At 41.6% G+C, this 288358-nt stretch overlaps 8 protein-coding genes across 21 annotated transcripts; 5 read left to right on the forward strand and 3 right to left on the reverse strand.

Annotated features, from left to right (window-relative positions):
- The first annotated feature begins 1536 nt into the window (after positions 1–1536).
- On the forward strand, positions 1537–20142 carry tent4a (terminal nucleotidyltransferase 4A). 2 transcript variants are annotated; one of them, XM_058619645.1, is made up of 13 exons: positions 1537–2785; positions 5640–5763; positions 6716–6762; positions 6847–6967; positions 7740–7847; positions 12558–12686; positions 12802–13015; positions 13418–13544; positions 13647–13750; positions 13981–14156; positions 14662–14805; positions 15909–16100; positions 16991–20142. In XM_058619645.1, the coding sequence occupies exons 1-13, from the start codon at positions 1929–1931 to the stop codon at positions 17141–17143; spliced, it is 2496 nt and encodes an 831-aa protein (XP_058475628.1). In that variant the 5' UTR covers positions 1537–1928; the 3' UTR covers positions 17144–20142. The 2 variants fall into 2 exon arrangements, with proteins under 2 accessions (XP_058475628.1, XP_058475629.1); XM_058619646.1 differs by having other exon boundaries at positions 1538–2785; positions 15909–15962.
- An 8078-nt stretch (positions 20143–28220) lies between these two features.
- Positions 28221–87854, forward strand: adcy2b (adenylate cyclase 2b (brain)). Of its 5 annotated transcripts, none has more exons than XR_009234083.1 (27): positions 28221–28346; positions 31213–31324; positions 31912–33691; positions 41846–42043; positions 46608–46769; positions 47780–47929; positions 51643–51791; positions 53517–53628; positions 55563–55690; positions 57242–57400; positions 58432–58564; positions 66329–66505; positions 66590–66630; positions 66722–66802; positions 67264–67333; positions 68070–68167; positions 68813–68897; positions 71700–71840; positions 73838–73990; positions 75408–75592; positions 77488–77572; positions 79471–79629; positions 80885–81031; positions 82488–82585; positions 85985–86099; positions 86185–86309; positions 86988–87002. XR_009234083.1 is itself a non-coding variant. In XM_058619836.1 (27 exons), the coding sequence occupies exons 3-27, from the start codon at positions 33428–33430 to the stop codon at positions 87138–87140; spliced, it is 3378 nt and encodes a 1125-aa protein (XP_058475819.1). In that variant the 5' UTR covers positions 28221–28346; positions 31213–31324; positions 31912–33427; the 3' UTR covers positions 87141–87854. The 5 variants fall into 5 exon arrangements, 3 of the variants coding, with proteins under 3 accessions (XP_058475819.1, XP_058475820.1, XP_058475821.1); XM_058619836.1 differs by having other exon boundaries at positions 82488–82595; positions 86988–87854; XM_058619837.1 differs by having other exon boundaries at positions 71703–71840; positions 82488–82595; positions 86988–87854.
- Positions 87855–87916: 62 nt separating this feature from the next.
- cfap90 (cilia and flagella associated protein 90) lies at positions 87917–92407 on the reverse strand. Its single transcript, XM_058619839.1, has 3 exons — positions 92203–92407; positions 91598–91714; positions 87917–89071 (listed from the first exon to the last, which is right to left on the reverse strand). Exons 1-3 carry the CDS (start codon positions 92317–92319, stop codon positions 88892–88894), a joined length of 414 nt encoding a protein of 137 aa, XP_058475822.1. The 5' UTR covers positions 92320–92407; the 3' UTR covers positions 87917–88891.
- A 4648-nt stretch (positions 92408–97055) lies between these two features.
- trioa (trio Rho guanine nucleotide exchange factor a) lies at positions 97056–172145 on the forward strand. 6 transcript variants are annotated; one of them, XM_058619848.1, is made up of 63 exons: positions 97057–97418; positions 115483–115533; positions 129311–129385; positions 132144–132258; positions 133887–134079; positions 136292–136396; positions 136616–136812; positions 137285–137534; positions 138739–138861; positions 139194–139385; positions 140239–140370; positions 140884–141114; positions 141717–141839; positions 142729–142920; positions 144466–144635; positions 146020–146194; positions 146909–147104; positions 148501–148667; positions 148791–148910; positions 149026–149217; positions 149303–149452; positions 149549–149663; positions 150621–150736; positions 150827–150949; positions 151221–151415; positions 151515–151630; positions 152827–152893; positions 152998–153107; positions 153279–153348; positions 154031–154120; positions 154207–154299; positions 154371–154482; positions 154584–154774; positions 155223–155324; positions 156432–156461; positions 156829–156971; positions 157062–157161; positions 157248–157491; positions 157599–157706; positions 157912–158105; positions 158907–159077; positions 161302–161397; positions 161906–162054; positions 162156–162222; positions 162307–162410; positions 162511–162580; positions 162656–162745; positions 162845–162937; positions 163572–163622; positions 163712–163789; positions 163892–164083; positions 164238–164418; positions 164539–164790; positions 164890–165398; positions 166122–166369; positions 166482–166623; positions 166730–166757; positions 166848–167010; positions 167120–167241; positions 167890–167968; positions 168099–168299; positions 168522–168660; positions 169071–172145. In XM_058619848.1, the coding sequence occupies exons 1-63, from the start codon at positions 97349–97351 to the stop codon at positions 169626–169628; spliced, it is 9321 nt and encodes a 3106-aa protein (XP_058475831.1). In that variant the 5' UTR covers positions 97057–97348; the 3' UTR covers positions 169629–172145. The 6 variants fall into 6 exon arrangements, with proteins under 6 accessions (XP_058475835.1, XP_058475831.1, XP_058475832.1 ...); XM_058619849.1 differs by having other exon boundaries at positions 166485–166623; XM_058619850.1 differs by having other exon boundaries at positions 164557–164790.
- A 2209-nt stretch (positions 172146–174354) lies between these two features.
- LOC131447130 (growth factor receptor-bound protein 10-like) lies at positions 174355–225888 on the reverse strand. 4 transcript variants are annotated; one of them, XM_058618619.1, is made up of 18 exons: positions 225526–225888; positions 225044–225161; positions 221636–221741; positions 214611–214704; positions 205784–206063; positions 204293–204419; positions 192133–192289; positions 190250–190365; positions 188612–188686; positions 188354–188491; positions 187699–187809; positions 185926–186024; positions 185625–185702; positions 182198–182314; positions 181678–181744; positions 181493–181580; positions 181221–181314; positions 174355–180906 (listed from the first exon to the last, which is right to left on the reverse strand). In XM_058618619.1, exons 3-18 carry the CDS (start codon positions 221684–221686, stop codon positions 180760–180762), a joined length of 1839 nt encoding a protein of 612 aa, XP_058474602.1. In that variant the 5' UTR covers positions 221687–221741; positions 225044–225161; positions 225526–225888; the 3' UTR covers positions 174355–180759. The 4 variants fall into 4 exon arrangements, with proteins under 4 accessions (XP_058474602.1, XP_058474601.1, XP_058474604.1 ...); XM_058618618.1 differs by lacking the exon at positions 225044–225161; XM_058618621.1 differs by lacking the exons at positions 204293–204419; positions 205784–206063; positions 214611–214704; ... (1 more) ...; positions 225044–225161; positions 225526–225888 and adding an exon at positions 193563–193917.
- A 20225-nt stretch (positions 225889–246113) lies between these two features.
- Positions 246114–249378, forward strand: rpl14 (ribosomal protein L14). Its single transcript, XM_058618518.1, has 6 exons — positions 246114–246182; positions 247081–247182; positions 247279–247373; positions 247658–247757; positions 248833–248886; positions 249283–249378. Exons 1-6 carry the CDS (start codon positions 246180–246182, stop codon positions 249340–249342), a joined length of 414 nt encoding a protein of 137 aa, XP_058474501.1. The 5' UTR covers positions 246114–246179; the 3' UTR covers positions 249343–249378.
- A 2751-nt stretch (positions 249379–252129) lies between these two features.
- Positions 252130–270447, forward strand: LOC131447759 (SNF-related serine/threonine-protein kinase-like). The gene is made up of 8 exons (XM_058619786.1): positions 252130–252432; positions 256276–256599; positions 256938–257156; positions 259405–259651; positions 263743–263884; positions 265237–265449; positions 265809–265943; positions 267642–270447. The coding sequence occupies exons 2-8, from the start codon at positions 256477–256479 to the stop codon at positions 268921–268923; spliced, it is 2361 nt and encodes a 786-aa protein (XP_058475769.1). The 5' UTR covers positions 252130–252432; positions 256276–256476; the 3' UTR covers positions 268924–270447.
- An 11216-nt stretch (positions 270448–281663) lies between these two features.
- LOC131447514 (1-acylglycerol-3-phosphate O-acyltransferase ABHD5-like) lies at positions 281664–286632 on the reverse strand. Its single transcript, XM_058619332.1, has 7 exons — positions 286572–286632; positions 285951–286033; positions 284671–285082; positions 283997–284148; positions 283057–283168; positions 282784–282964; positions 281664–282059 (listed from the first exon to the last, which is right to left on the reverse strand). Exons 1-7 carry the CDS (start codon positions 286613–286615, stop codon positions 281946–281948), a joined length of 1098 nt encoding a protein of 365 aa, XP_058475315.1. The 5' UTR covers positions 286616–286632; the 3' UTR covers positions 281664–281945.
- Between the last annotated feature and the right edge of the window lie 1726 nt (positions 286633–288358).

Raw genomic sequence — 288358 nt, forward strand, 5'->3', positions numbered from 1 at the left:
CCTGAGTGTGTTACACAGAGTGCTACATATCCCAGCTGACACATCACTGGCATGGAGAGGGGGGGTTCCTTTGACTCTGTCACATGCAGCACGTGAGCAGCAGGAGTAGGGCGTCGTCATGCAAGAAGCTCCCTCTGCTTTCTCATGCATTTACATGCATAAGCGCATCCCAGAAGGCTGCCCTTATCCAGCCCGCCGCCATTCCATCGTCACGTTTTAACGTGGGCTGGGGGGGGGGGGGGGTTGTTACTGGGGCTGGGCAGCATACAGTGTATGGAAGGATAAACACCACCTGCTGTGTGTGTTCCTTGAAAGTGTATATTTGGATGCAGTGGCTGCAGCTGAAGTAATAAACAGAAGAAAAGGAGGAGCAGTTTTCTCTCTCGGCTGTCTGATTGTGTGTGAGCAGCATGTAAAAAGGCCAGAGGTCACGTATGACAGCCAGCTGACAACATGTGATCTCTCTGTCGAGTGTTTATGTGAATTCTGTCGTGCATTATTGTTCTGTTTTCTCATGATTGAGGGTTTTAAATGTTCATAGCGGGAGGCTTTCCAGGAATCTGCGTGTCCATGCCAGGATTACCCACGGATCCAGACACACAGACGTGTCCCTGGGGCCCACAGGCTATTAATGAGACACAATTGTTGTAGCTTTGCCTTGATGGAATTATGTAACATTGTTCTAATTTTAAGATTTGATCTCTCTCTGCTTCTACCTTCAGATTTTCAGATTGAATAAATCTTATTTTTAAGCTCCCCGTGATGATTTCTGTCCAATATACATCTCTAATTATTAATCGAGTAATCATTTGGTCCACAAAATGTCATAAAAATGGCCGTCAGTGTTTCCCAAACCTAGATAGGTTAACGTTCTCAAATGTCTTGTTTTGTCCAAAAACCACAAACTATTCTGTTTTAATGATTTATTTGTTATATGGAGGAAAGAAACCAGAACATATTTACATTTAAGAAGCAGAAACAATCAGAAAGCTTGTTTTAATCCCTTAAAAACACTCAAACCGGTTAATTGATTGTCAAAATATTTGACGATTTATTTAGTAATCAATTAATAATCGATTCATTGAGTAATTGCTTCAGGCCTACATTGCAACTGTTCATACATTTAAAGGACTATGCTTGTATTAGGCCTTCATATTGTTGTTGTTGTTGTTTGCCCACCATATTAATTTTACGTATCAAATTCTGTTTGGTTTGTTTCATGATTTTATCTCTTATTAAAGCTCTTTATAATCTGACTTTTGAACTCTACTCTAGTGGTAGTAGTAGTAGTAGTAGTAGTAATACTTGTAGTTGAATTTGTAATGATGGTAATTAAACATTTATCTGTCATTTCTGTCTGTCCAGCCTAAAATTGATGGGAAACCCTTGAAACCCTCCCTCCCCGTCCCTCCACCTAGTGGTGATAAGCGTGAAGTGCAGGTGGGCGACAGGACTTAACGTGGGTTCCTCGGGGCGGACTTCACTCCATCTGCATTCAGTTTTGACGTTTTTACATATATCTCCTGTGTGTGTGTGTGAATTAAATATTTAGCGGATGAAAAGGGCGAACACATTCAACGTGTTTCATCAAACGGCTGGAGGTATGAAGGAGTGGGCGGATGGAGGGGGGCGCAGTCATCATTTAAGAAACCCCTTTGAAGAGCGCATGCGCATGGATTTGAAGAGAATACGCCATATTGAATTCTCGTAGGAATCGGTTAGCAATTTTTCCCAGCTAGCGGTGCATAGGGGGGCCACTTTATCAATGGTCCGGATTCGGTTATACGTTTAAACTCCTCTCTTTTCGTAACCCTGGACAGCGTAGTGATCTCTGAAGGTGTCCGGGAAGCGGAGTGGATTCACGACGGGCTCGCTAGCTTTAGTTAGACACTCGTAGGGGAGGGGGGGTTACCGGAGGAAGAAGTTGAATGGATCCGAGGGTAGCTTGGATTCAGCCCGAACAGAAAGGACCTGCGAACGCCTTATGGATGCACGTCTGGGAGACCTCTCAGGGAGTACGGACGCTCGCGCAGCAGCAGCAGCTCCACAATCAGAACCACAACCAGTGTGTCAGCTACACTGCGTTGGATGTTATAAAAAATGTGGCGACCGCGGTGGCAACGGGAAAGAGCATTTGCAGCAGCGGTAACGTTACAGGCAGCCGGAGCAGCAGCAGCCATCACGGCATAATGAACGGCACTACAACTATTAACGGCACTGCGATTTCCACGCTAGGGTTAGTAGCACTGTCCAACGGGAACCTACATAATAATAACTCTTTTGCCGCGACAAGCGCCGCTGCAGAAGCCGGTGAGGGCAAAAGCCTGCCTCAAAAGCCCGGATCTGTCTCCACTTCGTCTTCTTCACAGGAATCGCGGACGGACAGTCCACTTGAGAGGACTATGGGTGGAAATGTGCCGGGCAACGTGAATAATAAAAACGTCGGGGGTGCCAATCTGTTCTACAGTTTGGGCGACAGCATGGATATTAATAATGTCAACCTTCACCACCAACACCGTCACCACCACCACCATCATCATCATCACCACCGTCACCTACAGGAGCACCCGGCTTTCAATGTACAGCAGATCTGCGTGAAGCGTCACCAGCTCCAGCCTGCTGTACCTGTAAATCACACACACAATCACCACCCGGGCCGCAGGAAAAGTGAGAACAAGGCGAGCACTTATGGGATGAACTACTTGCTCTCGAACTGCACTAATGGTAATTATGCCAGCACTTGGACACCGTGGAAGACTCGGACGTACAACCCCGGAGTCCTCGGGTGAGTGACTGAACTCCTAACGTTAATTAAAAAAAAGTAAAATAATAAAATGTATCGGCTTTCTGCAGCAGCTGCTTTAAATGGCGTAATGTGCATGTGCGTTGAATACTAAGGCGTTTACGACGTAATGTAGTCGTTTTTATAGGAAAGTACACCCACCAGTGCAGTGGGAACTAAAGATGGGGCAACTGACCCAACAAGACCGGAAGTGTCGTGATTTTTTTTTATTCTTTTGAAAATTTGAGGTATAAATGACTAATTAAATAGTATATTAAAAAACGTCAGAGTAGAAAGTGAATCAAATGTAATATTTTCAGTGTCTCGTACTGAGTGGTTCTATTTAGTGGGTGAAAGTTGTCACCGGATGTGTTGCTTATGTAGTAGTTTTCAGATGCATTTGGGGGGGAGGAGCCTATCGTGTGTAACGGTTCTCCCCTGGTGGCTCCACATTTAAATCGCCAATCTGACAACAATACGCTGAATTAAAGAAGGCAGTGGTGAACCTTTAATGTGCCAAAATAAACGACATTTATTTTACGTATGTATTCGTTTTAACTGAGGTAGTTGTGTAAAATAGCTTGTTGTATAATGTTGGATAAGTGAGTTGTTCATTCACCCCTAAATCAAACAAACCCCAGTGTACTCGAACTACTAGTTGTTGTTGTTATGTGATTACAACTAGACTTTCACCTAAAACAGGGTATAAATGTGGGTTTTTAGTGCCGCATATTTCAGTAGTTTCCACTAAATTCCATTACACCGTTATGAATGTGAAGTAAAACTAAAATTTAGAATGTTGGCTTTATGTATCTAATATTTACTCCCATTGTTTTCAGTTGTGGTTACCTGGTCGTTATACACAAGTTACAATTCATTTGCAGTTGGGCTGACACAATGATTCAACAATTTATCAATTAATCGTCAAAGATTTCTTCAGATTCTTTAATGTGAATGTTTTCTGGTTTCTTTCATCTATATTACAAAGAAATCATTAAAACTGAATAATTTTGGTTTGTGGACAAAACAAGATGTTTGAGAACACCATCATTTCCAGTTTTGAAAAACACTGATCAACATTTTATGCAAGCGATTACTAGATTAATCGAGTGAATAATTATGGAAATAATACTTAGTTGCAGCAAAAATTTGCAGTCACAAGTTACTGATTTCTGTCTTTTTTTAAATGTTGTGCTCAGAAACGTGATAAATGCTCCTAAATGCATAGCATTTTTCATCCAAATTTTTTTTAAGCATCTTTCACATCTTAGTAACTAGTTATATTGTTATCAAAAGTGCGATACTTATACTGTAGTAATTGTTGTATAAAGGTAGAAACTTTAGGAATTGTTATTTACTATATTTAATACTCTTGGTTGTTAGGCTGATTGAGGCTTTCTCTCTCAAAAAAAAGGACCAAAGAAGTTGAAAATGTCACAATATCACAGGTTCCTGCAACAACCTGTGATATTTGTTATGGCTGACTTCACCCATCTGGGAATATCTTTCTTCAATAGACTTGGTGTTTGTTATGAAAGTACTTCCACATACTTGATACGCCATTTCCCCCCAGTCCCTAAATCTAAGGTTAACTGAAGGTGTAAGCATTTCATAAATGTATTGTGGTGAATAATTAATGTGTAACACATTTAATTTTCCCTGGGTGTTTGTGTTCTACAAGGTTAAATGATATAAGTTTTTGGTCGTGCACCGTCTAGTTTTGCACTGGTTTGCCTCAGGGTCGCAAACCAGACTTTGAAGTCTCACATGAAGTGATTTGGACTGTGATGCAGTAAAAACATTGATTCCAGTGGAAGATACATGGCTGTCATGGTAGCTCGGTTATAGACCGCTGCACCATTGACTACTTCTACTCTAGACCCTAAAGTTGTTGAAGTGAGACAACCCTTACCAGGTTGTCGGGGATGGCTGCAGTAGCTGTTTTTATTTTGAGTGTGGGGGGCCTTCGCTCTGTCAGTGCTGAACTATTGCCATGGTTACATTCCAGAGTTTTCACCAAGGAGTGGTCACATGGGCTGGATGCATTATGTCCTTGGCTCTGGTTGTCGATTGTGACCGTATTCCTGTTCTGTATTTTCACACTGACATCATGCCATGGCATGTACTCCTAGGGAAAAAAAGAATGGCCATAGGGTTGAACAGAGTTCCACTGTTCACAGGCTTCTAACTGGTCAGGAATGTATACATTGTACAGATTGTGCCCCTCTGCTGCCAAACACAGAATCATAGTAATAACAACAATAATAAGGCCTGGGACTTGCACTTTGAATGATATGACTTTACTACACTCTTTTCTTTTAATTTAATTATTGGACACTTTTGGACTATTTTGCATTCAGGAATAACCTTATGGTGTTAAGGTTTCAGACAAGTTCAGGCTTATCAAGGTTTGTACAGTTGGAGTTGTATTCTTGATACCTGACTTGTACATTTAACTACAGCATAAATTCTTGGTTTTTTTTGATACAAGGTGCTTCAAGTTCAGCAGAAATATTAAACTAGAACATACTAAAGCATACCAATGTTTTTTTATGTTTTCGATGCTATGATGGAGGTTCTCCAAAATAGAACAAAAGAGAAGCATATCTTGTGCCATCTGGAGATACAAACTTTTTTCCAAAACTGTAAGCCATTCCTGGAATATGTGTGTTGATTTTTTTTTTTTCGAAGATATCCTCATTTTTTCTTTTTACCTTTTGGAGTAAGAATTTACAAACATTTAAAATGTAGAGCATATTTGACACTGAAAACTGTTTATTTTGCCAATCCGTATCACACGCTGGTCTGTGTGTTGTAGCTGATAATAACACTATTTTTTTCGTCTTTTCTCTCTTAGACTCCACGAGGAGGTGATGGACTTCTACAACTTCATGTCTCCCCGGCCAGAGGAAGCAGCAATGAGGAAAGAGGTGGTGAACCGGATAGAGATGGTCATTAAGGAGCTATGGCCCACTGCAGATGTAAGATACACACACACTATTCAAATCTTTAAAGAGAGCTGGCTCCTAAATCAACCACACGTTGAGGAGGAATTGAAGTCATGCGAGACAAATTGAGGCTGATGCAGTGTCCTATATCTTGTTTTATACTTATACTCAACTAACCATTAGGCGAAATCAGCGAATTTTTTTTTTCCTGATAGATAAAACATGAAGACGCATGACCACAATTTTGTTCAACTTGCACCTGTGTCTTAGCTTTTGTTTTTAATTAATAATAGCTGTTAGTACCATTCACAGGAATACAGCTAGTGGTAGTTTTAGTTTTTTTTTAATGTCAAAGTACAGAAAGAGTGAGAGGAACCCCTGCGACTGAGTTGAGTGGTGCTCTGAGGTAGGGTTGATGTAATGCCGCTCTCATTACTTAATCATGTAAAACACACGCAGCAGTGATTTGTTGGCTGCCAGTCTTCCCCCACTTCCACTGTGAGCCAGGTTGTCAAGTAAATGGATCAAACCTCTGATTTGTACCAGCCTCCCTTTTCATTTCAGCCTATTAATTCTGGCCCGTCTTTGTGCCGTTGCCTTGTCGTATTTACCAGACGGAAAGGGAAAGAACTCCATTCAGTTTCCTTTGGAGAGCTTTTGCTCGCTCGCAGCTTCAAAACACGGCATTTTTTCCCCCAGCCATTGTATACTTAACTTGGCAGCACACTAAGCTTGGCAGCGATTACCGTCTCTGAAGTGGAACCCGGAAATGCCTAGTTCCTACTAGTTTGCAAACATTTGAAATGGATATGGACATCATTGCCACAAAATGAGCTGTTGTGCAACACAGGCTATGAAATGTCAGTGCGTTTGTTGTTGTTTTTTTTTCTTTTTTCTCGTCTATATATAGGTTGGCTTTAACAGTTTGAACTACAGTGATTTCAATCATCGTGGTCTTATATCATGAACATTGTCTTTTTTCCAGGTCCAAATATTTGGCAGCTTCAGCACAGGACTCTATCTTCCGACAAGGCAAGATATATTATTTGTAAAGAAAAAAACACTTTATTATATTTGTTTGCCAACATTTTAACTGTGACTATTTTTCACTTTCAGTGACATTGACCTGGTGGTGTTTGGGAAGTGGGAGCGCCCGCCGCTGCAGGAGCTGGAACAAGCTCTTCGCAAACATAACGTGGCAGAACCCTTCTCCATCAAAGTGCTGGACAAAGCTACAGTAAGCCATAGCATGTGTCTCAACTTACTTCATATTACTCATAAATAAAGCCAACCTCGTGTGCCATAATGCATATTTTACCAAATAGCAACTAATTTAAATAAAGTAATGACTGAGTGAATAATGGTCTGTATTTACAGAATTGTTTGATGGTTAATTTCATGTCCTCTGTGGCTTTGTATTATTCTTCACTGTTATTAGTTAAGTTAATAAATACTACAGCCTCATTAAGTGGGCAAGTAAGAGGGGAATAGGAGTACACTCAGCCAAAACAAAAATTGGCAGCACGTTTGCAGTCTTTAATGAAGTTCCCCCGGGCTTCAGATGGTCAGATAAAAACCTTTCTCACGCTTTAATCTTTGTCTAAAGATGCGGTGGAGTAACCTCAGAGACTCAATTAGTGTCCCCCCATCTGTTTTGCGAGATGGTTGCCACATTCTGACAGTTGTGGTGGACTCCGTGGTTAATATTTTACAGATTTCGCTTTATTGTATACCCCTGTAATAACAAGAATGAAGTTTATAGCTTAGGTCAGTGCTGCTGTTTATCAGAATTTCCTGCTCACACTTAGCTGTTTTTCTGCAGCTCAGAGTCTATGATGGATGTGTTTACCACTGTGTAGTCCACAGAGGGACGCAGCTAATGGCTGATTTTTAATTTTAGATAGAGCTGTTCCTTCTGAAAGGATGCCAGGTGGGACAGAGGCTCCCTCATCCTGCAGCGAGTGTCTCTTTAGATGTTTGCTAACACATGCCACTCTGCTTTCTCTCAGGTGCCAATCATCAAGCTGACGGACCAGGAGACCGAGGTGAAGGTGGACATCAGTTTCAATGTGGAGACTGGAGTCAAGGCGGCAAGCTTCATTAAAGACTATGTAAAGGTGAGATTTTACTTTTAATTATATATCAGACCAGGAGGTGACAAATGACACAAACAGTTCATCTCTGATGTGCTCCTCCTGCTACGTTAATCGTTAATTGACCTAATATTGGTCAGGATAGCCTTCGTACCTTATCAGGCCATGTTGTGAAAATTGTGGGTTTTCGTCAAACTGTTGTGTTGCAGTAGAATCAACGCAAAGTGTCGTCCAGGAAGAAGAAGTTAGAACGTATTGTAAACATATACAAGAAGTTCAGAACTGAAGTAGCCTCTTGGGTGGGTTACCACCACTCTCAGAGTTACCACCTTAAAAACATTTGGAAGGAATTAAACAATTTAGTAATGTAATAATGGAACAGATGTCGCCAGTTAGTTGTGGACTTTGATCCATTTCACTCACGTCTGTTTGGATTCTGTCTGCTGCAAGAAAGGGATGGAGACAATGAGACCATGAGCACAGGAATTCTGCACTTTATGGAGTGTAACCTACCTCAGTTAGACTCTCACGTTGGTTTCACATCCTCTTTATCAGCTTTGAATGAAGAAAAAAGGAAGATTTCATGAACAGATTCATTTTATTTGACCTCGATCTCGCGTGTGGAAAAGAAAACAATCTTATTTTGATCAGTACAGTTTTATAAAACATCCGACAATATTGCTTGTATTTTTTTAGACAAACAACATTTTAGTGCTTTCAAACAAACAGAGCTTAATAGGTTTTAAACTCTGAATTCTCTGCTCCTTAAATAACTGGAGTCTATTTGAGTTTACAGAACTCAGCAGTGGCTCCATAATAATTAAGCCAAACTCCAGCATAGAGAGGCTGAGTAAATGTGGTCTGGACTGTGTGGAGGAGAGTCACGGTGTCAGAGACGCTGTAGAAGGACAGAATACCGGCACTGTGATCCAGGTACACTCCTACTCTGGAGAGCACATGACCTGACACTTCAGTGCAGATACTGTTGTAATAAAAGTTGCAGTGGTTAGGGTGACAATATAAAGCCCAAGATTTGTCATTGAAACCAAATCTGCATTCACCCGAGTTCCCCGCTCTGCTGATATTCTTGTGTGCGACACTCCACCTCCCAGTAGCAACGTCCAGTCAGACTCTCTCTGCTCAACACCTGACTCTTGTGACTGAATCTGTCTGGGTGACTAGAATAAGACCAATTTCCCTTCATTAAGATTACTTTTCCGTCTCCGTCAGAAAATATCAGACGTGAGTTTGCTGTATTTGGATCTACGGTGAATTCCTGTGCATATTTTAACAAGTCAGCTCTGGTCCTGGGCTCTGGTTGTGACGGTAAAGTGTCCTGTAATCAAACTAGGACCTGTGACACAACTGATGTTTTGTCTGTAAGGTATATCTGAGGGCTGACGGTGATGCTGGATGGGTGTGTAAATGGACTGAGCGCTGACACTGAGAGGTAGTTGAGTAGAAACTTGGTCGTCCTGTGAGTGCGAGAGCTGCGTCAGTTCAGCGTCTTTCCTTTTTAGCTCCGTTATCTCCTGCTGCAGCTTCTGATGAAGATCGTTGATTCGACTCACTTCAGTTTCCTGCTTGGATCTGATCTGCTGCTTTACTACAGATCTGTTTGCCTGGAGACGGATCATCTCAGTGAAGATTGCCTCACTTGCCTCCACTGTTTTATCAGCAGAGTGATTGACGGCCCCTACCTGCTGTTGAAGCACCTTCACACCTTCTTCTCTGTCTCTGTTGATTTTCTTGTTGCTTCAGTTCAAGCACTTTCTGCCTCGAAGTCCTTTCTGCTGCAGCTAAGATGGTGTTGTGGCCTTTATTTTGATCCGCTGAGCAGAGATAACAGATGCACTGCTGATCTGTATGGCAGAATATCTCTATCACCTTATCGTGACGAGAGCAGATGTTCTCGTGGAGCTCCGTGGAGGGGTCCACCAACTTGTGGTTTTTAAGGCGAGGTGACTCAAAATGAGACTGAAGGGGTTTTTCACAGTAAGAGGCCAAACAGGAGTCCACAGTTCCCTCAGCTCCTCCACTAAAGCTGCTAACATGGAGCTTTTCACAAGGTTAGGCCTCGGTATGAATTTCTTTCTGCACTGAGGGCAGCTGTAAATCTTCTTCTTATCCTCTGTGTCCCAGTGAGTTTTAATACAGTGCAAAAAGTAGCTGTAGTCATCGGATCCTTCAGTAGATCCAGACAAATGGAACAGCAGATTGTTTCCCACTCCAGCTGAACTCCAACCCTGAAGATTGTCTCATTTCCCTTAAGCTCACAAAAGCTGTGCTAAGATCCAAACGCTGTCACCTGTCAGCTCTTGAATGTCACTGCATTTGAATTCACTTGAAACAGCAGCTTGGTGAACGGCAGTATCAGTAATGGGGAAAGTGAAGTGTGTCTGAGGTATCATCATAACCACTGTGAAACTGAAGGTTGTGTCACTTTGTAAACCACTCGCTCTCGCTCACCAAAGTCCATAGAGAAAACCAGCAATTATACATCACAGCACACACGATTGTTGATCCGCTGTTGCCTCCACCAGTAAGTTCAAATGTGTTGTTTTGTGACTTGTGGGGTTTGAAGTCGTTCATTTGGATTCACCTCGGTGACACAAACTTGCCAAAGGAGGCAGCAGTAGACCAGTAGACTCCTCTCTCCCTGTGAGCTAAAATAAAAAGTAGGTTTTCTATATGGTCTTTGGTGCAGGAGAGTGAGTCATTGAGAATCTAAGTGGACATAGACTTTATTAGTTAAGCTTTCTTAAAGATATTTTTGGCCTTTTTGCTGTTAGAGTAGTGAATCAAACTCAGGTCGCTGCTATGGGTCCCTTTGCGCCACTGGGTGCCAGCTCTAACAACTGAGCTATCCAGCACTCCGAGCCTTTTATCAAATGGTTAAAGTCTGTTTTCTCCTGTGTCCCAGCCATGTTTTCATTGAGAGTGAGCCTCGGTGTCTTCTCAGTATTTCTCAGCGCAGACGTTAAACGTTTCCTTTAAGTTAGATTGAAATGAACAAAGTTTGTGCTGGTCCAGATCTTTTAAGTGTAAGGAACAAACAGCATCTACAAGAAGTGTACCTGCAGCTTCTGACTCAGCTACTCCAGGCCTCAATTATCACTGATGTTTCCCCTGAACTGTGTGCCACTGAAAGAAAGCAGAGCAACCTCAGCTCTACTGTAATTACGATTATTGTGATGGACTTTGTTATGTGCACCAGCTGCCTGTCTGCAGTGCAAGTGGAAGAGTTCACATTGTATAGAAGACATCCTGAATATTCAGTTTTCGGAAAACAAGCCCTTTTAAACAAAGCATGTTTTCTGTACAGGGTCTGGTATTTTCTGTGGTCCTCACATGCAACAGGCAGACTGGCTCCTGAAACAGAGGCTCAATAAAAACACACAGACAAGGGAGTGTGATGTCACATCAAAAAAACGACCCATATTTCAAAGCGGTGAAGACAAACCATATGTGTATGTGTGTGTATGTATGTATATATATATACATATATATATACATATACATGTACACTATGCACTTAACAGGGAGTACATACAGACTAAGAAAGACGGCAGGGAAAGGTCATGTAGACATATTTAAATAGACTTAAAAACCACAAGAGGAGTCACATAATTACTATATTATTTTACATTGGTTTCTAAATACAGAAGTAAAGAAAATCCCTCTGTGAATCAGGCCAGCCAGTCAGCATGTTAAAGCATTACTCTATACTTCATTTGCATTCTTGTACTGGCTTGTCTCGTTTCCAAATTGACCCTGGAACAGACCCCGGCTACCGTGCTCGGTGCACTCTTCATTTAACTCAGTCTGTGAGCCGCTGCAGAAGACTCTGTTCCTGTTGGGAAGTGAATTTCACCCCGTGGCTCGGATTGAATTCCTGCTGAAGGTGTAACTCTGCCAGCTTCGGTCATGGTTGTAACAGCTAATGCATGAAAGGAATTCCAGGTGCTGATGTTCCATCTATCTCTTAAATCCTAGCTTTTGTCCTTTTTGTTGGTGTTGCATAGTTGTGTTATGGCTCTCTGGGAGTACATGTCACGACTTGAAAGGCTAAGTTTGACAGCAGCACTCTGCGTCAGTCCAGTGATAGTTGATTCTGTAATATGTGGGTGTCAAACTCCAGTGCTATCTTATAATTGAGAGTTTAGGACAGGTCAAAGGTCTCATGCAGCCAGTTGAAACGGCATACCTGTCGGCCTTCTTGTCACTGTTTTTTTGAAGACGTGCTAAATGTCAACCAAGCCCTGCTGCTCCACTGGCACAGATGTGCTCACATGTACACTGCCTAAAGGTCACAGTGCCTTTTCATTTGGAAAAAAACAACATATTTGTAATTCCCACTCCCAGACCCTGCAGGTTTTCAGCACATTATCATGTCATGGACTCTAGGAGTCCTCATTCAATGTGTTTTTGGAAGTTTTGGGTATTTAAAAAATGAAAAGAAATTGATTTTCATTAAAAAACGAAACATGTATGATTTTAGTCATATGGCACAGCCCTATACCTCTGCTGCATTATAGCATCATAAGGTGATCAGTTTGCAATCATGTACCACAGTAACTATAGAGTCATGACATGAGTGCACCTATTTGGACGGCTATTCTTTGTGATCATGCAAATCCTATCCATTTTTAATCTTATTCTTTTTGAATATTATTTTCTATCTGAATCCATGTTCTCATTCTATTTCTTCCATGTCCTCTCATCCACTTTCAGAAGTATCCAGTGCTGCCTTATCTGATCTTCGTACTGAAGCAGTTCCTGCTGCAGAGAGATCTAAACGAAGTCTTCACTGGGGGAATCAGCTCTTACAGCCTCATCCTCATGGTCATCAGCTTCCTACAGGTACAAAAACACAAAAGCACGACTAACTGAACGATGGAACACAAGCAGAGAGCAATAAGTAGCTCTAATACGTGCTAGATAATATTCAAATCTCCTCATCTCCGTGTCTCCTCAGCTACATCCTCGCATCGACGCCAGGAATCCTACTGAGAACTTGGGCGTGTTGCTGATCGAATTCTTTGAGTTGTACGGCCGCCATTTCAACTACTTGAAAACAGGGATTCGCATCAAAAATGGAGGCGCGTACATCCCCAAAGAGGAGATCATGAAGTCCATGACGAATGGATACAGGCCATCGATGCTCTGCATAGAGGACCCATTGCTTCCTGGTGCGTGTTTTACTCTATTAAGATTATTTACAGTGAAAAAGAAAATGACTGTGACTTGTACCTTCTTAAACAGCTAAAGAAAGTTTTTCTTCACTTTTCTTGCTTTGGCACCATCTGATGGTTGCATGAGAAATGACATGATTGGTAGAAAACAGCAAGAATGAACTGAAACTCACTTTAAAAATACATTAGCACACAATTAGAATCACTTTAAATGTTCTATAATCACATTAAAAAACAGGGTACGGTGACTGTAAAGTTTGGTATTTATGTTTAAATTTCAATGTCAAATATAAATGTGTGTATTTATGTACATGTAATAGCGCAAATGTATCTATTTATGGCAAGTTAAGAAAAAACAAACACTGGTCATATTTAAAAACTGTCTTTTCCATCATGTAGGTAACGATGTGGGAAGAGGCTCCTACGGCGCCATGCACGTCAAGCAGGTGTTTGACTACGCCTACACCGTCCTGAGTCACGCCGTGTCACCACTCGCGCGGTCATATCCCAATAAAGAGTGCGAAAGGTTAGAATGCAGTCCGGTGTTTAAACAGATCTCCTCGATGAAGCGGGACTCCTCTGTAATGGTCCTTCTCCCTCTCTCCCTCTCTCTCTCTCATCCCCGCAGCACCTTGGGCAGGATCATCAGGTTGACCCAGGAAGTTATCGATTACAGAGAATGGATCATCAAGAAGTGGGGGGGCCGGGATCTGGCACGAACAGACAACCGAGGTACCATTTGTCATCCTTGGAAAGTACACAGATAATGGCACAAACAAAAGATGTTAAAACGTTGAACAAGGCCCGCTTAATTTACTATCATAGAACATGAGACATCAGAAGACCATCTAATACCTGCAGCAAAAAAAATCGATCTTGTATGAAAAATTACTGTTAGCAAGTAAACCTTGTACAATTTGTCATTTGCTGATCTATTCCTGACCTCATTTGTTCTTCTCCAGTTTCACCTCCAAAGGAGCCGGTGTCGGAGCAGGAGCTTGGCGTCAGCAGCATCGGGTCGGAGGAGCAGCAGAGGGACTCGGCGTCGCCCCACAGCGCAGACTCCCCCATGTCCATCTCCAGCCCGCAGCAGCACTCGTCGGCGTCCTCCGTCTCCTCGCTGTCTGGATCAGACAATGTACGAACATTTAACACATGCATTTGAATCAGCAGCAGTCACCATAATTGAAAAAAGTCATCTAAAAATGTTTGGGAAAAACACGTGGAATAAGCCTGAGGGATTTTTCTACTACAATGGCAACTACTGAGTTGACACAGGTTGCTGCAGCTTTGCTAAAATAATATATATCAATACAAAGATACTTACTGACTACTACTTTGGCCTGGGAATCAGGAGGATGTGTGAAAGCACTTACTGAATTATTAAATTGATATATTTTCATCTGGCAACTGCATCGTCATTGAAAACAAATAATCTGTGCAGGCAAAAAAAAAAACAGCTTCGTAATGTGGTAGAAAAAATATTTAGCACTATGTATACCAGATGGAATACATACATTGCATTAAGAAAGTGGCCACTCTGAACTCAGATAATGTGAACTGTTGTGGTGCAGGACCATGTCTGTGTAGCTGGGACAAACACTCTGGCTCATGATTCTTTCTTTCTCTGTGTGACCTGGCAGGACTCTGATTCAGCGTTACCGTGTCCTGTCCCTCCGCCGACCCTGTCGCCGTACCCGTCTTTCCCGCATCTGGGCTTAGCGTTGCCACCAGGACTCAAGCCCGGCATGGGAGGACACCATCTGCTCATACCTCCAGGCTCACAGGTAAACACACACACACACACACACACGCCAATGAGCGCAGACAGACTGGACAATGACATTACTGTAGAAACAAGCCCACAAGTGTATCGTAAGGATTTTAACATTAACAATACTGATACTTTAAAGCTGCAGTTCGTAACTTTTTGGTAATATTTTTGTTATTGTTGTTTTTTATTTTGTGTGCCCATGTTTGGTAAAAAGAAACCATAGCATTATTTGTATGCAGCTTAGCCAAACATTGGGTGTTATCGGGTGCTGGATTTGCAAGTGTTTTGTGGGCTTGCTAATCAGCAGCACGGTGTGACGTAGCGCATAATTTCCCGATGTTGGCTGCTTCACCGTCAACTGAGAGTGGGTGGGAGTCCCTTTGTACAGACTAAAGCCGTGTTTCCATGAGTATGACAGTACGGTACAGTACAGATCTTTATGCGTCTCCATTAGGAATAATACCAAAATAACTGGCCCCAACCGTTCTATTTCTTGGTACACTTTCCTTGGAGTACCAGAGTAACGGTACAGTATGGTATGAGTGGAGCTAGATCCATGAAAGTCAGCTGATTGTGCGACAGAAAAGATTCACTCCCTTGCGACTGATGTTTCTTCAAGCTTGGCGTCTTGTTGGGACAAATATCCACAAACGGAGCAGAAAAAACGAGATGCTGGACTTCCTTCATTGTCCGTTGTGTCGCATTTGATGCCGTCGTTCATTGTTGTCGCACCAGTAGAATGTAACGCTACCAGGTAAAGGTAAAGGTACTGTTCTCAATTGAAGCGCGAGCCTGACTGAGGGCTTTACTGCTCCAAACCTTACCCCTACTGCAGTGTTTCTCAGTCCTGGTCCTGCATGTTTTTTAGGTGGATCTCTGCTCCAACACACCTGATTCAAAGTGTTGGAGCAGGGAAACCTCTAAACCATGGTGAGTCCCGAGGACTAGGATTGAGAAACCCCGCCCTACTGTACCAAACCGAAATGAACCCTAATGGAAACACGGCTTAATTGACTGACTTTAGGACTTAAAGGTGAAAACCCAGCATCAATTACATTTCGTTTTCTTGTTGTTGCTCCTCCCGCTCAGTAAATATTATACCTTTTCTTCTTCCAGGCTCGCATGTCACTGCCCGGTGGTCTAGCAATGCACTCCATACCTGGCAGACAGGTGTGTATAGACACCGGGCTCCCCCCCTTCTTCCACATGCCCCCCCTAGCCCATGCTCATGCTCATGCTCATGCTCATGCCCCCGCCCCCTCCAGCCCCCAGCCTCCGCTCAGCCCCCACTCCAGCCACACACACAAGGTAGGTGGCGGAAGCCACACAGACGACGTCAGGGCTTGTCTTGGCGTCTTCTCTCTCAAGTGTCTGATATGTCTCTCTCTCTCTCTCTCTCTCTCTCTCTCTCTCTCTCTCTCTCTATATCTACATAAAGAATTAATTTGCCATCTGCAATCCATCATGTTTGAGTCAACATTAGCACAGAGGCCTGATGTTGCAGCATCTGATGTGCACCTGTTGCTATGGGAGATGAGATTAACAGCAGTGTGAAGTTGGCATCCAGTTTTCAGTTACTGCCTACTTGATTATTATTATTATTATTATTATTATTATTAATAATAATAATAATAATAATAATAATAATAATGAAGAAATGATGACATTGCATCAATATCATCATTTATATTTGAATTCTCCACAGAATGAAGAAATTAAGAATCTAATGAGGTGCAGTTACAGCAGGACGAATGTCAGGGACAGAAGAATATTCTAACATTCTTTCCATGTTCTCTTCATAAATAAATAAATGACTCTAGTGTGGGGGGGGATTGTTTTGCTGCCATAATCTTGATTTATGTGTGTCCCACCTTCTGAAATATTGATTTGAGAAATCCTGTTTTCTTGAGCCTCTGTAGAGGGTCTTAACTATACCTCATTATAGTAGACGAGCATTAACTGATGTTACTTTTTATTTTTTTAAACTAAAACGATTTTGTACAGCGCTGTACTCGGTGTAGTAAAATTGCATCATTTCAACAATATAATGATTAATATCATACAATACAAGACTCGACTCAATCTAAAACATTTTGTTCCGTAACAAGTGACACATTTTCCCTGCAGTGCTTCTTCATCGATGGCTCGATTTAAAGTAGTCTCTCTCTATTTTTGTCCTCTTTCTTTCTTTCCATCAGAACACAACCAAGTTAAATGTGAAGGGCTTCCACAACCCGCCGCCGGTCAGCAACCCTGTCCTGGCCAACCGCGGACACACACACACGCAGTATCACCGCAACACTTGGCGGCGCAGGAAGAGGGACAGCCTACCGGTTAGCCTCAGCAGATAGAAGCCACTCCTTCCTGTAACCTTTTTCCTCCTTCCTCCTCTTCCTCCCTCCTCTTCCTCCTCCTCTCTGGCTGTAAACCCTGGCTCTTTGTTCGTCTTGAAGGAGGATGGACAGACAGACAGACAAACAGACAGAGGACCAGAGACCAGCAGTTTTACATGTGGAGCTGCCACGACACAGAACAGCAGCACTCAGCTCTGCAGCTTCCTCCTACTCTCGCCATCTTTCCGTTTCTGCATGACAAAGTTTTATACATTCAGTATTTTTGTTTTTTTTTTCACCATCTTCGTTTTTTTAAGCTATTAGACTCGGTGGTCATTTCTTTGCCAAGTCTACTTGACCTCACCTCAACCCTTACAGCCAAGCTGCCTGAGGTTCAGTGTTACCTTCTTTTTTTGTTTGTTTTTTTACAGTTTATACACTTAGGAACAAACTTGTTTTTTCTTATTTTCATTTTGTGCAATAATGTTATTTCTTCTTGGAACTAAAGTAAATGCTTATTTAATTTTGTTGTGTGTGTATATGTATGGATGTGTGTAAAGGCATTTTTATACTGTTATTTTATTTTTGTAGAGTTTAAAAAAAGAAAAAAAAAATTGTTTACGAAACTTTCCCCAGGCAGCATCTCGTACGTGTGCGTGTGCGTGTGTGTGTGTTGTTCTGTCTGAGAAGCAGATTAGAAGATTCTCTTATCTTGATATTTTTTCCAGTTCTCTTCAGGTGTCTTGTGAAAATGGGTGAGGTTTGCATGAAGTTCCTCAGGGAAGTTGTCGTTGTTCCTCAGTCCAGTTGGTAAAAAGGCGTTAGTGGAGAGAAATGGATGGAGGTAAAGTTGCATCCTGGGATCTCCTGACCAATGACAGGAGAGATAAAAGCCCCTGAGCAGAACCTCCATGAGCGAGAGTGTGTGTGTGTGTGTGTACTTTTGTATGTATGCATGTGTCTATGCTGTTGCCATGTTTCGTCAGTCAGGGGAAGGCTGACGGTGGCCTGCTTGTTTTTGTTGTGGCCGTTTTTCTCTCTGCTGTAGTGGATTTAAAAAAGAGGAAAAATACTTCCAGACAGAGAGAGAGAGACTGTTCTATTCAGCATTTTTCTTTTTTTTTGTGCTGTGTCCTTTCTTTCTTTTTCTTTTTTTTTTTTTACTACGTGTTGTAGGAGGGCTCGGGGCCAAGAAGGCATCATCAGCCTGTCTGACTTGAATTTGAAGATCAAAAACCATAGGGAGGGTGAGAAGAGAGAGAGGGCAGAACACCACTGATCCCAGGTCAGAGAACTCCTCAGATGCTTACTCTCCCCAGTTCAGGGACATGGTTGTGGGAAATCTGATCGCGGCGCTGACGGGGTCGACTGTGGCCCCGCAGCTGTTAATCATTGACGACCGACGGCGATAAGATTTCTTCTTTGTGGTCCTGGACAAAGGAGAAGGAGGGAGTGTTGAGGGAGAGGGGGGAGGGAGGAGGAGGTGGTCTTCCGTAACCAAGGACCCTAGTGAAAGGGAAATATTTTGATTCCATTCAGGAATCTTGTGTATATTTGATTGCCAGGTACTTCCGCTAATTGTTTGCAATGCCTTTCTTTGTGTTTACTCGGACGTGTGTGTGTGTGTACGTCGTATTGTCGCAAACACACACACACACACACACACTATGACAGACAGGACTGTCGAAGGCTGTGACTCGCCCAGAACACTACACATGCTGGTGTTATTACTATGCAAGTGGATTATTCTTATTATCGTGTCAACTCTCCCATCTTGTCTCTCTTTTTTTGGAGTTATTTTTGGAACGACAAACACTGCTCGTTAGACCGACTGTCAGACTCAAGACTGGAGCTGACTCATGTGAACTGCAGCGCCCTTAAACACCCCCCCTCACCTCCCTCACCCCTGTATATGTTTGAAGGTCCTGATCTGTTTCAAAGTCTAGTTTTCTACATCTATCACACATGTAAGGAGTAGGGCATGTTATTGTCAGTGGTCGGGGTCTGGGTCTGTGTAGTGTGTGATATAGTGAACCATGTGTTGAGACTCGTGACTTTGCCACCGACCGGAAACAAGTGCACCCGAGAGAGAAAGAGAGAGGGAGAGAGGGAGAGGGGGATCGCGTCTTGCACTCTGCAGGTGAACTTCAGACGGGACCAAAGTGTCCAGGAGCAATTCTTTATCTTTTCTTTTTGTTTTACTGACACTGTTCAGTAATGTTGCAACATGATGTTTTGTTTTTTTCTTTCTTTCTTTTTTTTCGTAAAACCACGACAACTCTGATCCATTCAGTCAACACTTCACATCAGTTTAATGTCATGTTGAACCTCCAAAGCTAAGGTTATGAGCTGAACATCATCTCGTCTGGCGCCAAACTAAGAGGATTATACTCTTTGTTGCCCTGTGACTCTCTCTACAAATGTTAATTATTCACATCTGTTGGGGAGTGATGAAGTGCTCACTTTTATGTATACATTTAGATAACGGGGGTTGGATGTAGTCGGCAAACCTGTTTAACCCTGTCCAAAACTGTACTCCTGATTGCCACGCTAGACAGACAGACAGACAGACATGATTTAAAATCCATCTCAGCGGTCCGGTCCACTGCAGCTCGCTCTCCGTCCCCCCCGGCTCTTCTCTCATCAGAACGGTGATGGAACCGGTTCATTAACGGCGTCGGTCTGGTGTCGGGGTGAGAGGCTCGGGAGTGACCGCTGAGATTTTTGACGTACACATGATATGTACATGTAGATGCAATGTAATGTTACCCCCGTCCCCCATTGCAATCAAAATGAGGGATTTTAATCTGGTTATCTGCTGCTGATGAGAGCGTGGTGACGGATTCATGTGAGCAGTCGCTCTCAGAACGGACGCCTAGCTATCTATCGGTGACCCGAGGGAAGCACTGCCCACCTTTTTGTTTTTTGTTTTGTTTTTCTTTTTCTTTCTTTTGGACATTTTTATGTAAATATATTTTTTTCTATTTTATTTTTTAATAAACATTTTAAAACTGCCAGTCAAGTGTCAGAGCAGTTCTTCTCCACACATGCACACGCACGTATACTGTTAGTGGTCACATTATAGTGACTTTAGACTGTGTCCTGTGTTTCAGATTTTCACAGGCAACCAGCCGTCTCTAGAGTTTACATAGTTTACTTATTGCAAGAAAGGGAAAATATCAGCAGCACCTCTCTGGAATAAAACAATGTCTTGTAGGTGCCAGAGGTCAGAAGAATGACCACAGTGGTCTGAGATGACACAAGATGTTGAACCTTGAGGCAGACGATCTACAGGAGATTACCACAGTGGATGCACACTTTGGCTGGGTGAGTATTCATGCATATTTATGTTTGGTCTCCACTGAACCCTGTTTACCTACTAAATTGTCCTGTATGTTCACCTGCTTTGTGTTTGCAGTGGATTTTCACGTTGAATTTGTTGATTAAAAAAAAAAGATGCCTTCTTTCACGTGGATGCTACTAAGAAAAGAGAATGGACAACGGTGAGATAAAGAAGAAGCTAAAACACTGAGGTGAAAGTGCACAATGCAATGACGACAAAGGCTTGAGCAACAGAGAAAAACATCAATATTTCTGCTTTAACTTCATGTTCATCATATTTTCTGCACCCTGAATGACGATAAGAAATTTGGCTTCATTTGGTAAGTTTGGGCCATTTTATTGTATGTTGTTGCTGACTTGGATTGAAAGATTGGATTAGGGGTTGAAGATCATGTATAAAAAAATTGTACACGTAATTCTATTCATCAGCACTAGGTGGTGCACAAGTACTGTTGTTTTGGTTGTGAAGTAAGAGGAGAGGCCCCTCAACCTTACAGTAAGTGTGCATAAACCCCTAAATGAAACATAAGGGGCGTAAACTCATTTTGTGGTGTGTTATGGGTTTTGTTTGATGCCTTATCTGTGTCCTGCCACACGACAGAATCAGTCTATCCAACATGGAATTTAAGCAAACTTCTCAGGCATCTTCACACAAATCCAGAAGAAGAAGAAGAGTGGACAGCAGGAGGTGATAGGAGCGGCAAAGTAAAAGCATTTGAATTGTCCGACAGCAGCCTGATTAAAGGTGAGGTGAAGATGAGTCTCCTCACAGCAGAAAACAGCCCATAATAACCAAACCAAGAAGGGAATCCGTCCATTTTATGTGTTGTCTCGGTGTGTCTGAGCAGTGGCAGCTGAACAATCTGATGAACCCCGGGGCAACGGCCGCTCTTCTGCCAGGCTTTGCAAATGGATTTGAGAGGAAGAAAACAGTCTTTCACTGGTCAGTGAGTAGCTGCTGCACACACATTTGGTTTCATTTTCTCTCCTTTCACAAAGGAGAGTGTGTGTGGGGGGGGGGGGGGGATAAGGACATTTGCCTCTCCAACCATGATCTCCTTTATTGTAAAGTAACAGGAGGATAGGTTTTTTTTTAATGCCGTTGCAGCGGTCGTACCAGGTCGAACTGTAGGATTTATCAGAGGTGGAAAGAGTACTGAAATATTCTATTCAAGTAAAAGTACCACTGTTTTCATTACATTTTACTTAAGTACAAGTAAAAATACTGGTCTAAAAATGAACTCGGAGTAAAAGTTACAGTTACTTTTTTAAACAAGGTTGGGGTTCTTTCTTGTGTCGGAACAAAGGACAAGGGAACACAAATCTCACATGAATTGTTTTTAATTAAAGGCAAACTTTTACAAATTAAAAGTGCTGACAAAATACAATATGTAAACACATAATGCATCAGTCAACATGGGTCAAAGGTCATAAATGTTTTAACTCACTCACTCACTCACTCAGGGACCTTAATTAACGCCAATTCACCTGTCCATCATTCACCTGTCCTCATCATTCATTCACCTGTCCTTCATCATTCACCTGTCCTCATCATACACCTGTCCTCATCATTCATTCACCTGTCCTCATCATTCACCTGTCCTCATCATTCATTCACCTGTCCTCATCATTCATTCACCTGTCCTTCATCATTCACCTGTCCTCATCATAAACCTGTCCTCATCATTCATTCACCTGTCCATCATTCACCTGTCCTCATCATTCATTCACCTGTCCTTCATCATTCACCTGTCCTCATCATTAACAGCCAAAGTTTGTGTTAATTTTTTTAATTTTTTCTTTTTAAACAAATCTTTCTTACTCAGTAACAGGTGTGATTTAAAACGTAGTGAAGTACAGTGCTTTCAACAAAACATACTTAAGTAAAAAAATGTACTTTAAGTACACAAAAAAACATACTGCGGGTAAATGTAATTCATTATTTTCCACCGCTGGTATTTAATGATGTGGACCCCAGAAAGTCTTCAACAATCATCCACTAAATCAACGAGAGGATGTGCAACCAAGCCGTTTCAGAATCCCTGAACAACAGGTGATGAAATGCCATTAAAAGCCTGATGAGTTTGACACGTTTCTCAGTCTCATGTAGTTTGTGTTTCTCTCTACTGAGGAGTTTTGATCACAGGATTGATCACAGACCAGGCTGAGTGCACAGTCTGCTTTTACATTACTGGGTTTTAATTAAAATAAATGACTACATCATTACCTACCTCTTCCCCACCTTGATTACAACTTAACTGGGTCACTTTTGTGTTGGCTTGTGTGAGAACATTTACATGATGGAGCCCACTTTTCACTCCATCCAGCCTGCGATAATTATTGCCGTTTACATCTGGAATCTTTTTTCATTTTTTTTCTTTTGCACAACACGTTATTCAAACCTAGACTATTTTTACGTCTCAGTCTCTCTCTCTCTCTCTCTCTCTCTCTCTCTCTCTCTCTCTCTCTCTCTCTCTACCTCTCTACAAGATATCAAAGCTCAAATTCCATTCTGACCTTTTTTTTTTTCCTCGTGCCTCGTTCCTTGTGCATCAGTGACTCCATGAGACAGGGATTGATCTTCATCTCTGTCGATTTCCCCTATGAGTGACACCGAGGCTCTAATGAGCTGGTTCTACTGTATGAGCTGGTTAAGAGCTCACTGTGAAGCCAGTCTTCTTCGGCAGAAGTATGCACTTAGTATATATGAATCTATACTCCCATTCCTATTACACACAACTCAATTTATAGACATTACTTTATCCCATCACCAAATATTTACATATTTACAGTATTTTATACAACGTTAACGGCTGTTCTTCATCCTTATGTTTATTTAAAATGTGCATTTTGTATCATCTTTTAAACTGATTTATGTTTTTATTAAACTCTGCTTTAATTCTTCTGTTAGAACGTTTTCTATAATTTAACCCCAGAGATTGTAACTCGAGCTGCAACTAACGATTATTTTCTCGATGAATCGAGTAATCGTTTGGTCCCATAAAATGTCAGAAACTGTTGATCAGTGTTTCTCAAACATAGAAAGGATGGTCTTGTTTTGTCCAAAAACCAAAACCTATTCAGTTTTTAATGATTTCTTTCTTACATGGAGCAAAGAAACCAGGAAATATTCACATTTAAGATGCTGAAAAATCAGAAAACTTGTTTTAATTCCGTAAAAACACTCAAACTGATTGGATGGATTGTCAAAATAGTTGACGATTAATAATCGATTCATTGAGTAATTGTTTTTAAAGTTGTCCTGGCACACTGCTTTTTTAAATTGTGTTTCCCCCCCTTGTCTCTCTGGAAACAATGACTTTGTTTTGTTTGGAAGTAAATTACTTCTTGCTTTGAATATTATTTGCGCTGTTTTAAAGATGGCGATTTATCATGAACCAAATCACAAAATCAATAAGAGCAAATTTGTGCATAATATTATAGCGACTCATTTACAGCAATATCTAAAACACCTAATATCATATTGAATTATAGAGCTGTAACTAACAATTATTTTCATAATCGATTCATCTGTCGATTATTTTATTTTATCATAAAATGTTGATCAGTGTTTGTCAAACCTAGAAAGGATGAGGTAGTCCCATGAATGATTTCTTTGTTCTATGGAGCAAAGAAACCAGAATATATTCACATTTAAGAAGCACATTTAAGAAACAATGAAAAATCTTGTTTTAATCATGAAAAAAGCTTCAATCGATTATCAAAATATAGTTGATGATTAACTTAGTAATCGATTCATTCAGTAATTGTTTCAGCTCTAAAGTAAATAATTCTTGCAGAAACATATACACGTAATCAAGTAAATCTGTTTTTTGATTTGTTTGGGGACCCAAAAAAGATCAACTATGCGCCCCATCTGGGGGTCCCAACCCAGTCTTTGGGAACCACTGGTCTTTCTTTGTTTACATTATTAATACTTAGTTTTATATTTCTCTTGTGTTTTTCCAAACAACTTTAAATTAGTTTTGTTTAAATTTAAGGACAATTTCTTTACTTCTTTATTAGCTCGCTGCTGTTGGTCCCTGCAGTGGTTTCTGCGCTTCATAGTTTGCGTGCAGTGTCTCTGACAGCACCGGCGAGGCAGCTCTCCATCTGCTTTGTGTTGCCTCGTCTTCTGTCCTGACGCTGTGCTTCTGCCTGCATGTGGGAGGGTGTTGATGCAGAAATGTGTGTGTGTGATAAGGCCACTCTTCCTCAGTGTGCTCTCATTCTGTCACCGCCCTTCACACTCTGTGTGTGTGTGTGTGTGTGTGTGTGTGTGTGTGTGTGTAGTAGATAGATAGCAGGTGGCCGTCACAACTGCACCTGTTGTTAATATAAGTACAAGCGCTCACATAGAATAGTCTTTTTATAGAATAATGAACACACATAAGATGACATAAAGAGGATGTGTTAAAGCAGGCTTCATAGTATACTGTCTGTCACTAACACTTGCTCATATCCCCTGATGACTTGTGGTTGTTTCCTCCTCCCTCTTGTCTTCCTTTCACAGTCATAATTACACTTCACAAAGATTACACTTCCACAGGGGGACGTTTGTTGCGTGTGTCTGTTACGTTATGGTAGCAAAGAATGGGATTCCCCTACTTTGTGTGACACTCTTCAAACTTTACTAGGAACATTGATTAAACATGAACAAGACGCATAAAGAACACTGCTTTCACGGTTCAAGCTAGAGCTGAAACAATTAATAGATTAATCGATTACTGAATGAATCGACAGCTATTTTGATAATCGATTCATCGGTTTGAAGCTTTTTTCATGATTAAACCAAGTTTTCTGATTCTTAAATGTGAATATTTTCTTCATTTCTTTGCTCTGGATAACAAAGAAATCATGAAAAGTGAATCATTTTGGTTTGTGGACAAAACAAAACATCATAATTTCCAGGTTTGAAGAACACCAATCAACATTTTTTAAGGTTTTCTGATATTTTATGGACCAAACGATTAATCGAGAAAATAATCGACACATTAATCGATTATGAAAAGAATCCTTAGTTGCAGTTCTAGTTCAAGCTGCTTAAGATCCTCAACTTTAGGTTCCCAGTACACTTCATTAAACTTGCCTTAGTTGTTTATGAAAGCAGACCTAATTAGATTATATCACACATGCACCCAAGCAGGGGAGCATATGATATTATGTTGTTGCGACATGGTAAGGACACGATACATCACTGGCAGAGACACAAACACTCCCTCTGGGGCATAAACAGACACAAACACCGTACAGTGCGTTAGTAGAAGTGTCTCTCTAACCAGCAGAGAGCACATTCGATGTGACAATGAGAAGCAAGGATTCAGATTCACACGGGCTTCTGCAGAGGGCAGAAAAGCAGCCTGCGCGACGCAGACTCTCGCACTCGCACAAGAGGAAGTGTGAGCAATGCTGAGTGGCTGTAAAATGCATCACACTCGCATCACATACAGCTCTCAGCTTGTCAGGAGAAGACTGGGTCGTTACGATCTGTGATCCGTCTCACTGCCGTCGTCTTACATTTTTACTAAAACAAATATTTGGGCCTCTGCTCATAAGGCAGGAGGTTACTGATACTGAGAACTTGATCCTCGTGTCCTGATCAACCACTGGAGCAGCTGCCTTGATAAATCCATACTGTCTTTAATGAATAATCTGTGATACGTCAGTGTTTTATTTAAAATTTTTTGCTCAATGTTTTTTCTTGTGTTTCCCGTCATTTTAGATCCTGCACTTAACTCTCTTTACCTGCTGTTCCACAATCATCTCCTCACCTGCAGTCCACACCCTCCCCTACTAACACATAATGTTCCTCTAAAGTTAGTTACAATCGAACCAAAAACTAACATCTAGAGAATGTTCCCTGAGGGTTAGGTAGGAGCCTAATGTTCCTTAAACGTTGAGAGAACCAAAAACTGAAATGTTCTCCTGTAGTTGCCTCTGCACAATGTTCCCGTTAGGATTAGGGTTAGGGTTAGAGAACGTTCTCTAGAGGTTGTATGAAGGTTGTGACAAAGTTACGTTAGGGGGAACATTCTGGGAACCTTTAGAGAGTGTTCTCTAAAGTTTATATGAGGTCTGTGACAAAATAATGTTCTGGGAACCTTTAGAGAATATTCTCTAAAGGTTGTATGAAGGTTGTGACGTTCTGGGAACTGAATGTGCAACGAAAAACTCACGTTAGGGGAACGTTAGGAAAACTTTCCGTGTCAACCACAGGAGAACCTAGGGGGGGAACCTTCAGGGAATGTTCCTGCAACCAAAAGGTAACGTTCTAAGAACATTTTGGGAACCAAAATCTGTTAGCTGGGATCATTGGTCCTTCACCTTGGTTATCTAAATACCTGATCGCTAAGTCTTGGCTAAGGCAGGAAAAAATGTGTTTCTCTATTTGTAGATCAGTACAAAGGTTCTATAAGATATGGACCACCACTCGCTTATTTTCAAAGACCTGATGTCATAATTGACCTTTGTTAGGACCACTGATGCCCTCCCTTGGGGTTCCAACACTTGGTAAAGCCTGCAAACCAAGTGCCCATAATGGAACTATGGTACTGTACATTATAGCAGTTATATTGTTGTTTCGTTTGTTTTTGCATTTGTTTATATTAATGTATTATTTCCTTTATTTATAATTTATTTTTCCCTTTCTGGGAGTGGGTATGTATGTAACTATATTAATATTGTGACCATCTCTGAAGACCATCCTGTACATCTGTCTTTATTTGTTTAAAAACCAATAACCTGATAATCTGGACTATACTAATAACCCTCTCTTGTTAAATGAGTTTGCCTCTTTTTTCCCTGATTGATCCTGAGAATTGATTAAATTCTGCTTGTGTCTTTGTGTCTTGGCTGTGCTGCAGTTTCATGCAGTCTGTGTTGTGAATAACTTTAGCCACACGGCGGATATTTTTGGAGGCAGTCTCTGTTTATTCCTGGCATGATGCAAATAAAGGAAACTCCCTTCAGAATGTGAAACACAGGAAGATGTGCCCTCTCTCTCCCACAGAAGAAGGGGAGCATTATTAACGTTACAGAAAACACATGACGACATTCCTGACACAAGGTATAGTAAACTGAAGTATAAGAAACCTCTGTCAGAGCGTGAAAAACACAGAAATATGTGCCCTCTATAAAATAAACATACATACAGTGAGTCAATATGAGCAAGATAGTGCAGTGTCTTTAGATTGCCTGTTTCATTGTGACCCACAAAAACAGATTTTAATTAAAATGTTCTGTAAGAGTTGTACAATAGGTTATGGCTGTGGGAAGGGTGGTGATACAGATATAGGCATAACATAACAGATTCAGAATGTTATTCATAAAAAGTGTTAAACCTAGAGGAAGTGGCAGGGGAGTTTGATATATGTGTTGATAACTGCTAAAACTGTCAGTATTGCTTTGGTGAAAAAAAAAAGTGAGAGTGATGTTTGCTATATTTGCCACCTATTCTACATATGATGACAGTGGTTCAAAACAAATATGAAATCCCCTTAAGTAAATTTCAAATGTTTACATATATTAGAAATGTATTTATATGCACCGTACATATAGAAATTCAATAAAACAAATTGTTCATTTTAACGTTCTATTATCTAGGTTTACATTCACTATTTTCTAATTGCTCGTTCATACTAATATTACTTTCTACTGTTGTTGTGCAGTTGCGCATCACAGTAAGTGGTTATTTATTAATATTATCATCATTATAATTATTAATGTTTCTGTGTTTACATTATCAGCTTAACAGTCGTCACCCATTGCCACAAAAGTGTGTTCCTCGGGGTCTAGGAGACAAAAATGGACTGGAACTGCACTCAATAGACAGTAAATGAAGAAAGTTGGACAACTGACAAAACACTAACTAAAGACCCAGGTAATTTTCTTGGCAAACTGAAGACGAAAACCGAGGATAATAACTCCACGAGGCTAATAAATTAGCATCAGTTCAATGCTGTGACTGCACGTTAACCCAAGTAGGTAACCTGATTTGTAGGCAGCTAATATCACAGTTGGACATTGCTGTAAATATGTTTACTAAAAGTCTTATATATACACACAACATGGCAACTTATAGGTGTACTGATACTTGGAATTAATAATATTAGCACATGCTTATTATGTGAAGAGGCTACATTATGCTAATGTGATTACAGTATATGCTAGCTAGTGTTAGCATAAAGGTTAGCTGCACTGTGAAGACAAAATATGCATCGTCATAATCAAAACTACAGTTAAAAATATCTGTAATTCAGTTTTTACTGATCGAAATGATGTCATAGATATCTGTAATTCAGTTTTTACAGTAAAATAAATAGGTCACAGATATTCGTAATTCAGTTTTTACTAGTCGGAATGACGTCACTTTTGCCATTCATGTATATGGGGTTTGTCATTATAGAACTAAATTATAGCTATCGCTTCATTCCAGTGTCATTTGTAACTACAACGTCATTATGATAAGTCAAAATCAAAGTTTGATATATCTACAACTTCATTCTGACTATCTGAAATTTAATTCACCAATATCTAAAAAGATGAGGATAATTATAGATATCACAAAATTGAATTATGACTAGTCATGTTGACGCTGTAGATATCTAAAATCAAGTTACAGAAAACCACAACTGAATTGAAGATATATATAATGACAAACCCCATACACATGACTGGCAAAAGTAGTTTGAATCTTACAAGTAAAAACTGAACTGTAGATATCTGTGTTGTAATTTTGACTAAAAACTGAATTGCAGATATCTATAACTATAGTTTTGACTAAGAATGGCGTCGGTAGAGAATATATCCTGTCTAGCCATTCAATGTTAGATAAAAGACCCTATTGAACAGTTACAAAACACAGGTTGTTCCTTATTTGTACAGTACTACTAATGACGATTGCACCATTTGTATGAGGGCCATTAATATCCAGCAGAAAATGGGCACTTTTAATTGGTCATCTAGTGCACTGAGTCCTGTGTATCGTAGCAACAGAGACACAGCGAGATGTAAAGGTTATTTTTTTTAATTTTTTTTTTTTTAAATCAGCATGTGCCCCTAAACTGAGGAAGCGAAATGGAACTCAATCATCATTAATTTGATTGTTTTCCATGACTTGAGCTGTAGCTTGCTTGTAATTCATATAGAGCATAAACTGTGTTTGCATAGGGATTCAAGTAGTGAGATGATCTTTTGTAATTTTTGCCTGGTTAACAACTAAAACTTCAAATAGAGGATTCATTTATTTGTTTATTTATTTGAGGTTAGTTTAAATGTTTCAATGTTTTACCTTTGCTTCTCGACAGCAATGCTTATCCTTATAATGTATCTGTCAGGCGATCAGCGTCTCCACACACTCGACGAGCAGCATTTAGAGCCCATTCACTGGTCTACAACCCACTCTCCACTTGACCTACGTGTCGCGCACAGAAGCTAAGAGCGGATGCTGCTCTTTACTCACCCAGCAACAACATCGTCATGGTTTAAGCCTCTCAGCCTGTGGAAGACACGCTATAGATATGCCCAAACCAATTATACTACTCAAAACCAAAGCCAACGTTGCGGGCACTTAATTGCTAATAGTGGGATATGTGTTCTAAATTTGTTATATTTAAGTATATTTATAGTACTATGACATGTGTATTTTCTCTAAGCAGCTTTAGTTTTCTCATTATTGGAGATTTGCTGTAGATTTGGTAGCCTGAAAAGCTTTACTTTTCAGAGTAGCATCCATCCAATAATAATTGCACATAATATATGTGGATTGGCTGCAGCCATTAATGATTCTTTTTCTCTTATCACACAACACACACACACATTAAGATCAATGTTAAAGTGTTTTTTATTTATAGGTCCAGTTGTTCAGGTGAAACTAGGTATGCAATGTTTTAATTGATAATCCAGTATTAAATTAATCTGCAAAAATTCCACTAATCAGTTTAATCAGTGTGTTTTTTGTAAAAAAAATCTAGTTTATTTGCTCCTCACCATCAGATATTTGGTTTGATGTTTCGAATTTTGCAATTTAGGGGGAAAAACAAGCCATAGTTTACACCCAAGGATCTTTTATTCATTGGGTTTTAATGCACATCTTACTAAAACCTCTGATACATCAATGTATATCGTCTTGTGTAATGGAAGTCTCTTAAAACAGTATATAAAAAGGTTCAAACCCAGGTAGATTGGCAGGTAATACAGAATTGGATTTCTCTGCTGGTTCTGCCCTCTAGTGGTTAAAAAAAGTTTTGCATTGATAGGGCTTTAAAAATAAACAAATACTAAGTTATAAGTTATAAATAGTTAATGATTCGAAAGATGTTACTCATAATTATAAATGTGACCAAAAATTGAAAATGTACATTTGCGAATGCCATTAAATACAATAAATACACCCCAGTGTAAATTATATATGTATATAATATATATATATATATATAATTTAGTGGCCCCAGCTCTCATGTCTGACATATATAGATAGATATATAAGTAGGTGTAGAAATTAGTTGGTTATTTAAGGGTCAATGTGCTGCAGGGCATGATGATGTGGGTATCATTACCGCCGTCATTATCATCATTACAGCAGCCAACTGGATGGCGATTCTCTATGGATTTCTCACCCATGTTCCTTTCACCGCAGCAGTAATTGATTTCCTCGCTGTACACTCTGTGTCTGAAAATTGCAGTAAAATGCTCCTCTTTTTAAACCTCTCTCTCTCTTTTTTATTTATTTATATTCCTTTCTCCAGTCATATGAACACGCAGCAGCCCACAGCCCGTTTGTCCTTTGCACTCTGGGATTTCTGTTTTGTTTTGTGCCAAATCTCACAATCTCTGGGAACAAGAAGCCATGGATCCTGAGTGAGTCCGTTCATGTGTTCAGGGCTCATTGTGCTTTAATGTACTGTACATTGCTATTATTTATTTATTGTATTTCAGGATTTGTGGAACAGGGGAGAGGTGACAGCTGGATTAAAGTAAAGTCTGGTTATTATCTGCTCTCTTTGATTCAAAACAGGGCAACACAGATACTGATACTGTAAAAAAAAGGCATTTGTGTTTTGATTTAAACTGTGACAAACAAACAGCCCCAATCTTTTATCATGATAAATAATTACGGTGACACCTCCACCCACTGCCACCTCTGGTGGGATTAATGGAAGTGTGAAGCACAAGTTGATTGGGAACATTGTTGCATCCCTAATTGATTGCCATGAAACTTTGTACAGACCCCAGAGGATGAAGGATTAATTAACACCACCGTAATTCATATTGTCCTCTGGAGGACTTTAAGTGATCCTCTTAACTTTCCATCCAGCATCATAGTTGTAAATGTCAGCTGAAATGGTAAACATGCTGAGTGTCAGTCTCTATAAATCACCTTTTTTTATTAACCTTATTGTATAGATTAACCCTCTCTCTTTCTCTCTCTCTCTCTTTGGCTATAGCCGACGTGCTGAAAGGAAATTATGTGGATCTGATGCAAGAATGTGGCACGGCCATTTTCACACTTCACAGAGCAGAGCATCACATGTAGCGCGGCAGGAGAGGGAGAGAGCGCCCGCCTCGGCAAGAACAGGAGCTGATGAAAGGGAGCCAAGTGAAAGCTGGGTGGAGAAGAGGAATATTGGGAGTTTGCTTCATCAGATCTTGTTTTTTCACTCCCACTTGAGACACACTCGCACACACACACACACACACACACACACACTCTGAAACTTTCACTCATTACCAGTCTTCCCCCTCCTTCCCCCCTTTTTTTTTGAAGCAGCGATCTCTCTTCCTCCCACACTCACTCTATCTCCTGAGGTTTTTCCTGACTTTGTTTCTTCTTCCTCTTCCTTCCTGTCCTTCTACCTTGTGTGTGTGTGTGTGTGTGTGTGTGTGTGTGTTAGTTATTCTATCTTCTTCTTCTTTTTTTGGATGCTATTTTATTCTCTTTCCCCCTCCTTGCTCTGCTGCTCTTCTTGGTTTAACACAGCTGTTACAACCCTTCTCACTCACTCACTTTGCTCTGCTCTTCACACACACACACACACACACACACACACACACAGAAAAAAACACTTTTTCTCCTCTGCCAACTTCACACTGCCTTTAAAAAAATGATTTCTAAGTCTCTTCAGTTTTTCTTTTTTCGTATCATACACACACACACACACACACTTGAGAGAGAGAGAGATCCTTGAGTCATGTACCAGTTCTCCTCACATTAGCTAACACATCTCACACATCACCATTCACACTTTTCTACTTGTTCTTAATAGGTACAACACACTCACTTTTAAACCCCCCAGGACATTGGTACACACCCTCTCCCTCCCAGTTATTCACATTTTCTCTCTCCCTCAGCTCTCTCTCTCCCTCTCTCCCTCTCCCTCCCTCTCTCTCAGTCCTCATCTGTGCCTCAGCACAGTAGCATGTTGCCTTGTCGCAGCCGCAGCACTGAGCAGAAAGCAGAGACTGTTGGCGCTCGCTCTCTTGCTCTCTCTGTCTGTGTCTGACTGAACAAACACAAGGAGCAAACAAGAAGGACAAGCACGAGGGAGCGAACTGAAGTGTCATCTCTTCTCTTTGGTGTCCAAAAAGAAAAACATCTTCTGGGAGAAGAAGAAAGAGCCAAGAGGAGGAGGAGGAGGAAGAGGAGGAAAAATTGACACTGTCCTTGCTCAGTTTGACACCACAACCAGGAGGAGAAGCAGAGGATGTGAAGGAGACTGGAGGAGCTGAGAAGTTGACTCACTTTCACTCAGCTGTCCATCCATTCCTCCCTCTCGGCTGATCAAACTTTTTTTTAAGAAGGGAGGAAAAAGAGGAGGAGGAGGAGGTGGACTTTTAAAGGTGGGGAGGAAGGGAAGAGAAGAGAAGGTATCTCTCACTCTGGTCCCCCCCTTCTGTGTGCACTTGTTCTGGTCAGTCAAAAAAGAAAAAGCAGGGCCATCCGTCCAGAGGCAGCAGCTACCCATGTGGCAGGAAGCTCTGTGGACCCGCGGACGCTACCTGCTGGAGAAGAGTGATGGAGGTGAGGGTGCAGAGGGGGCTGAGGGGCTCGGGGACGGGTGCCCGGGCTTCCAGAGCGAGGTGTGTGTCGAGGGTGAGAAGCCCCAGGACTGGCTGTACGAGTCCTACTACAGAATGAGCCAGCAGCATCCGCTGATCGTATTCCTGCTGCTGATTGTCATGGGAACCTGCGTCGCACTGCTAGCGGTTTTCTTCGCTTCAGGACTGGTGAGTTTTAGTGTGTGTGTGTGAGGGGGAGACAAACTGTTAAGACTCAACGTTGGTGGGTTTAGACAAAGCAAACTAAATCAGTCCAAACAACAATATAAAAAGGACATTTTAGTGAAGTATATGAAGACATGGTGGATATTTGGGTTGTAAATACATGCAGGATAGTTTATGTTTTTTTTCATTAAATATGCATATATACATTTTTTTGATGGGGGGGTGTATATTTGAAGCCACTTAGTTGTTTAAGACGTGAGAAAGGGCATAAGGACATAAGTTTCACCTTAACCAACTCCTTTTGGACACTATTTTCTCTTACTGGTTTTAAATTCATTCATTCATTCATTCACTCATTTGTTTTAAGGATGTGGGTAAATTAATACTTCCAGGCAGACGGGAGATAAGGTAGATAAAATGAATGCTGAACACCAGTGCAAATAAACAGGAAATGTAATAGATTAATTTTATCAGTGTCAGTTGTTTTGTTTTTGTCTCGCTTTTGTCATCAATTCTGGATTGATGACAAGAGTTGTATAAAAGAACTTGGCTTCAAAGTTGCATATTTCTTTGTCTTTGAGACTTGAGAATTAGTAGTTATTCTTGTGATCATTTTTTGGATTGAATTGGTTGTTGTTTCCCCAACACCATGCGGGAAGAAGACCCCGCCTGCTTCTACCATGTTTCTGTTTGGGTTTAGGTTCTGTTGATATAGTTATTAAAAGTGATGATTAGTTGACCAAATTTTAGCATAAACCAATCCGAGGAAGATTGCGGTGAATATTCTATCACAGGTTGATTTGTTCTTCTTACATAGATTTCAAAGAAAGAAAAGAAGAAAAAGGAAAATACCATGAGAATAGTTTGCCTTTTAGTGGAATTGGCAATGTGTCTCTTCAAAGTCTTTTTGTAGGGATTGTTTTTTTTTTCCACTTAGAGCTATTAAGTATTAAGTGGCGTTCTGTATGCTATTAAGTGGTGTTCAGATCTCGTGTCGTCCACCAATGTTCCTGCCCTGCACACAGGAAGTGATTCATTTTACAATCCATAATAAAGCGAGACGACTGTAAACAGGTTGGAGTTTCACTGAAAAAACAAAGAAGCGTCCGCGACAAGTTTTAGAAGTGCCACACATGAACACTTCCTCACATCGTTGCATCTTTAAACATGAAGATATAATGCGTTAACTAATAAGTGTGGTGATGCAAAGCTGATTTTTACCAGTTACCAGAGCCAAACTTAAATATTTCCACTGTTTCCATTGTGTGTGTACTACGCTATTTCTCAAGCACAAAAAAGAAGAGTGCCACCTATAGATGTGACACATGAACAATCATAGTAGAGCACATACAGGTTCAAGTACCTGAGATTCATGTTTTTCTTACAGGTGCGGTATAAACACACCCGAAGGAAGCATTTTGAAAGAGTTAACGTTTCCTTAAAGCGTCGAGCACATCACTTTCTTTACCGTCTTTTGCCTCATTCTACTCGTCCTCCTCACTTACAGATCGGAAACTGCAAAAATTTCACGTCAGATAAAAGACTTTTGTCTTTACAACCCGCACTTGCACAGTAACATATTATTTCCAGGAATCAGATAGAATCCATGTTGTTAGGAACAGAGAGTGAGTGTCGGAATAGCAGGGATTTGATTCGGCACGAGACTATTTGAGACAGGGAGACAAAAGTGTGAGTGTATGATTATACGTGACAACATAAGAGGCTGTGAAGCAGCACTTTAAATTGCAGCATCGCTGCAGCAGAGTGGATCGAGAGAGAGACAATAGTTTGTTTCGGAGCTGTGTGGGTGTTGGTGCTTTTGTCAAGTGAAAAGTGTTGTTTTGGCCAAAAACTCTCAAACACAAACACAAGCTATTGTTTCTCAAGTGCTGCTTTTGTGTGTTTTTTTTACGAAATAACTGTATAAAGGGGAAGCCGTGGTTGTTGTTGTTGTTTCAGCTTGATTGTTTTGTTGCTTTATGTTCATGACGAGCTGTGGACTTAAACTTTTGTGTGTGTGTTGTGGGTACCTAAATGTGTTTACACCATCACTTTATGGGGTATTGTCCTTCCTAATGGGAAGCACATAGCGTAAATTATTACACTTTAAGGTGAGGGTAATGTCCTCTGAAGTCCTCTGTGTGTGTGTGTGTGTGTGTGTGTGTGTGTGTGTGTGTGTGTGTGTTTGTGTGTGTGTGTGTGTTTGTGTGTGTGTCACGCCCGGAGGCTGCTTTCATTCAAGTCCTGTTACATTCAATTGAACGCCATCGCAGGGTCATTCCCAGGAGAGAACCCGCACCTAAATCAATCCCTTTATTTATGTTTAAGACAAATCAATGGATCTCATTGCCCCAGGTGGTCGATTTAATTCTGCAGGTCCCTCTCTCCCTCTCTGAACCCGTGCACTTAAATCTCCACGGCCTCCCCTAATAATCACCCATTGTCGACCAGATCCATCACATATTTTTTTCTTTCTAATTTGTTTATATCAAATCACAGTCAGTCTTCTTGTCTATAGTTATGAAGTGATTGTTCAGTGAGGCATCAGCGTTTATTGCTGGTAGTAGAAGAATGCCAGGCATAAATGGAGGGTGGGGTTTGCAGCTGGGGTGGGGGGTAGGGTTGGCTGGGCTGCTGAGAGAGAGGGGAGGATGTTGTTGTAAGTGTTCAGGCTTTATCAGCGAGCCGACAGAAACCCGACCAAAGCGGCGCTAATGCTCTAAAAATTGCTGCACACGTTTATCTTTAACCACAGATCAGGGCTAGAGTGGGTGAGCAGTGTAGTGATTTTAAAACAAAGACTTCTCCACCCACCCACTGCCCAGGCCTGGGTGTGTCCATTCTGTATGCAATTGCATACGTGTTTATGTTTGTGATTTTGTGTGTGTGTGTGTGTTTCTCGGGTGTGTTAACCTGAGGAAGTTTCCCATTTCCTTTGTAGAATTATCTTAGTTTTTTAAGTAAAGAAAAATCCCTCTGGCTCTTTTTCTTGTTGCCTTGACGTTGTATTGACTTGAATATGCATAGGTATGTGCATGTGCGTGCGGGAGACATTGTGAGCTGCTTTTTTTGAGGGTTAAGACTTAGTTTAAGTGCTGGTAGTGCTGCTACTAACGATTATTTTCATAATCGGTTAATCTGTCATTTGTTTTCGCGATGAATCATTTGGTCCATAAAATGTCAGAGAATGTTAAAAAATGTTGATCGGTGTTTGTCAAACCTGGAAATGATGATGCTCTCAAATGTCTTGTTTCTGTCCACAAACCAAAATTATTACATTTTTAATGATTTCTTTGTTCTATGGAGCAAAGAAACCAGAATATATTCACAAAAAAAGAAGCTGAAACAATCAGAAGTCTTGTTTTAATCATTTATGAAATGAAAAGAAGCTTCAAACCGATGAATCGATTATCAAAATAGTTGACGTTTAATTTTTTTTCGACTAATAATCGATTTGTCAAGTCATTGTTTTAGCTCCAAGCGTTAGTGTTAAAATTAGGTTAAGGGTTAAGGTAAGGTATGTAGTAGAGTTGATTTAAGTCAGGATAAGGGTAGGTATGTGTGCGTGTGTGTAGTTAACCAAACATTTATCAAACGTCTATTTAACAAGTGACATTTCAAACCCCATTTGACAGTTTAACAGAGATCAATATTACATCTAGTAATGGAACATCAGAAATATACGGCCCCATTATTGTCATTGATTACATTGGTATTGTTTTACGGTGTTGGCAGTTTATGATCATGAGCGAGCCATTTTTCTTAGCACTTCTCAGAATGTGTTGATATAATATCAATAGCCTCTACATACATTCATTTATTGCCATTTCATCAGTGGTTTGATAAATGTGGGGGTTGTGAGAACAGGGTGGTTTTTTTTAGAATGATGGATCACCATTCCGTTTCATTGGGGGCAGGAAGGTGAATGAATGAATGAGGTGAAATAGATGCTGTGACATCACTGACTGAGCCGTGGTCGGAGCTGCAGCGACACAAAGCAACAATGGTCTAAATACAGACGCTGGACCTCAAGCAATAATATAAATAATAATTCTTTGAAACGGTGAACTGATGTAGTGAAAATAAAATAAATAACATAACAGTTTATTTCTCCCAAGTACTCTCTCTGGGCATAAACCTATGTACCTGAACTCCTCAAGTGCTATTCCATTCGTTTATACTTTAAAATGACACCTCACACAGTCAGTCAGTTACATCTCATGTCTGTGTCAGTGTAAAGTCTCAACAGGAAAGTCTCTCATGAAAAGTTTTCCCCTCCGTTTCATCGCACATGTATGATGTTGAAGATCAAAATGGCTGAATTCTACCTACGTCCTTTAATAATATATCCGTCCTTTAATTGCTTTGTCGCCCCCAAAGTGTTAAAAATGTATCGTCAGGAGCTGGTAAACTTAAATCGGAGCAACAGTTAAAACAATTTCCTTCGGGATAACAAAAGTATTCTGATTCTGATTCTGATTCAGCAGAAAGTATGACAAAGAAACGTCAGTGTCATTATTTAATAGGCAGCCAGTGTACCTAATTTATTACTGCCACTATCAAGAGGTGCACATGGTTACCTCAGCCAAGAGGTCATGTTTTCACTGCTCTGTCTGTCTGTTTTTTGTAGCTGTATTTCTCAAAAACTACCCAATTTTGGTGGCGACGTGGTACATGACCTAATGAAGAGCCATTTCACTGAATACCAGATCTAATAAAGGTGATTTATAGCTGTTTGATGTCTCAAGAAAAACCAGGACTACTGCACAGATAGAGGAGTACTAATATCTATGAGTAAAATCTGGTATGGATCTTGATTTTTTGTGTCGGTTGAGTTATGCTCCTTTGTAGCACGCACCAGTTTGTCTGTGTGTTTCCGAAGTTGCTATAAATCTGTGTTTAAAAAAAGAAGCGTGTTATAATTCAGTGAGTGACACAGCTGTAATTCCTCCTGCTTCATATTAATTACCACTGATTAGCCCTTTAGTTCTGTCAGATCCTTTATATGACAACTATTCATTTCCTCACTGACAGTTTCCTCTATATCCATGTAACCACTTTCCTCATGGCTCATCCTTCACATGTACTGTATATCATTTCATTCATGTTGCTGTGGGGAGTCTTCGCTTGTGTGAATGTGCTTCAAAACTGTCGGGATCCTCTGAGCAGCGACGCCCCGCTGCTGTGCCCTCTGGCATCTTTTTTCCGTGTGATTGTGAAATGACCATTTCTTCACCCAGCGCTGATGAAGTCTGGCCCTTGGGTGCTGTATGACGAAAGGCCGTGTGATTATACAACTCAAGTGATAACATGGAAAGTCTGTTTTGCTTTTCCTAAACATGTGTGTATATGTACACGCAGGTAGTATCAAATTCTTCCTGATTGGTCCACTAAAAATATTCAAACTGCATTTCAACTGACTCTCAACTCACTGTCATTTCACTGCTTCTCTTTCTGGCAGCTGCTGCCACTGCTGCCGCTGCCGCCGCCGCCGCCGCTGCTCTCTGTCTCAGTAGAATAGCTGGATAACCAGACTGAAATAAAAAAAAGAGGAAATAATTGTTCTGGCTTACAATGCGGTACATTATAGCACGCGGGCACGGCTCCCGCCCTCTATGCTACGTCGAGGGAAATGGCTTTTAATGGTTTGAAAAAGGGTTTGAACAGGATTAGATGACCTACAATTACAAAGGGTGCAAAGTGTGAACGCTTCTTTTTTTAGGTAACACTTAAAAGTGGAAGAGAGCTTTCACCCACCTTACTTAACATTTGTGTACGTGGGCCGTGTTTCTATTGGTAGATTGACAGGTTGTGAGTGTGACATCTTGGGTTTTCTGGATTCTTATGACGTCACCCCTAAGAATCTGAAGTGAAGTTTTGATGTTTTGATTCGAGATTTGACTGTGCATCCAGACATTCACAGACGTATTGTCTGTTTTCCTCTAAACTGGAACATAATTAACAAAATGGCATCTTGCTCTATTGAAGAAGACCTGAAACTAGCCTGTTGTCTACACACCAATGTGTGCTACGACACCCTCTCCAGACTCGTACTCAATCGCAGTTTGGCGTTATATGTGTGAGCATAATAGTTAGAGGTAGGAAATGTGTGCCGATGCCAGAGGACAGGTCTCTCTGCCTCTGATGCCCCGCTGGTATTTCTGTGAGTTTGCAGCCTTGTTTACATCTTCATTGGGATTCAATCAGTGCATCAGGATGTGGCGTCAGCAACCGGGTCCTATGGGATTCCTTCACCAGACCCTGACTCATACCGTCTCTGCTACATCATGCTGCTACATTGATACACAGTAAAAAAAAAAAAAGCTCTCTTGCTTGCATTTGCTCAGGCCCCAATAGCTTCTATTTTCAGCAAGCAGTCAATAAAATGTCAAATCAGCCATAAATTGAAGGTTGAGTCTGTGGCATCTTTTCACTCCGTTCCTGTAAAAGCCGCTCTGGTGAAATTTGTGTTGAGAGATTTAGTCCCATTTCTGTGCCCACATTGATGTTAATTTTTTTCTCTGTGGAAGCAGTGACATCTAAATCGCACAGCGGCTCCCTGATTTAACGTTTACAACTGCTGGACCTGTCAGTGCAATCACGACTTTGGAATAAAGTTAAAACACGGGTGCTGGGTATAATCAGGTCTGTCTGTGGAATCTGTCCTCTCTGTGAGCAAAATTATGGTGATTTTGCAGCTGTTTCATAATTTATTATGCGCTGAAGAGGGCAAAACTTAATGTTATTTTTTTGTTGTAATTACTGGACTCTAAATATGAGCACAGGCTTCGAGACAGAAGGTGTTTTATTACAAAAATAAACTCGCAAAAGGTACAACTTGAGCTTGCAGGCACGCTGGGCTTCAAACTGGGGTCTGAATAATGGAAGTGGACAGGCAGAGGCTCTGAGCTCTGAGTGGGCAAGCAGGCAGCGAGGCAGGCGAAAGGTTCACTAACCAGGAGAACAGACGAACGTGGGGCTCCGTGTCAGTTTTAGACAGGGCAGACAAAGCATCAGCACCCTGAAAATGGCAACTGGCAAACAGGCATCTTCTGGATCTCCAGCGCGGAGGCTGTGAGCGTGACTAACACTTGACATGACTGAATGATCGCATGGAGTCATCCTAACAAAGAGGGCACTTCATTTCAGTCCTTGAGTCCATCATCCTCTACAGTGCTAATTTGGTGACATTTTTGAGGCATCCAGTTTACCAGAATAGTAATGTAGTTAGATTCTTTCTATTTTATGGGATCAGATTGGACTTGGTTATGCGAGGTTTTCCTCCTTGAAGTTCACATTTATCTCAAGCGGTAAAGACTGGTTTATTTTAAAGGTACAACTTGAAACGGAAATGCGAACCGGATCAGTTATCATTCCAAACTTTACTGTGGCAAGCAGAGCTGCACTAATGAATCTAATGTGCCTTCTTCTTTTTTTTTGTCTGGCATGGTGGTGGTGTTTGTGGTCAGCTGCCACAACTGCGGAAGCAAACACAACTCAATTAATCACCCTTTCATTTTTCTGGGACTTACTGAAAATACTAGTTCACTGATGGCGAGAACAATGAAATAAAGTTTCAGGGAATCATTTGTGTGCCTGTTCAGATAAAGTACAGCAGGAAAACTTTTCTCTTTTCTACATTAATGACCTGTTCCCCCTGTAGACTAAACATGGCATATTAGAGAGGGAAGAAAGAACTGGGGTCGACTCAGGTCAGTGTGGTCAGTCAAAGAAGCAGTGCATGCACGTGTGTGTATGTGTACATGTCAGATTTACATTTATATCCATTGTTGGATTGGACATTTTGATGTTTTGAGGACATTTTTATGCAGGTCCTCACTACTTTTTGAGGGACAAGAGTTGGTGTTAGGGTTAGGTTTGGTATGTGTTTGTGTGTGTGTGTGTGCTTACTCTAAATGCTGACTTTGACAGTACACGCACAAATGTGATGATGAAGCACATTCTGTGGACGCAGACAGACTGTCTGCTGCTCACTGTGCCGTCTGTTTGTCTCTGTGTGTTGTGTCATACATTATGTCCTATCTAGTGTACAAAGACATGATGCATGCACGTTTTTGTTATTCTAACCTTGTTTGCTGGGTTTAAGATTAAAGTTTGGCGTTATCTGTGTTTTACTCTCTTTGTGTGTCTCTTCAGAAAACAGAGGACCACTTGACGTTCCTGATCACGGTGCCCGCCGCCCTCTTCCTCTTCCTGTCCATCTTCATCCTCGTCTGCATCGAGTCAGTCTTTAAGCGGATGCTCCGCCTCTTCTCGCTCCTTATATGGGCCTGCCTGGTCACCATGGGTTACCTGTTCATGTTTTCAGGAGGGATACTCAGTCCATGGGACCAGGTACGTGTGTGTGTGTGTGTGTATTTTTGTTTTACTTGTGCAAGATTGTAATTATTACACGACATGTGGTGTGGGCTGTGGTTTCCTGATTTCAGACAGTGGTAAATAAAAGCTTATCACACGATTCTTATTTCCAGCAGATTAATTGTCACTGTTGATGACTTGGTAGCTGTGGCTACATATATGTATATATATATATATATATATATATATATATATATATATATATATATGTATATACAGTATAATGCAGTTATTAACTATCTAGTGTGAGCACACAAGTGAAAAACACTGTTTCTGGTAGAATCCTGTGAAATATGTATATGCAGTCGTGATTCAGGGGGAAAAAAACTAGTATTTTAGTAATGGTAAGTGTGTTTTTCAGCATTTCCTGTTATCAGGGTTTTTTGAAAGAAACAGTTTTAATCTGAAGCATTTAAAGTTGAAGGCTCACATTAGTGCTGTGTCATGTTTTGAGAGGCTCTTTTCAATTTGGCCCAGTATTTAAATGCTGCACCAACTGAGTTGGCAAAGCTACAAAACACACTTTTTTTTCTTGACTTGGCCTAATTTGTATTTATTTTAACATGAGCAGGGACAGTTAGATGTAGGAGGTTTGTATACCTGTTATGTACCACTGTCCCATTATGTTTAGATAAATGTCAAACTCACTGACGTGCGATGTTCGTTGAAAACATGAGCTCTGTCTGTCTGTCCTTGTGCTCTTTGTCTGTTTCCGCTCAATGTGATCAAAAATGATCCATTAATGTTCAATTCAACATTAGGTCAGTTGTTTACCTATTAATATGACTGTTAACAAACAGACACACTGTATGTGTTATAGGGGAGGTTAAGTCTGTCGATGCATACATTGAAATGAAGTCCATTTATCTTCTTCTGATGTGGGATACACGACTCTCTGTGTGTGTGTGTGTGTGTGTGTGTGTGTGTGGGGCACCAAATTAATTCCACATGTGACAAGTGTTAATGAGGCCTGATGAGAGCTGGAGGTGAGCAGATCAGCAGACAGACACATTAGTTTTCAGTGCCAGACTCTCTCTCTCTCTGTGTCTCTCTCTCTCTGTCTTAGGAATCCTATTTTCTCATGCTAACACCCTGTCTCCCCCTATTCATCAAATCCCATTTTCTCTCCCCAGCTTCTCCACCTGCATCCTCCTCTCCTGTTAGACCCCAACCCCATCATACCAAAACCACCCCACCCCCACCTCTTTCTCTGCCTCCTCTGGGATGGAGATATTTTTATCATCAGCCACCTGTGAGAGCATAATCATTCTGCATTATTAATCATTCTGTTCTGCTCTCTTGACTCCTCCACCTCTATCTGTCTATCTATCTATCTATCTGTCTGTCTGTCTGTCTGTCTGTCTGCCTGCCTGCCTGTCTGTCTGTCTGTCTGTCTATCTATCTATCTATCTATCTATCTATCTATCTATCTATCTATCTATCTATCTTACTGTAAGCCTGTCAGTCTCTCTGTCTGGCTGTTTATTCTGGCCGTCTATTTCTTTCTCTCTCTCTCTCTCTCTCTATATATATATATATATATATACACCCTCTGTTTTTCTGTCTGACAAGGCAAGAAATAAATTTGTTGGGAGAGCAGAAATCCGGCGAAAAGGAACAGTTGGAAGTATAGGCTGCTTTCAGTGGGCTGGATTGATTGGGATTACTGAGAAAACAGCTTGTCTGATGGAGCACACACAGAGCTAATAACAGTAAGGGCCTAAAAAAGGGAGAGGAGAGAGAGAGAGAGAGAGAGAGAGAGAGAGAGAGAGAGGCTGATGCACTGCTCGGTCATTCACTTTTAACCCGTCCATCCAACTCCAAATATGCTTGCAAATATCTTGACCACATACTGTGCAGTCCAAGTCGTGTCTGGCTTGGACGTTAGGCCGTTTTTTAGCCTGGAAGATATTTAAATAATTCAATCATTTTAAAAATGATCTGCTGGAAGAAAATCTCCAGTTTCCTTTTTCATTCATTCATTCATTAATTCATTAATTCATTCATTCATTATTTGCGGTAAAGCAATTATTGAGAGTTTGTTTACAGAGATAATCACCTGGTGACACAAAAGTCAATGTCCTCACCGGATAACAAAGCACAACTTGATTAGGTAAACCAATAACTATTGATATGTGGTTCAGGTCAATGCAGTAATGCAGTAATATTTGCTGGAGTGGAGGAATGTCGTGGTTTCCTCATTAGTCTGTCACATTATCCTCTCACTCAACGTATACACTGTTTTCCGCTATTTTTCCCCGGTATAGTGAAATGCAGACGAGTATTGGACGTTTCCATCATGTGATCGGGGAGAGAAGTAAGCGTGTGCTGCTTTTGTCTGAGGGAGAGAAGAAAGTAATTGAGGAAGCTAAAGTGAGATGATAGCGGCAGCTCCCATCTGGAGATGTTTGGCGGTGTATTAGGATTCAGGCTGGAGTGCTGTAGAGATGGAGTGTGTCTGGGTGCCCGCGTTGAAAGACAGAAGCAGGTGATGCAGCGTAAATTGCTCTGCCAATCCTTATTCTTACAGCTGTCCTGCCCTGTGCCTCCATCTGAGGTGGGAGTTCAGGGTTACGGCGAGATACACAGAGCACATACTGCGACGTCAGCGTTCTTCCAAATGTTGTTTCCCATAGCAACAAAAAAGTCTTAGCCTACACACACACACACACACACACACACACACCTCGATCTGTGTTCTCTGTGCTCAGGTCTTCTTTTAGAAAGAGCCAAACAATTACTTACTTCCAATGTTCTAGATGTTCTTGCTTGATCAAACACAATACGTCAGCGGTGTCAGTAATAGCTTTTCTATGAATTATAACCTACAGTTTATAATGTGTAAGCACAACAATAACATGAAGGCAGAGCTCTGCCTGCACAATGTTGCAGGAGAGGAGTTATTGTTTATAGGCTTAATTAAAGAGAGCGTGGTTGTATGAGGTATTAACACGTTATCAGCCCACAGTTTCTGAGACACAAATGCTTGCTCTCACTGAAAACATGAGTTTAGCCACTTTAACAAAAGGCTCTTTTAAAGAATCTATGCCTGCTACAGTTCCTCAGTTTTATTTAGGCTGGAAAAAAGAAGTTTGTGAAGCGCTCGCTCGCCACACCAAAGTCCATAGAGAATATCAGTGATGTACAGCGATTCACACGTTTTATTTTGTGACGTCTGCGTTTGAAATCCTTCGTTCAGGTTTACTCAAGTGACACAAACGTACCTCTTAAAGCTCCTGAAAATGATCATTTCATCTATGGAGCTGAAAAAAAGGCTGCCTTAAAGGTGAGATAAAGAGTCAAAGACATGCTTAAGATTTTGTAGACTTAAGCAGGCATAGATTTCATGAGGCAAGGCTTTTGTTAAATGACAAAAAAAAAAAGCACTGGGCTCAGCAAAGTCCGTGTTGATATGTGTCAAAAAAAAGTCTAACCTTGATTTATCTCTTTAAATCATTCTTAAGATATCCAGGAGTAGATTTAATCTGTTTTTATTCTCTAAGTAAATAATAGTAAGTGGTTAAAATCAGGAGTCCTCACTCCTCGCTGTGTCACGAGCTGATTTTGTGAGATAGTGATGCACTTCTTGAATTCTTGATATCTGAGCCACACTGAGGTTTGTTTTTAGGTGTTTTTTTTTGTTACTGCAAGCTGTCAAACTCAGTATGTTATTGTTTCGCGGACAATTTCTCTGAACCTGAAAGACACAGGAAGTAAACAGACAGGCAGGAAGGTCAGAGTTCATCCCGGTATCCCCGTTGAACCGTGACACGTTGGATCTGATCGCCACCAAACAGGAAAGGGTGTACTGAGGGGGAAGTGGACAGGCACGCAGCCGCAGGAGGAGGTTAAGGTTATCGATGTGAGTTATCAATGCAAACAACATGAAAGAAACACGCATGTGTGTGTACATACACACAATATACACACGTCCACAGGGTCAGAGCAGACCAGAGGGCAATGGAGTCAAAGACGGATGGCAGCATCAAAGGAGAACGGACGGATCACAGTAAAGATGCGAGAAACCGCATGTAATTATTTTCCACAGTGAAGTAGCACACTGACATTTATTCCCACATGATTGAGTATCTCCTGTTTCAGACTTCAGTGTTTTTTTTTCTTGTGTGCTCCTCATATTAGATTTTCTTGGCGGTTTATCACATTATTTATTTACTTTTTTCTGCAAAACTAAGTGAGCGGCCCACTCATCTCTAATAATTTATCATAGGATCAGCGGTTTGTCATTGGATCTCTTTGTGTGAAAGAGTGGGCTGTGTTCTGTGTTTAGACGAAAAAGCAGACAGAATGAAAACACAGAGCACAAATCTTTTTATTTGCATGGATCGTAAATTCTGCCAATTTCTTTTTGTATTTGTCCGAAATGTGTTGAGCCTTACGTAACGTGAGAGAATGACTGTCCACTATGCTTAGAAGTGTTTTTCTCGTATATATTTATCTCAAAACACTTCAATTAAACCCTTTATTTGGACAAGTATCTTCTCCCACCTGCAGATATCTTCTCGTTTCGCCCCTTTTTCAGGTGTCGTTCTTCCTGTTCATCGTGTTTGTCATCTACACAATGCTGCCTTTCTCCATGAGAGGGGCCATTATCGCCAGCGCCATCACCTGCTCCTCACACACTGTCACCCTTAGCATCTGTCTGGCCAAGACCGTCCCAGACCTGGAGCCTTTAGCCTGGCAGGTAAGTCTATTTTACTGCAGTATTTGTTGCAGCAGAGGCATTGTTGTATCCAAATAGTGTGGTAAAGTGGTTCAATAGACGATTAACAATGATGAGTCACATTTCTTTTTACAATGTCTGGGTTGTAAAACACTGAACATGTCTTACATCGTTGTGGCACGGCACATCCAGCAAAGCCTCCTGAGTCAAATGAACAGCCTTTTAATGTACTCGGGGAACAGCTCCTAAAACACTTGCTGTAACTGAATGCACCCTTGACACCGCTGCACAAAATCCCTGACCACAAACAGAAAACTACTGCTTGAGCTTCTGTTCATCCGCAGCATTAAAATTCAGTTCTAACAGCACTGAAAATGCCTCTTGGATGAGAGGTGAAATGTCTTCAGCTAACTGAGGATCATTCTCAGTGTGGACACTGAAGCCACAACACATTCCCTAGCTCCTTAAACCTTAAAGTAACCCTGAAACCAAGTTGTAACCCCTTAAAAAAAAGACCTTTACAGTTGTAAGGACCGACCAACATGTCCTCAAAAATCTAAATACATTTAAAATTGTCCTCACAGCCGACTTCAGACATGTGTACACAAACACACGCACACTCTTCCCAATCAGCCATCCAAGAAAAACCCCACTGATTACACTAATCATGATGGTTTCTCACTCTTCCCATTTGCCTCTCTTTCCCTCGCTCTCACACATACAAAGTGGAAAAGCATACCAACAATAAAACATGCGTCAAGTTGCTCATTGCCCTTGGATACAGCGCCAAGGACAACCTATTGATATGCATGGTCACATTTGAAAGAGCCGGACGTTGATGTAGTGGTGGAAAAGCACAGTTGAAGTGTCCTCAGGTCAATTTTCATGAGGTAATCATGCAGGATTTAAAATGGAAATAGGTCAATAGTGGGTTTATGAATTTACAAGCATATCTGGAGTTTATTGCTAATTGGAATTATTCTCATTCTTTGTGCGTGTGTTATATATGTGTGTGTGTGTGTGTGTGGCAGATCTTAGCGAACGTGATCATCTTCACCTGTGGTAATCTGGCCGGAGCGTACCACAAGCATCTTATGGACCTGGCTCTCAAACAGACCTACCAGGACACCTGCAACTGCATCAAGTCGCCCATCAAACTAGAGTTTGAGAAGCACCAACAGGTATGTGTTAAGTTTGTTTGATGGTCAGAATGGAATTTATATGAGGGGTAAGATCCTTGCCTTACTTTATCTGTGGTTTAAAAATGTTCCAGTACAAGATTACAATTAAAATATACCCTTGTTTTAACCCTTAGTGCTCATGCACTGTGCCACAGGTGCACCGTTGGTAAATTGCCGTAGGAACAATACACAACTACTTATATGGACATCCTGGGGTGTGTGATTATAGGTCACATATTCAGGCATTAAATATGTGTGTGTTCTTTTGTCTTTTTATGTGTTGTTGGGTCAAAGTTATGATTCATTTTATATTGCAAATTTCACCAATTATCCGATATTACTTTTTGCTCAGGTGTGTTTGTATAGTTGGTGAAAATTTTTCATCAGATTACCTAGGTTGTGTGAAAAAAAAGAATATAAGACACTTTATATTGCAAATTCTTATACCCTCTGTATATACAGCATGTTTTAACATAGTAATGAAAATGCTCTGTGTTCTTATGGTTAATACCTAACCATCGCCTGTTTGTGAAATGATACTCACACATACTTATTATGTATTATTGTCAAACTATTTAATCTACTTTCTTTGTCAGGGATGTGGAGTTAATAAGTTTATCATGTCCACAGAGACATTTGGTTGATACATTCTTTCTAACCATATAAACATAAAATAACACATTAATACCTGGTGTTTTTTTAACCATATAATCATTAGCTAAGATTGTGTTTTTTTCCTTGTCCTTACAACTGGTGAAGAAACATGATCAGTTACTAATATGTCTAGAGCTGAAACAAGTACTCGATGAATCGTTTATTAATCGATTACTAAATGAATCGTCAACCATTTGAAAATTGATGAATCAGTTTGAAGCTTTTTTCATGATTATAACAAGATTTGTTGTCATCGTTTTAGCTTCCTAAATGTGAATATATTGCTCCATATTACATTACATTACATGATGCTTGTATCTAAAGCGACTTACAATAAGTGCATTTCAAATGTTCCATATGACAGAGAAAAAGGATATAAGACATTCAAGAACATCGTCATTTCCAGATTTGGCAATCACCAATCAATGTTTTTTAACATTTTCTGATATTTTATGGACCAAATGATTACTCGATTCATTGAGAAAACGATCAACAGATGAATTGATTATAAAAATAATCGTTAGTTGCGGCTCTAAATATGTCATTGATAAATGAAATATAGCACAAATGTAATTTTTTCCTATGAGTAGGCGTATCAACACATAAAATATATTTGTTTTTTATTTTTTAATCATGCAAATTCAGTTAAAAAAAGAGTCATTACCACAAGTCTGCGTATGTTTTCGTTTTGCTGCTGACGGTGGCTGAATAATTACAAAATATTTACCACAGCAACTGTCTTCATGTTGGATATGATTGCGACTGCGTGCGTGTGTGTGTTTTACGTTTTGTGAGCATGCACATTAACGCCTAAATAAACACCATCAAATCCCATTCAGCCACTGAATACAGATCACTTTAGTTCATTAATCAAACACATGGTTAATGAAGCTGCGTCTCTTCAGGCTGCTGTGCTCCCACTGCATGCTCACAGTGGAGTTTTTTCATTTTGCTTCACTGCTGAATAAGTAAATAAGTGCGGGTGGTGTGTGTTTCTATTTTTAGCGCGAGCCCCCACCATCCACTCTCGCTACTTAATTTGCTGCTGTGTTTTAGGAAATGAGCCTGTGGTGTGTGAACAATGTAATGACCCTCTCTGCTGTGAGCTGCATTTATGAGTCACACCCCCTCAGGCTGCTGTTCTCGCTCTCTAACATGCACACACACACCCACACTCGAGCCCGAGCACCTCGATCACCCTCAAAAAAAAGCCTCCATCCAATGTGCTCTGTGCTAAATTAAAGCTAAAAAACCCACATCTTGCAGGGTTATACAACAGTTATGGGTGATGGATCTCACATCTCTGAGTCTCAGAAATTCTTTATCCCCCCCCCCTAGATAACGGATTATTTTATACAGGACATGGCTTGATAAGATTTCCAGTGTTGCCACAGCTCAACCGTTAAAACTCTTGAGGATTTTTTTTTAAGGTCAAAGAGCAAATGGACTTTGTGCAGTTGTACAATGCAGTTATTCCAGTCAGGTAGGTGTGATCGATGAGAGTATGGGACACTTCTAGTGCTAGTGTAGATGTGTTACAGTGTTTTCAAACTGCTACTTTATACTTGTTTATTTATTTGGTCTGAAATGTTTGCACCTTCCCTCAGGTGGCACCCGTTCACGTCCTTTCTGGCAATTAATTAACTCGTTGTTAACAGGTCGATCGCACCGTGTGTGCACGTGTCCTTTCGTTTTCACCTTCAATCTGCTCATAATAATCTAATATCCAAGCTTAAAAGTCATTTTTAATGAGCAGATTCACTCTGCTGCTTTTGTCTGCAGTGCAAAGATATCGTCTGTGCCTCGATAGTTTCCTGTGCTCAGTGATGGAAAAAAATAGCTCCAATGAACCATCATTAGTGAGATGGGGAGGGGCGTTTTATTTAGGATTTTAAATATTGGCTGGTGGTTGAGATGGGCTATTTTTATATCGCGTAAGAAGAGACGAGAACAGAATGCAAAGAAAATGGAAACATGCTGATCAGTACAGACCAGAACAGCACAGAGAGCAATAGAATAGAATAGAATAGAATAGAATAGAATAGAATAGAGCAATACACAGCTGCACACAAAAAAAAGCAAGAAGAACTGATGCACCACACATTTTTATACTTGAACCCGTGGGTCACAGTTACACGATCCAGTGTGCAGATCCTGCACAACCACATTGTTTGAGGTTGACTCATATTGTATCAACATATTATGGGATCTGAAGGAAAACATATGACATTCAGTCAAAACAACACAGAGCGTGGTTGCCAACGTTTCAAAAACACGGGAATAAGAGATGTCGCACTTACACCCGGCGTTAAACTGTTGTCATACTAGTACATCACCTTGCCACAGTCTTTTGTTTTTTAATGATAATAATCAGTGAACCCATTTGATGAATCGGCAAACTGGAGACTGAAAGTGAAAGTGCAACGGCAGCAGATAATTATCACATGATGATGAGAGGAGACAGCAATAACAGGCTATAAAAACATTATATTGGTTAGACGTTCGCCAACAACAAGTATGAGAGAGGGGAGCGCTTGTTTTCTAACCTTAGCTGTAGCTTTCTGTTTTGCCAGTATAGTGTCCAGGAGAAAATTATCCACACAGCTTCCTCTGCACTTTCAGCTGTCAGTGTTTTAGTGCAACTCCACTGCAGACCTTTGTTTTTTTTGCGTCTTGTGGTCGAGATTTTCTTTGAGGGGGGCACTGAGGCTTGTTAGGGTTTGGTAAAGTGCTACAAGCCGCAGCAATTATTGCGAGAGTGACAAAACAGAGGTGAACACCATAAAACCATAAGATTAACAGAGCTGTGATGCCTACAAATGTAAATTCAAAATGTTAACATACTGTCTGCACCACTGTTGTTAGTAATCCACTTTAACACATCATGATAATTCATCACATTTCTTACATTCAGCACCTTTGGGATGTTATTACATCATCATCGCTGTATCCTTGTGTTGGTATATAAAATCTAAACTCACCAGAAACATGTTACTTGCCCTACTCTGTCACGTCTGGGTTTTAATCCCTTCATTCCCCTCTCTCTCTTCTGTCTCTAGGAGCGTCTGCTGTTATCCTTACTGCCTGCTCATATAGCCAGAGTGATGAAAGCCGAGATCATCCAGAGGCTCCAGGGGCCCAACTTTGGTCGAGCTGAGAGCACCAACAACTTCCACAACCTCTACGTGCAGCGTCACACCAATGTCAGGTACTTCTCCATTCTTCTGCCTCCACATAACAGAGGTTATTATTTTCTGCTCTCATCTCAGTGCTTGATTGCTCCTATACCATCTTGTCCTCCCCCTGCTCGCTGCTCACCCTTTGTCTTCTTTTGTCCTCCCTTCACTACCTGCGTTCACATTTGAGTTACTCCTATACTCTGTGCTCCTCTCAAGCCCTTATCATCTCTTTTTATATCTCCTCCTTTCCTCACCTTTCCTTTCTTGTCATCATCTTGTTCCCTCTTCTCTGTCACGGTGAAATTCAAGTTAATCCCCCCTAATTGTACTCTGGGGTCACTTTGCCAAAAGAAGAAAAGCGTATGCCCTCTGTTCTCGACGAAATCCTCCTCTATATTGTGGGGTTTTCACAGCAGAGTACACAAATCCAGGATTAGCACAAGAGCCTCTCTGCAGAATGTCCTCTAAAAACCTGTTTTCCATCATGCTGAAGCCTCACAGGGGGAAACTACAGTATATCTCGATGTCTCTTTAAGTGGGCCCCAGGTGTGTGTGTGTGTGTGTGTCCTCATGTTGATCTGCCTATTATCCGTCCAATAATAACAAAACATCACATGGCCTCCTCACAGTGACAAAGACAATCCTTCCAGAACAAAGAAGCGACAGTCAAGGACAGGTGACAGTATGGTTCTGCTGGGAACCTTCTGCATCTCGTACGTCTTTAGCTGCAATAGCGTCTCATCCTGGGGACAAGCAAGCTAAATTACAAGAGGCTCAAAAGCGAAAGTGAAAAACAACGGCACACTGACTGATTTTATTCATGAGTTAAAAAAATGTTCACTTAGTACGTAATCCAATCCAATCCAACTTCATTTGTTAAAGCACTTAAAAACAACTGCAGTGGACCAACGTGCTGTACAGAATAATAAATGAAAGACAGAATAAATTAAAGACATAAAAGCTCACACGAGGCAATAAAGTACATACAAAAAAACAAATTAAATAAATTAAAGGACATAAAACATGGGCAAAAGTAACAATAAAGCACAATAAAAACTAAATAAAATAATGTCAACAACCTAAATTGTGTCAAAGGCCGATGAGAAGGGATGAAGTAAAACAGATTATAGCTACAATCATTTCAGTCAGCAGTGTTTTTTTGACTTTTGATCCTGATATTTTGGTTCTTACAACTCACCACCTCCTGTTTTTGCTCTGGCTGTGCAGGGGAAGTTTTTCTGTGTTAGGGTTAGGGTAACTTTGGAAATACAATCTATTTGACTTACTTCTGAGGGGTCTTAGCTGAGGATGTAATGCTATTTGTTTATTAGCTTTTTTTCCCCTCATGTAGCAAATAGAAGACCCATTTTACATCATTTCTGAAAGCTGCTTTCATTGTCATAAAAACAAATAGTCAGTGAATTAGTCCAGATTCTTATTTCAGACCTATTTGATCCATGGTTTGTTCAATAAAAAGGTTTCACTTTGTCATAAAAATATTCCCTCAGTTGCCTAGAACCTTTAATAGCCATGATTATAGTAAAAAGTACTCATGAGATACTTAGTGTTAATAAGTTAATTCAAACCAATCACATCACATATAAAATGTCTCCCTGTGGGTGCAAAAAAACAATTTATTCTTCTCTTAATGGAGGACAATGGAATGTAGGTTGTGTTATTTGATGGTTGTGTTTATTCAGTCACGCTGATTGAACCGCGCTTTGTTTGTTGTTGTATCCTCTTGCTCTCTGCAGCATTCTGTATGCGGACATCGTCGGCTTCACCAGGCTCGCCAGTGACTGCTCGCCAGGTGAACTCGTGCACATGCTGAATGAACTGTTTGGCAAGTTTGACCAGATTGCAAAGGTAAGTCCGAGTCAGCAGGCGTGTACCACGGTATAAGTTATTTAAAAAAAGTAGGAAAGAGAAGGATCACATGTACAGTATTGTTCATAGGTACCATACAGAGGATGTTCATCACTTTAAAGGGAAAAAGAGAAGCAGCCGTGTAATAATTTTGTTTGTGAGAACATTTTTATTAAAAATAGCAACAGCAGCATTTTAGCTGAGTCATGCTGTGAGATATGTATATCTTCCTTCATGTCAGCCGGAGTATTATGTTTTATGAAATGCCTGGTTATTATCGCTCGGTGATATTGTGTCGATGTTGTTATCAGACACAAAAATGTATGTATGTCATGTCATTTAATTTATAAATTCAGGGTAAATAAACCAAGCACGCTCAATTGAATTATATGCTCAGATCAGCTAATTATGACATAACCCTGAAGAGAGAACCGGGTCTCTGTCAATCACAGGAAGTGCAACCTTGAAATGAATGTTTTCTCTGTGTGCGGCGGCTACAGACGGCCTTCACACTGTACCTTCAGAGAGTGTCGTGTCCACTAACAGCTGCAGGTTGTAACAGTGTGGGCTGCTCAGAGTGGATCTTTCCGTCTCATGGGTTCTCAGAGATTCGGGTCTAAAATATCTGAGTCAGACAGGCTGTCTCGGCTCTGTGTCCAGCAGCTCTGTCCTTCTTCTGCCTGACCGAGGTTTGCGTTATATAAACCCCCGGTCGAAACGATGAGCAGTTACACATCCCACATGTGGAATAACAGCTAATGCGTTATGTGTGTGGGTGTTAGGTTTTGGGCTTGATGAATGTGACTGCGTGTGTGTCAGAGTTGTTTCGGGGGTGAAAAAGAGCATGAAAAAATTTCATTTCTGTTCGATAAAGTGGTTAAAACTAAATGAAATGACATTTTATGTGGATCGCGCCAATTCAAAACATGCATTATCTCAAGGAACATTACATAGTAAGGGAGAAAATCAACAGTTAGGCAGCAGTGGAGAGTAAAAAGTCCCTTTTAACAGGACTCAAATGGCCCTTTTCCACTATGGTCCCAGCTCGCACGGTTTAGGTTGGTTTTCCACTACAAAAAAAAAGTACCTACTCAACGTGGCCGGAGTCATCACTGCACATCTGCATGAAACTACTGTGACTTTGTTTTACACGGGAGACACTCACACACAACTGTGTGTGACTAGTGACATGTAAAGCAGTTGTTTTCAGTGTAACTGAATCATTAGAATCAGTTAATTAAAACTATTTGTTCAGTACTTCCTACATGACCGGAGCACAGACTCAGCTCAGACTGGGAGACAGAGACAGGGTTTGTGATGCCTGTCACCGGTACCGATCAGCAGTGCTGTCGCTAAATACACCAGACTCCTCTGTTAAATATCGAGATTTTAGACATGTTCCTGGTAATCGTTGGAGATTAACCCACGTCTTTAGGGTTGTTAAGTCTTTTTAACTGATCTACAGTTCGGCATTGTTCGGCTTGATTCTTGTGTCGGACGTCTCTTCCTGTGATGGCACTCTGACCAATCAGTGACCGGCAGTCTGGCAACATCACGCATAGTATCACCTCAGCTTGCTTGGAACCTCGCCAGAGCAGGTACTTAAAAAAGTACCTGGTACCAGGTACTACGCTAGTGGAGACGTGAGGCGGTGGAAGGCGGTGGAAACACGAGTAACTCAAGATATGTGCAGCCATCTGCTTCAGCTGGTTGGGGTGAAAGGAAAAAAATTGAGGACAGAGAGGGGGGAGAGAAACGGAAATAGAAATGTTGGGGGAAGAGATTAACGAGAGAGAAAGATATATAACTGTTGTAAAAAAGTACTGTAATCCTCATTATGGTTTCAGCACAATGATGTTATTCATAAAGCGGTTTACCAAATGTGCATTTCTTCCTCTCCCCTTGTTACCTTTTTCCCCCCCTTCTTTTTCCAGGAAAACGAGTGCATGCGAATCAAAATCCTGGGAGATTGTTACTACTGTGTGTCTGGTCTGCCAGAGTCTCTGCCTCACCACGCCAGGAACTGTGTGAAGATGGGCCTGGATATGTGTGAGGCCATCAAGTAAAATACCACACCTCTCCCTCTTATTCCCCCCCCAACACACACACACACACACACACACACACACAACCAGAAACACAAACACAAACAAACGCACGCCTATGAAACAGACTGAGCAGAAGGAATGCCAGACTTTTTCAGCTGTGTTTGAATTCCAGAGTCAACACTGTGAATGCAATATGATAAGCCTCCCAACTAAATAAATGGACATTTCGAGTGACAAAAATACTTGGTTTCACCTCCCTCCCGTTGCTTTTTACTCATGCATGAACACACACACACACACACATTAGCTTCACAGAACCTTATGTACTTGGCATGCCTGCACTGACCTTTAATCAAAATCAGATTAAAAGATGCCATTGAGCTCACCTTTCACATGATGAAGCCGAGTCTTTCAGTGCTGGTTGAGCGGATTTTCCAGCCTGACCGAAATGGAACTTTCAGAGGAAAACAGTGCATCATGAATCATTTTTGACACATGCCAGAAAACACTGGATACTGGGCAACATTCGTGATGGAATTGTAAACATGACAGTCTCCAAAAATAACAACATTTTTCAGTAACACATAATGTACGTAACAACATTCTGGATGATACACTTAAGTAACGGAGAGATAAATTCTACTGAAAATCAGAAGTCACACATCTTATGTAGACAAAAAGCAATGTGTTTATTAAATGGCTTTAATACAAAATGTAATTTGTGGGCCACACAGTTAGTGGTTGGCGCCGTTGCCTTTAAGTCTCAAGTCTTAACCGTCAAGTCTCAAAAAAGTCCAAAGTCAGTGCAAGAATCAAGCGAGTAGAGCTGCAACTAACGATTATTTTCAAAATCGATTAATCGAGTAATTGTTTGGGCCATAAAATGTAAAATGTCAAAATTGTTGATGATTAATTTAGTAATCGATTAACAATCGATTAATTGAGTAATTGTTTCAGCTCTACAAGTCGAGTCCCTGCTTTAAATCAAGCGAGGTACAAGTCAAGTCATATGAATATAGAAGATGAAGACGATTTCCCAGATATTCCACAATTAAAAATGCTAAAAAAGAGACGTTTTTATCAGGAACAGAAACACTGTATTACTCATACAATGTAAGGACTGCTTCATGGTCCCATACAACTGAATTGTTGTATATAAAATATATAATTAACATCAATACAATGAAAATAAATAAATCTACAGAGCTTAAAATGTAAAGGGAAGGGAAGGAAATGGAAATCGTCTTTATTGTCATTATACATTGGAAATTACACACCGAAATTTCAAGGTCAGGTGGAGGGTTGATCAGACCCGCTACCGCCACGAGGGACCGACCTGACCCAATGTGTCGTACATTCTAACTGTTTTATTGTTTGAGGAAGGAACACTGAAATTAGACCTAGTGTACATTAAACCGTGGAAATTAATTTCAAATATTAGTCCTTGTCCTTGTTCTCCTTTTCTTTGGTAATCTTTGACTTTTTGTCCACACATAATATTGTTTCAAACACAACTTAATTGTTGAAAGAGCTGCTACGACAACGTTTTACGTGTGTCTTCACAGAAAGGTCAGAGATGCCACTGGAGTCGACATCAACATGCGCGTCGGCGTCCATTCGGGGAACGTCCTCTGTGGCGTGATCGGCCTCCGGAAGTGGCAGTACGACGTGTGGTCACATGACGTGACGTTGGCCAATCATATGGAAGCGGGAGGAGTGCCAGGGTGAGAAAATATGGTTATATACAGTACATACAAATACAAATGCATGGAGTGTATAGGGAATTTCTCAAATTTTAGGAAGGTTCATTGGCAGAAGTTTAATATAATACCCATAGGTATACTTGTATAGGTGTATTTTTGCAGTTTATAAACATTTCTATGTAAACCAAGTGAACTTTATTCCACAAAAGAAGAAGAACGACACCCTTTTTGGTATGCAAAGGCAACCATAGTTCCCTGTTGTGGATCTTTAACAAAAAAGCCACTGCAGCAGGTCTATGAGCTTCAAAAGATGTTGCAATTGTTCTCCTGATAAATCCTGGGTGTTGTTTTTGTAAATATGCAATAAACCAATCAAAGTGCCATCTTTTGCCCCCCCCGAAAGCCTGGTGGCAGATTACTGCTGTAAGGGTGCCAAGGGTAGTGAGATCAAAAAAGCGCTGTTCTGCAGAGGAACCAGATCTTCTCATGTACCAAATAACAAGAAAGTACGTGAGGAGATTGTCTGTGTATGTAATAAGGCTGAGAGTATTTTTAGTGTTGTGTGCACTTGCCAATGTACTGTAGGTGTCTTTGTTATGAGACTTCGAAATTACCTTTAGAGCGGATCAAGTGTGTGTTGACATGCGTTTTTTTTTATGCACCCAAGTATTTAGTATTTAGTATTTCAGCCAGGTCTTTTGTATTTGGTTAATTAGCTGGATGTGTGTCATTTGGTCATTACGTCTGCCTTCCCAGCACCGAGATGTAGGAAACTGGCTGGTACCTTTGTCTAAGCCACACTCAAAATAAACTCTCCCATTGCCACCACATTGTCTCACTGGACTGCCAACACTGTTTTGTCCTCTCATGCCTGCCAAGGGGAATTTGAAAATAAATAAATAAATAACTACAGCAGCTGAAAAAACATAATCCATCCATCCATTTACAGGGTAACAAACAAAGATGGTTGCAGGTCAGAGTAGATGTGAATCTGGGATGTCGGTAATAAAGACACAAGCCCTTAACCCTGTTCACTTCCTGTCTTAAAACAGGAGGGTCCACATTTCTTCTGTGACGTTGGAGCATCTGAAAGGCTCGTACAAGGTGGAGCCCGGGGACGGACAGAGCCGGGACTCCTACCTCAAAGAAAATGGAGTGGTCACCTACCTGGTCATTAACCCAAAGGTCAGAAACCCACTCACCCCTCTCACTTCACTTCTCTTACATTTTTAGTCACAGTCAGAGAGCATTGTTGCTTTGTGGTTCATTTGGATTGTTTGGTTGCTTTTAGGTTTTTTAGCACTGAACTGTTGTACTGTACATGTGAAGTTCATATAGTTAAACCTGTATGATCCTGAAGTGTGAAGCCCCACCCCCACCTCTTTTCTTTAAGCTAAAAGTCTGCAGGCTCTGAAGCTCCCTCCAATAATAGACAACAGGGTTTATTACTATGCCACTGCGACTCTGGAGAACTGGTTTGAAAAGAGAAACAATTAAGTGTGTATTGTACAAAATATGTCAGTAATGCTCTATTGTTAAAATGACATGACTGCTTCTTAATCAAGTGTCATTTATTAGAATTAAAGCGAGGTTAACAGCTTCTGCAAATGCTTCTGATTCATGTGTTTACATCACAGTTACCTTCATTTAGCAGATTCTGGCTTGATGATGATGATGATGATGATGCTGCTGCTGCTATCAAAATTCAATTTATTCCCAGGGGATGCATGTAATTGCCACGTTGCAGCAGAGGTTCATATTTTGAGTTTTTGTGTGTTTTGGATGCAGTGAGTTATAGAAATGAGTTGTTGTTGATTTTAGTTCAGTTTTAAGGTGTTGTCCGTTATAGGTTTATGGTTAGGGTTATTCTTAACAGCAGTTAACTTAAGCCTGCCCCACACTAGAGGATTTTAAAAAACATGGGAGGGCACAGACACAATATACTTTCTGACCGATTTCCAATGTTTTAATCCTAGGAAAGCACAGATTAGATTGATCCAGTGAAGACGCAGGATCACACACTTGGCGTTTAATCAAACAATTTCAGGGAGGAGATTCTAGGGATTTGGGATCTCACAGAATATAACTTCAGAATATAAACGGAGACATGGAGGCGGAGTGTCGGCGGTGTCAGTCTAGTCAGGTCAACTTTATTTCTGGAGCACATTTAAAAAAACAACCAAGGTTGACCAAAGGGCTTTTTTAGTCAAAGGCATAGTAGCATAAAAGGTATACAACATAATATAAATGAAAAGTCAAATGGCCAAAAACTACATAGAAAGTGGGGACAGCTACAGTTTTTAATGGCTGTTTTGTGCAGAGAAATGCAAACAAAATTAATAAATAAACTAACCAATATCGAGTCTGTTAGTCCCTCACACTACAGGATAACTTGGCCAGATAATCTGTTCAAATCATCCTAAAATCAGGAGGCACCCACGATTGTCGGAGGGGCCAGATACCGGGGACCGAAATCTGGCCAGTCATCCTCTAGTGTTGGGACCAGGGTTGACTAATGGTTAATTATCAACATCTTTCTTTGCAGAACTATGAGAGTTGATTTCAGCACCATGGACAACACCACTGTTCCAACAACACTTGCTAGTCAGGCTTTTTATAAAAAACACCAAAAAAGTGGGTAGCTCAACATTTTTGACAAGGTCAAGCAGAGGAACATAATAATAAAACATTGTAGCAAAGACAACATGTTAAGAATTAGTCTTCTTGAGACATTGTGAAGCTCTGATTGTCCAACAAGGATTAAAATGGCTGGTTGAGGATCTGCCTCTGCTATGAACCTCATGCTCAGAACATCACTTTAAATCTCTATAGAAATTGCTGGCATTTACTCACTGTGCTCAATGTGGTGGGGTTTTTTTTTGGCAAGAAATAATGTGCTCATCATCAGTCCTTCTTCTACCTTCCTAATCCCTCCATCCACCCACCTGAAATATATGCAGCAAGACCTCCCATGTTCTTGCTTCAGGCTTCCTGTGTTCTCTGTCTACTTTCTTTACAGTCTCTGCATTTTCTCAGTGCAAAAGTAGCTTTTTCTTTTTTATAGAGGAATTAAGGCCTTGGTTCTTTCAGATGAATCTTAGAAATGCTATAATTTCTCTTAGTGTCCCCTTTTAGTTCTTGTCAAAGAGCTTCAGCGATAATTTATTCACACACTCGCACAGTTCTCATATGGCGTCTTTCCACCAACAAGGCACAGCACAGTTAAGTTGCGTTTCCACTAGCGTAGTACCAGATACCAGGTACTTTTTTTAGTACCTGCTCTGGCGAGGTTCCAAGCGAGCTGAGGCATGACGCTGTCAGACTGCCGGAGTGCCGTCACAGGAAGAGATGTCTGACACAAGAGTCAAGCCGAACAATGCCGAACTGTAGATCAGTTAAAAAGACTTAACAATCCTAAAAACGTGGGCTAATCTCCAAAAATTACCAGGGAAATGTATCAGACGAAGTCTGTGCTCCGGTCACGAAGGAAGAACTGAACACATCGTTTTAATTAACTGATTCTAACGATTCAGTTAAACTGAAAACACCTGCTCTACAAGTCACTAGTTACTTGTTTGGTTTCATGTTGCAGTTTCATGCAGCCGTGCAGTGATGACTCTGCCCACGTTGAGTAGGTCCTATTTTTGTAGTGGAAAACCAACCTAAGCCATGTTGCGCCGTGCCGAGGCGAGGCGAGGCGAGGCGAGGTGGAAAAGGGGCTTTAGTGCAGAGTAAAGTTAATGCTTTAACATCAGAACAAAGATTAAAAATGCTCCTCACTGGCACAGGTGATAAAACGAGACGTGACAGAAATTAAAAATAAAACAGAAAGTTCTGAACAAATGAATAAATGACACATCTCCACGCCCTTATTTCAACTGTCATATAAGCTGCATATTATCTCTATCTCTTTCCCCCAGAGGAGATATGGTTCCAATCAGGGTTGGCTACAACCCAAACCATAATATAAATTAAAGTTTTAATCAATAATGGAGAATGTTGTTCAACTTAAAAGAGGGCGAGCAAAATAGTGGATCACACCCACTTCTTACTGGTTGTTTATACTTTTTATTTTTTGCAGACACTGTGTTTTTTCGGGAGTGCATATCATGGGAGTTTGCTAATGTGCATGTTTGCATAATTTTCAATTAACCTTCTTTTTTGGGTTGTTTTTGTTTCCTATTTATTGATGCAGAGCAGCAACACTTGAGGAAGGAGAGAGAGACCTAATTTACTTCCCACAGTTCTGCAGTAATTAAACAGCAGTTTTAGCTCTAACCTGAGCCTCTGGGTATTTTTAAGTGCAGTTGCTTATAGCACAACATTATCACCTTATAGGAAGTCTTTGCAATGGAAATGGCTTGATCAGATATTTGGGGGGGGGGGGGAGGGGGTGCGTGGGTGTTATGTGACAGTTACAAGAAGCCTTGAGTGGATCAAGGTCAGATTACAGGAGCATGGATTACAGAAGGTGTCGTCTCCACTGTCACTGTCATTGACTGTCACTGTCATTGCAACCCCGAGGAAACAAACACAACCATTTTGGACAGTGTTTATTTCAGTTCTTACAGGCTTTTTTTGTCAGGTTCTGTCAGTACGTATCTTTATCAAAGGTATGAGGCTTTCTACTACTACAGAGAAGTATCCACTTCTTTTTTTGACAAAAAAATGTTGAAAAAGGAGGGGAAAAAACTTCTGTTTTCATCGTGTCGTGACTTTAAGTGGAGCAATGTTTGTTTGAGCGGTAAAGTGGAGTGCTGTTTTTCAGAGAGAAGCCACTCGGCATAGATGTGGATATAAATGGAGCGCTTTATCAGTGTTGGCTGAAAGTGTTTCAGGTAGCTCCAAACAATGGCAGGCCGGTCACGGAAGTCAAGAGCTGTCATTTGATCACTGTTCCCAAAGCGCAGAGTCCTTTCTTTTTTTTTTTTTTTACCGCACACCCACAGAGTGTGAGATGTTAAAGTCCGGCTTATGTGGTCGCAGTTGTTGGATCAGTGTGGGCATTACAGATACTGTGAATTTTTTTTCCCATTTACAAAGGCTCAACATAGTTGTAATGATAAATCACCTGGATTCTCTGCTTTTATTGATATGTGGACCAAGACCATTGATTTTGTTTCTCATGAAATGGATAAGCCAGTGTTTTTTCATATGTTAACATCTGAATTGGAGTGGTGGCCTAGTGGTTAGGGAAGCTCCCCAACTCATCCTGTATAGCAGGGTTTCTCAGTCCTGGAGCCACTGTCCTGCATGTTTTAAATGTTTCCCTGGGTGTGATGGAGTAGGGAAACATCTAAAACATGCATGTCAGTGGGTCCCCAGAACCAGGATTAAGAAACACTGCTGTATAGGATGGGTTAAATACAGAGAAGTAATTATATATATGTTAATATACTAAACAAACTACACTATACTTACATACATAGGGGCGTTAGGGTTATCAGATATTGTGAAAATATTCGGATATTCCCTTGAGGCTGTGAAAATTACCTTCTTACCTTGCCATCTGTGCTTTAGAACTCAAAGTATTAAACCATAAATGGCAAGGTAACAAGCCATCTATGGTTTAGTACTTTGGTTTTTATGGCAGAGGTGTCAAACTCAAATGAACTGGGGTCCAGTGAGCATCTAGTCTGGTCAAGCGGGGGCAGGCTGGAGAAAAAAAAGTGGGAAAAACAACTGTTGGGTAGCAAGTGGGCAATATGATATGATATTTCACAAATTTCAAAATAAAAGTCTTTGTTTTGATATGGAATGATGCACGACAAAAACATGTTTATGACGCCAAATAAATCTATTAATATGAAAAACATACACAAATAAACGTGAAATGATGGCCAGCTGTAATTAAAACACTAAATAAGCTTATGTATAGAATTTGCTGCTGAATGTAATACATTTAACAATTGTGAAATATTGCTGGCCAATATAGTTAGGGTTCGAGCAACAAGGTTGCAAGAACCCTATTGAAACTGGAAGGATTATTATTATTATTATTATTATTATTCTTATTATTCCTTAAAGTAAATCGCCTTTTTGAAGCCTTTCCCATACCCCAAAACTCACAGATTTTTGTGACCGCATCAATCGTGGTGTAAATTTAAGTCTGAAAAAGGTTCGGGTAATGTGCGTTAAAAATTGAATGTGGGAGGGGCCAATAAGTGCGGCGCCACCTGTCCAAATTCACCATGACCAACACAAATATCGCACATGCACGAAATTCGGTACACATGTGTAGAAGGTCGGGATGAAGAAAAAATTACATTATGACCATGATCCAAACCCAACAGGAAATCCGCCATCTTGGGTTGATTGGCGATTTTTTGGCGATTTTGGCGAATTCGCAGCAATGGTATTTGAACTATCTCCTCCTAGAGTTTTCGTGCGATCACCTTCAAACTTGGTGAGGTCCCTGTGGACCAGTTGAGGAGCTCACGGTATCAAAAGTTTTTTCAAATGTCGCACGGCGCACGAGATAGGGGGCGGCAAAGTTCGTGATGATTCTGATGTTTCGCATCAGAAAAACAAAACTCTTATAACTTTGCGATGGAAGGTCCGATCCGAACCAAACTTGCTATGATTGATGATGGGCCATGGCTGAAGACGTCTATGAAAAAACGGTGAAGTTTGAAAACAGCGCCTCCTTGTGGTGAAAGAAAATACACACAAAAAAAGTTTTTTTACGATTTCGGGAATAACTTTTACACAGATAATCGTACCGCACTCAAAATTGGTGACAACAGTCAAAACACATGGTAGATGATGCGTGATCAATATGACGACAAATCGTTTAACGGTGTTGCCGTGGCAACGACGCAAAGTCGGATTTTTGGGACAAAAAATCAAACTGCTACAACTTCGCGAATCCTGGTCCGATCTGAACCAAACTTGCTAGGATTGATGATAGTCCGGCCCTAAAGACGTCTATATGAAAATATTAAATTTCGAAAACAGCGCCCCCTGGTGACAGCAGACAATATGACAGCTTGTATTTCAATTATCTCCTCCTAGAGCTTTTGTGCGATCACCTTCAAACTTGGTGAGATCAATGTGGACGAGTTGAGAATCAAAAGTTATCAAAAGCTTTTTAAAATATTGTATGGCGTACGAGATAGGGGGCGCCAAAATTGGAGATAATAATAATTTTTCACAACAGACAATGAAACTCTTATAACTTCGCGATGGAAGGTCTGATCCCAACCAAACTTGCTCTAGTTGATGATGGTTAGTTCCTGAAGACGACTATGTTGCTGAAACGGTACATTTTGAAAACAGCGCCTCCTGATGGTGGTAGAAAATTCTAAAAAAACAAACTGTTACAACTTTGCCAATCCTGGTCCAATCTGAACCAAACTTGCTGGGATTGATGATAGTCCGGCCCTGAACACGTCTATATGAAAATATTCAATTTTAAATACAGCGCCACCTGGTGACAGCAGACAGAATTACATTTATAGTTTTTGATGCTGCTCCAACAGGGATTGTTGTATCCACTTGAAACTTAGTATGTGGGACCCCAGACCCTTCCTCAACATGTCCTTAAAAGGTCACCTCCCTACAGGAAGTGGAACGCCCGAAACAGGAAGTAAAGTCTTACATTGTCCGATTGACACGAAACTAGATATGTGAGTTACGGGACCTTCCCTGAACATGTTTACGGAGACGCCGTTGACCGAACAGGAAGTCGGCCATTTTAAACAGGAAGTGCCCTCTAACTTTGCCGTACGTTGTCCGATCTGCACAAAACCTTATATGTGACACCAGGGACCTGTCCTGAGCATGTCCGTAAAAGGTCACCTCCCTACAGGAAGTGGAACTCCCGAAACAGGAAGTAAAGTCTTACATTGTCTGATCTGAACAAAACTTGATATGTAAGACAAGGGAACTTCCCTGAACACGTTTACGGAGACGAACAGGAAGTTGGCGATTTTAAACAGGAAGTGCCTTCTAACTTTGCCGTACGTTGTCCGATTTGCACGAAACCTTTTATGTGACACCAGGGACCTGTCCTGAGCATGTCTGCAAGAGATGACCTCCCAACAGGAAGTGGAATGCCCGAAACAGGAAGTAAACTCTAAGATTATCCGATCTGCACAAAACTTGATATGTAAGACAAGGGAAGTTCCCTGAACACGTTTACGTACACGCACTTGACCGAACAGGAAGTCTGCCATTTTAAACAGGAAGTGCCCTATAACTTTGTCATACGTTGCCCGATCCCCCTCGAAATTTGGAACGACATGCGCAGGGACGCCGCTGAAAATAACTAGTACTGAAAATAATTAGTACTGAAAATAACTAGTACTGAAAATAACTAGTACCGCGCGCGGTGAATGAACGGGTGAGAGCGCGAGGCACGCGGGGAGCCGTGGCACACGGCGACCCGCGTGGGTCGGCTCGAACCCGTTCAGAACCGCGCGCGGTACTAGTTATTTTTAACATTACATTCTGAGGAGGTCGCGGGCCATGTTTTCATTATGTGATGGGCAGCATGTAATTGATTGGGGGCCACATGGCATGCAGACCGCCAGTTTGACACCTGTGCTCTATGGTATCTATGGTTTAGGAAACAAAGTACTTAAACGCGCCGCTTTGCAGATGCTTTGTTGCTGAGATTGTCTGCTCAGGAGGTTTTTGCTTGCTTGTGTCCTCCATTTTCCCAAAAGATTATACCCAGTTTTCAGAACAACATAACTTTACTGTCTTATTTTTCTGATGGGCCAGGAGGGCATTCAGAATGTATCTAATGTTAATAAGTAAGCTGCACTCACAGCCCCTTCCACTGGATCACAAGGTTACTACGTCGATTTATATTTTGCACTCCATTAGGTTTTTTAAGGTTTGGGTTTGGATCCTCCTCCCCAAGTTTGAAGTGACAGAATGTGTAGTCACATACTGTACATGGAGTTACTGAGTTTCTGTCTGTTTTCCTGTTGTTTTACTTAGACCGAGAGGCACAGTCCGATGCTGGGCGTGTGCTCTCGTCCGTCCCTGTACGGCACAAAGATGAGAGCGTCCGTCAGGATGACCCGATACCTGGAGTCCTGGGGAGCCGCCAAACCCTTTGCCAACCTCCACCATCGAGACAGCATGACCACGGACAATGGCAAGATCAACACCGCGGTGAGTACAATGCAGCGGCCTTTGTTTCACTAAACACACACACACACAGATGCAGGCATCGTCATGGTGCGTTTGCTGTTTCAGGACGTTCCAATGGGGCAGTATCACTTCCAGCGGCGAGAGAGGTGAGTCAAAGGTTGCCGGTGTGATAACGATCTGTCTCGTCCCTTTGTTCTTCATGTCTGAACGAGTCCTCTTCTTTGCCTTCGACCGCAGGTCCAAATCTCAGAGGAGGAGGTTCGAGGAGGAGCTGAATGAGCGAATGATTCGCACCATTGACGGCATCAACTCACAGAAGTAAGAGTCGGTGCAGAGTCAGTTAGAGAAGCTTCCCATCAAATCAAATCACAACATGAGTTCCATTGTGGTCCAGAGTGTGCTTTCAGGTCAAACTTCGTCACAGACTTAAGTGCATGTGAAACAAAACCCATACATAGTTCCGTAAAATTTGTTTTACAGATTGTCTTGTTTTATTTTATGGCCTGCTTAATCTTAACAGTACATTTTCTACAATGAATATGATGTGCAGAATATTTAGTGTGCCCAGGAGGGGAAACAACAACACATTACCATCTGTTTCTTTTCTGGAAAATCACAAAATGTAATGCACATATTCAGATATTTTGCATTTGCTTTTGTTTTCAGCGCAGTGCCACAGATATTTATAGAACCGCTTTACAGAGCAACAACCCCTGTGCTCTTTTGTAACATCTCAGTATGTGTGTGTGTGTGTGTGTGTGTTGTTCTTGTGTCTCCAGACAGTGGCTGAAGTCTGAGGATATCCAGAGGATTTCATTATTCTTTCACAACAAAGCACTGGAGAAGGAGGTAGGAGGAGGAAATGCATACACATACATGTTGTTCACTGGGAGAAGCAGTCAGTTAAAATGCATGGGGAACAGTGAAGCAGTGATGTCATTATAAGGGCCAGTACAACCTGCAGGATCACTGCAAATAATGCCTCTAAAAACACAAGAAAATATAACCACTATTAAGGGAAAATGACTTACAAAAAAAATACCTTCAAACAAGTCAAATTATCTTAAGTATCTTCAGCCTTAATAAGTAAATAATATATTCTGTTATTATAGGTTTTTTGCAGTGATATAAGACATACTATGTATTTTATTACATAGCACTTATGACTAGCACTTCATAGTTTGGCTTACTTGAAGCTCTTTCTTACTTCTAGCTCTTATTTGTACCCAAATGTTTAAATGCACTTACTGTAAGTCGCTTTAGATAAAAGCGTCTGCTAAATGACATGTAATGTAATGTAATGTATTAATCAACACTTTATATAATGTACAATTTTATACCTGCCAACTAAAATTAATTTCCAAATATTTTGATAATTGATAATTCAGTAGATTTTTATTTTTATTTAAGTTTCTTAAATTTAAATATTTTCTAAAGTAAATATCTTGATTTTTTTTTTTGTCATTTTAATGAGCACATTTTGCCCAAGAAGAAAATAACCATTGCTACCTTGTTGCACAGCTTTATAATGTTGTATCTTTATCATAAATGTCCCAACTTTTTTTGCCTTATTTCCTCTCAACAGTACAGATCCACAACATTACCAGCCTTCAAGTACTATGTCACCTGCGCCTGCCTCATATTCTGCTGTATATTCATCGTCCAAGTCCTCGTCTTGCCCAAGTAAGTTTAACTGGATCTCACTCCTCCTCCCTGTAGCATCAGCGAATTCCAGCTGTGGCAGCGAGTTGATGTGAAAAAGCCATTTGACACCAGCTGTCTCATCATCAAGACGGTGCTGAAATGAAAAGAAGCAAGGTAGCGAGCGGCAGAATGCTAAGAAGCCGCGCGAGATGAAAGGGCACCATATCTGCGAGTCATTATAGATCAGGTGTGGCGTCTTTTTAATTGCAAGGGGGAGAGAAGACGAAAAAGAAGTCTCCACGCTAATTTACAGCGTATGGGAGCCAGTGGTTTGATTCAGCATCTGAGAGGGCCATTGATTTTTCTGATTCACCTATCTCACTCTCGTTATCTTTGTTTGCTGTCTCTGTCGCAGCGTCGCGCCGCACATTCAGATGGGACGTCATCGCTGCTGTAGCAGGGAGCGTTGAATCAGATGTTCCTGCTTAGAAACACGGATATATGATTATATTTATTATTATATTTTTGCTTATTACTATTTTATGAAATGTATCACATCTTCATTTTAAGGCGTATTATGTAATATATCCTCAGTAAACGGCTGGAAAATAAATTCAGAAAATGTATTTGGTGTATAATGTATAATGACTGAGTATTCTGTGTGTGTGTGTGTGTGTGTTACAGAACTGCTGTGCTGGGGATCTCCTTTGGTCTGACATTCCTGTTGCTGGCTTTGATCCTGCTGCTTTGTTTTGCTGGTCACATTCTGGTGGGTTTGTCTGGATTTATCAGTAAACATTCACACACACACACACACACACACACACACACGGTTTCCATGGCTTCAGAGGACGTTGCATTGACTTAATTTCCTGGAGAAGTACACTAACCTTAACCATATTTACTAGTGGCCTAATCCTTACCACAAAACATGTCTTCACCTTGTAGTATTGTAGCAGTTTACGTAGTGGGGGCTTGCTTTTTGTGCCCATAAGGAAGACAAACATGACTGTGTAAACAGATTTAAGTCCCCACAACATGAGTAATACCTGTACACAAACACACACACACACACACACACAGTGGTGTGCATGAATCATCCTCATGAAATCTGTGCTTGAGGCAGAATATGGAAAGTAAGATACTGGGGTGTAAGGAATACAACATGCATCTCCTGATGAGATAGATGGACAGTAATTGATATTTAACTGTGTATAGTAAACTGTATATTCTTTCATATATGCCTTTAAACTGTATTTTCTTTTTACACTTTCTTTAGTCTTTATTTGTGTGTGAAATAAAAAGTGATGGTAAACCGGTAAAGCCAGAGGCAAACACAATAAATAGCGAGCCAAGAATCCGTTGGAGAGTTGGATGGGTGGAAGCTGGAGAGTTTAGTGACGTGGGGGTCAGGTCAGGTCCAGGAGGGATTTCCAGGAGGGAAATGAGAGAGAGAGAGTAGGTCAAGGCTGGGAAACTAGAGAATGGCAGAGCAGCAAGAGGGAATTGTAGAGGTTGCAAGTCAGGAGCGGCAGGGGCTGTAGAAAAAACAAGGACAACTGTGTTTGTGGTAGGAATACTTTTCAAAAGGAGCTAAATCCATAATAGTTCACACTACGTGATCTTTATTTAGGGTTAGGGTTGCCGTGACTCATTATGAAAACTTGAGACGAGTACAGGTCAACAGCTGAACTTTCTGCAGTGCTGTCTGTGATATTTGTCATGTTCTTAGATGTTGTATTTCTCTAAATGACGTTGTCTTCTCTCACTGAACCTGTTTGGGATTCAGCTGACATCGACTCGTCCCGGTCTCTGTGACTCAGATTTGATTAAAATTTCCTGCACGCTGATACTAAGTTTGGCTGGATCGGTGGTGCATCCCGTCGTGTCAGCGAGTCTCTGTGGGCCGTGTCTTTCATCAGTTCAATCACAACCACTGCCAATTACAAGCCGATGAACGGGTGATTGGCCGCAACTTGCAAAGCAGATCCTCCGACTCGGAATCGTGTAGAGTGAAATAGGATTATCGCGCCTCTCGTAAAGAAATTAGTGACATCTAATGATGAGACTGCAGGTCGTACGACCCCTTACACTTCAAAGACACACACACACACACACACACTCGGGCTGGTTTGTCCTTTCAGGCTGCCGTAGATACATGGGAGCACAACTTACATTGTAGCAGGTCTCACTATCGTCTTTCAGACCTTCGCTTTCACTTTTGCTGCCGTCCTTCTGTCACACATCACTCCTGACACTCTTCTCCACCCTGCCTGCCTGCCTGCCTGCGCGCGCTCTCTTCTTCACCGTCCTCTGCTTCACCTGTCACTCAATGATGAATTTACCAAAAAATATGATCCTGGAGAGGACGTCCTGTTTTAAAAAAAAAATAGACTTCAGTGTTGTCTCGCTTCTTTACTGGTGAAGGAAGTCTTTGTATTGGGTGTTATTATTGTATCCATTATGGTAACAACACTGCAGCGTTAACCGCAGCCATTATATGTAAAGGTATTACAGAATCTAATCTACCTTTTGTGGTCCCCAACAATAGCGACGACAATAGCCAGTCCCATCTGACTGCTGCTGTTGTTTTTCTTTATCCAGAACAAGTGGAGGAGGCATGAGTGTTGTTTTCCACGCCACTACAGCTTCTTTTTTTCAAGTGTTTCACGGACAGTCAATAAACAATTTCTCTTCCTTACTCAAGAGAGTATTATCACCCACAAAATGGGTCACTTGTAAATAATTGGCAGTTTATAAATAACCTTGGGTCTGTTCTGACCCAGATATCAGCTGCATACACACAAAAAGCAAGAGAGAGAGATTATGTTTGATCAGTGTGTACCAAGCATCAATTTAACACTCAATATGTTCTTGATAAAAGAACCACTGTGGTGAGTGGTGATGAAGCACACTACTGATTAATTGAGAACCTGTGCGTTACATCCGCTTTAGTGCTATCCATTCAGAGTCAAAAGACTTCTCTGAAAGCATGCCACGCCGTAATTGTGATCAGACACTTCTCTTGGTCGAGTCGCATGAGCTTCAGCAGGGGCAAAAACAAATAACTCAAAAAACTCTGGCACTTTTTAAACAATGAACTCATGAGAATATCTGCATTTCTCCCCCCAGGAGTCCTCACTCTGTTTCGCAGCTCTATTCTCGTGTCTCAAAACCAAGGTCTCGTTGCAACTGTGGAGTCCCTGCGAGAGCTCATAGCAGTGTGAACACGGTGTCCCTGAAAATAAGCTGGAAATGGAACACAGTCTCCAAGACAGGATAATACAGTGCAATAGGAATTGTCAAGATACTTAATTCAGTTTGATACAATAGCACCTGGTTCCTGTTTTAGTTTAATTTGCTGAGATGGAATAATGAACTGCCCCAAAGCTTGTGCTTATATACAAGAAATATGACTTTTTTTAAAAGGGATCATTTGAGCCAGTGTCCACAAAGTCCCTAAAGGATGAAGCTGTCTGGTCTATTAGGATGACTACATTGTGGTATTTTACTCTTTTGGTCTGTCTGTCTTACTCCTCTGACAAATTCCTCTCTCTCTTTGCATTCTCAGCAGGGAAGGAAGGGGTCCAGCTGCTCTCTCACATGGTTCCCCACTTCCTCTCGCATCATTGTCACCAACAACCCGTGGCTGCGTTTGGTCCTCACCCTGACGACCACTGCTCTGATACTGGTGATGGCGGTCTTCAACATGGTGAGAAGGTGGAAAGTGGCAGTGCAGTGTTGGTAGGACTAGAGCGCCCACTACAGGAGACGTACTGAAACAAGTCAGAAAACCTGTCTTTGGTCAATCTGTGGTGGGTGGGGTATCAGCTGTATCTGCCAACATCATGTGGTTCATGAAGCTTCGCAGTGATTAAAACAAACCTCAGGCTCCAGGTCCAAATAATGCACCCACTAATGAAAACACTGGATTTAATTAACTTTTACCTCGTATAATGTAAAAACCACTCTACATGTATTTTGAATACCGTTGCTGAAGCTAACTCTGCTGCAATTCATAACTACACATGCTGCCTGTAAAAACAAACGCTAAACCGTCAAGTCAAACTTTAATCTCCACAATGTAAAATAAAAAACTGTATTGTAATAAATTTAAAAACAGATTGCCAGACGAGTTCAAGCTTTGAATTTACTCTAAAGTCTTGACATCCAGTCCAACCCAATCCAACTTTATTTATAAAGCACTTTCAAAATAAACAACAGCTGAAACAAAGTGCTGTACTGTATCAGTGATAACTAAAACAAATAAAATACCGTGAGACGTAATAGACCTAAGAACAAACAATAAATCATACAATAATGCAGTAAAATACTGTAGTATAAAAACAAAACAAATACAATATAAGTCATACTATAAAACTGTAAAAAAAAGTCGAAAGCCAAAGAGTAAAAATGGGTTTTAAGAGTGGACAGTGAAGGGGCGTGTCTAACATGCCGTGGAAGAAGCAGAAAAAGCTCTGTCGCCTCTGAGCTTCTGTCTACATTTTGAGTAGGAGTGTAGGGATTAAGCAGCTCAGAGAGGTAAGGCGGGGCAAGACCATTTAAGGATCAGTCAGTCATCATCTACCGCTTTATCCTCCACCAGAGGGTCGCGGGGGGTGCTGTGCCAATCTCAGCTACATTGGGCGATCGGCGTGGTACACCCTGGACAGTTTGCCAGTCCATCGCAGGGCCACACACACAGATAGAGACAAACAACCATTCACTCTCACACTCACTCCTATGGTCAATTTAGAGTGTCCAATTTACCTTAAAATATGGAGTTATGTGTTGCCTCTCAAGTGCTCCAGTTAAAAGATGCTCAGCAGCGTTTTTGGAGGAGCTAGAGACATGAAACAGAGCTCATGCTTACTCGATCTAACCAATTACTACGAGCATTAATAATGCATTTACTTGTTTAATAATACGGCATTAAATGTATGATTCATATACTTTAAGGTTGAGTATTGCATTTATTGTAAATGGTGAAACAGTTAAGTCTTATGATCACCAGGGAGGCCAGCAACAGGAATGTCAGACCAAAGGAGATCCCCAGCACAGCAGTTCTGTAACACACACGCACACACACACACACACACACACACACAGAATACTCAGTCATTGCCAGAGAGTGGGTCAGAACCACCAAATACATTTTCTGAATTTATTTTCCAGCCGTTTACTGAGGGTCAATTACATAATACGCCTTAAAATGAAGATGTGATACATTTCATAAAATAGTAAAAAGCAAAAATATTATAATAAATATAATCATATATCCGTGTTTCCTAGACTAAGACAATCATCTCATGCATGTTAGTTATTGTGTAACAACCATCAATCAGCATGGTAATCCAAGCACGTGCTATAATAGATACCACATATAATCTGTCTTCTGGGTAAATCTGTGTGTTGCAGATAAATTATAACTGGACTGTGGCTGTGTGACATTTCAGTGATGGAAATAACCTACAGTCCCCCAGGGAGGTCCAGTTGCACTGTGGTTGAGGCAGATACCACAAAGTCCACGGTTCACTTCCTGCCTGGAGGACCTTGGTGCATGTCATAAACCGTCTTTCTCTCTCTCTGTCTGTCTGTCTTTGATTCCTGTGCTCGCACACACACACACACACACACACACTGTTATCTCCCAAACAAATCCGAAGTTGTAAAACAATAAACTTCCAATTCTGTTTTTTTTTTCATTAGTTCTTCGTGGAGGATCCTGGAGGAGCTGTGGAGGACACTCTGACAACTGTTCCACCCGAGGTCCGAATCATTACTCCACCCGTGAATCTAAGTAATGACAGCCTGCTGGATTACCTGGAGGAAAACACGGGAGGAAACAAATTTTACCTGCCAGTAAGTACAGCTCTGAAAGATCAACTGTGCAGGCTAAGGCACTTACACATGTTAAAGTATGAATATGTTACATATTTTTATTGCACATATTGGAAATACTAGCCGCAAGTATGTTTGTATAAGTGTATAATTGCCTTTAAATCAAAATGGCTTAGTTGACATAACACATAGTGTGTGGTTTATGTCTTGAGCTTACTATGCAAACAAAGAACCAGTATTTAGCCGATTTAGGTTCTTGTACTGGACAAAAAACACTGAATTAGAAAACCCTAAAATGAGATTAAGATCCAAAAATATTATTCATGTTTCACTAAGCACATTCTGTAAAAAAATATATATAAATAAAAAGCAGCAATTTTTGTTTATTTCTTCTTTATATGAGCTTTGAAGATTTGTTAGACAATATATTTTTGAAATGGATCATGGATTTCTGGGTTGGAAGATGTCAAAGAAGGAGAACAACAACCTTTCTGGTATCTGAAGGCCACCGTAGTTTCCTAATGTGCTTAAGATAAGATAAGTTACTCTTTTATTAGTCCCACAATGGGGAAATTTACATAGTCACAGCAGCAAAGACAGTAAAGATTAAGATAATAAATAATAAACGTGCATTTCCAGGAAAGTACAATACTGTATATAAAGATATTAACACTAAGACTATAAGGAGTTAAAAATAGAGTGTACATTATAGACAGTTTCCAGAATATGTACAGTGTGGGCTTGATATTTACAGTATAAACAAAGATTGAACATGGGATATTATATATGTATATTGCACTAGGGAGGAGTGAGCGTTTGTTACTGATTCTTACACACTGGTGTTGGTGTAAACATGTTTGTGTACTCAGCTCTGTCACAGACAATGACGCATTAGTTTTATTAGGTTTGACAAGTGAATGTCAAAGTGTGCAGCTGTTTTTAGATCTAATATCACAATGGGAAAAAATGAAAAACAAGCTTTTTATTTTAGTCATCAGTGGTGCCAGATTTTTTCAGATGTAGAGGGAATTCTTAAAGCTCAAGGCTTTTTCTGAACCAGCACATTATATAGAGAATATTGTTACTATGTAAACAATTAATCGGGGACATCATATTATGTTTTGAACCCAACAGTGCTGTGTAAAAATAAACTCGAGCAGCAATGTTGGCAATGTTCTAAAGACTTTGTTTTTCATCAGTGTTTTAATAAATCTGTTCTTACATCTTTACACTGTGGTTTTTCTTTTGGTTAAAATGGAAAGTGAGGTTACTAAGAGTGCAGCAATCCAGCTCTTTAGATGGCTGTGTGACCAGTGAACACTTTAGATGTCTGTGTGACCATTTACTTTACTAACTCTCTCTCTCTCATGATTTCAAATTCAGCATATTATGATTGTCTGTTTATTCATGTATTCATTTTATTTATGTGTTGCCTCAGTACTTCATCTACTGCTGTATTCTTGGGCTGGTGTCGTGCTCCGTGTTCCTGAGGATCAACTACGAGCTGAAGATGGTGGTGATGCTGGTTGCCGTGGTGATCTACAACATCATCATCCTTCAGACACATGCCTCTCTGCTGGACGGATTTAGCGAAGCGCTGTATCCCACAAATGAACTGGACAGGTAAACCTGCACACTGTGCATGCACACTCTGTACATACACAGTTGTCTTTTAAGGACACTGCATTGACTTCTATTGACGACCCAACAAAGCATTATCCCCAACATAAACTTAACCTTAACCTAACCAGAATTGAAATCTTAACCTTAACTAAACCAGGATTTGATCTCCATGAGGACTACCGGTCCTGACAAGGTCAGTGTTTATCCCTGAAGAGATCCTAAAGAGGTAACAAATACAAGTGAACACAGAGAGAGAGAGAGTTTCTTACACTATCTCTGCCTCTTTCTCCAAGCGTTAATGAAACAGTTTGAGACAGCCTCCGTTTGAAAGCTTTTGCACCCTCTGACCCGCGGCTTCCTCGCGTCAGTAGAGCGGAGCCTGTTAGAAAGACTAATGAGAGCGGACCTCTCGTGTTCAGGAAAGGACTACTGCTGAGGTAGCAGTCTCTCCCACACGAGTGTCGATCAAGTGGAACCCTTAAGAGTACGATTACAAGTGGCAGGAGCGAGATGCCGGCGCTTTGTGTGTGTTGATGGAGCTATAAATTCATCTCTCACAGGTGACTGACAACTGAAGCAAATCCCTTTAGAGCTGAGAGTTTTCAGAGCACCAGGAGAGACAGGTCCCACTATCATCGTTGTCTTTCTTATTCTCACTATTAGCGGGGTGTGATGGTTGTGAGACTCCTGAATCCTGACAAAGACGTCTGCAATCTTAGAAGATGGGGGACACTCTGTAACTGCGAAAATGATTATTTGATTGGGCGAGCAGAATGAAGTGTTGACATTGGGTAAAATATGCTACTGTGGAATTATGAATAACAAATTCAGTGATTTTTTTCTCCCTTTTTACATCCAAGGAAGGAAGTGTGTTAAGATTAAGAGTTTTTGTGTCTGTAGCCCCATGTTTATAGTGATAGTGTGGGTTTTTAAAGCACATAGTAATTGCTGCAACCATCCATTCCTGCTTGAGTCTACTAATATCTTAAGAGTAATGTTTGCCATTTTATCTTGCCGTTACTCTGCCTTTTCTGACCAGTGAAGTTGCACCAAAGTCCATAGAGAAAATCTGATATTTGACATCATGCCACTAAAGAGTTATGGATTAATTGCTGCCTCCATGAGTAAAGGTGCATTCACACCAGTCTTACTAAATCGAATCCTAGTATGTTTGGTCCCGTTCATTTGGGGAGGTGTGAACGCGCAACCGAACTCTGATCCGCACCAAGGAAGCGAACTCTGGTCCGCCTAAAACATAGGTCTTGGTTCGCTTTAAGTGAATTAAATGCAGGAAGCGGACTACAACGCAGGGCACTGTCGGTAAACACAACTAAAACATACTCGTGTGCAGCGTATATGTGGGGAATACAGGGAATACATTATTTAAAGGGTTCACTAAAGTGCGAAAGTGTGAAAGCACACTTAGACATGTTGCAACCCCCAATTGAACCGAGTCCCCAGTTGTACCGAGTCTAGCAGAGACTATTAGGTGTGAAAGCGAACCTTAGTTCAGATGTGTTGTTTTGTGACTTCGGTGTTTGAAATTATTTGTTCAGATTTTTTACCTAGAACAAAACCTCCCAAACAAGGCAACAGTAGATGAGCAGCTCCTCTGTCCTCACAAGCTAAACATGCTGTTTTTCCTCTGTGGAGTTTGGTGCAGCAGACTTCAGTTTCCATTTGGAAAAGGATGTTTAACCGTGAGATAATTCGCAACATTTACTGAAGATATAGTACACAGGCGTACCTCTTTAAAGCTGTTGTCATCTTTTGTCTAACATTTGACCAAATCCCTCACTCTCTCTCTGTCTCTCTCTCTCTCTCTCTGTCTCTCTCTCTCTCCCTCTCTCCCTCTCTCCCTCTCTCTCTCTCTGTCTCTATCTCTGCCTCAACAGACCAGGAATCCTGAAGGATCTAAAGACAATGGGCTCTGTGTCTCTCTTCATCTTCTTTATCACCCTGCTGGTGTTGGCCCGGCAGGTCAGTCGTCTTCTTAAATGGCCATAACAACGTAACCAGACGCCACTATGTAATAATGATATATACTTATAACAGCCTATGTATTGTGGCCTTTAGGTAAGACATTTATTTGGGTCACTACAGGTCACTCACTGCTCTTGTTTTATGGAGAATCTCTGCTTGACAATGATCTCCACCTCGCTCTGAAATAAAGTTTGGAAGCAAGTGAAGGCTCCTTCAAAGATTTGGCTCAACATGTTGGAAGATCAAAAAAAAAGTTGGTTGAGCCAGAGTCTGGCACTCTTAGTGTTTGTCACATATGTGACCCACAGTCAGCTGGCAGAGATGTGGCATACACTAGGGTGCCGGCCGTCATCTGTGACACCACAACAGATGTTCTGTGGACAGAAAGACTTCCCCCCAGAGTCTCCGGACTCAAAACTGTGGCAAAAGAGAGAGAAATGGAGACACACTTTTGCTCTCCATGTGTTCATCTCATTCTGGGTCACTGTCACCAGGAGGGTGGGAAGCATTTTTATGGAAACACAATCTTTATTTTTTACTGTCATAGCTAAAATCCAGGCTGTGTCATTCAAGGGTAGCTGCGTTTATCTCACCGGATGCTGTTTGGTTATAATTCAGTGCATTATGCTTCATCATTGTCATGAAAATAATTAAAGGGTCGCGCTGGTGTTACTCTTGACACATCTGTGTGTAAATCAGGGCCGGGGACGTGGGGGTGCAAAGGCTAACAGAATCCATTTTTACACGCTTTTAGACTGCATTTAATAAATTTGTCCTACAAAATGTTTATCGTCAGCCGTAATGAGTCCTTCCTGAGCCAGTTAGTCAGAGGGAGGGGGAAGCATCAGTAATTCATCCCAGAAGAACAGCTGCGCGACGGAGCAAAGCTCATTCACAAGCTTGTTAGTTCGGGTTTTTTTAAACGGCATTTGGAATGAGCTCAGTTTCTTCTGGCCTAGTTTGGCGATTCCTGGAGTTCCTGTATTCGTAAGTCAACCAAGTGCTCAAACTTAATTTTCACGTATGTGTGCGCATATACACACACAGATGTCGCTCAGACTAATATCCTTCCCAAAGATAGGAGCTGGTTGATGATTCTTTGAGCCGCCTCAGGCTACAGCACAAGATCTCTGTATGCACATTAGTTGGTAGATCCCTCTAAATTGGTGGCGTTCTTTATTCCCGGAGGAAAAATATCTAATGCACACATACATCATCCAGACTGCTGCCCACACACGTGAAATAAATGTCACCGGAGACTGAAAATGCTCCCACATACAGTGGAATACACATCCGTGCACATACAGTGTAGGTCAGCCCACAGGTAGCCTGGAGCTCTCTGAGATATATGAGCGTAATGATGGCGTGTTCAGGGACACCCACCCCCTCTCTCTCTCTCTCTCTCTCTCTCTCTGCCGTCTCATAGACAAACACACACTCCTGGGATGGTTTGACCCCAATAGATGAGAGTTGCTGACATACTTGGATCTGTTTAAAACTCCCCGAAGCGTGAAGAACCAAAAACATAACAAAAGGAGCGGTGGCTATACTTTATGCAAAACAGTGACACACTGTCTGCTTACTGTCTCCTTGAGCAACGATAGCGCGGAGCGTCAAGAAAACAGCTTCAGTCGTCGTTTTTATAGGCACATTAATTTCATATGAATACCAAGCGTGCTTTTTATTTTCAGTCCGTTAGCTTTACCAATCAATCCGATAAAATATCCATTTGGCTCCATCTGAAAAAGTTTCACATCAGGGACTCAGGGTATTTTTTTGTTTGGCTTAAAGATGAAATGCGCTGATGAAGATGTTTTTGTGGCCTGTAGCTTTGGAGCTGAGTGCTCGGTGTGAATGACACAGGTGTCTCTTTACTCTGTGTCCTCCTGTAACAGAATGAATATTACTGTAGGTTGGACTTCCTGTGGAGGGACAAGTTCAAGAGGGAGTGCGAGGAGATCGAAACCATGGAGAACCTCAACCGGGTGCTGCTGGAGAACGTGCTGCCCGCGCACGTCGCCGAACACTTCCTGGGACGCAACTGGAAAAACGAGGTAAATAGAATCGCTCGGAAAAGATCTTTTTTTGAAGTGATTAACCTTTTTTATGTTGATATTCATCAAAAAATCGAATTAGTTAACACCTCGGTTTAATTGTATGTCAGTAGATTAACTATGGGCTACCACTTCAAAAAGAGTGCCATTAAAATAAGAATATGCTCAATTATGGACTGTTACTGGATGACTTTGATATCAGAAAAAGGAAAAGGTGATGACTTTTGGGAACATTTTTATATTATGTCTGTGATTTTTAAGTGGATATATAGATGTTTGTAAGTGATAGTGTCTGTAGTATTCTCTCACAAGAGAAGAGATGATTTTTGAGTTTCTTTCCCTTCATTTAGTGTCTTTTCCTCACATCTCTTCCCCACAAGTCTCCAGTCTGTGCTGAGCTATTAGTGATGTGCCGTCCCTTCATTTAAAAACATTTATTCAAAACATTATTCACCACAGACTTTGAATGGAGAACCAAATACATATTCCCACTCCTGAAACGCGTTACATAATACTATACATTCCTAATGATCATAGACCGATGGGAAGAGAAGCTGTCGCTTTGACGAATGTTTTATTTTGTTATTCTCATCCACAGTTCAGTACTCACTGTGGCATCCTGAGCTGCTGTGTATCATTTAGGGGTCTGGACTCTGTATATCTACATTTTTCCCCCAAACAAATCTTCATTCTCTAAATAAAGGCCAAAACATACTGGGGGGGGTGGCATGGCCATTAAACATGATGAAATGCCAGTATTTTGCATATTATATTATATTAACCTTCCGTGTGGTGTTAATTCAAGTCTTTCATCAGCATTTCTCTGCTGTTAAAGTTTGCCTTCATCATTTCATTCTCCATTATTGCTTAATAAACATATTAGTTTTGTGCTGGATTTGTCTCTCTCTCTTGCAGCTGTGTGCTGTCCCTACATACATGCCGTAATTGATGGCGTCTCTTTGCACAAACATACTCATATTTCCTCTTAATGTGCTCTGGTGCTGTACATTTTCTCTTTGTCTCACTTCTGTCTTCTCTGTGATAGATGTCTTTACCTTTCCCAGTGTCCCTGTGGACTTGATTAAAGTTTTTTTTATTCTATTTTATTTTGAGGGGCATTGTGTCATCGTTAAGTGTGCTGCTGATTTTTCTCTCTGTGGTGGAGAGTGAATGAGACCATTCATCTCTAATTTTCCTCCCCTGCTGCTGGATCAACACATCCACACATTATTTTCTCCTTTTCGCTTGTTATCAGGATCTTTATCATCAGTCGTACGAGTCCGTGTGTGTGATGTTCGCCTCCATCCCCGACTTCAAAGAGTTCTACACAGAGTCTGATGTCAATAAGGAAGGATTGGAGTGTCTCCGTCTTCTCAACGAGATCATAGCGGACTTTGATGAGGTAAAATCCTCCTCCTCATCATCATCATATAACCGGCTTTGGAAATAAATATTTCCCACTGCTTTTTGGAGAGACAACCACCTCGGTTGTTATTTTGCACAGTAGTAGAAGAAGAAGCAAAACAAGCCTGTATTTGATTGACAGATGATGTTATCTCCCACTTCTCTTTGTGTTATTTTACACACTGTTGAGCTGCAACTAACCATTATCTTCATACAGGGTTCCATACATTTAAAAACAAGGCCTTAATTGGTATTAAAGTGTCTTAAATCCCTCTTTCAAAAGTCTTGAAAATGTTGACACACAGGAAGTAGGCTTACATCACGCAGATTAGGACAGCAGAACCAATAAAACAGTTTTCAGCCAGGACGCCACGATACCAACACCGGGAATTAGATATTCTAACTTTATGTTGAAATAAATATTTGGGCAAAGTTGTCCCTAACTTATGTGTTTTCGGCAGCTTTGCTGTTTTTGTTTATTGTAAATTTCACTCCCAAGTGGCATTTAAAAAGCCTTAAAAGGTCTTAAATTGAACTTGCTTGAAGCTGTAGGAACCCTGTCACAATCGATTAATCTATCGATTATTTTCACGATTAATTGAGGGATCATTTGGTGCATAAAATGTCATAAAAAAATCTGGAAATTACGATTTTATCGAATGTCTGATTTTGTCAACATATCAAAAATGATTGAGTTTTAATGATTTCTTTGTAAAAAGGAGCAAAGAAACGAAGAAAATATTCACATTTAAGAAGCTGTTACAATTGGAAATCTTGTTTTAATCATTTTGTAACCCAGTCCGCTCATTGCTCCTGACGCCTCTCTGCATCCTGAGACTCTGCGTTGTGTTTTATTGTCTTTTTGAGCGGGTGTAATGCAGAGGGACGAGCAGTAGCACACACGGTAGCAATTGATCTTGGCTTTGACCGCACCATTTATTTTCACGATCTCTGTTTCACTCCTTCAAAAAAAAATTCAAACATCAGAATTTGATGTCTACAACAACTCCAACCAAAACCGGAAAACTAACACCTGTACAACTTAAAACTAGCCACACTCGCAGCTGATATAAGCATAAAAAAATTGAATAAACTAAAGCTACACATTTCCAAGCTTCTTCAGCCCATTCATATTTTTAAAACAGAATAACTTTACAACCGTAATAATCAACATATTCAACTATATTAGAGAGAGCAGTTCACAGTGTGCTTACCTTTCAGGAAAAACATTAAAACAAAATGGCCATCACACAGCCATCTATCTTCAAATACGGTGGCCTGTAAGGACAAATAGCTACAATTGGGGCAAAAAAATGTACCAGCGCCATCTATTGACCAAACTAATCAACTGCCCTACAACGTCAAAATAGTTGACGATTAATTTAGTAATCGATGAATAATCGATGTAATTGTTTCCGCTCTAACACACACTGTGTTTCCTCATCTGTCCTCAGCTGCTGTCCAAGCCCAAGTTCAGCGGCGTGGAGAAGATAAAAACCATCGGGAGCACCTACATGGCCGCGACTGGACTCAATGTAACACCGGGACCAGAGTGCGCACAGGCATGCTTTTACACACACACGTGGACACAACACACACACAGATATTTCATGTGTCGAGGTCAAAGTTCGTACAGTCAGTTTGAGTTGATAACAGCAGAGCCATTAAAGCGTGCCAAAACAGCTTTGACAGGCCGGAGCTCATATTCACTCAACTTGTCATTTTTCATTCATGGCCACAAAACAGGATGACATTCATTTATTTTTTTGTTTTTTTGCAGTCCAAATACATTTGGAAGGCCGTGTGTGTGTGTGTGTGTGTGTGTGTGTCGCTGCTTAAAATGCACAGCACATACAGGAAGACTCTAGCAAATGTGATTCATTACTACAGCTCATTTGAATACATTAGTGTAATCACTGGAAGCAGTCGAGATCATCATTCAGAAAAATGTGTGTGTGTGTGTAGAAACAACTCGATTTGGTAGGAAATCGGCTTTGTTGGCTCTCCTTAGTTACTGTTGCCATGTCTGTCAAGCTTCACATTGGAGCAAAACACAAGAAATTACTTTTCAATGATAAGGTAAGATAAGTGTTTTTGCCACTCGCTGGCAAAATTATACAGTGAAAATTAGCTTTTTTCACACTTTCAGTGTCTTTATCTGTCGCATATGACGCAAATACAGCGTGTCCCTGTTCATGTTTCAAAGTAAAAGCACTTTAGTTTTTCCATTCTTCTTCTATGTTCAGCATAGCTTTATTGTGAAATATGTGCAGGACTAAAGTGTCCTGGTATTAGTAGCTGGGAGTACAAATGATTTTTTATTTTATTTAACCTTTATTTAACCAGGAAGAAGTCTCATTTGTGTCCTGGCCAAGATAAAAGCATTTGGCCACACCTGTTAAGTTTTGATTTTAGGTTTTTTTTTTCTTTATCTCCAAAGAAGGACAATCTTAACACTTCTGCATACCCAGACAGCATGGACAATGCTATGCTTCCAACTTTGTGGCAACAGTTTAAAGAAGGACCTTCTCTATTGCACAAAACAAGGACTGTAAAGACATAGTTTGACCAGTTTGAGCCCCTTTGGGATGAACTGGAACAGAGATTGTGAGCCAGGCCTTCTCACAATGCTCTACAAAATGAATGGACACAAATTCACATAGAAACACTTCAGAATCTTGAGGAAAGTCTTCCAAGAAGAGTTGAAGCTGTTATAGCTGCAAAAAGGGGGACCAGCTCTGTAATAAAGTACTTTATATGTATTACAGTCCCTGCTGGTATAACTGTCAGGTGTCAGAATTCTTATGTCTTATGACATTCAAAGATCTATGTCATCTATCTAAAACTTAGCAGAAGCTTCAGGTTTTTAATGATTTCTTTGTTTTATGGAGCAAAGAAACCAGAAAATATTCACATTTAAGAAACTAAAATGGTCAGATGATCTTGTTTTAATAGTGAACAAACCCTCCGATAAATCGATGATCAAAATAGCTGACGATTCATTTAGTAATTGATTAATTTAATTGTTTCAGCTCTTTTCGCTGCAAAGGCAACAGCGCGCACCACAAAATGAAACAAACCAAGCACTTCTGATTTTGTAGGCCAAATGTCCTGAAGTAATCCCCTCACATCTGCGTGTTAGTGATCACACTATCACGACTTACACGGAATCGATGTGAACAGGAATTTTTATCGAATTCACACAGATACGTATGAGATGCTGCAGATCAGCAGTAAACACTCTGCACACACATGTCCAGTATAAATCCAGCACCAGATACCAGCTCAGCTGTCCTGCTGCTCCAAAGAGTCTTCAGAGCTGAACCAGAACCACAAGCAAACAAAGAAGCTGCTTAGAAGAGCTCCCAAGAGCACTTGACAAGAGAGCTTTTGTGAAGTATTAACTGTGTCAGTGTTAATCACACAAACAACACGTTACCAGTCCAGTCAGTCGGCCCCTGCTTCCAGAAAAGTGGAAATAATCAAAGACTGGCTCTTCTTTGTGTCTCTGGAGGACGCTGTAACAGGTTCTGCTGCCACACAGGAAATAAATTCATGATGAGGTCAAACCAGTTTTTGGCATCTCCTGACATTTGCAGCCCATGAATTGCATCTGTCACACAGCTTAAAGACACCGAAGTGTGAAGAATGTTGACATTTTCTGAGAATATAATCTTGTGTCAAAATAAAAGAGATTAGAAGAGGATTCTTCTAAACTCAGCTGACCTGAGATCACTGTGTGTGAACACTCTGATTTGATAGAAATTCCTGTTCAAATGGATTCCGTGTAAGTCGTGATAGTGTGATCACTAACACGCAGATGTGAGGGGATTACTTCAGGACATTTGGCCTAAAAGATCAGAAGCGCTCGGTTCGTTTCATTTTGTGGTGCGAGTTGGTGCCTCTGCATGACTAAATGAATCGTCAGCTATTTTGCTATCTTTGCTCCATCATACAAAGAAATTATTAAAAAACTGAATCATTTTGGTTTGTGGACAAAAACAAGACATTTGAGAACGTCATCGTTTCCAGGTTTGACAAACACTGATCAACATTTTTCTACATTTGCTGAAATGTTATGGACCAAACGATTATTCGTTTAATCAGATTAATTGATTAGGAAAATAATCGTTAGTTTCAGCATTATTTATGCATGCAGTTTGTCGTGTGTGGAGGTTTTTTCTCCAGGTTCTGCTCCGGCTTCTTTCCTCCTGCAGTCCAAAAACATGCAGATACTCTGAACTGACTGAGATTGAGAGTAAAAAAGTTGTTTGTCTCTATTTGTTGGCCTTGTACCCTGCCTTTCGCTCTGTGTCAGCTGGGATTGGCACCGGCAGCTCCATCACCCTCATGTGGAGATTAAAGTGGTAGACAATGAATGAATGAATTAAAGTCTCAGGTGAGGTTTTGCGTGTACTGTTGTGAACCCTTTGGAATGACCTGGATTTCTGCATCAATTGTTCATAAAATGTGATCTGATCTTCATCTAAGTCACAACAAACAAACACAGTCTTTGTTAACTAACACCTCACAAACAAGTATTTGTTTTCATGTTTTTATTGAACACACAATGTAAAATCCTAGAGTTAATCGATGCGTTACGAGGCACAGTAGACACAAGCTGTTAGTTATCTCCTAATTCAGGGGTGTCCAAACTTCTTTTCAACAAGGGCAAGATTTCTGGGGGCTAATGGCCTCTCTGACCTTTTTTTTTTTTTTTTTTTTTTTAAACAAATGCACTGTTTTATGTGCACATTGTCACGATTATCCTATGTCACCAAATCTAGGCCACGCAGGAGTGAAAAGATGAAATAAATCTGCCTTTCTTTCACATCTGGAGTCAAAAAACATAATAGACAGAATGAGTCTATCGATTACAGGTGGGTTTTGAACCCAGGAAAATAATGCACCTTCATCTCATTTCCATTCCCCCTCTTTTAACTTTTACCAGGAACACGACAGGCAGTACATGCACATCGGCACAATGGTGGAGTTTGCCTTTGCTCTCGTTGGGAAGCTCGACGTCATCAACAAACACTCCTTCAACGACTTCAGACTCAGAATTGGTGAGAACTTTTAACTGCATACATTTATGCATAAAGTGGATTATTGCCTCATACCGTGCTGTGTTGGTATATTATGTTTTGTCAGGGATAAACCATGGCCCAGTGATTGCAGGCGTTATCGGGGCCCAGAAACCGCAGTATGACATCTGGGGAAACAGCGTCAACGTGGCCAGCAGGATGGAGACGACTGGAGTGCTGGGCAAAATACAGGTGAGTGTTTCAGCGCGTTTCAAACGTGTGTCATGTTCACAGCACGAGTGGAAGCAGATTGTCTCTTCTCTGCAGTGGTGGTTTTCTTAGCCCTTTAACACCTAAGCCTCTAAATGTCCATCTGGACTTTTTTTGTTGCTTATTTTAACCATAAAAGGGCCAGAAAATGATCCTGTCAGAGTGCTTTTTTCCAGAATAACTTTCAATATCTGACCGCAATTTACTGCATGTTAAAATAGTGTTAGTTAACAAATTAAAATGAAGAAAAACCAAAAAGTTGTATTCGTTTTTATATACACCAGATTTTGGGTGTTGAATTTTTAACAATTTTTTGGGGTTTGGAGAGGTTTTCCATTTCCACATTTGACGTCGACATAGAATGTGACGCATATGAACGTCGTCTTGATCCCTAAAAAAAAAGGAAGTGTTCACTTTGAAAGAAATAATAAAAATAGTGGCGTTGTTTTTTCCAAAGCTACAGGGAGCCACTGCAGAGGCACTGAAGAGCCACATGCGGCTCTAGAGCCACGGGTTGCAGACCCCTGTTCTAGTCTGTGCTTTCTTAGGATTAAAACACTGAAAATCAAAGTTACAAAGTCCGTCGTGTCTGTGGTCTCCCACGTCTTTAAAGCAGGCATTAGCGGAACTTCATCCAGTCACAACTTTGTGTCCCTACAGGTGACAGAGGAGACGAGTCAAATCTTAACAATGTTGGGTTACATTTGTCCATGTCGCGGCATCATCAACGTGAAGGGCAAAGGGGAGCTGAAGACCTTCTTTGTTCACACGGAAATGACCCGGTCGCAGTCGCAGGGGACTGTGATGCCTTGAGTGCTCTCGCTCCAAAACGAACAAACAGACTTGAGGAAAAACAATCGCGGGGCAAAGTGGCCGTCGAAGTGATTTATCAATGCTCTGTAACAAACAAAAAAACAAACAATTACCAGCAGCCAGACTGGAATAGACAGTCGTCGAGAACAATGCAGAGTGGCGCCCGGACTGCACCGCCGCGGTCCTTCACCGCTGCACTTTAGGGTGGTTATCCGGAGTGTGATGAGGCCTTTGCTCCGAGGAGTCTCTTCGTTGTCTTAAGGGAGCGTCTGACTAAAGGGAGGTTTGCTAAATTAGTGCAGCTCTCAAGGACCGCAGGCACCCATGTACAATAGTAGTGGTGTGGAGCTAATTACCCATGTCAGTGCTTCAGAGACGTATGCTTGAGCAAACCAAGCTGCCTGCCGAGCTGTGTTTTATACACATACATATATATATATACTGTATATATATATATATATATATATGCCTGGTCGGCACTGTGAGCCTGTTTTCTTCCATTTTCTTCCAAAATGGATGTAACAGTATAGTTTATTGTCAAATAGAGCTGTTAAAGCCAACAAGTTGCCAACGTGATGGGGGGTGGGGGGGATGTAGGTGGACTCCAGTGGAAGGTTTTATGATCCGTCTGGAAGCCGACAAACCAACAGCACAGTGTGTGTAAATGTTCACTGCCATTCTTTTGTTATTCATTAAACATTTGTATATAAATGACATGTGGCTCTGATTTGGTGGTTTTTAATATTTGTTGTGTGAGAGGCTTGTGGTTTTCTCTCGAAACACCATTTTAGCATAATATTAGCGTGCGATCCTGTCAAGGAAACACTGTGGCTCTGTCACCAAACAGACTGAAAGGCTGTAGCCTTCCTAAGAATAAAAGCTCTGTTCCTGCCAGAGTACAAAGACAAAAGTCTGCACTCAAAAAATCCCTGTTGTTTGGAAGGTTGGACTTAATTGCATGAATTCTAATAAAACAATGCACAATAAGAACTGTATTTACGTGCAGGAGAAACTTGAATTATTTCAGAGTCTTTATTTGAGCCCAACCTTTTGTGAAGTTAGTTTCAAAAGTTTAAACGTTCCACCAAGACACAGGAGACGCACGCTCACGCAGGATTTTCATGAATTAAATTTTAGTTCACACAAATTCAGCTCTGTGTGATTTCCTCAATAATAGGCCCTGTCACTTCAAGAACTCACATCATTCTTGTCTTTTTCAGAGCGAACGACGTGTCGACTTGAATCTTCACGTGATATTCCGAGTTTATTCTGCAAAATGTCAAATTTAATCCACATGTCGAGATTAATCTCCCTCTTCTATGTAACATACTGACTTTGCTGAAGTGCCTTATACACTTATACACATACCATTTGAGTTTGAATTTAACACTGACATTTTGTTTGTATTGAAATCAGACTTTGAATTTTAAAAGCCATCAAATTTAAAGCACTGAGTTGACATTTTTTTGACAGAAATTCAGCTCTGTGTGATTTCCTCAGTAACGCGTCCTGTCACTTTAGCTTGTCTTTTCGGAGTGAGCGACGTGATATTCTGACTTTATTCTCAAAATTTCAAGTTTAGCAAGTTTGGCAAAAAAATACTTCATTCCTCAGTCTCCCTCTTCATACACTACTACTACTACTCCTACTACTACTTCATAAAAACCCCAATTCCTTCCTATGTTTCCTTGTCCAGGTATTGTCAGGGTTGTGTTTTCACTGCAGGTTCACTGATGGTCCACTTGAGCCGTTCAGATGGGAACCACTGATCCGTATCCTTCTTCCACATTCCACACGAGCCCGTTTTTCATGTAGAATTCAGTTTTGATGCAGGCCACGTGTGCGTGCTGCCGGCCCGGCGCGTAGAGGACAGGAATGGGACGGCGGCCGTATTCTGAGGAGGAGAGCACCGGCACAGACCTGGACCTCTCCTGCAAGTGAGTGGGAACAAATAAGGACTGTGAGACATTTATGTTTAAACATACAGTATATACAGAGGGTATAAGAATGTGCAATATAGAGTGTCTTATAACCTTTTTTTCAGCACAACCGAGGCCAGCTATATAAACACACCTGAGCAAAGAAATACCAATACAATTAAATGCATTTAATTTGTGAAATTTGGAAATACATCACAGTTTTAAAGTTCTCTTGACTTTGTTTTTATGAACAAAAAGAAAAGAAAAACGGTCTCATTTTGTGATATGTGCACTGTGATATAAAATTAATCATAACGTTTTGACTAAAGATTGAATATGTGACCTATAAACACTCCCCAGGATGTCCATATAAGGAGTTGTGTATTATTCCTATGGGAATTTATCACGGGTGCACCTGCGGCGTGAGCACTGAGGGTTATAGCAGCAATCTTTTTTGTTTTTTATGACACACGCTCTGCATACAGTATGCTACTAATACTAAGCTATTTTACACAAATGGAAGAGAATCAAAGTATAAAAGCACAGGTTTAGAATCGCCAAATCTTAATCTTAGTCATTTTTTAATTGTATGATGTACAGGAAACACAGTGTCACACACACAGGGAAGTGTTAACAGTCTCAGCAAATGAAACTAACACACAGTCAGTGACACCGCAACGTTCTACTCGCTCAGTTTTACCCCGAGCAACAGACTTGAGCACTTCCGTATTTAGAACAGACTTCAGTTCTTGCTACGGGCTGAGATCAATTCCCCCGGTGAAATGGTATGTTGCCGTTATACTTTGCATAGTTTATACAAGAACCTGGGTTTTCTTTTGATGGAAGCATCGGAATGAGAAGGCCAAATTTAGCAGGAGCTGACAGACAACCTCTTCTCCTCTCACTGTAATTACAAACTCAGCAGTGTGTGTGTGTGTGCGTGTGTGTGCGTGTGTGTGTGTGTGTGTGTGTGTGGCGCTGCTTTGTTCACCACCTGCTGTTCTCTCAGTGACCCAGAAATACACTGTGAGCTAGATTTCTTGACATGAATAATTACTCCGTGGAGATGAAGTGTCTTCAGAAGGAGCTGCAAACAAACGTCAAACAACTTTAAGAGATATGTGCCATCTATATATATCTATACACACATATATATATATATATAGATTGTGGTGGCTCGTAATAGATACGGGACATTTTCTTATTAATGTGTGCTCTTTTCCAATTTTATTTGGGGGAAATACACTGACAAGTCTCGACCATAAAGCACTCCAAAAGCACACAGTATCACCCGGAGCTGGGAAAGTTCTGTGTTTTTTTGTGAGAACAAGCAGCAGAAGTTTCTGCGGCTGTTCTGTTCTGTTCTGCAGACAGTGATGATTTTCATGAGTCTATTTTTAGCCCGGTAACTTCAAGAGATCCAGATCCAGGTGCTACTGAACCAGCGAGTTCATGAACGGAGAGGAGGGGAGGGGAGGGGAGAGGAGTGGAGGGGAGGGGAGAGGAGAGGAGAGGAGAGGAGAGGGAAGGGAGCCTCCTGGATGAAAAGAGGTGAGTGTCTTAGTATATCTGCTCTCCTGGTGATGAGATCATGACTGAGAACCTTCACAGACACTTTCGCTGGGAGTGACCAGGATGGACAGGATTAGGAATGAGCATATCTGAGGGACAGCTCAGATTATAGGGTTATTTGGGATGGTTTGAGAGGTTCATATAGATGTTGTGGAGGAGGACATGAGGACAAGATGGAGGCCGATGATCTCTCTTACGAAAGAAGACAGGAAGTGTTCGTGTACTAACTAGATGAATCAATTCCATTAGTTTTATTTCACACGGCACCTTCATGTAACAAACAACTGCAACCTCTTCCCCTCGCAAGGTTCATACATTTAGTTGCCATGGCAACTTATTTATATTCCTCTTCATTTAGTTAAAGGTAATTTTACTGACAGCGTGTTGAAGCCTGTCTGGCCTGTAGCCTGTTTGCTGGTCTTTTAAAAATGCGGACACGGATCTGGACTTGTGGAAAGTTATAATTTTTATTAGTTGTTTGTGTATGTTTTTTTAATTAAAATGTAATTTTGTTTACATTAGAAATATGCTTATATGGTAAACTATGTATCGCTCCACATCAAAACAAACACTTCTGTGAAATATCATCATAAATGCTATTGTTTTGAAATATTTTCCTCAAAAAGTTCAGTCTATAAATCCCACACAACTCTGTTTCTCAGTATAGCAACATTCAGATCATGCTGCACACAGGAAGTGATTTGTTTTATGTCAGGACAGATGGACGCAACAGCAACGCTGTGCTAGTAAAGTGAGACACGACTGCAAACAGGTTGGAGAATGACTGAAAACACAATAAGGTTGCAGTTTGATTGGATATTTGCTTCTTCTTGTCCCCGCCCCCAGCCCGAGCTGCTGCTGTATACACACAAACGCTCCCTCAGTCAGCTGTGATATAAATCACACACTGAGTCTTTAAGATTGAAACAGCATCATTGAATTTGTCACCAAAAGTGTGGCCACTACCTCCGCGTTGACATCCAGTCCCCGTCCTTTGTGGTGTCGCCTGTCGTCCCGGTGCACTTTCATATCGTAACCTTCCGCCTGGTGGAACACGAGGTCATACATGGACACTTGTGGGACCTACAGCAGCAGCAGGGAGACAAGTGCAGGTGTCAAAGCGCGCTCCGCACACTCTGTAAAAAGGTCACCTTCTGCTACAGCCTGGCTTCCAGAAAAAACAGCAAATAGAACCAGAATGCCAGAGAGTGTGCTCAACGAGATCTGAGGTTTCAGATCATGTCAAATTCAGCAGCATTCTCTGCTCTGGGACGCTGGGGAGGGGACGTACGTGTCCACTGGAGGAGCTGGACACCAAAGCAGGTGAAAGATTACTGTTTATCAGTGTTTTGTGTGCAGAATATCTACAAACATGATGATTTTGGTCACATTTAAACACCGTACTGTTCAAACACGAGTGAGCGCAGTGCATGCTGGGAGTTGTCGTTCATCGTCATGAGCCAAAATTAAATTTTTCCGCACTAGCTTGACCCAGTTTTAATAGACATTCATCTTTCCAACGGTGAAAGATGGCTTTAATGCACATTATTTGAGATTATTTGCTACTTTACCTTCAAGTCCTTGTTGAAGTAGGACATGTCCTTCGGTTGCCTCCGTCGTGGTGGGATGTAACTGAAGGCAGAGAGCGAGGACAGCGGCTTGGTCTTCGCCTGGAGAGACACGTCCATGTTCGTGTTTTACGCCGGCGTCTCTCCACAGACAAGAGTTAATCCTCAGAAGAGTCAGTGGTGGTGGCGTCTGTGATCAGTTGCTAGGATACTGACACACTCTACCTGACACCTGGTATGTGTTGCCTTCACTTGCCCTCTGTCTGACTTTCTGAGTGCTGAAAAGTGCTGTTGCTTTTATTATTTGGGGCCTGACCACACATCGGTGGGAAGACGTAGTGTGAAACAAACATTTTTGACGTACTAAACGTATGTGAAGGCAGCAAATACGTAAAATGGTGCAAAATGGCTCAATGGGCCAAAGGTGAAACAGAAATGAAGTTGCACCAAAGTCCACGGAACTTGGTGGAAACGTGTCACAGCCCAAGACGAACAAAAAAGTCCATCAGGACCATGGCCTCAACTCAACAGGAAGTCGGCCATTTTGAATTTGGTGACCCATCTTGGCAATTCGCACATTCTTTACGCAAATAAACAAACTCGCCTGAGCGTGTTAATTGTAGCAACATGTGTGATAGACACATCAAAGATGAAAATAAATAAGAGTAAACATATTTGGGGATGGGGCGGGGTTTCAAAGCAACAGAGAGCCACTGCAGAGCCACAGGTTGTAGACTCCTGGTATCTTTGTGAGGACCAAAAAACTTATATACCTAAGGAAGTGAGGACATTTTGGGAAAGTGAGGACATTTTTGGCTGGTCCTCACATTCTGACACAGCTAAAAATGTCTTTTTCAGGGTTAAGACCTGGATTTAGGGTTAGACACCTAGTTGTGATGGTTAAGGTTAGGGTAAGGGGCGAGGTCTGTTTCCACTGTCACATTATGGGGGACAACATGCATGCCTTATAATGTAAATTATTACATTTTAAACATGAAGACATGTTGTATGGTTCGGGTGTGGTGAAGGTCTCCAGGAAATGAAGTTAAGTCAATTTAATGTCCTCTGAATCCGCTGTCCTTTTTTCATCTGCCTTATGTTGTGTGTGTGTGTGTAGCTCATGGCACAGTGTGTGGTGTCCTGTTATTGTCCACGCCCCCTGCTGCTCCGTCATAATTATGTGGACTAAGAGGACAACAACAGCAGGTGGGACACACACACACACACACACACATACTCACACTCACACACACACACAGAATATAAATTTCTGAGCCTCATACAGATGGGACTGTACAAGGATAAGTGGACAAAGATGGAGAGCGAGGGAGACGAGGGGAGGTGGGGGGGCTTGACACAGTGATCATGGTTTCAGAGGTTTTCTCAGCACACAACAGTAATTACAGCTGACATTTTATTGCTATTTGGCAGGAATCACTGTGGGAATAAAACCACCTGAAGGCAGGGGGTCAGTGGTTCAGTGGTGCTGACTTATTAAAGGAAGCTGAGCCTTGTTCTCATCTGTATTCCTTATTAATTCTGAATTGAATGTCCTGCTTTTGTAGAATCTTTGAAGTCGTGGTCAAATAATGATATTGGTTCTTAAGTTCTTAATTGCACATTTTACACTTATTTTATTGGTATATTTGTTTTCCTGACTGTTTTATTGTGTATTTTACCTCACAGATTATATAGAAGTCCTATATAAATAAACAATAAACATCGATTGATTGATTTTGAGTGTGACGTGAGCAGCAGGGTGCTCGGGCAGATGAATGTGATGTCATATATTTTTAGCTGATTCAATCAGTTTGTGAGAACATCTGAATGCAGATGTAATAACAGACGTCAGTTATATGTAATTAAAGGGACAGTGTGTCACTTGTGGCAGCATCTTTTCCTCTTGGTGGAGAACACCTGCTGCTCCTGGTGTAAATATAGAGGGCTCGCTCTGTGGTAAAGGAAACAACAGCTCATACATACAGTACACGTAATTATGTCATATACCAATTCTCTACGTATCTTACACACTGGACCTTTGAACCACGTGGTCCTGAAGAAGCTGATTCATTATGGGAAACACTTTTAGACAAAGAATTGTATATACTGAAATATGTTTATTGTCTCATGTTTTATGGGGCTTTATTACATAACATAAAATAAACCATATATAAAAACAACTACATTTTTTAAATGACCTGTTGATTGTGGACGTTTCTGGAAAAGACTGAATGTTTTTTCTTTAGCTGTTTTCTTTTTGTTGGAAGAGTTGAACAGAGGAGCAGGGATGATTTTTGTCTTTCTCTCCTCTGATGATCACCTCCTATGGAAAACCAGTTTGATCACTAGTCTCAGCCTTCCCCCTGCTGGACGTAAGAAGTAATACATCAAAACACGAGACGACGTGAGACACAAATAAAACATGAGCTGTAAATGACCTGATACTGAGGGGAAGCACACAAAGAAACATGCTTACTGCTCTCACTTTCACCTGGGAGTATCATCACCAAAGACCTGTTATTACTGCTTTTATTTACATATATATATTTATATTTATTCATATTTTATAGTTTGCCTATAGCCTCAAATGGAAAGCCTTCAGAATGTACAAGAAAACAGTTTTTATTGTAGCAAACTAACTCTGTGTTGCCGCTTTAACCCTTTAAGCCTCAAAAATGCACACTCATAATGAAATCAGTATATCTCTGCAACCACTATTTCAATACTTTGGGTGTCGTAGTAAATGGAACACTTGTGAGATTTGTTAAGATGTGTAAATATCAATACATGTGCTACTGTAAATGAAGATGGCACACAACAGTGATGCAGCTGCAGCTGTAAACATCTATCATATCTTAGTGAAATGTGTGAACATGGTCTGTGCAAAGGTTGACTCTGATAAAGTGTAACAAAACAAAATTAGAGAGGTTTTAGAGCAGAAAGTACAGGAAAGGTCTCATTTGGCACATTTTGGCACCATCTGTTTTTTTTATTATCACTACTGGTGTTTGTGGCTTTTTTTGGATCATTCAATCAGACCTAGACAGTGTCATTTTAATATGAAATTTAAAAGTTAAACAGGTTTTTGCTGCAACAAATGGTTTCTATTCTGGCGTGACTGGAACCCAGCGAGCAAAATTCTCTTCCACTTGGCCAGGGCTATGGAAAGGCAAGGGTCAGTCAGTCATCATCTACTGCTTTATCCTCTGCCAGAGGGTCGCGGGGGGTGCTGTGCCAATCTCAGCTACATCGGGCAATAGGCGGGGTACACCCTGGACAGTTCGCCAGTCCATCGCAGGGCCACACACAGATAGAGACAAACAACCATTCACTCTCACACTCACTCCTATGGTCACTTTAGAGTGTCCAATTTACCTAATCCCCACATTGCATGTTTTTGGAATGTGGGAGGAAGCCAGAGAACCCGGAGAGAACCCACGCACACACAGGGAGAACATGCAAACTCCATGCAGAAAGGCCCTTGCTCGAACCCGGATCTTCTCGCTGCAAGGCGAGAGTGCTAACCACTACACCACCGTGTGGCGGAAAGGCAAGGGTAATAGATGTAAATCTTCCATTAAAAGATGGTTTAAACAAATCTATTTACACACACACACACATATATATATATATAAATATATGTGTGTGTGGGTATGCAACAGTTACAGTATACATTTTGCTTTCAGTTGACTACATCATTATTGATCATATTTTAAAGTGTTACAGGAAAATAGGAAATAATCTTGCTATAAATTACAGTGACCTCTCTATAGTTATAGTATATGTGTTGTGTGATGTTAAACATGATACAGTGTCTTCTGTGTACACTGTGCTATAACTTCAGTCTCTTACAGATCAATAATACAGATCAATATTGTTGATAAAATGTGCAGATACTTTTTTGTGTAGAGCGACAAGGGTGACCTGACTTTGATGGGTTTTCTTTCCTCCTCTCATTATTACCTTTATCTGTTTTTTTAATCAATTTATTGACTTGTTTTGTGAGTTGTTACTCTTCTTGTATCGTTCTCTAAATGCATCTAATTGCCTTACGATACTGTTTTATAAACAGGTTTATATACTCAATGTGAAAGTGTTTTTCCTTGTCTCATTTGTAATGCTTGACATAATAACGATGATAATGATCGTTTGTACAGATTGACCTCTGCACTGAAGAGATGCAGCTCAGCTGCTGCTTAACGGCAACGATTCTCTAGTCCAACACTGACTGTAATAAATGCATTACAGCCAAAGTTCATTTCAACGTCATCTGGGTATAGTTCCAACTCCTCACGTGACTCTCACCATTACATACTGCACCTTTAATTAATGTAGCGTACATAATGAGTGAAAACTGCGCTGAAGCGTCAGTACCAGTATACACCAGCAGATGAAGCTAGTGACACAGCTAAAATCACAATAGACAGCGGATTGAGGGAATGAAGCTCAGTCCTAGCAGATAACCACATTCTCTGTTTGGGTTATACATCATCACTACTCCTCCATTTGACACACATTGACTCATATTTTTATGGGAAACACAAAATAAACAATTACCAGTGGATAAATCATTGTCTGTTTTAACTGGCACTTTTTTTTAATAACTAGGCTTCTATATCGACTGTTGAACTTACAGCTGGCCTGCAAACATGTCATTCACTTAACTATCACAGCTGACAACCTCTGTGTGCCTTGTTATTATCTATGTTTTTTTCAGGCATGACTCACACAGAGAAACAAACACGCACACACAAGTGCGCATACGTTACGTGCGCGCGCACGGACGCAAACACACGCGCTCGTTCGTTGACGACCCACCGTCTGCTCATTTCCGAAAGCTTACGGAGATTCACCGAGCAGCGACCCGGCCCCTCCCGTCCCCCTCCTCCTCCCCGCCACAGCGACTCTCCCCTCGGCTCCACTCCGAGGAGGAACCCGGTGCCCCCTGGCCGATCGTTTCCAGTCACGTTACCCCCCAAAATGGAGGTCTGCAGATGGCACCGCTAGCGTTTACCAGTCGCCGTACCCGTCCGCGTGTCTCTAATGACGCTTTTGTCAGGACAGAAGTGATCTGGTGCCATCTTTTTGCCGATTTTTCTGGAGGATTTACTCGGGAGATACTGAGCTCCAGGTTCTGGTTGAGGCAGCCATGAGCTCCGGAGAGGGAACGGAGGAGACGAGCAAGGACGCCAGCGACTTATCGCCGTTTTTGAAGACCGGTAAGCAGCGAAAAATAAGTGGGAGAGGTCGCGGTGAGCTCCACTGGGAAGCTTCTCCCATTGCTCCAGCGACGTAGAGTGACATTGTTCCCGTCTGTGTAGTCTGTTTGGGGGTTCAGACACTGAAGCATAATGTGGGCTGTGACTCAGTTATTTCATAACTTTTCTGACAAATGAAGGACAAGCAAATGTCAGTGGTCGGCACAGATGTGTACACGTCTGAACATTAATCAATTTAAGGCATTTTTGTGTTAACTACGTTAAGATAACATCTAGACGGTGTAGCTAAGCAGCGTTAGCTTCTTAGGACAAATCTGTGGCATATCTTCCCTGCAAAAAGCATTATTGTCATTCTCATTTTTTACCTCACACCACTTAAACACATTCACACAGCAGTCTATGATGTGAAATGTGTCCTGGAAGTAGTGAAGGAAAAAGCAGTTAGGAGAAACACAGAAACTGCAGGTTTAGAGTATGTTGTCATTGCAGCTTAAACCCGACACACCTGGACCAAGGCGGCTTTAATTAACACACACTGGGTGATTCATTTTTATCTAAACCCGGTTCAGTGGCTGGGCTTGTGTTGGAAACGCAGGTCAGCGCTGTCCGATAATGGACTTGTGTGTTAACTAAATAGTTTCCAACGTTAGCTTCCTAATGCTAACCTGTTAGCTAGTCCTGGAACAGATTTGGTGAACCCTGTGTGCTAACAAATGCTAGCTAATTTAGCACCACTAGCCTGCCTGTGAAGTGACAAAGCTGGCGGGTATCTCAACAGCTCACGTGCTCCATAAAGCGCAAAACGACATTCACTGTGTGTATATTTTCCCTTTCAACATTGCGCCAACTAGCTAGACAAAAAATAGCGCAACCCTACAAGCTATGTAAACAATACACGGCGTGGAACATACTGTCTGGGTGTGCACTGTGTAGGAGACGCTAGCTGTGTGACACAGCTATCAAGGCTAAAAAGGGGCTGCTGTTTATCAGTTGTACTGTAAAACGTCAAAAAAAGTCCTGTGGCACGGATTTTTTTCGTCATATACAGTTGAGCTGCTGCTCGTAGACGAGGTTAAATCCATCAGGGCTGCATGTGCAGACTGCTAACATTAGCCAAGCAGGTCAATCTATCAAGAACTGACATTAAGTCCCAACACGGGCCTACAGTGGCTTCAAAACAATAGCTCATAAAGTGGGAATTTTAACAGAAAATTTAAGCGGTTGCTGGGGGGGGAAACATGTATGGTGAAGTTTTTTTTTTTATGTGAGCCAGTTGACTTTTGCAAGCATTAAGGTGGCACATTAAATGATGAATGTAATGCTCCACTTAGATATACAGTATAAATATTAATGCAAATGATGCGTATATCAAGTGTGCTTTTGTGAGTAGTGTTTTCTGAGTGAAAGTTTTTGGTCCGGTGGACAAAGGCCTGTCTATTTGTGTGTCTCTTTCATGAAAGAGCTGATGAGTTCAGGGGCTGCACTCAGATATGCAGGATAACCCACCATCTCTGTTGGCTGACTGCAGGCACTGAGTTGGATCTGTTGCCTGATGTCATGTCTGCTCTGCTTGCTTTAATGACTCGCATAAATTATTGCTCATGTTTATGAACCAATGCCATAGCTACTCATGTATGTGTCGCAGAGGCGGTTGCTGGTCTTTGGAACCGGGGAGAAGTTCATTTCAGGCCCAGTTGTTTCTGTAAATGAACAACTAGGAAACAAGGAAACGGGCTAATTATGTAAAGTGCAAATGCTGTAATAATGTTTTTATTTACAGTGTATATGTACAAACAAATAGTGGGCTATACCGCAGAGCAGATAACACACAAATACCAGCTATTTTTCTCAAACTTCCCTTGCAAAATCCACACAGGACTGAGGCAGAAAAGGCTCCACTCTCGTGTACATTTCTGCAACGCTGTCAATCAAAAACTGGCTGATCACCAAGCTCACCGTGGTTTTAATGCGGAGGCTGCTACGGGAATAAGAAAATAACGTAATCATTATAAACAGCTGACAGTTTAGTATTGAAATGTAAATATAACACAGCACATATTTGACGACATTTTAGAGGAGGCTGAGCTTCCCTTGCTGTCTTAGAGCAATTGCCACTGATGTGTTGTGGGAAGTTGTAAAAATAAACCGAAAAAAATTACAAAACGGTCCTCACACTGTGTGTGCTCGGATCCTAATAAGGGAATATTAATTCAGCCAAATCACTGGTTGCTCTGGTACACGATCACGTGTAGGGCCGATGTGGCAGAAATGAAATTTTAAAGGGTGTAAACAAGGCAGAGAATGACATCCAGCCTCTGGCTCCTGTGGTTTTGTGTCTAGCGAGATAATATACCACAGAGGGAAGTTCAGAATTTGCACTGAGCTCATCTGATCATTTCCTCTTAGGGAGAGCAGCGAGAAACATCCTGTAATTCACTTTCAGCCACACTTTGTGTTTTTTGTTGATGGTGCACAGCTGCAGCCATTCTGCCTCATTGCCAATCAGGTTTTTTGCTAATTCGTTGCGTTATTAGAAATGTTTGTCTTCCATTCTTATTTTTACAAGCCCATCTGTTGCAGTTTCAGTTTGTTGTAAAGAAATAGATCTTTATTTACATTACTGAAAAAATATATTAGCCTTATTGCTATGTTTGAGAGAATCAGTGGCACAGAGAATTGTTTTTGTTACATTTCAGTTTCTTTAGTAGTGATAGGGCCACATTTAAGTTGCAGAAAATGTTCTTTGTATGTGACAAAATCCCACTTTGAGGATCAGGAATGAGCATTTCATACCACTATTCTCCACTGACAGTGTTAATTCAGTTAGTTTAGATTTCAGGTCAATCTGTGAAGCATTCTCAGGTTTTACAGTGCCGGTCCAGGCTATAACCAACCTTTATCCATTCTTAACTTTCTCTAATGTTAACTACAGTCATAACTTAAACTTGACCAAGTTAGTTTATCTTTTTGGGTTTCATAATCATGTTTACTTGATGCCAATTGTGGCCTACTGAAGCTAAATAAGACAATAATTTACATTTTTTAAATGTCACGATGAGCTGCTTTTTAACTGTCTAGTTGGTTGTGCTGTAGCCACACAATCTCAGGCTCCGCTGTAATATAATCCACATTTTGACTTCAATTTAAACTACTCAATTAGTCCCACCAAGGGCAATAAGTTAAGAGTAGTATGGCAAAACAACTAAAACCACAAACACTACACAGTGACTTAATTCACAACCACACCAAGTGCACGAGGGCCCACGTGACTGGTATACAGAATAAGGTGCTAGTGGTTGATAAAACGCATATAAACAATAATCCACAGGTGTGTAAACACCCATTCTGTAAGGTGGTTTCTATGTGGTTTCAGTGTTGTTTTCTGTGTTCAGTTCCTGCCACTTTTACTGGTTACAACAGGATAGTGACTGACAAGACTGAAAACTAGTTTGATATTTACTTTAAAAGTAAGATTGGTTGTAACATTGATTAGATTTTATTTTGTTGCAGAATGCACATTTCTAAGCATGATTTCGGGTCCATATTGTGCATTATCACTAGTTATTTCAGCTTTTGTAAACAGTCCTAAGTTGAATGTCTTGTTCTGAATCAGTTTTATCAGTAGTGAAACCACCATAGGCCTAAGTATACATGGCCTATTGCTGGCTTTGTGCAATATGCTTCTTGGTAGACTTGAGTGTCACCTTTAGGTTCTCCTCGTCTTTGTTTTTCTCGTGAACTTCCTCCTCATAGATGTGGGAATCTTGTTCTGACATGTACAGGTTTGAGTGTCTTGCCACAGGCCACGCTCCCCCCACCCCCACCACCTTCCATCTCCAGATCCATCCTCATCTCCTTTTCCATCCTTCGGCATTGGCCTCTTTGTCTTTCCTATGTCCTCCCTTTTTGCTTTCTTCACTGCTCGCTGTCTTGTTTTCTGTGCAGTGATTCGCCAACAACAGTTTCATGTTTTTGCTCCTTCCTTTATTCTTGTGTCTGTTTTGAGCATTTCCGTGCCAAAGCAAAATGACAGCTAATAAAAAAAAAAAGCTTCCTCCCCTGTCTCTTTCTCTCTCTCCCCCCTGTCCTCCAGACTGGAATTAATACCCAGGACTTTGAAAGAAGGAGTTTTGTTGTGGCATGTTATCAATCATCAAGTAACTGCGTCAAACACTCAATGACTGACTGATTTGGTGTTGATTTCATTTAGTTATTACTACTGCAGTGTGGGGGTATTATTCACATTAAACGTATTGGAACTGCCAGTGCATCCATGAATGAAGGTGTAGAGGTGGCAACGTGTTGTTCGCACGGTTCGTCTGTATGTTTGAATGAGCTTGTGTGTGTGTGTGTGTGTCTGTGTCTGTGTGTGAGAGAAACTAAGTGAAACCAACAGGAGACGAGGAGAAATCTGATCCAAAGCTTACATTTATGACTCAGGTCCATTCACACAGGATGAGGTCTGAACACACACACACACACACACGCACGCGTACATGCACGGTGAGACTAATGGATATTGATCCAGGAGATGGAGACTGATTGAGGTCCCTCAGTAAAGGTTTCCTCCAGGCCTAAAGCTGCCAAGTTGGATACAAAGCAGAAGCTAAAGCCTTTTGCTATACAAAGCTCTTTTTTTCTTCTTCTCTTCTTTTTAATCATTCCATGTTTATGGCACGGAAGTAAGCAGAGAACTGGTGCAATATGGATTAATACACATGAATGAATGAATGAATGAATGAATGAATGAAAGAAGAAAGAAAACTGAATTTGTTCAGAAACACAGTTTTACCGTTGTCTTGACAACATAGACTTGTTCTTGTGTTTGTGTACTTTGCACATAATTTGTCATCATAGAAAATCTGCCAACATTGTGTATAATACTAAATCTCCAAAAGGTTTTTTTGAAATTTAAATAATATTTAAAATACAAGTAACATTTTATTAATTTAAGAAAAATACAAAAAACGGACAAATGAAATCACTACATCTTAAAGCAGGGAAAGAAAAATGCCATTTTTATTGTTTCATGCAACAAAAGATACGAACGACAATTGATAGTCCTAACCACTTTACTTTACTACACTTTAAACAATTCTCACTGCAAGGTTGTGCTGGAGCTTTAGGAGCCACATTATTATTGTGATTATATATTAATAAACATAAAACAAATGACCATTCATGATTAGTATTACATTTAATGTTAAATAAGCTGGTTGTCACAGAATATGACAGGACGTGGAATACAGTATAATGTCACGTGAGCTGAGACTGATCAGTCCATTAGGAAAAACACGTTTTTACTTTAAAATGGTGGATATTCATTTTCCTTCAAACCTCACTGCACCTCTGCAAATATTACATTTTGCAGTTGTTTTATTTTAAGCCAGTTTGTTGTTAATTGCAGCATTGTGGAGTAATCACATGTTTTAATACGCCACTAACCTTTTTTTCTTTGTCACTGTAGACAAGAGACTTAAAGCGGGTAGGGAGTAGCTTTTAAAAGTAAACATTCAAACCATTGTCAAATGAGTCCATGCAATCCTGATCAAGCCTATCAGCTCCACATGACTCTGTCTCTCTCTGTGTTTCTCAGTATGATTTTTCGTTTCATGTCTGTGGCGACATTCCTGTGCTGCACACAGCCCGGCGAGTTTTTTACGTCACAAATGACAGAGGGAAGACGGAAGCGTAACGGCTACGCTCGTAAAAGGAGGCGGCTGCAAAGAGTTGGAATATGGAGCATGAGTCGCTCTTTCAGAAAGCGGGGGGAAAGTCTGATATCACGCCTCAAGCACCCACGAAAAAGTTTCCTCCTAATCCTCATACGTAGTCCTAACTCGTGCAGACAGCCTCAGTGTGTGACTGTGACACAAAGCTGCAGCAGGAGAAGACATGTCTTCTTCACAGCAGCGTCTCTGTCACAGCAGGAGCTTACTTTATTATTTTTTTTACATGTAGCAGCTTGTTTTTGAGCTGAAGATCGTTGTTATTTTTGCCACCTTGGAAGTGGATCCAAACCATCTATCAGAATAATCCTTAAACAGAACGGCATATTACACACAGGGAGTTAAGGTTGCACCTCTCCCACTGATCTGGACTGACCCTGTTTAACAAGAGGTCCATGATTATGACCAATTAATATGATTTGGCTGCCTTTTTATAGTAGGAAAACATTGTTTTAAGAAGTGGGCTAAGTGTACACAGCGTCAGACTGGTGCCTTCCTGTCAGCAGATACAAATGTTTGTTGTCTCACGTTTCTCTCACTCACCAGTGCCTTCGCTCTTCAGAGTTAGTGCAGTAACTCTTAAAGAGAAACACAGGAGGAGAACGTTGCGAGAAAGAGCTTCAGAGCACAAAACTGTGAATTGGAAAGGCACATTTTTAGTAGCACAGGCCGCACTTTTCCACACCGTGGCATAATGTGGTTCCCAGTACGAGGGGCTTCTTGATAGGCAGCTGCTGTTGCTTGTCGCACTTACTCGCACAAGCACTGTCTTGGTTTTTTTCCCTTGGTCCCCTCCCTGTTTTGTTAAGGTCACTTTGTACTCCATGGACTCTCGCCTCCACACAGGCAGTGGGCATATTTACAAAAAATATCCACAAAAAAAATCTCTGAGAGATGTGTGCTATCGTGCAAAATAGTGCTGTGAATACAATAAATGGAAGCCAGCTGGAGGGAAAGATGATGGTTATGAGATTTTAGCCCTTTTATTTAGCCAGGCAGCTTCAATCAAGAGCAAATGGATGGCTGAGTAAAAAGCTTTTTTTTATATACATATATAAAATATATATGAAGGACTGGAGAGCAAGCCAAAACATGGGGATAAAAACATCCCTTCCACTCGAACTGTTCCTTTTATTGTGGCATTAAAGAAGTGATGTTTCACTTAGAAAGGCATTCATCCCTTAAAGTGAAGCACAAATACAACACACACACAACACCAAACACATGGTAATGGCAGCAGCTTATACACTTGAAAACCACTAGTGCCACAGGCAGAAACTCATCTCATCCGTATATGTACGGATGGAAATGTTTTATAAAATGGTTATGATATGACAGTCGGCCAAATAATGTACTCACCTTGTTTTCACATCATTTCCCACTTTTATATCATTCTCTCACTGCAGCATATTTGAAAATTGGGAAGGAAACGATAACAAAGTATTCTCGTATCTCATTTTCCCATGAATGGTTTTGTATAATCATTATAATAACCCTTCTCATCCCCAACAACAGGTGCAGGTACATTCAATTTTAAAGGTAGAATTACAGCCCAAAGGCAAAGCTGCATCCTCTTACTTCACTGTCAAATCAGTGTTTTGTTTTACTTCTTCTTCGATTGATAGCCTTTTGATGTTATGGTCAAAGTATTCGTAAATCATTAGCATTAGAGGTGCCAGCCTCTTTGTTGTTCAGTCAGCACACATGACACCGTTGACACAAAATGGGTGTTTGTGCCAGAAGCAAAGGAAAACATCCAAGGTTATGTTTGGCAAATGACTATGTAGATCACCCACTGTTACTCCGCGTCATGTGACAGAAACCGCTCGTAAAGCTCAGTGAAGAGGGAGCACCTGTAAAACCAACACATTACTGTCATATATATATATATATATATATATATATATATATATATATATATATATATATAAGCTAATAACAGTGAATACCATGATGATTATCTCTTTATACTTTCCTTCCAGAGTAAAGTGGGTTGAAAAACAACAACAAATCAGAATATTGAAGCTTAAAAATGCAGATGAGATGCTCCAAGAAATAAAAAATATTGATTATAGATTTAACTTTCTGTGGAAAAATGTGGTAAACCTAATAACGAGCAGGCGGAATACATCATGTTGCTCAAGGCCCTTGCTGCAGTTCTTTATATCGTATTACAGTCTTGTGAGGACTGGTCATCTGGGTTAGGTTTTCTTTTGGTGTAACAATGATGTCTCCCAGTGTGAAGAGTTGGGGGGTTGCCTTCTGCCTTGTTTTACTCGGTGTTGAATATGCTGCGCAATTTATGTCATCATGAGGTGAGCCAGGGTGTAGGTTTGTCCTGGTGGTGGTGGTGGTGGTGGTAAAGTAATTAAAGCTTCCTGTTTGAGCTGCATACGGTTTCACGCAGAAGTAAAATGAGGACATTTCATGACATTTAAAAGCTGATCTAGGAAGGAAGAGATCCTTTGCAAGTGTACATTGCACAGTGGAAATGAGGATTGTTTTGGGTTATGGGGTGGTGGGTCAAAATATCGATTTGGTGATATATCGGCATCTTACCTCAATGTGATAATCGATACACCAGAGCAAATAACAATATTTTAATTAATAAATAAGTTTCATTGCCAGGCGTTGCAACTTCATGTCTCCTCACGGTGGCGCTGCTCAAACGACTGAGGGAAACTTGTGCCTCGGATGTCACCAGGCCGAAGAAGAGGGAGTTTACAGTGGGATAATGGCGTGAGAAAGCTACGTTCAATACATAGACTTTAAGCACTTTGTTCTCTTTGTTGTGAATCAATAGAGACACTACACTTATAACTTTTCACGAAAGTTGTTGTTTTTTCAGTTGGACAGATATCGTGATGTATCGCTCTATGATTGTCTTGCCATATATTGATTATCACAGAATTCTTCAGATATTATTGGTATCGTGGACCATGTATCGTATAGTAAAGTACCCTGTGATTCACACCCCTAATTATTAATGCAAATGGTAAAAAGATACTGATGCAAATGTAAAAGTTTGGAGGACTACCTTGACGATAAACTAATGGGAGGGAGGAGTAAGGTTTTTTAAATCTAAAACTCTGTTAAAAAACCCAGTTCAGCACTGTTGATGCCTGCACGGTGACTAAACACAGACAATTTTCAGCAAGAACACAGTGAGCAAATCCATCAAACCACAAAAGCCATGGAGGGAAATGAATGGAGTTGTTTGTAGCCCAAAGCGTATATGATGTCAGTGTGAACTCTTTGCTGTATCACAGTAATACTAACCCCAAAACCAGAACAAAAAAACTCCAGATTGCATTTCATAAGGGAACAACGCTTACTTCCCCAACAGTTGAATGCCTCTAAACAAGTTTTGTCCGTCTCTGAATGTGTTGATTATGGCAGCGAGAGGAGCTTCCCGGAACTGCAGCGACAACCCAACGAGGCCGGCCAAGTTTGGAGAGTGATTTAAAAAGGGTGATGACATTGGCCATGTATGTCTGGTTATGCTGCAGTGAAGTCATTACAGAAATGGATTTTATAAGATTGCCTTTCGTGATGATTAACAGCAAAATCTGCTTGTTCGAGCATGTACTGTATATTAGGGAAAGGCATGTTAAGCAAAAAGCACTATTTGGAATATGTGACGTGGTTATTGGTTGGATATTTGAATATTCGCCTCTCTCCTTGTCAGAGTTTATTAGAAACTAGCTATTTGGACAGAGTATGTGGTGATACAACATGGCAAGTTGGTTTCAAGTTCCACACATTGACTTTTTCAGATCTTAGCAGTGTGCTTTCTTCAAACTGACTTCACCATGGTCTTCACGAGCCAGGAAAAATGTTATTGCTTCAGCCAAATTGCAAACTCGCAAACACCAGAGTTGGTGAACGTAGACGAGCAGCCAATGAGATGCATTCAAAGACCGTTGTAAATGTTATTCTCTTATGCAAACATGCATGCAGTCAACAAACTGTGCTTGCTGCTGCTGCCACCTTGTGGCATTAGACTCATTAGGAAGTCATCAATGCAATTGATAGAAAATCAATTGTGATTGACGTTTTTTATAAATGTGTATAAATGATGTTCGAGAGCAGAGATCATGTGAGAGCAGGACCAGTCCCTGCCCCCCCCCATATGTGTTTGTGTGTGTGTGATGTTGCCAGCTCTAATAGCATTAGGCACGTAAGAGGTGAAAGTTCATTGGATTACACGTGCTGACCTAATCTAATCTGGTGTTTACTGTCTGGGATTACTGCGTTGAGGGTGCATTTTTGTACACAGGAGTAGAGGTAGATAGGGGTCTGGATTAGTGATAGGTCAGTGCCCATGGATGCACACAAACACAGGCTCCAACAGCATTGTAACAGTTTTGTTTAGTAGTTTTGTTACTGTTGACACCAAAACAATACTAGTTTGTTTTAAGAAGTGCACCTTAAGTAGTCCTTGGAAAAACTCTTTTCTTTACTTTCGTGTTTCAGGAATAGTCTAGGGCTGCTTATGATCATTTTAATCTGCAGATTGTTCATTTATTCTGTAAAATATAGTCCAAATCCCATAAGTGTTTAATATATTGCTATAAAAAGTAGAGAAACAGGAAATCTCTGACTGATATTTATTTATTTAATTATTTATTTATTTATTTATTTATTTATTTATTTATTTATTTATTTATTTATTTAATTAATTAATTAATTATTTATTTATTTATTTATTTATTTATTTAATTAATTAAGTAATTAGTTAATTAATTAAGCATTTTTGCATGAATGTTAATTTATAAAAAACAAATGTTTTTTCAAGGTGGCAAAATACCAACGATGTTGCCAAGTAATTGGCTAATCAGAGCAATTAGAAATTGTATTTTATGGAATATTATGTTGAAATTTCTTGCAGGAACTGTAGCTGAATAGTTGGACATTTGTGTTTGTTGTCTATATGGTAGCTGAGCAAGCTGAAGTGGCCTTGTCTCCCTGTTACAGAGAACCAAAATCAGGAGAAGGACTAAAATGTTTGCTGCAGTTTAAACTTCACCGTATCTTGGCTGTAGTTTTATTTGTAATTGACAGATGAGTGGTATGAATCCTCATCTATCGCCACCTACAAGCAATTAAAGGTATTTCCCAAAATGTTGAAATACTTTATGTATTTATGTACACAATATATGTGTGTGTGTGTGTGTGTGTGTGTGTGTGTGTACAATCAGTAATAAAAGGAAAACCCTGCACTAAAATCATGATCAGAAATGACCTGTCATAGATGTACTTCTGACCATATTTGACAGCTATAATTATGTAGATGGTTGATTGTGATATGTTCCAAAACAGTATTTACACCAAGCTATTAACCACATAAGGATAACGTCATTTGTAATATTTAGTCTAAATCAGAGATGATGTAGAACAGCACCAGAGACAGCTTCTTATGCAATGGGTCCATGATTTATTTTGCTTTGTTTGTGTCCACCACAACAAGGCTGAGGTTTTCAGTCTGTCACTATGGTGATAATGGCTAATGTGTCTGTTCAGCTGGCCTACGTAATGCCTTTACCAGCCCAGCCTATGTAAACCAGGTCAGCAGAAGCCCTCTTGTTATCAGTGAGCCGTTACTTCCCACAAAATCAGACACACGGGTTTGTTGCCCAGAGAACGGGCTAGATAAGACCAAAGGGCACGAGATAAGTGCTAATAGTGGTGGTCGGCGTCTGTGATCTTGTTGCGGGTCCTTGAGATCAGGGAGAGATCACATGCATCAAAGTTTTACCTGTGGCACAGATCCAGACTCCTCAGGGAGGAAAAAGAAGTGGAAAAAGCAGTATTATAGTATTATATTGTGACCCACAGTAACAGTCAGAATACTTGGGAATCAGGTTTTAAGCAGAATGACGTACACTGTCAGTTTCAGAGTAGTTAAAAACGAGAAGTGAAAATAATGCTACTAAATGTCAGTTGACATTCACTAGTGCTGTTTTGCCTTTATTTATTTATTTTAAGTCAAAGGTAATCTATTAGTCCATTAACCATGGCATTAGGTATCCCATTTTAGGAACATTGCACATACACATGCAGACACACACACACACACATGCCTCGCCTCTCTGTGTTTATAAAAGGGAGCTTGTCCCACTTTTTCCTCTCATCTGCCATGCTCTCGTTCGGTAATTTCTCCGGCGTGATAGCTAATTGGTGTGAGCTTGGGGGAAATTTGCAGTTCCACCACTGTTTTCTTAAAACAACCTGGAAGGAGAGAACGAAAAGAGTCGAGCGGGGGTAAAGAGGAAAAATGGAGCGAAGATGGAGATAAATGAGAAGACAGGAGGTAGGTAGGTCGGAGACGAGTGCGAAAGGCACCGCCGGTTGCAAGTGGCCGTGAACTCACATGTGTAGATAACCGTTTTCTTTACGCATTCTTGTAGCAGGAGTGTAAACAATAGCCTTTGGGAGCCAGTGAATGATTTTATTGTACTGTTAGAAGATAATAAGGAAGTCTGTTCAGTGCAGGTGATATCCAGAGTTGGAGAGAGAAAGGCCTTGGAAAGATAAGGCAGAGGAGAAGTATAGACGAGAGTGCTAACCCTTGTGAACAGAGTACTTACCGGTTCATGAAAAAGATCTACAAAAGAGTCAATTTGGCTCGCGATTGATTGGGATCAGTGTGAAAGAAGTTCCAGAATTGTCACTGTTCCTATTTAAAGAGTAGAAAGAGAGAGTGTGAACCAAACTAGGACAAGTCCTGAAAGACCATTGTACTCCTTTTTTTTTACTGAGGGTCTCCAGTGCATTCAAAACTGCTATCTCACCGTTGCCCTCCCCATTCTCACTCTCTCCCCCCCTCTGTCTGTCTCTCTTCTTCATTTCCTCCCCCCCCCTTTTTCTTTCATGCTAAGGGCCAGTAACTGAGAGGAAGTGATCCACTCCAAACATCACAGTCAGTGGTCTTTTTGTGTGTTTTGAGAAGAGGCTACAAAGCGCTGAGGTCACAGAGTGGTCCCAGAGGTCCTTAGGAATCACTTAAAAGCAGTTGTTTGTAGTGTAGGAACGGGCTAACTCGTCTTGATTACAACAGCTAATACAGAGATCGCATAACAGCGTGATTGGGTAGAAAAAAATCTATATATCTGGCCATAAAAGCCTGAAGTTGGTGACCTCTGGGACATGTAAATGCCACTATTCAGTCATATACACTGATCATAAATGTTGTCTGTTGTTGTAGTTTACCTTCCAAATTTTAAAACAGGCTTTATTATAACTTTTTGAGCCAAAAGTTAAAATAATAAAGTAAGTTAACTGGACTTAACTGTGTTGTCTGCTAACAGGAAGCTGTTGAGTAGTGGCTTAATGAATGGAAGTCTCATTTGTCATCAATTTTCATCATAGATTTATAATAGATCCTTTAATAAGGAGACTCAGAAGACTGTTAGTGAAAGTTTGGTTGACGGCTAGTGACGTGTTAAAGGCTTTCACTTAGTGTGGAATGAAGAAGAACTGGCTGGGTGGTTGGTAGTTAAATGTCTAAACAGCTGATCCTTTGTGATAGAAGCACTCATGTCTTATACCAAATAAGAAGCTGATGAAACAGAGGTTCACCTGAAGGGGATTATGTTTAAGAAGATTATGGTTGGGATAAAATGAAGGTAAGATTTTGACTATCTTATTTTAACTACGACAAGATCACACTAGCAATGCAGTTACCTCCCTACTCTTTACCCACTGCATTTATTGAGTTATCAGTTTTTCCTTTACCATTCATTTGGCACAGCATGTGTTTTATTTAATTTTAGGTGTGTGTGTGTGTGTCTGCTAAGTTTTTCCTACATTTTCTCATCCCCCACTTACTACATTCTCTCTCTCTCTCATGTGCGCACAGAGCGTCAGAGTCGCAGTTGGTGTGAAAATAATCTGTGTGTTATGTGTTAAGAGAAAAAGGTTGCCAATGATCAGGATCTCAAGTTTAACAAAGTTTTAATCTTGCGAGATGGAGCAGTTACAGAGCAGTGCTCAGACTATTACAGTCTGAAGTCTCCTTTTATCCTCCCCTCCAACACTCACTCAGCAGACACTCTTCTGCAATTTCTTCCAATCGCCCCAGACAACAATGAATCCTATAGACATCCATTTCCCTAAACTAAAGTTGACTCAAACCTTTACACATTTGTACTTTTCCAATCACATAATTGTGCAAACATAGAAACAAGTCACATAATGGAGGAACTACTAATTGTACAGCAAAGTTCAACACAAGATTATTATGTGCTATGTTAATTACCTGAGCTGCTCAAAAAGCAAGCAAAAAAAAGCTTGTTCTTGTGATTCTGCATATCATACCTATGTTCTTACCGGCATCTTGCTACTGCCGAGTCTTTACAGCAGTAACCCGACAGGAACCAACAGGGACAGGAAAGTTGTTTGTTGCCTCTCAAACCTCCAGTGGATGTCCACCTGATCATGAGTTCAGGAAGTTGCCACCATCATTACCGTGCATGATTCACCCTGTCATTGTTTCACGCCAGCTCCATGCCAAGCAACAATAATCCGTTCAGATGGGTGATTCCTCTGCCCTTGACATTTTACATATTTGCTTAACCCCCTTAACAGCCATATATATCACTTCACTCTCATAGACTGCTTTGACAGCGAGGGCATTGCTCATTGTTTTGTGCATCGCACCTCATTTCGGTCGGTGTGAGCGAGACAATAGGTATTTTAAAATGAAAGGGGGTCTTTCCTATTTGTGTGTGAGTCAAACGATGAGTGTGCTTGCCGAGAAGGGGAAGGCAGGGGCCCACAGAAAGGGTGGCCTTGTGTTAACGCGCGCTCTGAGACAGAAACAGTTTGTGTCAGGACGAGAGTGGAGTGTCTGTGGAAGCGAGCTCAGCTCAGCGTACAGTATATACAGTGTTCAACAGAGTGGAGGTTTGGGTGAGTTCACTCTATCCAAGATTGTCGGAGTTTGGAACTTTTATTGGACTGGACCCGCTGCGTTTTCTGCTTTGTCATTTCCTCAATGGTCGTAAGAGGTGCGTGTGATCTGTTTAACTTTATCCAAACAGCCCAGTTGTCATTTCAGTGGTGAGCTTATCCTACTAGGGTCTGTAATGACGTTGACTAAGAGTGTGTGCATGTCTGAATATGTGGTTGGATAAACCTTTTGCTGTAATGGCCTCATCTCGGAGGACAAGCCTCCATTCTAATGTTTCTATCGTGCACATACACATTATGTTTTATTTCCCTTTTGCCCATGTGTGTTTGATTTCTGGGTCACTTACAAGTCTTATTGTGTAGATTGTGATAAGATGTGGGCAACCACTTCTGCAGTCTGGTATTATGTTGTTGCACACTGTGGCTTAAGTGGACATCTTCGGCATTACAAATATGTGAAGTATGTGTGTGTTTGGGCTCTCTCTCTCTTGCATTTCTTCTTTCCCTGATTTCCCCTTCATCTCATTCATTCCGCCGTGAAGTTCTCCCAGGTACAAAGCTTGAGAGAAAATTCCCCCGAGAACATTGCGTCTTTTCAATGCTCGACTCTTGTTTTCCCACATCATGTTGGCGTGTGAAAGCTGTTTCTCATGAACGTGAGCCCCTGTGGCATTGGCAGTTGTTGCTAACTCATGTGTAGTTTTTATGTGTACTGTGTGTGTTGCTAAATCACAGCTGTCTGGAAAGGTAGTACATTCTTTCAGCCAATAGAGCGAGGAACCAGTTTTTATAGAGAGGCTCATATCATAATCTCAACAGGTGCGTTAAATATGATACAAGGGTATTGACTTGAAGGTCATGACTGTTACATATGGCATTAGAAGAGTTGCGTTTCTTGCTCAAGGGGACTTTAGCAAGCAGATACTTGGTGCAGAGTCTTGAAACTGGACAGTCAAGACTCCTTGTGTTGCATTCAACTCGTATTAGTGCGAGTATAAACAATAGTATCAGCTTGTGCACAGCAACCACATCAACACCAGTGTTGTGATTACAAATGGGAAACTAGATGCTTCTTCTGTCTGTCTGTCTGTCTTTCTTGGCACTTTATGTGGAAGTGCTTGAAAAAAAGTAAACGTGTATGAATGGGTTGTCATTAGCCTAAGGTCATGCTCGCTGCCAAGTGACGGCACAGTATTTGTGCTCTTTCATGGCTGATTTGTTCAACTCTGGAAAGGTCATCATGGCGGTGATGAGTTTCTTGATTAATAAACAGCAGAATGAAACAATACTTAATGGTAAATAATAGCTTAGCTCCAAATATGAGCTCCTTGCTTTGTCTTAATTGCCTCAAGTTCTTCTCCGGTTCTGTATCGTGTTTGCTCGTCTCCTTGTTTGTTTGTTAGTGTTGCCTTAGTGCAAATGCCTTCATCTGTGTTGTGTGGCAAATGCAAAGCTTTATTCACTACAGCCCCGTAGTGATGATGTGACACACCAAAATAAACTTAAGTGTGCGTCTGTACAAATAACATATACTGTATATATATTGCACAGCCATAAACTGTAACAACAGTCTATAAATTTAAAACACAGATGGTCCATGGAAATCCCCACACAAAGGACTTTTGTTAACACGATTCTCATTACGACACTTCAGCTTATCGATGTCTACGCTGTAGAGCAGAACATTTACTGTACTTTATTGAATAATCTGTGTAGTATAGGTTATTAAATTATCATGTGCATGTCTGCATTAGAATATCTGAAAACAAGACTAATGTTATTTGTTTTGATAAGTAGTTTACTTGCAGTACATCTGCCAAAACACTCTTTAAATCCATTTTGTATCATTTAATATCAGTTAATAATCAGTTGACGCTTATTCAGCTGTAGTACCACTAGATTATATGTTGTGCTTCAATGTTATTCTACAGATTATAAACCTAACCCCATGCAAAAGTAATTGACTATTAGTTTAAACCATCATTTAACTACTTCTTTGTTGGGATCTGATAAGTTGATGACTTCTGATTAGTCTGTCACCTGAAAGTTAACAGGATCATGTCAACATATGATCACAAGTCTAAGTTGATTGTCTGTTAACACTATATTTATTGTCAAGTATACATCAAATTGCAGATAAGTTGACAATTAGTTGCTCTCAGTATGTCCTATCCTATAGTTGACATTCGACAGATTATTATGATTAGGGTTACTACACTTGTAAATGGATCATCTAATTAAATTGATATGACATGATACGGAATGCCTGTTGATTACTAGTTGCTATCAAAATACAGTGATACCTTTCATTTCGTTGTATTTGTCACTAAGGGATCACCACTACCTGTTGCTGTTCCCATCCCGTAAAAGCACAGGAGAATAAGAACCAGACAAAAATGTCCATTTAAAACATTATACTGTATCTAACGGCATACAGTAGTTTTAGATACTAAATAAGTACAACCAGCAGCTTCTGTCCAAAATCCAGGGAACACGAGTTTGCCTGAGTCAGAACAGAGGGAGCATGTGTCACTGAGTCAAGCGTTCAGTCTGTTAACATGTTGACGGCACATGACACTGACTGCGTCTCACCGTCTGTCACAACAGCAGCCTATAGACTCCCATCAAGGGGCCAATTGTTGTTTGAGAGACCAGTGAGTGAGCTTCGGTCATGAGTTATACAGTGATGAGAAAGTGACTCCTGGATGCACTGATCCAGTGGAAGTGGAGCGTGCTGTTTTGGTGGACTAATTACAAAGGAAGGGAGAGTGCGGCTGAGAAACTCTGTGACTTAACGTCTCACACAAGTGGCTTTAGGTGTGCTCGGATTTCTGAAAATTAGGAGTTGTTTGTCATAAAACAAAGTTTTCCCTGTGGATTCTGGTTTGGTTTTCGCTTTACTGAGCAAGCTAATGTTGGAGTTTTCCATCAGACTTTAACTAATGCAAAAACCTTATTGTAAAAGCCTCAGCTTTTGTTTTTATTGGACAAATGGCGCCGGTCTCCCATAGTTGTTGCTATGAGTGGTCCTATTGTCTTTTTTAGCCACACTTGAGCAAATTACAATGTCACTGAAATGTCTCGACCACTGTTGGATGGATAGCTGTGATTTGGTTCAGACATTTATTTCTTCCCCGAGGACAAACTATAATATCTTTAAAAGTTGAGCTGGTATCAAAACTTTCTTGACAGAGAATGTGAGTGTTGTTACTGTGTGCGTATGTTAGCATAAAAAAGCTGTTAACTCAGAGCCATACAGAACTTTTGCTGTCGTATCCCCCCAAGTCTTTCCACACATTTTCCCACAATCTCCACTCTCACCAGTAAAGCCATACCAGAAATTAACCAATGCATAATCAATTTCTTATCCCATTTATTGAGATAATTTATGTACTTTCTCTTTGTTTTTTATTTATCCACAGATGGATCCCTCCCTAAAGAGCCAAAAGGAGATGTATCCAGTCAGATAGCAGGTAAAACATTCTCACATGCATCAACTTGAACACGCTGCGTAGAACATCAGTGGTGTGTGCAGCTTTTGCCAAGTTTTTGTTGTTTGTCGACGGTGTTAGTGTTAGGAGATGATGCCATGGTTGGCTAAGTGGGCCTAGTGCTCGTCTCTTTAGTGTTAAAAGCTTCTCCATGATGAGTTGACCTGGACAATGTCTGTTGTTTCCTCCAGCACTGCTTTATCTGTCTTTTCTCATTCTTTAAAATTTAATTTATTTTGCTCCCTTTCATACACACTCTCCCTTTTTATTGTGATAGTATAGATCCTGCCTGAGTGTGTTAAGATGATGGTCTGTAATGTCATATAAAGGGTTGATATATGCCAGTGTGTGCTGTCCTACACTGCTTTGACATTCTGAGGAGACACATGACCACTCCAATCTTTAAGACCGTTTAGTCCCCTGTGCTCCAGTGGAAAGTTTTACTTTTTTTTGTAGAAAGGTGTACACAGTCGTTTATTTTGAATAGCTTTAGTGAAATACTTAATGCATCCATTCATTCAGTAATTCATTCATTCATTAAGTCTTTAACCCTAGCTCTATAGGAGGACAGTGAGTTGGCAGGCTGCCCCAAAAGGCTTGGGGCGTTGATGCAAACTGCGCTAGCACTCGCACAAAAAGGCAGTGGAGACAACATGAGTGTAATTATACAGTATGGAGACAATGCTTGGCTTCATAGCTACTGCATAAAGCTGTCAGGCCAGTGTTTTTTCTGCAGCTCTCTGGTGCTTAAGTTATCATTTCTGTTTTTAAGGTGGTAGTGTGGAGGGTTAGGCCTGTCCTTCTGTTGGCCTGGCATCCACAGCCACTGTTATGACTGGCTGACTGAGGAGTGGGTTGCAAGTGGGAGGCAGGGGCCGTGCTGTTATGTAATAATATTAATGCCTTTGGACCTTGACAGATGTGCTGGAGAGTGCTTTGCGATGAGGGAATGTTGTGGGATTGACCATAAACATCACGGTCTGTCTTTCTACTCTGTTTCCCTCTCTGTCTGCCTGCTAGTTGAATTAATGTAAATCTTCAGTAATCAGTTGCATGCTGAAATGAAACCTCTGCATCACCTGCAGATGGCGCATTTGTGCAGATTGGAACGGTTGCAACTGACAGAGCTGCATTAAGCTGTTGACATTAAACAGCAGCAGGACTCGACTGAATACAGACCTCTTACTCTCTCTTCCATGGAACACACAGCCACAGTTATTCTAAGATTACATGAAATACATTAGAATTTAATGTATGACACTTAGTCTGAATAACTGTTCTTTCTCTGACTCGTCACAGTTTGTCAGAATGAGATCAGGTTGTGCTAAAAGACCCAGACGAATGAACTCTTGGCACCAATAACAAGCCACCATTCTCTCTTCCCCCTATGTCTCCCCCCCCCCCCCCCCCCCCCCCCCTGCTGTGTTTGGGTCGCTGGGGTAACCCTGGCCTCCTTCTCGCTTGGTTAGCCTACCCTGCTATTAGAGGTCTGGATGGATGGAGAAACCAGAGAGAGAGAGAGAGAGAGGTGGAGATAAACGAAGGATGGTGCTTTTTTCTCGCTGCGTCTACTCGGCCAAATCTCAAGTTTGGGGACAAACTGGGGGGAAAATGGAAGCACACGGAGCATCTGAGTGGTTAGGAAACCAACAGTCGGGCTGCGCCGTTGATTCATTTACTCTGTCAGCTTCATGTTTCTAAATAATGATACCCCATTTCATTGACAAAGCCAGATTTATAATGCAGCATGAAAATAAGTGCTTCTCTTTTAAAAGAAAAGTGTGTTTTTTTAGTGCAGGTTTTCTCTCCTAGATTAACCCAGATGGCTGTCTTGAGAGATCATTTTTAGCGGTGGGTTGGATTTGACTCAGCAGCATCAGGAGTATCTATAAAAAAAAATGCAGTAAGAAAGAGCGGAGAGTTGTACCATACCGGATTATAGTGAATTGGCAGAAATGTCATCTTAAAATATGGGTACATTGCTCTCTCGTCAACTACGCCATCAGTCAGACATTTTACATCAGCCACATTTTCCAGCTTTTATTGAAAGCCGTTCAACGCCAACAAATGACCATAATACTTGTAAACGTGTGCTCTAAACTGCTCAAGTTAAAATAAATAAAAATAAATGTATGATAGAAAACAGGGATTAGGAAAATGGGGTCCATTAAAGCTGCAAACTCTTACTGTGCCCTGTATATTGCTGTCAGAGTGTTGAGAAGAAGACAACAGAAGTTCAGAACAAAATAATGAACACAAACACCAGAATAAAAGAATCATACGTCATACATCAATGCGCGACATGAAGGAATAGTCTCCTGACCTTTACCCCCACTGAGCTGGTCAGAGGGAGAAAGCTAAACGCACGTGTGGGAACTCGAGGTGTTCTCAAACATTTGCCTGGTAGTGTTGTTGTTACCAACATAATTGTGTGTACAGTGGCACAGCCAATGCCAGTTTAACCCACAGTAGGTGCATTGTTAGAGCAACACAGCTCCGTCTGATCACAACAACAACCAACCAACCAGAACAGGCCGTCTTGTTTTTTGTGTGTTGTCCAGTACCGAGCAACAGCCAGCTGCCAATCAAAGCTGAATAATAGCAGTCTTATTGCTGGCTGCGAATGGAAAACACGAGGTGCAAATATTATTATGAAGTAAACAGGGCAGAAGGTGATCGTTAATAATAAGGAAGATGATGAAAAGTGTCCCGAATGAAGAGCACTCGAAAGAGAAATACCACTCTAAAACTGAAAAATAATACAGTATTTTCCTTTATTTGAAATGTATTGAGAACGCCCTGATGACCATATTAGAAGTGACACCTGCCCCAGTAGGAAGACGTGTTTCAGTCACATAATCGTTGACCTTTTAATTTAATAGTAGTGTCACATACAGTTTTGCAAATAGGAGTTTGACAGCATAAGTGTTCATTAAACCTCTAGCCCAAAAAAAACAACTCCAGTCACAGCTTGACAACTGTGTCATGGCATGGCACACCTGTCAGGCTTTGGGTTTTTCATATGTTTATCGTGTGTTAGAGATGGCATGAATCAGCAAATCTAAGCACAAGCAAACATGTTAAACAACTGTTGACTTATTGTTTTCCTCTAGTAGTTGCTGGTTTCCAGAAGCGCACAAACTAAGCTGCTGAACAGACGTAGAATAAGATTACAACAGTCTGGTCATTTACACTGGTGCCCAAATGTCTCAGATGGACTTGAATCAATGTAAAGGGTCCAAGTTAAATAAACGACATGCTAGTTTTTCCCATAGTAAAACGGTGACACAGTCATGAATAAAACAAGCTTGCGCTCAAACCAAACTGCAGTTTTCCTACCAGACTTCTTAGAATGTCTCTGATCAGGATGTAGGTCACGGGTCCAGGTCATGGGCACCCTATTTCTGTGTGCTCCTTCAGCCTCAAGGAATTCCTGCCATTCCCACACACATCCCTCGGTAAGGAATGCCTGTCACGCCGTGAATGTGGGAAGTCCACAGCTATGCAGGGGATGCACACACATGTGCACAGTTCTGGTTTCTCCTGACCCGTAACAGCTGGTTTAGTAGGAGCGGTGTGTCCAAGTCAGCTGCTGTGGGAGCCATTACAAGATTATGTGAGCCACTCTTTAATCAGATTAGGAAGATGCTGTGAGTGAGTTTTATTTATTTATTTGTTCATTAATTCATTTATCGATTTATTTATTTATCAATTTATCGATTTATTTTGGTGGCAAGAGGACAACTTTGCCCCTCCCTTTGCTGACTCAGCCACACCCACCCGTACAGTCTGTCCACGCTCAGGCAGCTGTTACATTCCCTGTGTTTTCTTTTTTGTGTGTGTGTGTGTGAATATACATGTACGTATGCACAGAACCACATTCACTCAAACCACTCCTCGGGGTATGTGTGGCATTGTCTCCGGGGAGACTTGTAGTAGTGTTGTTGAGTCAACTGCTTTGTTGTCTCAGTCAGTCTAATGCCTACTTGACCTCTAGGAGACCCCTGCAAGTCCCGTGCCTCTGAGGTGTGTGCGCAGTGTTGACATAATTTGCATCCGCGAGAACACACACACACACACACACACACACACACACACACACACACAGGTTTGCATAACTATTCTTCTTAAGACACTGCATTGACTTCCATGTATTTGCCCAGCCCAAACAAAGCGTTATCTGTATCTTTAACCACGACCAGTTAATGCCCAAATCTTAGCCCTAAACTTAAATGGTTCCTTTGAAATTAGGTTTTGCCTCATTAGCACCAGGTTTTGGACTACTGCTCCTGACAAGGTCAGTGTTTATGCCTCAAAAGTTCTTAAAGAGGTTACAAAACAAGTACACAACATGCACACATGACCCAGTGACCGCCTTGATGTGGAATGATCCCTGAGTGTGTTGTGGTAGTTTCCATACTGAAAGAGTGATTGATATTTCTGGCATCTGCCTCTCACCCCTTGCTGCGTTGTGACTGAGGGGTGGGTGTATCAGTGTTACTGCGTTTTTACCATGATACAGTTGTTCCAGAACAGGCAACCCAGGAAACACTGGTAGTGACTTTGTTTTAGGAACATTTTTTTTATCGCTTTTACGGTGCGTTTATGTCATGGGACTGTTTTTGGATTTGTTATTTTTGAAACGTTTGTGGACGTTTGGTTTCTCTGAATTCCTGAGTGTGGACACGGCAAGGTAAAAAATACTGAACTGTTTTTTCAGTTACTAAATTAATCATCAACTGCTTTGATAATATATTAATAGCTTTGAGTGTTGTTTTTTATAGTTGGAACCAAGCTCTGTGATTTCTCATCTTATTAAATGTTTTTTGCTCCAAAGAGAATATAATTTTGAGGTTTTGGAAATACCAAGCAACAGATTTCAACATTTTATGGACCAAACAACAATCAATGAATTGAGAAAACAATTGAATGATTAATTGATTTTGAAAATAATTAGTTGCAGCACCAATAACATCCTCCTGAGCTGTTGCTAATAGCCTATTGATTATGAATAAAATGTGAAATGTAATAGAGTTGTATAATTCACATGGGTTGGCTATTAATGTAATTGTATTTAGAGACACCATGCAGTGTGTCTCTTGTTTCAAATACCCACAAACACAACACTGTCTGTCCACCAAACCCTGTGATTTTTCTATCATCTCCTTTTTCTTATTGTGAGACGGCTATACACTCACCAGACACTTCTTTAGGTATTACATTTACCTAATAAACTGTCTGCTGTAGCCTCTCTACTTCAAGCAAGATGGTCGTCTTCATACTGTTGTTGTCGCGAGTGGTTGTTTGAGTTACTGTTTCCTATCTATAATTTCAAACTAGTCTGGCCATTTTCCGCTGACCTCTTGTGTCAACAAGACATTTTACCCAGAAAACCACTGCTCAGTGGAGTATTTTTCTTCATATGACCATTCTTAAAGTCCTAGAGATGGTTGTGAGTAAATATTACATTACATTACATGTCATTTAGCAGACTCTTTTATCCAAAGCGACTTACAAGGGAGTACAATCAGCCAGGGGTGGAGTTGAAATTGAGACCATGATGTCTTTTGCACACAGGGTACCGGTCTTAACCACTGAGTCACTCCACCCCAGTATATCCCAGTAGATCAGCAATTTCCGAAGTACTCACAACCACCCTTTTTCTTCTGCTCGGTTTGAACCTCAACAGGTTGTCTTCACCATGTCTACATGCCTGAATGCATTGAATTGTTGCCACGCGTTAGATGATTTCGTTAACAATCAATTGAACAGGTTTTCTAAAGATGTGACCATTGAATGTAACTGTATCCTCTCCACTCTATCCGTTGGAGTTAAATTAGGTCTGAAATGTTGTCATTTTTGTAAATCCATTATTTTATCAAGCTCCAGTGGCAGTGTTGTGATATCAGCTCTGTGAATTCAGTGTTTTTTATATGGTATATAAACTGGGTGAATGGCACCCCCATCAGGCCTGATTACGTCTGCATCACCTGTATGTGATATACATTGGAACTACCGTTTTCGGGTCAATGCTGCAAAAAGACCTTCCCTCCTTTTCCATGAAGATGTTTAATTTTCACCTGTCTGCCCAAACTATTTTCGCAGTTATTGTCCTCTTTACTTCTCCTCACAGGAGGAAGCTAATTGAAAATCTCCAAGGAGCACATATATAGATATTAAAGAAACTGACAATATTGATAAGCATGATACCATGACAACTATCATAAATCTTGAGCGCCACTTTGATTTTGAGATAATTTGTTATTATTGTTTTTGGAATAACATTGCATTCACTCATTGTTTACATATTTGTACACAATGTACTTTTTATTTAACTTTTTTTCATGATGTATTCTGGGTTGTATGCACTGTTACCCTCTGACAGTGAGTGGTTCCCCTGGACTCATAGCAGTGAACGAATGACTCGGATGTTTTTTTATGTAACCCTCATCTCTACAGCCTCAAGTCTCCATCCTAATGCTAAGCCGCTTCTCATGGTGCATAAATGCAGTGCAGGCATATTATAATCATTATACCTCCCACACTTCAGGATTACCTCCAGGAACCTGTCTTTCTGAAAGACTGGCAGATTAGCAACTCACCTAATGCCCACATGGAGTGCACCCTGAGGCCATGCATCCACTCTGCGCGCTGCTGTTGCCCACTGAAATTGTCTTCGCTGACAACTCGGGCCTTGGCTTGGAAATTTTTGCACCAGCTTTTCCATATGGATGCGTAGACGGGAGCAGAATGAGCAGTTTTGGTTGTCTGCTGGGTTGGAATATCTCCCCACAGGAATCCCAGGATCAGCCTCAGCTGCTGTGACTGTGCCCACAGTGGATTGGGGTTCCTTCGGTACAGCAGCCAATCGCTCTATCATTAGCCGATGGTAGCAGCGGAACATGTTTCTCCATCAGCAAATTACTCCAAAATCCTCAGCTCCTTGTGTTTTTTTTTTAACAATCTGTGGAAGAATTATCAAGCATGACTTGCTGGACAACTAATCACAAGTGGTGTTATGCCCAGACTGGCTCTGCCCTCATCCAGCTGACAGGTACACAACACAGTATTATTATTCCTGCTTCTGCCGTTCGTCAGTCCCATCAGTGGGAGGTAAATTCAAATTTTGCATCTCCGTCATGACAGACATTTGAATGTAGAGTTTGACAGGTTTGACTGTGACTGACTGGTTCATACATCATTACCATCTGTCTTTCCCTCACCCTGTGTGTCTGTGTGTGTGTCGCTGTCCACTTGTCATTCCTCACCCGCTCCTGTCTGCCGTCATTTTTACACACCACTCTTCCTCACCTCACCTGTCTTCCCTTACTGTCTACTGTACTGTGGCCTCCGATCCCTCCCCTCTCTCACCTGCGTATACTTTTATTCCACACTTGTTGGGGCATGCGCCCTGATTTGACTATTGGCAGACAATGAACTTAATTATGTCCTATATCTATGGTCGAGTTGGGGCCTATCGTACCTACTGGTAGGTTGAGAAGGCTGATGTCATGCCATTATTTCGATGATGTAATGCTGAAAGCTCATGTTATTGCATATGCTTTGAAAAAAACTTCCTCAAAGTGTGTGGTGCAAATGCATTTTTGATATTCTACACTTTGTTTAGACAAAAAATATTAACGCTTAGTGGTGTTGTAACTTATGATTGCAACTCACAGCAAATTATTTAAGATAACTTATATGAATCTAACTGATAACAACCTTCTTCCAGCATCAGTGGGGAGATGGTTAACGCGCACTTCTTCTGCTCCATTTTTGCTAAAGATTGCACCATTCTCCGCTCATTAGCATAATCAGTCATCTTCATGACTGAGCTGTGGGCAGTTGGACCGGCTTGAGTTAAGTTGAAGATGTTTTACCACTCTTCCAAGAGGAGTTTTGTGTGTTGCTTTAGTTGTTGGCATTAATGCCAATCCTTACTTTTTTAAAATCTTGGGACCTAGGGCTATGATGTGTTTTTTTATCTTCCAACCCGACTCATTTAGTTTCTAGCATGTCCATGAAGTCACAATTCCCTGGCAAGTGATGCAGGCATGAGGAAAAACACCCTAGGTCAGAACAACCTCTGACGAAGGTTTTTTAGTGGGTTTACCCACAAATGTTAGTGTGAAAGAGGCTTTTATTCTTCACCTTCTCATGTGTTTGTCTCTCTCTCTCTCTCTCTCTCCCTCTCAGTGTGTGTGTGTGTGTGTGTGTGTGTGCGTGCGTGCGTGTGGAGTGGGTGTGACCTGGCGACTCTATATTTAGCTGCTGTGCCACTTTCTCTGGTCCCACAGCCTGGCAGAGCACATGGGAAGTGTCTTTGTTATCCTTTTTGTTTGGGAAAAGGACAAAATAGAAGAATAGAAAAATAAAGTACAGGGACGTTTTGATAACAAATGTTCTTGTCCAATTTGTCTTGAGTTTCTACCAATAGAATCTGGCACTGTCATTTTATATCTTCTTAACAACCACCAAGCTGTTCCTTTGTGCTGATCCATTTACTACTTCCATTAACTCACTTTCAGAAACGTAATGCTCCAGTTGTTTGAGGAATATTCAGCTCTCATAAAGATGAAATTTATATATTTTTAAATGTTATATTGATGGTGAGAACTGTATTGACTCATCTCAAATACATACATATTTAAGTAAGTCTGATAAGTTCATCAACAAGGATTTGTAGTGTTTAAGGCAGTAGTGTTTGGGCAGCCCTTGGCCAAGTGGAAAGGGAACTTGACTTGTAACCGGAAGGTCGCCGGTTCAAATCCCCACCCGGCCAAAAAGGGCTGGGGTACCCCTGAGCAAGGTACCCAACTCCCAATGCTCCCCGGCGCTACTCAGTGTGGCAGCCCACTGCTCCTAATTCTAGGATGGGTCAAAATGCAGAGAAATACTTTCCCTAAGGGGATTAATAAAATTAAGGTGGCTACTCTGTATTCATCAGTAGTCTGAGACAGGGTTTGTTGTGCTGAAAATGTCACTGACAGTGTGTATCCTCTAATTGGGAGCTCAAAAGCACTTCATACACTGTAAATACAGGAACGGGGACGAGGTTAATAGGCTAGTCGCATAAGATTTGTCATCGTGCTCAGATGTTTTCGGATAAAGTGATATTTACACGAAGCTGGTCAGATTTCAGTCGGCGAAAAACACCCCCTTTTTAGGGGGCGATACAGAAGGTTGTTTGTGTCAAAGCAGTTAATTCAGCGGCCGTTAAATTTTTACTACACAGTAGCTAATTCACGCAGCACTACAAAATGTACACTGTGCTCTCTCTCTCTCGTCCTGCGCACACACAAACATGGTGTGTCATCTTGTCAACGGGGGGTTTTACGTTGACCCCGTGATTATCCTTCTGGTTAGTGTCAGTTGAGCTAACCAGACAGCTGACAGGTTTTGGGGGGTCAACATCAGAAGATGTTGAATCACAGCATTGTCGAAAGCTGACTAATCCATTTATCTGCATGTTGTAAAATGACACTCTGAACATACACAACATGTTTAGCCTTACACTGGAATGGAATTGAAAAGGTACCAATGCTGTCAATAGGGCTGAAACGATTAATCCATTACTAAATTAATCGTCAACCATTGTGACCAAGTGATTATATGGTTGGAGCGTTTTCTAAAGAATTAAAACCAGTTTCTGTGATTTTTCCAGCTTCTTAAATGCGAATATTGTCTGGTTTCTTTGTGGACAAAACAAGACATTCCGAGAACATCGTCATTTCCAGGTTGGACAAACACTGATCAATATTTACTTTTGGCCGTAGCTTGAAATAATGAGCAGTGAAAAAACCTGTTACCACAGTGAAATATACTGTAATTGTAATTTATTCTCATTTAAGGAAATCTCAAATTAGCTCCTTATAAAATTGCTTTAGGGAAAGTCCTGGGCACGTGTGTAATTTGCTCTTTTCAGTAATTAAAGTATCGGTATATTCTTTGTTCTTCTTTGTTCCACTTAAGTAAGGCAAAAACAGTCATCGATTAAAATTGATTAAGCAAAGATTCTAGAGCAGGGGTGTCAAACTTACGACCTGCTGGCCAGAACTGGCCTGCCGGAGGGTCCATTCTGGCCCGCAGTATGAATTTGATTAGAATCTAATCATAATGTGAAATACTATCATTTTCAGTCTCAGAATCATATAAATCAACTGTGATGTTGTAAGTTGTAATGCACATGTGTAAATGGTAAATTAAAAAGCATAATATTCTAGAAATTACACTTATTTTTCTCAGGAAAAGTCAGTTTGTTCATAACATGTTTTGTAAAACAAAGGGAAAAAAAGAGTTCTTGTTGTTTAAAGGTTATTATGCCATTATTTTACTGGTCTGTCCCACTTGGGATCAGATCGGGCTGTATGTGGCCCCTGAACTAAAATGAGTTTGACACCCCTGTTCTAGAGAATCTCTTCCAAGGCCCAAACACTCCCAGGCTGCTGTGTATGAAGATTTATACAGTATTACATAACAACTTCCCGATGCTTCCGCTGACCTGGTTCTGCAACAAAATTGAATGTGCCCTGTCCTGTCCCCACGTCCCGTCCTCCCCCCTATTACGTTGGTATTACGTGTAAAATTGTTGGTTGTTTTGTTTGAGTGTTTTTCAGCAGGATTAAAGAAAAATGCTGAAACGCATAATTAGTTTCAGCTGAAACTGACACCCTTCCTATCTCTATACACGGTGTAGTCAGTGTTGTGTTAGCTCGAGCTGTTTGTTTGGCTCCCACAAACGGTGGCAGAGCGAGAGCCCTCCGAATCAACCCCCTCTCATGCATCATCTATGGAGTGGAGCTGTGAGCTCACTTTTCGACGAGAGCACAGTGGGAAATGTAGTTGATCATCGCAATTTGTTTTTGTGGCACCCCGAGGGGCATCTGGAGAGGAATGAGAGGAGGAAAAGAAAAAGTAAAAATAGAGACAAGTCCTCATTCTCATCAATCTCCCCCGGTGGCAGGGAAGAATAAGTATCTCATTAGCATGTACAGTGACACGCTGAGAACAGGGATTTGAGTTCACTTTACTGTAAGTGGCCAAGAGGCATGTGTTGGTTAGTTAGTTAGTGAGGGTTTGCATCATAGTCGTTTTAAAAAAAGCTGACATCGAGGTTACTCTTCTTACTTACTGCATTCCACTGTTATGTAATACATGGTAACAATGTCTCTCTCTCTCTCTCTCTCTCTGTCTCTCTGTCTCTCTGTCTCTCTGTCTCTCTCTGTCTCTGTGTGTGTGCATGTGTCTTAGGGCCGGGCCATACTTATTCTGCATTCTGAGGCCTGCTGAGAGAGGGTTCACATTTCTGCATCCATGAATAAGCCCGCAGATTTGTGCATACTCATACTCAAACATGGGGTGTCCTTATTCGTTTAATCCCATATTCCATTCCAGTAGCAGTGATTTCCTCATTTGATTTGAGTTTGTGCGTAAAACGCAGAAATGGACGGATGTCATAATTTACGTCACGTGGAAAGTATGACCTGGAAATTATCGCTTCACCGTCACACATCAAGAAGGGAATTTGACGACGTGTCTTTCCCTTAATGCTTTCTTTCTTTTGTCCAACAGTTTAGTGTAGAGCTGCAACTAATTTTCTCGATTAATCAAGTAATCGTTGGGTCCGTAAGAATTTGTCAGAAAACGTTGTTAAACAGTGTTTGTCAAATCTGGAAATGATGATGTTCTCAAATGTCTTGTTTTTGTCCACAAACCAAAAATTAGTAATGATTTCTTTGTTCTATGGATCAAAGAAACAAGAAAATATTCACATCTAAGCTAAAACAATCATAAATGATGTTTTAATCATGAAAAAAGCTTCAAACCGATGAATCGATTATCAAAATAGTTGACCATTAATTTAGTAAATGAATGCCTATTATTCTTATGGTTCCTATGGGCTTTGCTTAAACGTTTTTGACGTGCAGAGGGAGAGAAAAGGGAGATGTTGTCAAAAACAAGGTCTTTTCAATACTATGCGGTGCTCCAATACAGTCAATGACACCGTCCACCGTCAAATTTAAAACCTCAGCCCTGCCCTCACCACCTGAGCGCACAAATTAACATGCACACACACAACAAATACATTAGATTTACCAACAAAAGTCATCCTACATGCTGAAAATATTCAACTTTAATGTGGCTCCTACAAACAATGTTGTGTTGTGTTTACATTAACCCCAGTTGTTCTCAAATATGTGTCCTTGTGCTGATGTAAAGTGAGTACGAGAACAGGCAGATCACAGACAATCAGACAGAGTCACAAGAAAAGTAGACACTTGGGTAAAATGACTTGTCTGGGTCATCAGTCATTCAAACCTGACCTCTGCTGGGTGTGAAGGACAGAATCTGGGCCCGTTCTGTCCACCTGTGTTTTGTGTGTGTATGTGTGTGTGTGTGTGATGTGAGTCTAATCATCTCAGAGAATTGTCAGTCTATATTTAGGGCGTTGTTTGAACCGATTATTGAATATCTCCCGAGAGCCATCCATTCACTTCTGACAGATGATTAACAGTGCAACACGGGGCGTCTTTCACACAATCACACACTTGAGATCCAGATTGATTTTCATTGAAGGGGGCAGTAGTTAATAGTTAAGGTTATTGCTATTATGTGTTTTTGCATTGGTTCTCATGCCAACTGTTCAATATATAATATATATAATATGTATATGTTTGTATGTATATATATATATATATATGTATGTATATATATATATATATATATATATGTGTATATATATGTATATATATATATATATATATATATATATGTGTATACACATACATATATATATACACACACATATACATATATATATATATATATATATATACATATAACAAACTAGTCCATGTTTGCCAGCCAAAAGCTACAGTTATTAGAGAGCCAGTACTGGGAAAATCTTATTTGTCTAAAAGGGTAAAGAGGAGCTTTTTTTTTTTTTTTTTCCAAAGGCTGAGATGTCTTCCTTTTTTTAAAAAAACCTGCAGTCAGTTGACAATGGCCTGGAGTCATAGAATTTACAAATGGCTAATTTGGGTATTAATATGTTGTGGTATCTGCTGTTTGTCTGTGGATTCTCTACAGACAATGAAACCTAATGACTTTGCTGCTTGGCAATTGTGATTGGGTTGATGTTTGTGTTGATTTAGCTGCAAGTGCCATTCTCGTTGAGTATATTCTGTCAGTGGTGCCTGCATGGCTGTAGACGCTTAATCTTATTAACGTTCACTTGTGGTAATCCTCATAAATTTAGCCCTTTTTTCCTTGACTCAACACTTGTAAATGTGAAAATCTGACGACTCCTCCCCGTATGAGAATCCTCTTAATATCGTCGTTAGTACTTTATGGTGTTATGGTTTAACTTAATGCCGTTACCTATGTGTGTAGGTGTGTAATGTTGCTTTACCTCATTTCACCGCTGCTCCACGAGGAGCTACTACAACAGCTTGTTTCCCCCCACCCCCCAACACACTCCCTCTCCCCAAATTTGGCCCCACTTTGTCTCATTACCATTTCTCCAACCACAGTCTCCGCTCCTGAAGAATTCAATGTTGCGAGTGTGGGACTTTTTTCCTCATGATGCAAGCAATCTGAACTGAGACTCAATCCCCTGTTTCATTATCTGCCCCCAATAAAAAGAAGTCACGGCCGATCAGCTGTGAAAGAACAGGCTGAACAGGGGAAGGGGAAGTTCTTTTTATTCTTCATTCAAACCTCACAGTCTCCCTTTCTCCTTGTTTTCTGTCTATTGCAGGTTTCAGGAGAAATGAGGAGATGAGAGCAATGGAGGTGCTTCCCATCCTCAAAGAAAAAGTTGCCTTTTTGTCAGGTAAGATTTTTGTGTACAGTGTATATGAGTGGGTGCGTGTGGCTGCTCTCACAGACATGATCACACAGCCTCAGTTGTCTGTTTTGTATTGAGTTTTGAGTTTTTTTGTCCCCAAACAGTGCAGCAGCTCCTCTCGATAACGAGCCGCGCTGCACTTTGCCTGCAAAACAAACTCATCGGGGGTCACACTGGGGCGCAGACACTTAACCCCCGGACCCTTCGTCACACTCACAAATAAGACACATTATACACAGACACACAGACATCCATTGTTTATTCAGTTTTCAACAAGACTACAGAAACGACAGCTACAGCTGCCAGTGCCTTTGCTGTCTCCATGGGGGCTCAACTATATCACACACACACACACACACACACACACACACACGCTTGAATTGTGCTAGAGAAACTTCACAGGAGGCCCAAGCTGGAAACACAGACTGCCAAGAATATCCAGTAGGATTATTTGTACGGCACAAAAAACATTATTCAGCTCTGTGTGTGTGTTTGGCTAAATGCATATCTGTGTGTATTATTATTACATGTGCATGCAGACCCACAGTGTGTCACAGGCAGCAGTACCAAATTGAATAACAAATGTTATTGAAATGTGTATTAATAAGTGTGTGCAAGTGTGTAATGCACACGCACACTCGTCTCTGGTCTCCTTATGTGCGCGCAGCAAAGGTCACAGGCAGAAATACAATGACTCAGACAAATGGACAGAAATTGACAGAGAGAGAGAGAGAGAGAGGACGGCGTTGCCATGGAGATGACTTACTGTCAGCTTCTGCATCCCATAGTAGTCGCTGCTGGAGTAATGGGCTTTAAATGAAGAAGGGGGGGGGGATTGCTGGTGAAAAGCAGGCTAAATGAGCTAAGCCCATTATTCCAGATCCAGCCCCTTAATAATTTGGCCATGTTATTCGGCCTCACTCGTGTCTGCCTGTTTTGCCACGTGAGTGTTTGATTTTCTCTCCTCTGAGCAACAGGGCTGAGGCTACGGGTTCACAGCAACCCGACTCAACACACTCATTTGTGGGCTGAGCACAGTCCTGTGCTGTGTTTACAAGTTCCCACGTGACCGAAGCAGCTCTGTGTTTTCTACAACTGATCAGAGATGATGTGCAAAATATTATTATTATTATCATTATTATTATTGTTAATAATAAGAACAGATTAAGGCTGGGTATCGCTGTTGATTTCCTGTGTCCGTATGGTTCAAATTTTGGTTCACTATGGATACATTTAGAGATATTTCAGCTATAAAAGAGATATTCACAGAACAAATGCTGTAAAAATTGTTTTATAATATGTGGATCTCTCTGATCCAAATAAAAAAATCTGTTCTCTTTTTTTAACCCCGGCCCTGAAACAGATGTTCACTATTAAATTGCACAATGATCCAGTGGAAACAGTAGATGTTACCCAACTCAATTTAAACGACTACATAATATTTAAAAAGAAGCTGTTGCACAGATAAAATTCATGATTCCTTAGAGGATGAATCCTGCTGACCTTGCTCCTCCTCCTCTGGCCGTTAATTTAGTCTCACCGCTAGGTCAAGGGATGAACTTATCCAGTAGATTAAATCGACAGCTATATGACACATTGGCACCAACTGTTGTACAGATGTTTATGGTTTCTCAGACATAATCTCCTGACCTTTTTCGGCAGTGTCATCGTCATGAGGCTCACATTTGTGGGTTTTAGTCAAACTACTGGAAAACTTGACCATGAAATTTGGTTAAAGATCCATTTGAGTCACTTCCCTCCTCTGACCTTTTATCATCAGGTCAGATTGTCTGATGACATTTAAAGCTATCAAGTATGAGTATGTGACATTAGTAAACAGTAGTATCAAAACCCAGCTTGCATGGCTGAGCAATAAACTGCTTTTAAATCAAAAGCACAATTTGAAACTGTGTCGTTGGAAAGGCTGAAACTTTAATTCTTTACATTGTTTTTTTTATTGTTTCATGTTCTATCATCAATTAAAATTGTAATGCATTGATGTTGGAAACATTTAATAACTTTAATTTATCATCTTTGCTTCAGTGGCAATGCTCCTCAAGTTTAAAAATGATTACTCTGTGAACTGAAGTTTGTCTTTAAAAAAAAAAAGATTATTTCAAGTTTCTTATCCCAAACAAATTGCAATAACATATTTTGACCATATCTACTGTAGACTATGCTATGTGCAGTCATACGTTGCTGCGATTCCAGACTGCAGATATACTTTAATTAGACCGGACAAAAGCAGCTTTTCATACACAGTAGAACATTAGACACAGTAGACACAGCATTCAGCAATTCTTTCTTTGTGAATTCAAATAAATAGAATAAATGATTCCTTTCCCAGAATTTTTTTTTTTTTCATCATTTTAGTTTAATTACACACAGTATTCTTCTGTTTGGGGTTTTCTTTGGAGTCTCTCTCTCTTGTATTATTAAATCGCTCCCCATTAGTTTTAGTCTAGCAAATAAAATAAAAAAATGAAATCAATTGTACATCTCTTGCCAAAAGCATTTAATTTAGCGGGCTCAGCATCTCAGACTTGTCGAGCCACAGGCCTATCACACACTTATTGAATCAGCTTGTTAGATTTATGCCAAGACAGTGAAACAAATATAACACTGAGGTAATGTAGAAAAGCTTTTTGCTGTATTAGAGTATACTGAGTTTTTTTAGATTGTAATAGCAGGGTTTTGGTTGTGATGTGTCATGTTCTCACTGTGTGTGTCTCTCTGTTCCCAGGCGGCAGAGACAGACGAGGTGGTCCAGTATTAACGTTTCCGTCACGCAGCAACCACGACAGAATACGAACGGACGACCTGAGGAGACTGATCGCCTACCTCGCCGGCATCCCCAGGTTACACATCAGTTACACACGTTTTATTCCGTGTGCTGTGTGTGAGCGCAATCAGCGTCATTCTTATTTACATGTTTTAGAAAAAGCGATATCTTGACACACACTCACTCGCACATACTGAGTAAGTGGATGATGCACTCTAAGCAATCACGTGAGAGAGCTGAAACGAGCATGTGAGCAGCCAAAGAGGGAGGAGAGAAAAAATAATTATTCAGAATCAGGACTGGTTAGTTTGCTGCAGCTTCATCACTGCCAATAATCAGTTTTGGAGACATTACGAGACAATGCTGAGACGTAGAGGAGGATGAGAAGGAGGAGAAGGAGGGGGTGCCCGGGCTGAGACAGGGATGCGTAACAAAATAACAAAAGGAGAGCGCGAAGGAGGGATCAAACGAGAGAAAACAGTAGAGAGAGGCGGGAGCAGAGAGCGCATGTGTGAGGAGGTGTGTGTGAGCGAGCAAGGGGGGAGTGAGTGAGTGAGCGAGCGAGCGAGGAAGCGTCTGTGTGTGTGTATGTGTGTGTGAGAAAGCAAAACAAAGTGTCGCAGTAGCTGGAGCAGTGCAGCAGCAGCAGCAGCAGTCACTGGCACGAGTAGCTCTACAACCTCGCAGGTAAAAGCTCTGTTTACTCCTCGCTCTAATCCTGCACCTGCCTCATCCGTCCATCCATCCATCTTAATCCATCCATCCATCCTCTCCACATCTAGTCTCATCTCCCCAAACTCTGTCATCACGGTTTAAAATGGATGTAAATTCTCCTCTCGTATGTCTTTAATGGACTAGAAACGTCAACAGTCATCGTGGCGCTTTTGCATCTTTTTTTTTAAAAAAAACAAACAAACAAAAAACCTCTTAACTATGCGTCTGTTGTCAAACGAAGGTGGTGTACTATTTTGGGAGAGGCAACATCTGTACACTCGCTGTCTACTCCAGTGACAGGCTGTTATAAAGAGATGGAGAGGTTTTGGAAACACAGGACAGATGGATTTAATGATGCAATAACAGAAGGACATTAGATTATTATGGTTTAAAAAAAAAAGAGCTGGAGAAGGATTAGTATTTTACTTAATGCTCAAAAATACAATCCAGGATTGTGAATTAATTGGTGGCAACGATATGGGTATGAAAGCAAACAGCAAATATTATTTTGCTCTTACAAGTGTGTGTTTATGTGTGTGTATAAGACCGAAGCACCACAGGGAATTAGGTTTGCTGATGCACAAATGTGCTGATTTGTGTTTTTATATTTCTGCACACATTTGTGAGTCATTTGTCACAGGTTTCTCAGTGTGTGTGTGTGTGTGTGTGTGTGGGTGTGGGTGGGTGGGTGTGTTTACTGCGTAGGCTTCTCACAGTATAGAAAATGCGTCATCTCCCTGTTTTGATTCTCTTTTTCATTTCTATCGCCCTCTTCCCACTTTTCTCTACATCATCCCTCACTCATCCTTTCCCACACCCGTCATCTATCTCATCTCATCTCTCTGCTGGATTATACTCTCTCTCTCTCTCTCTCTCTCTCTCTCTCTCTCGCTCTCTCTGCCCCTCCCTCCCTCATGTCCTCCCTCCCTCCTCTTCTTTTCTTTCTAATTCCTCCTACACTCGCTGACCTCGATCCCTATCCATTCGCAGTGAGGAGGTGTGTAAACATGGCTTCACGGTCATCGTTGATATGCGCGGCTCCAAGTGGGACAGCATCAAGCCGCTGCTGAAGATCCTGCAGGAGTCGTTCCCATCCTGCATCCACGTCGCCCTCATCATCAAACCGGACAACTTCTGGCAGAAGCAGAGGACCAATTTTGGCAGCTCCAAGTTTGAATTTGAGGTGAGTAGTGGAAAAGATTGACAAGTAATTGTAATTTGACTGTGGTTCATCAGACAAATAACATTTTTAAAGAGGTGTGAAACCATCTGTCACCGACCAAAATTTGGGTAGACCTCCAACTAGTCAGTGTGACCTTATGTCGTTGAGCGTTTTACCTTCATTACTGTAATTATATTCTTTTCAGAATATAAACTGCCTAGTTTATATAATGGTCCCACCTCCCTGCACCTCTGGCAGCCAACTTGGTTGTTAATGAAAATGCTTAAGCAGCACTTCTCTGTCGTTCATTGTTTCAAACCTCGCCTCCGTTACAGATAAATCATTGATTTATTCAATTTCCTACCAGAGAACCTGGGATTTTCTACTTTTTTTTATCTGATTAAAGACAGACTTCTTAGCATGCTATAGTAAATCATAAAGGCTGACTGATACGGAGTGTTTTAAAAGTAAATAAATAGATAAATACAAAGCATTCCTCCTCAGTTTGCTTTCAGCTGAGCTGTGATAATGACCACTGTTCCCCTGAGCTGCTCGTTGTTGGTACATTTCACCATTTTCCACTCTCCACTGCTTTGGACTTGTTCATCACCAGCCAGCTGTCTACCAGAGGAGAAAATTCATTACATTTCGACCTAAAACGGGCACACAGCAGATCACAACGACACATGTGACACCGTCAGTCGAGGGTTGCATCACATTTTTCACAGCTAATTAAGTGATGTGTTCAAAGAAAGCGGCTCATTTTTAACGCTCTGGTCATTTCACGCCTATAAATCAGCACAGAGATGTGCTCTAATGTGCTCACTTGTAAAAATACCACAGTATGGGTTCTATTTGTGCATGTTTTTTTGCTTTAGAATCATTCCATTGAATTGGAGCCTGTTTAGTAAACTCTCCCTCATGTTGACTACACAGAAACGTTCCGTCCTCCTGTTTGATTTGTCACTTGTTATTATCACAATGATCTGCTTCTCGGTGCTGATAGTGAGGCATGGGTCTGGTATAAGCACATGTGCTGTATGTAATGTCGGAGGATTATGTTTTTTTCTGAAAATAAGGTTCTTGGGTTTCTCCACAATATGGTTCACGTACTGCAAGTTATTTCTTTTTCTCCGACTAAAGCTGGCATGGAAATTGTTCTGATCACTCACATGTCTATACACACAGAAGTGTCCTCTTGTCTGATGACACCATATTGATTATTGCAGGCTACAATTATCACCAGCTGCGCTGCCATCCCACACAGACATTGATTTGACTGCACTGAATATGCATTTTGCGAGTGACTCCGTTTTCATGTACGTGCCTAATCTGACACATATGCACATTAACGATGTCGTCTGGAGTCCTGAAGACAATTTGATGTGGGAGTGTTGCTTGGACACCTGATGGGGAATGCACGTGTATACGTACAATATCTTCCCCTCTTTCCCTTCATTTGACGCTGAAAGGAAAGAAGCAGAGAGCCATAGTGCAGGAAGCCTCTTGATGTAATCTTAGGTGTAATCACAGTCTTCTCTTTTTCACCAATTAACAGAGTGCAAATCTCTTAACGTGAACAATAATGAAGACAAACACAGTTTCAGTGTGTTTTCCAGTGACAGGAGCCACAGCGCTTCTTCACCCCCAAGGACAAAAGTGTGCGTCTCTGCATTGTGAGGCCCACACAGAGCTATGTAGCCGTAGTCGTTCTTTCTCCATCCATCTCTGGCCATGTGTGTGGGGGTGTTGTGTGGAGGTGGCTGAGCAGAAACACTGAGGCACTGAAACCAAACAGGGAGACATTTCCTCGCTGTATCGTTTGAAGATGATATCGTTAATTGTTCTGCGCTGAGGTCTTTTATTTCACTTCAGTGCGAGGTGCGGATGATCAAAGAGAAGACTGTATGTGTGTCCATCGTGCGAGCAAGAGTTTTTTTTGGTCGACGATACAGGATTCACTAAAGACAATGTTTTAGCAGTTGCTCTACGATGTTTTCAGGATGTTATTTGTTTAAGTCGTGCCGTTGATGGATGAAATGATTAATTGCACAGTCTCTGCTGGTAATTATAAAGCTGTCTGGGAGTTCATAAGAAAATGAGTTACTACGTTTGTCATGTTGTCTCTAAATAACAATGTCAATAGTATATAGGACAGTAGCTCTCAGCTGAATTATATAATTGGAAGCTTCCTCTCTTTAACATTTTTTGCCTCCACCTTTTTTCCATGCAGACCACCATGGTGTCACTAGAGGGCCTGACAAAGGTCGTGGACCCCTCCCAGCTGACGGCAGACTTCGACGGCAGTCTGGACTACAACCATGAAGAGTGGATAGAGGTCAGCGAGCCTATCCATGCTGTCAGTCAAAGCTGTACTCTAGACTCTATAAATCTACCCCCTTAAATCCCCCTGTGTCATTCAACTGCAAAAGAATCATCGATGAGCAGTGAGCAAGACGAGAAACAAAGTGTCAAAGTCAGCTATTGTTAACGCTACTGTTGCATATTAACTTATTGGTATTCATAGTATAATTTTCTGTCTTGTTTTTGTTTGCAGGTACGTGTGGCGTTTGAGGAATTCTCGGGTCACGCCACACAGATGTTAGCCCGGCTAGAGGAGATGCAGGAAACGGTGTCGAGGAAAGATTTTCCCCAAGACCTGGACGGAGCCAGGAGGATGATAGAAGAGCACGCCACCCTGAAGAAGAAAGTCATAAAAGCCCCAATAGAGGAGCTCGACACTGAGGGACAGAGGTGAGCAGACTGTGGGAGCTTTACTTCTTGCTGCATTTTGCTCTGTCTATCTTTGTTCATCACTTTATAATCATGTAAAACCTGTTTTTGGAATATGGTATTACATTACAAGCTTTTCAAATTTGCCAATAATGATGATTATTATTTTAAATGTCAGAAGAATAAAATTAAATTTTGGCACCTGAGAAAAAGTTGAATGCACCAGTTAGTTGTGCTTTTAAGCTCCTTTTATGGACAGAAAACGATAAACATATCATATGCCCTTTGGTAAATGATAGCAGCAAAAAAACAACTGCAATGAAATATTTATAACGCAGCAACATTAAAAGGAAAAAAAAGCCTCCAGAGCCCCACTCTACAGTTGTACACAATGCTAAAAAGGGCTTCTAGACGTTGTAAAAATAAGCTGCAAGTCCTTGAATACTGCAATAAATGATTCCTGTGGTACTAAACATACTAAATCCACTTCCAGGTTACTGCAGCGCATCCAGAGCAGCGAGTCCTTCTCCAACCGCAACGGCAGCAGTGGTGGCAGCGGCGGCAGCAACAGTACCAGCGGAGGGGTGTGCAACGCCGACACCCAGGGCCTTGTGCCGCGCATCACCCAGCTCCTGGACAAGCTGCACTCCACCCGACAGCACCTCCACCAGGCCTGGCACATCCGCAAGCTCCAGCTCGACCAGTGCTTTCAGCTCCGCCTCTTTGAGCAGGATGCAGAGAAGGTTGGTGGTAGGAGGGAGACAGGCGACGGGGGGGGGGGGGGGTGGAGCGTGAGCTGAACATGTTCAGTGATGTTCAGCGTGAGCAGCCATGTAGTGGTAATCTATAACCGCTGTTGGTGATCACTGTAGGGCGGGCATCTGCCAATAGAAACAGACCCAATTACACCCACAGAGAAGCATTGATTTATGCTCTGTATGAATGCATGTCCCCCCCTTTTGCCCCTCAGAAAGTGGTGTGATTCAACATTTTAATTAAAACAGTTGTGGATATCCCCATCAGTTTTGTGTACTCTCATACTGATCCCATCTTTTTCTGATCCAGTACTTGTACTGGCCCAGATAACAGAGCAAGTTTAGAGAGAAAGAAGAACAGACTTTTGCCACTGCTCTCTCTCGCCACAGCGAATCAGAGCAGATCAAAAACGAGGCATTGTATTAAACCTATCAAATAATAGGTAATATGAAATAGATGCCATTTTGAGTTTGCGCCCATAAAAAGCTCTGCCACACTCCACAGCTGAGCTACATGAATTACCTGGCCATTATCAATCAAGTGGTCTACAGCCACCGCTGGAGTAAATGATCGGCTCAGATCCGATACTTTGAGATTGTGATTGGGACATTCCTAAAAAAACAGCCTCTACCACATCATCCTTAGGTGAGAGATGCAGGTGCACAGCCGCCTACTCTGGCTGCCCCTCAGCTGTCAGTGCAGGTGATGACAGCCGCCGCACCAAGTCAGAAGGAGACGGAGAGAGATATTTAGATATGCATGTTTGAAATGAGGGGAATAAAATAGCAGATTGCAGCAGCAGCAGCAGAGAGAGAGAGAAAGGGAGAGCTGCAGTCTTGGATACACTGCGGTAGTAGGAGCTTGTTGCTAGGACACCACAGTTGTTCTGTAGGAGAGCCTGAGAGGCTACTTTTGATAGAGGGAGAGTCCATTTCTCTGTATTATGGCTTGAAAAGACAACAACTCTGAGCATGCTGCAGTCCAAGTGTGAGCTGTTTGTTTTTACCTGCTCCGGCGATGATCTGTGAAAGTAAACAGTGCCTCCAATACCTTTATGTTTATGTGTTTTCATTCACTTAGTTTACAATTGGCTTAATTTTCTTCTTTTTTTTTTTTTCCCCCCGTGTGTGTGTCTGTGTGTGTTTGTGTTTGTGTGTGTGTCTTTCTACTCATGTCATCCCCATGCCTCAGATGTTTGACTGGATCACGCACAACAAGGGTTTGTTCCTGGCAGGCTACACAGAGATTGGCAACAACCACCCCCACGCTACAGAGCTGCAAACCCAGCACAACCACTTTGCTATGAACTGCATGGTAAGACACACACACACTCACGGACTATTGTCACACAGTTAATTCACTTAGTGTCAACCTTTCACCTTGTGTTTTAGTGTTAGTTTAAAGATGCCTCTGCTTGTGTGCACTTAACACAGCAGAACCAGGCATTAAGCATTAAGTTATCTAGAGTCAAACTTGCGTAAGCATTATGAAACACACACACACACACAACTTTCAATTTAATCCCTATTACCACTTCTTCAAAAATATTTTTAACTCCTTGTCAGCCTCTGATAGGTATGAATTTATCCACAACCCTCACTTTAACTCTTGGTCTCTCTTCCCCTCCCTCTGCTGCTGCTGCACAGAACGTATATGTGAACATCAACCGCATCATGTCGGTCGGTAACCGGCTGCTGGAGTCGGGTCACTACGCTTCCCAGCAGATCAAGCAGATCTCGGGCCAGCTGGAACAGGAGTGGAAGGCGTTTGCCGCCGCACTGGACGAGCGCAGCACGCTGCTAGAGATGTCGGCGAGCTTCCACCAGAAATGTGACCAGGTGAGTTGGTCACGTGTGCGGTAAAGTAGAATGTTGTAGTACTTTTTTGTGATCTGAAATGTGCGATGTACACTTGCCATTCACCCTGTTGGAGACATTATTTATCCTACATTATGTAGCTTTAAGATTCTATACATATTCTCTCTTGTAATGATTCACACAGAGGTACATGTTTACCATATCTGGGTTGTAAAAATACCAATTTGGCTTCATTAATTCTACAAAAGCCAGACATATGCATAGCATTAACACAAATTTGCATAATTATATACACAATAAATGTGCATTTGTTATCTGCAGTGATGTCTGTGCTCATTAGCCCCGGCCACTATGGAATGATCAATGGCAAACGCTTTTCCAACTGGGAAACTTTTCCGACCTGGAATACTGGTGTCATCACGCAAACTGCACCCCCCCAACAGATTTCACCTCAACTTTTAACTACTCTTCACATATATCGTTTGGGAGATGTGTAATCATGGAGTAATAATATAAAGATCACTAAAGATGACTTTGTTGTTGTTGTTTTTCCCCTTCCCTCCCTCAGGAGTATTACAGAATGTTCCAGGAAGTCACCAAAACATCACATTCAGCCACAGATATTTCTCTGATAAGGTTTTCAGAGGCGCTCATAGCCATGCGCAAAAGATATTTCTGCACTTTCAGACCCAAAAATAGCATCGCTCCTCAGAAAAATATAGGCTTGATGTGGAGCATCTGACTAGCATGTGACTTCTGGGAGGAATATAAGGATGTACGTGTGTGTGTGTGTGTAAACCAGTGTCTCTCTGGTGAAATGCTCAGCGTTCGAGTGGCAGTTTGACTAAGTGCGAGTGCGTTTCTCACCCTGCAGTACATGAGTAACGTGGACTCGTGGTGCAAGGCGTGTGGCGAGGTGGATCTGCCCTCCGAGCTGCAAGACCTCGAGGACGCCATTCACCATCACCAAGGCCTGTACGAACACATCACCGCTGCCTATTCTGAGGTAACATCACACTTAATACTTGTGTACATAGAAAAAGATATGAAAGGATTAAGGCTGCGTGTGTCCATATTGTATGGATCGTAACTATGGCGACTTTGTTGGTGTAAACTTTCAACACAAAGTTCCCTTTGACAGTCATTGATCCATGCACCTTTATGGCTTTATACATTTTATTGTGTTTTTATCATGAATCATTCATCTCTGTCATGCTGTGTGTTTTTCTGCAGCAGTTGCAGCACTTTTAATGGAGTTTTTGTGTCCAAATAAAAGGTTTTCGTGTTGATGTCTGCACGGTACAGCTGTGCATTTCAAATAAATGGCTAATTACACAGTATAACTGGACAGTGGAGAGATCATTTCTCAATTTTTTTGTGTGGGCTTTCTCAGGCATTCATCCATTTATATTTGGATGATATTTGTATTTGCCAGTCAAGTCAAATATTAGTTTATACCTTTTGGCTGTTTTGCAAAAATGTGAAGTGGCTGCAAAGTAAATCAATTTTGTGACCTCAGGTGAGCCAAGACGGCAAAGCCCTACTGGACAAACTGCAGCGTCCTTTGACCCCAGGCGGTGCCGATTCACTGACGGCATCGGCGAACTACTCAAAAGCGGTGCACCACGTCCTGGACATCATCCACGAGGTGCTGCACCACCAGAGACAGCTGGAAAACATCTGGCAGCACCGCAAAGTGCGTCTGCACCAGCGTCTGCAGCTCTGCGTCTTTCAGCAGGATGTCCAGCAGGTACAAACACACACACACACACACACACACATGCTGTATATACTGAATGATTTTGTTTTTATGCATGCACACATTTGTTAAAAACACATCATTCTAGGACCAATTTTTTTCCCTCCTCAGTATACCATGCAAGGATTAGACAATAATTTGAAAATGGCAGGGTAGCGTGCTGGATAGAAGGATTGTGCTCTTAATAGAGGGTTTGATCCCAGCAGCAGCAGCAGCCATGTTTCCTATCAAATTGTCCTTGAGCAAAGTTGCTGTAACCTCTTCATCGTTGCATTTCTGTGGAAAGAAGTGTTGGACAAAAACCTGAAATGTAAATCTTTTCTCTGCAGGAAAAAAAAAATAGCTTGAACACAGCCGTAATGAGGCTGCCATAATCAAACGATTCAATATGAAAATGTGACGGTTGCATAATGTCCAAAAAATCCTGGGCATTCTGGAGAATGTCGGTATGGCAACTGTTGCTATGGCAATTGAATTGGGTCATATGTCCATGCAGATGCTGTGTCTCTTATCAGGACTGTGAAGGACACAGAGCAGGGCTGCGTGTTTTCATGTGCCTCTCTCTCTTTTTAACGTGGGGTCTCACTGCACAGGTGCTGGACTGGATAGAGAACCACGGCGAGGCCTTCCTCAGCAAACACACCGGTGTGGGAAAGTCCCTCCATCGAGCCCGAGCGCTACAGAAACGGCATGAAGACTTTGAGGAAGTGGCACAGGTACTTTTATTTCTATTATCACTTGTTGTTTATCTGTGTTTGATCAGATCAGTTCTAACCACAACCACAAGAAAACGACTCTAAAATCTACAGCTCGATTGTTTCGTGTATTTTAGGCAGTTTCAAATTGAGCTTCAAAAAGGTTTTATTATGTTTGTAATGTTACATTTCTCTTGGTATTGCTGTTTAAGTTTGAGTGTTATGGATTATTCTCATGTGACTGGAGGAGGAGCCACTTCACCTCATGATACTGTGGTCACTGTGGCCATTATTATGGTTTTCATGAATGCATCTGCTCAAAAAAAAAACACATTTAAACATATAACAAAATAAACAGAACTGAGGAAATGCCAGATCTCAACAGTGAGGTAATACCACAGCTTCAACAGAAAACAACAGCAACAAAAAACAAAAACAGGAGAAAAATATGCACTTGTAACACAACAGTAAATAAATATAACTAATAAGAGGACATAGTGAAGTGAAATTAACTAAAATAAAAAAAATAGATCAATACATAATTATATCAAAAGCAGACTGTCATTTAATTTCTACCACCTTTCAAACAACATTTATTTTCTTTTGCATTTAATGCTTATAGTGCGGGGCTTACACTTTAACCACCTTATTATAGCCATTTGTTTCTGCAGCATCTTTCTCTTCCCCTTTATCTCACCTTCATCCACTTACTGTCACTGTTTCCGCTCTGCTGTCACTCAGTGCAGCTCCGCTATCACTGACTCTGTCGGTGTACACACATCTGCTGCATATCCTGTTCTTCATTTCTCCCCCTGCCTCGACACAAACTCGTCTCTCTTTGCTTAATTTTTGAGAGACATCTTTGCTCACATTACATTGTCTTCCCGGACTAATCCGTCTGTGTTCGCAGAACACGTACACCAATGCCGACAAGCTGCTGGAGGCGGCCGAGCAGCTGGCCCAGACGGGTGAGTGCGACCCAGAGGAGATCTACCAGGCCGCCCACCAGCTCGAAGACAGGATCCAGGACTTTGTGCGCCGCGTGGAGCAGCGCAAAGTACTGCTGGACATGTCTGTCGCCTTCCACACACACGTCAAAGAGGTAGGCAAGGGAGGATGACATAATCCTGAAGTGGATGGTGGGTGTGTTTGTGTGGATATGAGCTTTGACCGTGCTCTTTCAGCTGGAGCAAAAACGATTAACAGATACGTTTGCATTTAGTCACACAGAGACGGTCACATATTTAAATTGACCTTCCCACATTTGTGTCAAAGTCTTACCATTTTAAAAAGGAGCAGTTTATGATTACAGTCAGTTAAAGGTAGACTTAAGATGAGCAGCTTTTGAATCCCTAAGCTTTGGTCCATCTATGTAAATTGTATCTATTCTGTGGCTGTTCACTTCATATACATAGCTCTTACTGGCAAATTAATTAGTATTTATGCCACTTCCCAAGTGGAAACCTTGACCCATGACGTCAGCCATTACAATCTGGAATTGAACGATACTGTATTTTAACTTTAATCCATTCTCTCCTAAATGGGAACAACATTTACAAAATCCACATTTTTTTTTCTAATAAAGAAGACCTAAAACTAGCAATTGAGACAATTTACTTGTCAGGAAAATGTTTTCTGACATTATAAATCAAGTGGGAATTAAAGCTGAAACAATTACTCGATTATTGATCGATTACTAAATGAATTGTCTAGTTTGACAATCGAATCGGTTTGAAGCTTTTTTCACTATTAAAACAAGATAACTGATTTGTTTCAGCTTTCTGGTTTATTTGCTCCACATAACAAAGAAATCATTAACACTGTATCATTTTGGTTTGTGGACAAAACGAGACATTTGACAACATCATCATTTCCTGGTTTGACAAACGCTGAACGACATTTTTCAACATTTTCTGACATTTATGGACCAAACGATTACTTTATGAATCGAGAAAATAATCGACAGATTAATCGATTGTGAAAATAATTGTTAGTGGCAGCTCTAGTGGGAATTAGGCTCATATTCTCTTTTACTTTTTTTTTTTTACTCCCATTCAAATAAATGTATTTATTTATTTATTTATGCATGCATTCATTCATTCATTCATTCATTCATTCATTCATTTTTTTATGCAACTAGCAGAGTCACCTAGTGGCTATTCAATATTTTCTCATTTCTTGGTTAGCTTCATATGTACATTTTCTTATATATATTTCATATATATATATATATATATATATTTATATATATATATATACATACATATATACATACATATATACATACATATAAGATTATCTGACTTGAAAACCAACACACTGACATGGGAAAACTTGCTTTTAAATATGATGCACCCCAAAAATGAATGTGTTTTAATGGGAATGTGTGTGATTTCTCTGATTGTTTTACTGTCTGCTTCATGTGTTGATGAGAGAAAACTCTCAGAGACACGGTACATCCACCAAATGACATGTGCTGTGTTTATTTTGAGTAAGAAAATACACATTTCACACAAGCCTGCCTAAAAAACAAAAACAACAACAACCTTATCTGTTGCAGTTACCGTGTATATTCATAACAACAGTGCTGTTCTGTGACTCACAGAAAAAAGAGAGACATATCGAGCTAATAACTGTGCTCCTGTAGCTGTGGACGTGGCTGGAGGAGCTCCAGAAGGAGTTGCTGGACGATGTTTACGCAGAGTCTGTGGAGGCCGTCCAGGATCTGATCAAACGCTTTGGTCAACAGCAGCAGACCACACTGCAGGTCACTGTCAATGTCATCAAGGAGGGAGAAGACCTCATCCAGCAGCTCAGGTAGAGAGTCGCTCAACTTTGCTTTTTTGTTGGTAAAACAAAACTGGTCAAAATCTTTCCTTTGACGACGATGGGGAAACAAGTTTTAAATGTCAGCCTCTGTGAAACAAAAAACGAAGTGGATGAATGTAACAGTCATAAAGTAAAATAAATAAACTGACCTCAAAATATGTGGCTTAAAATAGTTGCTGAGAAAGTAGCCAGCTGTGATTGTGAACAGGAATTAGGCCACAGTTTGTTTGTACACCTCTGAACGAAAGTAGTAACAAAAACTAAAAAAACAGTTACCAAAAATATAAAAAGAAGGAAAAAAAAAGCACACGTTTTTAGCTCGACCTATTTTTAGGTCGCATTCCGCATGCTTAATATTAAACAGAGCTTTGGCAGAATATAATCTGTCGCGGAGCGATTTAGAATCAAAAAAGTGTATAAATGTGAAGTAGGATGTGAGTTATTCTGTCGCTAATTTTGAAAGGACAACGATTGGATGCGCGAAGAACAAAAAAAGCTGAGAGGATGCAATTGACCCTCATTTTCATTTACTATTTTTGTAGAGAGGATGTTTCAGTCCCTCTTCTCCCTCCCTCCCTCTTTGCCCACCCCTTGTTTTTTTTTATCTCCGTCTCTCTTTCTTCTTCCTCTCCATCCCTCTATCCCTGGTGTATTGGCTCCACAGAGAATTCTTACATAAGTCCTCTTTTATAAGCGCGTGTCTTAATTGTGTGTCGGTCTGAACCTTCTGGGAGGCAACTGTAACTCTACACGCACACACACACCTTTTGCTGAAGCGTGTACGTGCACATGACTGTGCTTTTGAGTGTGGGAGTGCATCTGTCAAACTGATTCATCAACTCGACTCAAAGTCACTTGAAAATGCGTCTGACCTCGACCCTCCTTGCTCACTCGCACTGACTTCAGTGAGCCTACGAGTGACGAGTTCATCCGTCACTTTGAATCAGACTCTGTGCGACCTGTGTCACGTCACTCACTCACTTTTAATCCAAAAGCCTCCGTAACTAAGATCAACGTAGGACTTTCATTTATCCTCAAAAATATCAGCCACACCTGGTGGTGAGTGTGATTTTAACTGTCTTGTTGATCAATCTCACCATGTTTTCTCTCTTTCCTACAATTAAAATATGGTAAAAAAAAACAAACTGATAACTTTCCACTATTTGATTCGATCATCACTTTTTACTGCTGGTTTCCCCATATTACGGCTTCATAAGCCACGGCAGCATCGTGCCATGCCGCAGTTTTAAGAGCAGTTTAGCTCACTCTGGCATCATGCCCAACAGTTTTTTTTTAATAGCTATTTTTCAAAGGTTGTGCACTGTTCTGCCCCCTCAAGGCTTATTGCTTTAATTGTGCGTTTGTGTTCCAGGGACTCGGCCATCTCCAGCAACAAGACGCCTCACAACAGCTCCATCAACCACATCGAGAGCGTCCTGCAGCAGCTGGACGAGGCCCAGGCTCAGATGGAGGAACTCTTCCAGGAGAGGAAGATCAAGCTGGAGCTCTTCCTGCAGCTCCGCATCTTTGAGAGAGACGCCATTGATGTGAGTGTACTTGGAATGTGCTGTGACTATATGTATATTATGAAATTTTTCCGAAATATATGTCTCAACGAAGAAAAAAAAGGAATCCTCAGGTAAGATTTCAATCAATATCTAAATAATACATTATCTCTAAGAAAGCTCAATGATTATTTTTATGTTGAGTCAGTTTTAAATAAAGCTGTAGGGCGTAACCTTTGGTCATTTCAGTTGTTGATGGTTTTTCTCTGCTTCAGAACAAGGCCAATGTAACAATAGACCTGATTGAGAGTGCATGTGTGTGCATACAGTGGCAGTGGGGGACAATAAGCATTTTTATTAAGTGGTGGAATTCACATCTGAAACTTTGTGTGGGAGATTTCTTGTGTTTTCAGTCATATGCCAACCTGTTTACAGCTGCATCGCTTTACTAGCGCAGTGTTGCTGTTGCCTGTGTTATGCTTCCTGTGTCCATATGAGATTTAAACACCGCTTTACTGAGAAAAACAGAGTCATGTGGAGTTGAAAGGCTCAGTCAGTGTTGTGTGGAAACATGTAATGGACATTTAATTATATTTAAAAGGTTACACACAGGCTCTGATATTATAGGCATTTTTACTTCTGCTAAGGTCAGGTTTTCAACGGTATTTGTCTGTAATGGTTTAAGGAAGAAATACTTCAGGTGTCTGTGTTTGTGTGTAACATTTGTCTTTTAATTGTTTGTTTGTTTGTTTTCAGATCATCTCAGACCTGGAGTCATGGAACGAGGAGCTGTCGGGTCAAATGAACGATTTTGACACAGAGGACCTGACGCTGGCCGAGCAGAGGCTGCAGCACCACGCCGACAAGGCCCTGACCATGAATAATCTCACCTTCGACGTGATCCACCAGGGACAGGAGCTGCTGCAGTACGTCAATGAGGTCCAGGCCTCCGGTGAGTACATCAACCTCAACCTCAACCTCATACCAATACCACTTCACTGCTGCCGAGTGTCACTCCAAACCAAGTTACTCTCTTAGCCGTGGAGGGCACCGAGTATGAACGAGAAGTTAAACTATGGGACGACCTCACCGCTCAGCTGAAGAAGGAAGCAGCAGTCGCCATGGCAATCAGCAGATGCTTTGCTTGCGCCATCATCTTTTGAAAATGGCTCAACAGTTTTGTTTGGTAAATTCAGAAGGATGAGCTCTTCTATTATATCTGGAGTGTGGAGAGTAGTGTGATGGTAGTGGTGAAGTGGTGGAGAGATGGTTTTTACCGCCGCGTGTTCATCAGTCATCGTTAAAACTGATGTTCACTGCTGCTGCACAGATTTATTTGTTGGCTACATTAGTGAGATATTGAAAGTGTGTAGGTGTCGAGGGTCAGATTTGGTCAGTGTTTGTGCTGAGAGGCTCCCACTCACTAGCCATAACAGCTCACCTGTGATCTCATGCTAATAGGTGTTCTCTCACACCACACACACACGAGGAACGTTACATCATGTCACATGTACGAGAGCATGCGAAGAGTCCGTTCACGCGCAGCACTGATGCTGTGTATTCAATGTAGCTGTGCCTCAGACACATCTTTTCTGAGAAGCAGCCAAAGTTTGTCCAAACTTTTACCTCGTACTGTTGGTCAAAGGGGTCTCTGTTGAGTGTGATAAAAGTGTAGAACCTCCATACAGAGACAGCGTCTCCAACAAGTAGCTTGTTAGCTCCCAGTCCCTGTAGCTCGCCAAAGGTGTCATTAATGGAACATAAACCTGCTTACATTTTTATCCAATCCACCCCTTCAAGCTCATTCAGTTTGTTTGGGTTGAAATAAGCTATAAGAATAATGTGAAAAAACACAAGTAGCTCTCTCATGCCTCAAAAGTTGGACCCCTGTTCTTGAGAAAGTTGTTAAAGGAGAACGATGCACACAGACATGATTTATTTCCCCCTTACTCATGCGTTAAGCAGGAAAGCTGCAGTGAGGGAAATATTGTGCTGCTAATCAAGTGTCTTGGTGTTCATAATGTTAATTAACTCAGTGAGGCTGCAGCAGCTTAAGTCGTGTCACCAGCTGCCAGATTTAGCTTGTTTAGTAATAAATGTATGTGACAGGACTCTGTCCCTCAGTGTGCCTTAAAAACACCTCTGGCTTTTTCCACACTTTATTATGTGTTTTTGGCGCTGCATACGAACTTCTCCTCATAATATTATTCATGGACCAGAATGAATACACATTAACTTACAGTGTAGGGCAGACAGAGAGGTTAAACAAAGTGGCACTGAGCTCGGATCAGCTCTGCTTTTTTGCATCGTTCCAGAACTAACACTGTGACCTTGTGACCTCCCTGCAGGTGTGGAGCTGCTCTGCGACCGCGATGTCGACATGGCCACGAGAGTTCAGGACTTGCTGGAGTTCCTCCATGAAAAACAGCAGGAGCTGGACTTGGCAGCAGAGCAGCACCGCAGGCACCTGGAGCAGTGTGTACAGCTGAGACACCTGCAGGCTGAAGTGAAACAGGTAGGACAACTAGGCGCCACCTGCAGACAGGCCGAGGTTTTGCAACTCCAAAAAAAAAAAAACATTCTATAAAAGTCTATAAAATCTTTGGTTGGAGACCTGATTGCAGCAATTTGTTTCCAGGTTCTGGGTTGGATTCGTAACGGCGAGTCGATGCTGAATGCTGGTCTGATAACAGCCAGTTCCCTGCAGGAAGCTGAGCAACTGCAGAGGGAACATGAACAGTTTCAACATGCCATCGAGGTGATACAGTGTTCTTAATCCCATCAGATTATCCTTGAATCATTAACTCTAATCCTGTATTTAATTGTTCATTGTTTTTGATTATTCTTCTAAACACCCCCCTGCTTCTCTGCAGAAAACCCACCAGAGTGCACTGCAGGTTCAGCAGAAGGCCGAGGCTCTGCTCCAGGCCAACCACTATGACATGGACCTGATCAGAGACTGTGCAGAGAGCGTGGCCTCTCACTGGCAGCAGCTCATGCTGAAGATGGAGGACAGACTCAAGCTGGTCAATGCCTCTGTGGCCTTCTACAAGACGTCTGAACAGGTAGGTAGACCACATTCTGTTTGACTTTTTGTCTTAAAAAAGTCCAGAAAACTCAGCTGACCATTGACCATGTGTCTGCACTCAGGTGTGCAGTGTGTTGGAAAGCCTGGAGCAGGAGTATAAGAGAGAGGAGGACTGGTGTGGAGGAGCCGACAAACTGGGACCCAACTGTGAAACCGACCACGTCACCCCCATGATCAGCAAACACCTGGAGCAGAAGGAGGCCTTCCTCAAGGTAACACTTACACACACACACTGAAATTCAGGATTGATCTGAGGCTAAGTTTCAAGTTACATGTTTAATTAAAGTGTGGGTTAATCTTTTAATCAGGCCTGCACTCTGGCCAGAAGAAACGCAGACGTCTTCCTCAAGTACATGCACAGGAACAGCGTCAACATGCCCGGGATGCTGAGTCACGTCAAAGCACCAGAACAGCAGGTTAAAAGTGAGTGTCAGAAAACACTTTTCACATTAGGCCGAATTCACTCGACAATTAGCTCGATAATCCGCCTGCTTTGCTGGGAAATTTGATCCATGTTGGCGCTGGCTCAAGACATTTGAACCAACCAGAGACCAGGATGGACCGGGCTGCTTTTCAGAGAGATGAACATGGAGAAGGAGAGATTAAAATTAAACATCAAAACAGAGATTACAGTGACGGCAACTTTTACAACACAAGTCTTGCAAGTCAACCTGTAGCCTGGTTTTCATGCATAATTTGCCATGTCACTTCTCACATGACTTTTGGGACAATACAGTCAGTCAATGATTCCTCTTGTGTAGTGTGTGACCTCCCATCACCGCTTACTCATGTAGCATCAACTCAAAGCCACTCCAAAGACTCCACGTTACAAGACAGCTCACAGGGATCCTCCTAGTCTGAGAGTTGTGTAGTATGCACTGGCAGTGTAGTTGTATATGTGTATATGTGATAGTCAGTAAAAGAATACCTAGATTAAAATAATCTTCCACCTGGAACATGAGGGGTGGCGACAGAGCACTGGGGGGGTAAACCATCTGAGAGAAGAATCGTTTCCATCTTCTTCTTATGAGTGTTATTTGCTGCATGTATTTCAGAGGCAAATTCTAGTAAAGAGAGTAAAAAGCAAGGTACTTTTTGCGAATATCACAAAATAAACCTAGAAGATAGATGGTTGAATAATGAATCAGTTACTTGGCCATATTACCACTTTTTGCTTTTTGTATTCATGACTATTCATTCAATTCACGTCCAGTAATTTCTTAAATGAGATGACAACATACAATAAAACGTTAAAAGTCACGTAGAGCGTCGCTCACAGTAAAGGCTGAACAGCTCCTCCACAAACTGAGGATCTTGTTACCAAATCACCGTGGATGTCTGTGTGCTGAATGTCTAAAATGTGTTCTCTTTTGCGTTCAGACATCCTCAATGAGCTGCTGCAGAGAGAGAACCGTGTCCTCCACTTCTGGACCATGAGGAAACGGCGGCTGGACCAGTGTCAGCAGTATGTGGTGTTTGAACGCAGCGCCAAACAGGTAGAGTACGCTTCCACCAACACGCGAGTCACTCAAACAGCGTTAAACTCATCACAGTATCTCTGAATCATTATGTCCTCGTGTCTTCAGGCTCTGGAGTGGATTCACGACACCGGGGAGTTTTACCTGTCCACACACACCTCCACTGGCTCGAGTATCCACCACACGCAGGAACTGCTGAAGGAACACGAGGACTTCCACATCACAGCCAAGGTGAGCCTCAAGACACTATGTTTTTCCTTTTGAAATGGCGTGTTCAAATAAAAATGATCCGCGGTAATGCTCCTTATCAGAGCAGGTAACCGTGCAGTCTCACTCCTTGCCTGCAGCCGTGGAATTTCCAAATGAAATTGGCTCGAAAATGGCATGGCGGCGTGGGTGGCAGGCGTACCGTAACAAAATATACGATAGTGATGAAGGGATGTCGTCTTACACGTGTGCGAGTTCAAACATCTAACGTCTCTCATCTGTTCCTTTGCTCCAGCAAACTAAGGAACGTGTGAAGCTGCTGATCCAGCTGGCCGACGGCTTCTGCGAGAAAGGCCACAGTCACGCGGGGGAGATAAAGAAGTGGGTGACAGCGGTGGACAAACGCTACCGCGACTTTTCCCTGCGCATGGACAAGTACCGCTGCAGCCTGGAGAAAGCCCTCGGCATCTCCTCGGACTCTAACAAGGCGGTAAGCGCTTCTGGCAGAAATGTGTCGGTGTTTCTACAGAGTTTCTCACAGTTTAATAGTCTGAATCTAAACTTCTGTCTCCCTTTATCTCTGTGACAGAGTAAGGATCTCCAGCTGGACATCATTCCAGCCACGGCTCCAGGTTCGGAGGTCAAACTGAGAGATGCCGCTCACGAGCTCAACGAGGAGAAACGCAAGTCGGCACGCAGAAAGGAGTATGTGTCCACTTCCCGTTAAGAAGGATGTTTCAGGTTTTTCTGAAGTGTGTTTCTGTGAGGTAGTGACATAATAAAGTTGTGGAGCAGCAAAAACTAAATTCAGCCACTTTTTAAAGGGCAGTTTTCACCCATTTTTTCCCACTTGGTCAAATTAAGAGTAAACTTAAAACAATTTTATTCACATTCTATTACAGAGTTGGATTAAATTTGACCTGTTCTTTCAAATTTGAAAGAACGACCTGTTCTTTCACTCTTTAAACTTTTTTCTTTGAAGGCAGTCATTTAGATGCCAACTTTTTGTCCATTGTATTTATTTTTCTTCCTCTGTTGCTGTGGGAATGAGACAGCAACAGATCTCAGATCCACTGTCTGATGATCAAATATCACATTTACTTACACAATTGGTAAGAAAAAAACTAGATTTTTTGGGTGGCCCTTTAAGTCTTCTTAATCTTACCTCTACGACATCATCTTGCTATTTGACAGCCTTTCGAACCTAAATTGGATTTTTACGTCCACATTTTAAAAAAACCTGAACTATTGCTTTCATGCCTGAGTTTGTGAAATCAAATGTTCAGAAAAGCTTTTTTTCACATGGTTAAAGAAAACAACTATCTTGAGCTTAATAAAAGTTGCTCCAGTGAGCAGTACACGCTAACCCAGTCAGAATTACTGTTGGAAACAGGTTTTACTGCCCCAAAGCAGGAGACATTAAATACTCAAAAAATACTCCACAGAGCAGTTAAGCACTTACTTAAATGTTCTCAGGCTCGTCAACACTCCCTGTCAACAGGAACATCGTCCCTGAATTGTTAACTATCCCACTAGTTCTGTGTGGTTGGGAATGAGAGACTGGGACATCTTTTTTTTTTACTCTTTTTTTACTGCGTCAGCACATCGAGTGCAGACACAACAGTCGCGCTCTACTGGAGAACAAACCAATTCAGTATGTATCGCAGGCAGGAAATGGAGACTGTCATTTCATGTAAGCGGCACAAATCACGAGCATGATTTCGTTCATTCGCGGCTACTTTTTATGACTGTGTTATGGCCCGTAACTCTTTCATTATTCATTAATGTAAATGGCTGAGAGAGAAAGGAGGTGTCGTCATGGTGATTTATTATCATACGGACGAGGACAGTATGACAGTTTGTAATTGTGTGTGTGTGTGTGTGTTTTGTGTGTTGTCTAGGTTCATCATGGCAGAGCTGATTCAGACGGAGAAAGCCTACGTACGGGACCTGCGGGAGTGCATGGATGTGAGTTCAGCTTCACGGTTTCGCTGTTGTGCAACGACTTTTTCACACACACACACACACAGTGTTTTGGTTTGGTTTATATTGACTCGTCTCCATCCGTGCAGACGTACCTGTGGGAGATGACCAGTGGAGTTGAGGAGATTCCGCCAGGAATCATCAACAAGGAGCACATCATCTTTGGCAACATGCAGGACCTTTATGAGTTCCATCACAAGTAAGGAAACACATTTTTCAGACTTCACTTGTTGTGTGAGTAACTTGTTCAATAGTGAGTGTTCAACCCAGTCATGTTTCTTAAGGTTTGGAACATTTTTCCTTTTAGTAAAACATCTGTTTTTTCTGTTCCCCCCCCCCCCCCCCCCCCTTTCTTTCCTTGTTTTTTCAGCATCTTTCTTAAAGAGCTGGAGAAATACGAGCAGCTACCAGAGGACGTTGGTCACTGCTTTGTCACCTGGGTATGTCTCACTTTACATTTACATTCACATAAGACTCACTGAGATTAAGAATCTCTTTAACAGACAGACGGCAGCACTATAATCATCATACATACAAGAAAATGATAGATAAAAAAGTAAAAGTGCTAAATAAATGTAGGCTTAATGACATTAAAACCTGTTAAAATGAGTTAAAAACATCTACAGCCAGATGTTTGTGCCTCCAAGTCATTTTTAAAAGTGTTGGTTTTTGTTGTTGGCTCAAACCTAATCATTTAGATACTAGCATAACATGAATATGTTGAATTTCCTCAGGGAATTTTAAGTAGAGATTTAGTAATGAGTACTCATGCTGTGATCTGTGCATAATCTACCTCGCTGGCCTTTTATCAGCCTTCTCAGTTCATTTCCTTTGAGAGAAACATTTTGCAGAAAAAGTTCAATATTTTTAAAAGTATAAACATCTTTGAATAACTTAAATAGTTGGGTGAATTTTCTGAATGAGCCGAATGTTTCCATGTATGAATCAGTGAAATTGGCTGGAAAAATGTAGATGAAAATAGCCACCATGTGTAATATTATAATATTATATATAATATAAAGAAAACAGGAAAACAATATTCCAGACTAGTACAACTTACTTTCTTCATCTTTCAGCTTCAATCACTGAAACCTGCTTCTTTCTTTCTTTTTCCTCCTTCAGGCCGATAAATTCCAGATGTACGTGAACTACTGTAAGAACAAGCCTGACTCCACCCAGCTCATCTTGGAGCATGCTGGGAACTATTTCGACGTGAGTATCGCCTGTGGGTCGTGAAATGGAAGTGGGAACAAGTTGTGAACAGTAATCATGACTTCCTTTTATGCGGCCACTCACAGGAGATTCAGCAGAGGCACCGACTGGCCAACTCCATCTCCTCGTACCTGATCAAACCTGTGCAGAGAATCACCAAGTACCAGCTCCTGCTGAAGGTAGCTCCCCTCACCAAACCACCTCACAGCTCTGTGGTTACTGTCGTTGTGCTGACTGTGTTTGTGTTCAGGAGCTGCTGACTTGCTGTGAAGAAGGTAAAGGAGAGATCAAGGATGGCCTTGAGGTGATGCTGAGTGTTCCCAAGAAAGCCAACGATGCCATGCACCTCTCTATGCTTGAAGGTGTGAAACACTCCCTGCTTGTTATTTTATCTTTTATTAAAAAGTAGTCAAAAGTTAAAAGTTTTTTTATTTCTTTTTTTTAACTCCTGTCACCACCACAGGTTTTGATGAAAACATCGAGTCCCAGGGCGAGCTCATTCTTCAGGAGTCCTTCCAGGTGTGGGATCCAAAGACTCTGATCCGTAAAGGCAGAGAGCGCCACCTCTTCCTCTTTGAGATGTCTCTCGTCTTCAGCAAAGAGGTCAAGGACTCAAACGGCAGGAGCAAATACATCTATAAGAGCAAACTCTTTGTAAGTGCAGTGTGAAGAAATGGGTTTGTCTTTGCTCTCTGAACTCCTTCAGCTTCACACCCCCATCCCGAGCTCTGAGGTCTTATAACGGGTTCCTTTTCTGTAGCTGCCCCCAAACTATGGAACGATTTACCCATTGAAATTAAATCTTCCGCCACCTGAACATTTCAAATCACTTTTTAAGACTCACCTCTTCTCCTTGGTCTTCACTAAAGGATGAGAGTCGTCAACAATGATCTACTTTTTACCATTTTGTTATTTTATTGTTTTATCTTTTGTTTTTTTAATTGCTTTTATACATTTTGCTTTGTAAAGCAATTGAATTATAAGGTCTATGAGCCTTTTGTAAATCCACTTTTCACAACATACACCGTTTGTATCAGGGAATGACACTTAATTATAACTGAGGTTTTTCCTTCCTTGTTCTCATTCATGTTATTCCTCCCAGACGTCAGAGTTGGGGGTGACGGAGCACGTCGAAGGAGACCCGTGTAAATTTGCTCTCTGGGTGGGACGCACCCCGACTTCTGACAACAAGATTGTGCTCAAGGTAAAAAAACAAACGTCCCTCTTTTTTTGCTTCTTTCTCAAATAACTTTTTTGTTTAGGTTTGACCGATGAAAAGTAGAACCTGGAGAGCAAAGAGTTCACTTACAGGCAGTTAAATTCAGTTATAATGAATCAATTTAACATAAAAGAAAGAAATTGCACTTAAATCGTTAAAGGGAAGCAGTGATGTGTGAAATCTTTAATCGGTCCAACCTAAGCTAGTTTTTCCTCTTCTTATTCTAAGCTTTCCTCGTACTCTCTGACCTCTTGTATGATAAATGCATGAAGTGGCCTAGAAACGTTCTGTCTTTCTCCTCTGACATCTTCCCTCTGTCTCTCGGTCTCCGTCGAGCTCCCGTCCTCCGGTTAGGTTGTGCTTTTCTGTTCCATCTACAGTACATGGGCACATCTGTTGTATCTGGGGCTGTGTTTTTCCGTGGATGTTTGTATCTCTGTATTTTGTCTCTGTGGGCTGACGTGCTTCCACCGACGCTGCTGACACTGACCCCTGAACACCCACGAACGCGCCCCGTCCTACTGTGAACTGGCTCCGTGCCACTTCATGGAAGTGACGGCTCTTGAAAATTCTCCTGTCAGAAAAAAGCTCACCTTTTAAACGAAGTAAACACAGTAGAAAAACAGTAGAATGAAGATGTTCCAGTTATTTCATTCCGTGTGTGTGTGTGTGTTGGGGGGGTGCGTTTTTTTCTGTGTCTGTGTTCTGTCGAAACACTGTCACAGATGGATTCAGATATGTGTGTCAGCCGTTGCAGCAGCATGAAGCCAAAATCCTAACACGTATAACTCTGAGTGTAACAACTCCATGATACATGTCGACGAGCAAACTAACCACTGAGAAGCAGTCATGTGGTGTGCACATTGTAAATGAAGTGTGTCTCCTTACACACACACACACACACACAGGCAGATGGACACCAGTGATTCAAAAACATCTACTACACATTTAATTTGGCTGTCACTGCACTTTGAGCGTGAGTTTTTATCCGTGTTGTGCGTTTCTTGTCGTGTCAAAGCCGTTTTTGTCAGCATAAGAAATGTCATGAACCAAACCAGTGAAATTCTCTATTTTATATTTTAAATTTCAAAGCTAAGTCAGGGATCCAAACATGGAGCCATGGTGAGTACAAACTATCCCACAACACAGCCCTCAGCCACTGCTCACAAGTCTGAAACACAAGCTCCTTGCACTTCTTATCCTCACTTTTCCTCATATGGGGCGAAAAAAAAAGGCAACACGTGATCAGGAACTGGAGCCCACTTTGATCAAATTAACCATCTGAATACAAAAAGCAGGATTTCAACTGACAACACTGATTTGCAACTGTATTAAATACATTAAAATACACTTTTAAGTTGATAAGAGATGACAAGAGGTGAATTCAGACTTGTGTGACACACACACAGAGTGAAACAAGAATTCTAAGGGAATCAAGTTTCCTCAACAACTCTAACGTTACACTGTGTCGACTCCCTCTGACTCACAGGCATCGAGCATCGAGAACAAGCAGGACTGGATCAAGCACATCAGAGAAGTAATCCAGGAGCGAACCATTCACCTGAGAGGAGCCCTCAAAGAGCCCATACATATTCCAAAACCTAGCACAGCCAAGCACCATAAGGGACGAAGGTAGGTCGCATGTCACGGGGAGCAGAGATCATACGAAAAGTTTTTTTAATTTAAATATTATACTGAAATGATGATGTGCGTGTTTGTCAGGGATGGAGAGGACTTGGACAGTCAGGGTGAAGGCAGCAGCCAACCAGACACCATCTCTCTGGCATCACGCACCTCTCAGAACACACTAGACAGTGACAAGGTGAGGATGTGTGCACACTTCATTTATCTGTGAGATAAAAACCTGTTTACCGTAAGCCGAGCATCTGATGGTCCTCTGTCCCTCAGCTCTCCGGCGGCTGCGAACTGACCGTGGTGATTCACGACTTCATGGCCAGCAACAGCAACGAGCTGACGGTGCGACGTGGTCAGACGGTGGAGGTCCTGGAGCGCTGTCACGACAAACCCGACTGGTGCCTGGTCAGGACCACGGACCGCTCGCCGGCGCTGGAGGGCCTGGTGCCGTGCGCCATGCTCTGCATCGCCCACTCCAGGTCCTCCATGGAGATGGAGGGTATCTTCAACCACAAAGGTCAGTGCTGTCTGAGGCTTTGAGGAGGACGTGCTCTTGCATTTTTTATGTCCCTGGGGCTGTCTTAAAATAAAATGTTTTAATGTGTGCGTCTTTATGTGTCGTAGACACTTTGTCAGTGTGCAGCAATGACTCCATCATGCCAGGATCATCCGCCACACTTCAGCCTGGTCATGGTATCGGCTCCCACACGTCACCAGGACCAAAAAGACCAGGTATGATTAAATAGAGTATTTAAAACATCTGTATGTCTCATAGAACTTGCTCTGAATAATACAGATGCTTATCCGTTAAAAAAATATGAATAAAATCTTCAAAAATGAGGGCTTTGTTCTGACAGTTTCATCCTCAACTGTTATTGTATGCGACGCTTCCGCTCTGCAAGCAAAGTCAGTGTGGTGTCTTTGACCCGTTGCCTAGGTAACACCCTGCGAAAGTGGCTCACCAGCCCGGTGCGTCGGCTAAGCAGCGGCAAGGCAGATGGCCACGTGAAGAAACTGGCTCACAAGCACAAGAAGAGCCGCGAGGTGAGGAAGAGCGGGGAGATGACAATGGGCTCACAGAAAGACTCTGACGACAGCGCTGCTACACCTCAGGATGAGACTGTGGAGGAGGTGGGTGGACGCTAGTGAAGCTCGGGTTGGGTTGATTTTTTACATTTTTTTAACTTCTTGTTTCAAAACAAAGGTAAAAGAAACGCAAATCTTTTGACTTCAAAAGTCTGTTTCGCTAACGAAATTGATGACGATGCTCAGTGCATGTGTATTGGCAAAGATATGAGTTGAGATTAGTCGGATTCTCACTCAAGACAACTGGCAAAATACTGGATAAATCTTGGATCTGAGTCACATAGACTGATGTCAGGCAGGTTTTTTTAAATCAAAGCTGAAGACGCACTTGTACACACTTACATGGTTTGTTTTGTACTTTCCGATGTTTTAGTGCGTCTGTTATTTTATTACTGTATATTATTCAATTTTAAATGTACTCTTTTATTATATTTTACTACACTTACTGTCAAGTACTTTGATAGAAAGTGCTATTTACAAATAAATGTATAATTATTATTATTATTATTATTACTATTATAATCTGGATTTAGCCATTCTCCCTGTGTGTGTGTGTGTGTGTGTGTGTGTGTGTGTGTGTGTGCGTGTGTGTGTGTGTGTGTGTGGATTTTCTCCGGGTTCTTTGGGTTCTCCGGGTTCTCCACAGTCTAAAGACATGCAGATTTGGGGATTAGGCAAATTGGACACAATAAATTGGCCATAGGTGTGAGAGTGGATGGTTGTCTGTCTCTATATGTGGTCCCTTGATGGATGTGACCCTCATGTGGAGGATAAAGCGGTAGAAGAGGATGGATGTATGGATGGATTTAGCCGTAACATCTACTCTGTGGTCTCTGTGTGTTGCAGAGAGTTCGTAACGAGGGCCTGTCGAGTGGCACCTTGTCCAAGTCCAGTTCTTCGGGGATGCAGAGCTGCGGCGAGGAGGAGGGCGAGGAAGGCGCCGACTCGGTGCCGCTGCCTCCGCCTATGGCCATCCAACAGCACAGCCTGCTGCAGCCGGACTCACAGGACGACAAGGTGAGGCGAGGGAGGACGAAGACGCTGCAGTGAGGACACATGAGAGGGAGGGGGGTCGTAGAGAGAGAGAGTGATGAAGCAGCAGAGGTACAGAGGTCGCTCTATTGTAAAAGTGCACTGAGAGAAGTGAGGGAGCAGCGAGTCTGAACAGCTCAAATGCATATTTTTGCATCTCGGATGGTTTGTACTGACTCTCGTAGAGTGTAAGAAGGAGCTGGTATTAACGAACATTAACTCTATAAATTGATCTTGATATGATGATGTGAGAAGCTCATTAAGCCATGTGAAACCATTGGATTAAGCCTGATTAATCACGGATAATTCTGCAGTTAATCTCAGCGATTTTAAGCACTGGCAGTCTAAGAACTGGTTCGTGGCCCTTTTTAAAAACAAAGAAATGGTGATAGATAGAAGAAGGTTAAGAGTCGATGACCAACACATTCAGTTTCTTTCTCAAATTTAAAAGCTACTCACGACCAGCTAAATCCAGCTCTTGTGTTTCGTCACATTATTAGATCTTGGATTTTAAAATTTGGGCTCATTTCAGTTTGTCATTGACTTGCGACACAGTTTTAAAATGACTGCTTGGCTTCTGTTGTGTCTCGGCATGTTACACCGTTATTCTCCGCTCTGCTTTGAAGTAGAAAGCCTTGATTAAGTTTCTGATAATCCACGACTAAAGCGCAGACTCCTCTGACACTAATTTCTTTTTCTCTTTTTTGTTTTGTTTCCTGGTTGTATCGTTTACTGTTTGCCATGCTGTAGCATTACCTTGATTTATGTCCTGTCTTTGCTTTGTCTCAGTTTCCATACCTCTCCATCTGAAAAGCCCCGCTCTTCCCCTCTGTCTCTTCCCTCAGTCGACTCTTCGATTCTCTCTTTTTTTCCCCCCCGCTCTTCAGCTTTAAATACTATTTCCTGAAAGCCTTTTTCCTTTTGGTTTCTACACCTTTTCTGTAGACTGAAAGCAAACAAGACTAGACGTAGACTTTTCTTTATAAAAGTCACTCTTCCCAACTTTTGTATTGATGTATTTTTTTCTTTCTTAAAACATTCCTATTTTTCCTTTGAGTGCAGTTTTTTCCCTTCCATCTTCTTTGAGTTTCACTTGTTTTGGGGAAAAAATGTAGACAAAGGAGAGGACGTGTGTAGCTCAAACTCTAATTAGATGAAAACGTGGAGGTTTTTTCCTGTCTGTGTCAGACTTTTTAGGCTTTAATGCCTAATTTGTGCCAACTTCAATGAATTTAGAATTGAAACAAAAAAAATGCCCGAGTAGAAGAAGCAGCCGGTTCTCTGCATGTGTATTATTCATAGGGAGCAGGAGGAGGATTGGTAAGTGAGGTTTAATCAGGATAAATACAAACACAAAGCGACCCCCGACACTGAGGTGAAAATCTAAAAGCCCTCCTGTTCCCATCACCCCAACCCCCACCCCCTCGCTATACCCGCCCCCTCACCTGCCCCGCCCACTCGTACTCATCTCCCTTTACCCTCTGTGCGTTGACCTCATTACCCATGCAAGTAATTGGAATCTCTTAAACGCTGGCGAGGCCAGAGGGGCACACAGCCTCACCCAGAAAACCTAATTGGAGAAACTCTTGAAGCACAGCACAGCAAGGGTGAGATTCTCCTGAACTATATACACACATATTTATATATATATCTATCTCTACATACATATATTCATACACCTCTTTCATTCTCTTCACATCCTTTCTTTATTTCAGAGGCCGTTTTGTCACCGCCTGAGAAAAGCCACACAAAAACATCTTCCTTACTTCTCCCCACCACTTTTTTCTTTTCTAACTTTTCACTTTCTTTCCAGCTTCATTTACTTTTTCTTTTTCTTAAACTTCCTTTCTTAATTAACCTCGAGCTTTACGCCCCAGTCATCGGGGGTTTCAGTCATCTTCAATGTCTTTAGATCACAGCAGAGAACATTTAACAAACATCTTCACCAAGTCATCACTTGCACAAATAACTGAAGTAAAAAATATGGAGTAAACTGAACAAGCAAGTATTTATTGATGATAAAATCAGGTCTTTTTTTTTTTTAATGTTGAAGTAAACTAACTGTAAACCATAGTGTGGTTACTTACGCTGAGGACATTGAGTTGCATTGATAGCAGTCAGAGCAGATGTAGCCGTCGTCAGTAAAGGCTGCCGTGTCACACGGATCGTTTTACGTTCTCACCCCTCGTCTCTCTCCCGTCTGTCTCAGACCTCCTCTCGTCTGTCGGTGCGTCCGTCCAGTTCGGAGACGCCCAGTGCCGCGGAGTTGGTGAGCGCCATCGAGGAGTTGGTCAAGAGCAAGATGGTAGGATTACAGGCGAGAAACGAGAGCACACGAGAGGCGTTAACGTCCACAGTTTATACATCGGTCTCTTGTCCTGGACTCTGCTCTTCTTCTCTACTTCATTTCCTCATCTTTTAAAAAACCCAACTTTTCTGAGTGTTTTCGAGTGCAGTTACTCACAAGTGAACGTTAAAGTGCTGATGAAGCGCGCTGAGGCTCTTATGTCATCACAGTGTTTGACGAGTTCTATTTATGGCTCTGGTGCCTCATTAAGACATATTTTTGGACACCTAAGAAAATCCTGAACAGAAGACGGGAGAGAAAGTGTTTTCTGTCTTGACTCCTTTTTAATATATTTTAGCTTAAGATGAGAAACAGTCCGATGATATTAGTTAATTTTAAGATAAGTCCATGATAAAGAGTTTATATCAGTGTTCATGATTCAAATAATGTAGTTGGTGTTATTATCACGAGTCTTGTAAAGTAGATACATATCATTATTAGTATTAACCTGGTTCTCCTGATGCAGGCTCTGGAGGACAGACCCAGCTCTCTGTCAGTAGAACAGGGAGACAGCAGCTCTCCGTCTTTCAACCCGTCCGACAACTCCCTCCTGTCCTCGTCCTCGCCCATTGACGAGATGGACGAACGCAGGACCAGCGTCCTCAAGAAAAGACAGTACGTCTGCACCTCCACCGCCACACGTTGTGTCACAGTGCCGTTTTGGATGTTTTTTCATGATTGGAGTTTGCCAACTGTCTTTTGTTTGTGTGCTGTAGTCACATTCTGCTGGAGCTGGTGGAGACGGAGAGGGATTACGTCAAAGACCTGGGCCTGGTGGTGGACGTGAGTAGTTGGACATGACTGTAGTATTCAGATGTTTAGATGAAGCTTTGAATCCATTAAAAAAGGGTATTTCTGTTGCGTTAGGGCTACATGACTCGGATGAAGGAGGAGGGCGTCCCTGATGACATGAAAGGGAAAGACAAGATTGTGTTTGGCAACATCCACCAGATCTATGACTGGCACAAAGAGTACGTGGTGCACGTGTGCAGATGAGCTTTCAGAGCTTCACAATCACTTACTTTCTCAGTAGCTCACGTTCTTCTCTGTCCCTCCACCCGTCCTGCTCAGATTCTTCCTCGGGGAGTTGGAGAAGTGTTTGGAGGACCCCGACAGACTGGGACCACTCTTTCTCAAACAGGTCACAATAAATCTCCAACTTCTGCTTTACTTTTATATTTGATGGTGTTGTAACTTGTGTGCTCTGGATTTCCAGGAGCGGAGACTAAACATGTACGTAGTGTACTGTCAAAACAAGCCCAAATCAGAGCACATCGTCTCAGAGTACATCGACACCTACTTCGAGGTATGAGCTTCCTCACTTTGAGCAGGTTGTCATCATCCGACCGGCGCAGGGTTTTTCATCTGGATTTCAGTCTCTAAAGTAACTGGTGTGACTTTGTAGGACCTGAAGCAGCGACTGGGACACAGACTACAGATCACAGACCTGCTCATCAAACCAGTGCAGAGGATCATGAAGTACCAGCTGCTGCTCAAGGTCGGTGTGTCACCATCACACAGCAGCTGCTGCTGCTGCTCCTTACTACACTGATGTTAGGAGTCAAATGTTGACTTTGCCTTTACTTCAGGGACGGGACGATATCACTTTTTTTGTTATATACCGATAATGATATTAATCTGATAGTCTTTTTTAGAGCATTTATGAACGTTTGAAGCTGTTAAACAGTGTGATGCAAATGAGCAACTGCTGTCTTGACTCCCCAAGTAGGTCAAAATCTGACTGAATTTCTCTCCTAAGCAGTTTGAGTAGTACCTGCATTCAAATGGCCATTATCTTCTTCAAATATTTTCAGATTTACACGTGTTTAGACATTGTTGGAAAGATAAAAATAACACTTTCATAATATGTATATATAATATATATATGCTGGTTTTGCCATGGCTGGGTATTTGTGCCGAGTCATTTCAAAGACATTATGCTTTCTAGAACTGTGTGACAGTGTAATTGTAATAAACAGTCCAAACATGACTCAGCTAAAATGCTGTTGCTGATTTTTATTCACATCTTTACAGTCATGTGCAAAGTGAAGCATGTGATATATAGCATTTTTAGATTGTATCAGATTTTCTCATCCCTACTTTACTGACAGGCATTTCCTTTTCTGTCGCAGGACTTTCTGAAACACTCTAAAAAGGCTGGAGTGGAGTCCATGGAGTTGGAGGTAAGATAAGAGATCTCAAAGCTCTTAATTCTGAGTAAAAACATCATCAGGACGTTCGTCAACCCTCTGGTCTTTTCTGTTTCTTACAGAAAGCGGTGGAGGTCATGTGCATCGTTCCGAAAAGGTGTAATGACATGATGAATGTTGGCCGCCTTCAGGGATTTGATGTAAGCAGTGACATTAAATTTACCCACTGTTACTTCTCACTTACCTTCCTCTAGTTTGGCCTCCTCTTTCTGCCTCCGTCTCACTCACGTCTCTTTCTCCAGGGGAAGATTGTGGCTCAGGGCCGCCTCTTACTGCAGGACACGTTCATGGTGTGTGACCCAGAGGGCAGCCTCATTGGCCGCATGAAGGAGAGGAGAGTGTTCCTCTTTGAGCAGCTGGTCATCTTCAGTGAGCCCCTCGACAAGAAGAAAGGCTTCTCGTTGCCTGGCTTTCTCTACAAGAACAGCATAAAGGTAAAGAGAGTATGTGATGTATGAGCGAGTGCGGGTAGCTCCCTCTTGTGGATACATTTTCATTGTGAGGCTTTGAGAGTGGAGATGAACATGTGACCGTAAAATGTCACTAATTCACTCAGTCATTAACCACATCAACGTTATGATTCTGCAGGTGAACTGCTTGGGTCTGGAGGACAACCTGGAGAACGATCCCTGTAAGTTCATTCTCACTTCTCGGTCGACCAACGGCACCGTGGAGACCTTCGTGCTTCACTCCTCTCATCCTGGGGTGCGTGAGGTCTGGACGCTTCAGATCAGCCAGATACTCGAGAGCCAGCCCAACTTCCTCAATGGTACGCTGACACACACACACACACTGACACACACACACACACACACACACACACACGACACGTTTGAAGACAGAACTAGTTACCACATGTGTGCCGTCGTCTCTTTTGTACCTGAAACAGCTCTGACCTCACCAATAGAGTATCAGAGGAACCATGTAGGGGCAAGCGGGGGCTCGTGCGTCCCCAGCACGGGAGCTCCAGGTGGAGGAACGGGTGGGTCGAGTGCATCTCCCGCAGTTGGAAGCTCCCAGAGTAGTTCCGTCCCGTCAGGACCGCAGGGTGGCTCCCGACGGCCCTCCAGAATCCCTCAACCGTCCCGCCTTCCCCAGCCTCTACGCCACCACCCCGGGGCTGACCCCAACAAGATGTCAGGTATGATGGAACATCTACGTGTTTGTTTTTAGTTTTTTTTGGTCCAGGCAAAAATCTAAAATGTGACTGAAGTTTAAGTTTTGTTCGCTTATGGTCCAGGTTCATCCCCTCGTCCCGTCCCACCTCCCCTGCTCCCTGCGGGGGGCAGCCCACAGGGCAAGCGCCCCAGCCAAACCCCAGAAGACCATGCACAGACCCCCACCCCTGCCAATGCCGTAGCCCCCATTCCTCGTGCCACAATTGGGCCTCTGCCCGCAACACCCACGTCTAAACCACGGCCTGGAGCCGTGCCTCCTTTGGCCTCGCCACTGTCAACTCCAAGCTTTAGCAAAGACATCCTCCCTCCTCCCCCTCCCAGCCCTGGCCAGAAGTCTGCATCTGGATTCTGGAGCTCTATGCCAGGCTCTCCAGCCAGCCGGCCTGGCTCGTTCACCTTCCCCGGGGAGGCGGGAGAGAGTCCCGTTCGCCAGAACTCAAACCAAATCCAGGCTGGCTCTGGATCTGGGAGCCAAAGCCACAGGCACTCGACACACAGCAAGGAGGCGGACCGCATGAGTACGTGCTCATCGGCGAGTGAGCAGTCCATCCAGTCCACCCAGAGTAACGGGGTAAGACCTCTACCTGGTGCCTAGTGCCACTGCGACTAACACCGAGGCAGAGGGAGAAGTGGTGTGTCCTCTCTGCCTGCTGCAGACAGAGCTACTAATCTGTCCCCTACTACACATTTCTGACAACCTTCACTGCTCTTCAACATCATCCTCGCTAGCAAGTTTGTCAACATGTTTACAGACTCTCTGTCTAGTGGAACTCCTTCAGCTCTTCAGCGATTTCCCTTTTCCAGGCTGTTCCTAGATCTTACTTCTAACAAAAGCTTCTACTAACACCTGACTTCCTCTTGGCCGTCACTTCACACCTCCTTGCTGTCTTCATGGTTTATTACTTACAGTAAATCTACTTTTCCTGCAACTAACCTCCAACGTAACGTTTGCGGTGTCGCCCGCAAACGTGCTCGATACCAAGACCGCCTCATACAACCTCGCGTTCCTCCTCTTGTCTTTGCCTGGAGCGACAAAGCAAAGACGAGTGACGTGGAAATCATCTTTCTCCTGCCTTTCTTCATCAATTAACTCTTTTCCAAGAAGAAAAATAACGAATCACTGTTTTGTCCTCCTTCAGTGTAGTGTTTTATGTTTTCGGTGGCGAGTGAACTTTTGTCTTCTTTGTTTCTCCACTTTTTTTCACCAAAACTACTGAGATTTATACATTTACATGCAAATCAGAAGAACGTGATGAACTTACCTGTTTGTTCATGTTTCCGTCCTGTGGTGCAGAGTGAAAGTAGCAGCAGCAGTAGCGTATCCACCATGTTGGTGACCCAGGACTACATGGCTGTGAAGGAGGATGAGATCAGCGTTATTCAGGGCGAGGTGGTTCAGATCTTGGCCAGCAACCAGCAAAACATGTTCTTAGTGTTCAGAGCGGCGACTGAGCAGGGCCCCGCCGCCGAGGGCTGGATCCCCGGGTTTGTGCTGGGACACACTTCAGCCATCGTCCCCGACTGTCCCGAAGGATCCATCAAGTAAGGGATACGAAAGAACTGTCGATTCAAAAATTTAATCCAACATAAACGACAAATGTAATACATTTTAATACATGTATATCATGTTCTTTTATTTACCTTGTTGTTCCAGCAGGAAGTCTTCATCGTGGCACACGTCCCTGCGCATCCGTAAAAAGTCTGAGAAGAAGGAGAAGGAGGCGAAGAAAGAGACCAAGCTGGAAAACGGTTACAGGAAGTCCAGAGACGGCCTGGCTAATAAAGTTTCTGTAAAGGTGAGTTGATGAAAATGTCTGATTTAAACGCTGATCCTTCTGCTCCTGTATTTGTCACTCATGCTTTTCTTTTCTTTTGTCCCCCCCCCCCCTTTTTTTCTTTCAGCTTCTAAATCCAAACTACATCTATGATGGTAAGTGTGAACTTCTTTTCAGCTTAAAATGACGACAAAACCCCAATTAAATATCTTAAATAAAGCCGTATTCCTACTTTTTTGGTTCAGTTCCCCCAGAGTTTCTTGTACCTCTGAGTGACGTGACATGCGACAATGGAGAGAGCGTCACTCTGAGGTGTAAGGTCTGTGGTCGACCTCGGGCCGCCGTGACCTGGAAAGGACCCAACCAGAGCAACCTCACCAACAATGGACACTTCAGCATCGCCTACACGTAAAGAAAACACAGCAGGAGTCTGTCTGTCTGTCTGTCTGTCTGTCTGTCTGTGTGTCATCAGACTGTGGCTTTAATTACATATACGTGTTGTATTCTATTGTTTCAGTGATACCGGTGAAGCGACACTGCGGATAATTGGTGTCGCGTCTGAGGATGACGGCGTTTACACGTGCGTTGCCACTAACGATCTGGGCAGCGTGGCATCGTCGGCTAGCCTCAGAGTATTAGGTGAGAGCACACTATCACGATCAAAGACGCTGCATTTAAGAGCTGCAACTAACGATTATTTTCTCGATTAATCGTTTGGTCCATAAAATATCAGAAAACGTTAAAAAATGTTGATCGTGTTCGTCAAACGTGGAAATTATGATGTTCTCAATTGTCTTGTTTTGTCCACAAACCAAAATGATCAACTTTTAATGATTTCTTTGTTATCCAGAGCAAAGAAATTAAGAAAATGTTCACATTTAAGAAGCTAAAACAATCGGAAATCTTGTTTTAATCATGAAAAAGAACTTCAAACTGATGAATCGATTGTTTCAGCTCTACTGCATTAAAAAAAAAAAAGTCTGATTTTAGTCAGACTAAGACAATAAAGTTTCCTTAATGTCATGTTAACATGTTGGACTAACGTACCTGGATAATGCGACTCATAGTCCGATTAATCCTGCATGTATATGGATAGTCGGACTTGGCGTTCTGCGCATGCAACAAAATATCCTCCCCAGTCGCACTAGCTTATAAAAGGCATACGGAACCACCTGCGGAGGAGGAGACAGACATACTTGGACTGACACCCGTCTTATTCAGACTATGGCCTTAGCTCGATTAAACTGTGCCTGGAAACCTACTGACTGATCCATGTGTTTGTCTCAGCTGTGTCCACTGATGGGATCAGAGTGAGCTGGAAAGACAACTTTGAGTCTCACTACACTGAAGTGGTTGAACTGGGAAGGTAATGTCATTTTTTCTTAAACATAAACTTGTCAGTGCCGTTAAAGAAATCCACTTTTCTACGATGAAACGTGAAGCACACGACCTCACCAGTGTACGTCCGTCCGTCCTCCCCGTTTTCTCCTCACCAGGGGTCGTTTCTCCGTCGTCAAGCGCTGCGACCACCTGGGCACCAAGCGCTCGGTGGCGGTCAAACAGGTGAACAAGAAACTGATGAGGAGGGACCGCGTCACCCAGGAACTCAATCTGCTCCAGAGGCTCCAGCACCCCCACATACTCAGCCTGATCGACACGTATGAAACCCCCAGCAGCTACGTTGTGGTCCTGGAGATGTGAGTGTCTACTCGGACACGAGGGGGAAATAGGAAGTCCTCCAGGACACTAGGGGGAGTGGTGTTATGGCCCTGAGGACTCTTATCTTCTCCTTAAGTGTCTGTCTTTTAACATTTGCCATTACTTACAAACATGGACCTTCAAAAACTTAATAAATTACAGACACTTTAAAATCTTTGCTGTTCCTCTGTGTTAATGTGTCTTTTCATCATTTATGTCAGGGCCGACCAAGGTCGTCTGCTGGACTACATCGTGAGCTGGGGGAATCTGACCGAGGAGAAAGTAGCCTGCTACCTACGGGACGTTTTAGAAGCTTTACACTACCTGCACAACTGCAGGATCGCACATTTGGATGTAAAAGTAAATACTTTCGCCGCAACACATATCCCCGACCACTGCAGGACTTGACCACAATTATTAGCCCTCTTACCACAGAAAGTCTCTTAATCTTTACAGAGTCGGACTAGTTTACCAGTTTAAGATGCTAAGGTTATCTCAGGTGAACAGTCAGACATGAGAATATTTTCACTGTCCTTGTTAATGTATCTATGGCAAGAAAACTATCTTTAGTTATAATTCTAAAACACCTTACCTGACCTGCAGTAGATTTAACGCCTGAAATGGAGCTTCTTGCAGTTGGATTCTCTCATTTCTTTGACTATTGACAGCATGGGATTGCACCTGCAAAAACAAGCAAGAGTTAAAATAAATACACTTAAGTGAACATGTTAAATCGAGACCCCTGATAGTCTGTGCTCTCTTATCTTCAGCCTGAGAACCTGCTGGTGACCCACAGTTCCAGCGGCCAGCCGACGGTCAAACTCACAGACTTTGGCGATGCCGTCCAGCTCAACAGTGCCCACCATGTCCACCCTCTCCTGGGCAGCCCCGAGTTTGCCTCCCCAGAACTGGTCCTCGGAGAGCCGGTGTCACTGACCTCGGACCTGTGGAGCCTGGGCGTCGTGACCTACGTGCTGCTGAGCGGCGCCTCCCCCTTCCTTGACGAGAGTGCCGAAGAGACATGCTTGAACATCTGCCGGCTGGACTTCAGCTTCCCCAGCGATTACTTCCAGGGTGTCAGCCAGGTGGCCCGGGACTTTGTGTGCCTGCTCCTGAGGACTGACCCCAGCAGGAGACCTTCAGCTGGGCTCTGCCTGCAGGACCCGTGGCTGCAGGCTGGTCTGACCGACGGTAGCTCGAGAGCAGAGTGCTGCCTGGACACCTCCCGCCTCATCGCCTTCATAGACCGGCGGAAACACCAGACTGACGCCCGGCCCATCGGAGGCGTCAGGAGCTTCATCCACAGTCGCCTTCAGCCTCGAGTTTGAAATCAAACAAGCCGACGCCGTGACCAGAATACAGCAGGAGAAAAAACTGGGACGCAGATTCCTTTGGATCGAGCATCTTGGATTGTCTAGTTGTAAAAAAAAAAAGAAAGAAGGAGAAACGATAAATGCTGATCTGATCCTCGTTCACAGAATGTTGCTTTTACTTAAAGTCCTGTAGTCCTTTTATCAGTTCAACTGAGACCTTGTGAGGTCTTAAGCCAATCAGAGCCCTAGAGAACCGAGTTCTCACCACGTAAAGTCATGGATGCCTTTCGTCTACTGCTGCTTGCTTGATTCAACTCAAAACAGATTTTATACTTACATGAACAAAAAGCCTAATAATAATAATAATAATAACAAAAATAATAATAATAAAAAATAATAAAAAAAATAACTATGAAGTAATTTATTTTCCTTTGCAAGAGTAAAAGCTGATCAGTAGAGCCAGGTGATCAGCCTCACTGCACAGACGCACAGCTTTCAGGGGGAAAGTGATGGCGCCGAGAGGCAAACTGCCCTCCCTGTCGTCGCCGTCGAGGGTCTCAGACGTGGTGCGCCTTTGCTCTTTTACACCAAACTGTAACTCAAAAAGACTTGTGAGGAGCAGCAGCCCTTTCTTATAGAAAACTATGTATAGAAAAGGAAAAAAAAAAGTACTGTCTAAGTTTCCAAGGAGAGAAAAACACACACACACACACACACACACACACAGACAATTATAGAAAATGTTGACCAGTTGAAAGTTGCCATGCTACTTTGGACTTCCGTAGACGGCGGCCGAGCTTCTTCGAGACATTTATACGTGCGATCAGAGCTTTTTTTGATGGCTGCGCTTACATGACGTAACCTAATCTAAAAAGACACCATAAATGATGACCATGTCGCAAGTAAACAAAGCTGCACTGTCCAATCCGAGAAGAAACTCTATAGACATCCATCGTTTGCTTTTCCTAGAACAAACTTGTGTTGCGCAGATATGAGATGTTTTAAGCCTTACCTTGTAAATAGACTCTGGCCTTCTATCGCCCTTACATTCACAGTGTGAGACTGTCGGTGTCCAGCGGGGGCACTGGTCAGCCAAATCAGATGTGAGTGAATGTGGAGGCAGACGAGGACTTGTTACTGTAAATGCACTCATTGTATGTTATGTTTTGATTATTATGTGCAATGTTGCGGCTTTAACATTTTATGCAACTATTTATGAAGACATCTGTTGTATCTGTAATAAATCTAGAGAAAAAGCACGTACTTGGTACTGCAAGCACTGCTGGTAGTTTGTGTTTATTTGATTGCGAGTGTGTTACGACATCCAGGCGGCCAGCTCGTGTGTGTGTGTGTGTGTGTGTGTGCGCGCGTGTGTGTATGGAAGTAAATCTGTGCCACTTTGAATTTCTAACACTGAAATTTTTTGTATCGAAATCAGACTCTGATTTTGAAAAGCCATTACATTTCAAGTGTTGATTTTTTTTATTTCAACTTTTTTATTTCAAATTAAACTTTTTAGATTTGAATTGTTTTTGAAAAATTCAAAGAATTGAGTCTAAAAAAATTCAATGTCTCAAAATGTTCTGTCAAAATTCAACTTTTGATTTTTTGAGAATTAATTCTTTAAGATGTCGATTTTTTTTACACTGAATTTATTTTAACATTGACAAAGTCAAGTGTTAGAAATTCAAACTCTATGGCACAGGTGTGTGTGTGTGTGTGTGTGTGTGTGTGTGAGATAGAGGTCACGGCTTACAATCATGAGTTGATCAAAAAATAATTTAACACTTTTTTTTTTTTTTCTACTGTATGCCTCTGTAGTATTGGTACACCAAAGTCACTCTAGCTTTATAGTACATAACAAAACTGTTTGGCGATTATGTGTCACATGAAATGACAGTTTACACGAGTTAAACACGACAGTTTGTCCTAAATAAATGAAAAAAGGCAGAGGGACAGAGAATCGAGCGGGGAGATTTTGCCACGTCATTAACGACGTGATGCCGGAACTTAATGTACAAACACTTGTTGCCAAAAATCCATAAATTCCTTTTTTTTTTTTTTTTTTACTTCAAAAGAAAACATTTATTCCTTCCCTCGCAATTAACAAGTGGCTATTTTGTGTGACTAGTTTGATTTTTCCTCAAATGAAAACAACGTAGCCACGGTGCGAACTTCCCTGTTCTGAGGTGAAATGGTTTCCAACAGGAACAGAAGTCACAGTCCTCTGTTACCTTTTCTATTTATTTTTAAAAGGTGTGCACAGACAATTACAAACAGAAACTTGGACTGGATACCTCACTTAAGGGTTTTTGTGTTTCTTCATTGTTTGTCTTTTCTTTTTTTTTTGTCATGTTTGTTTCCAGTTTCATAAATTACATGTTTGGTATTTGTTTTTATGTTGTTGTTATTGTTGTTTTTTTAATCTTTGCATGTATATTTCTTTGTACAGATCATACATATTTTTCTTGTGTAAATATTCTCATTTTTGTTCATCAGTTAATTTGAAAATTAAACAATGAACACATTGCACCCTGTTTTGTTTCTTTATGTTTGCGTTTCTTCCTTTTTACGACACTTAGATTTAACTATTTAATAAATTAAAATAATTACTTAACGTCATTAACTCCCAGGCGTCGGTTTAATTTACTACCCTCTTAAGGGACAAACATTTCCACTAAAAAGAAACTTGATTTTAACCCTTTAAATGACAGTTTGATTACATGATGCTAATGGTTTTTTTAATAAATAACAGTAACATAAAGTAATCAAACTGGTTGCAGCACTAAATATTAGGAAAAGGTCATTGAAAATACTAAAAATAAACTTTTGGGTGTAATATAACTATATATAAGTCAGGTCACCACCAGCTTTTTGTGTCTTATTATTTATGACTGATGTAACTGGGAAAAAAAGGTCTTTCCTCTGTTATTTTGATAAAATATCCTGTAACTTAATATTAAACAGGAAACATTCAACCAGAAGGATGTAGGATATGTGTTAATAACATGCTTTGTACTTTTTTGCTATAGTACTTCACCAGTTTGGGAGGGAAGGGTGGGAGGACTGTAAAAACTGGATATGTTTATTAAACCTGCACTGGGAGGACATGTACAGTGAAACTACACAGTGTAAGTATAGTTCTAGTGTAAGAGTAATAACACTTGTAACCCATAGAAGCTGAAAAAATGTGTGATTTCAAGACTGCACACATTTTGTTCCTGCATTTTCTGAACGTGTTCCAATAACGTGGAATAATTGGACTGTATTGTCATTCTGAACAAATCTAATGACGGCCTAAGACTTTTTGCACAGCACTGGATTGTCATGAAACAGATGAGAGGGTGAGACTGCTGTGATGTGTTCAGGTTAGAGTTAAAACCAAGGTCTTACACTGCCCTCTAGTGGCCGTTTGCTCACAGTAAGAGAAGAGAATGTTTTTCACAATCCTCAAATTTCCTCCAATCCTTTGTTTTTGAAGGTGTTTGCTCAGTTTTGTCTGATTTAAATTATGTGGCATTATGATAATGTGTAAACTGATGGTTATTTTCCTTTACTTCATCTTTGTACAGGAAGTGTAAATTGGTCAAGTATATATTGTGTAGGATTTTTATTATAGATCATTCTTTTAATTTTGTTATTGACTTTACCGAAATTTGACTAGTAAAAACTGAACTGCCTCAAAATGACGTCACAGATGTCCGTAATTCAGGTTTTGCTGGTCAAAATGACATAAAATATATCATATTTCAGCTGTGACTAATAAGAATGACGTCACAGATATCGACAACTATAATTCATACACAGTGAAATTATGGCTTGACAAAATTACGTCACATATAGCTGTAACGATATTCCAGAAAGTCAAACTTGGCGATTGAACGTTGAAAAGACTTGCCATAGTAAAGCAGACAAAGAGCATAATGACGAAGTGACGAGAGGACATTCGCCAAACAAAACAGGATGTGTCAAAATAAAACAGGAAATCCACACAAAAAAAACACTTTCCCAGTAAGTAACTACAAGACAAAAAAAAAAAAAATGTAAAACGATATCAGATAAATTTAAGTCCAATGAAATGAATAAAGTCAGGGTTAGTATCGTATTTACTCACTTTTTGGTTTCCGGTCCTCTGCCGTTACTCTTCGTGCGCTTGCACGTTTCCAAACACGTGGTTTCGGCCCCTTTTTTTTGACTAATATATATTTACACTAATGAAAACAATAATAACAACAACTTTATCGTACGTGTTACCGGAGGAGGCTCCTCCTTCTCCACCAGCTGATAATCATTCCGTTAATTAACACTGATCATACGTCACTATGTGGGTCAAGGCTTTTATTTTGATGGTCCACCACTGTTGATCATCTGCTGGTAATCCACAGATATTCAGTTATATCTGCTGTTCGCAGGTGTTTTTCACTTTAATTACATTCAATTAAATGATCCTGACACACATTTTATACATGCACGTGTAGTTAACCGTCAACTATAAAGAAATAAATGTCAACAATCAACTATAGGAATTCATCAGATTAGGTTTGTTTTTTATTTAATTCATGGAAAAATAAAATAATAACATATATAATAATAATAATAACATAAAAATGCATGTTTTAGTCAGTTGTATAACATGCATGAGATTGTTTAACTGTTGAGTTAAAATGACCCTTTCATTGACTTTAATGTTTGTTTTTATTACAGCGATATAAACAGAGGAAAAACAGACGAGCCAGCTGGATTTGGTTTATAGCAATGTTGTCTTTTATTCTAATTTCCAATAAACACAGAATATATCAGTCCCTTATTTGTACAAAAAATACCTGAACAGGATACAATGTAGATCCAGGAGCCGTTACAGACAGAATGAAGCAAAGCACAGTGGGGGATCTGAAAAATACTTAAAAAAAAATAAAAATTACTGTCAATTTGCTCTTTATTTTCCTTCCCTGAAATATTTATTGGCTCCAGCTTATGATGACTTCAACCCGAAAAAAAGCGCAACCAACACAGAGTCGTCCATGTTGATGAGACTTCAATGTGTGTGTGCGTGTGTGTGTGTGTGTGTGATGCTGACCTGACATAAGATTTTAGATTTATTTCCAGTAGGATCATGTTTTTTCACATTCAGCTGGCTGTAAATGACGGCAACTAAGGGCCTGTTACTATTCACAAAAACAAGAGGCACCTGCTGCAAGAATAGGCTATGATGAGATAGAAGAATTAAAAAAAATAAAATAAAATAAACGTTGCACCTTAAAAAAAGAGTAAATGGAGAAATGCACAACCCTCTTGAGCTACAGCGTATAATTGCACTAATTGTGATTAAAGGTGTACAAAGAACATCTCTAAAGGTTAAGTCTTAGTGTGTGTGCTCTCAATAAATCCCCACCGCTGTGTGTGTGTGTGTGTGTTCAGGATTATCTAACATCCAAACATTTACTGTGGTGTTACGTTAAAGTAAATGACAAAAAACAGACGAGTCTGTCAGCTTATGTTCAGAAATTTGACACGTAAAAATCCAGTTTGATCTCTAAAAAATAAAAATAAAAAACAGCTTAATTTAATACTGTATAATAATGTGGTGTAGTATTTATATATATATTTATATTTAAGGTATTTTTGTGTCAAACCAAAGAAAATAAACATTACTGACAATATACACACAAATAATGGGAAGAAAAAAAATTGGACAAAATAAATCATTCTTCATTTTACATGGAGTTATGAGCAAAAGCATAACGCCCCATACATAGTGATCTGTGACCTAGGTACAGTGTTAGATCTACGTCTTCTCCATAGCTTCACATACTTAAGAAAAAAGAAAAATGATATACTGTACACTGCTTAAGTCGTTATGCTCGTGTGTAGGATTGCATCGCACAAACCCAGTTCCAAAAGAAAACTGTGTAAAAATACAAATTAAAAAACAGAACGCAATGATTTGTAAATGTCTAGTCACAACAGAACAAAAGACAACAACATATCAGATGTTCAAACTGAGACATTCCATGATACATTTGAATTTTGATGGCAGCAACACACCTCAAAAAAGTTGAGACGGGACCAAAAAAAAAACCCAGAAAAGTAAGTGGTACATGTTCCTCAATGTAAAGTTGTGTCGACGGAACATAATATCTAGAGAATCTGGAAAAATATCTGTGTACGAGGGACAAGGCCAAAGGTCAACATGGGATGCTCATGATGTTTAAGGCGCTCAAATGGGCACTAAAGAAGGAGAAGGACAGCTCAAAAAAGCCTGCGTCTCTGATGGTATGGAGTTGCATTAGTGCCGATGGCATGGGCAGCTCACACATCTATCTGGAAAGGCACTAATCAAACAATTCTGAAACTTGGCTTCACGGTAGCAGAGGCTGTGCTGTCTGAGGACGCTGGTATACTTCCATGTACAGCTCGTGCTGACCCAACGCGCAATGTTGTGTTGATGGAACCCAACGTGCTGTTTGCGCGTGGACAGCGTGTGTGCAAACTGAATTTCAACCCCACCAGTAGGTGGAGTATTAAGCCCCAGAAAGCAGAAAAAAACATTTTGACAACAGAAGAAGTAGTCGCCAAGGATTGTCATCCAAGCCTCGACCTCAGCGACACCCCTGTGTGACGGGCCTATCAGCTGTGAGCCGCTTGCTGTAGCGTTGTTCTCTTCTTCTTTGGTAGGAATGTGTCCTATTCCCTGCATCCAGACTTGTACCGCCTCCTGATGGTGAAGTGGGAAACTACAGGACCCTGCGAGCATACCAGGGTCCGGAAGTATACCACAGGCTTTGACAGTCCAGACTTTCACCAGTAGAAGACGTTTTGTGCATCACAATACAAAAAAATCCCAAGGAATGTTGAGGAGCGAGAATCGAACTGAAAATTCCTCCAGAAACTGATTCTCCTCACTTCCCAGATTGAACTGTTCAAAGAAGACGGGGATTCTACTCAATGGTAAACCAACTTTTTTTTTTTTTTGTAGATGTATTGTTGCCATCAAATTCAAACTGAGCTAATGTTTGTCATGAAATGTTAAAATGTTGGTTTATAAGTCATTGCAATTCTGTTTTTTGACTCACATTTTTACACATAGAGTTGGGGTTGTAGCACAGTGATTTAAAAAAACAAACAAACTGTGATTTGTCCCCTGCTGACTCTCCCGCACTGACAGACAGACAGGAAAAGAGTCCTCAGTCGAGGAACAGGGAATGCTGGGATACCTCGAGCCAAAACTCTCGTCTGCTCCAAATTCAACGACGTAGCTCGACTTAAACCTCACTGATAAGAACTAAGAACTGTTTAACTGTCTCTGAAAAGGCGAGTATGATAAGAACCAGCAGACTTGGCAATCCTGAAGAGTGAATATAACAGTCTGGCCACACACACACACACACTTGTACAGCTACCTCAGTGAGAACATGGATATAATACATTACCTTAACCCTCACAACTAAACACCTCATTTTTAATCCAAAAACCAAGACTTAAACCATAAACAGCCATTTTAAAGTTGTGTTGTTTTGGTTCTCACAAAGATATACATACAAGTACACACACACACACACACACACACACACACATTCACCATAGGGTCATAGCTTACAGGCTGGACACAGGTGGGTTAGGGTTCGGGGGGGTTCAAGCATTATCCAGTCCCTGGTGAGAGTCTGTCCTGGCTGACTAGAAAAGACCTGATTGGTGGAAACACAGAGCTGGTGACACGGCCGAGTCGTGCCATTGGTGGAGCATTGTGTGTGTGTGTGTGTGTGGCAGTGGCCCTGTGTATGTGTGCGTGCATGCGTGTGTGTGTGGCAGTGGCCCCGTGTGTGTTTGTGTGCGTGCATGTCGCTGACAGTTCTCAGAGAGTTCAGTCCGCCCGGCAGCAGGGAGTGTGACAGCCTCGCTGTCATTCACTGTGAATGTGGCACAGGATGGAGGAGGGAGGGCAGCTGCAGGTGAAGGCAGCAGCAGAAGCAGCAGCAGAAGCAGCAGCAGCAGCAGCAGCAGCAGCAGCAGGAGGAGGACAAAACTAAGTAGGTGTTATGTCACATGGTTGCAGCTTTAGTGGCCTGTCACACGGCAGCAAAGAAGAAAGATAAAAAGCGTTCCAGCGTGTAACATTTAATATTTCCCCCCAATTATTATGTTTGTGTTCAATCACTTTCTGTTTGTTCTTTTTCGTTGCCCTAGAAAAAAGCTTCTTTGGACAAGGGCCTTGCTGTGCGGGTTGTAGAAACATCAACCCAAACTGGCAAACCAGCCAGAGTGTGCATCCCATGGCCAAGTGGAAAGGGAACTTGGCTTGTAACTGGAAGGGTTGCCAGATTGAATTCCCACCAGGTCAAAAAAGGTGGGGAGTTCTGGGAAGGTTTCTAGTAGAGGATGCAGAGGACTAATTCATCTGTGAGAACCTCAAAGAAAGGGACCCAATCCCCATTGCTCATTGTTAATTGGACTCTCTAAATTAAAGGGTAACTCCTTGTGCCAGTTCCACGCCTGGATAAAATGGTAGGGTTGCATCATTCATCTTAAAAATCTCGGCCAAATCAAATATGCAGATTAGCTGTGGTCACCCCTAGAGAGGGAGGAGCCACCTTCATGATACATGAAGGTCAGTGAAGTTCCCCTGACACGCTTTGGGAAAAGGGGCGACAATGTGCAGTTAACTTATTTTTACACGCTGGACCTTTAAAGAAAGAAGCCGCTGTGTGTGTGTGTGTGTGTGTGTGTGTGAGTGAGTGTTATACTGCTGTCACCTCACTTCACTCTCCTGTGACTGTGCGCTGTGCTTTTCACGACCAGGTGAGGGCACCAAACTCAAGCTTCTCCACACCACACTGCCTTTAAAATGGATGGTGTTTTTTTTAAGAGTTGATCAACTTTTTCTAGAACCTGCTTTTGTTCCTTCCTCCCCCCACTACATCTCCCAGAATGCTTATTCATTTCTTTTGATAAATCTGATTATAGAAAGAGAAAACAAATCACATCTCACATCCACACGCTGGTTTTCAGTGTCTGTGATGCACTCTCGTCTTTCTCTGCCACTGCCATCACTGATTTCTCTCTGCATGATTGTTGTAAATGAACAGATTTAAGAAAACAAGTGACGCCACAACCCCACGTGAACCTACGACGCTTCCACACTATCATATCTGGACTTTTTTACTCTTCAATAGTTTGGGCGAATTTTAGGAAATTAACTTTCTTGTTGGGTTAGATGATCAGAACAACACTACTCTCTTGTTTCAGCAGCTTATTTTTTTGTACTTTTACCAGGTTTCCAGTCTTTTAGCTGCTGACTTTTTATGATGATATGACATGCAGACTCGTCCTCATCCGACTCTTGGCGAGAAAGCAATAACGAGTATCTCAATGACACGGGTCTTACGCGTCATCTCACGTGTGTTACTCTATGTGCATTTGTTTTTAAAACACAGCTTCTATTTCATACACAAAGCACACAAGGTTCACTTAAGGCAAGCGAAGCTCATTGACACACAATCAGGTAAGTTTCACATTTCAAGTCATTTGTTCAATTCCATATTTAAACACACACACACACACAGGCGCGCACACACACACAAAAGAAAAGATAAGAAAAGAAAAGAAACGAAAAGAAACGAAACGTCATGGGAGTGCTTTTGATGATTTGTCTTTTCTGGAGTGAGGAAAAACAGTGGTCAGAATCCGAACATGAGAGCTCCAACCTATCAATATCAAATCAGGATGATTAAAATGTGCAAGCACTGAGCTCAGAACAGACTAAGGAAAAGAAAAAAAATTGACATTCAAAGACAAATTCAACGATAGATTCAACCCTAAGATTTAAAAAAAATGGTGGAAGCTGGAGGGTAGACACACGTATCCTCCTCTTCCTCCTCCTAACAGTCTTTAATGGTGCAGCCGGGTCAAGAGCACATTCTCTTCTTTTTCTTTTTTTTCCGTTTGCCACGGTGCGGTCATGTTCACATGAGCCACACGCAGGTCCAACATGTTCCCAAACCTTCCTGAAAGGCACTGCATAATCAGCCATGATTCTCCCTCTCTCTCTCTCTCTCTCTCTCTTGCTCCCACGCCGCTGTAATCCAATCACAGCTGGCGGAGATTCACATGCAAGCTATTCAGAAGGGCAGGGGACGAAGAAGGAGGAAGTGGAGGACGACGAGCGGAGAGCAGCCAGCTTCCTTCAGCTCGAGAGAACAGCTGTCGCCGCCTGCTCCGCCCGGGAGTGCAAAACTAGTTCTGCATTGAATCAACAGTAATCAAACAGCATTAAAATTACATCAAGTAATCAACTCTACGTGAGAGGCTCGTTACGGCCTCCCTGATAAACATTCCTCTGCCCTTTCAGCAAACCCTCGCCACTGCTCTGCTTCTCTTGCCTTTAGCTACTTCTCTCTTCTCCTACAACTTTTGTCTGAGCTTGTGTGGAGGTGGGGATCGGAGGATCGGAGGATCGGGGGTTCGGGGGTTGTCGCACCAGCGTTTGTAAGATTGCAATTGGGTAGGACACAGCAGATATGCTAAGTCAAGCTTGTCTGTGTTCTTAGGCAAGGAGCGGGGATGGAGGTGTGAGAGTGGGGGGGGGGGTCAGCTTATCCAGACTGGACTGCACAGGTTGAGGAAACTCTTGGATCAAGTTTGATAAGACCCAGAGAGGTTCCTGTCCATCCCTGATGATTGATGAGGAAGTCAGAGGGTGGCGCTTCCTACCCACCTCGGCAGTGAGGGGGGCAAGGGTGGGGTAGGCACCACAGCTTATCAGGCCTGGAGGGGGTGTGTGGGTGGGGGGGACATTGAGGGGGGCTGGAAGGTTCAAAGGAAGGATCCATCTGAGAGGTCTTGAGTTTGCACACTGAATGGTCTCGTTCAAGGGTTAAAGTTCGAGTCTCTGGTCCAAGCCGTTCCCAATCAAACATCCAAACAGCCACAAGGTGGAGAAAAGCTAAGCACACTGGGGCATCAGACCTGAACTGGCGGCTCCTGTTGAGACGTTCCCAAAAAACTTGACTCAACTTTTTCTCTTTCTCCTCGACCTCTTTTGTGTTGGTGAGGGAAGGGTGGGAGGGGAGGGGACTGTGACAGGGTCTCAGGGAGGAAGGTGTGCAAAAAAGGTGGAGGTGTGTGTAGGGCGGTGGGGGGGGCTGGAGTGTCACAAGGCCACGTTGGTGCAGGGATGTTTGAGCTTGCAGGGCAGCACTCCTCTGTTGAGCTGGTAGAACTCCACCAGGTGGATCAGATCGGTGAACTTGGTGGTGCCGTCGTCAAGGCTGAAGAACACCTGACCGTCCTCCTCGTACTTCACACAGAGAGGAGGAGAGAGGACAGTTAGCCCACATGTGACAATAAGAAGACACCTAGACGTCTATGACTGTGGCCGAAGAATGGCAGACATGCAAATAGTAAGATGTAAGTTCATGGGTCGTCTATTCAAATCTGGCTTAATTTTTCCATTTTGTTCAAGTTATGTATTCTGTATGGTATTAAAAACATATTAACATATGGCCGAATTAGTGCAGTGCTCTGCCGTTCCCTTACACCTTATTATTACTGTGGATTTTTGACCAGTGAACATGAAACATTTCCTGTGGCACTAAAGCCCGTGTGACTGACCGGTAGGATCTGGAAGTGCTTGATCTTCTGGTGGTGGCACAAGGTGAGCACGAATGCTTTGGGATTACTCTGACTGTCCCGCAACAGGAACAACCTGGCACACAGATCATGAGTGGGGAAATGTTTCAGTTGTGACAATGAGAGCACGAAAAACTGCGCATGAGCTTTTTGTGAATCTAAGCAAATGTTATTTTAATCAAGACAAGCCAAAAAAACAACTTTTTATGTCTCTATTTTTCCACTTTTTAATCTTTTCTAGGTTTTAAACTTACCCGTCCACTTGGCCTTGTTGTATGATCATTTTGTGGGCTTCGTCTCTCATGATGCGACCATGAAACCATACCTGTGTCCTGTGGATCACTGGAGGACAGACAAACAGGTACTGCTTGATGTTTTCTCAGCATATAATTATAATAATTTTACATCGGTTGAGAAAGTCTGTGTGGTGAGTGTGTACCTGTGCTCAGGGAGGAAGGATGCAGGGGGCTGGAGCTGCCCAGGACATTCATACGCTGACTCCGTTTCTATGAGAAAGAATTGATCAACATTTGCTACGAAATATCGTCTCTCATCAGAGCAGAATTCTCTGCTTAAGAACAATGCTCCCCTTTGAATCGAGACAAAACAACCAAGGTAAAAGCACACACATACTGTAATATGAGGGAAGCAGCTGTGTTCTGGCTCTACGAGCTGTGATCTCAGCTACAGATAAGTGCAGCTGCTGCACATATTCATTTCAAAGAAGAGCGCTGCTGCAGGGGAAAGATAAATGCGCTCAAAATGGAAGATAGCTCGCACTCTTTATAGAAAAAAAGTTTATGTTAAAAAAACGGTAACCCTTTAACCGTAAAAAAACCCGATAAAAAATAATGTCATACTGATACATTTGGAGCTAAACATCCTTTGTGTGTGCAATTTGAACTTGTGCTTTTCTGTCCATCCATTAGGCCACGCTTCATCCAGCCTCTCCTCCTTACCCTCCAGGTCTGTCCCTCCTCCAGGGCGGCGCTCTGGGCCTCCAGGGGGTTGTCGATGACACGACCGGTCCGTCCAGAGAAGTCCATGGCAACTAAGGAGTTCTCAGATACACTTCGCTGTAAGGAGACGTGGCAGGGTGGAAGGGTGGAAGGATGGAAGGGTGGGGGGGGGGTAGTGGAGTAGGTGGGTGGAGAGGAAGGGGGGTAGACAAGTGTCAGAGGTCAAACAAGCCAGACACACTCACTGGGGCATGACAAATCCTGTCTGCACAAAGACCCACTTTAGTCAATCCACAAAAGGCCATTTGGAGGAAAAGTACAAGCGTCTCGTGGCTTTCTGTCTTTGCTGCTCAAATTATTGAAGATTTATTTGCCCACAAATTACTCCATCAGTCTGAGAATGTCGTATTTTAATCCCACAATATATGAGGTGTGCAAAAAAAACAATGTTTTATGTAGATTTTGCAAATGATGTATTATAAGAAGTCATGAGCAGCAGTAAGTACATTTATTGTAAATGATCAATCATGTCGGTTATTTGTCAAACACAAGAAAGAAGACAAATAATCTCACTTCATAATATAATCTAACAAAATTATCATTTTTATGAATGATCAAACAATGAATCAAAAACAAAGTCAGATTATCTAATAGCAAAATAATCATTGTATGATTATGTAGCATGATATTGTATGGAGGAACACAGTTATGTTACCATGGCAACTTCAACAAAACTTGCCAGTGTAAGCAACACCTCCTGGTGTGAGGTGATTAGTGTGCGAATTCAGATACAGTATATGGCGTTCTGTTTGCTGTGTGTGTGAGTGTGTGTGTGAGAGCGTTATGTAAATGTGTAAACTTTTTAAAATAACTCATGTTATGTGTCAGATGTACTTTTTGTCATAGATCACTTGTTGTTTTCAATCATTGAGCAGCTTGACCCAAATCTGAACCATAAGCCCTAAACTAAAGAACCTGTTTTCATCCGCGTAACAAAAACGTCAATGATTAGTTCAATATAAATTTATTTCAGCTTTTAACAGCAAGAGGACCCGGGGGTCAGGACCCGGGGGTCGCGACCCGGTCGGAAAAAGGGCCTTTCTGCAATGGAGTGTGCGTGAGTTCTCCGGTGTCCTCCCAAAAACATGCAGATTTGGGGATTAGGCAAAACTCTAAATTACTGTTGCGTGTCTGTAAGGATGTAAAGTTATCCCGGGTGTGGGCAGTGGTGCACACCCAAAAGGCGGTACTTTTGGCAAGCAAGCGTTAAAAAGGCCTGGCCAAACCTATACCAAAGATGAGTCGGTACAAAGAAGATTATGTGAGGTAAAGTCGCGAACAAGGACACAAAGAGGAAATGCGGCAGACCAAAGAAGACCTTGGCAAGAAGGCGCAAGGAACAATATGAAGTTACCGAATCTGAAGATTGGGGGATTAGGCAAATGGCAAACTCTTTAAATTGCTGTTCAGAGTGTGGGAGGATGTATAGCTATCCCAGGGGATGCCCCGATCGTAAGATGGTGCACGCCACTCGACCTCTGCCGCGGTACTTTTGCTTGCTTTTAGCCAGGCAAGCAAACGTTTAAAAAAGCCTGGCCAAACCTACACCAATGATGAGCTAGTACAAAGAAGATTATGAAGGGTAAAGTTGCAAGCAAGATAAAGGTGGGTACAAGTTCCGGGTGTCACGTGACTCGGTTTCTATGAGCCGCCATGTTGGTAATCTCAGACGCGTCAAAAATGAATCGTGCCAGTGCTGGATTGCACCTGTCAGAGTTCACTGTCACTTTAAACTTGACAGACACCTTCAACTTCCCGATTAACGTTCCTCCTTCTTACCCCAGAGGGTCACTGAAAGTTTAAAAGTGGCCGGAGGGGAAAGAAATGGACGATATCTGGCTTTGTGTCAAACATTCAACTCGGGAGTCTACCGGCGAAAGACCTGCGTTGTCATCGCTGGAGACGGGTAAGTGTCGCGTTAGCATAACATTAGCATTAGCCACGGGCAGTCAAACAGTAACCGTGTCAACGCTGTTGCGCAGACTTGGGTGTCAGTTAGACTGATTATCCATTATTTACCGAGAGATAACTACAACATAATTTGCTTGTGTTTGTTTCCATCTTAATTTTCGCTGTGAGCGCATTTCATAGCAGCAGCGTTTCACCTCCGCTGTCTTTGTGGATCTGTGGGGACCCGGTAAAATGTTCTCCCGTTAGCCTGTTAGCCTGTATCTCTGACTGTTTTGGCATCCCGGGGTCCAATTACTATCTACAATCTTCATGTTAACGATGAAAACAGCCGGTGACAAGCCGTTTTAACATTTAATCACCAAGTTTGACGATCTGGAATTACCACTACAGATATGTGTGACGTCATCTTGACTAGTCGTGATTTCATCGTGACTAGTATGAAGATATCTGTAACGTCATTCTTACTAGTTATACTCTGGTTACAAATATCTGAAATTCAGTTCTTACTAGTTAGTAAAGCTACTTTTGCCATTCATGTGTATGGGAGTTGTCATTATAGATATCTACGATTCAGATGTGAATATCTGTAACTGAATTGTAGGACAATGTAGATATCTTGAATTATGATTGTCATAATGACGTAGATATCGTGAAATTGGAGTCAGGGATATCTACAATTCATTTAAATCACACTGTTTGTTTTTGACTAGAAGAATGATGTTGCAGATATTAGTGGTGAACATACTGTCTAGCGATGAAATGTTTAAAGGGTTTACATGAATAGTACGTTTGAGATGAACGCCGTTGTTTCACTGTGTGACGTCATCGTACAGAGCTCTAACATTTTTGCATCGAAATATCAACAAAATGACAACACTAATGACACATATTTTGTTTAGCAGTCTACTCGTATGAGCCAGAACATTTCTAACTCCACTAAGTTTAATTATGGTATACCTTTACCCATCTCTGCTATTATTTCAATCCTCTGTTAACCGTCAGAATAAGGAAGGGATTAATTCACTACAACTAGTTAGCTAGTGTGTTGTCTTGTGTGTATTTGTCACTAATAAATCAAGACTACTCATCGCTGCACAGTCTGCCAAAAAAGCTCTCCCTGTTAAGTACAGACGCACAGGGGAACCAAACATGACAACCATTCCCAAGATTCCACTCTTTTTCCCGACGTCATCAACCGAGGTCTTTTTTTTTTTTTTTACTGTTTTCGGCAGAGAGACCGCATGCTGCATAAATCACACACTGTGTGTTACACATACGTGATCACAGCCGTGTCTCTGCTCTTAAGAAAAAACGAGGCACACCGTGGCCACAAAGTGAACTGGTTTCCACTTCACCATCAGCTAATTAATGGATCAATCTGGACTGGTGTCAGTTGAGAGGGGGCATTAGGGCTGTGGGGTTGTGAGAGAGTGATGTCAGAGTGCAGAACCCTTACCACAGGTGCCGAGAAAGGCAGGAGGTTAGACTTCCTCTGCTGGGGGATGCTGTAGCTCTGATACAGTACTATGCCATACTGTGGAGGCAGCAGAGAAAAAGACGGCATCAAGTCACGAATCATGATTCCAAGTGCTGACAAGTTATTTAATGCTGACCCCTCAGGACAAGGGAATTAATTAAGTAACGCGTAAGTAGGATGCCAGTTGGCAGCGTTTGTCTGTGAGCTGTAGAGTGCTACACCTCACTGTTTTGGATGTAACGTGTACAGTAACGTGGCATAAAAGTAAAGAGTGATGTACTTTGAGCAGTCTGAAGGCCGTCATCCAGCAGGTCCTGCTCTGTTCGTCCTCGGCACACAGCATCTTCAGCTCCTTGCAGTCGCACCTCCCTTTGCTGGGCTGTCAAACAGCAGACACAGTGGGACGTATCGTTAATGAGACACACATCGTGAACATGTAGCTCCCTTTGCAAGGTTTTTGACATTTAAGTTCTTGACAGGGCGTGACTAAAGAGCCCCAGTGCGACTGCTGTTCTGTAACACACGGATTTGCACGTCAGAGGCGAGCAAAGCCATTTTGTGTCGATTCATGGTAGAAATGCTTCAATTAAACAAGCAGCAAATACACCTGTAAACATGTATTTACAATTACTGTTAGAGCGGGACATTGTTATGTCACCATGTTTACTAAAAGAATAAGAAATAACAAAAGTAAAACTCTCTACCCTTCCATGTGCACACATGAAAAGCCTGAGGAAGGGACAGCACACTTCTCAAGCATACCTCATGTGCTTACATGGAACATGAGACAAGAGGAACTCCAGCTAAAGAGCCCAAAGAACAGAGCAGGCATCAGTGAAAACACATGACATTGATTTAGATCTGAGACAGCGTAGAAAAGGAGGTGCTGTGGTGGAGATGGGCTGTGAGCAGGCAGGCTAACAAAGCCAAAATATGGTGCAACAATAGTTCTCATAGAAGCGGTTTAGCTGAAGTACTGGAATTAGTAGATTTTTAGGGCTGCAGAGATTTATGGATTATGTCAACTATTTTGATAAATGATTGAGGGAGTAAAACAAGCTTCTTAAATGTGAATATCTTTGGTTTGTTTGCTCCAAATAACAAAGAAATCATTAAAACGGAATAAGTTTGGTTTGAGGACAAAAGAACATGAATCAAATATACTAATTAGTTGCAGCCCAATAGATGTCATTTTCAGGTTTTGAGAAAAAACAGATGCCAATTTTCAGCGTTTTCTGACATTTTATGGACTAAATTGATTAATCAAGAACATTGGCAATGAACACTTGAGTATTTAATCAAATACATGTGGATTTTATTCTTGAATTCAACATTTCATTAATAAAACTGTTGCTTTAATATGATTACACCCAGACTACAAATCACCTGTACACTCAAATTTGATTGCAATAAAGTTGGCTCACATTTCTAATAAGAGATACACAAACCTGTCAACATTCTCCACTAACAACAGGTGAGCTCACAGTAACTGAAAGACATAATTAACCGCTCTGACATTGTTTCATATTCTACGCAAGCTGGAAATTATTCTCCTGGGCTAGAAAAGAGTTCAGACTTTCTCTTTCTCCTTCACCAGTAAGAAGGACATTAGACACACTGTTCCTTAAAAGCAACCCCTACCAATAAATGAATTCATGTCACCATAGCAACAATCCAGCCACCCCTAGCAGCACAGTAAAATCCTGTACCCAATCCAGCATGGCCACTGTGTGTGTGTGTGTGTGTGTGTGTGTGTGTGTGTGTGTGTGTGTGTGTGTGTGTGCGCGTGTGTGTGCCATCCCAGCTTATCCCACTGGGCTTATCCCAGATCAGCAGGTGACCCACCACAGACACTCTGTGCTGACTGTGTGTTTGAACCCCAGTGAGCAATTTGAACCCTTGTGACCTCTGACACACACACACACGCGTGACACAATATTTCAGAGGTGAGTCAAGAGCATTTTACAAGTGGGTTTACTAAACGTCAGACAACCGCCCAGCTTCCACCTTTTTGATAATACGTTGTACGGTGCAGTAGTGTTGTGAGTGTTACCTTGATGCAGAACTGGTAGTCTGTGGGGGCATTGTGAAGTTTTCTGCCTGTGATGATGGTGAAGATATTGCTGTCTTCCAGATCTGAGAGCAGCTGCAGGTGTCGTGGCTCCTGTTCGGTCATCGAGAGGGAGGAGAGGGTTCAGCAATAATCCAATTATATTCTAATTTAATTTAGCAAAACATTTAAATGAAGGTTTGATTTTAATCTTAGATGACACATTAGCTCTTTAAGACAAAACAATTTACGGGAAAGAACACCCGGAGCACTGATCAATCACCTTTAATGGCACTTTTCCATTAGATGGTTCTAGCACGACTCGGCTCGACTCTGATACCTGTTGCTTTTTTTGGTACGTGCTCTGTCGAGGTTCCAAGCGAGCAGAGCTAACTACTTAAAATGTGCCGTCACTGGAAGAGTCATGAGCGCAGCATCCGACACAAGAGTCAAACTGAACAATGCCGAACTGTAGATGAGTTAAAAAGACTTAAAAGTCCTGAAAACATGCATTAATCTCCAAAATTAAGCAAAGGAACATGTCTTAAAATCTCAATATTTAACAGAGGAGTTTGTTGTATTTAAGCCGGCAATTATTGCTTGAACTGTATAATGGAAAAGTATGTTTTACAGAATCAACACAGCAGTAAGTGCTTACCTTGGATGTTCCTTTTGTAGAATAGTAAAGCCCAGAGCGTCGCAGGAACATGTAGAGTTTCTTCCACGACTTGCGTCCGGGCTCTTTCATGTGTAGATAACCCTGGATCTCTGGGCAGCTGCTGGAGTTCAGAAAGTTCTGGGGGGGGGGAAACATGCACAACGGCATCTACAGTAAACACGACAGCCGGCAGGTCTCGGGCAGTATCACAGTATAGACCAGTACTGACGGCGAGAGTTGTATCGGCTCATCCCTCACCTGTAAGAGCTGCGACTGTGGGATTGAGCCATCGGACTCCTGACACCAAGCCACCATCTGCTCTGGGAAAAAATTCTGGATGGAAAAACACACAAAGAGATCGACAGTCAATGAGTGGAGAGAGAGAGAGAGAGAGAGAGAGAGGGGTAGAGTTTCTTTATGCAGAGTGTGTGTGTGTGTGTGTGTGTGTGTGTGTGTGTGTGTGTGTGTGTGTGTATATATATACTTGTATTTGTTACCTCTAGCTGACACAAACACTGACACCAAAACCTGGTTCTAATGAGGCACAACCTCAATTCTGAAGGGACTGGTTTAAGGCTAAGATTTTAATCGTGGTTAATGTTAAGGATAACGCTTCAGTGAGGCTGTCCAAATCAATGGAAGTCAATGTGAGTCCTTAAAAGGATAGCTGCTACTCGATCTGTGTGTGTGTGTGTGTGTGTGTGTGATGAGCACAAGGACTTGAGAGCAAAGTGGTGGGGGAGAGAGATGGGGGGGGGGGGGCACTCTAGCCTGGGAGTAGATGCAGTATGATCTCACCCACTGATGTAATCCCCTTTAGCCAGCAGTGCTACTCTTAGTGTGATTGACAGGCCGCGGCCAGCACTCTGGTGTTTTACTGTGCTCATTACCACAGAGCTGAGGTCACCTGCTGGCTCTGTCACACACCTAAATCACCATGGCAATAATGTCACCGTATACCCGGGCCAGCACATAACAGCAGAGCCCCACACGCCGACAACGGGAGTCCACATCAGCGAAAAGATGCCACGCGAGTTGGCTCCCTGTGAGTCGGGAGGCAGGTTTTGTGTCCCACAAAAATGACAAACAGCCTTTTTTGCACTTTATGTTTCGGCTCAAAAATAGAACGAGCTGCCACGGCGTCTCCGTCACCAGATGGAAGACAGAAGTGGGCAAAGAGTTTGACGACAGGCGGTCCAAACATACAGAGAGACGACACAAAGGGAGCGTTGTGTACAAAGTTAGACTCATGGGGGGGGGGACAATGCGTGAACTATGAACACAGTTCATGTGGAATTGAGCTGTCTGCTGCACAACTACTGCATGGAGCTTGATTTAGCAGTAGTGTGTATGTGTAACATTCAGTATCTGGCTGTATCTTAGTTCTTCATACATCTACACTTTGAATTGTGAAATCTGGGATGTCCGTGTTGGTCTGTCAGTCACTTTGGTCCATATTTAAACACAGCGGACATTTATTTATGTTCCTCAGAGGCTGAAACCTAACGTTGTACTATGTCCGTGATTGACGAGGGTGACATTTGTAGTTTAGAGATAATGTCTTGACAGTAGAGTTCATGTCTCCTTCTGGGATGATCAAGATTCGTTGGTGTCAACGTCGGGTCAAAGTGTACTTTTAAAAGTATTTTTGGCACAAATGCCGATCTTGTCTGGACAAGTAGTCCTCAGTGAGACCAAAAACCTGGTCCAGAAGAGACAGAACCTTGTTTCTGAGGAACTGGTGTTAAGTTTAGAGCTATTGTGGTATTTGAATTGTGGTAAGATTAGGTATTAACTGGGTATGTCCTCCAGATAAATATCTGTGCCAACCCGAGAGTGTGTGTGCTAAAGTGTGGCTGCCACAGAAAGGTCTTTGCTTTGATGCGAGAGACTCACCAGGGGGTTCCTGAAGAATTCATATTTGGCATAGTTCTTCCTGAAGAGGAATTTACTGTCGCTGCTCATGGAGGCTTGAACCTGAACCACCAGCTCGTGGTCCTCCAGATACCTTTCTGTACGAGGAAGCATAAAAGAACAGGTTTAAGTTGTGTTTATACTACAGTATAAAGTATAGTTTTATCTTTAATGGTTTTAGGGATGCTGAATGATCCATGGAATTAAATACATGCATGCTTCTACCTTCATTTTTCTCTTCAATTTTTAATACCAAATTTAAATTATTATTTATTTATATATATATATATATATATATATATACATATAATTTAATACCCTTGTCACCACAGGACCTTGTTTACTGTGAACTGTTTCATGCGCAAAAATGATAAACTCTCAGGAATAAATCACTTTAAACTGATTTGCATGTTTTCAGAAATCTGCATACTTCATAGTCTTATTGCAGAGTCACCCTAAGCAGTGCACAGCTTATACACGCAGCATCTTAAAGTACTATTGTCACTGTCTCAGTTTACCCATGTCTTTATTTACCACTGCATCACAGGTTATATACCATGACACAGCAAGAAAAATCGCCTGTTACTAGGAGACAAAGGAGTTACAGGTTGAATGAGGAGGGGCTATGACAAGGAGAAGCTCAAGGAGGGAGGGAGGGAGGGAGGAGGTGAAGGTGAAGATGTGACGGCGGGGTGGATGTGTGTGGTGGGGAGGGCGGCATTGCAGGAAGATGATGTCATGTATTAGGGCTGATTCCCGAGAGCAGGGAAAGCCTTTGCGAGAGCCACACAGACAGACACACAACCACACATTAAGAGCTCATACAGACCTCTAACATGCTCACTGAGCACCACAGAGGCACTATTACTTTGTGTTACTGTGTGTGTGTGTGTATGTATGTGCATGTGTCACTCTTTCTTGAAAATGAGGGCATAATAATCTCAGTGAGGCCGATTAGAAATTGATTATGACAGGACTTTCCAGTTCTGCAGACACACACACACATTTTTTTGTAAACAGAAAAAGTAGTGGAAATGTCTGACTCTGTCTTTCTCTCTTTCTCTCTCTTTCTCTCTCTCTCACTGGCAGAGTGTGTGTGTGTTCATGCTGTCTGCATACACACACACACATTTCCTGTGGAGGGTTAAGAAAAGATTCATTGGCTAAGAAGGCTAGGGGCTCGACCGACGGAGACCCATGATTGGTTCCTTGCAGCTCTGGTATGACGCTTTAGTCCAGAACTCTCCAAAATCCCCCCCCCCCCTTCCTCTGTCCCTCCTTCGCCGTCTCTCTCTTTTTTCCCTCCCTCCCTCCGTCCCTTCCTCTCCTCACCTCACATTCCATCTCTCAATGCACTTTTTTCCAGAAACACAGATCAAGCAGCAAAACACAAAGTGATCCTTTGACTCTAAAAATACAACTCAGCTGTAGGAAAGCCTCGGCGAGGATGAAGACAGACCCGGGGGGGGGGAGGGGGGACATAAAGCTTCAATAGGGCGACACTGCAAAAGTATAAAGAAGTAAAAGCATAACACTTTTTCTTTTCTCCTTGAGAGGTATAGAAGCACTTGTGGCTCAAATTAACATAAACACTGAGGGTACACACAAGGAACTAACCCCATCCATGAAGAGATTCACAAAAATATTGTACTTCTTCTGTACAAGTCAGAAATAACACACCTGTGGGGAAAAGGTGATGCGGTAGAAACGAGTGAACCCACCTCACTAATTTAATCACCTTTCATAAAATCCCCTTTTGCTTCAGAACTTCAGAAAATAAGACCAAAATGATTATGGAAATATAATAGTTATATGACTTTGCCACATATCGATGCACATTCACACACAGACACACATCGCATTACCTAGGCCGAGAATGGGGTGGTGCTCCACCAGCGTCCAGGCGTTGTCGTCCACACAGTGGCTCTTGTAGACCAGGAGCTGACACACGTCTCGGGCCGTCATATCTGCTGGGATCTCCACCACTTTGCCAGCCCCATCCTCGCTCCACACCTTCACTATCTGAAAACACACATGAACAGTAATGATGGATGAATGTGTGCGTAAGAGAGGCAATGCTTTAACTCGCGACATGTCCTGAGTAGCTTTGGAGAAAAATGAAAGAATGCAGCAGATTGAAAGGTTGCGTTTACCTCCATACTTTTTTGTGATATTCTGTCAATCCGAAAGTACAAGGCCTTAAAAATGTCGTCCAGGAAAAGGTTGGCTGGCCCGCTGCACTCTCAGCTCTTCCCTTTTGTCCACAGCTCAACCAAACTCACTCACAAGCACATCCACGGATGTGCATGTAAACCTAACTGCGCACGACCCACAATGACACGTTTTCTGTCACATGTAAGTCTGTCCACACATGCGACAAAAGTAGAAAACCACATATTCACACTGTGAAATAACATGGTGGATTCACACACGTCGCGTTTTGTCCCTAAACCGAACGCGGGTGCACTTCAAAGCCATGAAAACTTGCACTGTTTTTTCGCCTGAGCCACATTTAAAACATAAATTTGCAGCAGAGATAACCATGGAGTAGCTGCTTCACACCGCTGCATGAGCTGATTCACAAACACCATGGTGACCTCACTTTCACACACAGCGTGACACAAAAACACACGTATAAATACACAAAAACCAACCGCACAAAGTCTCCACTGACCACAAAGACGACTCCGATTCCATCCCGTATATAGGAAGAAACTGTGTGCGCGTGTTTGTTTGCATGTGTATTCTCACACAGCCATGTACTTAACATCTTCTGTCCACAGCAGGGATGCTGCTGCCTGGCTCTTTACACAAATCCTCAGGGGGAAAAACTGCTAAAAAATAATACAAGACACAAAGCCGGCGATGCCCGGGGAAGAGTGGGCATGGAAAAAATCATATCGGGAAGTGGAAACACACAAAACCCAGAAAAAGCAACAACAACAGTGGCCTAGACGTGACACGAAACACCAGGAGCAGCAGCAACGGCAACGCAGAGAGTCTGAATGCAACCAGAAACAACGTCACTTCACTCACTACCCCTGCAAAGACTCCCTCTTCTCTTCCCACACGCCCCCCCCCCCCCCCCCGCCGAAAAAAAAAAAGTAAATCCATGACGCATGAGCTTTGTTTGAGAAAAGTTTTTATAAACATCAAGAGGAAAATGCAAATGTCCTCCTTGCTGCAAACTACTAACGACACACGCATCCTCGCACACACGCACACGGACACGTGTATACACATACATTCAGAAAAGACACACACACACACACACACACACACACAAGTCTCTTACCTCCACTGCCTGAAAAAGGCAACAGTCTGGAGAGCAGGATGGCATTTTCACACTGAGACGCTCTCCAGTGACACAGTGAGACACAAGGAGAAGGGAGGGAGGGAGAGAGAGAGAGGGGATGGGAGGAATGGAGGAAAAGGGAGGGAAGGAAGTCAGAAAGAGGTAGAGCGACACAGAGAGACGGGGAGAGAGAGAGGGAGGGACAGATGGGCAAGGAGAATGCAAGAGGTAAGAGGGAAGACGGGGGAGGAGGGAGGAAGTGACAGAGGAAGGACTGGGGGAGTGAAGGAGAGACGGAATGAAAGAGAAGACAGCCTGCCTCTTCTTCCTTTGCCGGGCAGCATAAAGGTTGAGCTGCGAAGGAGTGGTGAGCCGCTGTCTCCACTCCTCCTCCCCCCACCTCCCCACCTCCGCTCCTCACACTGGATTAACCCGGTGTGGGATTTTTAAACGGTGAGCTGCTACCTGTCACGTACTCGGCACCCTTATCTCCAAGGCCAGGTTCAAATCCCTTCATCCCGCCCTCCCTGACAACTTCTTTTATTGATGACGTCACATGAAAAAGTTTCTGCCCTGAAACAACTTCCCCCGACACATGAATAGAAAACACACAAGCCCCCTTTTTTCTTACGACTTTTTCTTTGGCGTCGCCACGTGATGGTTTCAATTTCAATTTCTATCCCTTCCTCTCATCCTCTCATCCTCTTCCTCTTCTCGCTCTCTTCATCTGTATGTGAAATATCGTGAGAGAGTGTTAGGACCAGAGCAACATGTGTAACACACACACTGACAGCTCTGAGGTTTTGCAAAGAAGGCACTTTTAAAGTCCTCACACAAAGACGGGGGGGGAGTAACCCGGTGTAGTGATTTGATCTGAAGCCGTGTGGATCACGTGTCGGGCGTTTGAGGGGGTCAAGGGAGGGGTAGAGTCGAGGAGGGGAGGGAGGGAGGCAGGGATGTGGGGGGTGGTTGCTCAGCAAATCTGCCCAGCCTCAGGAGGGGTAGAGAGAAAGAGAGGGAGATAAAGAAAAAGGAGGGAGGGGAGAGGAACAGAGAAAGAGAAAAGAGGGAGAGCTATGGAGGAATGTCAGTAATGCAATACTGAGTCATAATCAGGCTCATGTGTACCGTGCAGGCCAACCCAGCTGGCCCCTAATACAATGTGCATGAGAACTATCACACACACACACACAGACAGAAGGCTATATGTAAACTCTTGACAATTATGTCCAGCAGTTTTCTCTCTAGCCTGAAAGTGCAGCAGTACCAGCTTCTTCATACTTGTTTGTGTACTTGTGTGTGTACTTGTGTATTTATTGCATTGACAGGACCAGAAGTCTTCATGGAGACCAAAAACCTGGTCCCAATGAGGCAGAACCTAATAACCTAAACAGTCTAGGCTGCGATGTGAGTTGTGATTGGTTAGTTTGAGGTTAATGTATGGCGTAAGGCTTGTTTACGGCTGTCGAAAGTGTGTTCGTGGTGAATGCATGTTCTGGTGTTCTGTCTGGAGTACATGTGAACATGTGATGTAGCATGAGCATAAAAAGCTCACGTTGTGCATCATATAGACTAAGTAGGGCAATCGTTTTCTTTCTTCTGTCTTCTTTTTGTGCCACCAGAGGAAAATATCAAGCTCTTGAAGTAACAACGTTAAAATACAGTGGTGTAAATTTAGGCTGAGCAAAGACGGACTTTTCACAGGAGTCAAATTTATTCACAATAAGAGAATTTGCTCTCTCGTCATCCCCCTCTTCCTCACATATACTTCCCACACTGTTATAGTGACATTAGATTAAGATGGAGCGAGAGATAAGGTGACTGATTGAAATTCTTCTCACAGATATTGCGAAATTATAATAATAAAAAAAAGTTGTGCAGCACATAAAACAAATAAAAAAATAGAATAAATAGTAAACACTGACACTTTCTAATTGCACCGTTTGCATCATCTTTTACATAATGACATTTGAATCACAGCACAGAAACACACACACACAAGCACAGTTTGTATGAGGTCACAGGTCAAACGCAATAATCTGCACTAGGGTCAGGCCCAATTGACCAAGAGGTTTATGGGCCCCTAAACCTATCAGGGTATATGCAAACACACACACACACACACATACTGACACACTGATCTGGTTGTTTTAAGCCAGACCAGATTTCTTCTACAATAATACGACCCACAGATTGTAAAAGCAATCTTAATTCATTCAGGCTGGAGGAGGGAGCAGGGAGGAGGGGGAAAGAGTGTGGTCCATGTCATTTTTCAAACAAGTCGTTTACAAATACGAATGTAACTGAAGACTTTGACTTTTGTTGTATCTCAGACATGAAACGTAATGCTCACAGAATAACGTTTACGTGCTTGTTAAGTGTCCGATTGTTTGTTTTTCCGAATGTCATGTAAACACGTTAGTCTGACTATTATCGACTGCTACTCTTAGTCAGACTAACATACCTGGATTATATGCTTCACAGTCTGATAACTGCATAAATTGGACTGGAGTCTGAGTTGTCGTTCTGCGCATGCACCAAAGTTGCCTCCACGGTCTTTGACCCAGAAGTAGGAGACGACGTATAAACTGCAGCACTGTTGCCGGCGTCTTTCTTCGGACAACACAGCAACCACAAGAGCCATGCTCCGTGTAATTTGTATCGCGATTAATTAACATGTACAGCAGGTATAAAACATACAGAACCACAGCACCATCCATCTCACTGTTCACTGTTATGACGTAAAGGTCAACAGGAAACTGATTCAATACACACTAGCTTACAAAGAGATACAGCGCCACCTACGGAGGCGGAGTCAGGCGTACATGGCCAATAAGTCGATTTTGGCCTTAGCTCGATTAAACTGTGGCTACAGGACAAAATCAAACATGGAAGATGATGAGCTAGTTCTGCTCAGTTCACCGATTTATGTCTGTTCCAGTGTAAACAGGAAGGTGACTCTCTCCCCTGCAGTTGTCTGCTTAGTTTCATAAAGTACTATTAAAGAGGATGGCGGAAAGTGAGAACAACGTTTTCTGTTCTGAGAGCAACGACGAGGTCAAACTGAAAGTGAAAGTGAAAACTGAGCATTTGGTTTACAGTTGATCGTTGAAAGTTATGGCCAATAAGCACTAGGCAAAGGTCTCTGTTTCGGACCATCCAGACTAAACCGAAATGGACCTTGAAGCTTTTTCAAACTGTTTTCAGGGCTGGGAAACACCTGGAAAGTGTGGACGGCAGGTGCACAGTAGCAGAACTAATGTGTTGTAATGTGAATGTAGCTTCAGAAAGACATGGTGGCTTATAAAACTAAAAAGGTCAGGTAGAAATCTGGGTGGTGCTCTTGAATTCTCTGTAGTTTGACCAGTGAGATTTAAGGACATTTTCACATTGTGGATAACCAAGTTTTCCTAATCACATATTCATATTATTCTTACATTACATTGCAGTTAATATACCACAAGCTGCTACAAATCTTTAAATGATAGCTGGCTGTCTCGCAGAGGCTGCTACAGTAAACACACACCCATATCTAATGTCAGCATTTGAATGCTGGTTCTGGTGACTTCCCACCCTGTTCTGTTACAGTATCAGTCGTCTTTCTATTCTGCGAGTGGTCGGGTTTCAAGCCAGACAGAGCTGATTAGCTCTGCAGACAGGCCAAACTCAATTTCACCTCTCTGGAGTGCCACCACAAAGCCTCACTGAGTGGCTCACCTCCCCACCTTCCCACGACCCAACACTGACACGACACTGTCTCGCTCGCACGCAAGCAGTCACATGCAGTAATGGAGCATTCCTGGTGGACATCTACCAGTCACTTCTAGGAACCGTTTGACGTGTAAAGATCACTCATGGATTTTTATTAAATCAGGTCATGCACAGAGCAAAGATCCCGTCCTCACAGAGACAAATTAATTCCTGCTGTATGGTTTGCTCTTGTGCAAGAATATCATGGATCTGGTTCTATTAAGTCCCGAGAAAACAAAGGGAGAGAAAATGCTGATGTCTTAATACAGACAAGTCAATTCCCAGCATTTTCTAACAATTGTGTACGACTCAGCCGAATGGTTCAGGGGTTTTCCTCTAAGAGTGTTTTTAACAGCACATTAATTATATAGCGAGAGAAGACGAAGGATTGTAGCTTGACTACGTCACTCAACTTCACTACTTGTCCCACGATATAAGCACTTGAATTAAGCGTGTCCACCTCCATGACTCTAGGTGGCGATACGCCCCCTTTCAGCTTGTTATTGGTACACACACAGGCTTGTGCAGCGATTTTTCTTCTGACATTTAGGACAGTCTAAACAAAGGGTTATCCCAGGGTTGTCAAACTCATTTTACTTCAGGGGCCACATTTGATCCCTGCGATGGACTGGCGAACTGTCCAGGGTGTACCCCGCCTATCGCCCGATGTAGCTGAGATTGGCACAGCACCCCCCGCGACCCTCTGGTTGAGGATAAAGCGGTAGATGATGACTGACTGACTGGCCACATTTGATCTCATGTGGCTCCAGACCAGTAAATCAATAAGCACAATAACCTATAAACAACAAGGACCCCATATTTTTTCCTTTGTATTACATTTAATAAAAATATCATTTTTTTTAATAAAACATTACAAACAACCTGGAACTTCTTGAGAAAAATAAGTGTAATTTCAAACAATATTATGCCTAAGTTTTCCATTCACGTGTGTACATTACGACTTACAGATGTTCACAGTATATTTAGATTCTAATCGTACTGTGAAATTATCACAAATCCATCCCGCGGGCCCGATTGGACCCTCTGGTGGGCCAGTTCTGGCCCGCATGCCATATACTTGACACCCCTGGGTTAACCATAAACAAGTGATGCAAATCGTACCCAAATCGTAACTTAAATAATTCCTGTGTATATCTATATGTATATATGTATATATGTGTATATATATATATATATGTATATATATATGTGTGTGTGTGTGTGTATATATGTGTGTGTGTGTGTTTGTGTATATTGTTGTACTCTGTTGTATAGGCTTTCACTGCCATATTTACACACAGTTACACAAACACAGATGTACCTGACCTGACTTCAGTGGTCAGCAGACCATTGCGTGCAGAAGAACATCAGCTGACCACAGATAAGGGGGGAGAGGTTTGTGAGGTGGGAGTCTTAAACTGAAGCGTGCTCACAGCTGTAGTGTGAAGTTAGTTTTAAACACACTGCTATAGTATGGTGTATATGTAAATAAATAGCTATCAAGAATAAAAATCCACACTTATTTGAATACCGGCTGAAATATCTCATCAACTTTACACGTTTATCAACGTTGTGAATCCTTGTATAATTCATATCACGCACACACAGGTTCATCAACAACAACAACAACAAAGCACACAGTCATTTCTGGCACAGAGGATGAAAAATGTGCGGATACATTAGCTCCAGGCATGAATTAAGACATCAAAGAATATGAGTCCACAGTCACGTAAAGAAGCACATAGATGCAGCAATGTTAACGTATACTGATTATTTTGTACACTATGTACACTGTCTTGTCGTGACAACATGTTCACATTTTTTAAATTAGAGAGCCGAGGCTAATGGTAATATCTCGTGTTATCAGCTGGTGCTTTAGAGCACAGTAAATCAGTAGTAGTGGACACACTAGGAAATGGGGCTGTACAATTAATCGAAATTATATCGAAATCGCAATAAAATGTGTGTCAAAATCATCCTTTGAAAGTGAGAATAATGATGTAAAAATGACCACTCCCTCTGTCAATTCCTGTCAAAGGTAATCACAATTAGATATTAATTCAAAATGGTTCAGCCCTACTAGGAAACTAGGCAAGTGGACTTGTTCGAGTTAAGATCAAAGACATTTTCACCTCTCATCCATGAGGCTTCTTCAGTTCTAATCCAGGTATTTAGCCTCTGTAGAGTGGATATTTGAGAGGCATTAAGATAGGTTTCCAATTCTCATGAACATAGACCATGTTCAGGGCTGACATTAAATGAATAGTTCAGGTTTTTTAAGTGTAGTTGTATCGGGTTTTTGTTTTTTAAGTGTGCCACTGTTGCTGAGACCTAACCTGGAACATTCAGGCCACGTCCAGATGGAAACGGCACAAAACGTAAACAATATTTTTCTTTGTCGTTTTCAAAAATATCAAAAAATCTCCATCCACACGGAACCCCCCTTCAACGACTCAAAATGCTGTAGTACATATGCCAGGACTGTAAGTTGCGCTGTAGACGTGAAGAAGACATTTTGCACATTACAAAAATAATGACAGAAACGGAGACAGAAGAAAATATCCCCGTCCACACAGAACCCCCTGAAACTGCGAACTCTGAGAACTTTTTTGAAAATAACTTTTTTGAAAAGATCTTTTCCGTTTTGTGCCTTTCTGTCTGGATGTGGCCTTGGGTAAATCGGATAAAGAATTGCAAAGCACCAAAGTCACCACAAAATAAAAGTATAGGATTTAAATAAATCGGTGGATCGACAACTTCTGTGTGTGCAGAAATGTGAAATCTGATTTTTGTGTCTTTACACACACACACACACACGGCTATAATGACAAAGCACACTCATTTGTCCAGCGATAACAGAGAACCCTGCTATCTATTATTAGTAGCTTGATCATGATACCTCCAAGTCAATTTCATCCTATGAAAGCATGAACGCAGGCCACAAAGTCGTCATGTCACACACACACACACACACACACACACACACACACTCAAAATATAAAGTACACTGTGTCTCCCTTTGAGAAGAAAGACTTAATGAAGAATGTTCAGATTCCAGCTCTATCGCTGGAGGGAGTGAGATCCTACGATAAAAAAAAACCTCATGTCAATGCTCTGCACATGAGAGTCTCGTCTGCATAGTTGCATAAGCCGACCTAAATCTGCACACATACATGTACTGGTAACAATCACTGGTCCTTCTGTCGGCTTTACCTCTTCCATACGAGGCCTATGTTTTCTGCCTCCTGTATGAAATGATCTTGGTCTCGGAAAAAACAACTAAGACGTGTGAGATTATAACAGAATTGTCAGAATCAAGATACTGTATGTGTCAGAGTAAATTCATCTGGAACACAGTAGAAATGTCTAAAAATTAGTTAAAGAGTGAAAATGACCATTGAATCATAGGTTTCGTAGCCCATTTCCTCCGGGATTTAGTAATAAGTAATATCTGATGAGTAATTGTGCGAAAGTGGACACTAAAAAAAGTGAACCTGAGCAGTTTTACAGATGTTTTAATTAGGACAGTACACCACACAGCTGCTGCACTTGCTGAACTTAAGTGATTTGATCTTAAGGGGAACTTAATGCTGTTGAGTTAAGAGTAGCCTTTTGTGTTCGCATTCTAAAGTTAAATAATTAGCAAAAAAACACACAAATTACAGCTGATGCTGATGGCAAAACAATGTTCTGGACAAAATTTTAATCTGATGATATAACTAGATGGAAACCATGAGTCGGGACAGTTACACGTCATCTAATGTTGTCATCATCTATGGTTTATTTGTTTGCAAGTCTGACCATGGGCGGGGCCTTAGGACGCTGCCTGCTGATTGGCCCCTGAGTTTTTGAGCAACAGCTCAATGGACAGGAAATAGTCACAGCCTCGCTGTCCGTCTGGAACTCGTTCCCCCATGTTTTCCCCGTCGACAAAATACTTGTAATGTTAGATACTTACAGTTGTTTTGTCGGAGTTCCAAACGGACAGTGACTCCAACACTCAGTAGCCAATCAGTGGGCAGATTCCTCAGGCCCCACCCACTGACAGAATCGCAAACAAAAAACCACGGCGCAAAGAACAAGTTAGCGAGCACGGGGCAAACTAAATTTCCAATCATTGCAAACAAAAAGTGTATTTTCAAACAAATAAAATACAATTTTTTTCAACGATTAAACTGATATTTTGATTTTGCTTGCTTCGTGAAAAGTGTTTGATAAAAATGGACACAAATCTAATTTCATATACTGTGAACATTCCAAAGCAGCCCAGCAATCACGTCAGCATCTTTTAAACATTAATGTTACACTAAAGAATGACTGTGGAGACGCTTCCTCGTGTTTCCCGTGTCACACTAATCTGTTAATCTCCCAGACACCTCCTCACCGTCTTCGGCCAAGAAGCTCTTTCTCTTTTTGCTAATAATGCTAAACATGATGGGATGTTAAAAAGTGCCAAACTTTTTTTCCATGTGACTTTTGTGTTACTCCTTCCAGCTTTATCACTCTGCGTGCAGGAATACTGCCAGCTTCCTGTTTTTGTACCATGTCGCAAGCTTAAGAAATGTCCTGCTTTCTCCAACCTGGTGACATTGTATGAAAAATACAGTACATGAACCCTTTAACACCTAAGCCTCAAAATGTCCATCTGGATTTCTTTTTTGTGTGCTTATTTTAACCATAAAAGGGCCTGAAAATGTCCTGTGAGTTCAGTGCTTTTGTCCATTTTTGTCAATATCTGGCAGTTATTTACTGCATAATAAAATAATGTAACTATTTAAAATGAAGAAAAGTTTTATTTAAAAACACCTCCACTGTAGTTGTACATGTACACCAGAGTTTGTGTGTTAAAAGGCATTTTTCCAACTTTTTCCCTTTCTGGTGACAAAGACACTGATTCGCCGGCTTCCTGCAACAGCGCAAATTAAATTACCGTAACAACCACATGTTGGCTTTGACGTGCAGCTTCTCAGCCTTCAGAAAGCGTTGAAATTTATCTGATAGCACAACCCGTTGCGTAATTAACGGTAATGCAAACTTGTCGTCTGCTGTAAGCTTGCCATTAAAGGGTTAACACAGAAGCCCAGCTCAGTTTAAAACAGTTTCCAAAAAAATAAGCAAGTTATGCACCCCAACTGCAATTAAAATGTTAACAGACAATTATAACATAAAAACATATAGTGTCAGTATTTCAGTTGTCAAACCAGGACAAATGAAGACACTCTGCGCTCAAACAAAGGTCCTTCTGTGCCTGAACGCTTTCTGACTCCGGGTCTTGTGAGATGATGATGTCAACGAAACTTCAAAAATAATAACGCTCTGCCTTGTCACGAGGTATATGTGTGAGTGTGAAGATGAACGATGCCAGCTGTGTGTGCTGTATCGATGCAGGTGCGTGTGAATGCGTGTGAGTGTGTGTGTGTGTGGGGGGGTCGAAAATAACTTTTATTGTTTCGGGGTGGGCATCCTGAAAAAACATCTTTGAGGAGGATGGAACATTCCTGTGACCGGAGGCTCTGACAGGGAAGGAAGGGCAAGGCTGTGACACACACACACAGGGACGCTGAAAGAGCCCGGGCTGAAACGTGTGAACCGGAAATGGGCGCCTGTCTTCCCAGACTCAGCAGACAAATTCAAAAGGTTTTAAGAGAGATCCGCCCCTCAGACGTTCCCAGCCATATATTATGTATTCCCGGCTCTGACACGGAAGTCTGCGCTCTGTCTGAAGCATCCTGGAGACACTGCTCACCTCCACCCAAGGCAAAAAACATGTCACTCTCCGTGTGTGCACACGTGATGGGTGTGTGTACGCAGGGTCAGGTAACCCGGGCTGAGAAGATGTGTAATGGAAGGAAACGGGTCCGGTCAGCTGCTTTTTAAACACGCCCACACTCTGTGTGTGTTGTGATAGTGGTCAAGTAAAGGACAACAAAAAGTAACCTCAACCTCGGCTGTACTCACCATTAACAACTTCAAATCCTGACAAATGTTTATTTATACGCTGCAGCATGTGATGATAGTATGTCCGTGTCATTATTATCTATTTATTTAAAGCTGCGGTGTGTAACATTTAAATATCAAAAATGACTCCCTCTCTCCCTATGTATGTATGGTGGTGTTTAGGTCTTAGGTCTGTTTAGGCCTGGCAACAGTCCTGAAGTGATTTGTTTTGGGCTGAGACAGAAGCAGGAAACGGCAACATTAACAGTAACGATTAATCGATACCTAAATTAATTGTCAACTATTTTGACAATCAATTCATCAGTTTGAGTGTTTTTAAGGAATTAAAACAAGTTTTCTGATTTTTCAGCTTCTTAAATGTGAATATTTTCTGGTTTCTTTGCTTTTCATATAGCAAATAAATCATAAAAAGAGAATAGTTTTTGGTTTTTTGGACGTTGAGAAACACTGATCAACATTTTCTGAAATTTTATGGAACAAACGAGTACTCGATTAAGCGAGAAAATAATCGACAGCTTAATCGATTATGAAAATAAATTGTTAGTTGCAGCCTTTTCAGGCACACGTCGTTTTCCATGTCGTTTTGAAAGTTGTTTTCGGTGTAACTGAATCATTAGAATCAGTTAATTTGACTGAACTGAAACAAATACAACGACTACAACGGGTCGTGATGCGGCTTTCAACAGTGCTGTCGCTAAATACACCAGACTCCTCTGCTAAATATTGGAATTTTAAGACATTTCTTTTGCAAAATGTTGCTGATTAACGCATGACAAGCCGAGCTGAGCTACAACTGTATACAAGTGAATTGTACTGCTCAAAACAACCCACTTGTTCAGCAGTTTGATTGGATGGATAAATGCCTGTTGTCCATCCAAGAATCGTTCTTCTTGGATGGACTTCTTGTTGCTCTCCAAGAATCACAAAAAGTTACGCACTGGAGCTTTAACTAACAGTAAAATAGGTTAGAACTTCACTTAATTGGTTCAGTCAGAAACTAGTGTGTGTAACAGTGTACTCACATGGTTGTCAGTGGTCTGTATGGGGCTAAGGACAGGAGAGCCTGCTGGGCTGCAGAGCTCCGGGAAAGGGTTGGGGATGGCTGGCAGTGAGGCTGGACGCAGCTGCTGCTGCTCTTCCTGCAGGCACCTGCAGAGGGAGACAAACGCACTCATGTCACTCTACGAGCTCACCATTGAAAGACTTATGGGAATCATGGGGGGGGGGGAGAAACTAATTATTGGAGAGATTCTTACAATGAACTGCAGTTCATTTACACAGGGTCTACACAATTAAACTGAAGTTAGTCATTGTTGTTTGCTTGTTTGTAACTGCTTATTCTGACTTTAAGAAAATACATTTCTGCATTGTTCAACTTTATTGCAACCTTATTTCCTTACATATAGGGAAATCATTTCTTATTAGCAAAAGAAACTGAAGCTGAGCAGAGTTTTGGTGTCAGGTGTTGTTGAAAAGTGTGCCCAAACAACGAAGATCAAAGCTACAGTCATTTTTTTTAAGTGTCTCACTCTAAATATTTAAAATGTCTAAGTGGATTTAAAACTAAAACTCAGTGGTCCAATGATTCTGATACTAATTGTCAGTAAGTATCAAATCAAATGTGGTGGAATAAAAGGGTTATAAAGGCTTTGTTCTGGTGCCACAATAGGTCAGAGGGGTCTTAGTCACCAACACTTTATGCATCCATAGAAATACAGTACATTTAAACCAATTAGACTGTGCTGTTCTAACTAAACTAGATACAGCCAGAACAGTGTCACTTAATTCTGTTGCCTGCTCAATTCTTGTGGTTAAAACCAGTGCAATAATACACAAAAAGAAGGTAAAAACAGAAAAATGACATGACAACCAACAGGTGAAAAAAAGATACGTACTGCGCCTCCTCAAGCTGATTTTGAATTGTTAGTGGATGTAAACAATATTTAATGAATAATGTTCAATTAAATTTTCTTTGTATAGCGCCAGATCATAACATACATTATCTTAAGGCTCTGTACATAGTAAGGTAGAAACCTTTAAAATATTATAGAGAGCAGAGGAGAGAAACTCAATAATTCACACAATAGGCAAACACTAGTGGCATCAGTGGAGAGTAAAAAAAAGTCCCTTTTTAACAGGAAGAAATCTCTGACGGAACCAGACTCAAAGATGTGTGGACATCTGCCGAGACAGGTTGGGGTGAAAGGAAAAATGGGGGACAGGAGAGAAAGGGGGGGAAAGAAAGGACAAGAGGGAGGTGAGGTAGAGATAGAAGACAGAGACCAGGAGCAGAAATACAACAGCTGTATCTGCCAGTTTATCTTAGTAAATAATGTGTACTATTAACCATTATTTATAGTTGTCTAATGTAATCATTTAACCTTTCTGAAACCATAGTTAAAAACATTTATTTACACAGTCATCTTCAACCTTGTGTCAGGACTGTTACCATATGTATCTTCAACATAAATCACTGAAATCATCACAAAGAGCAGGTTGTGTGTGTCACATACCTGACAGCCTGGATGTGCATGGGCTGAGAGTGTCGCAGCTTCTCCCTGGAGGGGGAAGACGGGTGCAGGGGCGTGGTTTGACGACGGTGGGCCTGCTGGCCATGTCCTGGATAGGCGGCATGCACATGGTGGTGTTGTTGTTGTTGTTGGTGGTGGTGGTAGTGTGGAGTGCGCATGTGGCCATTGTTCAGGAGCAGTGCCGTGTCTGCCTGTGTGGAGTACACACTCTCCATGGAGGAGTTCATGTCGTTCACCAGCTGCTCCAGGTCCACATCATCATCTGAGAGCACAGGTGGCGTAGAGGACAGTGTCAGTGAAACGACAGCAAACATCCACTAGGTGTCGAGGTTACAGTAAACACAAAGCAAACAAATAAAAGGGGCACCTGAAAGATCATTATTCATGCTGTTGAATTTGGCTTATTGAAAGGATGAAAAATGACTTTTTTGATTATAGATATTTGTTTATTCCAGGCAATGTAATGTTTATACTTCTTTGTTTAAAGCAGGGGCCTCAAACTCAAAATGACCTGGGGGCCAGTGAACTTCTAGTCTGGTCAGGAGGAGGAGGGGGCCGCTCGAGTGAAAAAAAGTCTTAAGACAATATTGATATTGCACACCATTTTGTGTAAGTACATTTAAATGTTGAACTGAATAATGTGATGAATATAACCTAATGTATTATCATTATTATTATCATTATTATTATTGGATTTTCCTTTAATTTTCTCAAGATTTCAACAGTCAAATTGCTTCAAACTTAACATGGGAACTATGATTTCATAATGCACCTTTTCCTTGTGATGGGATTTTTATTCTGGCTTGGTTTTTCTTCCTCTGAGGTGTCGTACACTAACTCACTGCCTGTGCCATTGGTCAGATTATGCACATCCTGTCATTCAGGGGGCTGAGATGCATATTAAGCACTGGAGGTTGAAACCAACACTCACCCACAGACCAAATGACCAACCAGACCAGACCAGGGTAAAAGGGTCTCTCTTGCAGGACAGCAGTAAATAAGGCACTTGTAAGTGATCTTCTTTAACTTGTCCTGTTATAAATTAATTAAACTAAGAGCAGGTTTAGGGTCTAGATTAGGTTTAGTTTTAGGAATAAAAGTAATAAAAGATAAGCTTGCGCACAAGTGTAAAGAAACTTAAAGGAATAAATCCAGCATTGTGTGAAGGGCAAAGCAGGTGCATGATATGGCAGCAGGTGTCCTCACAAATGCAGTATGTAGTGTGTGTGTGTGTGTGTGTGTGTGTGTGTGTGTGTGTGTGCGTGCGCGTGCGTGTGCGTGCGCACTCGCGCATGTCCAAAGCCCTTTGGTCCTCTGCCTCCCACCCAAACACCACACACAGAATTCTTGACATTCCTGTAGGACGGAGTTTCAGCGCTCGGGAAACGTTCACCAGCCTTTTTATGGCACACGGTGACCAAAGCATCGGGGAAAAGTAGGGCACCAACACACAGACAAACACACACGCACACATAAATACACACTTTGAATTTTAAAAGCCATAATTTTTTTCAATGTTAAAATAAATTAAATGTCTCAAAAAATCGATCAAAAAAGTTGCATTTTTTGACACTGAATTTTGAGGTTATTTTAGAGATGCTGAATTGTTTTACACTGATTTGTTTGAGATATACATTTTTTTGACTGAATTTTTTTGAGACATTTTTTACAGTGAATTTGAGACATCAAATTTTTTTGAGACATTTTTTACAGTGAATTTGAGACATCAAATTTTTTTACACTTCATTTTTTGAAGTTGAATTTTCATTACACTGAATTATTTTTAGAAACGACACATTTTTTACACTGATTTTTTTTGAGACGCCAAATTTTTTGACTGAATCTTTTGAGACACCAAATTGTTTGAGACATCAAATTATTTTACACTGAATTTGTTGAGGTTGAATTTTTTTTAGACGCATACATTTTTATACAGATTTTTTGAGACATCAAATTTTTTTACAGAATCTTTTGAGACGTTAAATTTTTTGCGTCATTGAATGCTTTTACACTGAATTTGTTTTAACACTGAAAAAACAACAAATTCGGTGCTTGAAATTTGATGGCACAGATTTACTTCCACAGTACAGACACACACACATGCACCCAAAGGAGCCTAGAACACCATGTACACTTTTGCACCGTGCTGATGAGCATGTGTATGTAATTATACGGAATGAAAATAAAAGCACTGCATTGCACTACACACACACACACAGTAAACATGCACTCTGAGACACCACTGAACCAAAAACAGCAGTGGGCCTGTCTGATCTCAGATCACACAGAGGTATACACGACACTCACACACACAGAATGGACAGTCGGGGACAGAATGTCATGTGATGCTGGGGTTCATGGGTACAACATAAGTTGAGGTAAACAGCTGTAAAGGAACAAGAGAGCACACAAGGACGGTCGGTCGGCAGTGTTGTTGTTATGTAAAGCTGCGACGTACGGTCGAGCTATTTCACGACAAACGTTTTGATTTGTTGAGGAAACAGGAAACACACACTATCGCATAATTCATTACATTAACAATGGCTCCGTCGCTGGGTGGAAGTGCGAGTCGATGTGCACAATAGCAGGAACTCGTAAGTGAAATTCACTCACGTCTGTATTTACACCTTTGGCTTATGACAAAGTGAGGCTCCAGACTAAATAAATGTCTCTTCTGAGAACTTCCAATATTCATAAATCATGTAATGTGACATTCACGAAAGAAGAAAAATTGTCTTTTCTTAGAAATTTTGGGGCGTAAAGTATATACTTTCAGTTGTTCCACAAATTATAAAAATATCTGTGCGGAACAATAAAAAGAGGGAATGCTTTATAGCCGTGTTAGCTGCATGGCTCCGGGGACTGAGAGGTTGGCCTGCCAGTCCACCGCTTTTGACCAGAAGACAAACCCTAATGGCTTTGGTGATCCCCAGACTTTTCCTCCAGTGCCAACAAGTTCATATTTGTGGCTCTTGAGTAAATGTCTCAACAACAAACAGATGGATTGCCATAAAAATTTGGTAACAGGCATTCCTGTTCCCCACGGGATGATTTGTAATACCATTGTTAGCCTTCTCTTTATCTGTAATTTCCAGTATTTTTGGTTTAAACTAATGACATTTCCTTACAGCCTCAATGTGTTCTGTCAGTGTAAGAGCGCAAGCATGAGCTGACATCAGCACTGCCACTACTGACAACCACACAGGCTCTTCTGACATCTAATGGTGACATTGCAGATTATAACAAATTAGATTACAACACCAAACTCTGCTCAACCATTCCTTTTCCCATTTGTGTGGCTGTCATTCTTTTTTTGTTTGCATCGTGAGTGTCCCTCCTTCAAAATACAAAACATATGCTTGAGCTCAGTGATTCCCTAACCCACAGATGTCACAGGAGATTTATTTTGGGGGTCCCCCGAACAAATTTGCTGAATCTCCCCAACCGTTTAGTTAGGATTTTTGTTTATATATGTTTTAAATAACATGCATAAAAGTTGTAAAATATTTTACCAAACATCTCTTGCAAATTATTGATTTACCAATTCAAACTGATATTAGCTGTTGCTTTTTGTCACAATAGTTTGCCATCTTTAAATAGTGGGTCCCCTTATTTTAGTTTTAAGTTTGGGAAACATCACTCTATTCAGGCTGCTGTAGAAACATGGCAGTCCAAGATGGCTCCCCTTGGCTAAAGTACAAATACAAGGCTTATTTGCACTTATCCACTTATGTTAACATATTTAAGGTTGGAATTTTAATCTGCTAATAAACACACTGGATTTTTACAGCCATAATTTAAGCTCATCTCTTCTCCATCTTTGCCCCCCTTCATAGTCTTTATGCTAGGTTAAGCTAACTGGGCTAAACGTAATGGTGCTTTTTCCACCATACAGTTCTAACATCACTCAGCTCTGCTCGACTCTACTTGTTTTGGGCTTTGTGGTAGTACCTGGTACCTGGTACTTATTTTTTAGTCCTTAGCAAAGGAAATGTCTAAAATCTCAATATTTAACAGAGGATATTTAACAGTCTGTTGTATTTAGCGACAGCAAATCACAACCCGTGCAGTCGTATTTTAGTTCAGTGATGCAGTCTGTGCTCCGGTCATGAAGGAAGTACAGAACTAATCTTTTTACTAATTGATTCTAAAATTTCCGTACACTGAAAACAACTGCTTTGTGTGTTTGTGTTACCTATGAAACATCTGTTTCCCAGCCATGCTAAGACGACCTAGCGAGTAGAGCCGAGTCAAGCTAGAACTGAATGGTGGAAAAGCTCCATAAGATGTAGGTGATTCTATTATTGCTGGTGAATGCAAAGTTAATGCAATATTTTAAAAACACGTCATGTTGTGTGCACAAAAGTAAAATCCTTCTTCGCCTTAACACCTGGAAGTTTGAAGGTTTTCTCTCTCAGAACGTTTCCACCACTTAGTGATTTGGACAGATAAGTCCACCATAGTTCGTCCTCTCCCTGCCTCCTGCCGTTCCATGCTTAGCCAACACTGCGCTGCTGGCCTCCGTCGGGGAAACCAGAGTATGAGACGTATACTATAAAAAAGGTCTCCTCTTCATCTCCAGCTGTGACTTTGAAGGCAGCAGCAGTATGGGCTTAAATCTTGACAAAAAAACCTAGCATACATCAGCGGCCAACTCCTTCCTGCGAGCTCCCAGAATACACTGAATGAGTGCTCTCTGTCCCTGGCCACGACAACCTGCAATCATCCATCTCTGAGAGCCGTCTAGAGGTCAGACAAGAGAGCTGGACGTTCAGGTCGTCAAAGGCAATGCAAAAATATAGACTTCATTCCATTTAGCATAAAACAACCCTCACTTTTTGCATGGTACTCAAAGTATGCTGTGTAGTTTTAATTGTTTTGCAGTGTTTTCATTGTGGGAAGCCCATGTTTTTGTTTTTGTGAGAGTGAGAACTGGTGATTTCTAAAGACAACTCGTGCACACGTGTGTACGTACACAAGGTAAATAAGTAATATTTGACTCTCAAAAGGTACTTCTCATTACCATAACTCCTAGACCCGGTCTACTCAAATGGCGGCCCGTGGGCCACATGCGACCCATAGCCAACTTCATAATGGCCCAGCCAGTGGTTCCACCAGAAATAACTGAATAAATACCTAGAGAATCACTTTTCACTGTCCCTCAAAGACTCCTACATCAATTCCTACAGTAGTCGGAACGGTTTGATAGCAGTGATGGTTCTTCTGTATTCTGTTAAAGGCGGCATCGAATGCTTGTATCACACATATATGTTACTTATGGAGGTCTACTTACATATTTTAACTTGTTTTCATGGTTAAAAACCTACTAGTCGCTGCAAACGAGCCGATCAAAATATCTCCTCACTGACGTTCTCGTCAGCCGCGCTGTTTCAGACCAAAATCACACCCCCAGAATGTGGACTGTGTTGTGATTGGCCAGCCGAGAGCTTTCCCACTGTCCTGTGATTGGCCAGGTACCTGGAAGTGACGTAATTGGAAGGCCAGCTCTCAGATACACAGCTCCCCCTCTGGCACGGTGGATGCTCTGCATCTCAGCAGCTACAACGAGAGTAGTTCTTCTTCTTCTGCGGTTGAATGTACGCAACCGGATGTGCCCGGACTAGTGCCCGCACCAGGAGGCGCTGCGGTGGTGAGAGGAGTGGTGAGGATTTCTGATGACATCATCAGCATAGGGAAGTGTCGATCCGCTTCGCAGAGCCCAGGAAAACAATAAAACCCTATTTTCTCAGCAGTGGCTGAACTGTTTGTTCTGAAACTTTAGGGTTTCATAAACGAGGTAATGATGCAGATACACACACAAACGCAGCGTTAATTGGAGCTTCCAGTCTATGTCGCCTTTAAAGGCACTTTGAGATGCCGTTGCTAATATTGTGCACCTTTTTGATGTAACACACTTTAAATTGAGTCAAATATGAGAAACACTTTGAGGTGTATGAAGGACAGGTCCGAGCTTTGCGCCGTACTTGTCGTTACGGTAGCCCCTCAGGACTTCCGCGGAACGGCCGTCTAATCACAGACGAGATTCACCAGCGCGTCGCACATTTGTGATGTCAGCTTCTCAGTACCGTCATTCCTAAACGGTTAGTTATCATGATGTTCATAAGAGGGTTAAACCAGCACAAGACCATAGTTTTAACTGAACAGCCTCTGTAAATGACCTTTTTAGTGAAGTGAAGCAGCGAGCAAAAGATTTAGTCTGGCAAAGTACATTTGCTGGCTCGCATGCAGGCGACAGATGAGGAGGAGCCGACACGCACGCTACTTCTACTTCTTGCTCGATCAGTTTTTGTGGTGCAGGAAATGTAGACCCCCCTCGAAAAAAAGTTAATTCCTCAAGTTCACTTCTAAAACCTTTCTTGGGAACACCTTTGTGTTTTACGTTATCTTTATGTTCTGCAAAGTGTCCTTGGGTATTCTAAAGGTAATTAATTATAGGGATCGATCAAAATATCAATAATGTCATCCTTCTTTGTGGAATACAATAATCGATACACCAGGGTAAATATTGATATTTTAAGTAAACGTTCCTTGCCAGTTTCACTCGCCGAGTGTCGCTATTTCACGTCTCCTCACGAAGGCGCTGTTCAAATAAATGACGGGAAACTTGAGCGTCAGAAGTTACCTGGTATCGTATCGTATCTTTACTCCAATCTGTTTGGAGCTGTCTCACTTTACTAGCGCAGCATTGCTGTTGACTCCATCCATTTCAACCAGCTTCATTGATTTTTTTAGATACCATTATGAAATGTTTGCAGCTGTTAAATTCACCTTTGGTTAAAATGTATAAGGTTATATCTTACTTTTTACAGACAATTGTACATATGAACGACAGATAGATGTATTTATTATCTGAACATGACATTAATATCCATATCAAACACAGGAGAACCTAGGGGAGGAACCTTCAGGGAACAGAACGTCAACATATCACCAAAAAACAGGACGAGCAAAGTGAAGGTTAGTTTACCTGAACCTGGCTTGCGGTTATTTCTCTGACTTCGCCTCCTGCTTTGTTAGCCAACATTTATTTTTTTGAAAACTGCCAGTGGTTAATGATTGGTGGCTGCACTAAAAAAACCTTAAACAGACTTGTGCTTATATAACTATATGATGGCCCATTTTTAAAACCACACACCTCCTGCTGTATAATCTTCCTCTCGTGTGTTTACCTAAAGTTTTATGATGATTTATGTTAAGCACATAGCTTAGCTAAATATTTGGAGAACTCTCACAGTATACACTAACGTTTTGTGAAGCCGTGTGTCTAGATGTTAAAAAAACCTTAGAAGCTGTTAGTGTCATCAAATTGTTGTTGAGTTTTAGTGGAGCCTATGAGTTATGTATGATTAGGGAATTTTTTTACTTTCTCCTTGGCCTGACTGGTCGGGTTCTGCCACAGTTATTGCTTTTTCCATTACCATTTGAAATTGCTGCGTTTTTATGAGGATAGGTAAAGAAAGTCATATCAGTGCGGAGAGTTTTTTTTCACTTGAGAGAAATAAAGTCATAGCTTTGCATTATGGTGTGAGGAGAAAAAAAGTGTTTCCTTTTGTTTCTCTTGATATGATTCTTCGCTCTTCCTTACCTTCCTTTCTTCGTTTTCGTATTTGTTTTATTGGAACCAATTTTTATATCAAAAGCAGCTGATATTGATGCTTCATGATCTCGGGTTTGTTGGAAACAAGACGACACAAAAAAACTAGTAATTCAGTGACACACCTTCTCTAATCAACCTTGGTTTGTTGCAGCAAGTCTGGACCCGCATATCTCCACACCTGCCCCGCAGGCCTATGGCCTACTTACTATAAACTCCCCTCTCCCCAACACTGAGTGATCTACAGGCCTAAAACCTACATCCACTCACCCCGTTCATGTCAAGTCCTATTTACAAAACTGTCACATGAGCATGACCAACACATAACCTGAGCAGGCACTAAACAACTAAACCTAGAGAGAAAAAACGGTTGAGGGAGAATTTACAACCTCTCTTCGAGGTTGGCAATTTTCCAAAAAGGATTCCCAAGATTTTCCACGATGGCTGAAGGGCTTTCTGGGAATCTATTGGAGACTAATGCATGTGTACGTGTAATGGGAGGAGAGGGGGGTTGGTGTAGAAAAGTGCTGAGCAGGGCTAAAAGAAGGGGGTAAAACACTTTAGCACTTGCCTATATCCTCTCCATCTGGAGAGCAGAGCCTGCAGTGAAGGGAGAAGACGGTGATAGATATAGAGAGAGAGATCCAGTGGGCCAGCAAACTCATTTTGTATACGCATAGAATTATATGTACACAATGAGTAGATATTAAAGATTAAGGATCAATGTTATTTCTGCATTTCTTCATGGGGACGGCTCGTAACTACTTTGATTTGTTACCAATATCGAAACCTTGAGCTTCTATCAATAAATTTATAAGCCCAATATAATATTTTACCTCTTTTTTTAACAAGTTAGCCGTTAATAAGACGTGTGTGTGCTAAACCATTTACCAGGAGAACACGGAACATTTAGGCTGCTTTCTTCCATGACTATGTTAAAACATATTTACAGAGTGTTTTATATCCTTTTTTCAGCACAACCTATAGTGTGTGACCTATGAACACACACACCCCCAGGATGTCCATATAAGGAGTTGTGTATTATTCCCACGGCAATTTAACAAGGGTGCACCTGTGGCACTGATCTGTGCCGTGTGAGCACCGAGGGTTAATGAAGCATTTATATCTCATCATGTGTTATACGTTAAGTCTAATCAAATCTTATTTCCGTATGTAGGAGAAGTGAGGAGTTACCATGGTGATGTGGCAGATTTTGATTGGCTGAATGCTGAAAGCCTGGAACAATCAGCTCGTCAGGCCGGCGAGAGGAAGTGCGATCCATGCTTTCCTGTCAAAAAAAACAACAAAAAACCATGCAATGGGATTAGACGCCATATCATTTTCACAGGGTTCAGAAGGTCAGACAGAGGGTGAATATGTGTGTTCACTCTCCAGGAACATCAGGTTCAGAGAGCAGTGACCTTTTGACCCTGTGGCACTGACCTTTCCCCCTCTCTTTATTACTCAGCTATATACTCAGCTATTCCCCCCCCCCCCCACCCATGTGCTTATATTGTATATCCATATATGCGTTTGTGTATAAATCAATTTGAGAGAGATAAAACCTACAAGCTCTGGCACACTTTTTGACACGCACACGCTGCCAAGTTCCTCACACATCGTCTAATTTAAAGCAGCCTAGAGGCAAGAGAGCTGCAGCAGAGGAGAAAGGGAGGGAAAGGAGCCAAACATTTTCAATGTTCCCTTTTCCAGGAAAAAGAGGAACGCGGAAGCATTGCTTCCAGGAACTGCTCGTGGTCAGAGGTCCTGTTGTGCATGTACGCGCGCACAAATGCGCACACACACACACCGGCTCATTTTGAAAACATCCATAAATGCCCAGAGTAAGATTTAGAGCTCTGAGAAGCAGCCAAAAGCTTTCTAAGGAAGGCAACTTGCCTGCAGGGCTGTGGGCTGACAGCAAAAGTCTGCAAGCTTCAGCGGGAGCCAACTAGCTGAGATACAAAACCTAATCTTCTAAACTCTCCCGTCTCATATACATCATATACCATTCTCATCATGTGACACGTAAAGGCTGTGTGTGTGCGTGTGCGTGCGCGTGCGTGTGTGTGTGTGAGCAGTGAGCCAACCAATTGCTCCGAGCCAAGGTGTAGTCCAGTTTCATTAAAACTAAAAATTGTCATTTTAAATCATCTCATTTTTGTACAGATTAAACAAACACAATCAAGTGTTTATTATCAGGCTTAAGAGATGCTGCTATGTGGATTTTGTTACAGTTTCACAGACTAGGACTGAGTGCCCCCTCTCCCAAAAAGTCCTTATGCCAATGCTAAACGAACCCAGCTGCTGGCAGGAACAGAATATAACAGATGTTAAAGTGGTGCGGATCCAAATGCCAAATTGTCCAACTATTCTCTTATAGCCAACTCATACGTAAGTGGTGGAGGTGTGAAATAAAACTGACGGGCGTCGAGGGTCGCCGTCCGTTGCTTCACTTTGCTCACAATTCCAAGCGTCAGAAGTTGAGAAATGTCAACTTTCCAAGCAGCAGCACCAGCGTCAGCCAAACAGAACATGTTATGCAAATATATCAAAACGGTATTATACACGTTTAGCTCAAACGCAACATGGCCCCAAAGAAGAGCTTTCTGACATGGGCGCTCGTACCAGTTTTTGTCAGACAAATCGCTCCCAAGTATGGTGGTCATAGCGGACACTACATCATTAATGTATAACTGAGATTTTACCCATGATTCACAGTTAGGCAGAGTCCGCACCAGTCACCACTAGTTAGGGTCAGTTGGCAAGGCTAGTTAGCACAGAAATCTGTGAGTGTGCGACTCGTGAGTAGAGACTCGAATCGGCAAGTGTGTGAGGGTAACAGACCCGACCTGACCTCAGTCGCAGGTTGAATTTTTGGAGAAATCTGGACGCAATCAGGTTGTGTGTGCTGATTACCCACTGAACTGTAAACATTTGTTGGCCAATGGCCAAGTAGAAAGGGAACTTGGCTTTTAACCTGAGGGTTGCCTGTTTGAGTCCCCACCAGGTCAAAGGGGGTGCTGGGGTACCACTGAGCGAGGTACCCAACCCCCATTACTCCCCGGGTGCTGCTCAGTGGCTGCCCGCTGCTTTTAATTCTAGGAAGGTTTCTAGTAGATGGGTTAAATGCAGAGAAGGAATATCCCTATGGGGATTAATAAAAGTACAAATACGAAGTAGCGTCAAAAGACGTCAGGAAGTAGTGTCAGAAGAGGACAGGAAGTAGCGTCAGAAGACAACAGGATGTAGCACCAGAAGACGTTGGGAAGTAGCATCAGAATATGACAGGAAGTAGCGTCAAAAGACGCCAGGAAGTAGCGTCAGAAGGGTTCAGGAAGTAGCGTCAGAAGACTTCAGGAAGTAGCATCAGAAGACGTCAGGGAGAAGCATCAGAAGATGACAGAAAGTAGCGTCAGAAGACGTCAGGAAGTAGTGTCAGAAAACATCAGGAAGTAGCGTCAGAAGACATCAGGAAGTAGCGTCAGAAAACATCAGGAAGTAGCAGGACTATCAAAACAACGATGGCGATGTTTACTCTTTATACTCCCATGAGAGTTTGATGCATTCAGTTGGCTTCAGTTGTCATAATAAAATGTGCTAAAACCACTCGGTTAGTGTGCAGCATGTCCCCAGCTTAAGAAGCAACTCTTGCTACTTAGTTAGCCATCACAACCCAGACACTGCTCTGCTAACCTCTGATAGCCACCTTCAGCACTAAGCATCGGGCTGCCATCTGTTTAACATGACACATATATGTGAGGTGGCCGTTTAGACGCCAGACATGTTGGACGACTGTATGCCTGAGAAAAGTGAACACGATTCTGCAAACACACTTTAAGTGTGCAAAAACTCACTCAGCAGTTATGTCATGAACATATAATTGTGAACAATGCGGGACAGTGTCCTAGTTCTACTATCAGTAGCAGCACTGTTAATATATAGCTACAAGTAAACAGAGGGAGAACTGCCTCCCCTCTGTAGAACTAGTGCAGTAAAAGAGTCAGCTTTAACAGCTTTAACACTCCTCATAAAAAAAAAAAACACTGAGTGAACTCCCCACAATGCACTTTCTCTGACTCTTCTGTGCGCTGAAGAGATTGTGCTACGTGTACTCTTACTTCGACGAGGAGGTTAATGACAAGAAATCCAAATTTTGTGAAGTCATGACTCCCTTTCCTGAAAAAGGCCTCGGTTTCTCAGTAAACGTATTTTCCAGATGTGGACTGTTTTGCACAATCTGCTGAGCTGCCAATTGTCATAAACAGCATTCTTGATATGCTAGTCCAGGGGTTATAGTGGTGCCACAGTGCTCAAGGAGAGGCTTTCATTTTAATAATAATGTGTACGCTGTCATTTGGTAAATTCATTGTTTTCATAAACTTGGTCACAGAAACAAAACCCTGGAAGTTTTAATTTGTAACAACCAGGCGTCGGAAACCTTGTCGGTGCTCTGCTCCAGAGCTCAGCATGGTAGAGTGCGTATTTTTTGGCATTTCCAATAGGAATAACCGACCCAGTACCCTTCCCTCATGGTATGGTTTCCACTTGGCTATACTGGAAAAAATAGCATAAACTACGGATAGAGTGGCTGCGAGAAGGAATGTGTGGACTGATGAGAAAACCACAAGATTGTTCCACTTTGTAAAAGAAGCAGACATTACCACAATAATCAATTGTAAAGCATCAACAAAATGCAAGCATACTGTATATCAACAGCTAACGATGCTCCTTCGTATCCTTGGTAGACTTTGGTGCCACCTATTGCTTATCTTGGTGAACTAACTAGCAATATTCACTTTATAGCAACTAATAGGGTCTTTGAAAATGTAAAATGTATGGATTCCCAGAATGAATCAGCTCTAAAACAAGACATTTCAATGTGTGTTTCCTACTTCTTGAAAACCTTCAAATTACATTTGTTTTCATCCAATAATTAATTACAGTTTTTGGAGTCATGAGTCAAGTGTTTTTCGAGGAAATCTCCAATGTGGCGTTTCAATCATCCTAACATATTCATGTTACTCTTGCGAAACTTTTCCACCCCGTGAATAGCCTACAGCATTGTGACATACTTTCTTTTTAACGCATCAAAGGCTACTCTTCCTCGAAAGCACAAGCAAGGGCCCATCACCGTGGAAGACGCTCAGCTGACCTTAGGACTCGTAGGAACAGAAAGAACAGGCGATAGTTTATGTTCTCAGATGGAAAACATAAGTTTTCAGGATTTACTGGCACAACAAATACAGGATTATTCCGTACGGTTTTGAGTCATTTCTCAGCTGAGCTTTTGAGTTGATGGACTCTGCAGCTTGAACGTGCTTTGCAGTGTGTGCGCATGTTGCAGGTATTACTCATGAATTAGGTATTTGTTATTAGTTACCTCTGCATTTAACCCATCCTTTTTTACACAGCAGTAGTGAACACACACTTGCAGGAACAGCGGGCTGCACTTATCTGCGCCCAGGGAGCAATGATGAATTGCTCAGGGGCCCCCCCTTGCCCGGCATTTGAACCAGCGACCTTACGGTTTTACGAGAGCCCGATTCCCACTTGTCTTCCTCAAGGGGACAAATAAGCGAGTCCCCATAACGTGAATTATTACATTTTAAGTGTTGTATGGTTAGGATGAGAGTTAGAGGTAGGCCACTAGTAGTTATGGTTAACCCTTTTGTGACCATTCCTGTCGTCGCTGACCGCTTGTGATAGCTAGAAAATTCAAAAACTATGGACTGGCGATTTGTCCAGGGTGTTGCCCGCAGCTGAGATCGGCACACTAGAAAAAGGATACCAGATGGAAGATGGATACCGGAAAGCAGAGAAATAGAGCTTTGCACCCATATACTTATCACTACGGTAACCCCTCGGGACTTCCACGGGAACGACCGTCCAGTCACAGACGAGATTCACCAGCGCGTAAGTACCATCATTCCTAAACGGTTGAATAATAATAATGCCAGATATCGAAAGTTAAAGTTATCTTAGAAAAAGGGGGCAGAAGCACTCAAAATATCATCAAAATAAGTCCAGGATTATTATGACGGTTATAAGAGGGTTAAAGTTAGAGTAAATCTCCAGGAAATGAATGTAAGTAAATGTGATGTCATAGAATCCAGACTGTGTGTGTGTGTGTGTGTGTGTGTGTGTGTGTGGACACGTACATTTACAAACATACCCTCATGCAGTACATAAAGGAGGAGGAGGAGGGGAGGAAAAGGCTCCTTCCGCTGAGGTATCTCTGCACAGAACCATAGTTCTCACTAAGATTGGGATGTACGCACGTACGCACGCACTTTGGAGACAAGCCTGGAATCCTGCCCAGATTTCCAAAAAAAAGGAGGACTCAACTGCTCCTTATCTATACACTAAACCCACTGTCTCTGCTCACAGAGACACTTAGGATGTGTGTGTGTGTGTGTGTGTGTGTGTGGACCATGCTGTGTCATGTCAACTGGCAACCCTTACATAACAAACACAAACACAGCAGCAATGTTGTAACCCGCTTCTTCCCCTCTAACCATCAAACTGTTTTTTTTCCTTTCAATTCAGGGTGGAGGAATGTTGTTTTCTATTCACTATTCACTGCACTCTTACTGGAGCAAAAAAAAAACTTGAATCCTGGAGGCTAACATGAGCCGGTCCAACTTAATGTCGGTTCAACGGGGGCTCAGCGGTCCCACGGTTTGGGTTCGCAGGGAGCTGCATTTTTCTACTTCCACTAAGAGGGATAAGGCAGCTGAGGCTACGTCACCTCCGTCGTCCCATCAGTCCCTTCCAAGACGTCACACATTCAGTCCCATGCTTTTCAGGCCTGTGTCGCACACAACAAAGCCCACAGCTTGTTATTGTTGTTTGTTTTAGTGCTCTATTTATAGACTTCTACTATGCTCTTTGGCCAAATTCTTTAGGTTAGTGCAGGGCTGGGAGAGCGGAGAAAAATCCAAGGGGAGAAACAAAGGGCTCATTCTGCAGGAGTTGGACAGTGGATGTGGCTCTGTTGTGTTGCACAGATGCCATATTTCACCTCACTAGACTGGGAGTCATTCAACTTTGAAGCGGAGTAGACTCACAAAGCCAGAGGAAGGTTTGGATAAGTGCACTTTCCTCAAACTACAGTCTTTCCCAACCAAAGCACAAACCGTTTCCAAAGACAAAGATAATATCCAACTTGAAGCTGAACAAATTCAACATTTTAGAATTAGAAGTCATGATAATACAGATACAAAGTTCATAGTGAACTAAAAAAAATCAAAACCAAGCATTACTTGGTCAAAATTATTGACTGACAGCCCAAAAACAGAGTGAATAATCTACACAAAAGACAGAGACGGATGAAGCCTTTAGTCCGTATTTTGCGTTCATTTCGTCCGTCGCTGTGCACCAAGCAGGGGAGCTCCCGACGACGGACGAAATGGAGCAATACCACCTGAAATTCTGGGGGTGGGGGGGTGGGGGGGGCAGTATAGGGTTAATAGTCAGGAAAACTATGAAGAAGCAGTGAAACAACTGTAAAACATGCTATCAGAGCTTGCTGGCTTATCCCCTGTAGCAAGAAAAACAGAGTGAGTTGCCAGGCGAGTTGTCAAAAGTCACGGACAACATATGCAAATATTGTAAAATGCCGCTCTACATCGATCTCTCTCATCGACAACGCCAACGAGTAATGTTCCCCATTAATGGGATGACTCGATCAATAACATTTAAATGAAACATTGTTGAAACACGTGCAAGACATATTTTGAATCAAAGCAATGTAGACAACAAGCTACAACCTGGTTTTTATTAAAAAGAGCCGTCTTTTCGAGTTGGAGAAACTACGTTGATCTCTACGTGCAGTCATCTGTGAGTGAAGGGACCGTCTACAAAGTGCAACACCCGAAAAAAAAAGATATTAAAAAGCATTTGATGACTTCGCCGTAATACAGTGTAGTGTCATCAAACGTTCTGTAAACTTTACTGCATAAAAACATCTGAAAAACGAATGATACACGGATTATCAAGGATTATTAACATTTGTTTAATCAGACAGGTGCAAATTGAGGAGCTCAATGAAAGTTAGAAGTTACACCTGCACTTTCCTGCTATGACCGGTCTGAATGTCTAGAATGGAAAAAAAACCTTCAGCTTTTCTGTTAACATGCAAATTAAGGCGTGGTGTGTCACATCATGTTCTGGCTTCTGTGCATCTACCACCACTAACAAGCACAAGATACATTTACCTGGTAGTTTGGATGCCGTAAGAAGTAGTCAGGACATCCCGCTAAGGCCATGGTGTTCCTTCAGTGTTCCCTCTGTGGGGGATTGACAGGTCTCACCAGCAGCACCCTGCACGTGAAAGGAATGAGACATAGATTTACTCCCTATAATCAGACCCCACAGTCGGAATAATTTATCACATTTAAATCCACAAATGGTCTGGCTCCAGTTCAATAAGGCCACGTCCAGATGGAAGTGGCACGAGACGTAAACGATCTTTTGCTTTGCCATTTTCAGACGCATCGTTTCTGGAAATTAAATGACTCAAAGTGCTGTAGTACACCAGGACTGTAAGTGGTGCTGTAACGTTGCATAAAAAAGCAGAGAAGAAGACACTGTACACATTTACAGATATAACTACAGAACAAGAGCGAGCTGTGGCTGTGCAGTGCAGTCGACTGTGTGTGTGGAACAACCACTGATGTGTTTTATTATTCAAGTAAATCTAACGCTAAAACAAATCTCTAAAGACAGGACGTGTTCTGGTGATATCTAGTGTCTTTTCAGGCTGACTTTAGTTACTTTTCATTAGCAGTAGTTGGTAAAACACTCAAACAATCTCCAAACACAAGACAACTGAAATTTTGGGATTTCCCGCTCTGGGAAACCTGTTTACGTGTAGACGGTCCCTAAAACTTTGTGTTTTTTTGGTCTGCCTAAAGAAGGAAGACAACCCCCCCCCCCTTTCTAAATCCAACACAATCTTAAAGAGAAAACAAAAGTCTGCATATGTAAATGAATGTGCATGCACGGATGGACGTGTGTAAACACAGGCCATTGTGCGCAGCACACACACACACACTACACACACAAAAGTCAGTCCCCAAACAAAGCCTGGGGCTTAAAGACGACATGAGAAACCCTCTGCGAGGCTCACAGCACATGACCACATGACCGCTCTCCACCTGCAGACTGATGGAGAGGGTAAAAGTGAAAAGATGGAGAGAGGGAGCGGGGGAGGAGAGAGGAGGGGGGAAGAGGCTTTCTTACACAACATGAAATAGGAGTCGGCAACTTCCATTGCATTGTGCAGCATTATCTGCTCTGAGTAAGCAGAGGGGGGGAGTTGTCTGTGTGTGTGTGTGTGTGATGCACAAACTGCAGCCCTGTATTGCGTTATTGAATAAAGAGAGCATTTTGATGCAAGTTGCCCTCTAGAGTGTAACAAAAGTATTTGCAGCTAACACCCTGCGACTCCTTCCAAAACACTATAACATGAAGATAAAGGGGAGGGTTCCTGTCGTGTCGTTATTATGTCATTTCTTTCTTAGAAGTCCATTTTGCTAGAATCCAACCCCTGGGCCTCGTTGGTTTCTTCATATTCACAAAATCAAACATTTTCTTTGGATTGTGAACATGGATTCTTTCTGCAGCGACATATCAGCCACCGCTGCGACTGATTCTACACTGAGCTGCGTCTCTTTCACGAAATAACCCCCCCCGCAGGGTGTCTCCATTGTACAGGTCATTATATAACACATATCAGATGGTTCAAACAATATCTCTTCCTCCTTCTCCTCCTCCTCCCCCTCTCTTTTCACCCCAATAATTACTGTTTCCACTGGGGTTGTGCTATCTTTAGGTTGTTCTGCTGACTGAGAGTGTGTGTTTAAGTGTGTGTGTGTGTGTGTGCAGTGAAAGACAGCCTCTCTGCTGCTGGTAATTGCACACTTTTTTCTTTTTTTCTCTCTCTCTCTCCCTACAGTGACCACTTTTATATCTCACATGTTCTTGCATAGGCTTATATATGTGTGTGCGCGTGTGTGTCTGTGTGTGTGTGTGTGTCCACAGCAATCAAAGCACTGGGCAAAAGGGCGAGCGGGGCAGATCATATGTGTGTGTCTAATAAGCCTGAAAAGCAAAGCCAAATCTCCAAGTGCTTGACATTTGCTGACATTTGTGGTTCCTCCTGCGGAGAAAGGGAGTAATTCAGCTTTACTGGTCATACGGGGAGATCTGGAGAATTAAATGGAGCAGGGAGCAACTTAATAATGCCACATGTGTGTGTTTGTGTGTGATTTTGTGTGTGTGTGTGTGTGCACGTTGCCCACTCCTATTTCTTCACCAGCACAAAAGGGCTCAGATCATCAAGAGGGTTTCTTCTGTTTTTTTTGTTTTTTATCCCTGCAGAATTTAAGTGATTAAAACTGTATTGTTTTTCTCTCAACCACGGTGGAAAAGGTAACAAAAAAACCCTCTCCAAGGTCGTTTTCACACCAATGGGCAAACATACGACACATATAACACATATACGCTGCAACAATGGGCTCAACCACCTATCGTTCTACACTCGCGTATGTTTTAGTTATTTTGTACCCACAATGCCCTGCACTCTAGTCTTCTTCCTGCATTTGGTTCACTTAAAACAAACCTAGACCTACCTTTTTAGGCGGATCAGATTTGGGTTGCGCATTCACACCTCCCCCAAAAGAACTGGACATTTGGAGCAAAAAACTAGGGTTTGATTAAGAAGGTCTGGTGTGAATGCACCCTAAAGGCCCTGGTATACTTCCATGCATGTAGACAACGCATGCGTGAACTGACCAGTAGGTGGAGTATTAAGCCCCGCTCACCAAGCAGAGAAAACCATTTTGACAACAGAAGAAGTAGTCGCCAAAGATAGTCACCCGAGCCTGGACCTGACACCCTGACTCCCCCGCATGATGGGCCTTTCAGCTGTGAGCCGCTTGAACCGTGATCATTGAACGTATCGCCGTTCTCTTCTTCTTTGGTAGGAATGCGTCCTTTTCCCTGCGTGCAGACTTGTACCGCCACCCGATGGTGAAGTGGGGATACTACAGGGCCGTGACGTGCGAGTATACCAGGGTCCTTGATATGCCGCACGCGCGGCATGTGTGTGGAAGTATAGCAGGGCCTTGAGTCATTAAGCCATTCCCAGCCACATACACTCTTGATGATATCTGATCCTAAACAGACCTGTGTTCTTCTTTATGCATCAGGAAGGAAGCAGAACATTGAGCAGCAACTAATGGAGCTTTATGACAGGCTATCAACACACACACACATTCTTGGACAGCTATCTTAGTCTGGACACTCAGGACAGTATACATTCCCTTAACCTTAACCATCACAACCTGATACCTAAACCCTAACCTTTAACCTCACACTTAAAACCATCCTTAAGAAAATAACATTATGTCCCCGCAAAGATGGCTTTGGAACAAAATTAACCCCTTTCTCTCTCTCTCTCTCTACACACACACACAATCTCCAAAACCCTTTACTCTCACCTTAACCTTCTCAACTACACGCCCAGCACTGTGACTAAGAACCATCAGAAAGCCCTTTAAAGTTGGTCCTCACAAACACACACACACACGCACACGTTTGTGCATTTAGTCTTCACTTACATTTAACCCCAATCTCAACCGAACCACACTTCAAATCAGCATCATGAAGTGTTCGCCTCACTACAACCAGGTTTTAGGTCTCCATGAGGACTCGGGGTCCCAATAAGGTCAGTGTTTCCTACAGAAAAGAGGTAACAAACGCACATAGATAAGAGAGAGATGAGATGTTTGACACCAGAGGAGCATCAGTCTTTTATCTGTCTGTCTGTCTGTCTGTCCATCCATCATCACTAGCCCTGTCTCACTGTGACGGCACTGTTTAAAAATAACAGCTAGCAATGTCCACAATAATGTAAACAATAAGGTCTTCTTCTTGACACTGTGTCTGTTGCCTTGAAAAGGACAATGTCCTGCAGCAGTTGGACACATGTGCTGGAAATCTCTGTAAATGTAAAAATACTTTTTACACAGAGACACTGAGAGTGAGTGTGAGCACATGCATGCAGCAGCTCACAAAAACAAATCACCAAAGTGCTGCTTACGGTAATGAGAGAACAGGACGCTGCTGAGGAGGAACCGTATCCCGGGACTGGGAGCGGGACAGGAGCGGGACCCGGTGCACTTCGACTGGACTGAACAGTCCACGCAAACTGCTCAACTCACTCACTCACTCCGTCCGTCCGGTCCGCGGCTCTGTTGTCTTCACCTTGTCCCCCCACCCCCACCCCGAAGTGCTTTCCTCGCGCACATACACTCACGCGCGCGCGCGCACGCACACACACACATAGACGCGCACTCACACTTGGACACGTCCAAACACACGCACTGGTCTCACCCTGCACTTTCCGACCAGCTGACACCTCTCTCTCTCTCTGTCTCTCTCTCTCTCTCTCACCCCCAACACTTACACACACACACGCACACACACACTCTGAAGGAACTCTCTCTCGCTCTCGCTCTGCTCCGCCCTGTTCTCAACAGCACACTGTAAAAAATGACCCTCGTTACATGTGTTTTTACAAGTTGGAAACATTTACCTTATTATAAGTTTACAAAATTTAACTTTTTATTGCAGGTGTGTCATATGGAAGAGAAACTTTATATTTAATCTTTCAAGCAAAAGTTAAAATATTACGAGAAGAAAATCGTAATATTAAAAAAGTCCCAATATTATGAGAAAAAATTTCCTAAATTTATGAAAAAAAGTAACAATACTTTGAGAAGAAAGTCATAATATGAGAATAAAGTTGTAATATTACAAGAAAAAGTCATAATATTATGAGAATGAAGTCCTAATATTAAAAAAGTCATAATATTATGAGGAAAAAAGTCATAGTATGAGAATAAAGTTGTAATAATACGAGAATAAACTCATACTATTATGTGACAAACTAACATTACAAGGGTTAGTTAATCTGGGTTAATAAAATCTTAATGCTATGAGAAGAAAGTCATAAAGCTGTTTCTTATATGTATGACTCAGTATCTCAAAAGATTGATAAATGTAACTTAATATCTCACAATTATGACTCGGGTGTGTATAATTTTTTTCCAAGTGACTTGAAGCTCGGTCGTAAAGGTGGACAACATGAAAAACTGGGTCAAATAATATAGAATTCAGAGCTAGCTAAGCTCATAGATTAGATGAACCAACAAATGAGAAATCATAATCGCCAGACAGTAAAGATGAATATTTACAGGCTATAGGTCAGTGTTTCTCAATCCTGGTCCTGGTGACCCATTGCCCAGCACGTTTTACAACACACCTGATTCAAATACACGGGTCGTTCTCAGGCGTCTGCAGAGCTTCATGACGAGCTGATCATTTGAATCATGTGTGTTGGAGAAGGGTAACAGCCAAAACATGTGCAACGTCTCTCAATATGTACAACGAGGTTTGAAAAGAATGTGACCGTGAAGCTCGACATTTTGTGCAGCGTGTTCAAGACCTAACTTTAACCCTTCAAGTAGACTGAGGCCTCCACATGCCTCCGCTCTAAAAGTGACAGTCATTAGTGTCAAAGCATCCATCAGTGTTACTACACTTCAATCAATCACACGGTTGCACATACAGTTGTACGGTACAACATGACCCTGAGGGAACATTGTAATTAGTGAGAAGTAATCTATTATAGCCTTCTTTTTCTCACTATAGTACAGCACTCATGGCGGACCCACACGTACGGGGTGGAGGTGTCAACTGAAGCACTGCTCGCTCGCGTTAAGGGTGGTCTAACTGTGTTGTGGGTCTACAGAGCTCAGGTAGATGACGTTACACAATCCCATCATGCAACATTCCTGCTAAAACAATGCGATCTTGGCAGGAAGCAGTGCTGTTCACATCCAGGGGTTAGGTTAGGGTTAGGGTTAGGGTTAATGCAGGTAACTTTACATATTGCCGGGGGGTGAAGAGGCCGCTTGTCACGACGAGCCAACAAAAGGATGACGATGATGGATGACTCAAAGAAAAATATAAGAAGAAGCTTTAACACAAAGTGATCAATTGGCACGGACGGCAAGGTTTGTGAGTGGCTTGTTTTTGACGTTAGTACAGGAGAAACGCGTTGTCGTGACTGTCGTATGTATGGCTCAGGAAAAAGCCAAGTTAAAACCTTTTGTAATCGAGACAAAAAATTTTTAAGGAGGCAATTAGGGACCACAAGTCTCCAAAAAAATGTCGAACTTGGTTGTATGATCTATGTCAGTGAAACAACACAATACAGTGGCAAAAACCCCAATGACTAATGAATTGCTTAGTGCTCAGTTGGGTGTAAACTAAATGGTTTCTATTTCTGTTATTTTCTATTAACTAAGCCTATTCATTAATAAGGTTAAGTAGGTTAATAACTCGACAACAAGACACCTTATTTAAACCTAGCTGTTCATAATATGAACATAAAACAATTTCTTTTATTTTTTAAGGTTAGGTCTTCATGGACTCCTGATGCCTCACCATCACAAAGACAGCCCAGAGAGAGCTGAATCTTACCTAATGGTTCAAACTCACTCCTGCCTGACACCTTGCTGCTTCTGACATTTCAAAAGTCTTGATATAAGCCCACATAAGCCACATGTATGTACAGGACTCATTAGTTTTGTGGAAAGTTCTGTAAATAGGTCAAAGGGAAAAGCCGTTTCCAGGATCAGTGCCCCACAAAAGCATCCAGCATATCAAACCACCTCACCATTACATGATCACACACTGACCGTAGTCAGAGTTTGGCAGAACCTCGCTGACATCAGCAGCAATTACTTATCTGACTGCACATTTAAAGCAGCCCATGATTTGTAGTTTACGTTGCACTGTTGTTTACAAGAGCTGGAGCCAAAAAGTGATCAGAAATGCATCATAATGTCTAAATCTCTCAAACGTATTGTTTGAATTCTCTCCTGCGGTTTCATTCCTGAGGTGCTTCGGCGATTGCCGGCTTGATCACTTATTAAGCAAAGTTTCCAACCAAGATGTAACTGTCTTTTGATAAAATACATGATTATATGCATGTACATTTAAAAAAAACAAAAAACTCATGAGGCAATCCATGTTGCACAGTAGTCTGGCAGCGAAGACACTTCAGGTGTAGTATCAGTAGGAGTTTGATAAATGGCCAAAAACAAAGATCATAACACGCCAGATCGCTGACAGTAATGTTGTGTTCTCCCTCATTGTTCAGTTTATTGGCAGGCTACACCGTGTTGCTCTGGTATGATGTCAGACTTGCTTGAGAAGCTGATGCAACCATTGCCATCTCGCCCTGTGTGGAAACACGAGCTGGATCAGGGCTTACCGCTCTTGATTGTACCGTGGTGAGATGAACTGCATGTAAATGACTGTAGTTTAACGGTGGGGTGGGAGAGATCATTTTCCGGAGCATTTTTTTCAGTCTGTATTGCTTAAAATCCGCTTCACTCCCTGATTGTAACTAAGTAATTAAAGCATTGTCACAAAAATTAAAAATGTCAGTCAGCTGTGGAACGGACAGGCCTGTAAAAACACCATCCAATCATATTGAACGGTTTCACCCATGCACTAATCGCACATGCTCAAGACAACGCCAGAGCTTATGCTAGCTTTCTAAATGCAACGAGACAGTTGCAGCAACGTTGGTGCCAACAACCAAGGTGTGGGTCGCAAACGAAAGAAGTTTCTTGGGAAAAGCTACTCCAGCTAACCCAGGAAAGGCTGCAAAGTGATGACATGGTTGTGCCGTTTCTACTGGACCGTTAGGTTAAGTCTTTGAGTATTTGTTGTTTTTCAGCATCACGTTGTCATTTGAACAAGTATCCAAAAAAGTTTCCAGGATCTCCAACCCTACCTTTAAATGAAACATTTGACCTTTAAGGAATACTTTACTGATTTGTATTTAGCTTTGTATTACTAGAATAGGGGTAGTATTTTTGAAAAACTGTGCTTCCCCTGAGAAATATCTTCATTCTTTATTTTGTTACGTGCCCACCAGTGACACTTGGTCCGAGCATTGAGACTGCAATGCTAATTCCGCACTTTTTAGACCCACTCGTAGGGGGACAGGACCTCATTGCCAGAATGTAAACAGTGTCCGCCATCTTTGCTAACAGTTACACTAACAGGACCAAGTGTCACTGGTGGACACGTAACAAAGAAAAGATTGAAGATGTTTTCCAGCTCAGGGGAAACCCGTTGGGAAGCACAATCTTTCAAAAATATTACCCCATGCTAGTAATACAGAGCTAAATAAATAAGTATTCCTTTAAGGTCAAATGTTTTCCCTTTTATTGATTAAAGGGTTAGGCATTATGAAAGAAATAGATATGATCCCCCTTCATTCAACCATTTGTTTAGTTTAAAAAGTTAAAAACGACTCTGTTACAGTAGAGCTTTGGGAAAAATATCGCCCAAGAGATTACGTTATCGCTCGGCTTTGAACGCGGCTCATGGCTTCAAATATCAAACTCAAGTGTGACGTTAAAATTGACAGTGCAGGCTTTTCAGGGACAAGACCTTCCGCCACTTCAAAGCATTAGTGCCTCCTAGGAAAGCCAACAGACTTTAAAGGTCTGGCCTGGTCTGATGACCAGTAAGTCCCCGCTGCTCTGTTTGTTTTCAGTCCACGTTAAAGTGTAATAGAGTTACGCAATCCACATCAGAAACAGCTTGACGCTTCCCACTGAAGCGGACCCGTCGCACAAACACATGAACCCGCTCTGTGTTTTGAAAACACAGGGAGAAGCGTGGCAGTTACATAAAAACCCGGTGACCTTTGTTGGGAAATAGATCGGCATCCCAGATGTGGTGCAGTCAGAGTCACTCCAGGCCTTGGGAGGTCAACTTAGACACACAACACATGCCACCACTCACCCCACCACAGGCTAAATTGTCTCCAGTTGTAAATACAATGTACAGTATGCTTACGTGTGATGCGCACCAAGACAAATAGCAACTCCTCTGGCTGTGAGTGTCTGAGTGTTTTTGATGTGTGAAACAATTACACATTTAAAATGCCATAAATGGCTGGGTCACACATTGAGCGTGTTGTGATCGTTTGGAATCCTCCGAGAGCTCTGCGGTGTAAACAAAGCTGAATGAAGCCACATGGAACTGGGTCACCCTGACCCTGTGTGTGTGTGTGTGTGTGTGTGTGTGTGTGTTTCTCTGCCAGAGTACAATGTGTGTGCTTGTGTCGTGTTTTTTAAGGTGATTTATTATGTGTGTGTGTGTGTGTGTGCATGTGTAAGGGTGGCTCAGCATGAAAAGGCTCAAAATCTCCAACTCCCAACACAGTGTTCCAAGCTCTTAATAAGATTTAAGTCTGTAATGTAGATGCTCAATTATATCCCAATCCCATGTTGAGGCATATGACAGAAGGGGGGGGGGGTGTTTGTAATTTAGATTTAATGAAGCTGTTAAGGGATAAATCATGCTTAAAAATGCTGTGCTACAACAGCCTGAGTAACCTTAGTGTTAAAATGCAGACAGGACACAACTAATCAGAATATTTAGATTAAAGAATATAGTATCTTAATGGACAATAGAAACTAACTGTGAGACAAAATACAGTGTAAACAAGTGTTTGCAGAAAAAAAGGCCTCTAAAATTACAACGAAATAGTGTTAAAAGATCATTTGATGACTGATGACTGCAAACTTGACATGCCGAGGATCAGCGTCATGAGTCTAATCTTGGGTTTCATTACACGTTTTGAGGAAAAGGGATAGTCTAGTCCAGGGTTTCTCAATCCTGGTCCTGGGGACCCACTGTCCTGCGTGTTTTAGATGTTTCACCTGCTCCGGCACACCTGATTCAAATGGTCAGCTCATCACCACGCTCTGCAAAAGCCTGATAACGACCCATTTATTTGAATCACGTGTCAGGTTGGAGCAGGTGAAACCTCTAAAAAACATGCAGGGCAGTGAGTCCCCAGGACCAGGACCAGGATTGGAAAAAAAAACCCTGTTCTTGTTCATAGCAAGTCTTTAAATTAGTGCAAATAACAGTTTCTGTCTAAATACACTTCACAGACTTGTAGTGCAGCTAATGGCTCAGTGAAGCTGTACTGAGGAACACACACACACACACACACTGTGCTTTGAGCTAAATGTTCTCATGTTGTCATTGTAAACCCGCTTTTCACTGTTGCAAAAAAAACCACACTATCTGATCACAGGCCACTATCATCAGACTCTTGTCTGCGATGGGAACAGAAACAATCTGCATTCAGTCGTCACTGAGTGATTGTGACGCAGAAAATGCGGGTTTGTTATCGGTTTGGGCAGAAATATAAACATGACACGTGAATGGACGCGATCATTTTGACATCTACTACTTTATTTTGGTAATCGAGGAACAGAGCGCTGATGTTCAAGCAGCAAATGTCAAATCTTTCAGTGGCTGCTGGGTTTGAATGTGGGACAGAAGATAAAGATTTAAAAGTGCACCTGTGACAAGAGCTGACAGGATTATTTAGTCCAATTAAGTGATAAACTAAGGAACTAAAAGCTTACTGAGCAAACTTTGAATGGCATATTAACATTTCATCTTTCTACAATATCGACCCAACCCAACAATATACTAACTGAGCTTAATGGCACTTTTACATTATACAGCTGTAGCTCGGCTCGGCTCCACTCTGGAGCACCGGACACCAGGACACCAGGATAGTACCTGGTGTCTGGTGCTTCTTCCTTTTAGTACATTTCTCCGGACTCCAGAGTATGGAGAGGTTCCAAACGAGCTGCTAAAATTTGAAAAATGACGCGATTGATTCCAAAGTGTAGAAGTGCTAGAACTGTATCATGGAAAAGTGCCATAAATCCGATAATGATCAATTCACCCTGGGTGGAACATACCGTAAGCATCTGCTCAAAGTTTCTTGACAATCCGACAGTTGTGAAAGAATTTCTCTCATCGTTAATCACTATAATCCCAGGGATCGTTCTTAATTTGTGTTAATCCAAGAGATATTTCTGTCTGAACCAAGGTGGTAGACTGACTCATGTCAATGCAAAAAAAACATCTCATCATTCGTCCTATTCCTTTATCACTGGAGATTATGGAAGCATTTAAAACTCAGAGGTGAAAAGTATACTTTCTTACTTTCAGTGTACTTCCACAGGCCTGACTAAGTCAGGGTCAGGAAATCTCAGAAATAATTCCCATATTTGAGTTGATGACCTAAATGAATGCTCAGAAATTAATCTGTATGTGAGTCAGTCGCCCCGGACGTTATGTGCAGCGTGTGAACTCTAAAGTGGCCCCCAACTCCCCACCAGTGTCGCTTAGAGTGAGTCGGGAGATCAAAGTCGAAGCTGTAGATTAATCCACATAAAAAGAGCTTTTCCACTAATAACAGAACATTCTTTTCATTCTAGGCTGCCTGGTACGCCAGTGCCACTGAGCCCCTGTCCACCGACAACCCACCCCCCCAACCCCACCCCATGTACGTTTAGTGTAGCAGATTAAGTTTCCACCAAAATCGTAAAAATCATATACTCACTATTAATAGACGTTTCAGGTTTGCACGACTTGTACTTGTCTGTTTCCAGGTGCAGGTGAGGACTGTGGACAGGTTATCATATATCATCATCATCACAGATTAAAGTACAGTCATCGGCTAAAACAACGCTGCACTGTGGGAATGAACAATAAGAACAATCAGAATTGGGCTGTAAAAAACAACAACAATGGCTACAAAGATGGGAGTGGGTTTCCCCAAGTGACTTTAAATGTTAGATTAGTTTGAATCAAAGCAGATTTATCGGCCTCAATTCCTACGACACAGTTATGAGCATTTGAAATTTTCTAATCAAATAATTTGCATGTTGTATTTTTTTATTGATGAGTTATCAAAGAAATCCACTTTTGTCTGACTGCTGTGGTGTGCCAAGGAATTCATACATGACACCTTTTCTTTCCCAGATATCAAGTCATCCAGTCATGAATTCTAAAGCCAAAAGTGTTGAAAACCAACTTTAATTGCCGGTTTGATTTTTATTTACTCTTAAAGCTGAAGTATAGTATCAAGATCATTAGATAAATAGTTGATTGTTGAGTGTGATTTTTGTATAGAGTACAGAGGCTCTAAGTATGTGCAATAAAGAGTGTCTCATTATTACTATACTTTCCATATAAACACACCTAAGCAAAAAGTACTCCAAAATTGGATTTGTGAAATTTGGAAAAATACATCAGAGTTCGCTTGGCTGTTTTTTTATGAACACAAATAAAAGAATCACGGCCTTTTTTGAGAGTTCACACACATAAGACAACAAAGATGAAGCCTGAAGATATGACCTATAAACACACACCCCAGGATGTCCATATAAGGAGTTCTGTATTATTCCCACGGCAATTTACCAACTCAGGGTTAAAATACTAAGGCTCTTTTATTGTTTCAGATTTCTTTGCAGTGTAGACAGTTGTTGTCTCTCTGCGACTGACCAGAATCTCCAATCAGTCTCTGACGTCTACCACCACGGGCTTAAAAACAGGTGCAAAAGTCCAGTTCTCTCTCAAATGACTAGATTCACATTATGTTGAAAGGCTAAAAAAACAAAAACAAAAACTACCCACTGTACCTTTAAGTACCTTTAATCTGTACTGGAGTCTGACTTAAGTCTAAGTCATATGACCTGAATACACACCTTATGCAAGTAGTGCTTTAAGCCTCAAATTACCCGTGACAATTGTGTGGATAAGTCACATCCTTGTCTTTCCACAGTCTGGTAAACTGCGTAAAGGTTGATTGACAGCAGAGCTAAAGTTCCACCGCTCTCGCCGTGAGCCGTGTACAGCAGCTCTACCCAATCAAACGGAATAATTGTTTAAGTCATGGCGTTTTGTAATATCACACGGCCTGTGTTTTGTCTCTGTGAGAAGGCCTCGGCCGTTGTCAGGCAGATGTTTGGGTTGGATCGCCATGTGGTGGAACACCACCCTTCCATCTGGCGTTGCCTCAGTGAGCTACAGGAATAGAGCACTGAGAAAGTAGGAAACACAACTCCCTCTTCAATAGCAATAGCATGATAGAGGAATGTTCCTCCAGCACCTGCAAGCCCTCTTTTTCATTTGTGAGCACAGCAGAAGAAAACTTAACAGCAATAATCATTTGAGGAATTTAATTTTGCCTCGGCTAAATCACTTGGAATGTTTGCATTACACCTTAGAAACGGAGTCCGTCCTGGCAGCGAGGATTTTCAACATGAGTAGGGCAAAAGAATCCTGAGAACCAAGCTGGCGTGAAAACACTCTTGTTCAGTGAAAGAGAGCTACTACAACAAGATTGATTAACCAAAGGGATTTTTCTTTTTAAATATTAATCTTTCAGCTTGTCAACGAGTGCTCAAACTGCTGGGGTTGCCTGGTGCATAATCATTATTGATGTGTAATAAATAGATGGAGTTTACATAAGATTAAATAATCCTTTGATAACTGCCCACCGGAGCCAAACAAGTGAAGACACTGGAGCTTATCAAGACTGTGGCTAAAAAACTCCAACTAGCCACTGTGAACATGCAGATTCCTAATATAATAAACAGTAATGAGATTAAAACATAGTATTCTTAGGTTGTGCAAAGACTTTTCCCCCTGTGCAGCAGGCAGGCAGGCAGTTCCCTCCCATCATGCCCTGTCTCCCTCTTTAAGTATCAGCTATCTGCTGCCAAAAGACTGAGTGGATATTAATAGCAACACTGCCAGAATCTAAACCACATTTGTTTGGGTCAAGGCTGAGCTCAACATCCATTGAACAATACACAGAGATGCAAAAACGCCTCTGGCAGCATAAGAAGAAGAAAAGAGGAATCAGAGATAAACTCGACAGATATCTGGTGTTCCTATAACTGCTTCAGATGGGGAAAAGTCAATTGAAGAGGTTAATCATTTAAACTTGGTGAGGGCGAGTGCGCTGTAAGCTTCAGCCAGCAACTTGGAGTCTCGCTGCTGAACGCGAGCCAATCTGGACTGAGGGTGATTTGTGAGCTCTGCAGCACAAAGATCAACTGTTAGGCCAAGAAGCCAAAAGCCTTTTTTATCTCCAGCAAACCTTTTCACATCAGACACTTTTCTGCCACTCCATACTAGAGTCAAGTTACTGTACGCAATTGTACGCAGTTTTTTTTTTGTTTTTTTTAATGTTTGTTCATTTACGAAGCGTGCAAATGGCCAAGATGGACACTCAATTCAAAATGGCCCAATTCCTGTTGAGTTGACACCATGTTCCCAATGGACTTTTTTGTTCGTCTTGGGCAGTAACAAGTGCCCACCAAGTTTCGTGAAATTCGGTGCAACTTAATCTTGGCTTGCTCCGTCCACGTTTCACCTTTGTGAGCGCTTTTGAGCACGGGTGCCAATATAATAATAATAATCTGGCCATGTATTTTCATCATCAGTCTTTCCCCCTAAGTCATGTTTGGTGGGAGTTTATTTCCTTCAGGTTGTGAAATATCGAACATTATCCAAGAGGTTTTGCAGACCGTCTCAGAACACACCTTGACCATGAGGTGGTCAAATTGCAGAGTAAAGTCTGTGGCAATACCCTGGTATACGTGTGCACCAGGGTCCTGTAGTATCCCAATTCACCAGTGCGTGGCGGTACAAGTCTGGACGCAGGGAATAGGACGCATTCCTACCAAAGAAGTAGAAGAGAACGATGCTACAGCTCCCTTGGACACGTCTGGTTCAAGCGGCTCACAGCTGAAAGGTCCGTCGGCCAGGGGAGTCGCCAGAACGAGGCTCGGATGATTCTACTTGGCGACTACTTCAGTTGTGGAAACAGCTTTTCTGCTCGGTGGGGGGGGGGGCTTATACTCCACCTACTGGTGGGGTGGATATTCCATTTGCGCAGCCTTCCGTTGGGTATACCAGGGCCTTGATACAACTCCAGCTCCAACGTTCTGTTAGAGCTGAGCAGTCACACAGTCTTTGATTTTTCTTGCCATGGACTAATTTCACAGAAGTCCAGATTATGACTTTGGGCGATGTGCGGCAGGAATTTTTGTCCAAAGTGGCAGGTAAAGGTCACACAGGAGAGGTTGTCCTCCCCTATCAACCGTGACTGAATGACCAGCACCAAATCCTGACAACATCCAGAACATTCCCTTTTAAAAGTAAAGACTAATTTTTCTAAGAACAGTGGGAACAAAACTTGACAGGAAGAGGAGGGGGGAGTGGTGTGTATATCTGTATGTATGTGTGTGTGTGTTAGAGAGAGTGTTCTGGCTTGGGCACTGTCTGAACTACTAGTATCTCTGGAACTGGCATTTGCCCAAATTCTGACACATCTGTCCAGAATCTGAAGACGAAAAGAACTGGAGGAGGGGAGCAGAGAGTGTGTGTGTCAAATGAGAGTCTTATGGCTCGGGCCTTAATACCTTTGCTTGCTCTTGTGATGGTTTGTTTCATGTATTAACAGTGAACATGGTGCTGCTCCACTGTACGAGGCTCAGGCCGCCAACGTATCCACACGTGTTGGATGTGTTTGGAGAACTGGGTTAGGTAAACAGTGGTGCTGATAACCCTCAGGTTAACCTGGCTATCCTGATTGGGCTTATCTTGTCATAATGTCTTCAAAAACCCTGGCTGTCGGCCAGTAGAAACAAGGACTGGGAACACTGTGCTCCGCTCACTGGAAAAAAAACACATGCTTGTGCAAGGAAAAGGAGTGAACCCGTGAGGAGCCTGTTGTTTTGAGGCCTTAGTTACTGAAAACAGCTCGTCATTCCTCTCCTCGACATTCCCACCAGAAACACACTAGCTATGTTCCTCAAATGTGAGAATATCGCCTGATAATATCTTCATGACAAAAGGGGTTTAGACTATTAAAGAGCAAGTAAGAACCCATTAGGTAGTTTAATGGCCACTTAAATACTGTTTTCACTTTGTTTCCATATTCTTACCTGCAAAACAACCTGTTTGATTTCAAAGTGAAAAGCTTGTTTTATTTTATTAGTAAAGTCTGCCCTGCTGGAGGATAAGTGGCCAGATTTTGGTCCAGATCTGGACCCAAGATCTGGTCTTCTGATTTTAGGCTGATTTCTGACCAAAATCCTGTTGTGTGACGCCCGTGGTATACTTCCGCACACATGGATTTTGGCCAATCTGCAGCAGGAATTTCCGTCCAAAGTCCAAACCTGGAGACCTGGAGAGACTGTCCATCCTGTCAACCGTGACTGAAGGACCAGCACCAAATCCTCACAACACCCAGACCATTTTGCATATCGCGGACCCTGGTATACTCGCACTTCAGGGTGCTGTAGTATACCACTTCACCATCGGATGGCGGTACAAGTCTGGACGCAGGGCATAGGACGCATTCCCACCAAAGAAGAAGAAGAGAACAATGGTACAGCTCCCTCAGACACGTCTGGTTTGAGCAGCTCACAGCTGAAAGCCCCGTCGGCAGGGGAGTCGGGTTGTCAGCTGGTTCCAGGGTCGTCAGGTCCCGGCTCAGATGACATTGAAAACCTTTCACAAAGTTCATTATGTCTGTGGTTCCCCCCCACGTTTTTTAAAATCAAGTCAGATTTGAAAACCCTGAAAACAAGAACCCATCCATCCATCTTCTACTGCTTTATCCTCAACATGAGGGTTGTGGGGTGGTGCTGTGGCAGTCTCAGCTGACATCCTGAAATCACACCCTGGAGCAGTTTGCCAGGACCACGTATAGAGACAAACAACCATCCACTCTCACGTTTATGGTCAATCTAGAGTGTCCAAGTGACCTAATCCCCAAATCTGCATGTCTTTGGACTGTGGGAGGAAACCAGAGAACTCGGAGAAAACCCAGGCACACACGGGGAGAACATGGAAAAACTCCTACCGGGTCGTGAACCCAGGTCTTCTTGCTACAAAGGCAAGAAACCCTTTCATACAGCAGCTATTTGTTCATGTTTTAGCAGGAAAAGTGCAGGTGTGACTGATCACATTAACAACGTCTCTGTTTGCTTCATGTGAGTCAGAGCGCGGACAGAGTGACAGTGAACCTGCGTGCACTCCGCAGCCGAGGACACTAAGTACAGCTCAGCTATCGTTAGTTTGATTATTTACACTGTGACCTGTCAAAATGTCTGTGGCGCAAAAGGAGCCCATTCATAACACGGTCGACAGGAGATGGATTTGCACCACTTACCTGGTGCTGACTTTGGCAAATGCTACAACGTCACTACAGACAAGAAGGAGAGCAGTGATGTGTTAGCTCACAGGAAAACCCCCTCACATTTATGGAAACAGCTAATTAAAACCTATGGCGTTTTCACCGATCCAATCTGACTACATGGTTCTCAAAGTGTAGTACGTGTACCGCCAGTGGTACGCAAGTTACCTCTGGTGGAGGAAAATCAGAAATACTATATAGTTTACTGTAATATACCAGGGTGTGTGATCAGAATATAGTAAATAATAGATTAAATAATATACTGTATGTGAGGAAGAGGAGCAAATTATCTTATTTGGAAAAAAAGAAATCTGCCGCCTGTGAAAAGTTTGTAGCTGACTTTATTCGGGCCTTAATTTACACCACTGTATTTTAATGTTTTGTTACTTTGAGAGCTTGATATTTTCTCAGGTGGTACTTTGGTATAATAAGTTTCAGAAGTACTGTTATTATAGATATTACTCCCCATTCTTATCATTTACTAATAGGACAGGATATATATTTATTGCTTTCTGTTAGGTATTACTGACAGTGTAAAATGATTGAAAACAGCTATATTTTGCTTTGGATTCTGCCAGAGATTTCTTAGGGTTTCTTCTCTTAAATGGGAGTTTTGTCTCTCCACTGACACCTAGTGTTTGCTGCTTTTTCTTCTCTATCATATTGTAAGGTTTCTGCCTTTGTATGTAAATGGTCTGTATTTATAAAGCACTTTTTTAGTCTTGATGACCAGCTTTCACATTTGTCTCTAGGCATCGGCCATACAGGCAGTTGCCTAGGGCGCCATCTACTGGAAGGGCATCGGACAAATGAACATACAATATTAGTAATAACATAATAATAGTTTAGACAGAAAAAATTAAAAGACAGAGAGTGTATGGAAGTCCAGACGTGTCACATTCAACTGATCTGTAATGTAACAGAGTTTTCTTAATTTTACGTTTTCTATATTCATTACTTTTATTACATTTACTATTAATTATAATAATAATTTCTATTATTTTCGAACAGAGTTGAGAATCAAACCCACAACCTTTGAATTGAAAGGCGACTCACTCTACCACTGAGATCCCGATGCCACATGATGTGGTTATAATATTTTTTTCTTCGATGATTGGATTATTCATGACTCCCTTTTGGTTGTTTTTGGAGTTTTGTCTGTTCTGATTTATTTAATTAACCTCTGTAAATGTCCAAGTTCCAAGATCTACATACTGTACATGCACACGAGAAACTTCACCCGAATGCAATAAATGTTAAAAACACAACCTACACCATTGTTTGGAGCGTAAAAAAAACCTCCACTAAATGCACCAGACGGCTTCAAACCGAGTGAAAAGAAAAGCAGTGAAAAGTGGTCCAGGCCTGAGCTCCTTCCTTTATTGGAAGTAAGGTATTGATAGTGAGCTCTGGTTTTGGTTTAATGAGTCGACGGCTTCAGCCGGAGAATGCAGGGGAAAGGCCACACTGTCCGTTTATGAAAAGGTCAACTTTAAAACTGTACGTGTGTCTGATAGTGAACACAACTCTATCCCTTCTCTCTATTTTCCCTCAAACTGTAAATATGAATTGTTACGAGGTTAATTCACAGTTAAGATCATGAACGGGGGACAAATATACCGATGAATTCCTCGCTCGCTGTTAACTGTAACAGTTTAAGGGGCGAGAAGGGGGGACTGTGCATAGACGAGCGCTTGAAAGTGATTATACTGCCGTGGTTAAATTACGAGCTGTTGTGTCCCTGCATCGCTGTGACAGGCCAGTGTGCACTGACACTAACACAATACACACACACACACAAGTGAGCTCCTAAATATAGCAATCACAGTGTTATTATCACAGCAGGGGTCGTGCCCTGTTATCTCTCACCCTTCACTCCCATTGTTTTACTACTCCAGCAGATGACAGCTTTGCTAAGGCTGGGGCCCACTCTCTCTCTCTCTCTTCCTCTCTCTCTCTCTCTCTGTCTGTCTGTCTCTCTCTCTCTCTCTCTCTCCCTCTCTCTCTGTCTGTCTATATATATACAGTACATGTACATATATATACATATATATACATATATATGTATATATATACATATATATGTATATATATATATATCCCTAGTCCAAGGGTCTGCAACAGAGCCATTTTTTGTCCCCTCTCCACTCAAATAAAATTAATCTTAAGGCCACAAAACCTATTTGACCCATAAAATTAAGATAATAACATGTCTCAATTCTTTTTATATACTGTATTTTCTTTATCATTATCTTTATCTTTACTGTCTTTGCTGCTGTGACAATGCAAATTTCTCCACTGCAGGACTAATAAAGGACCATCTTATCTTATCTTAACTTAATATATACTGTATATAAAAACAATAGTTTATTGCATTTATGAATATTAAGAACTACAACGCAGAGTTATGTTGACCCTGTGCTTCCATTTTTTTGTGGCAAATGAATGAAATTAAAAGTAAATGTGTACTTCTTCACGTATACGTTCCTGCTTTTAAGTGTCAGGAGTGACTTCACATAATTCAAGGCTTTTTTATATTGCAATTTGACATAAACATTGCATGTGACACACAACATATTAAAACGCTTTTATTTATCGCCTTGATCTCTAAATAAGAGGTGTTCACTTTGAAAGAAAGAGCCACATATGGCTCTAGAGCTACACGTTGCAGACCCCTGCCCTCGTCCCTTAACCATCACAAATATAAATGCCTAACCTAAACCCTTTTCTAACCGTAACCCTTAAGCCAAGTCTTAACCCTCAAAAAGACCCTTTAAAGAGTAACAGAACTTCAGTTCCAGCCAAAACATCCTCCCTGTCTATAATACGTTTTTTTGGTCCTCACAAAGCCACGCACACACACACACACACACACACACACACACATACTCCACAGGGAGTATATGTGTTACTTCCCTTTCTTTGTTTAAGTCCAGTGACATAAAAATGTCCATCATGGTTTTGCTGAGTCATGGCCATGCTGAACAGCATGATGGGAAACGGTGGCCTGGTGGCATAGCAGCAGCACCGTGCTGGGCTGCTGCCTGGTCTGTGTGGGACTGAGTCTGGATCGAAATCACAACAATAACACACACACAAACAAACCAATCACAAAAAGCACAAAAGCTGTTGTTATGTGTGAGGCTTTGGCCGCCTCTGTTTCAACATGTTACTTACTTTGCTTCTATTTCTCTGAGAACACCGTTTCTCTCGGCCTCTCTGCTGCAGCTGCTGCTGCTGCTGCTGCTGCTGCTTTGTTTGTTTACACCCAGACAAACAATGCTGATTGGGTGGTCAGTCGGAATTGTACATACCACAAAGAGCATTAGAGAGCTGCAAACAGAGCTCACAGTCCACACAAATTACAAACAATGCCAATGCCTTATTAAAGGGACGGACGGGATCACCGTCATCGTCCTTCAGCCGTTCATCCGGTCAGATTCAAACTTGGCAGCAGCCCTGGTGAGAACCGAGGTTATTATAGTTAACCAAATAACGGAAACTAAACATTACGTCTGCTGAGATAAAAATAAAAACTGTATTAGTACTGAACTGAAACTAAATTGTGTGTTTATACAACTACTAACTAAAATTGTAGTGAAAATGTGTTTACGTTTCGTCTTTGTGAATTAATTTGATACGTAATCCTTTTGGATTCATATGAAGTGTGTTTATTTCTTCTATGCCGGTTCAATTTGAAAGGTTTTATGTGATTATTCATTCATTATAAAAGGTTTTTAATTTGTTTTTGTTTGCAATGTGGGACATAAATATGTAGTTAATTGGGTTGAGTTGGTTTATCTAAGTCAGGGGTGTCCAAATTATGGTCCATGGACCAATCACAGCCCTCAGTGAGATGTAGTATGACGCGCAGCTTCGGTTTTATTATGTCTTATTTATAGCCAGGGACAGACAGCGATATGCACTCATCTCATATCATGTTCTTTGACTCCAGATGTGAAAAGAAAGGCACTTTCCACATTTGCACGGCTTCCATTTGGTTACATTTCCATTTCAAAATGATGATTGTGACAATGAAAATTACATTTTTTTTTTTTATAATATTTCATTTGTATGTAAATGTTACTGTAGAAAAAAAGGAAAAAAAGAAGGACCATTGGCCACCGGAAATCTTTGCATTATCAAATCTGGCCCTCGTTGAAAAAGTTTAGACACCCCTGAGTGAATCAAACCTCTAGTCTTTTATTGGGTTTATTGGGTTTTTACTGTTTTACTGTCTTTAATCTGTTAGCTATATTTTTACTTAACTGCCTCCACCGTCATCAGTATTATGCACATTTTCTTGTAGACTGATTCAGAGATGGTTGTTCATCATGTTTCTTATACATGTTTAAAATGGCATCTTTCGGTTTTTATGACACACAATACTTATCACGCACCCTGATAGGGCTGATCATTTGAAAATGTTGATCAGTTTTTCTCAAACCTAGAAAGGTTGATGTCCTCAAATGTCTTGTTTTGTCCAAAAACCAAAAAACTGAGGGTTTTTTAAGGATTTCTTTGTTACACGGAGCAAAGGAACCAGAAAATATTCACATTTAAGGAGCTGAAAAATCAGAAAACTTGTTTTAATTCCTTAAAAACACTCAAACCGATGAATCGATTGTCAAAATAGTTGACGATATGCAGTAGAACAGTATTTCTGATACCACCACTGGTACACGTGCCACAGTTTGAGAATCATGGCTGTAGCGTAAAGTGTACATTTTGTCCTCCCTTGGATTTTCTTGTCTTTATCAATTAAAAAAAAGCTCTGAATCCTGAGTCCAAGTCCGAATTAGTGGACAGTGGACAATTAAACATGCCTTCGTGCACTGTTGTGTGCGTGTGCAGCGGTGACGTGATGTGTGCTAATTATCGGCGCATCTGTTTCGCTTACAAACATGCTCTAATGCATTATAGGGTAATTAAACAAAGCCTACATTAGATCAGGGATGATTTGTCAAACAAGCATGACTCAGATTTTCCAGACATGAAACACCACGGGCAACTTTCGGTGAAAATATTGCAGCCTAACTGCAACCATGTGTGTGTGTTTGTGTGTGTGAGCACGCAAGTGTGAAGCATTTGTGCACACTGTGTATGTGTGTGTGTGTGTGTGTGTGTGTGTATATGTCCCTGTCATATATGATGTTTGAGAGTCGTGTCCTTGTGTTTATGGACTGGACGTTTCTGTTACAACAGAGATTAGAGCTGTGAATTAAGAACAGTTGGAGATCTGGAGGTCATCAGGTGCCAGTATTTTCATGAAGAACAGGTCAAGGGGTCAGACAGGATTTCCACCACCGGTAGCAGTTGGCTTCACAAATATAGACCTGAAAAACAAACATGTTATTGGGGAGAGGGCGACAGGAAACGCCAGACAAAGCGTCTGTGACGTAGCGGCTGAAAATAAATCGTATTCCCCCCCCCCCGTCACTCAGCAGACGTTTAAGCTTTTCCTGCAGAATGCCATTTCTGTTTGGTTCTCAAGACTTGAGATTAACAAACAAACCTCCTTGGCAACACGAGAATTAGAAAGCACATACTGGTCTGTCTGAGGAAAATGAGTTTGACGGCATTGAGCTATAATGACGTGGAAGATATCAAACTGTAATATGTTATACTAGGTTTTTACCTGATTGAGTTTCTCTTGTAATCATTTAGTTGCGTGTTATTTTGTGTGCACAGATTAAAACGACTATTTGAGGTGAATTAAATTAAAGTCAGATGCACTCAGTGAACTCCCCCCCCCCCCCCCCCCCCGAGTGAAAACCAAATGACTTGATGAATGTGATGAGTGTCTCCCTGTTGAACTCTCATTCTTGACTTTCCTGTGAGAGCGGGTCACTTATTCCGTGGACGGCCGCGTGCTTCCTGCCTTTGTTAGGCGTGAAAGAAGCGGTGGAGTCGGTCTGTCAGGAGGTGAAGGTGGTCGAGGAAACCTGGTGTAACGGAGAGAAGAGCTCAGTGAACACTGCACTAAAAACAAGTGTGTGAATATGTGACACAGATGGAGATGTCTGTAAACGTCAAGTCAGCTCTTCTCCGAGATTGTTTATAACAGAGTCTTTGATTTTGAGCCCTCAGCAACCTTTAATGTATGATGCAATATTATGCCATATGATACTATACAGGCCACGGAGTGGAGTTTGCATGTTCTCCCCGTGTGTGTGGGGGAGTTTTCTTCGGGTTCTCCGGCTTCCTCCCACAGTCCAAAAACATGCAATGTGGGGATTAGGTAAATTGGACACTCTAAATTGACCATAGGTGTGAGTGTGAGAGTGAAAGGTTGTTTGTCTCTATGTGTGTGTGGCCCTGCGATGGACTGGCGAACTGTCCATGGTGTGCCCCGCCTATCGCCCGATGTAGCTGAGATTGGCACAGCACCCCCCGTGACCCTCTGGTGGAGGATAAAGTGGTAGATAATGGATGGATGGATACTATACGATACAATATGATACGATACAATATGATACGCTATGATACGATATGATACTATGCAATATGATACATTACGATATATTACGATACAATATGATGCAAAGCAATATGATATAATACAATGCAATATTATTTGATATGATACAATATAATAAAATACAAATTAATTGGCAAGAGACGAGAAAGAGAAAACAACCCATACATATTTACATTTCACACAATATACTCCAACACAATCACTAACTAAATTAGGAAAAAGGCTTAATCGCAAGTAATATTTTTAGGTTTATTATATTTTACTTCCCACTGAGTTCAGAGTCCATTTTAACTTCACATGGTTGTGCTGCCATCTAGCTGCTGGGGTATGTCAAAGACAGAGAAAATTCACCTGACAATCAGTATATTGTAACGTATCACCTAAAAAAATGTTTATACATTTTTTATATGATTTTATGGATTTTATGTGCCTGAGCAACAAGCTGTCACATGACCATGCAGATGCGGGTGATCAGTTTTAATTGAAACAACTATGTACACGAATGAAAAGCTATAAAAAGCTTTGTGTGTCGCTCACAAATGCAGCAAAACACCAACAGCATGAGTATCTCATTACACATCCAGTCTTTGCTTTGACATCAATACTTAGGGAGAAAGGGAGAATATGCATCAATATTTAATAATGTACATTTCTGTTGATTACATTTTCCAAAGCACTTAATCTCTTTTTGGAAATATATCACAATCTATAATTAATTAATAAATTAAATAAATAAATTGAAACCAGAGTCATGCAGAAACAAGGTTTGCCTATAGCTGTCGGTGTATATATTATATACCTGTAAATATTACTTTGTTACTATGTTGCTACGTTATCTGACTCCAGGTGTGAAAGAAAGGCAGAATTAAAATGATAAATGTGACAATTGAAAAAAAAAAAAATATATATATATATATATGCATAAAACATTGCATTTTGATTAAAATACATAAATGTCCCCGGAAACCATCCCAATTTCAAAGTTTGAACACGTGAATGAAGAAGCCATGCGCATGCGCAGTGAGTCAGCGGAAACTGTATGTTCAGCAGGCGGAAGTTCTAACGTTCTTTCTGCTCCTGGACAGCCATCATGGTGAGTACGCCATGAGGGTTTGGACGTTTTCAAATCGGAATTGTGTATAAAATATGTTGTTTTACTGGAATAATACATATCGCGTGCGTTGCTAACACACTCGTACACATGTTTATTCTGGGTTTGATACAATCACACACGTTTTAAGTCGAAACGCAGCGGTTTTAAAATGTCCGCTACTGCCCGGACTACAACGTGGTCTGTCGGGCTGAGCGGGCCCAAGAAGTGCATACTGGTGGAGTGAAGCCGTTCCTCTTGTTCTGTCTTTACGACACTGACTTAACGATGTCGCGCTTTAAGAATATGAACATTATTCATGTTTTTTAATGTAATACAGTCTCGTGATGTTGTTAGTATAAACGCAGGCTAAGTAGTGTTAGCTCGTCGAGTGCTGTGGTTGAACTTACGCCGTCACTGAGCTGCTTGTACACACTTGTCTTGGCAGCCGGTGTTTCGATTCATATTGCTACCCATTGATATGTGTTGTTAAGCGGGTCTGCGCATGATAATTGTAATCCATTATTATAAGTATAGTATCAAAACACGCTCCCAATACTCTTGCAGTACCCATGCAGTGAGTAGTGGTGTTATACACAGTGATTTTGTACATGGAGCATTATTTGATAGGAGACATTTTTCTATCAAGATATAATACCCCTGAAATCATCATTCAAGATGTTATAACAGAGTATTTAAACATGCTCCCCGTGTTCTCACAGTGCCCATGTGGGTAAGTAGTGGTGTAATGGATTTTGTACTGGGAGCATTAATGACAGGGGACATTCCAGATATACTCCTCCTGAATCTTCACATTTGTCTGGGTTTGATACCCAAAATACACTAAGATGTTAAAACACAGCAAAAGTCGACAGTCCTAACGTGGACTTGTTTGTTTCAGGTGTTCAAACGCTACGTCGAGATCGGCCGTGTTGCCTACCTCTCTTTCGGACCCCATGCAGGCAAGCTGGTGGCCATCGTCGATGTCATCGACCAGAATAGGGTAAGTCTTTGGATGGATGGTTCACAGATAAGTGTTATTAGCCTTTCTGTGTTTGGTTAATAAATAAATACGTTTTGTTGTGTTTTTACCCCCCAGGCACTTGTTGATGGTCCCTGTACAGGGGTGAAGAGGCAATCTATGCCATTCAAGTGCATGCAGCTCACAGATTACGTCATCAAAGTACCACACAGGTGAGTGATTGGTCTATGATGGTCACACACATTATTTGAAATCCCTTTTTTGCTGTGGACATATACATTTGCCAAATAAGGCAGCAATAGTCCAACAATTTCTGTTTGCTGTGAACCCCGTGTTAAGTATGCCAACGTTGGGCTGCATGTACTTTGCGGTGTGGCATTTTCTTCCTTTATTAAAGGTTACACTAGTATTATTGTGAATTGTATGATGTGGCACAGTCATTCAGTTACTTTACGGCTTCAGTGTCAGTACTTAACTGTACATTTTGCTTTTACAGTGCCCGTCAGAAGTTTGTGAGGAGAGCCTGGGAAAAGGCCCAAGTCAACGAGAAGTGGGACCAGAGCAGCTGGGCCAAGAAGATCGAGGCAAGAAAGAAGGTAAACCTCAATGTTTCAGCTCCTGGTCATTATCTATACATGTGATTATGGCTGCAGTTCACAGTTCATCTAGAATTGATTGGTCTATGAAATGTCAGAAAATTGTTCGGTGTTTCCCAAACCTTGAAATATGAAATGTCCTAGTCCACAAACCAAAGTTATTCAGTTTTAATAATTTCTTCATTATATGAAGCAAAGAAACCAGAGACAAATACAAATAGTTGGTGATTAATGTGGTAATTAAATTGTTGCAGCCCTCCATTTAATACTAATTGCTTGTGTAAGTTATGATATATTAGGTAATAGTAAAAGGGTTTGACTTGTGTTGTGTTGCAGCTGTGGTGTTCACAGGATTCTTGTTTTTTTTTTTCTAACTATAAAAAATAAAAATATATAATGTACAGCTGGTGTTTGAAATTCTACACTGTGCTTTAGAATCAGATAAAAATGTTGAGTGTTTATGGTCATTATCAACTCTCTGTGGTGTTAAAACTCTGCTGCTAATCTGTGCTCGTCTTGAACTTTAGATTAACAAAGTGTTATTTATTGTGGGGAAATTAGTTTCACTCTTGTTGAATTTGGAGTTTGGAGCAAGTACAGGTCAAATCTTAAAAAGGCAGGGTCTACTTTGAACTCACCATCGTCATCATCGCATTAGTGTTAAGATTTTCTTGTGACATTAATATTGCTCACACATCGACGGCCTGTTGTGACTGACTGAGCTGCTCGATCCCCGGTTGTTCCTGTTAGGGAAAACAAACGGTTGTTGTTGTTTACCTCTGTACTTGTTAATTAATAAGCAAATGCTTGATCAAGCCCTGTGATTTGCCAAGCTGAGGTTGTCAGGCATTGATGGCTGGATAATGAGATGCATCTCAAAGAAAATGTGTAGAAGAGGTTGTTGCTTATTATAAAACTGTCTTAAATGATCTGTCCTAAAAAGATGAAAATATAATGATACAACTTTACAGAATCTGGCAAGAATCTTTATTATTGAACGGCAAATATGACAATATGTCCAGAATTTGACTTGGGTTCAATAAAATGACTCTTTTCTCCATGTTAATCTTTGCAGAGGGCCAACATGTCTGACTTTGACCGCTTCAAGGTGATGAAGGCCAAGAAGATGGTAAGTGTCAATGAAAATGTGTATATCCATTTGCTGCTGCACTACATTTATTTTATTATTGATAAATAACAATTGAAAATTGCCATCTCCAGTTGCTGCAAATCTTTGCCTTATTTATGCTGATCACATGTGAAATTTAATTTCATATACAACAATGATGACACACAACATAATTGGGATAAAAAATGCTCATTTAATCATTGTGGCATTTCAAAATAAATCACTAGTAAACTACTGTGTGATGGTAGGCTCGTCAGCATTTTCAAAGTTCTCACATTATCTATTTAGAAAACTCCCTTTGGATGATTATTGAAAATTCACCACAATCAAATGATTTAGCTTTTTCATCCTGTAAGTGAGTGTATCTAATGAATGTCTTTGTTATTGTTTCTGCAGAGGAACAAGATCATCAAGCACGAGGTGAAGAAGCTCCAGAAAGAGGCGGCAAAGAAGTGAACAGTTTACACGAAATAAATGTCCTGTTCAATTGTTCGTCCGTGTCCTCTCCTCTTTTCTCCATCTGCCGCCATGTCCTCAAAACTAAATACTTGATTTTTTGTTATTAACACAAACACTTTGTTGTGACACAATGAATTTGGAATACATCACAGCAGACTGGAATTGGCTGATTTTACCATTGCGGCTTCTTTTTGGCTTTTTGGAAGTTTGCTTCACATGGACAGTATAATTTTTTCTGGTACTCTAAGTCAAAATACATCATAGGAACAATGAGAAAATAAAGAATATAGAATTAAGAAACCAGTCCACTTCATGACTGGTTTCTTTATTTTTTCCCAAAAGGAAAGAAACCAGTGTGTTTAACATTAAATAGTATTTTTGTCAAAGTGCTTGCACAATGCATTTTTATGCGTAGTGATCCTTAATTTAATTGATATTTGCAGGAAGTGCTGGAAGTTATCTTATATACTGAATGTTATATGGGTTTTCACTACAGCTCTACATACACATTTCATGTTGTCCTGGGAACCGTTTTCTCATGCAGCCACTAGAGGGCAGCCCTGGCTAATATTGGGAGAGGAGCACAAAAGAGCCACATGACTGTATTGTTATTGTTAAAGGACACAAAGGAAAGTCCACAGTGCCTTATAGAAAATTGACTATATGTATAGTTAAAATGGTTTAAAACGACACATACCACTGCCTCCACAGTGTGGATCCAACCCTGACTCAACTGAATCTGGGTTAACACTGTTTTCTGATAACATTTGTTGTGTTGATGCGGGGAGATGAATAATAACCAAACACCACCAGGTGAGGTGTCTTCCATCATTGTCCTCAACTGTGAAACAGGTGGACGTGACAAAAGTGTTATGAGCAGAGCCCAGTTCAGTCGAGCCGACAAGGAGGCTCATCCTGTCACCGCCGACCAAACGGGTTTCACATTAAATCTGATAAAGAGGGAGTCCGTTAAATATTTCATCTCACACAGACGTGAAAAACGCGCGGCTGCTTCCGTGCACACGCTAGACACTTTATGCCAACTACCAAATATCTTCCTCACATGTACTTCAGACACTGATATAGTGAACTTGGATTAAGATGGGGCCCGAGATCAGGTGACTAACAGGCCTTTATCATACTTCCGGGGGTTCCCATTTCCGGTAAATTGCTGAGCAATGTATTCACACTTCCGGTTCTTACCCTAGTTACATACTTTGTGTGCATGGCGCGAGATGTGCCATTAACGCCCGCGACTGCGACTACGAGACTATGACTACTCATGGGAGAACTTGTATCCTTTCTAAAGGATACAAGTTCACGAGTCGCACCACATCGTCTTGCCCAATTTATGGGAGATAAGAGAGCAAAGTCATCTTGAGAAGCAATACCCGGAAGGAGGGATACACTGCTTCCGTGATTTTCGCAGTAGAACAGCATTTCTGATTCTCCTCCCAAGTACCAACGGAGGAAGCTCACGTACCACTGGCGATACATGTACCGACAGTTTGAGAACCGTGGCTTTAAAGTAGAAATCATTTGGATTTTTATAGCCATAGAAAAAAGCCTTGTATACTGTAGAAGGCTCTTGAGATTGTACAGTAGCCCAAAAGGACAAAATGACAAATCTGGTACTTACTGGTATGGCTGTCCCGTCCATTTTCTGCCACTATTTCTTACACATTGGACATTTAATGTAAACACAGCCTGAAGATAGTGATTGTTGGTGCAGGATGAACTGACTGTGCCTTTGTTAATGAAAGGAAGTGCAAAAACAGAGCAGATGAATGATAGTGAGCTATTGTTCATCTGTCTGTCTGTCTGTCTGTCTGTCTGTCCTCCTGTCCTTCACATTTGACCAGGATGAGACTAAACCATGTCAAGTGTGTTCAGTGTTTTCATCGCGGGGCCTGTAACAATAAACACGCTTTTCCCTCTCTGAGCGTAGTTCAGACGTCAGAGATGAATGGTGCTGAAGCGCAGTGATGAGGGAGCTGTCATTGAGCACGGACCTTACCGGAAACTGGGCAAATGGGCCCTTCAAAATAAAAGGTTCATGCGTTCACTGCCTTGAGAACAGGCAAAGACAAAACAAAGTACAGTATATGTATCTCTGTGTGGTAGTTGGAGCTGCAACTAATGATTATTTTTACAATCGTTTAATCTGTCTGTGAACTGCGTACTTTGGTCTGAAAAGTGTCGGAACATGTTGAAACGTTTTGTCCACCTACCAAACTGATTTTTTGTTTGTTATGTGTAGGAAAGAAACCAGAGAATATTCACTTTTAAGAAGATGAAAAATGAAAGAAACCACCCCCCCACACATTTAGTAATCAATTAATAATAACAATCGTTGTAATTGTCCGTGTATCCTTTAAATATAATTAATACTATTGCTATCTATACAACAACAACTACTAGTAATAATGATAATCGTAATATTAACAATAATAATGACTCACTGAATTCTGAATTATGGACATGCTATGTATATGATTTCTCATAATCACTGTCAAGAAACATAACATAACATGAATATCCCCTCACATATCAGTAAAGTATGTAACAATAATGAAAAGAATGTAAAGAATTTAAATAATAACGACTACAACAACCGGTTGCAAATGTATGATAAATATAGTAAAGCAAAAGGACATAAGCTATTGCATATTAAATTATTATAACATTCTGTCAATATTCCATTCTATTTTAATTTTAGAAGCAGCTACGTTCAGCCTTTTTCCAGCTCCTTTTTTTATTTTGAAAGTGTACTTCCGGCATCGTCTGTTTAGCGACGCTCATTTGACGCGACCGACAGCGCAGGAGGAGAAAGAGGGAGGGTGAACGAAAAAGAGGCTGGTCGTGTTGACAGTGTGACAGATTCACACACACAGGGACTCAGCGTAAACCTTCCCTCTGTCCCTCTGTCTTTCCGTCTGTCTCTCTCTCCGTGTGTCTGTCTCTCTGTCTGTCTTCACTGAGCGGCAACACAAGCGTCAGCGTCGGTGAAAGCCTGCAGCTCATCGCCCGGAGCCGCGCACTTTCTCTCCCGCAGTTGTTCCAGGCGCTGACTCAGATTCTTCTCCGGTAAGTCAGGCTGACTGTTGTAGTCCGTGCATGCAGGCAGGCTGGTGGTGTGCGTGGGCCCGTGGGTCATGTTCTCCTGGTTCTGACTGCTGGATTCCGGTGAGGGACCTTTGAATGCGCATCCTTTGGGCGCATTTAAACCTCGTGTGTGTGTATGTGTATGTGCTGCTGCTGCTGCTGTGTTGTTGTGTTGTTGTGTTTGCAGTCAGCAGGCATGTTGACAGGACATGGGGCGGTGAGGGGGGGTGAGGGGTGGTCCCATATGGGCAGTAGCACCTTTGCTGTGTTCATTATCAGGGCCTCTGCATCAAGCAAGAGTCCCAGGATAAGTGTGAGCTCCACAACAATGACAATGACCTTTTAAAGATCTGGTATGTAACCATACCTAACCCTAAACTTACAGTTTTAGTCAGAAGTTGGAATTTCAGATTGGAGTTTGCATGTTCTCCCCATGTGTGCGTGGGTTTTCTCCGGGTTCTCCGGCTTCCTCCCACAGTCCAAAAGCATGCAATATGTGGATTAGATAAATTGGAAACTCTAAATTATAGGTAATAATAATAGTAGTAATAATAGGTGTGAATGTGAGATTAGGGTGGTTGTTAGTCTCCATGTGGCCCTGTGATGGACTGGCCAACTGTCCGGAGTGTGACCCCGCCTATCACGCTATGTCAGCTGAGATTAGCACAGTTTCCCTCACAACCCTAACGTGGAGGTTAAAACGGTAGAAGCTGGATGGCTGTACCAAATGCTGTCGTATGTTACTGTTACCAAAAGAATGTCCTTCAAAGGTTCCCTAAAGGTTGGGACAAAAGTAACGTCACAAGAACATTCTATGGGGGAACGTTCTGGGAACCGTAGGTAGATTACCTCAAAAGTATTGAAGCTTGGTACCCTCCCCGAACTTTGGCAGATACCAAATTGTTTAAGATTGATACCCTGCCTGAAGTTTAGTAGATAACCTCAGAAGTATTTAAGCTTGGTACCCTCCCCGAACTTTGGCAGATACCAAATTGTTTAAGATTGATACCCTGCCTGAAGTTTAGTAGATAACCTCAGAAGTATTTAAGCTTGATACCCTGCCTGAAGTTTAGTAGATAACCTCAGAAGTATTTAAGCTTGGTACCCTCCCCGAACTTTGGCAGATACCAAATTGTTTAAGATTGATACCCTGCCTGAAGTTTAGTAGATAACCTCAGAAGTATTTAAGCTTGATACCCTCCCCAAAGTTTGGCAGATAACAAAAATTATTTAAGCTTGATACCCTGCCTGAAGTTTGGTAGATACCAAAAAAGTATTATACCCAACATGGGTTTCAGGGTCATAAGGTCAGTCTTAAAGTTGGTAAAGAAAAAACATATCACTATTTTGTCCAGAGATAAGTTCATGTTACACCCAACAAAACAATGAATGGTTCGGTTGGGTAACTTTCAAAGTGTGGGCGTCTCAATGAAATGCACCAGGAAACTGATTTTCCTGTGAAGTGTGGGCTTGACTACACTCAGCTCTTATCTTAAATAATATGACTGGCTGAGTTTATAACAGGCCCTTGCCCCCATATGTGTGTCTGTATGCTTCTGTGCGCACAACTCTACTCTACAAGCTTGTAAATCAGTACACTACTGCACCTTATGTAACCAAATTCCAAGTATGTACAACATGTACTCCGCTGCACGCTGTGTGTACATATATCTATGTATATATCATGTCATAAAGACTTAGAGTAGGGCTGAGCGATTTGTGTAAAATATCAAATGTGTGATTTTTCTGACATATAGTCATTGCAACTGGAAGTTGAGCTTCAGTTAAATTTAGAACAAAATGGAGCACTGCCCCATAAAATACCAACTATTAACTTAAAGATATGAATTGCTTCTAATATTTCTATTGTGGCAGGGCAATAACTCATTATTTATGCAATGTGCAAACATACTTTTGCGACAGCGACATGCTTTTAAATCTTACACTGGTGTTTTTTTCTGTCCATAAGGAATTTTAAAACTTCACTCAACCAAGTGAACTTAACTTTCACGTGGTTGCGAAACTTAATCTTTAATAATCTAATAGTTTATGGTGATAATTATTAATATCGGCTGATTTAATAAAAAAAAATAAAAAAAATAAGTCTTCAACTATTTTATTGCAATTACATTTTTGGCCATATTGTATTAGATTAGAAGCATAGAACTGTGAAATAGCAGCTAATTGTGTGGTTTTCAAATTAAAAGTTTGATTTAAAACAACTTGTTCTTTAGCTTTAGCCTCAGGATTAAAATAAATTAATTTGAATCGATTTTTCCTCAACCTGCGATTTCAGCTGATCGCCCACATTCTCAGCAGAGGTGTGTTCAGGTCAGCCCTGTAATGCTGACTCCATGATAATACCCTGATATGATTGAGGCGAACACACCAGCTCATCACTACACCACAGCCCACTTTGATCTCACCTAACCTGCTCTGTCACCCTGAGTGTGTGCGTGTGTGTGTGTGTGTGTCCAGGTCCAGGAATGTGTGTGCACACAGGTTATGTGTGACTTCTTTCATGGCTTCAGTTTTTCTGAACCTGTCAACACCCACATGTTGCCGGCGTCAGCGCAGACATCGGTGAACACAGACGTCAGAGAAGACAGAAACGACTCTCTGTGAATAATCAAAACCCAAAAGACCTCCAACGGCTTTCGCAGTTTTATTCACACACAACCACAAACTGCTCGTGGGCTGGAGACATTTCCATATTTATTTTCCTTCCCATTGTTTCTTGTTGTGGAAGAAGGTGTGTTCTCTGGCAACACTTATTTAGTTTTCTGTTGTCTTTGTGAATCCAGGTGAATGGGACACACCTAGGCAGCACCTTAAAGGAATGTTAGACAGTTTTTTTTTCTTTCTTGTCGTCTCCGCGTTCTTGGAATGAATGTTGATTCTTGAAAGAGGAATGCCAGGCCTCCCCTGGAGGCCATGTTTCGTAATCATAGCTGTGAAAACCAAAAAAAAACAACACTGTAAGACGACAGTAGCTCCTGGTGAACGGATTAGAGGCTCATGTAAGCAAGGAAGGGTTTTTTGAATTTTTTACAAATCGTAGTTTTGTCTGCCTTGAATCAGTGACACTGAGCCAGCACATGTAACACGACACTCACCCTAAGGTTATGTGTAGTTTATAAAAGTAAAAAAAATTATCTCTTAGTCCAAAGCCATTCATTGTCCCAAATAGAATAAGGTATCGTCGGCATGTTTGACGATGTTGTTGAAATTAAGCATTTCATGTGTTTTTATGTCTATGGTTTATCAATGAAACATTTAAAAACATTTTTTAATACAATTAAATGTGTCTGCCAATTGATTTCTGACCAAATGGGTTCAAAAACACGGACCAAATGTTGATCCACATAAACTTATTATTCATGCCTGATAAAATATCAGCTTAATATTTTTAAAGCTGAGCATTTATTTAGTAACAATAATAATCACAATTGGATTTTCTTCAACAGTTATATAAGAAAAGTTCACTGGTATATTGATCGTCCCCCCCAGTAAAAATCAATCCTTAATTATGTGACCTGTATTAATTGATAATTGTTGGTGTCATATTATTTAAAATGTGTTATTGTGCAGTCAGCAAAGTAAAATGCTTAAATTTTACCCCATATGCCACTAAGGTAGTCTCACCTGATACTTTATTTATGCTCACTGTCTACATTAAAGTAGGGGAATGTAGTTTTTAGGACAGGAGGTCATTAGACAGTCTCAAGACTCAGGATTTAGCAGGATTGTTTTCCACAGCAGTGACAGTTAATTGTTGCAGAGTTATATTTTGGTGAATAATGGTTTCCTGTTTTCTCCCCTCAGATCAACAGTAGACTGGAACTCACCTTCAAACCCTTAAAGCTACCATAAGAAGACCCACAGTGGGCCTGCAGTCAACTGAACCACTACTACAAACCCTCACCTCACCTCACTTCAGTTCACTCAAGAGGAAAATGGAGAACTGACCCGAGGACCAGCAGGCAACAGAAAGCAGCTCCTCCCTCCCCCCATTCACTAGCAGCCATGGCGGGGTTCAAACGTCATCATGACGGGAAGATTGCTGGGCTGTATGACCTGGACAAGACTCTTGGCCGCGGCCATTTTGCCGTGGTGAAACTGGCGCGACATGTATTCACTGGTGAAAAGGTACACGGTCGTTCATGTCTACACATGCACGTACAACGTTTTATTGGCATTGATGGAATGTCCTCGTGATAATCAACCGGTGTCTACAGCCACATTTCAGCTACACCCTTAGAGACACATACCAGAGAGAGGTGATTCATAACCCTTTGTAGTAACATCTGTGAGGGTTGAGTGGATTCATTTGACCTTTAGGAATATGATATCATCTCATGAACATCTTTTCTTTGTTTCCAACTTAGTCTAACTACCTTTATTATCTGTATCAACGTGACAGCTGTTTCTTGATGAAGAAGATGTCCACAATCAGTTTTGTCTGTCTCTTTTTGTCACTCCTCCAGGTTGCGGTAAAGGTGATAGATAAGACGAAGCTGGACCCAGTGGCTCGGGGTCACCTTTTCCAGGAGGTGCGGTGTATGAAAATGGTGCAACACCCCAACGTAGTGCGTCTGTACGAGGTCATTGACACGGCCACTAAGCTCTACCTCATTCTGGAGCTGGGAGACGGAGGAGACATGTACGACTGCATCATGAAGCACGACGGAGGACTCAGTGAAGAGGTGAGTGGGACCAGGGGCGGCTCACATTCAGTGGTTCAACTCACAGGTGAAGTCCATCGTCTCTACATAAGTCATCGAAGATAAAATAACTAGGAAGCAGATTTAAGTTTCTTTATTTTTAGTGGTGAATGATTTGTGTAAATGTGATGAAGGAAGTGGACAGAGTTCAAAGTAGTAAACCTGGATAGTTCAAAGTTCAAGGAGTTCACTCAGCAAGAGTCAAATATTTGACACTGAACGCTGTAATATAATAAGATAAGAAAGTTTACTGGACACTGTTTAACTTTGCAGTGGTAATGGCAGGTGTTTGGTTTTTTTTGTTTGTTTTTAAATCTAAATTGTATGTTATACATTTATTTCCTTTCTTGGTTGGTGTTAGGTGAGAAGTTTAATCAGAATCAGAAACAGTTTTATTGCCAATTAAGTCATAAACATACAAGCAATTTGCTGTGGTGATTTAGTGCATTAGACAGCACAATATAACATAAAGACAGCATAATATAACATAAAGACAGCACAATATAACATAAAGACAGCACTATATAACATAAAGACAGCACAATATAACATAAAGACAGCACTATATAACATAAAGACAGCACAATATAACATAAAGACAGCACTATATAACATAAAGACAGCACAATATAACATAAAGACAGCACTATATAACATAAAGACAGCACAATATAACATCAAGACAGCACTATATAATATAAAGACAGCACAATATAACATAAAGACAGCACAATATAACATAAAGACAGCACTATATAACATAAAGACAGCACAATATAACATAAAGACAGCACTATATAACATAAAGACAGCACAATATAACATCAAGACAGCACTATATAATATAAAGACAGCACAATATAACATAAAGACAGCACTATATAACATAAAGACAGCACTATATAACATAAAGACAGCACAATATAACATCAAGACAGCACTATATAACATAAAGACAGCACTATATAACATAAAGACAGCACAATATAACATCAAGACAGCACTATATAACATAAAGACAGCACAATATAACATAAAGACAGCACTATATAACATAAAGACAGCACAATATAACATAAAGACAGCACTATATAACATAAAGACAGCACAATATAACATAAAGACAGCACAATATAACATAAAGACAGCACTATATAACAAAGACAGCACTATATAACATAAAGACAGCACTATATAACATAAAGACAGCACTATATAACATAAAGACAGCACAATATAACATAAAGACAGCACAATATAACATCAAGACAGCACTATATAACATAAAGACAGCACAATATAAAAAGAATGAAGATTAAAATTGAAAAAAGCTATCTATACTTAAGCTAACTGCTTCTAAAACAGGAATAAGCATCATTCATATGTGTATTAGAAGCAGTTAGATTAGGTTTAGATAGCTTTTCTTTTCAATTTAAAAAAACATTATTATTAATATTAAAGTTACTTATTAACAATTAATATTAAAGTTACTTATTAACATGTTTTATCATATCTTACAAAACGAAATGTTAGCAGTCTTACCATGTCACTCTTAAGCTAACTTGCTAGCTATCAGTTAGCAGGGCCATTAGCTTCTAGCTGCTACGGGCCGCTAGCCACTGCTCTTAACTTGTATTAACTGAATTGTGGACAGCCGAAACAAGCTGTGAACTCAAGTTGAAATGATAAATGTTTAACACATATTGAGCAACATCAGCATAAATATGTAGTTGAGTTTTTGACCTAAATATCTGTTGGATCTGGTTCATGTACAAGTGATTTTTGTTAAGTTGTGCTTGTAGGGTTAAACTTTTTGTTTACTGCTGTAGAACAAATACCGCTTTTTTACCACTATTTACAATTTTTTTGGTACTATTCCCTCACCTAGCTTTACTGTCTGGTACATTGAACATAACTTGCCATATCTCGGTTAATCCCATCCTTCACCACCTGGTTTGGGGCCTTTGTCTTGATATAGGAGGTTCAGAGCTTATTTCAGAGTGGACGAACACCAGTCTGACCTATTTCTTTGGCCCAAGTATCAAAAGAAGCACTTGCTACAGTCCAAAAGGTTAATATATTACTTGGTGTTATGAGGATGTACCCAGAACTATGAGTATGTTGTTTTTGTGTATAAAAACAACACACTCATAGTTCTGACCTAAAACAGTACTTTCACCAATGAGCATGGTTGTGATACAGAATTGCATCTGTCTCTCTGTCTCTCCAGGTTGCCAAGTGTTACTTTGCCCAAATTGTCCACGCCATCTCCTACTGTCACCGGCTCCATGTGGTACACAGGGACCTGAAGCCAGAGAACGTGGTGTTTTTTGAGAAGCAGGGTGTTGTCAAGCTCACCGACTTCGGCTTTAGCAACCGGTTTCAGCCCGGGAAAACACTCAACACCTCCTGTGGCTCGCTGGCCTACTCTGCTCCTGAAATACTGCTGGGCGACGAGTATGACGCTCCTGCAGTAGGTAAGTCTGGAGAAAAGTGATTTCTGGGTTACACGTGGGGGAGTGGGGAGCTATATCTCTGCTGCTACTTTATCAAAGTGTAGGTTTTGCAGCTTAGTGAAATGGGACAGTGTCTCTGTCCTCAGTCCTCTGTGTATTCCGTGCAGCAGTACATGGTACATGCTGTCCTCCACTGTTTTACTGATGCTTTCACATTCACCCACACTCTCTGCCAACATGACCTCCCGGTATCTCTGCGTACACTCTGACAGCACTCTATAACCGACAGCACTTTGGATGGATCTTGCAGACAACTTGGCAACAAGAGCAGTTTTATTAGACACCCGATAAATGGTGGAGAGCTCAAAGTTCTTAGTGCAACACTCAAGTTGGGAAGTGAGGCTATAACATAACCCACACACTCACAGTCCCACACTTTGATTTTTTGTCTCCAGTTTGTCTTTATGACTCGGCATGGCCTTTCTGTTTATAATAAAAACCTGATATCAGATTAGACTAAAATTGGTTTCCGTGGCTCTATCTCCGCTTCTGTGTTTGCAGCACACACAAGTACGCGAGCAGCCTCCGCCTCCATCACCGCTCCGCTGTCTTTCCAATTCATGGTGGTCCGAGTCCTTCCGGAGCCACAGATTATATATTATATATTAAATTAAAATGTAATGGAGGAGAAGGAGAAATTAAAATAGAAGCCTGTGTGCCTGTTGTGGTAATAAAAAAGGGGGGTAAATAAGCGTGAGAGAGAGAAGAGGGAAACAGACAGAGCAAATAAATAAAAAGCAGTTGTCTACCCAGAGGCCAGTGCGTCAGAGTAACGCAGGAGCGAGCGAGAGAGACATTCTATTTTTCTGACTGAGTGCATTTGCAGTTGCAGTTTTCTTCTGCCTCCCTTCGCTCACTCTCCTTTGTGCCAAGCTGATGAACAGAGTAATAACAGGCCCTTTATGTGACTGCATGTGGGGTTTTTTTTATTGTAATGATTGTGTGAATATCTGGAGCTGTGTCTTGTGTGAGCACTTGACCCATATGACAACTCTGATGTTTGTGGATATTTTCTGCATGAGTTAGTTTGTGTGTGTGTGTTTGGCCCTGTGGAGTCTTCACACTACCTGTGCATTATTGTTCATCCAGCTGAAATGATGATGTTTTGATTGTGGGGATTATCCAGCCAGCTGGGATGTAAGCACTGTGCGGTTCTCTCAGCGGTTGCAATTTGACTTCGAACGCCGTGAATGGAGGTCACACTGCTGGCGGCGTTAAATGCTGTCTGAGGTAAAACTGGCCTGGGATTACATCGCTGCCAAGGTACCTGCTGGCAGCGTGTGAGGCTGCTGACGTGACGGTGCAGATTTTTTTGAGTGCTGCCTTCGCCTTGGCTCTCATGAGCAGAGTCGGGCCTTATTAGGGCGTGTTGTTTGTTTGAGGAAGTGCTGAACATAATTTGAGAGGAGACATGATGGAAAAATAAAGAGGAGAAGCGGATATGGCAAAGTAAAGTGTGAAAACAAAGAAAAAGCTACTAATAGTCCATGTTATTGAGTGCTTCACCCTTATCAGGACTAATAAATCTATCATTTATTTTCTTGATTATTTGCCTATAAATTGCAGAAATCCAATAAAAAACCATATATATTCTGGCATGTTGACTATTCTTCCAACTAACAACTAGTAATTCTTTCAATTCTTAATGAATCTGTCAATTATTTACTCAGAAATGTCAGAAAACAGATATGAATCCACAAACCAAATATATTCAGTTTCCCCGTCCAGGAAGAACAAAACAAACCAGTAAATATTCACATTTAAGAAGATGGAATTAAAGAACTCGAAACAGAGAACAGCTGGCGATTTACTGTAGCAGATTATTTGTCAATGAATTCATTGATTATTGCAGGTTTGTACTGCGACGCATCACAAAGACGATTAGAAAGGTTAAAGGGTAAACAGTAATTTAATAAAATGCAAAAGTATATAAACACATAAGTGAGTGATATAAGCAGAAAATGAGTGCAGATATGTTGGAGGATTAGTGGGAGCAGATGATGGACTAATAAAAGCTACAAAAAGATGCCTGGCTCCTTTTTTGTTTTCATATCTTTGATGCTGTGCAGTGTGGGTTTGTTTCCAGTAAACTATTGGTTAAATATAGATTTATGCTCTCTCTTCAAGCTCAAGCTGCAAAGAAAATAGAACACTTACCTAATGGCAATTATAAAGAACATATCCTGGGCTCATGGGTGCATAATTCAGAACATATCTGCTCATAATGAACAATGTGCACAAGTGAGATTTTCCTTTTTATGTGGCCTAATGATCAGCAGGGACAGGATGTGTCCTGCTCAGCCTTCGAGGTTACGGTGCCAAGACACAAGGGAGTGGTTGTTGCTTCTCTCGGAGAATAAATTGGTGGCGAAAAAAGCGACGCGGGGCAGCGAATGTTTACACTCACAGCTGTCGACGCTGTCAGGAGGAGCTGGCGTCATTTGCACATGGGATGCTGACATGCAGCGACATGAATGTTGTTATATATCCACACGTGTGTGTCATCTATTTGGTGTATAAATAAAGTTATCCGGGAAGGAAGTTTGGTTGGCTACTGCTGACGCACATAATGAGGGAGCAGGGTCCTGGTTGCTAGGATACATTGGCCACGGGTACGATGGTGGATGGTGGATGGTGGAGGGCAGTGTGGCGGTGTGTTTGCACCCTTTTTTTTCCCTCAGCAGTTCAGAAAACGCTGCTTCACAGAGCAATAAATACTCGCCGCCCACAGCAAACGCTTTCCTGGCAAAGTCCAGAGATGTTGTTGAAATATGAAGTGCATCATCAGGAGTGTCCTGCTTTTATAGAGGATTAGGGTTTGCAAAGGGGGCAGAAAATGGCTTTCTATGGAAACTTAAGTTAATGAATTTTGGAAATATTCCAAATTGGAAACTTTCCACAGGAATTTTGGGAATTAATGAGAATGCACTGGGAATTTGGGCTCATTTAGAATGAGAACTTTATGAATGATTCATTATTTTATAGAGGATTAAGGTTGCCAAGAGGTGGACAATTTCCAGTATATGGACAGAAACTTTCCATGGAAACTTAAGTTTGGAAATTTTGGAAATATTACTTTCCACAGGAATTATTTTGGGAATTTATGTGAATGAACTGGGAATTTGGGTCGTATACCAACATAAATATAAACATTTTGTTTTTTTAAGAAAAGATTTAGTTGCAAAGGGGGTGGAACATTTTCAGAAAATGTCCAGAAACTTTCCATGGAAACTTACGTTTGGGAGTTTTGCAAATATTCCAAATGGGAAACTTTCACACAGGAATTACGTGAATTTAGGGAATTTATTGGAATTAACTGGGAATTTGGGGTAATTTAAAGAGTCGTATACAACATAAATACAAACGTTTTGTTTTGTCATAAGCAGCCATGGTTACAAAAGGATACAAATAAACATTTTTTTAATTGTAAGTAGAGTTATTTTGAATGATAAAGTTGTGGAAATTTCCCAAAAAAATGTCCAGGAACTTTCCATGGAAACTTATATTATTATATTTAAGCATTAAAAATATCATTTTGGTTAAAGAGCTTCTACATACCGGTGTATTTACCATAACAGAAACATAAAAAATTGTTTTTGATTACCAGTGCTGTTAATTTAGGGCAGCTGTGGCGTAAACAATACATTTGTGAAGCTGACCTTTGCTGCTACTCAAGGACTCAAGAGTTTAACCTGCTGCAACACTTTCCCACAAACTAACGCTGAGCTGCTGACTAACGTTGGTGGTGCAGCGCAGTGACAGCGCGGCGTCTGTGCTCGTCGTCAGTTCAGGATGTGTGTCAGTGGACCATTGCTGCTGTCCAGAGCGGGGGTGGGAGCTCCGAGCAAACCCTTGCTATTTATAAATAGTTCAATGGACCAAGAGAACAAATGAACATTTGAGAGCTTTGTGGGATGAACACGTTAACCTACTTTCCTGACACCACGTGACACGTTTGTGTATGAACGTATGGACAGCGCGCAGTTAGACAAATGTGTCGAGTGTTTAGTTCGGTCGCTGTAAACGTGCTCTTTCTGTGTCTCTGTGTGTAGATATATGGAGTCTGGGGGTGATCCTGTTCATGCTGGTCTGTGGTCAGCCGCCGTTCCAGGAGGCCAACGACAGCGAGACGCTCACCATGATCATGGACTGTAAATACACGGTGCCTCCACACATCTCCACCGCGTGCAGAGAGTGAGTAACACACACACACGCACACACGCACACAAATCCCTGTGTGGATGGACAGAGCACTAACTCTGCAGGTGCTGCATATTTCATGTCCGTAGACGTGTAAAGAGTGAAGCCTCTCCTCGATCTCATCGTGGATGCAGCCCTGTGTTAAGTGCGTCTAATGCGCCCTTTGGAAACGGGGCCCTCTATTTTTAACCCAGCGCTGAGCAGAGCGCTGCAAAAACCCTTGTATACATTTTTAATCGACTGTAGCTTTGGATGCCATTATATCATTTTGTTATTTTAGTACCGGGGCATGCAGCAATCCACTCTGATTGGTATCTGAAGGTCGTTGTGCTTTCTCACATGCAATACTTGGATAGGTAGCGTGAAGCAAAAGGGATTAAGTCATTTGCAATATTCAGCTTTACACCTAAATCAATCAATTAATCAATAAATGTGTGTTTTTATAGCCCTTTACAACACCCACAATGTCCCCAAAGTGATTTACATAACATCAAAAATTATCCAATCCAGCTTTATGTATAAAGCACATTTAAAACCACAGAGTTGCACCAAAGTGCTGTACAGTCTAAAATCTGTACATGCAAAAAAAACATCACAAACATGAAAAACACCCACAAAATTAGTAAAACAACACGAATTAAAAGTTCAACTCACATTATGGTAAAAGCTAATGAAGACAAATGTGTCTTTAAGACAGATTTAAAAACAGGAAGAGAAGAAGCCTGACAGTCCGGGTCTTAGGGTCTTAGGGACATCCAAGGTCAGGAGGTCAGCCGACCTTAGGGCCTGAGAGGACCTGTCCTGACGCGGCAGGATCTTGAAAAAGTAACCCATGCTTTTTATCACAACTCTGCTGGATTACTGTAACGGTCTCTATGTTGTTCGGCGTGTCCAGAGTGCTGCTGCTCGGGCTCGAGAGCTCATCTCGCCCGTACTTTCCACTCTTCAATGACTCCCTGTGTGTTTTTAGAATTGATTTAGATTGTATATGAATGTGTCTGAGTGGTCTGGCTCCACCCGCCTCTCTGAACATCAACAATTATAAATGTAGCACGAGTAAAACAAAAGAGTAAAAGTATTAAAAAGACATAATGAGATGACATTTAATCCGGGACATCAAGTAAAAGTTGATAGCGACGCCCTTGTGGCTTTAAAAGCAAACAGCAGGTTCCAAAGTGAGGCAGCAGCAGCCACTGGAGTGAGATACGACTAAGTCCTTCACACTGTTCTTCTGTTTCCTCAGTTTATCTAAATCAAAGCTGCTGGTCGTATGTCGTACAGTCATGGTGTTTCCACATTTTGGACGATAACAAAAGTCTCCCCGTGTCTCCCCCGTCTCCCTCCAGTCTCATAGGCCATATGCTGCAGAGGGACCCCACGAGACGAGCGACGCTCGAGCAGATCCAGGCCCACGAGTGGCTCCAAGGCGTCGACCCCTCCCCGGCCACCAAGCTGTCCACTCCTCTGGTGTCGCACCGCAGCCTGTCGGAGGAGGAGCACGGCTCCATCATTCAGCGCATGGTGCTGGGTGCCATCGCAGACAGAGACACCATCACTGAGTATGTGTCTGTGCCCCCGAGTGAAGCTTTTTTTCTTTCCCCGCTTCCCCAAAGTATTCGTCACAGTTCAGCAGCCGAACTGGAGCTTAATTGAAAGTCATCAGCAGTTTAATTGCTATTAACTATGAGCTGAAAATCTATCCTGAGTTTTCACCGTGCAAAATTAAATCTCCCGCCTGTCACTTCCTCTTTAACTCACAGTCTGGATTTGGTTCTGATCTCTTTTTTTGGTATCTTTCAAGTGTGTGTACTCAAGTGTGTGTGTGTGTGTTGATTTCTCTCTCTCTCTCTCTCTCTCTCTCTCTCTCTCTCTCTCTCTCTCTCCCTCTCCCTCCCTCCCTCTCTCTCTCTCTTTGAAGGGCTCTGGAGTCAAATCAGTACAACCACATCACAGCGACTTACTTTCTGCTGGCTGAGAGGATGCTGAGGGACCGGCAAGAGAAGGAGCTACACAGCCAGACGCGATCACCCAGCCCCAGCAAGGCCCAGTTCAGGTACACACACACACACACACACACACACACACACCTAAGATTTGTACTCCTGTCTTTGTGAAGACATTTACTGTCATCGTGCGCTTCCTAAATCATGGGCCGATGTTTGTAAAGACAACAGAGGCGGGGTTGTTCCCATCATGCTCACTCTTATGCCGCCTTTTCACTACATGGTCCCGCCTTGCCTTGCCTCGCCTCGCCTGTTGGAGATTAACGCACGTTTTAAGGGATTTTTAAGTCTTTTTAACGGATCTACACTTTGACATTGTTCGGTTTGGTTGTGTCGGACGTCACGCTCATGACTCTTCCAGTGACGACACTCTCTGTGCCGTGCCGTGCCGCGCTGAGGCGAGTCGTGTTGCTCCGGGACCATGTAGAGGAAAAGCCTTTCTGATAATAAACTCACTTAGACCTGGGCCACACTGCCTGCATGTGGATCTACATTAAGAACAGCTTTTCATAGGCGAGTATGTAAAAAGATTAGGTTGCTCACACTTCCTTAGACCCAGACCCAGCAGCTTACGTTACGCCGCAGTCGTGGCTCGTATGATTCAAAGCTCAAACTCAGCACTACCTCCAACCTCCAGGGTTACTTTTTCAGAAGCTACATTATCATTATTATTATTATCATTAGCAGTGTTTTTTAAGTATGTACTCTACATACTGTAATCTATACTGTTATGAAGATCAGTGATGAACTTGTGGGCTTTGAAAGTTATGATTAAAGTCTTAAAATCCACTCAGTGTATATGAGGGTACTGTAACCCAGATTATTAAGACTTAGGTTGACAAATACTTCATGAAAATATTACTTATTGGAGGGAAAAAAGCCCTGACTAAGAAGTTGCTCCACCGTCATTTTCTATAAAAATGAAAACAGAAACATTGAAGAGGATGTGAGTACATCAATACAGAGAGATCTGATTGGATCAATCAGATCTCACTTAAAAAAGGACACATTTTTTTATTTAGATAGAAGTGAAGTTTTGAATGAATATAACATTATTTCTTTTGACGTGTATATAAATAAACGTGACGTGTGTCGTATAAATGTCTCTTTTGAAATGTTAAAGAGCTCCCAAAACTTCATTTGTAAAGAACAACCACAGTGGACCGAAGTGCTGTACAGGAAAAATAAATAAAAAGGCCGAGTAAATAAAAGACACGTGTAAACAATACACAATGAAATACAGCTAAAAAACAACCCTGGGTTAGTTGCAGGTTTTTGAACTGACTCACTGTAATAATAATAATACTGCTTAAGTCTGTTTGTGTTGCTTTTTCTTAAACCGCTCACTCTCCCTGCACCAAACCTCACAGGAGTTGTCAATCCACAGGAGTTGTTAATCCACAGGAGTTGTTAATCCACAGGAGTTGTTAATCCACTGCTGCCACCGGCACATTCAAATGTGTTATTTTGGTGTTTTTTAAGATCCTTCGTTGATCTTTATCTGTAGAGACATTCACTTCCTGTCGGAGGCAGCAGTCGAGCAGCACTTCCTGTATCTCTGTGTGCTAAAATACGCTGATTTTCTCTGTGGATTTTGGTGTCAATCCCTCATACAACCACACAGATTATGTTCAAATTGGTTCTAAATGAATCATGGCCCCAGTGAAGGGAAGCTAAAAAAGAGTTAATGTCTAATGTTAAAGCAAGTTGAGCTAAGTCGTTCTCTCTTTGTGTTTCAAACTGAACAGACAGTCCTGGCCCACGAGAGTGGACGTTCACCAGGATGTCAATGACGGTTTGGGGGGTCCTTCCATGTCCCACCCGGGGGGGCCACAGTCCCCTGCCCGTAGTGCCGAGAGCCTCCACAAAGGCCCCAGGCCCAAAACAGCTCTGCTGGACATCAGCCAGCGGCAGGAGAGCCGCACTAAATCATCCAGCCAAGAGAGGGGGCTGCGGCCTCTGCCAAAGCCCCACTCCAACCCTAACAGACTGGGCTCTCTGATCTCAGGGGGCTCTGGTAAAACACGCAGTCCCAGTCTCTTCAGTGTGGAAGAGGATGAGGAGGAGGACGGGGAGGAAGACAAATTCTCCTCCGCTCTGCCGCAGGTGGTGCTTCGGAGCAAAACCTCGTCCTCCGGTAACCGGCTGTCTTCTCGTATGAGCGCTCCAGTCCTGAACCAGATACACGAGGAGATTAAAGAGGAGGACGAGGACGAGGAGGACGAGGGAAGTAAGCTGCACGGACTCGGTCGGCCCAAACCCAGCCTCAGCCTCAGTCTGAACTCTCAGATATCCTCGTCTTCATCACTCGCACCTTCACCGAGCGCCGTCAAGGCACCGGTGGCTACTTTCACCCCGAGCTCGGAGACGAGCGATGACGACACGGAGAGTCACCGCAAAGTGGACAAAGCATCTGTGGCTGGGAAAAGGGAGGAGAGAGGAGGGAGGAAAGGGGGTAGAGAGAAACGGGGGGCAGGGGAGGGAAGTCCCTCTAACGCTGCCAGTCCTGGATCAGGTTCAGGCCAAGGCAAAGGCACAGCCAAAGCCCCAAGTGGTCTGGTGGAGAGCCTGAAGCTCATGAGCCTGTGCCTGAGCTCTCAGTTCCATAACTTGACGGGGGGAGGAGGCGGAGGAGGAGGAGGAGGAGGCGTCGGCGTCGGTGTCGGTGGCAATGGCGGTGTAAATGTCGGGGTAGACAACCAGGACCGTCCCATGTGGAGGATGTGCATGGGCGGCTCCACCGGGAGCCTGGACAAGGTCTCGCTCCTGGGCGGACCCTCCCCCCGGGGGAACCTCTACCAGCAGCCGCCGCTGGGCGACGTCCTGGTCGACCCGCTGCTGGACGGCCCCTGCTCGGGCTCGCTGAGGCTGGGGGAGCTGGACCTGGCCCGCGAGAACCACAGGAACATGAAGAACCGCCTGATGCAGATGCCGCTGAGCGACAAGACTCTGTCCGTCAACATCCACCGGAGTCCCAAGGAGGGTCTGCTCTGCACCCCCACCCCGCACAGCTGCTGCCAGGTCATCTAGAGCACAGCTGCTGCACCTCCACACTCCTCCACACTCCTCCACACTCCTCCACACTACTCCACCTCCTCCACCTCCGTCCTGCCTTTGTTTTTGTTATATCAGCCTTGGCTCACGTTATTTATACATTTATCGCAGTTTCCTTTTTGTTCAACACTTGACGGTGGACGACTGGGAGACAAAATGCAAACCTTGCACATTTTAGAGACACAGAGAAAGTCTCTGTGGAGGAGACCGGGTGCCACGCCAAGTATGTGAAGAAGCACTTTAACTCGATGAAACGAGACACTGAGGAGGACGTTTGAACCTGCCGGTGTTGAGACAAGAGACGGACACTAAAGCAGTCGGTGCTCACACACTGCTGCGCTTATATATACAGCACGGACACACGGACGTTCACTCCTTCATCATCATCACTCCCAATAAGCTGATATAAAGGATGAGGATGTTTTAGTATCATGTTACATATTTCGTGTACTTTAAACGCTGATGATTTTCCTTTTATTTTTAAATACATAATTTGTGAGATTATTTTTTTGGAGACAGCTGTTTTATTATTATTATTGTTATTATTTTTTTTTAAAGAAAAAAAAAACGTCCCGACTGAAAGAATTAAGTGTGTTTTCATTCACAAGTGGACATAATGACGACGGACAGACGGACGGCAGCACTTAGCGTACAGAACGACGGTGGCTCACAGTATTTTGTAACGTATTCCTGTTTTATTTTTCTATCTCAGAAAACGTGCTCTCTCTCTCTCCCTCTCTCTCTCTTTCTCTCTGTCTCTCTCTCTCTCTCTCTGGAACGTAACGCTCACATTCACAAGAGTTTGTAGATATTGTGAATAACCTCCTGCAGTAGTTCTCTGTCCCTGTAGTATTTGACGGTGAAGTTGTATCGCAGTAGAAACCCTGAAAAACCAACTAGAATCTTAACTGAACACCACATTTAACTCCTCACTCACTACTGGATATTCAAGGTTTGCGTTGAGCCCAGAGTTTAAATCCCCCGCCGACACACACACATATATAAGTATAAATGGCAGCTCTTTAAATGAACATGAACAACAGTCGTTTTCTGGGTGAAACTAAACCGTGTTTATCCCGTAGCTTTTCCTCCTCCAGAATCACGGTAGCCACAGTTGTAGCCGAGAAAACCACACAGATTATAACTCCATTGCCCCGTTTCAAAGTATCAGTCTGTGTAACTGGATGTGTGACCCGACCCTCGTGGCATATATTACCTGACAGTGCATGTGTTTTTTGCTGTAGCATTCTTCTATTTAAAAAAAACCCACTGAGGTCAAAACCACCTCGATATCATCCTAATATAATAATAATAATAATAATGATAATGATAATAAACGGTCACTTCACTGTAGCCTCACAGCAATACCAGCGACTGCAAAATGTACAACAAACAAAAACGTGAAAAATGGATGTGCCATAAAATCTGTCTTGAGCATATTTTGTCCTGTATGTACTGTATATGATAGAGATCTATTACAAATAAACGGATGTGAATGCAGCGCCCCCTGCAGTCTCTGTCACCAGCTGTGTGCACACGTGATGCACAGACGTGAGGGTGAAAGACGACAGTTGACGCCTGTTTTCCACACGACATTGTCTGACTTCAGCAGCGGGAACCATGCAGGAGAATAAGCTCGGGTCTAATTTCTGTGGAAAGTAAAAGTACAGCGTGTACGAAACTGTCGTGACGTCACTTTATATACAGTTTTTTTGATGTACTGAATCATTAGAATCACTTTATGATTGTTTGCTTTCAGCAGTGCTGTCACTAAATACACCAGACTCCTCTGTTGACGTCACATTTCTAGTATCGTTAATCATTTTCATTTTATTTATCCTTTATTTAGCCAGGAAGGAAGTCTCCTCTTCCAGGGAGGTCCTGGTCAAGATAACAGCTCAAATAGTACAAAGTCGTTACAGAGAGAAAATGATTTCACATATAAAACTCACAACAGAATATAAAAAGCTAAAAGGAAGTAGTTAATTTCCCCTTGGGGATGAATAAAGTATTTCTATCCTATTCTATTCTATTAAAGGAGACATAATAAAAGTAAAGTGCAGCCGTTTAGCCAATTTAGCCAAAAAGGCTAAATGTAAAACAACATGTTTCTTTCATGACGGTCCATAAAACACCTGTGAAGGTGCATACATACAGTACTTCTCTGTACTTGTGTACTCCCGTACTATGCACTTGCCAAATATGCTAGTACATCCTAGCGTATTTGGGTATTGAGTGTGTGCAGAAGGAGAAAGCAGTTTTAGTGAATTCTGTAGCGTATTGCAGTGTGATATACAGAGTGCAGTCCAGTTTCTGAAGAAGTCCATTCATAAGATTAGTTCAGTACTTGGTGAACAGACTCCGTCTGACACAGTCACTAACTTTCAGCAATGCTGTCTCTAAATACACCAGACTCCTCTGTTAGATATTGAGGTTTTACACATTTCCTTTGCTAAATATTGGTGATTAACGCATGTTTTCAGGATTTTTAAGTCATTTTAACTGATCTACAGTTCTGCATTGTTTCGCTTTGATCCCCGGTGTCTTCCAGTGATGACGCTCTCTGGATTTCCAGCGATCAAAGTTGCTTTTGTCAGTTCTGAAATGTGTGTATTACAAGTTCTGGTCTCGTGTAAACAGAAGCATGTGTTTCATGGACTCAGCCACGTCTTCACTGGCATTGTGGCGAGTAGATAATGAGTGAATGTTCACATGGAGTTAGTGTTTTGCCATCTGTGATCTCTGTAAACAGGAAACAGTCGGGTATAATGGGGATTATTTCTGTGATTGCTGAGTGTGTGAAACAATGGTCTTTCTCCCAAACACTGAGCAGAGCTGTAATCTCTGCAACATCTGGGCTCCTGCTCCGCATCAGCCCAGCTGGAAGGGGATCAGATCAGATCAGGGTGGGATGAGCTGTTGTAGGTTTGACACAGGAACTCATGTGACCCACAGGCTTAAGCTGGGGACACAACGCTACCACTACAACATGTCTGTGCCTTGATTTTACCCACAGTGTGTGAGGGTAACAGACCTGACCACAGTCGCAGTCCATCAAACATGTCTGAATTTTTTGAGTGTAGCTGATGACGACTGCAAACGCATGTCGCCAACAACCCTTTAAACCAGGGGCCTCAAAGTCAAAATGACCTGGGGGGCCGGTGAACTTCTAGGCTGTGGAAAAAAGTCCCACAGTTTTGATAAAATGAACTAAATTTAACTTAACTTAAGTTAAATCCTGATAGTCCATCATGATACTGCACATTTAAAATATTCAGCATGATATTGCTCACCCTTCAAAGTAAAAGTGTTATTTAGAATATTACAGTATTTATAATAACACGGAGACAATTGTGTTTAAAACATTAGACAAGATAAATGTTGAATTTAATACATCGAATAATGTGGTTCATGTAACCTAATGTATTATTATCATTATGGAACATTTTGTTGTTGTTGACGGGCCAGTTTTCATGATCACTTTAAAGTAAGTGCAGGGCCACGGGCTATCGGTTAGGGGGCCCGCATGTGGCCCACGGGCCGCGATTTTGAGACCTTGTGAGTCTTCGATGCGTTCTGTTGGTTTTGATAAATCCTGTCGCCTGTGATCAGGTGCAGGCGTTAAATGTGTGAGTCATCGTAGTACCTTTTTGAATCTTGCACCTGGCAAATAATACTATACTAATAAAAACTAAACTAAAACAATAAACAATAAACAATAAAAACTAGTAAACCTGCTCTAACTGAACTAATTAAAACTAACTCATTTTGAAAAGTCAAAACTATTCTGACCATGGTGCTGATGCTCTGTCTGTGCTGATTTCACTGTCGCTTTGTTCACGCTGCAACTGAAACCGTGTTGTTTGTCTTTCTCCCACAATGTGAACCCAAGGACTGCCAGACTGTGTGTGTGTGTGTGTGTGTGTGTGTGATGCAATTAAGTGACAAATAAATGAGTGAAACACAAAGTACATGACAAAGACTGAGGAGAGAAGAGAGACACAAACCCCAACACGGCACCAGCAGAGCAAGAAAGGGAAAAAGAAAAGGATCTTTGTGCCTCTTCTTCATGTACTATGTGGAGAAAGCAGGACACAGCTGGAGACATTTTGGACATGTCAGCACACACAGACGTCACAGCGCTGCAGCTAAACGGGAAATCATAAACTCACAGATGAGAGAAGAGCACAAGTTTGCTTTAAAGCTGCAGCTTGAAAAAATAATTCCAGAGAGAGTGAAGACAAAGCTGCTCCTCATTCAGACCAAGAAACACCCAAGATTTAGTGCAACTGAAAACAGGCTTTTAAATTACATTTAAAGATAATTAGTGTCTTCAGATTTTAGGCTGATTTGGACAGATTATCTGGCCAAATAATCCTGTAGTGTGAGGGATTATCAGACGTCATCGGACACAACAGAGTCGTTATTTCACTGCAAAAAATGAAAATATGTACTAGTGTAATTGACTTGAATTCAGTGTCTTTATCTAATCATACCATGTTTTGGATTTTTTCACTTATTAAGGCTGAAGATGCTTAAGATAATTTGACTAATAGTTGTTATATTTTCTTGTTTTTTTAGAGGCATGTTTTGCAGTGTATAAACACACCTGAACAAACAGTATTCTGAAATTTAAAAATATGTCACAGTTCAAAGTTCGCTCGGCTCGTTTTTAGGAAGAGAAATAAACACTAAAAACGCTGTATTTTGTGACTTCTGCACAATTATCGCTACTTTAAATCACTGCTAAAAATGCGATGCAAAATGAATCATAACATTTTTTAAAGCCTGAATATGTGACGTATAAACACACATACACTCCCTCCAGGACGTCCATGTAAGGAGTTGTGTATTATTCCCACAGGGTGCACCTGCGGCACAGATCGGTGGCGTGTGAGCGTGGAGACGTCAGAGCAGGTCTGAACACGGGCTGAACACGGTCTGAACACGGTCGTCGTGATCTTAAACACTGAGGAGTGAGGAATGTGCTGTTGGAACTTATTCAGAACCTTCAGGCGTTCATTATAGAAAATGATTCAAATAATTATAAAAATGATTATGGATTGTAGCCTGTGGCATTTTTTCTTTAATCTTTTTTTTACCAAATCAGGATTTGAGGGTGAGATTAAAAAAATCTCCACCCCGTCAAAGAAGTATAATCCCTTCTATTAAGTGGGATTTGACACCGATACACAGACGAGGCCTCAGTGGACAATCTAGAGACTGAGGTTGGTGAAAATAAAATAACGACAACAAAGCAACATTATTATGTGCTTTGAACAAATCCTTAGTGGAAACTAAATATAAAAAATAAAAATAATCAGTCAAATTGTGTTGTTAATTCGAATAATGAACTGAAAAGATAAGGATTTGACATCATAAAATACAGAAAGGATAAAACAAGATATATTATTTTTAAATATAAACCAGTGTCTGTTACATTCAAAGCGTGGTCCCCGTGTTTCTCGGTGTAGGTTTGTTTGTTAAGATCTCGTGTCTGGTGTGAGATTTGTTTCATGTCAACAGAGACAGAGGCAACAGTGTAATGAAATAATGAAAGACGACTGTAAACAGGTCGATGTTTGTCTGAAAATGCAAAAGGAGCGTCAGGGCTGATAGTATTGCTTGTGACAGCCTGATTTTTCAAATGAAAGATACAAATAATGTTGCATAATTTCTGTTCACTTCTGTTATCTACCTACTTAACTATCTACCTACCCACCTAGTGAGTTACCTACAGTACCTACTTACCTACCTACCTACCTACCTACCTACCTAGCGAGCTAGCTATCCACTACTTACCTAGCTACCTACCTACCTAGGTAGATAGATAGCCCCCCTCGAGAGTTCCTGCTAATCTGAAAAGTAGTAATCTGAAAGGGAGAGTTTTTTCCTCTGGTAATTTTTGGTTGAAATGCGCTGACAGTTTTTCAAAATCCCAGGTAAAAGGATGAACGGCTGTAAGAAGTCTTTAAGTTGACACAGGATCAATGACCAGCTGTGCTGCTGGTTGTCTATGAATCAGTGGATTATTCAGTTTGCAGCAGTGACTTGTTGTTAAAAGTCTCTTTGGATCGCTGTCATTGCGTCAGTGAAGTGGAGTCATTACATGATCAACAGCTCTCTCGTGTAGAAAAGAAAGTCACCAGCTGGCAAAGCTGCTGCTGCTGCTGCTCTGAATGTGTCGGGCTTTTGTGACACAGTCACACGGCTCGGAAACACTGTGATCATCAGACTCTGACGCCTCTAATGGAATCACATGAGAGGTGCTGAGACGCTCGCTCACGCTGCATAACTAAATGCATAAATAATTAAATATACATATTATGACATGCTCTGTTTGCACGTACCTTTTTGTTATTGTTGTTTTTATATATTATAAATACTTAATATCTTATTTCAAAATGTTTATTCTGTAATGGAAAATTCTTCTTCACACTACGGGATGATACTGATACCAATATTAGTCAAATACAGTCATTTTTAGACCACTTATGAAAGTATGAAGTCATTTTTTTTCTTTTTTTTTAAAGAAAGATATCTCTTTTTTAAGGAAGATATCCTGTAGGCCATTATGTATCTCTCTGCAATAGCCCTTTTGATTTCCACACTTCCTCCAGCAGACGGGGGAATTATCATCATAGTGAGACTTCTGAGAAGGTGTAATAAAGTACGTAATCAGGCTTTTCCATCCAAATACCCTCCACTTCTGTGAGCTGGTACATCTCCATTGATACCTCCAAAGTGTTGTCCATTCTTCCTCAGATATAGTTATCCCTCCTTCCTCTTCCCATTTTATTTAAACATATGAAGTTGAATGTGGTTTTCAAATTTGACAGACCCTTATATGTAATATATATACAGTATATGAAACAGTTTTATCAATAGTTTCTGAATCATAGGCTTTTGTAAATAATTCAATCAAACATGTCTTTGTTACATTTTTCAGCTCCGTAGTAACGTAATGCCGTAGCTGCAGGTATCGATAGAAGTCTTGTTTTTCATCACACTACATAAGGCTGTTATACCGTTGGCTATCCAGTCCTTAAATCTAGAGTCCAATTTATTAGCTCTACAATCTGAGTCATAGGCACACCATTTAAGAGCTACAATATCACTTTCAAGTTTATGTTCTTTTATGATAGATTTTCATGCTTTAAGGGTCCACGCCACCCATGGGTTATCTATGTTATTTATGTGGCTTTGTAAGTTTTTATCAGCTAAGATTGCCTGTATGGGGATGGAGCCGTATATGAGGGATTGCACCAGCATATCACTGCTCTCATCTGCACTGCAAAATAATAATATCTAAAATAAGGAAAACCCCATCCTTCCTTGTGTTTAGCCAGCTGTAAGGCTTTGAGGCGAACTCTTGGTCTTTTACCTTGCCATATATACCTGGATAGCATTTTGTCCCACTCATTAAATTGGTTAGGGTTAATCTCTATTGGCAGGGTTTGAAATAAATATAAAAGTCTTGGCAATATTAAGTAAATTTGGAGTCAATTCTTGAACTAAGGCTGAAGAAGGGAATTAAGTTCCATCTTGCTATGTCATCCTTTATTTTCTTATGTATGGGTGGATAGTTGTATTCCGATAATTTTGTAAGATCTTTTGGTAGGTTAATGCCTAAGTATTTAAAAGACTCTGTTTGCCATGTCAAGGGGTAACTACTTTTAATTTCTCTTGGTGGGCAATAATTATATGAGAGTAATTGGGTTTTACTCATATTGATGTTGTACCCCGATAATTGGCCATACTGTTACAATTACATCAATTTAGGCAGAGAGTTTGTTGAGAGTTTGTTTGTTGGCCAAAGTATATCAAGACGTCATCTGCATAACAGGACAATTTATATTCCGTCCCTTCAATAATGATTCCCTTGATATCTTCATTTTGTCTGATGTACTGAGCCTGTGGTTCCAAATATAGTGCGAAGAGTAGTGGTGGTAAAACTAGGGTAAAACTATTTGATAAATATCCATTGACTTTGATCCTGGCGGTAGGTTTGTCACATAGTGCCTGTATGGTTTTAATAGTTGTATCGCGGAAGCCGAATCTATGTAAAACTCTGTAGAGAAAAATCCAGTTCACCGAATCATGAGGTAATTTTTAAAGACATCATTTTCCAAAAGCCTAGAAAAAAATAATAACAGCCCAGAAACATGACTCAGCTAAAATGCTTTTGCTGATTTGTATTTGCATTCTGAAGCATCACACCAAATAAAAAAAGTGTCCTTATAGAAAGTTGTGTAGAATGTTGTGTTTTTCAGTGCATTTTTCACTGTTGTGGGTTAAAACTCAGGAGATGAATGTGTGCGTGACGCATGAATGACGTCACTTCAGTGCCTGATTGTCAGGTAAAATGAAGTTTAATTGTGTCGGGATGATTGACATCTAAAGTGTAATGAAATGAATATTTGACATTTGTCAACTTTGATGGTAAAACTGTGTGTTAGGACCAAAAGTGAGAGAAAATCCACCTGCTCACGGTTTGGAAATCAAACACAGACACTGTCACTGTCAGCTCTGGAAATCACTCCTGATGTCTGTGGACACACACACACACACACACACACACACATGTGCAAGTGTGTGTGTGAGAGAGAGAGAGAGAGAGCGTATGTGTGCGTGTGCAAGTGTGTGTGTGTGTGTGTGTGCGTGCGCGTGCGCTTGTGTGTGTGTTAAAGAGAGAGAGAGAGAGAGCGTGTGTGTGTGTGAGTGCGTGTGCGCGTGCGCAAGTGTGTGTGTGTGTGTGCATAAGTGTGTGTGTGAGAGAGAGAGCGTGTGTGTGTGAGTGTGTATGTGAGGGAGAGAGAGAGCGTGTACGTGTGAGGGAGAGAGAGAGAGAGAGAGAGAGAGAGCGTGTGTGTGTGTGTGTGTGTGTGTGTGTGTGTGCGTGTGTGTGTGAGTGTGAGTGTGTGTGTGTGCAGTATAAAAGCTCCTGTCACTTTTCTCACTTGCTTCACTTTTCCTAATGAAATGATTCTTTGCCCATGTGACTGCGTGGGTGACAAACACACACACACAGACAGACACACACACACACACACACACACACACAGAATGAACACGCCTGCAGTCTGGTGTGTGTGTGTGTGTGTGTGTGTGTGGACACAGGCCTGGACATATTGTGTGCACAGGTTTCAGACTCTGGAGATGAAGCGTGTGCACATGGATCTCCTGCTGACTATTCCTCGCTGACAAGCAGCCAGCCGGCATCTACAACCCATAATTACCCCCATCCAACCAGAGCATTACTTCCTGCATGTCGGCGATCCAAAAACGAGCCCGTCTCCGTGGTTACCCTGTTGCCAGGAGACAGTTGGGGTGGGCCGGGGTGATGTCTCAGGAATGACAGGGATGGACAGAGGTGAGTGAGGCGTTGCTTGGTGCTGCATCTTCTCACCTCTCGTCAAAGTCGACCAAACTACAGCGTTTCATTTGATTTCATCTTCTCCATTCAGTGAAGAAACTTCTCTGTTTTATGTTGACCTTCAACAGTTTGCTGGATGTTCATCATGAGATGTTTGCAAACGCTCTCAGTTGGAGTTTTCTTGAGGACCTCTTATCCAAGTCCAGTGACCTACGTGTATGTCTTCACCCCTGAGGAACTCTCTAAAGCTTCTTTTCTGATCAAGTTAACTTATCAAGTTATATCAAGTTCTGTAACGCACGTTCTTCCTCATCTTATTTCTTCACTGTCTCAGGTTTGAATGGTGCCTTGTCCACCATGGACGGCACGGTGGAACAATGGTTAGCACTGTTGCAAACTCTGGTCCATCCCAGGTCTCTTCCGAGTTGAGCCTGGATGTTCTCACCATGTATGTTTTCCTCCACCTCCTCCCACCATCAGAACATCCATCCATCTTCTACCTCTTTATCCTCCGCACGAGTGTCGCTGGTGCCAAGTGATCCCAGCCGACATGGGGCGAAAGGGGAGGATCACAACCTCCAGTCCATCACAGGACTGCATCATAACGTGTTAGCGTCAAGCTTCTCTTAGTGCAACTGACCAAGATCTGGGCTCTGCTCAGTGGCTGCACACTGCTTCCAGTTCTACGAAGGTTCCAGGTAGACCAGGGTTTCTGAATTCTCCTGGTCCTCATGACCCACTGCCCTGGGTCGTTATCAGGCTTTTGCAGAGCTTGTTGATGAGGTGTTGGAGCAGGTGAAACATCTAAAACATGCAGGGCAGTGGGATTGAGAAGCCCTGAAGTAGACAATGTCTAAAAGGCAGAGGACAAACTTCTCCACGAGGACTGAGAAACTTACCTTAGCTTTTGGAGTTTTTCCAAAAATCAAGAGGAGGGGGGATTTTAAAAGTGTCATTTCTCTGTTGATTCACACTTGTTTTTCACAAATTTAAATGTGGGAGCTACTGAAAGCCTCCTGACGCTCACATACCAAAGATTTAATCTCTATCATCAACTGTTCTTGAGATGTGACAACTTTAAAACATGTTTTGCCGGTTTTGGACAGTTAGGCACTGGGGAATTAGGGAGGGGCTTGTGAGTCTCCCCTCCCCTCTCTCCAAGGTTTACATACTACTTTTTTGTAATTTGAGGTCCAATCCACCCAAAATTTCGCCGCAGAATTGTCTAGTTTTCACATAATTTTCTTAGATGTTCTATATAGCATGAAGATCGGGACTCATAGAGGATCCAGTCTTTGTTATGAGCAAAGCTTGGCTGCTTTTGGGTCATTATGCCCCGTTGGAGAAACCCTGAACCAGGACCGAGCTTTCTGACACTGGGCAGTATTTTCTTTGCTCCAGGATGCCTAAATAGTCTTGAGCTTTTATTGTTCCCCGCACAAATAAGTGAAAATAAAAGTTTTGTTAGTGTTGCATGGACCTGTTAATGTTGCTGCTCAGAGACAGTTGTCTTGTTGAGCTCCTGAGACCACACTAAGGCGAGTTTTCTCCCTATAAATAGACCGAACGTCTGATATAAAAAGACTCCTAACACCTGGTTAAACAGCTAGTTTGAAAAAAAAAGTGCTTATTATATTATGCAACACTTTTGTAATCTTTGTTTGAGGGGAACAAACTTCACACATGAGACAATTCTTATGCCGTGAGGTTTCCAGCACACGTGTGTCGTCACCTCGTAGGCGCACCCTCTGAACGGGGAACTGTATTTATTAATGACTCTCAGGGTGTGAGGAGGATTTCAACAAAATATCATAAAAGAACTTTTAGAAAACCCAATTAAGGGGCTTTAGCTTTGACGCCTTCTCCCAGAGAGGAAGCAGGTTGTGAAACTCACGTTGACACTTCCAGAGACAGAAGGTCTATTTTTGGGCCCAACGCACACGCACACGCACACGCACAAGCACACGCACACGCACACGCACACATCTCTGAGTGTGACCCTATTCTGTCACTGCAGAGTTGTGACTTATCAGAGAGGCGAGTGTCGCGCTGCTCTTAAAGCATCACTGTCCAGGTCTCCTGAGTGGGTCACTCCACTCAATATGTGCATGTGAGGCCTTTGTGTGTGTGTGTGTGTGTGTGTGTGTGTGGGATTCACTGCTCCTGCGTATGAGCGTATTCTGTCGCTGTGCTGCCCTCTGCTGGATGCTGGTCTGGAGTCTGGGTTCTGAGTGATTTTACACAGACGCAACACACACACAAAAAATTGAACTTTGCACACAATTGTGAAAACGTACACCTCTGTGTATCAAGAACACGACTCCGCTAAACTGTCAGAGAACATTGTAAAGTGCACATTTCTGAAGACAAATGACATCATTTATCACACTCTCTTCTCCTTAATTATTAGAGCTGAAAGAAATATTCAATTAATCATTAACTATTTTGATAATGGATTGATCAGTTTGAGTGTTTTTTCCCCGCAATTAGCAACAGATTTTCTGATTTTTCAGCTTCTTAAATGTGAATATTCTTTGGTTCCTTTGCTCCATATAACAGAGAAATCATTAAACATTGAATCATTTTTGGTTTGTGAACGAAACAAAGACGTTTGAGAACGTCATCATTTCCAGGTTTTTAAAAAAACAGACCGAACCACGTTTTCTGCCATTTTATGGTACAAGAAAATAATTGACCGATTAATCAATTATACCCTAATAATTGTTAGTTACAGACCAACAGATGATCAATTATTCTTACTCCTGCCAGCGTAACGAGATCCTCAAACCAGTTGCTCCTGGATGTTCCTACAGAACAAGGTGAAAAACCTTGTTCTGTTCAGTTGCTGCTTCTCATGTAAGAGCAGCGCAGACTCTAGAAACTTTTACTTTTGACCTCTTTTCCTTGGCATTTAATTCAGGACGAGCTAAACAGCTTGCCTTTTTCTATCACGCTGCTTCTTTCTTTTTTTATTATAGTGTATATTTCTATGTATGTATGTTTTGTTTGCTTTGTTTGACCTGTTTTTGTCGTGTATTTGTTGCTCCTGTGCGACACTTCTGTCAGCTGAGGTTGTTTTAAATGTGCACATTTTTTTGTCTGGTACTGTACATGTACACACTTTTAACTGATTCTTTTTCAGTTTGTGTTTCTCGTTATGAGATAGTGAAAATGCCTTTTAACAGCAGCCCTTTGCCCTACTTCCATCTGCCTCATATCTCTCTCTGAGAGTGTGTGACAGGTCAGAGAAGGAACACTCTGTGCACTTTCACTGGACCTCGATTCTCCTCAAAACAAGATATTCACTTGAGAAGACTTTATTTACATTTATAGGGGCCAGTTTGCTCAATAAATTCTCAGAATTCATATTTTTATTTCCAAACGCTGGACAAGAAAACATTTATTTATAAATATTACTTACATGATAAAGAACACACGGCATCGTCTGACTCTGACCTCAAACCTCGGAGAGGACCCGAGTGTGGAGTGAGGAGTCTTCTGTGAATTTCTCTGTGAGATGAATAAAGTATCTATCTTCAGTCAGTGATTGGTCTCTTAAGTACATGATGAAGAATGACTGAATGACTGGGTAATGGGTTCGTCTTGTGGATGAAGGAAGGTCTCATATCTTCTCATCCTCAGTCGTTGTGTCTGTTCTGGCGAGGATCTGAAGAACGGCCTGGTTAAAGTCCTCTGGCTGGTCCGCGAATACGTAGTGTCCTGCTCCTCTGATCACCTGACAGACACAGGAGTGCAGACATGGAGTGTGTCATCTACTCACAGTTATGTATTTTAAGACAGGTTTTAAATACAAGTGCATATAAGTCAGACAATCCTAACCCTAGTCTTAATTTGCAGTGGATTTTATAACCTTTGTGCCACAGGAAGTTAACATGAATCTGATCATTTACTCGGTTACATTAAGTTCCGACTGTGTGTAGAATCAAATATAAAACTGTTGAAACCAATTTAACACATTTCAAAACTGCTTTTTTATGTTGACTTTCTGTTAAAATATTCATGTTTTTGTCTTATTTTGTTGCCAATTCTATTCCTATTTCGTGTTTTTATATTCTTAATTTGATTCTATTGTATTCTTTATCTTATTTCGGTGCTTTTCTCACCTCTTGTTTGTACTCGTCGACCTCTGACCCTTTTGCTGCAGTAACACGTAAATCCCCCTCCTATGTGGGATCAATATCAATACAATTCTAATCTGATCTAATCTAATCTAATCTTTATCTGATGCATATTCCATCATTTTCCCTCACCTGGATGCATCTGTGTTTGTCCACATGTTGGACACAATGGGACAGAGTCCATGTATGAAACAGTACTGTTACAAATGAGGCGATTGATTCTGTGAATCATGTAAAATCACAACTCTGCATTCACAGTTTCTGTAAGCGGCTAAAAACAAAGAAAACAGCGAGTGTGCAAAAACCTCAAACTGAACCTACTGTAATTTCCACATCTGGTCTCATTCCCATGAGAGCGTGTCCAGAGTTGCAGTCAATGCTGGAGCGCGATCCGTAGATGAAGAAAACGGGAACGTCCGCCCGGATCTGTCCAAATCTGTCCAGCATCGGCCTCTTTGCCCAGCCGTAGGGAATTGTCATATTCTTGAAGGCTGTTTCTCCACTACAAACACACGCATCGAGATACATAAATACAGTAGATATAGAAGGAAACAACTTATCTGTGGATAATATCGACACGTAGCGCCCCTTCACCTTGGAGTTTGTGCGTTTAGGTGGTAGATGTAGTCGGACACGGTGTTGTCGCCAAACACCGAGGAGTATTTCTGCTTAAAATCGGACCTGATCATCTGGACCAGCGTCGGACCTGATTGAGGACAGAAGAAACAAACACATCAGAAATGCAGACATCAGACTTTTTGTGTTTTGCAGGAATATAATTAATTTGTATGGAGGAAAAAAGAACAACCTCAGAAATGCTCCTGACATGAGGCGAGTTAAAGATCTGTTGGCAACACTTGACATGTCAGACCACAGCAAAAGACATGTGACATTGTGAGTCTCGTAGGAAGAAGACCTCGCGCCAAGTCAATTTTTTTGTGGCTCATAGAAAATCTCCCGCGTGGAAAAAAAGCCCAAGATAATTTTACAGAAATAGAAATAACTTTCTGCTGCTACTGAGCGGCTGCATTTAGAGTTTGATCCAACAAAGCTTTTCAACAGCTGATTGTGGTTTGTTGTTTATTTGTTAAATGATAACAAATGATACACAAAACTGCATATTTTAAATATGAAATACCTGATATAACAGGTCATTAAAGAGCTACACTTCAGATGGGATTGTAAGGTTTTTAGTTCACTCAGTTTCTGAGAACAGAAATGTGTGAACTTACACACAGGCTTGATAATAATAACACACAGTGGATCAGTACTCTAGTATATATATCTGCAAGGGTAATGTTTGTTTCCACTGGTAAACTGTAGAAAAGTAATACATAAATATTTGTTTCCTGAATATTGTACCTTCAATCATCTCAGCAACAGCCTCATTCTTTCAAAGAAAAATGACTCACAGTGTAATTATACATTTTTCAGAATGTTTTTTTTATCTTTAGTGAGTTGACAAAATGTGTTTACTAAATTTAATCTGCATATAATTGTGTGTGTGTGTGTGTGTGTGTGTGTGTGTGTTGACCTAGAGGTCCAGCCAGTCTCAGTCCAGCCAGAGGGTTGAAAGGACTCATAAGAGCCCCGATGGCTCTGATCCACACTGGGATGGAGTTGTGGTTCGGGTTCTCAGGACGTGCAGGGAAACCCCACGGCTCCACCAGCAGCAGACTTTTTACCCTGTACACATACACACACACACATTAATGTACACATTTAATGCTGCGGTGCGTAACTTTTGGTGATTTTTGTTGTCATCATGTTCAGCCTCTGTTTGGTCTTTGAGAACAGAAACAATGTTCAAATTATTTTTTTATGCTGCGTCTTTCATCTGAAAATGGGCTCTGTCAAGCAATACTATCAGCCCTGACTGAGGGAGCGTTTGTGTGTATACGGCAGCGGCGAATGAAGCATTTACGCCATCAAACCAATTTACTTCTGGACGTTTTCGTGGGAGCTTTTTTGTGTTACTCTTGCTTTACTAGCACATGTTGCTGTTACTTCGTCTGTCTTGACATAAAATGACGTCCTGTCTCCAGGGTGACACGAGATCGTGTGGTGCTCAATCGTGTGAACTTATTTGACAATGGTTTGAATGTAACAGACCTTTGTTTACATCTCAAAGTTACAGTATGTGCTACAGCTTTAATCTAGGTTAGGTGACTCTGCTATATGCAATTTATTTACAACCCACAGACTCACCTGTGTGGGTGTTTGAGAGTGTAGGCGGCAGCCAGGTATCCTCCGAGGTTGTGTCCCAGCAGAACCATGTCCTCCAGCCCAACCTTTTCCCTCCACTCTTCCAGGGCTGCAATGAACTGCTCCTCGGCTAGCTCGGCGTCCCTGCTGAACTGGGGACGGCTGCTCCTGCCAAAGCCCAGCAGGTCCAGCGCATAGACCGGGCCACTGCTGGAGAGAGAGTCCAGGTTTTGCGCCCAAAGTCCAACACCACCACCAACGCCATGCAAGAGAACCAACGGAGGTCTGGGGGCGACGGCGTTGGGCTGGAGGTGAGACGAGGAGAGCGGCTGAGGGTGAGTTGAAAATGCCACGGTCCACAAATAGTTATCGTTGGATATCCGGACGTGCTGCCTGGAGAAAGGCTGCTTCACACCTGCAGTGGAGGAGAGAGATGACAGGGCAAAGACAGAGGAAGGATGGAGGCATTATAGAGGGAATATGAGTTTGCATGTCCTCCCTGTGTGTGTGTGTTTCCTCCGGGTTCTCTGGGCTCCTCCCACAGTCCAAAAACATGCAGATTAGGCAAATGTGTGAGAGTGGATGGTTGTTTGTCTCTATGTGTCCCTGTGATGGACCGGCGAACTGTCCAGGGGGTGACCCCCACCTTTTCGCCCAATATCAGCTGGGATTGGCACCAGTGACCCCTGCGACCCTCACGTGATTAATGACTGAAAAAATGGTTAAATGTGGTATTTGTGACCCAAAATAAACATATTTTTATGTCACTATACTCTGGTGCCTGGCTGCCTCCAAAAGTCACATACTATAATATCACATATGTAATATTTGGTTTAGTGCCTACTGTACCTATCAGACTCAACCCCAACTTTAGCCAATTCACCCCAGTAAGAATCTTTGGGGTGTACTTAAGAAGGCTGAACACAATGGCTCAACTCTACCATCATAAATGCAAGATCTTGGCAAAAACTCACTGCAAATAAATGTTATGACGCTGCTAAAGCAAGTCAACAAAAATACAGGGGCATAATTCCTTTTTCTGGCCAGGCAGGACATGTTTATTTCCCTCACTTGTGACTCCTCTCATTTTCTTTCCCCTGCTCTTTTGGTAGTTTTTCTTCAGTCTTCTAAAGCACAACATATCCCACCTTGTTAAGCCCCACTTGGCAAACTATGATATTTGGTTAAAGGCCACAAAAACTAAATTTGATTGATTGATTGAGTTGTTATAAACACTAAAAATCTGACAAAAAAAAGTGGTCTTTACTCTTTACTCTACTTACTCTTCAGCATTTTTTCCTCTGCATCTTTCAACAGAGAGGGAGAAGTGGGACACCAAGAGGGAAGCCAACTTAATATCCAGGAGCTGTTAGGTCCCGAAACAGAAAACAAAGTACATGCAATCAGACTTTGACCACATGACACTGCTTTTATTATCAGTGCTGCTTGTCTACAACCAATAGAGACCCCATAATCTTTACACTACTTCCAGGAATCCGTCTAGAATAACGAGACGCCAGGAATAGTCAATTCTCTGTATGTTTAAACCCGTAAGTCTTTATTTAAAGTTGACAATTTAAGGTTGAATGATCTCCAGCAAAACGCGTTTACTTGGTAAATGATTATTTAGGAGCTGAAATAAACCACTGGGACACACTGCTAAATTCGGCATACATCACGAGACCGTTATATCATAATAAACATCATATTCATTACCATAAAAGGCACACATTAGAATGAAATAAATTCTTGGCTAGGGACTCGGGTGGGCTTTTCCTGGGGTCAATTCAAGTTCAAGAAAAGCTGTGTTTATCGCAGAACTGAGCGCAAACACATCATAATGGCAGGCGAAGTTACACAACTAGTACAGGTAAAAAGTTTGAATAAAGAGTTTCATTGCTCGCCTCTGTTCTCCGGCAGGTTGAATCTCCTCAGCCATCCTACGCATGATGTGTGTGTGTCGTTGTCTCGCGACCGTGTGAGAAAATTAATTTACTTTGATGCGTTCACGCCCCTCCAGTAAAATAATTACATTTACAACTAGGTGGTATAATTAAAGCTAATAACGTAAATATTACTGCACAAAATATGCACCTTCAGTACGTGTCTAAGATTATACGAGAAGAATCAGAATCAGAAATCAACTGAGTGTTATCAGTGTAACAAAGAGGCTTTGTGGTGTTGTGCGGCTATAGAAATGCGTTCTGTAATGTCCCACAGCACTTGAATGCAGCAGCAGCGACCTGAAGCTGTGCTGCTAACGTCTGGCAGCAGGTGGCTTCTACGTCGTCACACTTTTTTCGGTTTTTATTTTTGTTGCCGTTGTTGTAATATAAATATAATGTAGTGGGAGAAGTTCACGTTAAAGCTAGTGTATGATAACTTTACGCCAGCAGTAAAGCCGTTGTCATTTACAAGGTTTAATGAAGCTGTAAGGGGAATTTGGGAACCGGCTCCAAAGATGCTCAGCTAGCTAAAACTGACCTCCAGTGGCGTCCTCCTCCTACTACACAGGTAATATTCATTAAAACAATTATTAAAATGTATGATTAAATATTTAAATAAAATACAGGTAATCAACAAGTGAACCTTTGATGGGCTAGCATGGTAATTAGCATACGCTTGGGGTGAGAAACATGATACGATATTATCACGATATTTAACTCACAGTATGATATTGTTACAATATTAAAAATACTGAGTATTTACGAAATCAAATCACTTGTCAGCACTTGTCACTATCTAGTGGACTGAAATGTCAATTGATTTTTTTTAATGTTAATCTGCAAAAACTTTAATGTTTATTTCCTTTCAAATCTCAAAAAGCGATTCAATACCACCACGCAAAATATCGCAGTTTTATTTTTATATTGATTCACATGTCGGTTATTTTCTCGATTAATCGAGCACTTGTTGTTTGGTCCGTAAAATGTCCGAAAATGTTGAAAAATCACACTCAGTGTTTACCAAACCTGGAAATGATGTCCTTGAATGTTTTATTTTGTCCACAAACCAAAAATGATTCAGTCTTAATGATTTCTTTGTTATATGGAGCAAAGCAACCAGACTCACATTTAAGAAGCTGATTTTAATTATTGTTTAAACAATTATCAAAACAGTTGACAATTGATTAATACCTAGCGTACACTGCTTTTCCGGGAGCCATTTATCCAATTAGAAGCTCTGTTTATGACAGCATGGTTAATTCCACAGTAGCCTTTCAGCATAATATAAATCAAGTGATTAAATGATTTTGAACTGGGTGGTGTGTTAACACCAAAAATTGGCTGGAAACCTGAAAAGATTTGTGTGGTGCAGACTGGCTTAATAAAGCATTGTGGGAACTCATTTGAAAATGTTTTGAATGTAACAGGAAGTTAGTTGCACTTCAGTTTTTAGTTACAGGGATACATTTTAATGGTCAATTAGAATTACACTGACAAACTTTCCCGTCTCTGCATGGAGACAAATGTTAAATTAGACAACTTTGGCTTCCCCTTACACTAATATCAAACATCCAAATAGTTTCAGATGAGGGCAAAGATTAATGTGAAAATAATATTCATTATCCTTAATGACATGGGTTTACAGTGTGATCTTGCTTAGTTGGGGAAAAAAAATATACAACTTTCATTCTTACTGTGAATCTCATTAAATCTTAAAAGTGTATTGGTATAAAGAGGCTGTGCCC

This window comes from Solea solea, chromosome 20 (genome assembly GCF_958295425.1).
Source record: "Solea solea chromosome 20, fSolSol10.1, whole genome shotgun sequence".
Lineage (NCBI taxonomy): Eukaryota > Metazoa > Chordata > Actinopteri > Pleuronectiformes > Soleidae > Solea > Solea solea.

Bases quoted from the DNA above. Each gene is read 5' to 3' on its own strand.
- tent4a (XM_058619645.1), top strand. From the start codon at position 1,929: ATGGATCCGAGGGTAGCTTGGATTCAGCCCGAACAGAAAGGACCTGCG. The intron at 6,763-6,846 runs GCAAGATATATT...TTTCACTTTCAG, and splicing joins GGACTCTATCTTCCGACAAG to TGACATTGACCTGGTGGTGT. The intron at 16,101-16,990 runs GTAGGTGGCGGA...TCTTTCCATCAG, and splicing joins ACTCCAGCCACACACACAAG to AACACAACCAAGTTAAATGT.
- adcy2b (XM_058619836.1), top strand. From the start codon at position 33,428: ATGTGGCAGGAAGCTCTGTGGACCCGCGGACGCTACCTGCTGGAGAAG. The intron at 33,692-41,845 runs GTGAGTTTTAGT...GTGTCTCTTCAG, and splicing joins TTTTCTTCGCTTCAGGACTG to AAAACAGAGGACCACTTGAC. The intron at 58,565-66,328 runs GTCAGAAACCCA...TGTTTTACTTAG, and splicing joins ACCTGGTCATTAACCCAAAG to ACCGAGAGGCACAGTCCGAT.
- cfap90 (XM_058619839.1), bottom strand. From the start codon at position 92,319: ATGGACGTGTCTCTCCAGGCGAAGACCAAGCCGCTGTCCTCGCTCTCT. The intron at 91,715-92,202 runs GTAAAGTAGCAA...CTGCTGCTGTAG, and splicing joins ACTTCAACAAGGACTTGAAG to GTCCCACAAGTGTCCATGTA. The intron at 89,072-91,597 runs GTAGTGGCCACA...ACTCACTTGCAG, and splicing joins GACTGGATGTCAACGCGGAG to GAGAGGTCCAGGTCTGTGCC.
- trioa (XM_058619848.1), top strand. From the start codon at position 97,349: ATGAGCTCCGGAGAGGGAACGGAGGAGACGAGCAAGGACGCCAGCGAC. The intron at 151,416-151,514 runs GTAAGCGCTTCT...TCTCTGTGACAG, and splicing joins CCTCGGACTCTAACAAGGCG to AGTAAGGATCTCCAGCTGGA. The intron at 165,399-166,121 runs GTAAGACCTCTA...CCTGTGGTGCAG, and splicing joins AGTCCACCCAGAGTAACGGG to AGTGAAAGTAGCAGCAGCAG.
- LOC131447130 (XM_058618618.1), bottom strand. From the start codon at position 221,686: ATGGCCTTAGCGGGATGTCCTGACTACTTCTTACGGCATCCAAACTAC. The intron at 188,687-190,249 runs GTGAGTCTCTCG...TTTTCCATCCAG, and splicing joins AATTCTTCAGGAACCCCCTG to AATTTTTTCCCAGAGCAGAT. The intron at 181,745-182,197 runs GTAAGGAGGAGA...TCTTTCTCATAG, and splicing joins AGGAGGGACAGACCTGGAGG to AAACGGAGTCAGCGTATGAA.
- rpl14 (XM_058618518.1), top strand. The intron at 247,183-247,278 runs GTAAGTCTTTGG...TTTACCCCCCAG, and splicing joins ATGTCATCGACCAGAATAGG to GCACTTGTTGATGGTCCCTG. The intron at 248,887-249,282 runs GTAAGTGTCAAT...TTGTTTCTGCAG, and splicing joins TGATGAAGGCCAAGAAGATG to AGGAACAAGATCATCAAGCA.
- LOC131447759 (XM_058619786.1), top strand. From the start codon at position 256,477: ATGGCGGGGTTCAAACGTCATCATGACGGGAAGATTGCTGGGCTGTAT. The intron at 256,600-256,937 runs GTACACGGTCGT...TCACTCCTCCAG, and splicing joins ATGTATTCACTGGTGAAAAG to GTTGCGGTAAAGGTGATAGA. The intron at 263,885-265,236 runs GTGAGTAACACA...GTCTCCCTCCAG, and splicing joins ATCTCCACCGCGTGCAGAGA to TCTCATAGGCCATATGCTGC.
- LOC131447514 (XM_058619332.1), bottom strand. From the start codon at position 286,615: ATGCGTAGGATGGCTGAGGAGATTCAACCTGCCGGAGAACAGAG. The intron at 286,034-286,571 runs GCGAGCAATGAA...GGGACCTAACAG, and splicing joins CAACCTGCCGGAGAACAGAG to CTCCTGGATATTAAGTTGGC. The intron at 284,149-284,670 runs GTGAGTCTGTGG...GTATGTGTACAG, and splicing joins ACTCTCAAACACCCACACAG to GGTAAAAAGTCTGCTGCTGG.